General features: G+C 46.8%; 5 protein-coding genes across 16 annotated transcripts; all 5 read right to left on the reverse strand.

Moving 5' to 3' along the window:
* Positions 1-11,453: 11,453 nt before the first annotated feature.
* Positions 11,454-32,173, reverse strand: LACTBL1 (lactamase beta like 1). The gene is made up of 8 exons (XM_079987024.1): positions 32,055-32,173; positions 31,594-31,671; positions 21,135-21,276; positions 18,762-18,871; positions 17,730-17,887; positions 16,661-16,908; positions 15,910-16,015; positions 11,454-14,009 (listed from the first exon to the last, which is right to left on the reverse strand). Exons 2-8 carry the CDS (start codon positions 31,612-31,614, stop codon positions 13,034-13,036), a joined length of 1,761 nt encoding a protein of 586 aa, XP_079843150.1. The 5' UTR covers positions 31,615-31,671; positions 32,055-32,173; the 3' UTR covers positions 11,454-13,033.
* Positions 32,174-57,880: 25,707 nt separating this feature from the next.
* Positions 57,881-174,550, reverse strand: EPHB2 (EPH receptor B2). Of its 12 annotated transcripts, none has more exons than XM_079986840.1 (16): positions 174,169-174,550; positions 144,418-144,482; positions 132,666-133,350; positions 99,867-100,022; positions 98,839-99,174; positions 83,738-83,862; positions 79,823-79,892; positions 78,338-78,446; positions 77,541-77,647; positions 74,950-75,075; positions 73,872-74,119; positions 71,245-71,460; positions 67,260-67,481; positions 65,682-65,875; positions 64,694-64,849; positions 57,881-64,352 (listed from the first exon to the last, which is right to left on the reverse strand). In XM_079986840.1, exons 1-16 carry the CDS (start codon positions 174,257-174,259, stop codon positions 64,244-64,246), a joined length of 3,015 nt encoding a protein of 1,004 aa, XP_079842966.1. In that variant the 5' UTR covers positions 174,260-174,550; the 3' UTR covers positions 57,881-64,243. The 12 variants fall into 12 exon arrangements, with proteins under 12 accessions (XP_079842966.1, XP_079842958.1, XP_079842963.1 ...); XM_079986832.1 differs by having other exon boundaries at positions 67,260-67,409; positions 74,950-75,072; positions 77,541-77,605; positions 79,823-79,985; XM_079986837.1 differs by having other exon boundaries at positions 74,950-75,072; positions 77,541-77,605; positions 79,823-79,985.
* A 25,990-nt stretch (positions 174,551-200,540) lies between these two features.
* On the reverse strand, positions 200,541-204,424 carry C1QB (complement C1q B chain). The gene is made up of 3 exons (XM_079987293.1): positions 204,266-204,424; positions 202,699-202,871; positions 200,541-201,399 (listed from the first exon to the last, which is right to left on the reverse strand). Exons 2-3 carry the CDS (start codon positions 202,868-202,870, stop codon positions 200,828-200,830), a joined length of 744 nt encoding a protein of 247 aa, XP_079843419.1. The 5' UTR covers position 202,871; positions 204,266-204,424; the 3' UTR covers positions 200,541-200,827.
* Positions 204,425-208,079: 3,655 nt separating this feature from the next.
* On the reverse strand, positions 208,080-213,369 carry C1QC (complement C1q C chain). Its single transcript, XM_079987289.1, has 3 exons — positions 213,210-213,369; positions 211,701-211,885; positions 208,080-209,060 (listed from the first exon to the last, which is right to left on the reverse strand). The coding sequence occupies exons 1-3, from the start codon at positions 213,212-213,214 to the stop codon at positions 208,504-208,506; spliced, it is 747 nt and encodes a 248-aa protein (XP_079843415.1). The 5' UTR covers positions 213,215-213,369; the 3' UTR covers positions 208,080-208,503.
* A 5,462-nt stretch (positions 213,370-218,831) lies between these two features.
* On the reverse strand, positions 218,832-224,137 carry C1QA (complement C1q A chain). The gene is made up of 3 exons (XM_079987294.1): positions 223,997-224,137; positions 221,867-222,036; positions 218,832-220,306 (listed from the first exon to the last, which is right to left on the reverse strand). Exons 2-3 carry the CDS (start codon positions 222,027-222,029, stop codon positions 219,738-219,740), a joined length of 732 nt encoding a protein of 243 aa, XP_079843420.1. The 5' UTR covers positions 222,030-222,036; positions 223,997-224,137; the 3' UTR covers positions 218,832-219,737.
* Positions 224,138-263,315: the final 39,178 nt, after the last annotated feature.

Consider the following 263,315-nt stretch of genomic DNA (forward strand, 5'->3'; position numbering starts at 1 on the left):
AAAGAAGGCTGATCGCCAAATAATTGATGCTTTTGAATTATGGTTCTGGAGGAGACTCTTGAGAGTCCCATGGACTGCAAGAAGATCAAACCTATCCATTCTTAAGGAAATCAGCCCTGAGTGCTCACTGGAAGGACAGATCCTGAAGCTGAGACTCCAATACTTTGGCCACCTCATGAGAAGAGAAGACTCCCTAGAAAAGACCCTGATGTTGGGAAAGATTGAGAGCACAAGGAGTAGGAGACAACAGAGGACAAGATGGTTGGACAGTGTTTTTGAAGCTACCAGCTTAAGTTTGACCAAACTGCGGGAAGCAGTGGAAGACAGCAGTGCCTGGCGTGCTCTGGTCCATGGGGTCACGAAGAGTCGGACACGACTAAACAACTAAACAACAACATAATTTCATGACCTACCTTTCATGGAAAAGAGGAGACTGAGAGGGATAATGATAGCCATCTTCAGGTATCCCAAGGGCAGCCACATGGAAGAGGAGACAAGCTTGTTTTCTCTGGCTCTGGAAGGTAGGATTCGAACTAATGGCTTTGAGTTACAGGAAAGGAGATTCTGACTAAACATATGGAAAAACTTTCTGACATTAAGAACCATTTGACTGTGGAACAGTCTCCCTCGGGAGGTTGTGGACCCTCCTTCCTTGAAGGTTTTTAAGCAGAGGTTGAATGGCCATCTGTCATGGATGCTTTAATTGAGAATCCTGCATTGTAGGGGGTTGGACCAGATGACCCTACCAACGCTATGATTTTGTGATTCTATGACTCTACTTGTGGTCTTCTCAGAAGTTTTTGATCAGCCATTGTATGAAACAGATGCTGGACCAGATGGACCTTTGGCCTGATCCGACAGGTGTCTTCCTTATGCTCTGAGGAAGCATAAATCTATAGCTCAGAGTTGGAGGACTTGTGGTCCTGCAAATGTCACTGGACTACCACTCCCATCATCCCTGGCCATTGACCATGCTTACTGTGGCAGATGGGAGCTGGAGTCCAAGAACATCTGGGGGGCTATCCTCACAGTAAGATGACCTGATATAGGATTACCATTATGGACAAGGGGCTATAGATCTGGCCAGCACCCCAGTCACCAAGGACTAGAGTGGCTGTCTTGACAGCCAAACCCCAGCAGATGGCAGAATAATGCAAAGGAATGACTTCTTTTTCCAGCAAGTGCTCTTCTAAACCTTAAAGCAAAAGGAGGTTGCCTTGGCACAGTGATGGGGAGAGTGTGACCTCCAAGAAATCTCACCATCCCTGATCATTGGCCATGCTGGCTCAGGTTGATGAGAGTTGAAGTTCTATGAAATATGAAGAGCCATAGATTTCTCCACCTCCCTCCCTCCCTCCCTCCCTCCCTCCCTCCCTCCCTCCCTCCCTCCCTCTCTCTCTCTCTCTCTCTCTCTCTCCCTTCCTTCCTTCCTTCCTTCCTTCCTTCCTTCCTTCCTTCCTTCCTTCCTTTTGACTTGTATACTGCCCTTCATCCATAGATCTCAGGGCACTTCACAACATAAAATTATAATATAATAAAAATCAACATACATAATAAAAACAAAACAAAGACAAACCAATAATTACCCCAGCCACCCACCCTTCCCACAACACATGCCAAAGGTGATCGGGTGTCAGTCAGCCCAGGGCCTGGTTGAAGAGAAAGGTTTTCGCCTGGCTGGCACCTAAAGGCATATAATGAAGGCACCAGGTGAGACTCTGGGGGGGGGGGAGCATTCTTGTGTTGCCACCCTCCAGACCTCTTGTGGAGGAGGCACATGAAGAAGAGCCTCAGATTATTATCTCAGGGTCCAGGTAAGTTCATATGGAGGGAGGCAGTTCTTCAGCCATTTAAGGCTTTATTGGTCAAAACCAGCACTTTGAATTGGGCCCAGAAACTAATTGGCAGCAAGTGCTGTCGGGCCAGGATTGGTGCAAACTGTCTTGCCCTGATGAGCAACCTGGCCACCGAATTCTGCGCTAGCAGAGGTTTCCAAACCATCTTCAGAGGCAGCCCTACATTGCACTAATCTAGCCTAAAGGTTAACAACAGTAGTTAGGTTCTTTAACAGAAGTAGCCATGAACAGCCAGAAGCAGCTATGCTGGAACAGGCCTGAATTTCAGTACAAGGCAGAGTGTTGGAGGTGGGAAACAGTGAGACAGCCGAAGCAGATGGAGTCAATGGAGGAAGGTAGGTGGGGAACCCCTTTAGAAGCGGACAGGTTGGATCTCTCACAAAACCAATCTGCCCCTCTGCTGGAAGCCTGTTGGGGAGGAGGAGAGAGAGAGAGTCAGAAAGCAGAAAGGAGAAGAAAGAGTGTATGGAGGAAGATGCAGAGAGAAAAGGGGGAGAAGGTTCCTCCCTCCTCTTTTGAACTACTGTCCCTGCTTCTCTGTCCATCCCAGTTGTTAGCATTGGCCACTTCCTCCTGGTCCAGCGGAAGCAACTCCGGTTCACTTCCTACCCAGGAGGAGCTTATTGCTGCCTCTCACCTTATTGTCAACCCCATTGTCACCTTACTGGCAACTCCTTGTTGTTGTGTCTCAAGCCTACCAGGGAGACTTGCAAGCAATTCCCAGAATTCTCTTCTTGGGGTCTGCTGCTCAAGGAGAAAGCTTGGAGCAGGGAGGTAAGGCAATCGGGCTTGACTGAGCAGCTGAATGAATCGTGGACTCGCTTCCTCCATCAGGAAAGCCTGCTCCGCCCCTTACGGATCACAGGGAATTAATTTTCTTCCATGCCTGCCATGAGTGAGCAAGCAACAGCTGTTCTTGAACTGTATTTCCAATGTGAAATCTCTTAATGCATCAGGGAGAAAAAATCCCGCTGGCTCCATTTCAGTTGCTGGAATGGGAGCAAGTGGCTGCTCCAAGGCAGTCTATTTGGTGCGGTCCGTTCTGTAGCAGAACAAAAATTTAGCTGCATCTACCAGTTGAAAGATGGTAGAGGTGTCACTTTTCTTCCTAGGATGGGGACACATGCATGTCAAATATGGTAAATTGCTTTATGCCTGGTTAGATTATTGCTTCACTTGCTCAACCTTTATTTGGGAACTGATCAGTGCCTGACTGACAGCTTGTTCAGCATCATTTTTTTTAAAGTCTTCTTCCAAACTACATTTTAATATTTTAATATTTTAATGTTTCAATATTTTAATGTATTTTAATCTTGTTTTTAAGTTGTATTCATTCAACTTGTTTTTATTATTGCTTGTTAGCCACCCTGAGCCCAGCCTTGGCTGGGGAGGGTGGGGTATAAATTATTATTATTATTATTATTATTATTACTACTACTACTACTACTACTACTACTACTACATCTTCCCAGCTTCAGAAGTCATCATTGTGGCACCTGTGAAGGATCATGTACCCACAAATGCCTTCTCTGGCATGAACAGGGTTTCCTCCTCCTGCTCTGCTGAAGTTTGGCTTGAAAGAAACATTCTGTTGTAACCGACAGAAAAGGCTGTGGTCTTTTTCTTGGTTGCAGGGTGTGTGTGGTGCCCACAACAGCTTCCTCAGTTTGCAAATGGGCTGATGATGTTTGCCTAGCTTATTTTACTTTTATGTAGCCAGCATGGTCAGATCACTTCCTGGTGCAACTGGACTTCTCTGCGACCCATCCCTTCTGCAGGGAGGTGGGACCGATTCAGATGGTCCGCCCCCGCCCTGTGGAACGCCCTCCCATCAGATGTCAAAGCGATAAACAACTACCTGACATTCAGAAGACATCTGAAGGCAGCCCTGTTCAGGGAAGTTTTTAATATGTGACATTTTAGTGTATTTTTCATCTTTGTTGGAAGCCGCCCAGAGTGGCTGGGGAAACCCAGCCAGATGGGCGGGGTACAAATAAATTATTATTATTATTATTATTATTATTATTATTATTATTATTATTGCTCCAGAGCATCACAAAATCATTTTCTAACCAATGAGAACTGGTCATGTGATATTGTCACAAAGCCAATTCAGAGTGAAGGGAGTGCTCTCACTCTGAGCCATCATTGCACCATGTACTATGTCAAAGAAGCCAATTCAAAATCAGAGCCGCACCCACAAAGAGAATAGCTTGTCCTCACAACACTGTATAGTCAATCAGGTTTTAGCTGCTTAGTGATAGCGCAGATCCAATTCAGAGTGAGGGCAAAAAAGTAGGCGTGCTCACTCTGAACACACAAGCTGCAGCACCACTGTTCTCAACTTTTAAAAAGTGGCTGAAAGGGGGCACTTTGTATTGGACACTAAGGTGCTCATCAAATGTACTATTGGTAACTGTCGCTTTGAGATCCGGCTATATATTCGATGGGGCAAGGCAAGAATTGTTATTTCCCCTTTACGTTTATCTTGTGCTGAATTGCAACCTGCCTACTCAGTCCCATTTGCACCAGGCTTCTGGCTGAAGAGAGAACAGAGTAAGCCTGATTAGGGATAATCCACCTAGAGCTTAGTGAAAGTGTCTCATGCCGTTTGATCTAAGCTCATTCCGTGTAGCTCGGCACCTTCCTGACAATACAAAAAGCAGGGCTTGTTTTGGTTTGTTTGTTTTTTACCAGTGCTTCAAGAGACTCTCAGAGGACCCAAACAAAGCAAGGGCTTAAAAAGAGTTTTGCTGCATTGTTGAATATAACACAGTGTTGACATGGCACAACTTGAGCACCATTTAGCAGCGAGTAAAGAACAGCAAAAACAAAGTGCTCCTCCCTGCTCCTTGCCAGGGTTTGGGGGGTTTCTTTACCAGCTATTTCTGTCCCATATACGGTAAATCTCGTTATTCCATGAGCTTGATAGCAGGAGCTAGGCTTGAAGATGCTTCAAATGAAAATTTGGGGAAGCTACTCAGAATGGGGTTAGGGAGAACACTAAGGGGGTTTGGGTGGGTTTCTAGGAGCAGAACAGCAGGCCCAACACTTAGTTTGTTTCTAGAAAATGGGAGCCAGTGTGGTGTAGTGGTTAAGAGCGGTGGACTCATAATCTGGTGAACCGGATTCGCTTCCCAGCTCCTCCATATGCAGCTGCAGGGTGACCTTGGGCTAGTCACACTTCTCTCTGAAGTCTCTCAGCCTCACTCACCTCACAGATACAGATAGGTAGCCGTGTTGGTCTGCCATGGTCAAAACAAAATAAAAAAATTCCTTCCAGTAGCACCTTAAAGACCAACTAAGTTAGTTCTTGGTATGAGCTTTCGTGTGCATGCACACTTCTTCAGATACACATTTTGTTTTCACCTCACAGAGTGTTTGTTGTGTGGGAGGTAGGGAAAGGAGATTGTTAGCCGCTTTGAGACTCCTTAAGGGGAGTGATAAAGCGGGATATCAAATCCAAACTCTTTTTCTTCTTCTTTCTTCTGCCTTTCAGCACAAAGGCGCCAAAAGTAAAAATACAGAGAAAACCAAAACAGACATTGAATAGCTTTGATAATAAAGAACAATTCCAGCTTCTGTCAAGCCCAATGTCCAGTGAAACAAATGTGGGTTTTTTTAATTGTTTGCCAAAATACCTCATTCATTCACTTGCTTGCAGTATTTATGCCCTTCCTTTAGCCAAAAAGGCTCTAAGAGCAGCTTGCAAAAATTAGCTCTGAGACAATTCTCTGCCCTCAGGGTAACAATATAAAATGCAATGACTCAGGAGGAAAAAAGAACAGGAGAAAAGAGAGGGGGAAAGAAAGCTCAATTACAAGTTCTTTAAGTTACAGTTATTAAAGTTACAGCTGACACCAGTGCTGGTTCTGTCTGCCTTGCCTTTGATAAAGAGTAGTTCCTCTTCTGACGTGGGTGGTGTTGTGGGTTAAACCACAGAGCCTAGGGCTTGCCGATCAGAAGGTCGGCAGTTCGAATCCCTGCGACGGGGTGAGCTCCTGTTGCCAGGTCCCTGCTCCTGCCAACCTAGCAGTTCAAAAGCACGTCAAAGTGCACATGGATAAATAGGTACCGCTCCGGTGGGAAGATAAACAGTGTTTCTGTGCGCTGCTCTGGTTTGCCAGAAGTGGCTTAGTCATGCTAGCCACATGACCCAGAAGCTGTCTGCGGACAAAGGCCGGCTCCCTCGGCCAATAAAGCGAGATGAGCGCCACAACCCCAGAGTCGGTCACAACTGGACCTAATGGTCAGGGGTCCCTTTACCTTTACCTAGTTCCTCTTCTGAAGGATTCTTTCCTACCCCCAAATATCCAGGAGCAGAACTGGTTGCAGTCTCCAGGCCAGATGGGCAGGGTTGGGTCTGCCACACAGTTCTTCCCTTGGCAAACTAACTTGATGGCAGTTGGACAGCATCCATGAGAGACCATTTTGCTATCCCCCTATTTAAGCCATGGGTGCAAAGGGGACCTTGACCCTTGAGCTGTTGGTTCAGAAAAATGCAGCATAGAAAGGAGAATTCTTAGATGGCAAGATCCAGGTTTGGGTCAAGCACTTTTTGATGAGAGAACCCTAGTGGTTCACAAAATATGCAGCAAGGTAAAGCATGGAAATATAGGCTATTAGATCTTTAAAATTTGCCCTTCTCCGTGAGTTCCAAAATTTCCCTCTTCCCTCAGCATAGGAAAAGACCACACATTTGATAAGTTAAAAATGGTTTACTTACAAATTGTCCAAAGGTCAAATTCATGTGCTTCAGAAAACTTGCACAGGCGGTAGAACTTAGCTTAGTTACAAAGTGGTGAACATTCCTAGATTATTGGTATAGGAACTCAAGATTGGCTAGTGAGAGCCATGTGGTCTGAGCTGGAGCAACCAGCTCAAACCTCTTCACACCCTGAGTTTTTCATGTAGGCTGGGGGAGGGGACATTGAGCTTTATTTTCTCCCAAGGTAGGGGGAAGTGACATAGCTAAGCCTGGCAGGACAGCTTACTTATGATTTTAACCCCTTTCGTGCATTAATTAGACTTAAGCATGTTGGTTATATGAGGCTAGTTATCACACATGAGCCTCCAATCAATTGGCAGGGCAGGTGGACACAGAGAAAGACTGCAAATGTTTATCTAAGTGCATAGGTTGGATCTTATCCATGGGTAGGCAAACTAAGGCCCGGGAGCCGGATCCGGCCCAATCACCTTCTAAATCCAGCCTGTGGACGGTCCGGGAATCAGCGTGTTTTTACATGAGTAGAATGTGTCCTTTTATTTAAAATGCACCTCTGGGTTATTTGTGGGGCATAGGAATTCATTCATTCATTCATTCATTCATTCATTCATTCATTCATTCATTTTTTCAAAATATAGTCCACCCCCCCCCCCAAGGTCTGAGGGACAGTGGACCAGCCTCCTGCTGAAAAAGTTTGCTGACCCCTGATCTTATGGGTATCATTGGACCCCAAGATTGATACTGGTAATGATACTAGGTCATATTGTAACATAGTGCATAGTTAAACTATCAAACGGGCTCCAGTAGGAGGCAGTGATGGCTGCCAACCTGAATGGCTTTAAAAGACGATTAGATGAATTCATGAAAAGGGCTCTCAATGACTACTATTCATGATGGTTATGTTCTTCCTCCACTGCTGATTTCAGCATGCTTCTTCTTCTTCTGTTGTTGTTGTTTAGTCGTTTAGTCGTGTCCGACTCTTCGTGACACCATGGACCAGAGCATGCCAGGCACTCCTGCCTTCCACTGCCTCCTGCAGTTTGGTCAGACTCATGTTTGTAGCTTCAAGAACACCGTCCAACCATCTCGTCCTCTGTCATCCCCTTCTCCTTGTGCCCTCAATCTTTCCCAGCATCAGGGTCTTTTCCAGGGAGTCTTCTCTTCTCATGAGGTGGCCAAAGTATTGGAGCCTAGCTTCACGATCTGTCCTTCCAGTGAGCACTCAGGGCTGATTTCCTGAAGAATGGATAGGTTTGATCTTCTTGCAGTCCATGGGACTCTCAAGAGTCTCCTCCAGCACCATAATTCAAAAGCATCAATTCTTCGGCGATCAGCCTTCTTTATGGTCCAGCTTTCACTTCCATACATCACTACTGGGAAAACCATGGCTTTAACTAATGGCTTCTTCTAATCAGTGCTTTTCCCCCTGTGGGTACTCGGGGATATTCCCTGGGTGTACTCAGAGGTACTCAGATATCCCCCCCCCCCAAGAAAAGCACTGGTTAAAAGTCTAACACTAACTGTAACAATTTTCTTTTTTCTAGAAATGTCTCCAAAGTTTTGTCTAACGGAGGCCAGTTTTAAAAGATGTGTCTCTTACCGTGCACCGATTTGATTGAAATTACTGGTTTTTAGCATTACAAATTTTGCGTGATTCTATCGCAAAGCTTTTCTTTTTTTCTTTTGCAGGCGTTATTGCACAGATCAGTATGTAATCCTCGCTGGGTGCAAATTCATAACCAGGGCGCCCCCACCTCCCACCCCCCCTCTCTATTTTTCTAAATCCTGCAATTGGAAATTGCATTCCCATCATATTATCACTCAGCACATAATCTCCCCCAAAGCTCCGCAGCTGACATGCCCAGACCGCAGGATTTGGCCTCCAACTATGATTTTCATTTGCTAGATCCAAAAGAGATGAAATGCTGAGATTCAGGTCACTGCAGCAGCTTGAGCCAAATGATCCGTAGCCTTGCTCCTGTTTCGAGGCAGTGCATGCAGGGAGCAAGCTGGGAGCCTGCTGGGTCAGCCAAGGCAAAGCTCTACCCCCACTCCCTGCAGTGAAGGAAGCAGCAGACAGAAGCAATGCTTCGCTCCAGCCACAAAACCCAAGAAGCTGCTTTCTCAGTATTGCCTACACAGATTGGCAGCAAGAATCCAGGGTTCTAGGCAGCCCTATTGGAGATGTCCAGGATTGGACTGGGGACCATTTTCCATGCAAAGCAGATGCTCTCTCACTAAGCTATGGTTCTCCTAATAAACATAGGAAGCTGTCTTATATTGAATCAGACCTGGAGATGTAAGAAGGCAGCTGTTTCCATTGTAACCTGTATTTGTTATATTCCGTGCTGTTTGTGTTCTGCTGCAGTCCAGATTCTGCCAAATACAGTGGTACCTCGGGTTATAGACACTTCAGGTTACATACTGTCAGGGACTCAGCGGGAGCGCAGGGAGGAGAGGAGATGGAAAGCGAGGGGGAGCAATCCGAGGGGAGCGTAGGAGAATATGACAGCAGCCCGATAGATTCCATGAGCCTCTCCAGCGAATCGGAAGATTCACAGAAGGGGGCGCCGATGGGCAGGGCAAGGGGCGACACAAGGGGGACACCCCAGAAGCAAGGGGCCAGCGGGGACTCCCAGAGCAGCAGTTGCAAATCAGGACCAGCTTCCCCACCAGAGCGTAGTGGGGGGGAGGAGTCCCAGGTGTCAGAGCCCACACATGCACCACCAGCGAGAGAAGATGAGTCAGGGTGGACCACGCCTCCATCGGAGAGCGAGTTAACGGTTAAGAGGAAAGTTGCAGGCTGGGCGCGCGCGCCAAGTTCAAAGGTACAGGTGAGCGGCACAGAAGGTAGCCCGGATAGGGAACCAGGTCCTAAAGCCCGCCGGAAGGAGGGGCAAGAATCGTCAGGGTCAGCGTCAGAGGAGTCCAGGAAGGATGAGACCCTAGCGGGCAGGAGGGCCCAGAGGAGAAAGGAATTTAGGAAGAGGTGGAGCAAAGCGAGAGTCTTAAACTGGTGTGGAGGGGGAGGAGACTCAGACAGGACTTCGCCGGTCTAAGGTCGGGACGTAGAGCTGCACGCTGCGGCTTTGAAATGGAGACTGAATCTCAATAAAGACTTTTGTACATAACTACAGCCTAGCGTTGGTCCTCTGTGAGCTGGGACCTGGAGGCAGCTCTGACACATACGCTTCAGGTTACAGACTCCGCTAACCCAGAAATAGTACCTCGGGTTAAGAACTTTGCTTCAGGATGAGAACAGAAATTGTGTGGCGGCAGTGCGGCGGCAGCGGGAGGCCCCATTAGCTAAAGCGGTACCTCAGGTTAAGCACAGTTTCAGGTTAAGAATGGAACTCCAGAACGAATTAAGTTCTTAACCAGAGGTACCACTGTACCATGTGATTTGGCTCACAGGATGCCGTTTAGCTTAAGTTTCTCATGTGACTTATATAACTTACACTCCATTCAATGTAAAGGAACTGTCAAAACAATGGGAGGGTGAAATAATGAATTAAGAATAATTTGCAGACTTAAAAAACCCCACAAAAATCTGAACAAATACCAATCCTATTCACTTGACTGATTTCCATTCGTGGTAACAAACACAAGAACTGAAGCGATTTTTGCTTCGTTCCCCATTTTCAACAGAATTATCTGACATCTCTACTCAGACTATTGGTTGATTGTCTAGTCAGACTGGAGAATACCCTCAAAGCAGCCAAATCTAAACAATGGCAATCACTGGATGAAGTGAAATAGTCAAAATTCATGCAGCTAACATGACTAACTCAGTAGGGCAGAGAGTTATAAAAGCCTTCAAGTTAATTTTGTTTCTTTCTCAAATGACCCCACAGGCACTAGCCAATACGCCCCTGTGGAAATTGCCTGAAAACATTGTCCATTGAATTGCAGAGTCAACAATGACTCAGCAGTAGTTATCCTCCCGACAATACAAATTGTATCCAAAGGCTCTGTCTGTGCAGTGTCTGGGTAGTTATTATGTTGAAAGCTGATAACTTTCTTACTTAAACAGGAAGTACGCACTTGTGTAACTGTTATACAGTCATAGACGTGTGTTACTAACCAACTGGGCTTAGATGGTAAAATCTGCCCGTGTTTATTTTTATTTTATTTTATTTGCAAGATGCTGAGGTCCTCCTAGATTATGAGGATCTTGACTGCAATCTGCTCAGTCTGTACGTAAATCTGACACTGGTGCTTAATAGGGTTATAGCATTGTATGCAACCCATAATTTCCATAAAACGTGCATTTTTTAAATCACATTTCCTTGAAACCAAACTGCATCATAATTTTCAGTGCATTCTGACTGAGAGCCGGGTTCCTGGAACAGCAAGCAGATGCCAGTAGGACTTGGGAAACTGCATTTCCCATAGCCTCTGGGGCCTGGATGGCAGCCATAGCAGTGTGTTAGCCCCTAGATGGAGGAGGGTGGAGAGAGGAAGACAGCAGGGAAAGAATATTCCCTTTGTTCCACCTTCACTGGTGGAGTAACAGCAAGCAAAGCACAGAAGCCAGCTTGAATTCTCCTCTGGCTTCTATCAGGCCTGAATTCTTGGGTGCCATGGGCTCGCTTTGCATTTGAGTGCAGTGAATTGCTGAGATTTGCATTTTGAACCATGAATTATGCAATCCAGAAATGTCACTACCCTTGACCCTTGTTTCCTTGAGCAACCTGGCAGGGCTATAGATGTCTTAGAAGATAGAGCACTCACACGCTATTGCTATCAGCCAGCCATGAGATAAGAATTCTGTTTTTTTAAATGAGTGCAAAAAGATTGTCGACCCAACACTTAGCAATCCATTCAGACCAAAGTGTTTTATTGGAAGGGTATATTATACAAGAGGTTTTATATTCCTGCGCAATACATTTACGGGACCAAAGCCACGAACAGCCCCATTCCCTCACTCTGCCTGCAAACATCCTTCTTCAAACTGAAACATGCATTTGTAAGCCGGGGTGAATGAATCTGTTGATTTTGGTTTCTCTCCATTTTTCCTGTTGGACTTCCAAATCAGTTTGCTGTTTTTTTTTTTTTTTTTTTTTAAAGTCCTCATGTAAATCCACCAGCATTTCAGTGCAAATTTCTCCCTTTCTGTACAAAACGTTACCTGATGCAATTATTTCTATATTCTATTTTCATGAATATATGCATTTTGGGGGCCCGCTTGCCCCTAACAGACGCATTTTTTTGCACACATTATTTGGTATCACAAAATCTGAAGAAGCGCAGATTTCGAAGGACGACTGTGTTTCAGTTAACACACCATTTTGGAAGGTGTGAAATCACACCCAATTTCTCCCATCCCATGAATACCCATCTCTTCATACCGCCCTGGTGTGAATACATCTGAACAAGACTCACACCGTATATTAAAAAAGCACACAACCATTCATCTACAGAAACACCACACACTAGGGGGAGATCCTGCATCCAGAGACTGTCCGGGATGATGGTGGTTCTACTGTGTTCCATTTACAATGTTTTGTGCAAAGCTATGAAGCAATTCCATGACCTTCTGTTCCATCTCTCAGCTGACCCTGTGCTGTTATTATCATTATGTCCACACAAAACTTCCCTAGTCCGTGGAGATGCCAATGGGCTCAATGTACTTGCTGGCTGGCTGGGCTTCAATTAGGGGTAGGCAACCTCAGGTCCAAGAGCTTTGTGCAAACTCCCAGGTTTCTCTGTATGGCTCCACTGACCCTCCCAGCCACACCCCCATCTTCCCAGGCCACACCCACACCAATGCTTCCTTGCATTCCTTTAGTGTTTTTGCCTGGCTGTCCTGTGTCCTTGAACTCAAATGGCTCTTGCTTGCCTGGATGGAGGATGGAAAGGGGTTGTGAATGTGGTCTATCAGCTAGTCTATTGCACAAATGTAACACTCACATTCATTGAGCCACCTGCTTTTGCCTCTGGCCCCGCCCACCCAGGCACATGACCCAGGAAGGAGTTCACGAAGGGAATGCAGACCCCAGGCTGAACAGGATTTCCCTACACCTGGTCTTTTTGAAGGGCCCAGGCATTTCCCTCCTCTCTTTCTCCCTCTTTTCCTCCAAGATTTGAGATTACTCCTAGATCAGAACCTAGGCATGGTGAGAACTTGAAGGTGTCCCAAGAACGTGATCCCAGAAGCTGTGTTGCTTTTGCAGGGGGCGGGGAACTGCCTCCCAAACTTTTCATGTCTCGGTGACCTATAAGGTGACTGGGGCATGTCCAAATGGACAGCCGTGGAGTTTAGGTTGGGTATTGGAGAGGGAAGAGGAGGGAAGAGGAAAGCTAAGCCAATGGTGGAGGTGGATGTTCTCGGTTCCTTGCCACCTTGTTCGTTCTTTTCTGCAACCTGGTTGTTGGATGGCAGACTTGGGGGAAGTTGATACAGGGAGCTCAGAGTAGAAAATATCTCCCTCACCCCTTCTGCTAGCAGTTAACTGTAGAATACTGGCTTGCGCTGGATGCGCACAACATTGTACGTGTTCAGACCCGGAGCATCAAAGCCAGGGGACAAGCCCTTGCGATCAAAAGGGTAGAAATTGAAAAGCTGCCCATCCTGGGTCTCCAGGGACACGGAGGCGGACCCTAAGTGCAGGGTGCATGGGAATTCCTTATCAAACACCACCTGGAAGACACGGTCCTCAAGGTGATGCAGCTTGATGGTCCGATAATTCTCCGGGATCAGCTCCTCAATGTGCGGCCCAAACTGCTGCATGACCAGCACTCCGCCGCTACCCACCTTAATCTCATAGAAAGTCAGGTTGGAATAGGTGTAGTAGCCAACATAAGGAGTAGGGCTCGGAGGCGGGTTGAGGCTCTTCTCTGCCTCGCGGAAGGCGGACTCCATGGCGGGGATCAGGTACTCGTAGGTCTGAGCTACGACGTCTCCTCGAGGGCGGGGACCAGCCATCAGCACAATGAAACTCAGGCGGAGCTTGGGGACCAGAGAGAAAGTGGCCGAATAGCCATCCAGGTCACCGTCCTTCCTGATGATGTCATAGCCCAGTTGCTCGTTGATCTCCCAGGGCGTGCCGGTCTTGTTGGCAAAGTATTCACTGGAGCACTTGAAGAGGGGCGTCAGCATGGTCTTCACGGTGTCAGGTTCCAGGAGACGCCGGTGGTACGTGCCCAAGAAGACCATGGCCAGTTTGGCCAGGTCAGCAGCTGTGGAGTACATCTGCCCAGAAGGTCTGTACCAGCCCAGGTCATAGAGGGGTGCAGTCTGCCCGCTGCTGTAGAAACCCACGGCCATCTGAGAACGGATGGGAGGCGTGATGTCAAAGCCTGTGTCCTCCATCCCCAAGCGGTCAAGGATGTTCTCAGAAACCCAGCGCTGGTACTCGCCTTCTGCAGCGTGTTCAGCTAGGACGTGGGCCATTAATGAGAAAGCCAAGTTGCTATAATGACATCTGAGAAGAGAGAAAGAGAGGTAGAAAGGAGCAAACTTTTTTCCAGGGTGCCCACTGAGTTTGACCTGAAATACTTGATGCAGTCATCCCACCTGCATCACAGAGACATGGATGAAGAATGTCAACTGGAACTTACCATGGTGCTAATGCATCTTCTTATTCTATTAATGCAAATTTTACAGAGATGGGCGAAATGTATTATTTGGTGCTGTCTTACTAAAAGACCCAGGAAGACCTTTCTAAGTCGTATTTGGCTTACATATTGGCTGGCAGGGACAAAAGAAATAATGGGATCTGCCTGTTGCAAAGATTCTGTTTCCATTTGGGTCAGTCATGCCATTTAATTTCTACGGGTCTTTTCTGAGTAGGACTATCACTGCATATAACTCTACGCATGTTTACTCATTTTATGCTATAAATTATATGATTTTTGTGTTTTGCACATAATGAAGTTTGCGTTGAGATTCCTGCATTGCAGGGGGGTTGGACTAGATGATCCTCAGATCCTTTCCAACTCTACAATTCTATCACTGAATGAATTGGAATTTGAGGATGAATGAAAAGTTGCCAAAACGAGCAACATTCCACGATCTCTGTATGCTTCCAAAAATCTCACTCAAAAGAATATCAATACAATGGTATGCACAATCACATAGGAAGCTGTCAGACCCTTGGTTCATCTCACTCTGTATGCCTACACTGACTGGCAGCAGCTCTCCATGATTTCAGACCAGGGGTCTACTTGGAGATCAACATGGATAGAACCTTCTGTGTGAAAAATGGGAGTTCTACAAAGCTACACCACTTCCCCAAAGGATGTAGATCAGAAGGACAACATGGTAGGGAAATGCTTTTCATTCCATCCTCCCCACACTCTCATAACTGCCTACCGAATGGATACTGCTGAAGGGGTCTGAATTACTGCCAGATCCTTTGTGAGATTAAAAAATTACAAAAAATATCCTAGGAGAGGACAGGAGAGGAAAGGGATCAGCTAAGCTGCTTTGACAATTTCTCACAGCTGAAGCATGTACATCACTGTTTAGTGTCAAAGCCAGAACTGAGGTGTTTATCATGGATCAGCTCCTTGAGCCTATCCAGCAATACACAAAACCTTGGTTGCAGGCTAATCCATTTCAGCCCTTCAACCGGACTAGTAAACTAGAAAGCTGTCGCAGTGAGAAACCAGTTTTTGTTTTACACCTGTACGAATCCAGGTAAAGTAAGATCGTTGTCTCACTGTTTGAAGCCTTAAAACAGGTGTGGGGAGAATTTTCAACGGTTGCATTCCTTTGTATGCAACCATCCGGGATCCTCAGGCCAGTGGTGAGCTGGGCCAGAGGCAAAAGTGAGTAGGGCAATCAATGTAACACTTACCATTATACAGTAGGCTACATTGCAACCAAACAAAGGTCAGCAATTTCTACACCTACACACATCTCTCCTTCCTCCATCCAGGGGATCAAGAGATGTTGTCACAGTTCAAGGACACATTCCAGTCAGTCAAATGCACTCAAGGAGGGCTGGAGAGGGGTGTGACCCAAGGAGGGGGCATGGAATGTGGAGACCCTCAGGGACCAGATAAATAGGCTTGGAGGACTGCATAACCTAGCTGGAAATGTGATTGGAGAGTGTGGGGTAGGGTACAATCATTTCAGCTTTCCCGTAGCTCCCCTTCTTCCCTTCCCCCTGTGTTCTCCTTATATGGTGTTGCAATTAGTAACTGCAACAGTTTGGAAACAGTCTATCTGGCTTGAGCTACAAATCAGCACCAATTGTAACAACCCATTTGGCTCTGTAGTGGTTTGTATCTGCTTCAACCAGTTCCAGACAAGGCACAAATCAGCCCAATTTGGTTCAGTTTGGCCAAACATGGTGCAAAGTGCTAGGGCATTCTCACCTGGTTCCTGGGTCAGCCACCAGGACATCATCTTTCAACAGTGCCAATGCTTCTTGGGTTGTCCCTTTCCACAACAAAGTGGTTGAGCGCAGCCGTCGGGGCAAACCTGCAGTACCCGAGACATGAAAGAGAAGTCACTCATACTATCTACTGATGTCAGTTGGGAAAGAGGTGTGCGATAGGCTCTCACTTGCCAGATCTAGGTGGTTTAGAGCAAGGGGGAGTGGATTTCAGGCTTGGAAAACCAGAGCCAGTAGATACAAACTATAGGGAGGGGTGATGGGAGTTTTAGTCCAACAGCTCTCATGTCTCAGTCTGAGGATTCCTCATCAGAGGATGACTCGGAAGCCCTGGAATAGCATCAAGCTTTGGATCAGGCTCAGTTTGAGGATGAGGAACCAGGATCCTTGCATGAGACTATTTGGGGTTGGGCATCTGCACCACAGGAGAGATGGGCTGCTGAAAGTTATGCTGAACAAGTCCTGAGCACATGGGAGAGATGGGGCCTTTTATGAGACTGACAGAAAACACATTCCATCCAGAGAAGTATCTGGCTGCAGACAAGAACTCCTCAGGAATCAAGTCTTCACAAAAGTAAGATCCTTCTCCCAAGGAGACTTCTGGAGAAAGACAAGCTTATAGGCATCTAATGAGGTCATGGTGTGGTTCCATCTCAAAGGCTTCAGTGCCATGCTGGGATTGCTGATTAAACAACGTTTAGCAGGTTCTCTCCACACATGCAATCCCTCACCTGAGAGCTGGCTGGCCATTCTGCGCAAAGTCACTGGAGACGGCTTGAGGGGCAGCGATCCCTTCTCCAGGAAGATCAGTCCATCCGCTGAGTATCTCTGCTCCGACTCTTTGAGCCGCCCTAGGGGGTTCTTAATGGTGAAGCTCTGGGCATAACGTTCTAAAGGGTCGTCAAGTGATGTCACCTTCCCTTCCTCCCACAGCTTGTACAACATGATGGTGGGGAAGATCTTGGAGACGCTTGCAATCCTACCAGGCACAAACAAACCATACATAATCAGCTGGAGCAGGGGAAGCCAACAGGACACCCTCGAGACATGACTGGATTTCAGATCTAATCAGACTCAGGCCAGAATATAGGAAGCTAGCTTATACCAAGTCAGATCTTTGGTCCACTTAGTTCAACATTGCCTGTACCAGTGTTTCCGAAACTTGGGTCTCCGGCTGTTTTTGGACTACAACTCCCATCATTCCTGGCTAGCAAGACCAGTTGTCTGGGATGATGGGAAATGTAGTCCAAAAACAGCTGGATAGCCAAGTTTGGGAAACATTGGTCTATACCAACTGGCAGAGGCTCTTCAGGGTTTCAGACAGGGAATCTTTCCAAGGCCTACTTGGAGATGATAGGAATTGAATCTGAGACCTTCTGCATGCAAAGCACATGCTAAAACACAGGCAATAGTCAGGTATGATGGGAATTGTAGCCCAATAATAGATATGTAGGCTACCCTTGGCTGTGTTGGCTACCAAAGGACTTCCCATGGAAAGCTTCCTTTTCTTGGAAACATTCCACAACAAAGGATTTCCCTCACACCTCCTCCCCATGGACGCCATTTGCTGGAAATGGAACCTCTTCTTCACAAGTGTCATTGAAGCACATAGTCCAAGGACGTAGACAGGAGCATAGGTGTAGTTCAGAAATGACTACACGGACCGGTAGTGGGTTTCTTAGGTTGCAGGCAGGGGTCTTTCTCAGAGAAGACACTGCACACAGAAATGTGCAGGCCATTGAGACAAGAGACTCAGGCCGTTCGCCTCACCTGTCCAGCTGGAGTGAGCAGCAGGCTCACCTGTAAATGGTGTATTCGTTGGGGATGCCAGAGAAAGGGTCGGAGCCATTGCGTTTCCCAAAGTTTCCTGTCCATAGTACTGTGTCGTTGTAGATGACAATGGCTGACAGAGCTGGCAGGCCAGGGCTCCGGATTTTGTGACGGAGAAGTGTGTCTACCTGCAGGAGATTTGAGAAGGGTGAAGGATGGAGAATCAAAGGCCTTCATCATATAGTCTCTCTCTCTCTCTCTCTCTCTCTCTCTCTCTCTCTCTCTCTCTCTCACACACACACACACACACACACACACATATTTCTTTGCTTCTTATGGTGGGATATCTTTGGATTACCCGTCTATAAATGCTAGATAATCACTAAGGCTGCAATGAATTTTCACCTCCATGAGAAATGCTCCCTGAGAAAACCTGAACTGTTCCTTTTCCACTGCTGTTCCTTTATTGCTTCTGCTTTCTGCTGGGTGCCATTCTCTCTGCACAACTCTCTGCATGATAAGAGATCACACAAAGATTGTGATAACGTCAGCCTGTTCTGTTTGGGTGATGATGCCAGAGAGCTAAGCCCGGGGTCAGTACTTCCAGCTTACACTCTGAACAGCCCCAAAATGTAGCCAATCAGACAAAACCGCAATGCTAAATTGAAAGTGAGGCTTCCTACTCAAACTCTGAATGGCCAGCGATGGAGTTGTGATACTGGTTGATATCACAAAGCCAGCTCAGAGGATGGCAGGGCTTCCTCCACTCGCTCTGAACTTTCTTTCTTTAACCCAATGTGTATACCCATTAACTTGATGAAAGATCCCCCCTAAGCAGTTTACAAAGGGCAACCTTAAAAAAGGAAAATCCATTAAGAAAGGCCAATAAAAATAAGAGGAAGTTAACACAGCAAATACAAATAAAACCAGCTCTCTTAAAACCATTACACTTCATAAAATCGCAAAGTTGCATGATAAAAATTACATGCCTGGATAGACTTGCTGAAATGAAAAAAAAAGCTAAGCTTCCTTCCACCCACCATAAGTCTCACCACAATGTACCTTTTCGAGGGCATCCTTCAATATTGGGATTGGGTGGTCCAAAGGCACGGGGTCTGGGTAACGGGGACACATCTGTACCGCTTCTGGCCTGACCTCCATCACTGATGGGGCTATGAAGAGAAACAGTGACAGAGTGGTGGGAATGCCATGGTTCAGGTAGGGGTGCTTGAGGAATTTGAGAAGCAGTGTGGTGTAGTGGTTAGAGCATCAAACTTCCACTCAGCCATGAGGCTCACTGGGTGACCTTGAGCCAGGCACTGTCTCTCAGCCTGACTGACCTCACAGGATTAAATGGAGACACCTTGAAAGGTGTGACATAAATGCAGTAATAAAGGAACAAACGTTCCAAATTGATAAAATCTGGATTGGCCATCCTCCTTTCTACTGTCTTCCTATCAAACTGGCCAATGGAGCTTTGAAGGGGAAAAAAAACACACCCATGGAAAACCTGGAAGCTGATGCATATAGGCCCTAGCTTTTGGATCTTCGGCGATTATTCCTGCATTGAAGGGGGTTCGACTAGATGACCTTTGGGGGAATCCCTTCAAACTCTATGATTCCCATACCCTTTTAAATTGACATCACTCTCTTCTGTCTTGGCTGTTACTGAGTGAGAGGTTGTTGGGAGCTTAAGCTGCCTGTGTATAATAATAGAATAAAAATAAAAACCTGCTTATTTGCAAGCGTAATGATGCTGAATTGTTAGGGGTGCTGCAAAGCCAGGGAAGGCAGCTTAAAAGCCAAACATGGACACTCTCCCCTCCACCCAGCTTTTGTCTCCCTTCCCTCTGCCTCCTTCACAGCCTCTCCATTGAGCTCAGAACACCAGCTGCGTTCTGAAAACCTCTTTTACCAGCAGCTAATATAACCGGAATGGAAAGGGGCACGTTGAGAAAGCAGATGTAGAATTACTAATCTATTGACAGCGGCAAGGCTGTCTGCTTTATTGTATTGGGGAAAGATCACTTCCCCAATTAACGGAATCTGGGGCATTGGTGTTATGGCTAAGATAGTGTTTCATGGAAAGGTTTGAGACAATAGGCAGAGACATAATAAACATTTTCCTCAATGGTTAATCAGCAGCGGAGCAGTTCAATAAAGCAACAAGAAAACATTTGCAATGCATTTCTATAAGTGTATGAAAAAAGCCCAGATGCGAGATCAGGCCAAAGACTCATCTAATTCAACATCCAGTTCTCACAGTGGCCAAGGAAATGCACACACACACACAAACACACACAGACACACACACACACGGATGGGGGCAGCAGCAGAACCTGATTGAAAAAGCATTCCTTCCACTTTCAGTTTACCAACTGCCTCTGGCAGTTCCGCAGATCAAAAGTGGTCAAATGGGTTTTGCATAAAAATATGCGTTAAAAAAAAGTTTCTCTCTAGGCACTTTTTTCTCATTTTCTCATAAAAAATATACAGTGGACGCTCGGGTTGCGAACATGATCCATGTCGGATGCATGATTGCAACCCGCAGCGGCGCATTTGTGCATGTGCATGTGCGGGTTGCGATTCGGCGCTTCTGCACATGCACGACAGCCAAAACCCGGAAGTAACCCATTCCTGTACTTTTGGGTTTCGGTGGATCCGTAACCCTAAAAATCGCAACCTGAAGCATCTGTAACCCAAGGCATGACTGTATATTGTGTGCATTTTGAGCCAAGGATTGCATCAGGACACTAGAGAAGCGTGGAATCTGATCTGCACACTAGTCCAGGAAGTGCAGATCCACACCCTCCAACATTTCTCTGATGAAAATAAGGACAGCCTACTCAACAACAACTTTATTATTTAAACCGCATCCATTTTGCAGAGTTGCCCCAGCCACTCTGGGTGGCTTCCGGCATACATAAAAAAACATAAAAAAACATTCAGCATTAAAATACTTCCCTACACTGGGCTGCTTTCAGATGTCTTCTAAAAGTTGCATAGTTACTTATCTCCTTGGCTCAGGATGCAGCATCACTCCAGACCCCCCCCCCAACATTTCTTGAATACGGATATCCCACCATGCCCTCCAAAATTTCTCCAACGAAAATAGGAAAAGCAGGGCATCCTGAGATCGAATTAGAAACTGGGATGGCTTCCATAAATCTGGGACTGTCCCTGGAAAACAGGGATACTTGGAGAGTCTGCAGATCAGGTCAGCTGATATGAGAATTTGCAAAGACTAAATTCCTTTTAAAACCCCTAGTTGCCTGGTAGAAGTGTGAACATGGTGTGTGCGTGTGTTATAAAGAAAACCTGTAAACGGTTCTCCCCTGCTACTCTGGCCCCCTACACACTCTTCTGGTGAGAAGTGCCATGAAACTCTTTGGCCAGAATGGGCTCCTTCAGATGAGCACCTGGTTCAGTACTTACTGGGCTCCACTTTGGGAAGGCTATACTGCCAGAGGAAGCAGCTGGTCATGGCAACCGAGAGAAGGAAGAAGATGAGGAGAGCCACATGGATCAACTTCACTTCCATAGCAGAGAGCCGGAAGAGGCTGTGGCCGCCAGAGGCCTGTTGGGAGCAATGTTCAGGAGATGTTTAGCAAGGTTTTAGAATCACAGCTGAAAACACGGAGCGCTACACGCAGCACGGAGAATTACATTTTAAGAAGGACACGGGGAAAAGGGTCATAGCTCAGCGACAGAGCAGAAGGTGCCTGCCACATTTCCTGGCCCTGGCCTGAGATGCTGGAGAGCCACTGGCAGCCAGTGTAGACAATACTGGCCTATATGGACCAATGACCTGACTCAGTATAAGACAGCTTTCTATGTTCTTGGGAAGTGTGTGTGTATGTGTGTGCCCTGTAAGGACAACATTTGACATATGTTCCATCTAAAAATTGCTTGCTTGGGCAGGGTCCCTTCTTTGTCTATACAAGGAGGGGGACGAAACTAGAATTCATTTACTCTGCCAGTCCTTGGCTCTAGCACCCCCTACTGTTGGCCTCCCTGCTTTTAACCCTACCAATCTCAATGGGCATCAGCCAACACTGGCCTTATGAAAGGATACCTTTTTCGCCAATGGTGAAATTGCCTACTGTTTCCTACACTCCTCTGATTCTGTTCGACCTCCTATGTTGGAGGCAGTGATGCTTCTGAATAATGGTTTCTGGGAATCCCAGGTGGATGCACTCAGGTCCTGTTTATGGGGTTCCCGTGGAGGCATCTGGTTGGTCACTGCGAGAACTGGATGCTAGACTAGATAGGCCTTGGGTGTGATCCAGCAGGGCTCTTCTTATGTTCTCATCTATTCTTTAAATTAAGGGCTCACCCACACCTCCACTCGTCCCATGTGTAGAAAGCACGGGTCTGAGTGGTTTCCCCCTTGCTCCCTTCCTTTCCAAGGGAAAACCCATTCTTTAGTGCCAAATTGGAGCAAACAGCAATCCAGAGAAAACACCAATTGCTGCTTGCTCCCCAGGGGGAAGCAGCAGGATGAGAGGAAATGTGGGCAAGCTAACAAAATAAAAAAATATCCAAGCCTTTGATACAAGAACAGTTTTGTAAAAAGCAATAGCTTTCAGTAACATTTCCTAGTTAAAGAAAGTAAGATAAAAACAAAGCAAATGTATGCATATCAAAATTAAAATCAAGCAGTGTAGAAAGCAGAGGTGCAGGAATCAGAATTGAGGAAGCTTTGGGGAAACTAAGTTTTAAAGAGGCATTTAAATGCCATTCCTGTCTGCCTCACTAATTGTCTTCAAGGGACAACCCAGAGGTTGCAGAACAACCAGCAGGGTCTCTTCAGAAGATCTCAAACATCAACATAGTCTGTGTTAGGGGAGGTGGTCTTGTAGATATCCTGGTCCAAAATTGTTTCAAGCAGCACCCCCCTTTCCAAAACATCACAGCTTCAGAGAACATAACAGGCACCCTTAGATCTTGACCATTTTCTTCATCTATTGGGTTGAGACCCATAAGAGAATTGCTGCAAGCCCTACGGTGGACCACTTCAACATCATCACATCCCTCCCCCAACTAAATAGCAGTTAACAAGCATGGGGGAAAGTGAAAAAGAGAAGGTACCGGTATATCTAGGATACAAATTTATACCAGCTCTATAGAATTTTAAGTGGCATAGGATTCCCTCAAGGAACTTGGAAATTTTAGTTTAGGGTAGGTGTCAATAATTTTCTGTTGGATTTCTCCCTCCCTCCCATGATACACACAAACACACACACACACACACATTGCAAATCCCAAAGAAACCTTTGTAATAATAAAAAGTATCCCTTGCGATGGAAACTTGCACAGCAGCCTTCTCAACTCTGACTAAATGGGGACAACCTGGGTACCTACCTAATTCAAATGTTATGGAAAAAATATGTAGCCATACTTTGACATCCACATTTCTCTGAATTTTGCCATGCAGTTCTCCAGCTAAGTAATGAGCATGAAAATGTATCTGTTGGGGTACAATGTGCCTTACTTACTAAATAGCATTCAGGAAAATGGCTTTGCAAAAAAAGAAGGGAAAAAAAGGTATTTGGGGCAAAATTGCTTACATGTGTATAGAATTCTCACTCATATACTGCAAATTTCCAATAGGGACATTTTAGAAAAATTGAAAATTTGATGTGGAAACTTAGGTTTGGAGAAATAGCAAGAAGCAGAGAGAAACTGAAAGCGACCGCTTTGCCCATCCCTGGGTGCCAGCCTCCCCAGCCCTTGCCCAGCCTTACCAGCAGGAACTGGGGCTACTGCAAGCCCAAGAGAAGGCACTCCCTCCTTCTGCAGTCTCGAGGTCTTCTGGGCAATGCCATAATGGGAAAGCTGTCATCCGCGATGGAGCCGCAACCCATTAGAGGACGAATTTCCACCGTGCGCTGTGGACACCGTTGCTGATTCTGGCTGTTGTGGGTTTGCTCCAGTCCCCTTTTGGCATTTCCCACACACACACCGCACCAGCTGCAGGCCTCCCCCTCTCACCACTGTCCTCAGGGACTCCATGGCCCTGCCAACAGGGTGAAAGCCAGAGATTTCCTTGGCTAAACCCCCTGGGGGAGGGGGCGTAAGCTGCTGTGTGCTCTGTTTGTGTGCTCTGGGATCCCAGCAGCCTGGCAGATACTGACCCCAAAGAACGGGATTCTCCTGTCAATCTGCCTCATTCCAGTACACACACACACACACACACACACACACACACACACACTCCCTGTCTCTTTGCACAGCAGCATCTCACCCTGTGTATCCCACAACAGTGTCTGGGCCCCAGACATTCTCATACAGGAACATTGGAAAGTGCAATATACCAAGTCAAACCATTGGTCCAGCTAGCTCAGTGCTGTCTACACTGACTGGCAGAAGCTTTCCAAGGTTTTCAGGCAAGGGTTTCTCCCAGCCCTCAAGGGGTTTGGATTTGGGACCTTCTGTAGGCAAGGGAGATGCCCCATCACTGTGCTATGTAAATGCAAAACAGGGAGTTCGCTCAAATCTCCTGCAGATGGGAAAGCAAAAACAAGCCCAACCCCTAACAGATTCACTCTTGTGAGTTCACCGCAGTGTAATTTCACTCCGGCATGTTAAAGGAAACCAGCAGAGCCACTTAAACAACCAGCGATATCAATTTTAAAACCAGCCAGGGTGCAATCTGAGCAGACTCAGGGGAATGGGGGAATACTTAGAGTTGCTTTATTTTTATTTTAAAAAAGGGTTGTTGTGAATAGCATAGTTGTGCAACTCAAGGTGAAACAACATGCTATCTTGGAAAAATATAGGGTTTCCAAACCAAGACTTTGCTGCTGTAACACAAACATGGGGATTTGTTAAGGATGAATTAGAGGGTGAGAATGGAGTGTTTATTTCCTCTGACATCCACTGATTCTCCCCCATAAATGACTCTTTTTTTTTTTGGTCTCAGAACATGGCAGCAGGGTGGAAAATGTTTCTGCCATTATGTCCCTTTTAGGATTCCTTTGGGCTTGCTCTGCTTTGCACCCTGCCAAACCTGTCCCCATTCTCAATTAACCCCGCAGCCACAGAGACATTTGCCTCCACACATTTGCTAAATGGATAGAGGGGAGGTCAGGGTTATGTCTGCTTAGCTCCGCATTTGATGCTGGACATCCCACCAGTCAGTGTCGATTTCTCCCATTTTTCCAATCTTAAATCCAGTTTTTCCACATTTTTGCCTCAATTTGCAGTTGCTTCATTGCATTTTAAAAGGCTTCACGGGCATTAGTCAGAAACACAGGATTATATCCAACGCTAGTCCGATTAGTCCCACCGAATTGAACAGACATGGCTAAATTTGGTTCATCGATTTTAATGGGTCTGCTCTGAGTCCAATTTAGTTGGTGACATTCCTTACATTAATCCTACCATAAACATTTCTGAGAGCTGTTTTCTTTAATGGCATGCATCCCCCCCCCCAAAAAAAAAGTCATTTTCATCAATATACAGTATCTTGAATATGTAAGAGCAAGGGCAACTACGGAAGCTGGGATAGCTCAGTCGGTTGAGCATGAGACTCTTAATCTCTGGGTTGTGGGTTCAAGTCCCACATTGAGCAAAAGATTCCTGCATTGCAGGGGTTTGGACTGGATGACCTTTGCGGTCCCTTCTAGCTCTACAATACTACGATTTGATGACCAAGGCTGTTTATATGGGGCATCATGAAAGGAGAGCACATTGCTAGTCCTTCTGGCTGCAGTTCCATAGCCATGGAGACATCCCTACCAAGGCTGGTGCTCCACTGGTTGCCACCCTACTGGGTCTTCTTTGGGAACATAGGAAATCATTGGTCCATCTAGATCAGCATTGCCTACAGCTCTTTGGGGTTTCAGGAAGGGAGCCTTTTCCAGGCCTGGGGATGCTGCTGGGGATTGAACTTGGGACCTTCTGCATGCAAAGCAGATGTTCTACCATGGAGCTGTCCCCTTTGATCCCCCTAAGCTGCAATAATAATAATGAAAACATTTGTGCTGGGCTATGGATTGGGGCAGGTGCGTCTGTCTGCACCTTGCACTGTCAGTCTCTGCCAGCTTCTGCCTGAGAAGTGAGGCCAGTATTACTCCATTAGTGCAAGATTGCTGCCAGCAGGAGCCCGGAGGAAGTTCAAAACTGGGGGATTCCATGCATGGGAGGAGCGGAGGCCCAGTGTTATCATGGCTGGTGCAGTGATTTGCCTGGCTCTCTGCCCGCCTTTCACTCAGTCTGGTGTGAGTGATGGGCCTGTAAAGGTAAAAAAAGGTAAAGGACCATTGGACGGTTAATTCCAGACAAAGGTAACTATGGGGTTGTGGCGCTCATCTCGCTTTGGGGCCGAGGGAGCTGGCATTTGTCTGCAGACAGCTTTCCGGGTCATGTGTCCAGCAGGACTAAACCGCTTCTGGTGCAACGGGACACCATGACAGAAGTCAGAGTGCATGGAAATGCCATTTACCCTTCTCGCCACTATTTATCTACTTGCACTAGTGTTCTTTTGAACTGCTAGGTTGGCAGGAGCTGGGACGGAGCAACGGGAGCTCGCTCCGTCGTGGGGATTCGAACCAGCGACCTTCTGTAGTGGCAGCATGAGGCCTGCCTCTCCATCATGTCCTCCTGCTGCTGGCCTGGAGTTTGGATTCCCCTGTTGGTTCCCTTTCAGCCGTTCTGGCTTCCCAGAACGCCACCACTTTCATCGAGGAGCAGGAATTAATCCTACGAGAATGGGGAGGGGGAGTTTGCACTTCCCTCTCACAGAGAGATTGCATATTAATTCTCTCTAATGCTTCTCAGCCATGTAGGCAAAATGCGGGGGGGCTGACCTCAGCTATTTATAAAAAAAACCCCTTCAATCTCCTCTTAGCATCTGCTGGGGAGGGGGATTACACCAGCCAATGGGCAGCCCCATCCTTCTCTCCTATAACAAGATCCCCATGGGGCTGATTACACTCCTGTGTGGTCTGTTTTCTCCTTCCGTTTGAATCCTCGCTGCCCATCAACACGCTTTAAATTACAAAGCAAGAGGCACAGTCAGGATCTCTTAAGGCAGAGCCTATCTGTACTTGAGGCATCTAATCATAAGCCTGAATTTTTATCAAAGCTTATATTTTTGATTAAGGCCTGTATCTTAAAAAGAGCTTAAAGATTTTCAAATGTTTATGCCAGGCAGAAGACCAGCTGCCTAAGAACCTTGGCAATGTTTATTCTCCTGGACAAGGGGGCCCCCTGATTTATAGCAGAAAACAATTCTCAAAGTCGTAAAAAGGGAATTACAGGCTGAGAGCCAAGGTTACACTGACCCTACATATTACAGAAGATAAAAAAAAGAGATAAACATAATTAAGAGTGGGTAAATAGTAAAATAAAACCATGTGCCTCCCATTAAACTTGAGCCATATTTTCCTAAGGTTGAAAGGTCAAGAGCAGTGAAAAAGGCAACTGGCTTGGCTGGAGAAGATAGGTTTCTTCCTATCTTATTTTGAGGCTGGAAACTGTTCCTTCCTTTTTTACTTTGAGAAGGTTTATTCTTCTAAAAAGCTATCTATGTTATGTATTAAATATATTGGCTTAAATGTAATTATGCAAAGGATTTAGAAAGAAAGAAATGTTAAATCCTTATGCTAGATTCTTATTTCATATAGTTGGAAGAGATCACAGGGGCCATCAGCCATCAGCCCAGCCCCCTGCCAAGCAGGAAATATCATTAGAGCACACATATGGTTGTCAGGCCTTTGTTTAAAGACCTCCAAGAGAAGGAGATCTTTCAATGATGATGTGAACTCAAGATCCTTGACATCTGTTTAAGATAAAAATTTAAGATTAACCATTTGTTTTGGAGGGCAATAGGGCAAGGAGGGCAAGAGGTGAGCTGGTAATTAAGGTTCCTTGTTGAGACACATGTAAGATATATTACTACTTATTTGTCATTTATAGATAGAAGAATATATAGCTTTTTGTTTCCCATAAAAGGGCAAAAGGAAATGGGTGTATCTTTTGTGATTGGTTCTAGCAAACAGCCAATAGGAATTTCAACCAGGCTGATTGGACAGAGGCAGCCACAGGAGGAGCAAGGGGGCTGGATTAAGGAAATATAAGTGCTGGCCAGAATGGCAGGAGGGCAGGCCAGAGCTTGGTAACCATATACCACTGTGCCTCTCATTTATTTGTCTGACAAATAAATTATTATTTTAATTTCTCTATTGCTGCGTTGAATATTTCATTCCAGCTAAGCGTTAACCACAAGCAGGGTGCTACATACTGACCAAGAGATGCTCAGTCTGCTGAAGAACATGAAGGTCAGAATGAGGCCTGCATAGTCCAGCATATATTTTTTTGCAAGGAGCCAGTCAGTACTAGGTCATTCTGCACATCTAGGCCAGTGGTCCATCAGACAACCTCAATCTTCCTCTTCCTGCACAGTTTGCAAGCAGCAGTGGAAACAATGAAAACATCCATTTAGGTGCACAAGTGAAAATATCTGAGTTCTACAGGGCTGGCCCTACCATGAGGCAGAGTGAGGCAGCTGCCTTAGGTGGCAGAACCTGGCTTGCAGACCTTCCAAGTGTCTCTATTTTCCAGGGACAGTCCTGGATTTACAAGAGCTGTCCCAGTTTCTGATTTGATCCTGAAACGTCCCTCTTTCCCTTACGACGACCCTATTTCTATCGGATAAATGTTGGAGGGTATGGTAGGATGTCCCTATTTTCACCAGATAAATGTTGGAGGGCATGAAGTTATCTGATCCCACAGCCATCTGAAGGCAGCTCTGCATAGGGAAGGTTTCTAAATGTTTAATGTTTTATTATGTTTTTATATACATGTTGCAAACCACCTAGAGTGGCTGGGGCAACACAGTTAGATGGGGCTGGGTATGAATGAATGAATGAATGAATGAATGAATGAATAGGGAATCTCTATTTTCACTGGATAAATGTTGGAGGATATGGTGGTAGCAACAGTCTTCCCACCACACTTCCCAAGTCCTGCTCTGCACACAATAGCCTGATGCCTTGGAATACAATGGAGGATGCTGCCCTATTGCCAGTGTTGACGTAAGATCCAACTGCCCATGTGGTCAGATTCTGCATGTGAAATCTTGGCAGCATCACAGGAACACAAGAAGCTGCTTTATACTGAGCCAGGTCCATCTAAGTTTTGCATTTTGTACAGTGACTATTGGCAGCTCTTTGGGGTTTCAAGCTAGAATCTTTCTCAGACCTACCTGAGTGTGTTGGGGATGGAACCTGGGACCTTTGGCATGGGAAGCACATGAGATACAGCCCTTCACGCTTGTCCTTTGCACCACAGGCAGTCAAATGTATTGGGCTGAGCCTGGGGTTCTAAAACACAGTGGGAGGGGGACCCTCTGCCAGAACAGCAAGCACCCCACTTCACAACTGATGGAAGGAGATCAGAGCAGCAACACGCGCTGGGAGCCGGTGTGCTCATCCCCACATCCCCTCCGCCGTATATTTCCGTAACACAAATACTGCATGCCAGCAGACCAGCAGAGGCTACTCCATTAATCCCCACCTGCCTGTCTCCTTATTTGCAACCAATCCAGGGATTGGCCCTGCCTGTTAGCAGGGCCTCCTTAAGTCTCAGTGTTGCCCCTTGTGGAACTCAGCAGGCTGTGTGTGCAAAACTCTCTGTCTGTCACTGGCTCTGATTTATCTATTTATTGCATTAACATTCCACCTTTTCTTCAGGGTGTGCTTGGTTCTTCCCCCTCCCCCGTTTAATCCCCTACCCAGTGAGGTAGGTCAGGCTGAGAGGAAGTGACCTTGTCAAGGTCACCCAGTGAGCTTCATGGCTGCGTGGTGATTTGAACCCCAGTCTCTCCAAGATCCTAACCACTCTAACCATTGTACCACACTGCCTCACAATAGACGAAGTATCTCAGGAGGTGATTCCACCTATTGATGTGCAGCTGACCTTCTACGTCACCATTCCCAATAATAGGCAGGGTGAAAGCAAGACTGTAGGCTTCTTCACTGATTTTTTTTTAAAAATCATGTTATTTAGTATGGGCGTACGCATGGGCCAGTCTATGAGTTTCTCATCTGTGCCAGCTTTATTTTATTTATTAAATTTCCAAACTGCCCTTCGTCCAAGGATCACAGGGTGGTTTGCAATATAAAAAACACAAAAATGCATAACACCAAAACAGACAAACTGGCAGCCCCCTCTCTACACAGTTCCTAAAGGTGCAGGATCCCATCCTCTTTTGCATCTGGCTCTCCATCTGGTTAAGGAGGAAGCCCCAGCTAACAGCAGGATCCTGTTCTTTCTTTTAAAAAATATATATTTTTATTAATTTTTACATGAAATTTCCAAAAAAAACCATACAACATATTTACTCATCTTATTCAGTGTTTTGGACTTCCATCAACCATATCTGAAAATTTTTCAATCTTTATCACTTAATCTGCATTTCATTAATTTCACTATTACTTTTAATAGGCTATCACTAATAGTTCTCTTCATACTTTTCTCTGCAATATTTCACATAGTCCTCCTTACAAAACTTCTTGCAATTCTACTAGCATAATCTGTTGATTACAATTGCTTTTCAGATAATTCACACAGTCCTCTGAGAATCTCTGATCCCACAGGTTTTAAATCCTTCCTGTCATCTTGTCTAATTCTGCATAGTCATTAATTTTGTCTGCCATTCCTCTTTCATCGGTAATTCTTCTTGCAGGATCCTGTTCTCAAGGTACTCTTATTGCATTCAGTGGGAACTACTCTAGGTGGGTATGCAATGGCAGCCTAAACCTTCATTCTGTGTCCCACACTTACTAAGTTTTGGGAGACATTGGTGAACTATATTAATAAAATACTATGGGAAAAAGTAAGATTTTTCAGAGGTCAATATGCTCTTGAGCTATACACCCATTGTATGGAAATTGACAACAGGGCAGTGAAAATGGATTCTGCATGCCCTAACGGTAGCCAAGAGACTGATACTAAAGAATTGGAAGAATAGCGGTACGATTCTGCTCAATCAATGGCATGGCAACATGACAACATTGGCAACATATGAACGAACAGCTTATAGGCACAGACTGTCTTTGGATAAATACAATGAAATGCGTTTATACAGAATATATTAGTATATGTGGATTAGGATAATAAGAATATACATATTTGTATATTAATGTATGGTAATATAACAGTATTGTTTCTTTTTTCCATTCTCACTTTTTCTTTCTTCTTCTTTTCACTCTTTTTTATAAATGATTTTTTCTTAATAAAATATTAATATATAAGTTTTTTTTATTAAAAAAGAAAAGAAAAGAAACCCTCATTCTGCTTTCTGCCCTACATTGCACTACACATCCTATGGCATGACGCAATAAAGAGTTAAATGCTTGTGCTGTTTATCATGCCCAGAAGGAGACGACCAATGATATCTATGGAACAGATGAAGCTGCCTAAAATGCAGATCACTGGTCCATCTAGCTCACTATTGTCAACTTGGACTGGCAGCATCTCTCCAGGGTTTCAAAGCAGGGACACTGCCTGCCCAGTCTGGAGATGCTGGGGACTGAACAGGGCTGCTGTCCGAGAAGCAGGAGTACTACCGCTGAGCTACAGCCCTTCCCCAAAGTGCCAAATTTGCAGAACTGCACTTGCGACGATTTGTTTTAAAAACCACCTTGGCTGTGTTCCCCTCCTGACTATTGGGGTTGTTTTGTTTTCCTCCATCATTTCCCCCCTCAGTTGTTCAGAATCACCCCCAGGCAGCAGTTAACTTGCAGATACATAAATTAACCTATGCAAATGAGAAATAACAAGGAGGATGGCAGACCAGGCCTTCTTATCGGAGAGCCCAGGTTGCTGCACCCAGAGGGCAGCTGCAGACTCCCTCTCCCCTCCCCTCCTTCTTATTGAGGCTTACCCGAAGCTGCAGGCCTTCCATAGCTCGCTACAGTTTTTCCTTCATGGCGATATCTCTAAAAATCCAGGGAGATGGCCCCTGCAAGAGAGGTAGGATCAGTTAGAATAGGGCTCCGTAGTTGACTGGGAGACCTGGGAAGCAGATGCTCTGAAAGTTCCCATGGCCTCCGATAAATCTTCAGCACCTTTTCCTCCTCCTATATTTGCAGGTAGGATGTCTTCCTCTGGCCTTTCATGTCTCTAAAAGCCCAAGAAAACTTAAATGGGTGCTCTGGTGCTGGCCAGGCACTTGGGGCAACAGGGGCACTGCCCAGCTCCCCAATTCTGTTCCGGTAGACTTCTTAATTTGAGAATGGCCTGGAATAATCCAACAAGCAAAACCACCCTTACCTCCCCAAAAAGGAGCCTCGCAAGGGCCACCAACTCCCTTTTTGCAGAGATGCCATAAAAAAAAGTTCTTACCAGGCTCTCTGCTTCTGCTTTGTGTGTCCAAGCGGTGCTGCCTGGGAGTTTGGGGGCTGGCGTCCTGCTGCAGATGTTAAGACCGGACAGAACGGTAATCCCGTCGGGCGCAGATTACTCCCCTCGCCAAGGCAATGTGCAGGCTGTGGAACATCTGGTCCAGAGCAAGCCCAAATGGAGCCTGGGGTTTCACGGGGCAGACGGGGAGGAGTGCTTTAAGCCCTGGCGCAAACATTTGCTGGCTGAGCTGTGCAGGCAGCTGACCACTCCAGATTTCAGAAGGGAAATGTGTTAATCGGGGCAGGAAGGGAAGGAGGTGGAAGGGTGCTGGGCCTTGGGGCAGCCGGGCAGCCTTCACTGCAAAGGCTGTATGTGTTGCAACATAGAATCATAGAGTTGGAAGGGACCACGAGGGTCATCTAGTCCAACCCCCCTGCAACACAGGAATCTTTTGCCCAACGTGGGGCTCAAACCCACAACCTTGAGATTCACTGGGAAACAAAATTTTTGTTGCATTGACACTTGCAGTTGTTCTAATCTAATTTTGACATGCTGATTTCATATCTGAAGTTGGTTTTGTTCTGTAAGCTCTAGTGTTATTTTTTGCAATTCATGTTTTTCACTTTTCACCATAATTTTTGTTTTTCACAATGCAAGAATTCAATTAAACAATTAAATCAAGAATTTTATTAAACAGATATCCAAAGTAGTACAATACGAGTATAAATGTAAGTGACTTATATAGCATTGGACATGTATAGCATTGAAAATGACATGTATATCTATGTACAGTTGGAGGTATGCAAAAAAATGTATTCCCTTGGGATACACAGTATACTGGGGAACAATTTTTTTCCCCCATTTTCTGTTGCATGAGATTTTTCAACGTGTACGTGCTATAGTTATCTTTCAATTTCTGACTTTTGCCGATATGTCATATTTACACAGCTATAAAAATAAAGAAAAATTAAGTTTGCAAAACAATAATTACCATGTGGTTAGGGTAGATCAACGTGTCAGTGTCCACTTATCCCCAGTGTAAATATGACATAATGGCAAAAGTCGGAAATTGAAAGATAACTATAGCACGTACACGAAAATCGATGTCAGATTTGAAATCAGCATTGAAAGAACATATAAGAACAGCTGAAAAATCTCATGCAACAGAAAATGAAAAAATAAAATTGTTCCTCAGTGACAGATCAAAATAGGGCCACACTTATTTTCATAGCAAGAATGCCCCCTGGTTGTGCACCACTGAAGTTCTATATTTCCTGGGTTTGTTTGCCGTTTTTAACTGATGTAAAAAAAGATTGTTCTTTTGGTAAAAGATACACTACTACACACTGCCTGAAATCTTGAAAAGCCACCTCCATTCAGCACAGAGTAGGTGTGGGAAACTTTTGGCCCTCTGGATGATGCTGAACTACAACTCCCATCACCCCTGGCTTTTGCCCATGCTTGCTGGGGATGCTGGGAGTTGTAGTTCAGCAACACCTGCAGCATGAAAAAGTCCTCCAGCCTTGGCGTTGCCAGTTCTGAGATAGATGCACCAATGGTTTGACACATCTTCCAACGTTTGCATGTTAAAGTGAATTAAGCTGTGGAAATTCATATTCCTGGAATCACCATGAAGACATGCTGGGACCCCTCCCAATGACCCCCCTCCCCACTACCTGCCAGGAGGCTGGCACCTCCCTCCTCAGTTGGCATGGATGAACCACAGCCAGCACACAATCTTATACAGAAGCACCAGCTTAGATCCCTGTTACGTTAAATTATGTAAGGAGCTTTCGGATCCAGAGCTCAGCATGGGGTGCTGAGCAGAACGAAGTGGCTTCTCCAGCTGGTGCTGGGCTTAGGATCAGAGCAGCAGCACATGTGTTTCGGCTCCCCCCTTCATTTGCATATATTTATTTGTTTAACCGGATCCAAATAGCCCACAGAGGCTGGGCTAGGAGGCAGAAAGAACAAGCGCAATCACACCTCCTCACCACCAGTCACTAGTTCAGACACAGTGAGAATGGGTCATGCCTGCATATAAACATTTTCCTTGCTTTTAAAATACAATATATTGATTTACATGCAGGCTGATTTACTGAACTGAAATATATACACCCATGACTGAAATGCATAGTCATCTGTGAAGGAGTGTGCTTAAGAAACAAAAGGTTCCCAATCTTCATTAAATTCATCACATTTTTATTTACTATAGTGATGTTTTAATAATGTCACTGTGGTATTTATTTTCCCATGCTTCTGTTCCAGGTGCCTCCCTCAGCATTCACCATGGAGCTCAGAAGATCATTGGCTGTTAGATTATAAACCAGCAGTTCCTGGAATCCATTGTTTATAGCTTCGTCAATATATATATATATATATATATATATATATATATATATATGAAAGGTTCACTTCCTCCCTTCGACTTGTGATGACATCTATAAATACAAAAAGCAACTATGTCACATACAATTAATGTCAAGAACGGGTTTTCCTAGATACTGAGCAGCTGCAGCTACTAGGATGGGACAGATGAGGCCGATTACTGAACATGCTTCTGGGCTCTAAACCAAGCCAATACAGAGCCTGGCTCCAATCTAAGCCAATACCGAGACATGCCTGGCAGCTCCTGCCATACCAGTTGCAAAGTAGTGAACTCCAGCTCTCAGGACTGCTCCTGTCCTGTCCCATCCAATCTCATATCTCTTTTGATGCAACGAGGAGAGCAGTTGACCTTTGCAAGCTGCAGAAGGGATGGGAAAGGCAAGGCACATCCCGACAGGCTGCCTGGCAGGGCACCGTCTCCTGTCAAGTGCTCTGCTGTGGACCTGTCACCTTTGCTCAAGTCTGCCCACCAGCCTGCTAAGCAAGAAACCAGATCTAGGAGCTCAAAGGGCCTTCCCAGGTGGCACTGGGAGAGGAGAAGACATCTCCATAATGCTGCTGCTTGCCTTGCTTGGGGTATTGGTGGGCTACAGGTATAATAGACAAGTACAGTGGTACCTCGGGTTAAGTACTTAATTCGTTCTGGAGGTCCGTTCTTAACCTGAAACTGTTCTTAACCTGAAGCACAACTTTAGCTAATGGGGCCTCCTGCTGCTGCCGTGCCACCGGAGCACGATTTCTGTTCTCATCCTGAAGCAAAGTTCTTAACCCGAGGTACTATTTCTGGGTTAGCGGAGTCTGTAACCTGAAGCGTATGTAACCTGAAGCGTATGTAACCCAAGTTACCACTGTATAAAGATAACAAAGGGTATGGACAGAGTTGGCAATAGAACACTATGGGAACCTGCAGGGCATCTACTGCTGACCTCTGAAGCCTCCTGCATGTCCTCCTTGCTTTAACGGGTTCTCCTTGAGGGCTTCCAATTGGCCAAAAGATGCAGGACTAGACGGACCTTTGTTCCAGTGCAGCAGGGCTCTTCATATATCCTTCTTGTAGGCTTCCCATTAGGACTTCTGGTTGGCCACTGTGAGAATTATATGATGGGCCTTTGACCTGGTTCAGCTGGGCTCCTCTGACCTTTGCATATTGCCTCTGGAAGATGGGGACCAAGCCACCAACCTGGATTGCTTTAGAAGAGGATTAGGCCATTTCATGGCAGATAAAGCTATCGGTGGCTACTAGTCATGACGCCTATGTTCTGCCTCCGCCGTCACAGACTGTGTACCCTCTGAATACCACAAGTATTCACAAGTGGGGGGGGGAATAGCTCTTGTGCTTTGGTCCTGATTGCTGGTTCCCCACAGGCATCTGGTTGGCCACTGTGAGAAGAAGATGCTGGAGCAGTCTCCTCCTGCCCTCCCCCAATTTGCACTGTGTTTCGTTTGCACAGAAATGAATGGAGTGGAATCACACAATGTGCCTAATTAATTACCTCAATTACATAAGTTAGGTAACGTCATAGCAGACAATGAAATGAACGATGTTGTTTATGGTGGAGGATGAACCGCAGTGGAGCAGCAACAGCGCCGCCTGAGATGAATGGAAAACAATGCCCTTGTCATAACCTGTGTGGTCTTCTTGTAAGGATTAATGTGATGATGAATGTGAGATGCTTCAAAGGGACTACACAGATTTTCAGTGTCATTAATATTTGCCCATGAGAGAGTGTGCGCCAGAGAGAGGCAGAGAGCGCACATGTAAGCTCGCATAAACCTCGGCTGGGTCTACGTGCGCCCGATAACCCAGCCTGCTGAGAAAAGCTGGCTCCTGTGGGTCCCTAAGGCTAAAGCACCCTGATTCTTCATTGAGTGCTAATAGCCATTAAAGATCTTGTTGCCATGGGGCTGAAATATCCAGAGGCGATATGCATTATCTGTAAACGGGCTGCCAGCGGGCAGTTAACAAAGGAGCTCCGAGGCGGCTGAGCCCCTGCAGATTTTCTGAGACATGCCTAAAATAGATTCAGGAACTCCCAGGGCTTGGGGGAGATACTGAAGAGAGCAGGCAGGCAGGCACAGAGAGAGCAAAGGAGGGCATGGCAGAAGTGTATGACATTGTGTATGGTATAGAGAAAGAGAAGTTTTTCTCCCTCTCTCAATTCTAAAACTCATTCAGTGCCACTAAATGTTGGAAGATCCAGGAGTGTTGTGCCCCACTGCAATATCCAAGTGGTGAGAGCAGGGCCGTCTTTACCCAGGGATGCAAGGGGTGCGGGGCACCCGGGCGCTGAATTCTGGGGGGTGCCAGGTGCCCGCTGCTGAAGCCGCCTAAGCTCTTAACTATCTACCTGTTATGAAATAATAAATATTTTGTATCAAGCTAGAAAAACAAAATACACATATATCTAGGTATTACCGGAATGTATACCTACTGTTTCACTGAAGGACTTTCGACTTTGTGCCCTCGTTTACCAAAGACGCGCCGTGCCAGCGGTGGTGCTTGTCATTCACAACGGCGCCGTGCACACGAAATTAACTCTTACATCGAAATATTATAGTACGTATTGCATTGAGCTGCTATGCGGCAGCAGAACCTTTGACACGACTGATGTTTCTCCTAAGTAGGTGCCTAAACAATACTTATAAGTTAAATGTGGTGGTGTTGCATACTTAAGTATAAGTGTACTGTAAATGCATGAGCGAATAAAAAAGTTAGTTTCTTTTTCCGCCCTTCTTTCGTAAACAAGAGATAAGGCGTAAGTGTGGTGTCTGACACAAGCATAATAAAAGTTAATTTGGGGGGCTAAACTAAATTTGGGGGCGCTGGGCGAATCTTTGCACCCCAGTGGCACATATGCTAAAGACAGAGCTGGGTGCGAGATACCAGGGGTTCCAGGCATATGCCCAGAGTTTGTGCTTCCTCTGAGAATGAAGCGCAGAGGAGACTGTGGTGTCCTCATGATATCTGGTTTATTTACACGTATATGCAACCTGAGTCTGTGATGGAGAGGCTCAGAGCATCGACACCTCAAAAAGGGCCTTGTTTCTCCCATAGCCACAGGCCACAGGAGAATGCCAGACAAGATGGGCTTTGGGCCTGATCCAACAGGGGTCTCCCCATGTTCTTATCCTTCTTTTTGGCCCCCGTCTGTGTTTGCTTCCCACCTTTCGCAAAACAAAAACCAGTGCTTCTTGTGGACACAGCAGGGTTTGGAGCAGAGGCAAGGCTTGGGCCTGTTTCTATGGTGTGTGCAAACACTTATGTGCAGATTCATTCTGACTGCTTCTTGTGCCATTCAAATCAGAGTATTCCAGGGTAAGCTGAGTTTTCATGCTCTTTTGCTCCACGTTGTTCTCCATCTCTACTCTTGCATCCTTTCCCCCAAAGTTATTGAGCTCTTCCCCCCCCAAAAAAAAATCTCAAAAAAATAGAATAACCAATGAGCTATTTTTTTTAAGGAAATTCACCAAAACCTCCCCACACGTATGGGTTTCCATACATCCAGATTTTCCCAGACATTTCAGCAATTTCTGCCCGGACACTGCTTCAGACTGCAGTATTCCGGCTACATCCAGCAAACTCCACAACCCTATTCCAGTTCAAAACTTCCATTCTGGCTCGGCTGAGCTCTGCAGTTCTGGGCTGGTTCTGGGCCAAACTGCATGCTACATTATTCAATCTCCTGCCACTCCCAAAAGAATACTTAAAACTGGCCACTTCAATTATAATGGACCCTAAAACTCTCTATTTTCCAAGGACAAAGTCAGGCATCTACACGGAATTATTGCTCTTTTTATAGCAGCTCACACAGAAATAGCACATTTCTCGGAATGAGAGGAAAGGTCTGCAATGAGGAAGAGAGCCAATGGAATATGGATGGCCACTGGCACATGCTGATAAGCTAACACAGTCATGTAGGCTTGGTAGGGGCAAGGTGAAGCAAGATACTTACCCCCCCCCCCAGGTGATTGGTAGCCTTTTCATTCATATATTAATTCCAACCCCGGGGAACCCAGACCACCACTTTCTCAGATGTCATTTTGGCTTCACCAATATGTGTAAGAAGTTGGAAATAGATATTATACTTTAAATGTTGAAAGACTTTAAATGTTGAAAGGGCATAAGCATTATCCCAGGTGTGATATATACGCTATGTAAAAGGTAAAGGGACCCTGACCATTAGGTCCAGTTGTGGCCGACTCTGGGGTTGCGGCGCTCATCCCGCTTTACTGGCCGAGGGAGCCAGCGTACAGCTTCCGGGTCATGTGGCCAGCATGACTAAGCTGCTTCTGGCGAACCAGAGCAGCACACGGAAATGCCGTTTACCTTCCCGCTGGAGCAGTACGTATGTATTTATCTACTTGCACTTTGACGTGCTTTTGAACTGCTAGGTGGGCAGGAGCAGGGACCGAGCAACGGGAGCTCACCCTGTCAGGGGGATTTAAACCACCGACCTTCTGATTGGCAAGTACTAGGCTCTGTGGTTTAACCCACAGCGCCCCCTGCGTCCCATATATGCTATGTATAATAATAATAGTACTACTGCTAATAATAATACTGTAATAATAATAAAAAATTATTTACATTGTTATTTATACCCCACCCTCCCCAGCCAGGGCCGGGCTCAGGGCGGCTATTACCAAATATGAATTACAATAAAACGCAATCGGAAAAAACAAAAAAAACAACAACAAAGAAACAAACAAAGTTAATTAAATTACGGTTTAAAATACAGCTTAAAATACAGCTTAAAATGCAGCCTCATTTTAGTAGTAGCCCATAAATCAAGACCCTAAAGGGAGGAAACATCAGATATTCACCTGAGCCAGCTATCCATGCTGGTCCTATATGGGCCAGCAAAAAAGCCAAGGGAAAATTTATATACCAATTCCCATATAAGGGGTCAGAGTGAGTCTAAGCCGAAGGCCAGGTGGAACAGTTCTGTCTTGCAGGCCCTGCGGAAAGATGTCAAATCCCGCAGGGCCCTGGTCTCTTGTGACAGAGCGTTCCACCACGTCGGGGCCAGTGCTGAAAAGGCCCTGGCCCTAGTTGAGACCAATCTAACCTCCTGGCCCTAGCTGAGACCAATCTATTGAGGCTTGGGTTGTTATTTATGCACCTTAAGGTCTTCTGTGGGGCATACCAGGAGAGGCGGTTCTGTAGGTACGAGGGTCCTAGGCCGCATAGGGCTTTAAAGGTCAAAACCAGCACCTGAAACCTGACCCTGTACTCCACCAGGATCCAGTGTAGCTGGTTAAGCACTGGATGAATGTGATCCCACGGCAAGGACCCCATAAGGAGCCTCACAGTGGTATTCTGCACCCGCTGCAGTTTCTGGGTCACCACCGAGCCTCTTGGACTTGCTGATCAGAAGGTCAGTGGTTTGAATTGAGTGACAGGGATGACAGATGATTTGGAGGGTAGGGCAACCCAATTTGCCCTTCTGAAATGTTGGAGGGTATGCCTTGATTTGACTGGGGGACAGGCTGTCTCCAGCATGTTAGTGCCTAATCCCTTATATCTCTGAGGTCAGGGGGAGTTGCTGCCAGTGATCCCCCATGGCTTGAATGCATAGCTCACGTCCACCAGGAGCCTCTCTATGTCAGTATTGTGTGTCCAATTTTGTGGAACTCCTTTCCAACTGAGGTCAGGCAGGCCCCCTCCCTGTTGAGCTTCCACTGCCAAATGAAGACTTTAGGGTTTTTATTATATTTTTATTTTTATGTGTAATTTTTTTTGTTAAATTTTCTGTCCTCCAATTTAGAATACTCATTTAAGCATCCTTAAAATCTCAATGACTTCCCTTCTTCTGTTTCCATGGTTCATTTTGCATATCATAAATCCCTGCATATTTTACAAAAATGAAACCATTCAATATTCCATTATTATGTCCATCAAAACTTATTTACACTGTTGAATTTATCTTAATGCTGCCAACGTTTTCAAGTGTACACAATCCCCCCCCCCATATATTCAATAAAAGTTTTCCAGTCTTCTGGTTTTTGTTTTATTTTAATCTGAGTTTGCTTTTATAGTTTTAGTTGATTTTTTAAAAAATGTTCTGTATTGTGTTTTGTGTAAACTGCCTAGAAACCATTGTCGTTAAGCAGAATATAAATGGCTTAAAAATGAAAACAGCTTTGTTTTCTTAAAAATAGTTTTTATTAAGTTTTACATTTTTATATTCAACACAATCATCGTCATAGAAAAAAAACAACATATGCAAATCCCAGTCTCCCCCCTCCCCCCCTCCCCTGCCTTCCCACAGCTTCCTTTTCTGGTTCTTTAAATATTTGTTTTTTCTGCTTGTTTTATTCTACCTTAATCTGTAATCTTTTAGCTAAATATTATTGCATTAATATCATTTTTATACCACATTTCCCAAATTACATCTTATGCTTTATTATTTTCCCAATTATTGCTGCTTAACTTTTATGCTTATTTTCTTAATTGTAAGTGTTTAGTCAAACCCTGCTAGTGAGTCTGTTTCTTTTCAATGTTTCTGTAGGTACATTATAAATGGTTCCCAGTCTTTTAAAAAATCTCTATTGTCTTTGTCTCTAAGTTTCCCAGTGAGCTTCGCCATTTCAGCGTATTCTATCAGTTTTACTTGCCATTCTTCTTTTGTTGGTATCTTGTCGTCTTTCCATTTTGGGGCTAGAAATATCCTACCCGCTGTTGTAGCATACAGAAATAGTTTCTTCCACTCTTTTGGCCAGTCTTGACCTGTGATGCCTAGCAAAAAGGCTTCTGGTCTTTGAAACCATTGTCGTTAAGCAGAATAAAGGTAAAGGGACCCCTGACCATTAGGTGCAGTCATGGCCGACTCTGGGGTTGCGGCGCTCATCTCGCTTTATTGGCCAAGGGAGCCAGCGTACAGCTTCCGGGTCATGTGGCGAACCAGAGCAGCGCATGGAAAGGCCATTTACCTTCCCGTCAGAGCAGTACCTATTTATCTACTTGCACTTCATGCTTTTGAACTGCTAGGTTGGCAGGAGCAGGGACCGAACAACGGGAGCTCACCCCGTCGTGGGGATTTGAACTGCTGACCTTCTGATCAGCAAGTCCTAGGCTCTGTGGTTTAACCCACAGTGCCACCCACGTCCCGTTAAGAAGACTATAAATGGCTTAAATTTTTTTAAAAAAACAGCTTTGTAGACATTGCAGAGTTGGATCGGTGCCTTAGCAAAAACCGAGACATGTACCTTACAGCTCTGCTCTGTGATGTTGCAACCATATTTGCATGCTGCACTGAATTCCGAAACAAAAGTTTTTAAACAATCAGATTGTGGCGAGAGTTTATGTTCTGAGTCTCAAGAGGGGAGCCAGGACACATCTCTGCCTGAGCAGGTATATCAGGAATGGCCATTTCCTGATGACAGGGTCTTGCTGCACTTATCAGGCTCAGCTCGGCCTGGCCCAGCCACTCATTCTTTCTGTTCCCATCTCCACCTGTCCCTTCCCATTCCCAGTCATCCTTTGGGAGCCCCAGGGTGTCCAGTAGTGGGCATCTGCTGCCACCTGCAGGCTGTTGCTTAGCTCTGGGCATCTCAGAGAATGGAAAGTAAATATGAGCAGGGTGTTCTGGGGATTCAGTGAGTGGTTCACATTTTAATACAGATTTACTTAAATCACACCTCCCGAATCAATGTATGAACCGAAACACAGTTATCGTCCCGATTCTGCACTTTTTCAAATAGTGCAATGTAGCATTCAAAACAAAAAAAGTGTATATTCAGAGAAAGTGTGCATAAGAATGGGGGGGGGAATATTAGTGAAAATAGCAAACAGAAATGCATTAAATTGGTGAAAATTGCTTGCACAAAGGCCTGCACTCAGCAAAACTGCATGTAAAATGTGTAGGGTTGCCATATTTTGAAGAACAAAAAAAAAAAGAGGGCACATTTGCTAACTTCTACTTTTGACTGTGGATGGCTAATGACAACTCTCATTTTACATACCCAAGAAAAAGAGGACATGTCCTGGAAAGAGAGGACATATGGCAACCCTTCGTGGTTAGGAGAATTGTGCACCATCGTGATACAGAATGTTCATGCCCAGTTTTCTTTTTGACATTACATAACAGACTCACAATAATGAAGAGCTGAAGAGTGGGAAAAACAAGAAACCAAAGTAGATAGATCTGTCCATCCCCAGCTGAAAGAACCAGTAATACCTGCAAGTTTGGATGCTGTGGATACTCAGGGTAGACCTGCTGAAATTAACAGACCTCGGTTAGTCAGGTGCTTGTTGTATAGAACTCCAGGACAGATGCTGCCCTGAGTCCTCTTTAACCAGTGCTCCAGTCCAATGAACAACACCAAGTCTGCGAGCTGATATTTTAATTTCCCATAATGCCCCTGAAGTAGTGTCACTTTGGGGCATGGAATGGTGGATCCCCTCCCCATAGATTGCATTATGGGCAGGGGACCATTAGAAGGTGCATTTCTAAGAGGTCCCATAGCCCTGGAGTAAGCCCACCCACACTGCAATGAGTTCCTCCACTTATGCATCTAGATGTTTTGCTTATCCCTAAACTGGTACCAGACATGGAGCCCTCAAAGGATGAACCAGGCACTCTACAGCTTCAGGACCTTGGGGAGTGAGCTGTCATGGACTGGCTGTGCACAGAAGAATGGTGGGAAGCACCATCTGGAGAACCCCCAACAGAAGGAAGCTCAGAGCCCGGGGATTGGTGGTGGGACAATGATGAATGGTCAGAGGGAGAAGCCTGGGAGGAGAGGGTGGTGGAAGCTGAAGAAGAGGTAACAGGGGTTTGTGAGCAGGGAGAATCTGTGGCAGAGGGAAGTCCAGAATCAGAGTCAGAAACTGAAGCAAGTAAGGGAGACCAAAAGACAGAGATGAGTTAGACTAGTGAAGAAGCCAGGGTGTCTCCCCCTCCTGCTGTGACCAGCTCCCCTCTAGCCTGGTCTCCCAGAACCAGAAGATGTATGAAAAGGGAGGAGCAGGGATGGCATATTCTCTGATTGCTTAGGAATGGGCTGGGGGAAGAGGAGATTTAGGCAGCTGTGGAAAGGTAGGTATAGGGTGGTATATGAATTTAATTGATAACCACTGGTTGAAAAAACCCCCAATGAATCATTTCTCCCACCCACCCCAAATTAATTTCAGGCTGAATCTGGCTCATGTGTCCCCTGGGTTGGGTTTGGCTGGGGCTAAACTGGGTCCCTGAACAGCCCCGCTGAATACTGCATCAAGCACTTTGCAACACCATCAAAGCAGATAGCTGCTAACTATTATCTCATCACGTTTCTCTCTCCCCCTTTGATTCCCCCACTCACTGCTTTGAGGTGTGGCTTAGCCACGGCACACGAGCCCTGCAAGAAAATGCCCTAGGTGTATTTCAGGCAAATCGCAGTACAAAAACTGTGCATATAAGAAGGGCACACTCAAAGGCTGACTGATTTTCCCGATGACTTAAAAAAAGAAAAGAAAAAAGATCACCAATCAATGTAGAAAGGTAGCAAACTCAACAACACTGGACAAATGAGAAACCAAGAGGAAGGAAAGTTGGGCAGATGTTTTCACCTGCAAAATGTAGAGGGATGGCGAGGGAGGGAGTCTGGATGCACCTTTTAAAATGTTAGGAGGTGTGTGCACTAGTTCTAGAGAAGGTGAGTGCCTAGGCATCAAAGAGCAAGCCTTGCAAGGTTTATCCCCATGGAAAAGAAAATTTCCCCATATCTTCCTTGCAGCTGTCCTTCCCCCCACTGCTGGCTGAGCAGGCCATGCTGAGCCCCTTTTATGTGCTCATTAAATGGGTCACCAGTAGGTAACAGGAGGAAATTACCCCTCATTTTATTCCGAGGAGCTGCAGACCCAGCGCTCCCCTGTAGCTAAACAGCAGGGTTGACAAAGGAGGTTTGAGAAAGGGAGCTGGCAATGTGGCTTAACCCCTTTTGTGCCTCTTCCGTCCGCCTGGAGGATGTGCAGCGTGATCGAGGGCTCCTGCTCTGTTTGCCTCCAGCTCCCCCTCCATCCCCTTCTTACCTTTCGCCACACTGCCCATCCCCTGACACGGTACCTTCTCACACAGGACATAGTTAAATAGAGGGAATTCACTCCTGCAAAATGTAATCATCGCCACCAACTCGTGTGGCTTTAAAAGAAGATTGGAACAATTCAGAGGGACAAAGCAAGCTGGCTGTTACTGTGCCATTGGTTCATCTAGCTCAGCATTGTCCACACTGAAGTTTGGGATTTCAAGCAGGAGATTCTCACAACCCTACTTGAAGATGCTGAGAGTCCAGATCAAGGCTTCTGCAAGCAAAGTAGATGTCTATCAGTGCACTTTCACTTTGTGGAGGATAAGACTATTGATGATTCCTAGCAATGACGGCTACATTCTGACTCCACTGCCAGGGCCAGTAAGTGAGTTGCCTGGAATTGCAGGTGGGGAGCATTGCTGTTGTGGATTTCCCAGAAGCAACGGGTTGGCCACTATGAGAGTAGGATGCTGGGCTAGGTGGAGAAGGATTCTTCTTATGTTCTTCCTGAGATTTAGTGTTGCTTCCAAGTTTTTGCATTTCTGGGCTCAGAAGCCCTTGTGTTCTAAGTGCAAAGGGGAACACTGCTTCTGGCTGCAAGTGATATCTCAATGCAGATAGGGGTTGGGGTTGGAACAAACTCAGTGGGCAAACTCACTGAGACTCCCTCTGCTTTGGCTCAGTGGAGCCACATGTACAAATCTCCCTACCTACCAACAAATAACAGTTGGGGTGACAATTCCCCAAGCCAAACTGAGTCATTGCAGCCTGGGTGAGAATGTGAGCTATGTGGTGGACTCTGGGCTCCAGCCATCAAACTACCTGCTCAAGAGCTGGTCAAACCTAGATTGCTCTTGTTATTACTATTGGAACTGTTGTTCCTCTTAATAAAAAGGGAAGAGGGGAAGGGCAGGAGGGAGTGTGTGTTGGAACCTGCCATTGATGTAGGTTGCTTTGGGCATTTGGGCAGAGGTGGACAGCTTTCTGAGAAGGGCCATAGAGAATGCTGATTTTATACCAGGAACAGGGATCCTTTAGACGTCCAGATGTTACTGAACAGCCATTCTCCTCATGCCCAATGATCATGATTGCTGGGGCAAGGCTGAAGGGAACTTTTAGAGGGTCTCAAAACATCTGGAGGTCTAGAAAATGCCCTATTTCTGGTCAAGAACTTTTCTACATTATTTGGAATCCTCTCTGAACAATTAACTCCCATTGACTAGTTAGCAATTGATCCTTCCAGACCATTAACCATATGCATTTCTGTGCACACTTACACACACACACACACACACACACACACACACACACAACTGATAACTTGACTGAAGAGCTGTACAGTGGTACCTCAGGTTACAGATGCTTCAGGTTACAGACTCCGCTAACCCAGAAATAGTACCTTGGGTTAAGAACTTTGCTTCAGGATGAGAACAGAAATCGTGTGGCGGTGTGGCAGTGGTGGTGGGAGGCCCTATTATCTAAAGTGGTACCTCAGGTTAAGCACAGTTTCAGGTTAAGATTGGACCCCCAGAATGAATTAAGTTCTTAACCTGAGGTACCACTGTATTGCAAAATTCAGAGAAGTGTGAATTTCAAAGGATGGCTCTTTTTTGGTTTTCACATTGTTTTGGAAAGGATGGATTCAGTTGGTTTGCCTTTAATGTGACCTGAGTCGAATTCCCTCCCCATCTCTAATGCAGAGAAGCCCTTACTGAGCCTTGCCTAACTGGCAATTCAGAGCTACATCCAGCCATAACTGTCACCTCCTCCCACAAAGGTGCAGCTTCTGGAAGAGTGGCGCTCATGTTCAGAGGTGCATTCATGTTCGGAGCCCCACCTGTGACCCTGCTTGCTAGGTGGGATCCCTTTGACACGAAATGAAACGAGCCCCTTTTACAAGGTCACCTTCAGCCCTTACCTTGTAGTTGTTAGAAGTCAGCGCCTTCCCCTGGGTGGAGATGAGGCCAAAGATTTTTTTTTAAAAAGGAAGCTATCAGCAGATGCTGGGGCTGTTAGAGCCCCATCAGAAATGGGTACAAAAGACTCCGCAGTGGGGAACAGGCAGAGAATTAATTGGCCTTGTATTGACAAAAGCAGCAGGCAACACTGGATTGTCAAGGTCAGCAAGGCAAGGCTGGAATCAGGCTACCCAAACGCGTGAGATAATAGGCACTGAGAACAAATGCAGAGGGGAGGGGGGCAGCAGTGGGGCAGCCCATCAGCACAGCTAGTGCACCGAGTGCCATGCAGAGGCAATGGCTGAACTGATGGCTGAGGTGCACGCCATTTGCTGAGCCTGCAGAATGAATTGGGTAAGCAGGAGTGGGCTTGCAGAGATTTGGTCTGCATTGGTGGCGGTGGTGGAGCTTATCTTGAGCATGATGGGAATAACAGCTGGAGACTCCCCACCATCCCTCCTCCCCACATAGCTCAGTGGTAGAGCAACTGCCTTGCAAGCAGAAGGTCCCAGGTTCAATCCCCAGCATCTCCTAGTAGGGTTGGAAGGGACTCCTGCCTGAAATCCCAGTGTAGACAATACAGAGCTAGATGGACTTGGTATGTCAGCTTCCTATGTTCCTATATGGTTATCTTCCTCTGGACTGAGCAGAAAACCACTTGGTGTTCTTGAGGGTTTTAAGCATTACTCAGAGTTGTTGGCATCCATGTGTCTCAAGAGACAATGGAGTGCACCCCTGGGGGTGAAGCCAAACCTCTCTGCTAGTAGCACTGAAGCGACCTCCCGGGGGCATGTTTATGGAAGTCCTGGGCTGCCTAGATGACAAGACCCCCCCTCTCAGCCTTGCTTATGTGGACCAAAGGAAAGCAGAGCAATAAGCTTGGCACCAGCTTGGCTGCAGAAGTTGCCGGAAGGCACCCAACCATTTTAGGGACATCCAACCTTCTTAGGGACTCACCAGGGTGGTGGCTTTGATTTGCCTTCCCGTGATTGATCCATGCACACGGCTTTGTGTTTCAAACCCCAGACCCACTGAAGAACATCTCATCCAGTTCAATCTTTGAAAAACAGCTTTGAAAAACTTTTTCATATTCTCCAGTGTGCTACCCTTGCCGTTGTGGCGGCACGGGGTTGCCGTTCTGTGGCTGGACTTAGGCTACTTGTTGAACAGTTCATTTATCCAGTCTGTATAACGTTTACTGCACATGTAACTTGTTAAGATAGAGTTGTACATTTATCCACTCCATGTTTAGAGTATCTCCAGGCTTTGTCTTGCACATGGCACCTTAGGATGTTTGTTGTTTGAATGGTTATAAGTCTATCTCTATTCTAGCTATTATTCTAGTAAATTTGGTTTTATACTTATAAGCCAGTTTGTGGTGTTGTTGTTTTGTTGGCCTTTTCTTCTCCTGAAGATATTCCAGAAGGCAGCAGAGGTTTCTTCTTTAATTGAAAGACTGCATGTAGGTATCCTAACAAATAAACTTTTTCTAGAAGGGTTGCCATATGTCCTCTTTTTCCAGGACATGTCCTCTTTTTCATGGGTAGAGTCGTCACAATGATCCATAGTTAAAGGTAAAGGTAAAGGTACCCCTGCCCGTACGGGCCAGTCGTGTCCGACTCTAGGGTTGTGCGCCCATCTCACTTAAGAGGCAGGGGGCCAGCGCTGTCCGGAGACACTTCCGGGTCACGTGGCCAGCATGACGAAGCTGCTCTGGCGAACCAGCACCAGCACAGCACACGGAAACACCGTTTACCTTCCCGCTATAAAGCAGTACCTATTTATCTACTTGCACTTTGACATGCTTTCGAACTGCTAGGTGGGCAGGAGCTGGGACCGAACGATGGGAGCTCACCCCGCCGCGGGGATTCGAACCACCGACCATACGATCGGCAAGTCCTAGGCGCTGAGGTTTTACCCACAGCGCCACCCGCGTCCATAGTTAGAAGTCAGCAAATGTGTCCTCTTTTTTTGCTCTTCTGAATATGGCAACCCTAATTTCTACTATATATTTTGGAAAGTGGTTTGCCTGTTTCTAACCAACTCTCTCCCCCCCCCCCGCAATGGTTTCAGAGATCTAGGAGATCCAGGAACAGTTTGGATACAGTCGGACACCCTTTTGATACAGAATTGAAGATGGAACCTTTAAAAACTGCATTGCTTTTAACCACTGGCTTCAGAACTGTACAGATTTGGGGGGCTTCTTAGAATTCTCGAGCAACACCAGGGACAAGGCTGCTAAAACAGGCTTATTTCAGCTGAGTTCCTAGACCCACTTACCTGGGAGAAGGCCATTCCTCCATCGTGAATTTTTCCAATGCATGAGTGGGGTTCAGCTGAGCCCACTTCCCAATTATTTCCAGGCATCACCTTCAAATGAACATAAATAGGAGTTTGTGATAAATGGTCCCAAAGCACCCCCCCCCCCAAACCAACACACTATTTTCATGGACATCAGAGTGTTTTGAGTTTTGTTTGTTTGTTTTACACCTGGTGAAAATTAAGATGAAATCAGTGAGCAGCTAAAAGGAATGGTGTGTGGAGCAGGGGGAGGCAGGGCATTGAAAGCAATGTCTGCTCGCGTTTCCAGCCAACTAGGCTGAAGTGGCTGAGAGGCGTCAACGGTGCTGTTTGTGTGGCTGATTCCCAACACTTCTCAGTTCCTCCCCTCCTCTCCCCGCTCCCCACACCTTCACCTCTGCTCCTCCACCCATCCTCCCCCTCCATTCCAGGGAGAATAAATCAAGGCAAATTGCACAAGGCAGCCGATACGCACATGTCAAACATTTCTTAATGGAGTAGCTCAATGAAGGTTTCTGCCACCTGGGCGTGGGGGCTGGTGGGGGGGTAGGTTGGCCCTCAACTTGGGGAAAGAGAAGATAAAGAGAGGAAGCAGAGTGTAGGGGAGGGAAGAAGGAACAAAGAGAGGCAGGAGATAGGAAACATAATACTTTTTTCCCTCCCTTTTCTGCCTTTGCATCTCAGAGTATGAGTATGGGCTTGTTTTCAAGGAGGAACTTTTAAGGATTTCCTTAGAATAAAATCTGAATGTTGTGTGGTGCATGTTCAATTCATTCCTGTTTTCCCCTGCCACATTAATAATAATAATAATAATAATAATAATAATAATAATAATAAATAATAATAATAATAATAATAATAATAATAATAATACTTGCCCTTCACCAGCAGGTCGCAGGCCAGGTTACCACACTTTAAAAGCAGTTAACACTGATGTGACAAAGAGTCCTCCTGCTGGTACCAGATTTTTTTTTTTTTTTTTTGCAAACCGCTTTGATGATTTGAACTGATATTACCCTTACTGGGACCTTTCCTGGGAAAATCAAAGCCTCACTATGTCAGGTTCCTATTGGAAGACCGGACAAATGCTAGAACATTAGCAGTGGTGAAGTTTTTATCGGTGGTTGCAAGAACCAATGATCCCTATCTTTAAGTCTGAACAAAATGCTTGTTTAACCTGGAGGTAGGCTGTCTCAGTGAGGGACGCGGGTGGCGCTGTGGGTAAAACCTCAGCGCCTAGGACTTGCAGATCGTCAGGTCAGCGGTTCGAATCCCCGCGGCGGGGTGCGCTCCCATTGCTCGGTCCCAGCGCCTGCCAACCTAGCAGTTCGAAAGCACCCCCGGGTGCAAGTAGATAAATAGGGACTGCTTACTAGCGGGAAGGTAAACGACATTTCCGTGTGCTGCGCTGGCTCGCCAGATGCAGCTTGTCATGCTGGCCATGTGACCCGGAAGTGTCTCCGGACAGCGCTGGCCCCTGGCCTCTTAAGTGAGATGGGCGCACAGCCCTAGAGTCGGACACGACTGGCCCGTACGGGCAGGGGTACCTTTACCTTTTTAGGCTGTCTGAATTGTGCATTGCTTTGTAACGATTTGCTGGGTCTCTGGGCCGTAATAAAGATTGATTGATATAATCAAGATGTATCTAAATCTTGTAAATAAATAAGATTCTTTCTGCAGGGAAGTAAGAGCAATTTTTACCTTTGTATAATAGACTAATTTCCACACACACTTGCACACCCTTTCCCCTATCTTCCATTCAGGGAAGGAAGAAGTGTTATTTGGGTTCAAGGCCACATGCCAGCTAGGCAAAAGCACTCAAGGAGGGTACGAGGAGAAGAGGGGTGGTGGTGGATGCGCGGGCTGAGATTTTCCAACCATGGGATAGGTCTCATCCAAGCCTCATCTTGGAATGAAAGGATTTCCCTTATGTTTCTTATTCCTCTGATACTAGGGTTGCTACCTTTGTTCTGGCAAAATACAGGACAGGGCGGGGTGGTTGGGGGGCTTTCCCCCTCCCCATCTGGTGCTGAAGTGACTTCAAAGCAATCCATTGCAATCTATAGCAGCCTAACAGGATGGCCCCTCTGGAATTTGCCTCACCCACCCACCAATTTGTTTGGCTACACAGAACTTAAATACATGACCTTTCACACACCCTTTCAAAGGCATGCATTGGAGAGTATCCCTAACTTGGCAGAGAGAGTTACAGATAGGTAGCCGTGTTGGTCTGCCATAGTCAAAAGAAAATAAAAAAAATTCCTTCCAGTAGCACCTTAAAGACCAACTAAGTTAGTACTTGGTATGAGCTTTCGTGTGCATGCACACTTCTTCAGATACATGTGTAAATGTGTATCTGAATAAGTGTGCATGCACACGAAAGCTCATACCAAGTACTAACTTAGTTGGTCTTTAAGGTGCTACTGGAAGGAATTTTTTTATTTTGGCAGAGAGAGAGAGAGAGAGAGAGAGAGAGAGAGAGAGAGAGAGAGAAGACCTGAAATCAGGGCCAGATTTAGGTTTGATGAGGCCCTAAGCTACTGAAGGTAATGGGGCCCTTTATATGTCCAGCTGTCCTTTGTCAACAACATATTGTCACAGTTTTTTTGTGTTGAATGTATGCTATATGGTAATGTATGGACCTAATAGGTATCTAAAGCCATTAGCACATAACAAAGTATGTATTTTATCAAAGTAATTGTTGAACTGAAATACAATTAAGAAGTACAGTGGTGCCTCGCAAGACGAAATTAATCCGTTCCGTGAGGCTCTTCGTATAGCGGTTTTTTCGTCTTGCGAAGCAAGCCCATTGACAGCTTAGCGGATTAGTGCTATTAGCGGTTTAGTGGCTTTTAGCGGATCAGCTGATAAGCGGCTTATCAGCGGATCAGCTGATAAGCGGCTTAGGGCTTAGGAAAAAGGGGGGGGGAGGGAAAAACCCCCGCAGGAAATCGCAAGACATTTTCGTCTTGCGAAGCAAGCCCATAGGGAAATTCGTTTTGCGAAGCGCCTCCAAAATGGAAAACCCTTTCGTCTAGCGGGTTTTCCGTCTTGCGAGGCATTTGTCTTGCGGGGCACCACTGTATATTAATAGTGAAATACAATTAAGAAGAAGTATATTAATAGTGAAATAATTATTAAGCTCTAACTTAAAATTTTGGGGACGCAGGTGGCGCTGTGGGTTAAAGCCTCAGCGCCTAGGGCTTGCCGATCGAAAGGTCGGCGGTTCGAATCCCTGCGGCGGGGTGCGCTCCCGCTGCTCGGTCCCAGCGCCTGCCAACCTAGCAGTTCGAAAGCACCTCCGGGTGCAAGTAGATAAATAGGGACCGCTTACCAGCGGGAAGGTAAACGGCGTTTCCGTGTGCGGCTCTGGCTCTGGCTCTGGCCAGAGCAGCGATGTCACGTTGGCCACGTGACCCGGAAGTGTCTCCGGACAGCGCTGGCCCCTGGCCTCTTAAGTGAGATGGGCGCACAACCCCAGAGTCTGTCAAGACTGGCCCGTACGGGCAGGGGTACCTTTACCTTTACCTTTTTAACTTAAAATTTTGGAAATGTACATCCAGTTTTTTCGCCTTTAATTTTTTTGGGGGGCCCCGAGCCCTAAGCTATAGCTTGTTTAGCTTATACGTAAATCCGGCACTGCCTGAAATATAGGACAAAACTGTATCAATACAGGATGTAGCATTTTACATTGAAATACAGGACAATCTTGTATTATACAGGAGGGGTGGCAAACCTATCTGATATCCACTACTGCTTTTGAACTTCAATTAAACTGGAATAACTTCCAAAGTTATTTCCCAAATCATAGTGCTTTTTGTTTGCCACAAATCTGTCCATTACTTTGCACCTTTTACGTTACCAGCGAATATGTGCACCATGATTAACACTGTTACGTTAGCTCCACATTAGAGTGGAGAATTTGGAACTGCAGATTGTAAGGGGAATTCAGACGAGGGTTTCACAAGCTCCCCCTAGGATTACATTGCAGAAGTTGGGCCTTTTCGGCAAACAGAGCGTTCAGTGTTTGCCTCACTGAAGAATTGTAGAGCTGGAGGGAAAGTTGAGATTTGGGTAAGCAAAATGACCAAGGGGAAGGAGCAAACCACCGTGAAGAAAGGTTCCAATATACAATATTATTGTATATAATAATGGTAGTAGGTTAGTTTAGGGAAGAGGCAAGTCAGTAGGGGCATGATAGAGGCTTATAAAATTAGTGTGGAGAAAATGGATAGGGGAAATCTTCGCTCTCCCACACATAATACTAGAACTTGAGGACACTCAATGACGCTGAATGTTGGAAGATTGAGAACAGAGAGAAGAAAGAAACTTATCTATGCAGTGAATAGTTATACTGGGATCTGCTCTCACAAGATGCCCATCAACTAGGTTGACTTTAAAGGAGGATTAGGCAAATGCAAGGAGGGTAAGGCTATCCGTGGCTACCAGCCACAATGTCTGTGTTCTTCCTTCACTGTTGGAGGCAATATGTCTCTGAATACAAGTTTCTGAGAATTAGAATCAGGGAGCAGGCTCAGGTCTGGCTCGTGGACTTGTCCTGGGGCATCTGGTAGGCCACTGTGAGCACAGGATGTGGAATTAGATGGGCCTTTGGCCTGATCCTGCAGCAGGTCTCTTCTTAAATTCTCACATTGTTCTCTCCAAGCTGTTGAAAATGAGTTTGGCAAAGGACTGCTGTGGGAAATGAGATTTTTTTCAAAAAGGTTGTCCTGTTTTGCTTTCTCCCCTAAAGTCAAGCAACAGGACAAAGGAACAATATAGTTCCACGTCTTCAGGGATTCTGTGCTCCACATGGCTACAGGGCCTGTCATTCATAGACACTGACTTTGCAGTGTCTGGCAGACATGCAGATTAAGAGTGGCGCAAGTCCTGGAGAGCATCTCTGACCTGAAATTTTGCTCATTTTTTTTGCAGCATTTTCTGCAGTTGTGGGAGATTGTTCCCTCTTTATGCTAGCAACAAACATGGCGGCCCCTTTTCTTTTTTGCTGGTCTACGGACTGTAGCGGGTCTACAGACCGTACCGATAAAATGCTGGGCTTTAATTGTCCAATGGTATTGGGCTTCTACCAGAATGCTCCTCCAATCACAATTAGTCAAGAAAAGAGGAAAGGCGAGAATTTCCCAATTATCCTTATTTGGTGCGAAAAGCTTCCTCCCCTCCCCCACCCGTCACGTTTAGGAATGGGAGGGGGGATGTTGATCTCTCCTGATGTGCGCTGAACTTTTGAACCCACGACGACCTATTTTAATTTTTTTTTTTTTAGTTTTTCAGGAGTCATGTAAAGTTCATTGCCCTTTTGCACATTTGCACCACCAAGGGGACACAAGGGAGCACATCAAAAGCAATATCCGTCAACCTGAGGATGCATTCAGGATCCATCATTTTATTAGCAACCCCAGTGAAACACCAGTAGCTGTGGGAGGTGCAATGTGCAGCATAGGCACATGCAACAATATCTCTTTGTGCAGAACATGGGGACCTTTCTTCATCTGCACCAATTAGGAAGCTGCCTCGCTGTGAGTCGGAGGGGTCCGCAAGACCGACACCCAAATGTACCCAATTTTCGCTGGTTCAGTGCTCTTTCCTTCCTGCCAGAGCTCATAAGGATCCAAACACCAATTTGCTGAGCACACAAGGGGTGTGAAATCCCTTCTCAAAGTTAATTGGAGCCGACTGAAGCTTCAGAGAGATGGTGGGCAAGCGAATTCTTCCAGAGTGAATTGGGCATGTTCTATAGATAAGAGCTTCGCGGGGCATTTTCTCTTTCTCTCCCCCACCCCTGCCCCGCAAAGCTTTGATCGGGGATGAGCTGCACGGCCATTTTGGTATCAGCGGCTTCACTCACAAGGCGTACTAAAATGGCCATCTCAGTCGCTTCTGATCTTGGTATTCTAAACGTTATGCTTTCCGGCTGGGCTGAATCGGATACCCAGGCAGACCCTGAGTGCTGTGCAAGCTCTAGATTTGGAAGAACTGCCCCCTGCATGCACAATAATGTCTCCATCTCTACTCTGTTGCCAGCACTCTTTTGCTTGCCCATGATATAGGAATTCTTAAATACAGAATAAATATAGTCTTAAATATAGAATAAATGTTGATAATTTCACAAGGTAAACACACATACATAAGTATATAAACCACATGTCTAAAATAGTACAAGAGAGCAACCCACAAGCCATCTTGGCTCTCCTAAAGACTAAATATTTCCTCTGCCTCCTTAATCCCATCTGCCTGAGAACAGATAGCAACCAGGGGAAGTTCCTGAAGAGATTCCTCTCCTAGATCTATGAACCTCCTTTGCATTAATGGTCATTGTCTGCCCAGATGCTCTGCATTGAGGGATATCTGACTGACCTCCTGGTTGTCTTATCAAATGCTAATGTTTTGTGTAAACTGTGTCTGGAACTATGTAAAACTTGCTAAATCCTCAGGAATATCACACCTTGGCCTGCCTGAACTACAATAACCCCACCTTATGTGTGATGTAGGGACGCGGGTGGTGCTGTGGGTTAAACCACAGAGCCTAGGGCTTGCCGATCAGAAGGTCGGCGGTTCGAATCCCTGTGACAGGGTGAGCTCCCGTTACTCAGTCCCTCGCTCGGTCTCTTAGGTTCTTAGGAGAACAGGGGGTGGAACAGCTTTTGGGCAGGTGAGTAAGAGAGCAAGGGGTGAAGGGGAAACGGTTGCTAATGGAATGACCCAAGTCAGCAGTGGGCTGATGAGAAAGTATCGATGGCAGTGAGGAGCCAGCATGAGGTGTCCTTTGGGGCCATCAGGGTGCTAATTGCTGATCTTGAGAAACATCTGCTATGGGGAAGATGTGGGTCCTAATCATGTTGTTGGGACACTAGTTTCCATCCGCTCCAGCCGGCATGGCTAATAGCCAAGAATAGTGAGAGATGGAGTCCAGCAATATCATGAGAACCACAGCGCCCCCCCCCCGCCAGCCCTTGAGCAGCTATTCTTTTCCAAGCATTCCTTTCCCAATCCCATCTCTGACATCTGTGCTCATGGTCAGCCATGGGAGAAGCTGATTCAGACCATGTGCATCAGCTGTTGGGAGTTGAGGCCTTTGAAAGGTGCCTCCTTAGAAGCAGAAGGCAGAAGACCAGGGCTTTCTTCTCCGCACCTCGTTCCCAAAGCACACATTTGTCACACGCTTTTGCCAGAAACTGTTGATAGGTCACACTTCCCCTTTTCCACTTGAATTAAAGTAGATTGGCACATTCCAATGTAAGTATGCAAAATAAGATTTACCTGGATGAGTGATTTGGCCATATGTCGCTGTGCTCCACTGTGAGTCCGTGTCCTGCATGGTGGCCATTGTTTGGAAGCAAGCCAGCAAGCCCAGATTATTAACTCACACAGAGATGCAGGGCGCCTTCCTTAGAGGGCAGATGATCCTGATGTTTCTCTGCCTCAAGAGTGATCAAACAGTCTCATCCCACTTAACACAACAGAGCTAGCCTAGTTAACACCCAGAGCCATGAATGATGCAACAACCGGACTTTAATTTGTTAATTTTCTCCATTCTCACTGTGCTCTTATAGCCATTTTCTCAAAACAGCCCTGAGCGTGCCCAGGGCTGGCGTGGAATTTCAGATTTAATCTATTTCCAGTCTGGTTTACTGAATAATTGCAATTGGAGGGTCCTCCCCTACACTCGTGGGAGTGGGAGCCTACTCTTGGGGAGCTTGCACTTACACGACTCAATGTTTCGGTGAAACATTCCTCAGTCACCTTCATCCAACACAGGGATTGAGGGTGACTTGCTGCAGGTCGCTGCTTCGTGATCCTGTGAATTTTCACACAAGCGGCACAGCCGCAGAGGGGAGAAGGCAGTTTCTAACTTACAAATCAGAACTGTGTTGAAGGGAGGCAGCAAAGTTCTGACTGGTGAGGGAGAAACTTTCAGGCTAAAGAACCAGGAAATGGAGTGCACCTCAGGCTACGGCATCTGAGTTTCTCGGATGGCTGCCAGAGACCCAGCAGAACCCAACCTTGAGTGCCGCCCAGTGACACAAACACCACTCACCACCCTCCCTGACAACCCCTGACAGCATTTTAGCAATGAAAGGGGGGGGGGGGAGTGCCACTTCTGAATGGAAACTACTCTCAGTTCCCATCCACTGCGGTGCCCCTCAGTTGTTTGGGGCATGCAACCCTTATCAGCCCCAACAACTATGTGTTGGTGAAAAGCTGCTATAGCTTTGTGAGCTTTGTAGCTTTCACAGGCTGGGTTGTATAGACCAGGGTTCCTAAACTTGGGTCTCCAACTGTTCGTTTTTTGGACTACAACTCCCACCATCCCTAGCTAGTAGGACCAGTGGCCAGGGATGATGGGAATTGTAGTCCCAAAACAGCTGGAGACCCAAGTTTGGGAAACCCTGTATAGACTATCTAGAAACTGGGCATTGCAAGGAGAGGCAGGAATGAGATTTGGAGATATGCTTCAAGGTCCAGACTATGGGAAGTCCCGAAAAAATAATTATTATTATTTGGATGATAATTTGGTCTTTTTCATTTTGGTTTTTTATTTTAATTGGATTATAATTTGATATGTTAATTGGATGTTTTTTATTGGAAAATTAATAAAAATGATTTAACAAAAAGAAAAGAAACTGGGTGGGCACCAAGCTTCATTCTCAAAGGTGACACCACTAGGTGCCCCGTAAGGAAGGCCTTGAGTGGCAGCATGCCTGGGTCAGGGCAGTGAAAGGCCCCTTTGAGACCCTTCACCATTGCCCCAATCCCACCTCCCCCCACCATGCAGTGATGAGCACTAAGGGGCTCATTGCCTTCCATAAAGGGAGGATATATGGAATTCAAATCATATAAAACCAGGGCTCCAGTCTTTACATTTCTAGCTCTGCCTACTTTTACCTGTGCCCTTACCTGCCTCTGGCATGTGGAAGCTTGCCCAGAATGGAATGTCACCTTCAGGCTGAATTCTAGCCCCCTCCCCCAACCTTGGTAGACTTATGGGGAGTGAGGCCTGCAGGCTCCATCAGGCAGGACTGCCTAAAAGCCAGAGCCATCCCCAAGCTTCACTTCCATTCTGCACGGTTCTCCAACGAGGCAGTCGACAGCCGGCGAACAAAGAATAAGAGCCCGCCAGTGAGTGCTTCAAACTTTTACACTTCACATTTATTTTGAAAAAAAAGTCTTCTTAAAAATACTCCTACAAAGGCATCGGAGCAGCAGATTTTGTTTCCTTTATAAATACATCTGGTTTATTATTATTCATTATTATTCTTTCCTCCCCAGCAACATCAAAAGATGCATCATGGAGCCAGGAGAAGGCCCTGGTCGGAATGGAAGACACCCCCATGTGAGCAGGGCTGGAACGCCACTTACCTATTCACATTTTCTAAAAAATACAAACACGGTCAGGGGAACAGCAAATGTCGCACACCCAAGGCCACGGCCCATGGGCAGATGATGGAGACTGCGCAGGCATTCTGAAGTAGAGACCTGTGCAGTAAATGGGTCACCATTGAGCAGGGAGAAGAGGCTTGGTGACTGAAGACATTGCTCTGAGCCAGAGCTGAGGTGCAGGGCTGCAGGGCAGGGGTGGGGTAGGAGAGAACCCAAAGTGGCAACAAACGCCTGGCCAGTTTGGTTTTCATCTTGAGACTGGTGATGGTTGGTGCATGGGGATCATCTGAAAAAAAGAGATCCTTTAGCTGACATTCCTGCATTGCAGGAAGTTGGACTAGATGACTCCAGATGCTGCTGAAGGAATCATTCTATGATGCTATGACTTTTTTCAGGGCTGTTTGTTGCAGTTGGCCGCCGCTCTTCCCTCCTACATCTGCCGCTTTTTCAGTAGTGTTCATTTCAACTTCTTGGTTGGTTCCAGCCAGTCAGGAATCATGCACTGGATGCAAAGATACTAGCCAATCAGGAATCACAGACTGGATGTGAACTATGGTAGCCAGTTTTGGAATGAGTGATGGGCTAATGTCAATTGTGGTTAAATGAAACCTTTCGGAGCCAGGGAAGTGCTTTCTGTACTGTTCACAGGGACACATCTAACCTATCAAGCAGCACTGCAAAAAGGGAGAGATCTCCCAGAAACCACCCCCAATGTACTCTCTTTTAATCCTGATACTGTTGTAAGGGAAACTGTCACCTGCTGTTCTAACCCTTGCAGTAAGAGACCTCCCAACTTGGTGGCAATGACAGTGGTGTTTCCAGTTGTCTTTCTAGCAGCATTAGAACACAGGGCCACTGGAAGCAGCAGGCAGGGGTCTTTCCCAGCCCTGCCTGGAGATGCTGGGGACTGAACCTGGGATCTTCTGCATGCAAAGCAAGTGCTCTGCCCCTGAGCTACAGCCCATCAACCAGTTTCATCCTTATTGGATTGGGCATGGAACTTAAAAACCAAAATCTACCCCTGGAACTGGTGATGGGGCATGAATCAAAAGAGGAAGAGGACAGCAAGTATCTGAGAACAAGGCCAGGCTGCATCAGTTGCTGCAGGGCCCATCCAGAATTTAAAACAGTAGCCATCTACAGTTATGGCTTTCTAGATGTTGCTGGACTCCCATCATCCCTGACCACTGGCCCTGCTGGCTGTAGGGGATGATAGGTATTCACCAACATCTGGCTCCTCTTTGCTGATCTGTAGAGCATGGAAGTATAGACAAAACTGAAAGGGGGCACAGACAAGGCAGCCTGCAAGAGCCAGACCAGAGCCTTCTAGCCTGTTTCTCTAGGCGGTCCAAGGCCTATGGAAAGCCTGTTCTCATGAAAGAAAGGCAAAGAAGATGCTGAGGCCATTGAGTCTTTCTGGAAGTCACAAGAGGCTGTAACCCCACCTTATAGGTATGATTCCCCAGTAGAAGGAATATCCACTGAGGATGAACCCAATCTGACCCATGTCTGTTCTCTCAGCATCTCATATTTTCTTCCACCCTTTGGATAATTAATCCATCATTATCCTCAGCAGTGTGAGATGACACCATGCAGAAACAGCTTCCATGCTGCTGGGCATGTGCAAAGGGTGGGGTTGGGCAGCAGAGACCAAGATCTAACACAGGGCTGGGGAACCTGCAGATGAGAAGAAGCACTTGGTTCTGAAACCCAACACACAACTCATTTGTTCCACTGAATTCAGTGGGACTGACTTCTTGAGTTGGCATGTATAGGATTGCACTGCAAGCTGGGTTTGTTCACGGGTAGAGTTTTAAAGCAGGGGTGGTGAACTGGATCTGGCTAATGGGCTGGATCCTTACCTCCCCATCCCACTATGGGTCAGGTTTGGCAGGTTGCAGGCAGCCTGCCCACCTTTCAATCACCTGACATCAATGCCAGGCAACCCATTTTTGCCCATGTGGCTTGAAATCAAACTGTGTGGGTATAGGCACTGCACTTCGCCTGCCCTGATGATCGGCTGATTGGTGGTAACAGCAACACCCCCTGCTTCCAGCCCAGCCGCATCCTTATCTGCCCCACACCTGACATAAAGTATGTCATTGGATGTAGGACATGTGAGCATGGCTTGACCAAAACATCCTAGTGTTCCAAATCTGGAGACTGGTGGACCTAATGAAGCTAGCTAGCAGAAGCTTCTCCACCCCTGTCTTAAACCAAGGAAGCTCCATTCCAGTTCAGTTACTGTTCTGCTTTTTTAAAAAAGAAAATCACAGTGAAATATTTGAGCGTTCTATCAGACTTTTGCATTTAGGAATTGCTTTTCTCTGCTCCTCTCTCCCAGCAGCCCCAAAGTGCTTGCCTTTGATATGCAAATCCTGGGGCCCTACTGAGAACGTTGCTCTTTCCGACACAACATGCCACCCCTCTCCACTCCTACCCCTATCACAGTGTCCAGAAGTGCCAGGGCCTGGGGCCTGACGATTTATTGCTATCTTCAACAGAACGCTGCCAATCCAGTTTCAGTTCCAGGATCGCTAAAAAAAAACATGGCGACGGCAGAGGGAGGTGGTGGGCATGGGATGAGGAGAGGGTGGGTGCTGGCTCAGCGTGTTGGAAGAAATCAGAAGGGTGACTCAAGCAGTTGCAATGGGGTGATGCGGACCGACAGGACAGCTCTGGTGCATTAAAGGCAAGTGCTGTGCATGGCACAGTCCTGATTCTGAATTCTGACACCGCACTTGAAAGACCTGCAAAATAAGTCTCTCTGCTGGCTTAAGGACAGAGAAAAGACGAGTGTGCATGTATGCAGAGGGGAAGCACAGTCGAGATTTCCAGGATCCTGGTGAGGTCACAATGAAATATCTAGCATAGATGGGTGAGTCCCATCTCATTACAACAATGGAAGAAATGAGGCGAGTCTCCATCAGCCCCCTTCTCTTGAAATCGTAGTCTGCATTAGGCGTGCTGCGAGTGCACTCTCTCTCTCACACACACAGTGAAATGGCTCAGGTAGATGTGTGTGTTGTGTTGTGTTGCCCGTCTGCTGGTGAAGACAGCTCCCCTGCCCTCCCTCCCGTGACGCCAGCAGCACCCAGTGGAACAAGACCGGGCCTTCGTCAGGAGGGAAGGGTCAGGGCAACCTTAGTGCAAAGATACATCAGGTCCTTTCCCCTGTGCAAAGGATCTTGCACGGAAAACCAGAAGGAAGGCAGCGGAGCACAAAGGCCAAGGCTAGCTCAGGTTCCAGGGGATAGCTTGGTGTGGCACTAAATGGGGATTGCTTGGAATGGGACACCCCGCCCCACCCAAAGGGATGAAAGCTACCCATGGCATTGTAGGAGCTCTTTGCTCTGTACAACCAAGCCACACCTGATTCTGTGATAGCTGTATGGGATTATGACAGATTTCAGGACATTGAAATCTGTTTCTCCCTGCCATGCGCACACACCTCTGGCAAGTCCACAAGATGGTATATGTACTTCTGCCAGCATTTGTATTTATTTATTTTTTAATCAGCCCAGGTAACCTATCTACAGCAGCCCAGTTCAGGAGTAACAGAAAATTGGGGCTTTCTGCCATGCAAACAAGCTAAGGGTTGCGTCTTTCCTTTTCTCCTTTCCTCTTTTCTGGTCACAAGGAAGAGATCAGATGTTTTTGATCTATTTTTAACCAAGGCACAGTTCCCCACAATGTCCAAACTCAAGGACTGAAGGTTTGTTTAAACTAGGATTTAAGAACAAACCAGGATCTGAAAAAATGTTTTAGTGCTGGTTGATCTCATTAGCTCTACTTTAATTCTTCATGACATCTGAATACTGGAAAGCATGATTTGTTCAAAGCTGGAAACCAGGAGCCACCTAGGACTCTAACCTTATTTTATGCAGCCTCTGACATCTCCAGAAGCTGCCCCCTTCTTCTGCCCCATCAGAGTTCCCTTCTTCCTGTTTGTTTTTTCCATTCTCCCAGAGTTTTCTTCTCCTTCTGTGTAGTTTCATGACCATCTGTGCAATATTTAGCTGATAAAAAATAAATCTAAGCTTTTATTTGGGGCTACGTTTTATTCTGGATTTGTCTTTAGACTGGATCCCAGATAGTTCTCTCTAAGGTGAAACAAACCACAGTTCTTTAAAGTTTGGATGTCATGGGGAATCGTTATTACTTTAAAATTAGAAGCCAAAGTTTACAAACTCCTTCTGATTTGCTCGAAAGAGGAAGCACTGCTCATTCATGTAGCAGATGTCTGCAATTTTCCATTATCCCTGAACCAGGCCTTTGTCTCTCGAACCCAGAGAGATGAAAATTCTGTGGAATTATTGGCACTGCTGGTTATCATTACCTTCCCCTACAGAAATAAGAGACCCTGAGCTAAGCAGAGTGACCCTTTCCAACCTGTGATCCTCCTGACAGTGACATGGTGGGTTTCCAAACTATTCACAACTTTCCCTGTTCTTTGAACCTTCAGAAGGACAGACTGAGTCAATGAGGAGAGACCTTCTGCAAGGTTAAGCTCCAACCAACAGTCCTTCTCACAACCTGCCAGAGCTTGGCCGTGGCAGGTCTGAGACCCACAATACCACCCATGTGCTGAGCACCAGCTGGGCTCCAACTTGTGGCTGCCGAGACTGAGATATGGGGCCTTGGGCTGGAGGTTAAAAGTCCTGCCGTGAGCCTTTCCTGACAAGGCTACAGGCTCCTCTGTTGTTGACCTTCCTCCACTTTTGTTTCCAGTCTCCTCATGATGCTGAAGGACAGTTGAGGTTGTGTCAGAGGACTTGAAGAACCATTGCCCCATGCTCCTCCAGCCCTCTTAGATGTTTTTTCACTCCCAGCTGAACTTCTCAGTTTAAGGCCCCCTCGGAGCAATTCCCAGGTTGGTATCATTTTTGAAAACTATCACAACATCTCTGCACGAGGTTCAGCAAGGGGTCCCCAATATGAAACAGCAGACAAGCCAACTAACTTTGATACAACTGCTAAGGGATGACAAAGGACTTAGGAGCAGCCTGGCAGAACAGGGGGAAGGGGTTAGAGTGTGTCCGAAATGCTCATGGCCCCCTGGGAGTGCTCAGCCAGGAAGCTGCCCAGGAGGAGACAACAGAGTGTCCCTGGGAGAGAAGAACAGTGGATTTGCCATCCTGTTTTCTTTTTCCTTTTTGTTAAAACAAAACAACTCAGCTCCCCCCAAAATAATAATTCCCCCTCCCCCCACATCCCATTGTAAACAAAGTAGAAAAAGATGGAACAACGACAACCAGATGGAAATGCACATCAAATCTACAACATACTGCATGGAACAGGAGGGGCAGGGAGTTTCCCGCCGGAAGCAGGTCATTGGCAAACCATGAAGCCTTCTCAAATGTCTTGTGCATATTGATATGTAGGAGCTGCCACCGGGAAGTGCAGCGCGCAGAGCCTCTAGGAGGCGCCGCTTGCAGAAACAGTCCTAGCGCAACAGAGACCAAGACCTCCGAAAGCCCCATGACTTTGCTTTCCCCAGTGTGGGGCAAAGATTCTCTTTTCGTACAGAGGAGGAGGTATGGGTGGGTGGAGGGGTGGGTAGGTGAGCTTCGCCCGGATCCAGTCCTTCAGAGGAAAGGAAGTTAAAAAGACGTGTCCATCTCTGAAGTCTGTGACTCTAGAGGTGACCCCATTACATGGGTGGAAAGTTTGCTGGCGCTTGTCCCCTCTTCGGTCCGCAGTTCTGCTGGCTGTTGTGGGAAGGGGAGGGCATGCCCAGCAACACTTGTAGGGACATGCAGTTTTGTAACCTCCCCCCCCTCCCTGAAGACTTTCTGGTCCACTCTGTGCCCCAGGGGGTCCAACTCGTGCAAAGGAGGAGGGCGAAAGGGTCCCTCTGGATCCCTCCCTAGCTTGCTTGTCTCAGAGCCCTTAAAGAGAAATCCACTGCGGTTCTGTTTCATTTTAAAACATCCTTCTAAATAAGAGTCCTTCCTCTTCCCTTTTTTTTTCTGGATTCTTGAAGTCTGCAGCATCTTTGCCTGTGGCTGCCCCTTCCCTGTAGCTGCCGTCTCCATGGGGGAGCATTAAGACCCGCCCAAGGGCTCGGACACACAGGGACAAAAGGGGAACAGGACCTTGAGGAAGAGGTGTGTGCAAGTACCCAGCTTCTCAAACCTCCACGGACTGGATTTGATTCATCTGTGCTCGCATCACCTGGATACTGTTCAGGATTTTCTTCTGGTGCCCGGCTAATGTGACCCCTACTCGCAGGATGTCCCTAGGGGAGAAAAAAAACCCACAGCAACAAGAGAGAAGCATTAGTGGTGGCAAAAATTGGGGGCACTGCACACTATTATAGACTCAGTCATAGGATCATAGAGTTGGAAGGGACCATGAATCTCAACATGTGGTCCCCCATCCAGTTTGAAACCACACTGGACCCTGCTTAGCTTTGCTAAGTGGTCAACCAAATGCCTTCGTGGGAAGCCTGCAAGCAGGACCTGAGTGCGACAGCATCTCTCCCCACTTGTAATTCCCAACAACTGGTATTCAGAGGCATTGCTGAGAACATAGACCTCATGGCTAGTACTCATCCACTTCTTCTCCCCTGGAACTTACTCCATGTTCATTTGGGACACCACGTCGAAGTTGGTGAAGCCAGCACTGGCAAAGCTCTCCTTGTACTGCCCCATCTTGATGGCTTCAAGCCACTCGTCCACGGTGTTGAAACTGGAATAGTCTGGAATGGTGCGGTCCAGTAAGGGGAGGTTAATCCTGGAAGGGAGGGGGGGAGATCACAACAAATGAGCAGAAGAAAAGATCTGGATTTGTTTGGCATGGAAGAAACCCACACTGATCATTTTCACAAGGGAAGCGGCGTAGCACCTGCTTTGCATGCAGAAGGTCACAGGTGTAATCCCTGGCATCACCAGGTAGGGCTGGAAGACCCTCTTGGTTCAGGGGGATTATAAGACCTGACCCACATTCTTGGAAACTCTTATGATTCAGGGGCCATGACGTGCATGGTGGAGGACTTCAATGAGGACAGGTCCCAGGCTACTTTCTTGGGGGAGAACCTCCGGTGCTTCATTTGGGACCCTTGTGGTCAGGGAATGCAGCTTGGCCATCACCCTGTGATTCAAAAGACGAGTCTCCTGCAGTGGCTCTTTCTTGCAAAAGGCAACAATGGCAAAAGAAGGCAATGGCCCTTTAGCCAGCCAGGTAGTTCCCTCCTCCCCACTCGGGAGCTGGAAGGATCAGCCTACATAAGGCTTTAGTTGGCTCTGGCTCTCTATCCAGAGGTCTTCTCTGGCAGCTGCCTTTGCAGGACCCCTTGGAGCTGTCCAAGGTCCTGTAGGCTCCCTGCTTGACATGGACTCCTGACAACTAGACACCACCTGCCTCCCTTGTGAACCTCAAGCATCTTCAGCACTCAACAGTAAAGCACTGCATGTGGACATCCCTGACCCAAAGTGCCAACTCTGGGAAACCAGAAATCCATTTGAGCTTGGGTAAAATTCTGGAGCAGCCTTCCCCAACCTGCTGCCATCCAGAAGATGCTGAACTCCCATCAGCCCTAACCCCCATTGTGTGCCCTGCGTCCTACCCAGAGGAAAGGGGTGCCATGGCTTTCAGGCTGTTTGGGTTCCGGATCATCTTGTCTAAGGTGTTGACAATCTGTCCAAATTTGGGCCTGTGGTTACGGTCCTTCTGCCAGCAGTCCAACATGAGCTGGTGCAAGGCACTGGGGCAATCCATGGGTGGTGGCAGCCGATAATCTTGCTCAATGGCGTTTATTACCTGCAAGGGGGGGAAAAAGCCCACATACATCTTTTTGTCCTTAGATGCTGACTGCTAGCCAACCGGTGATGGCTAAATGACACCGTTCTCATGGAAACAAATGCGACTTGAGAGTTCATTCACAGGTTCAGCCACAGCTTTTCCCTCCTTCATTGTCTGAAGCGGCTCATTAATTGGCCATGTCAACAGACTTAATCCACATCCAAAGGGAAATATTGCCTAAGCATCCATCGGCCTTGATGTCTGACGGCCAAGGCTGCCGCTCCCGATCCGTAATTGGGGATGTGACAATGCACATTATGCACATGCAAATACACACACACATGAAATTGCTCTCCCCCCTCCGGGAGCTCTTCTCCTCTCCCCTCCCCCACCTGCTACGCTATCGGCACAAATGCCCTGCTGGAGACATGAGCGGTTCTCCCCTCTGCTGGTGTTTGCAGCCCAGGTCGAGGAGGCTAATAGGGGGTGAAGTTACTGAACGCTCTGCCCTTGCTGGAAATATCACTGTCAATTAGCCAGCAATGGCTTCTGGGGTGGAGCGCTCCAGGGCTGGAGGAAGGGCAGGAGCGCAGAGCAGAAGGAGCCCGCCAAGGAGATAGGCTGGGAGCTGCTACGAACTGAGGCAGCTCCCTGAGACGATCATGTTCCTACAGGGGCAAGGATTTGACATCAGACTGAGAATGACAGCAGTCCACAGGCTGAGACAGAATGCCACCCTTGGCTTATGATTATTATTAATACCCCGCCTATTCCCTAGACTGGGACTCACAGTGGCTTACAGACAAAAATACAAACCACAGATAAAATACAAAAACGTATAAAAGGCCATCATTAAATAACAATTCAACCTTGATAGAATTAAAACAATGTAAGGGAGGAATCTATCAAAATGCAGATATTAAAAACAGCACAGCACTATTAAACATCCTTTCCTAAAAAACAAAACAAAACAAAAACAAAAAAATTCCCCACCTAACTATACAGTATAAGGCATAATAAGTCATAACCAGCACTTTGAATTGTTCTCAGAAACAGACTGGCAGCCAAGTGGATTTTCAGCAAATTCCTGCCAGACCTCCATCCAACCTCTGCCAAAAAACCTCCAAAAAGAAGAGCTGACCACCTTCTGGGGAAAGTCTGTTCCACTGTCAAACAGCTCTTACCATCAAGAAGTTCTTCTTAATATTTAATTGGAATTTCCTTTCTTGTCATTTGAGTCCATTTGTTCAGGTCCTACCCTCTGGAGCAGCAAAAAACCATCTTGTTCCATCTTCCACATGACAGCCCTTCAGATATTTGAAGATGGCTGCCCTTTCATCTCTCAGCCTTCCCTTCTCCAGGCTAAACATACCCTGTTCCACCAGCAGTCCCTCATACTTACATCTTGGTTGGTCATGTCCCAGTACGGCCGCTCTCCATAGGACATCACCTCCCACATGACTATTCCGTAGCTCCACACGTCGCTTGCAGAAGTGAACTTTCGGTACTGGATGGCTTCCGGTGCTGTCCAACGGATCGGGATCTTTCCGCCCTGTAGTGGGGGTGGAGCACAGGGTTTCTCGCTTGGGTTGCTTGCATCAGCCCCAGCCAAGTGGAATGACTGCTAATGGAGTCAGTGGGGAACAAGTAAATAAGAGTTAGCCCTAACCAACTTCTTGTAAGGAGGCTAGTATGATGGCATAGGTCCAGTTGCACCTGTACTCATACCTGGAAGCACCGCAGCACCATTAATGCAAGTGCAAGTCTCTCATCCCCTGACTCCTCAGTTGAATATTTCACCGGTTGGTGAAGTGATAGCATTCAATGTGGGCTGCTGAGTCCAGGTTTCTTCAAGCAAGCAAGGCTACCACAAGCCTAAGAATCCTCTCCATAAGATACTGGTTTTAAAACTATGGGAGTCACTCCATATATGCCTACTTGATTGCTTCGATCGGCAGAACTGGCACCAGCACAGGTGAAACATAATACCCGTTCCACATTGGTAAGAAATCATTATTTTAATGTGGAAAAACCTACAGGCTGGAACTCAGGCAGCTGCCTTCATCAGGGCCGCACCACCCATGAGGCAAGGTAAGTGTCAGGGACTGGACAGAGGAGGAATGGTGGAGACCGCCTCCCCATCCTGACTCTTCCTGGGAGGAGGAAGAGGAAGACAGTATAGATTTACAACAGTGGATTGAGGGAGGTCACAGCTCAGAGGCAGATGAGGGGGAAAGGTGGGAAATAATGTGAGAGAAGCAGGAGGAAGTAGAAGCAGAGTAACAGGTGACTGACACAGTGTCATTAGAAAGCATCCCAGACCCTCCATCTCCCAGAACCTGGCGAGTCTTAAAAGTGGGCGAGCAAAGAGCTCAAAGACAGAGGGCACATAACAGCACTCGTAGAAGTGACAAATGAAGAAGTGGGAGAGATGGGTGTGTGTGGAGATTCACTTGGGACAACGCCATTAACCAAGAAGTTGGGTTCAATAGCCTCTCTCTGTAAAGATCGAAATGAAAAAGGATGGTAAGAAACCTTTCCTTGTCTTTATACTTTCCTGAGCAACCAGCTGGGAGCCACTGACAGCCTCCTGACAGTCAGGTGAATGCCTCAGGCGGCAGGATCTACAGGGACAGAAGCTCCCAATGTAGATCTTTATTTTCCCCTTGTTCCTGATTTAGACCTTCGCTCGCCCCTTCTTCCCTAGTGGGGAAAGGGGTGCCATTTTGTGGTTTGCCTCTGGTGCCAAAATGTCTTGGGCTGACCCTGTACTCTTTTCAGTGCCTGCAAGAAATATTAAAAGAAAAGAGGCATGCCTGCACAGACATGTAGAACATGGATGTGTATTTTGATCTGTTGCTGATTTTACCTTTCGAATGTTTTAAAGGGTTGCTTTTGTGCTTTCCACCGATAATTTCATTTTATTCTCTCTGCAAACTGCTTTGAGGTGCTGTTTTTCTTTTTACAATCAAGCGGTGCATAAAGTTTATGAAACAAAAGTGAATAAATACAATGAGAAGGGAGATTTCGAGGCATGAGAGCAAGATAGAACTCCCATGTTGAGATGCAGTCTGCCTTTGAATACCAAATGCTTGTATGGGGGGCACCCCCTTTCTGCCCTGTTGGTAATGCTCTCCAGTGGCAACAAGTTGGGTACCACTAGATACAGACATGCTGAATGAGGCAGATCTTTGCTCTCCACCCAGAAGGGTTTTCATCCCCCCACCCCCATATATTTCCTTATTTTCAAGGAAGGTCAGGAAAAATTAGGTTGCCTGTTTTCATTGTACCGATCCAGTTCTGTGACAGCACAGTGCCAGACCCCCACCCAGCGCTGTTTGCACCGACCAAATAAAAAATGCAGCGGGAGAGGCTTCATTGCCAGCATCAGTGATGCTTCAACAGCCTCGCTGATCATCAAGGAGGAAGAGCCATAAATTCTTAACACTGCCGTGCTGGGTTTGCGTTAAGAGGCCTTTGGCGAAGGCCATTTCTGTCTGCTGCAGAGAAAAGCCAGATTCCTGTGGAAGGTTGACCCAGATAAGGTGCCCCGTGACCCTTCCAACTCGTCTCTCCAGAACAAACTTCTTGTGTGTGTCTTCTCCCCTGTACATGATTGGGCTGAGTAACTCACGTCACGGGGAGATGTCCCTGCCCTGCCCAGAGTCCTCTGATCCACTGTGCCAACTCTAGAACCAGTTTTCTTTGTGTGTTTATGGGAAACACTTCTTGAACCATTTGCCCCAGGAGCAGGGAACCTTTTTGGCCACACGGGCCAGATCCTCACCAGGACCGGCCTTGAGGGCCAAATTCGACAGGTGGGGGGAGCCGTCCACTTGCTAACCACATGACCTTACAACTGCCCCATGTGTGAGGTGCTGCAAAATGAGAAGTGTTACCCACCCCCACATCGTTTTAGCATACTTCCATGGGGGTCTCCTGCTAAAGCGATGAGCTGGAGATTCTCAGGCATACCCGTTCCCAACTGCTTGTGGGCAACCTCACTTAGGTCCATTACTTTGAGTAGAACTCAGTTGAATAGCATCAGAATAGAAGGCCCGTGATGAAGCGGTGGCAAGGCAATTTCACAGGAGGGGAACATAGAAGAGAAGAAGAGAAGAGTTTGGATTTGATATCCCGCATTATCACTACCCGAAGGAGTCTCAAAGTGGCTAACATTCTCCTTTCCCTTCCTCCCCCACAACAAACACTCTGTGAGGTGAGTGGGGCTGAGAGACTTCAAAGAAGTGTGACTAGCCCAAGGTCACCCAGCAGCTGCATGTGGAGGAGCGGAGACACGAACCTGGTTCACCGGATTACGAGTCCACCGCTCTTAACCACTACACCACACTGGCTCTCTCAAGCTTGCTGGATCAGGCCAATGGCCCATCTCATTCAGCATCCTGTTGCTATGGCAGCCAACCAGCTGTTCGTGGGAAGCCAGCAAGCAGGATTTGAGCACAAGAGTGCTCTCCCTTCTGTGGTTTCCAGCAACCCGTATTCAGAAGCATTTCTGCCTCCAACTGTGAAGGCAAAGCATAACCATCATGGCTAGCAACCATTGATAGCCTTCTTCTCTATGAATTTAATCCTCCTTTAAAGCCATCCAAGTTGGCCATCATTACCTCTTGTGGAAGTGAGTTCCATAGATTAACTATGCACTACATGAATAAGCCCTTTTATCTGTCCCAAATCTTCTGACTTGCAGCTTCATTGCATGCCCATGAGGTCTAGTGTTTATGAGAGAAAGGGGTGATGTTTTCTCTATCCACTTAAGTGTGCTGCATGTTTTTTCTCCCAGAGATTAACCACCCACCTGACCACCTATCAGGGACTGGGCAGAGGAAGAATGGTGGAGACGACCTACCCAGCCTGACCCTTTCAGAGAAGAAGAAGAAGACAGTTCAGAATTACAACAGGGGTTTGAGGGAGGTCACAGCTCAGAGGCAGATGAGGGGAAAAGCTGGGAAGTAATGGGAGAGGAGGAGAAGGAGGAGGAGGAGGAAGAGGACACATCGGGGGGTGACAGCTGATGGACACAGTGTCTTTAGAAAGCATTCCAGACCCCCCTCCCAGAACCCGGCGAGCCTTGAAAGTAGGAGAGCAAAGGGCTCAGAAGCAAAGGGTCCTCAGCTCCACCCGTAGGGGAGTGATGACGAATGAGGAAGTGGGAGAAAAAGGGTGTGGAGAGTCACTCGGGACAATGCCATTGTTCCAAGAGGCTGTGTTCCCAAGCCTCTTTCTGTAAATATGGAATAAAAAGCAGGTGGTAAGCACTTTTCCTTGCATTATCCATTCCTGGCAACCTGCCGCCTGACACCACCTTGGAAACTGAGTTTTCCCTCCATCCTGCCTTCATCCCGGAAGGTTTCCTTCCTGTGTCTTACCAGGGCGCTGGTGTAGGTGGGATCTGAGGTGTCATCTTCCAGGAAGCGGGAGAGGCCAAAGTCTGAGACCTTGCAGACGAGGTTGCTGTTGACGAGGATGTTGCGAGCCGCCAGGTCACGGTGGACGTAGTTCATGTCGGCCAGGTACTTCATGCCAGCAGCAATGCCCCGTAGCATCCCCACCAGCTGGATCACAGTGAACTGACCATCGTTTTGCTGCAGGGTAGAAGAGAAAAGGGCCGGCAGGGTCAAGCAGGGATCAGGGTTGGACAAAAGGGGTTTCAAGGAGAATTCAGGCCACCAAACCACCTGGCTAATCACCTTCGCTCATGGAATCAGACTTGCAGAGCTGCAAGGGACCCCAAGGGTCATCTAGTCCAACCCCCTGCAAGGCAGGAATCTTTTGCCCAACATGGGGCTCGAACCCAGGACCTTGATGTTAAGAGTCTCATGCTCTTATAAATATATATATATAAGTCTATAGAACAAAATATATAAAAAACAAACAGAACTGTAGCAATAACAAAGACAATCAAAAATTTAAAAAGAAATCCTCATGATAATTTATCAGATTTTTGGTGTGAATTTTTCCTATTATACACATTTATGTGAGCAGTTGTGACTGATATACACATTTCTGCAAGCCACTTTCCTCAATTTAATGCATTTCATAGAATTGTGGGGTTGCAAGGGTAATCAAGTCTAACTTCCTACAGTAAAGGAATCACAAATAAAGAATCCCTGATGGATGGCCACCCAGCCTCTGTTTAAAAACTTCCAGGTAGTCTGTTCCATTGTCAAATAGCTCTTACCATCAGAAAGTTCTTCCTAATGTTTAGTCGTAATCTCTTTTCTTGTAATTTTTGAATCCCCTGGTTTGGGTCCTTCCGTCAAGAGCTGTAGGAAACCAGCTTGCTCTGTCTTTCATGTGGCAGCCCTTGAGATATTTGACGACTGGCCCAGAGACCTGAGCAGGTTGCTGCTCTTCGAGGGTTTTGCACCAATCAGGCTCAGTCAGTTAGTTCCCTATCCAGAGGGTGCGGAGGGGAGGAAATCCTGTCTGACAACGTTATCGTCCAATATGCAGGAAACAACATGTGCAACAGCTGCTCCTTGGGGAAGGCGGCTAACTTAGTGGTAGAGCATCTGCTTTGCATGCAGAAGGTCCAAGGTTCAAATGGCACCTAAAGTAGGGCCAGGAGAGACCTTGGCTTGAGATCCTGAAGAATTGCTGTCACTCATGTGTAGACAGTACTGAACCTGATGGGCCATAGGAAGTGACAGCTTCCTCTGTTTCTATGCTCTCTTTGACTGCACGGCCTGCTTCCTACCACTCAGCTCTTAATACATGTGGTGGAGTGAGAGAATAGAGCAGCTGCTCTCAACCTTGAGTCCCCAGATATTGTTGGACTACAACTCCCATCATTCCAAGCTAACGGGACCTGTGGCCAAGGGTGATGGGAGTTATAGTCTAACACTATCTGGGGACCCAAGGTTGAGAAAGGCTGGCATAGATTTTTTTTATATAAAATTTTTTATTACATTTTCAATTTACAAAAAAAAAAAAGAGGAAAAGGAAAAACAGTCCAACTTTCAAAATGCATTTTTACGTTGCTAACTGGAAAGGCTGGCATAGATTAAGGACCGGAGGTAGGGAGGAGAGAAGAAGAAGAAGAGTTTGGATTTGATATCCCGCCTTTCACTCCCTTTAAGGAGTCTCAAAGCGGCTAACATTCTCCTTTCCCTTCCTCTCCCACAACAAACACTCTGTGAGGTGAGTGGGGCTGAGAGACTTCAAAGAAGTGTGACTAGCCCAAGGTCACCCAGCAGCTGCATGTGGAGGAGCGAAGACGCGAACCCGGTTCCCCCGATTACGAGACTACCGTTCTTAACCACTACACCACACTAGGGTTCAATTGCTATTTGTATGATCTTATACGGCCCTACATGGAGGTGGGTGAGCGATCTGTTTATAAATGATGCTTAATGCGAACAGGGGGCTGTCTCCAACTAAGCCCTACTCAGAGTAGACCCACTGAAGCGAGTGGACCTAAGTTAGTCATGTCCCTTAAGTACAACAGATCTACTCTGAGTACTTCTAGCATTAGGAGCAACCCAGAGACTTTGTGTGTGTGGATGCAACATTGATTCCATTTATTTTGTTTAGCTGTTAATGATGTTTACATGTGGAATTTTAATTGTATTTTGGTATTCGATTTACATTTGTAATGCTTTTCTTCAATGTTTAAGCACCTGCTTTGCATTCTCACTAATTATGCTGCTTTAAATGTGCTTCTCCGCTCTCTTTCTGTATCCGATTCTCATATGTAGTGTTTCATTTTGATATTTTGTAATGTTCAATTTGATCAGTTAAGAAAGGTTGCAGGTGGGATAGAAACGATTTAAACGGATAGAAAAAAAGGGAGTCAATGCGATGACATATTTAGCCTCTTTTCGGCAGATACCCAATTCCAATTGTGTGTGTTTGTCTCTGTGTGTTTGTCCCCTGCTTTTTTGCATCTCTCTTCTAGGTCTTCAGAGAGGCTCACAAAGAAGGCAGCTGCTTCCATGAGGAACCTCTCCCCCATCATTGAACCCACTCCCAGCCTCCCCCATTAACAGCGTACCCGTAGGAAGGAATCCAACGAGCCGTTCTCCATGAATTCTGTAACGATCATGACAGGGGGGCTCTTGGTGACCACCCCCTCCAGGTGGATGACGTTGGGGTGGTCAAACTGGCCCATGATGCTGGCCTCGCTCAGGAAGTCCCGCCGCTGCTTCTCGGTATAGCCAGATTTCAGTGTCTTGATGGCCACAAAGCTCTCCCTCTTGCCTGGAAGCTTGAGGTGGCCACTGCACACCTCGCCAAACTCCCCTGGAGTGGAAAACAGGGTGTAGGAAGAAAGAGCGCCCTAGGTTTCTGAGCTTTGGGAGTGGGTGGGGGAGAGATAGCGGTTACCTCCCACTGTTCCCCATTTCCTCACACCCACCCCCAGTTCAAAAGCAGGGCACGATCCCTCCCTCAGTCAGAGCCACCCATGGGAAGGTGAGGCACCCACACAGACTGGGCCCTAAGGCTGCACCAAGCGCCTTCCCTCATTTCTTAGCATCCTTGGATTGTAGAGTTGGAAAAGACCCAAAGAAGCATGAAGGCCAACCCAATCACATCCCAATAAAATGGGGCCATTTATGCAGTTTTGACAGAGGTGGGGAAGGCATTTTTTTTGGGGGGGGGGATTGTTGAGAAACTCTTTGTTGCTTTTCCTGGTTGTTGATTGTTATTCCCCTGCCCAAATAAGGGAATGTCCTAAAGATAGCAATGTTCTGAGTCATTTTTGGAGAAATGGTGGTCCACAAAAGAGGCTACCAGTTTATGCAATAGCTGCCATTTTCCTCCAAAATGCTTGTTCTATATCTGAGATATTCTGAATGTGTGGGGTGGGGTGGGGAATGGCTGCTGCTGAAGAGCGCTCCACTACCATCTAGGGAGAGAGAGAGAGAGAACCCCATCTCTGCCACCATTCATCCATCAGCTCCACCTGAAATGGCCCCTTTCCCACTCTTGATTTTCAAGATGGAAGTTCAAAAATGCGGATTTTTGGCATGGCCCCAGATAGGTGTGCACTCTGCCACACCCTCCCATCGACACACCCTCCCTGTGACAGTTTGGGGTTGCAGCACAGGCATCCAAGGGCGGGGACTTACCTGCACCAATCACCTGCTCGATCTTGACACACGAGATGTCAATCTCCTTTGCAAACTCCCTGACAGCCTCATTGGGGTCTTCGTAGGTGAAAGGGTCGATGTAGATCTTCATGCCGGGAGTCACTGCTCAGGGGTGGAAAAGGGTAGAGATGTGTATATCTATATGTCTCTGTCTCTCCGTCTCTCTCTCTCTCTCTCTCTCTCTCTCTCTCTCTGTGTGTGTGTGTGTGTGTATGTATGTATTCATTCATCACACTTAAATACCCAGCCCATCCCCAAAGAACCCAGGCCAACTATCACTATTTCTCCTACTTTACAACTTTTGGCACCCTTCCAGCACCCTTAACAAACTACCCTTCCCAGAATTCTTTGGGGGAAACCATGAGAGTTTAATGTGGTTTAACCACAGCACTTTAAACATGTAGTGAAAATGAGGCCAAAGCAACAAGATGAACCAGTTGTCCCCGGTTGCCAACCAGTTCTCTCCCTTCCCATTCTGACCACCACAGCACACTGCAAATGTGCAGCGATACCTGGAAGTGTCTGCATGAGCCTGTGGTCAGCCTGTATGGGGAAATGCTTATGCACAACTCAGCTGTGTGCCTCTGGTTGATTAACTGAAATGGAATCTATCACGGTGGGATCATTGCAGTGTCAGGAAACAAGCACAGGGTAGAAACTGCTCTTATTCTAAAAGGGTGATCCTCGTTTTGTGGGCAGGGTTGCGACATGGGAAGTTCTTGCTACCTTACATGCTGGGATTGTGTTTATGTCAATGCATATTGGGACCCAGTGGCTTTTGAACTTGGCACCATCACTGCAACAAAGATCTATCTGGACCCCCAGGTTGTGCTTACCTTCAATATTTATGGGAGATTTACTTCAATTTAACAAAGCAAGATATATTAATAACTTGTTTGCTAACAGCTGCTTGTTCAGTCGTGGCTCAAGGCAGGAAGGACCTTTCTACATACCCCATTACCAACTGGTTTCAAAGAGCTGCCTTTACAGGGCCATCAGAGAAACTGACCCACAACTCTGGGTTCTCAGACAAGAAGCAGACCTGATGGATTTTGTGTTTGCCAGGTGGCTTCTTGCAGCTTATTTAATGACAGTCACACACACAGCAAATCCTATCGAAATATGATTTCATCTTGCACTGTTTTTGATTTTGTGAGTTTTTCATCTGCTGTTTATGTCTGATCTTGGATTATTGCTGCCGTACTGCCTCTTTTTGCCCGATTTCCTTTTTATCTTTCATCTCCTTACCTTATACCTGGCCATGCTCAATTCCCCCCCCCCCCTTGTTGTTGTCGAATTGTTGACATAGGCTGTTAGTTATATAAAAACAGTTTAAAAATATATATTAAAAATAAACTGCTTTTATACTTGCTTTGCTATTCGGCTGTTCCATTTCCCTCCTTATTGAAGGTGGGGTACCTGGTGATTGCATGTGGAGTAGGGGCTCTAACTACCTGAAGCTAGTATCAAGTTTTCTCATTTATACAGTGCCTGTGTGTAAAAGAAGAAGAAGAAGAGAGACGCTGTTGGGTCAGACTAGCAGATGTAGCGAGGTCTGGGGAGGAGGCAGCAATGCCTCAGACTGGGGCTCCAAGTGACCAGGGCCCAACACTTGATCCCTGCACCACTAATGCCCTTTCAACTGCAGGTCTGGCCGACTGTGTCCTATACTTCAGAGGTAGTACCAGCCACCCTGAGCTTTGTCAGCTGATCAGCAAAGGCCAATCCCTGGGTGGCATTTAGCTACGTTCTGTCCCGTCCTCCCCCCCCCCGCATGCATGATGCTGTCCCCAAATCTGCTAAGATTTCAGGAGCCTTCAGGGAGAGGGGAAGCAGAGATCAGTCCATTGCACAATAATAAATCCTTATATTGATGGAACAATTTGCTTAGTGCTTTGTTGAATTCATCCCTCCCTCCCCCATCCCGGACTACACTGCCATGCAATGCCCTGGCCTCAGTGGGTCAGGAAATCATTTATGGTGTGAGGACCTCAGCACAAGAGCAATGGTCGCTTCTGGGCAAGCTTCTGGTATCAAGCAAGTCAGTGGTAAGTGGGCCTCTCTGTGGCCCTCTCTGGTCTGTGTTTTCTGTCCTCAGACTGTTCCGAGACACACCTCCATTTCTGGTGCCCAGCTCCATCCTCCACTCCACCCTATATCTCTGTCCTCCACTCTACCACCAGAAGCCTGGCTCCTATGGAGACCTGACTGACAGCTGGGGACGTTTTCGTGTGCAAAGAACAGCAAAGTGTGGGCCTAGAGGGTGGAACATTATTTGGAATATGCTATGAAGGAACTCTTCAGCCTTGGCTCTCCTAGATCTTGCTAGACTACAGGGCCCATCACCCACAGCCAGCATAGCCAAAGTTCAGGGATGATGGGCCTTGTAGTCCAGCGACATCTGGGGAGCCAAGATTGAAGGAGGTGGCTCTAAAGAACCAAGTTTGTCCAGATGCCTTCAAACGATGGGGGGCAGAGGTCCGAAGGCACTGAGGCAGACCAGGAAACAACCTCCCCACCCCACCCCTCACCCCACCCTTGGGGCTACATGCCCACTGGAGAGTACATACTGTGGCCGCTGGTATAATGCTGCAGCTTGTCGGTGTACTCGGAGTCTGCACGCTCAAATCCTCGTCTTCTGGAAGGAGAGCACCGGGCTGAGCGGGAGGCAGATGGACTAGCAGAGCAGGGGGGCAAGGCTGGGCTTCAGCTCTCAGCCCAGAGGCACAGAGCATCTTTCCCGCGCCCCTCCAAGCCTGGAGCCCGCCCCTTCCCCCCTTCCAAGTCCCTCACTCCCTCTCCCGGGAGGCTGCATCCGCACTGGGGTGCATATGGGGTGGCCGTTCAATTTCCACAGAGGCTGCACATACAATCTGCACTGTCTCTGGGGCCAGAGCGGTGCCTGTGTCAAGCATTCACAGGGCACCAATCTGCACCAGCCACCTCTCTCCCACAAGTTTATCCCACCCACCCTTGGACCAGCAAGAGCCAGTCATCTCAGAGCATCTTCTACTGCTGCTTCTTTTAGGAATATAATAAGCTGCCTCTGTCGGTCTGGCCCAGTATTGTCTGCTCTAACCAACAGAGGCTCTCCAGGGTCCTGCCTGGAGATGCTGAGATTCAAAAGTGGGACCTTCTGTATGCAAAGCAGAATGCTTTAAACCTGAGCTAGCATAGAAGTTATTCCTTTCAGACCAGCACCACTTTCCTCTGCAGCACCGGTTTCTCCGCTGTGCATTGTTTGATGCAAGAGCTGTGAAACAGGAGCAGCGCAGCATCTCTTAAAATGCCTGCTGGATCTCTCCCAGCTTCCCTCCTCCCACCCCAGGAGCCCCACCTGCCTCTCCCAGTAGCAAAAGCGCCCTACCTGTTGCAAACAAGGACGATGACCACCAGTGCAATGAGGAAGACAAGTCCCGCAGCTGAGGAGCCAATGATGAGCGGCAGCTTCTCCTGGATGCTGGTTTGGTACTCAGCTGTGAGGAACAAGAAAGAAGAACAAGAGGGGGTTTACTTCTCGGTTGGATGAAGGGGACCCAATCCCAAGCATGGTTGGCACTGAGAGGGAGAGCTACGTCACTGTGCATGTGAAAAGTGAACCTCTCTAATTTGCACATCCTGAAACAACAGGTGAAGAAAACACAGCCATCCTTTGGAATTTGCACTTTTCCTAATTTTGCAGTGCAAAGTAACACATGTAAGATCACGTATGATAAAATGCATATACCGGTGACCAAAATTGTGTACAGGTAACTCACACCTTTAAGGGACGTGGGTGGTGCTGTGGGTTAAACCACAGAGCCTAGGACTTGCCGATCAGAAGGTCGGCGGTTCGAATCCCCACAACGGGGTGAGCTCCTGTTGCTTGGTCCCTGCTCCTGCCAACCTAGCAGTTCAAAAGCACATCAAAGTGCAAGTAGATAAATAGGTACAGTACCACTGTGGCGGGAAGGTAAACGGCATTTCCGTGTGCTGCTCTGGTTTGCCAGAAGCGGCTTAGTCATGCTGGCCACATGACCCGGAAGCTGTATGCTGGCTCCCTTGGCCAATAAAGCGAGATGAGCGCCGCAACCCCAGAGTCGGCCATGACTGGACCTAATGGTCAGGGGTCCCTTTACCCTTTACCTTTAACTCACATCTTAGGCAGGGGTTATGTTCTGGGGATGGCACTTATATGCGAAACCATGGATACTCAAACCACCTCCTTGGAACCACTTAAGTATTGGTGAATTTTCAAGAGGTCTTTTGATATATCAATCAATCAATCAATCAATCAATCAATCAATCTTTATTATGGTCCAGAGACCCAACAAATCATTACAAAGCAATGCATAATTCAGACAGTCTACCTCCAGGTTAAACAAGCATTTTGTTCAGACTTAAAGATAAAGATTCTTTTGAAATATATTTGCTGTTGGCATCCATCTGTCTTGAGAGACAATGGAGTGCGTCTCCGAGGGTGAAGCCAAATCGCTGTGTTAGCAGCACTGAAGCGACATCCCCTTGGCGCAAGCCTGGGCAGTGCATCTGGGCTGCCCAGATGACAAGACCCCCCTCTCGGCCTCACTGATGTGGTCCAAAGGAAAGCAGAGCAATACGTTTGGCACCAGCTTGGCTGCAGGAGATGCCAGAAGGAGGCGTACAAGGTGCCAGCCAACCGTCTTAGGGTCTCTACTCCAGATTTGTGTAGGGTTTACTCCGTCGCCTTTTCTTCTCCCGAAGATACTGTATCTTGCAAGGCAGTGGAGGATACATATGTATAGATACATGCTCTGAAACAGATATGGAATCATGGAGAACTGAGCTTAAGATTCCCTAACTGGAGCAGGGAGTCTTCTACACCATATCTCACCTTCGGTCATGGTCTGGAAGTACATCTTGCCGCTGTAACGCCCATAGCCTGCCACAGTGCGTGCCCGCACCTGGAAGACGTAAATGGTGCCAGCTTTGAGGTTCTGCACCGTCACAGTGTTGGTGGGGCTCTTAACTGCCGTGGCGTTGAACTCGCTCAGATCCTGCCAGGCAAACAGAAGCCAGCTGATAAAACAAAACCTTCTGGGCACCCCCCGCCCCCAAGATATATCACCCTGGGCCTCTTCTAGGTCAGCCTTTCGCGACTTGGGTTTGCAGCTGTGTTTTACTTTATTATATTTACCATACTCATAGTGATTCTATGTCATTTTATATAATTAACACATGCATTTTTTATATGTATTTATTCCGCACCATGGCACTTTTTTTTTTTAAGATTACAAAAATTTGTATACAAATATTTATGCCCATTGGCTGAACTATACTAAGGATAATTATATATATATATATGATATTGCAATCATACTCACAGATAGTTATTCTGTGCCATTTATATAACTTGTGCAATACTGTCTGTGGTTTTGCATGTATTAAAGCTTGTAACAATATGCAAATTATCTATTTCTATAATAACAATGACAACAACAATATCCCATCCATCTAGTTGGGTTGCCCTGTCACCTCTCTCTCTCTCTCTCTCTCTCTCTCTCTCTCTCTCTCTCTCTCTCTCATCTATCTATCCAGTGCTTTCTTTCTAAAAAACATGTTTAGGGGTGCTCTCATTTAGACTCAAGAAAATCACCACTTTATAGTTCAAATCAGGAAAAATAAATACAGTAAATAGACAAAAGTACAAAGATTCACAAAATGTTTAGGGGTATGCGTACCTCTGCATACCCCCATTAAAAAGCTCTCTCTCTCATCTCTCATCTATCCATCTATCATCTATCTATCTATCATCTATCTATCTATCTATCTATCTATCTATCTATCTATCATCTATCTATCATCTATCTATCATCATCTATCTATCTATCAATTATCTATCTGTCTATCCATCCATCCAGCCATCTATCCGAACATCCCCTCACCTGAAAGTCCTTCGACTTCCACGCCACCCTCCTGAAAGTCTCCCCCTAAAATTTACATGGGAACAAAGATCTGGTGAAGGAGGTGGTGGTTCAGAAGAGACTCCCCTCCCCAACACACTGCACCAGCCCTGATTCTGCCACTCTCTCCTGGCTTTGCTATGGAACAAGGACAGAGCAAGGCAGAGCCAGGGTGCCCGTTTATGCAATATAGGTCAGGACCTATTTATCGGCTCAAAACGGTGGGCTCTCCCCCCCCCCCAGCTCCTGCTGGCCTGAAGGGAACCAAAATATAGGTCATCTGGAGGGAACAGAGGATTAGCCCTTTCCACTGCGAATTGAAGTGTGGGGTGCGGGGAGGACATTTGTGACTTCATGCAATCATGGAGTTTTAATTAGCTTTTTTCCCTGATACATACACCCCCTCTTTGATACACACACAATTCTTCACAACTGGGGAATAAAAGAGATTGTGGATTCCCGTCATAAGCATTTCTGTCTGCCAACGATTATTGCACCTGACTCATTCCAACTGAAGAGTGCCTAACTCAATCTGGTTTAAAACTGCATGATTTTTGTAGAGGAAAGAAGTTAGGAATTCATTGAAAAAGAACAGGGTATTTATAATCATCGCAGGTGTCCGTGGAGGGGATATATTAATGGAAAATGTCTAGTAAACCAGACTGGTTCCTACTGAGGGTCTTTGACGAGCCAACATGACAGTGAAGAGGCATTGAAGATTGGAGTGATCATTCTAGGATACTATGGCAGCAGACCGAGATGTATTGTAACTTTTGAATAAAATTTATATTTTAATTTTATATGCATAAGCTATTTATATAGTCAGATAAAAGCTATTTTTAGGACTTGAAATTAGTGAGTTGGCAGCAGAGGCAGACGCTGTACCCTTCTGTTTATCTTTTTTGCTGCCTGTTTTTCAAGATTCTTGAAAACACTGACAATCACACTTCCCATTGCTGGGAACACCATTCATTCATTTATTTTCTCATAAGGCTCCACTGTGAATGCATGAATTATTGCCCTCACTCTCAGTTGGCTTTGGATGGCATCCCATGGAATCATCATGAAACCAGATCAGAGCGAGGGAACTAATTTCTGCCCTCACTGTTGAGCTGTGTGTGTGTGGGGGGGGGGACCTTTCTCAGCCTGAGAGCCACTTTATTATTTATACCCCACCCATCTGGCTGGGTTTCCCCAGCCACTCTGGGCGGCTTCCAACAAAACACTAAAATACAATAACCTATTAAACATTAAAAGCTTCCCTAAACAGGGCTGCCTTCAGATGTCTTCTAAAAGTCTGGTAGTTATTTTTCTCTTTGACATCTGGTGGGAGGGTGTTCCACAGGGCGGGTGCCCCTACTGAGAAGGCCCTCTGCCTGGTTCCCTGTAACTTGGCTTCTCACAGCGAGGGAACCGCCAGAAGGCCCTCAGCCCTGTGTAGGGGTCACATGACGGTGGTGAGTGAGGCCAGAGGCAAAAGTGGAGAAAAGCAATAAATATAATATACACCTTTGTACAACAGGATAGTTTCTATGCACACCGCTCTCTATCCTGTATCCAGACAAGCAAGAGGTATGCTCGACATTCAAGGACACATTCCAGCCAGAAAAAAGACTCAAGAGGTATGAAGCAAGACTGGTGAGGGAGATGGTTTGGGGAGAGTCCTGGGGGCCAAATAGAGAGCCGTTGAGGGCCACATATGGCCCTCAGGTTCCTCCTTGTTTGCACATCCCAAATTTTGTTAGAAATGCCCCCTCTCCCAATTTCATAGCTGGCCAGAAGAATGGGGAGGTTGGCGGAGAGGATTTCAGCTCAGCACTAATCAGGGTGGAGGAGAGAATGAGATGCAATTGCATGTCAAGTGAAGTTTGAGGAGAGGGCCCAGAATGGGTCCATTTCCTTCCCCACCCTCCTCACCCGCAGCTCCCAGTATGAGGCTCAGAAGTGGCTCTCCAGAATAAAACCAATGTTGTACTTTTCCAGAAAAACGCAACACACACATTGACAGTAATTGTCAGTTTTCCATTTCAAAAAAGAAAAAGGAGAGAGAGGGGGGAGTTTTCCCAGCGGGAGACGATTCAAAGCCTCTTCTAATGCCACAGCTCTAGAGGAACTCAAGAGGCTCACTTCAAAGAAACCCTGTCGGCAGATTCACTAATGCAGAGATCTTACTGGAATTTGAAATCCAGCTCTGTGCCTGGTGCTCAGGTGCAACATCAAAGTGAGATATGGGAGACACTTTGAAGGTGTATCTTCCCACTTATAACCAACTAGGCCAATTAGGCTTCTTATTGGACCAATGCATTTGACCCAGAGTTCATAGACGCTTCCTCCAGCTCTTCCTCCTCCACAGCTGCCTCATATTCCATCAGACCTATTGGTCCATCTAGCTCAGCGGTTCTCAACCTGTGGGTCCCCAGATGTTGTTGGACTACAACTCCCATCATCCCTGAGCTCTGCCCTTGCTAGCTAGGGGTGATGGGAGTTGTAGTCCAACAACATCTGGGGACCCACAGGTTGAGAACCACTGATCTAGTTCAATATTGCCAACCCTGACTGGCAGCAGTTCTTGGGGGTTTCAGGCAGGAGGAACATCCTCAGTCCTACCTGGAGAGGCTGTTAAGGACTGAACCTGGGACCTTCTGCATGCAAAGGAGATGCTCTGCCGAAGAGTTGGGCGATAACTGGTTTTCAACATTGCAATATATCACAAGCTGGCTGGTCTCTCGACTGGAACAGCCACGGCAAGTGGTCTGCCAGAGAGTGCCCGCAGTTTGGTCCCTGATGACTCTCCCTGAGGAGAGTTGGATGTATCCCCCAACCCATGCCCCTCTGTGCCCTGGTACCTTCTCGTAGTATTGCAGCTCATAATCCAGAATGACTCCGTTGGGCTGGTCGGGCTGTGACCACGAGAGGGTGATGCTGTCCACCGTCCGACTCACCTGGTGCATGATGGACACGGCTGAAGGGGCTGTAAGAGAAAGAGGTCCGTTGCCTTAGTCAGTGTGTGATCTGCAGGAAGGGAGACGTTTCAAGGAAGCTCCTCTATATGCTGATGCCACATCAAACACTTAGTGACCTACAAGCAATGGCTCAGCATCTGCAACTGTCACCATAAGTCACCATAAAGCCATTGTTGGTATCAATCCCATGTCAGTGGACGGGCATGTCCCGTGAGCTCCTTCCCCTCTCTCGACAACTTTCCTGTGGCTGTTGAGCTGCAACAATATTTCAGGCTCATTCTGGAGTTACCTGCTGATCACAGCTTATTCCAATTCTACAAGGAGCTGTCCAGCCTGGACTCTTGCCTCGTTGCCTGAACTTCTTGGGCCAAGTTCAAGGTGTCACTATTAATAATATAAAGCCCTTAACAGCTTGGGACCATTTTACTTGCGAGATCACCTTACCCATCTATACCCACTCATCCACTTTGATCTGTGGAACTGGCACTGTAACAAGCGTTCCACATTTGCAGGAAACATATTCTACCATGGCAGCAACTTTGGAACTCCCTGCCTTTTTCGTTCATGCAAGACTACCTAGAGATGGAACTTTGCTGGGTGTTTTAATCTAGTTTTTGGCCTACTGTTGATTTTAATTATTTTTGAATGTTTTAAATAGCTGTTTTTAACTGACAGTTTTATTGCCTTATTCTGTTTGTAACCACTTTTGTAACCAGATGGGTGGGGTATAAATAATAAATTATGATTGTAAATTATGATTATTACTTTGAGGTTTTGTTACAATAAAGCATTATATGAAACTCTACTCTCCAACATTTTCCCAAACAAAATAGGGACATCCTATTCCATAATAATAATAATAGTAATGATTTTATTATGTATACCCTGCCCATCTGACTGGGTTGCCCCAGCCACACTGGGCGGCTTCCAACATATATAAAAACACAATGAAACATTAAACATTAAAAAAACCCCTTCCCTATACAGGGCTGTCTTCAGATGTCTTCAGAAGGTTGTAATTAACTTATCTCCTTGGTTTTTGTGGGGAGGGGCATGACTCCATACCCTCCAACATTTCTACAATGAAAATAGGGGTGTCCTAAGGAAAAGCAGTGGGACGCGGGTGGCGCTGTGGGTTAAACCACAGAGCCTAGGACTTGCCGATCAGAAGGTTGGTGGTTCGAATCCCTGCGACAGGGTGGGCTCCCATTGCTCAGTCCCTGCTTCTGGCAACCTACCAGTTCGAAAGCACGTCAAAAGTGCAAGTAGATAAATAGGTACCACTCCGGCGGGAAGGTAAACGGCGTTTCCGTGCGCTGCTCTGGTTCGCTAGAAGCAGCTTAGTCATGCTGGCCACATGACCCGGAAGCTGCACGCTGGCTCCCTCGACCAATAAAGCAAGATGAATGCTGCAACCCCAGAGTCAGCCACGACTGGACCTAATGGTCAGGGCTCCCTTTACCCTTTAAGGAAAAGCAAGACATTCCAGGACCAAACCAGAAACTGGGACAGCTTCTGTAAATCCGGGACTGTCCCTGGAAAATAGGGACACTTGGAGGGTCTGTAAAACTTGTCAAACAACAATAAAAAAATACCCTTGTGATGGGGTTGGGCTAGCTGAGCACATTCCTGTTGACTCCTTCATGCGTTTGGTAAGCGACAGGTACAAAATACCTGAGTAGGGTGTATGGTTGTGGTGATGGATGAATTAACCCCACAGCAACCAAGAGCCCAGCCCCTGAATAGTTTTTGCACTTGTACCTCATTCAAGAGCCCTGTGGTCAGAGCTCCTTGATTGTGTTGTTGCCACAAAGGTGTCTCAGTCATTTCCTTCAAGTTTTGTTCTGAACTCCTGTCTGATCAGGTTGGGCTACTGATTCTCCTCCTCAGCATCTCCCTTTACTTCCCATCCTTCGCTAACACAGGACAACTTCGTACAGCATGATGTGATCCAGGTCGGGTGGGGGTGGGGGGTGGGGGTGGGGGTGGAGTTCTGGTGTCTTGGATTGAGCACTAATTTGTGGAAATGGGCTGTGCTATGCTCAGGGCAATTCATTACAATGAAACTGACATGTCTCAGTTGGGAACTGCCAGCCAACTGAGAATTGTGTCAGGCAAATGAGAGAACAAAAGGCCCCTTTTGTAGTGGCTTTGTAGCCCCCACCGGGTGACAGGGCTAGATGGGGAGGGGAAGATTACCTAGTCCTGTTGTTAACTAGGCTGCGTCTCACATGTGCGATGTGTCTGAGTCAGGGATGTTGGCAGAAGTCCAAAAACCCCAACACAAACCTAGACCACCTACAGCTACCACTCCACAAAAGTTGCCTCTTAGTTAAAAAAAACAGCAACATGGTGGCTACCAGGAAGCAGCCACCATGGGGACACTGAGGTGAGTGAGAGTCTGCCTCTCTGATCTTCTGAACATGATGAGTAAGGACATTTGGAAATTTGAAAGCCTGGATTTTCCTGATTCAAATTTCTAGGTAGTAGAGCATTCATGACCATGTTTGTCCTAGGACAAGCATGGAGAACGTTCTTTTATTAAAAATAAAATATTTTTTTATTAATTTTTCATTAATAACAATCCAATGGTAAAGGTAAAGGTAAAGGTACCCCTGCCCGTATGGGCCAGTCTTGACAGACTCTGGGGTTGTGCGCCCATCTCACTCAAGAGGCCGGGGGCCAGCACTGTCTGCAGACACTTCCGGGTCACGGGGCCAGCGTGACAAAGCTGCATCTGGCGAGCCAGCGCAGCACACGGAAACGCCATTTACCTTCCCGCTAGTAAGCGGTCCCTATTTATCTACTTGCACCCGGGGGTGCTTTCGAACTGCTAGGTTGGCAGGCGCTGGGACCGAGCAGCGGGAGCGCACCCCACCACGGGGATTTGAACCGCCGACCTTTCGATTGGCAAGCCCTAGGCGCTGAGGCTTTTACCCACAGCACCACCCGCGTCCCTGTGGATCCAATCCAATGGAGGCCACATTAATACAATGCCAAATCATGCCAAATCACAATACAACCAAAAGAGCCAATTAAACAGTTCCAAAGTAAACATTTTTTGATGACTTCCCGTGTTCCAGCTATCAGGAGTTGATGTTATTCCTTGATCCTGCACCAATCTCTTAATTTGTCTGAGTTCTCCAAGCAAGGAGAACCTTCTTAGCAGCCACATTCTTTTTGGGGAAACCTTTTGTGGGCTGCTGATGCTGGGTGGGGCCTGGTGGGGAAGTGGACAGAGCCCACTTTTTGCATTGTAGAGTAAGCTAGGTTCTATACATTCTCTCACACACACATCCATCCAGACAAGCAAGAGGTATTACTAGTGCTCAAGAACATATCCCAGCCAGGGCAAAACACTTGAGGAGGCTGGAAATTAGGGCCAGGGAGGAGGATGGTTGGGGTTGGCATGTAGCCTAGGAAGAGTTCCAAAGGTCAGATAGAGAGGCTGAATGGCCACAATTGATCCACCTCTGCCCAGGGAGGTTGGGTGAAGACAACTGCACCTCTGCTGCTATGCCTAGTTCTCCTTCTCTAGGTGGACAATGGGGAACCTGTGCTGTTCCTGGCATTGGACTGCAGCCCCAGGTTGGGGCTGAAGGGTGTTTTAATGCAGCAACATCTGGAGGGCCAAAGATTCCCCAATCGCCGCTCTGTTGTTGTTTAGTCGTTTAGTCGTGTCCGACTCTTCGTGACCCCATGGACCAGAGCACGCCAGGCACTCCTGTCTTCCACTGCCTCCCTGCAGTTTGGTCAAACTCATGTTTGGTCAAACTCAGGATCTGTCCTTCCAGTGAGCACTCAGGGCTGATTTCCTTCAGAATGGATTGGTTTGATCTTCTTGCAGTCCATGGGACTCTCAAGAGTCTCCTCCAGCACCATAATTCAAAAGCATCAATTCTTCGGCGATCAGCCTTCTTTATGGTCCAGCTCTCACTTCCATATACCACTGCTGGGGAAACCATAGATTTAACTATATGGACCTTTGTTGGCAAGGTGATGTCTCTGCTTTTTAAGATGCTGTCTAGGTTTGCCATCGATTTTCTCCCAAGAAGCAGGCGTCTTTTAATTTCGTGACTGCTGTCACCATTTGCAGTGATCATGGAGCCCAAGAAAGTAAAATCTCTCACTGCCTCCATTTCTTCCCCTTCTATGCCTTCAAAAAGGGAAGGCGTCTCAATGGACTGCTCAACCACTCTTCCCCAACTGCATCCTGGGGCTCAATTTGCACCAAACACACAGCCAGCATCTGCAGCAGCCACAAAGGGTCCTTTAGCCATGATTGCCTGGTGGGTACCCCTGGTCCCTACTCATATAGGGACCTGGCTCATACAAGACCATGGGTCCATCAAGTGCATCCACATTGACTGGCAGCAGCTCTTGTCAGGGTTTCAGGAAGGAGGCTTGGGACATTCCATTTGCAGAACATGTGCTCTAAGACTGAGCTACAGACCTGCTTTGAGTTCTCACAGTGAAAGCGCATTTTAGTTAACAAACATCAGGCTAGTGTTGGACTAAAGCAAGCCATCCAGCCATTTTTATAAGGTTTTGAGTTGGAGCAAAAATGCATAGCCTCTTCCTATATAGACTGGCCTGGACTCTGCATTCATCATCTGAGGCCCTTCTGTGTGTGCCTCCTCCATGTGAAGTCCAGAGGCCTTCTCTGTAGCGGCTCAGTGTTTGTGAAATGCTCTCCCCAGGGAGGTTCGCCTGGAGCCTTCGTTATATATTTTTAGGTGCCAGGCGAAAATGTTCCTCTTCCAACAGGTTTTGGGCTGATTAATATCCTACAGACTTTTAAATGGGTCCATTGGAAGGGGGAGTTATTGTTTTCTTTAGTTATTTACTTGTGTCTTCTCTTGTGTTTTATTCTGTGAACTGCCCGGATATCTTTTGATGAAGAGTGGTATAATAATAATAATAATAATAATAATAATAATAATAATAATAATTTGGGAGGCAGTTAAATTCTGAGAATTCTTTGAAAAGGGAGATGTCTTAAAAAGATGATATGTGGGTTTTCATAAGCCCACAGTCCCCAATGCAAATATTTCTGAGCCCAGAGATAAGAGTCTTGGTGGCAACTCAAAATTTCATGAAGACATCAGGAAGAACACAAGAAGAGCTCAGTTGGGTCAGACCAAAGGCCCATCTAATCCAGCCGCCTGATCTCACAATGGCCCACCAGTTGTCTATGGGAAGCCTGCAAGCAGGACTTGAGCACAACAGCACATATCCCCCCTTGTGAACTGATATTCAGAAGCTTCCTGACTTTAGCACTGGAGATACCTTCTTCTGTGTGTGAAGAAGAGCTTTCTTTTGTCTCTCCTGAATCTCTGAACATTCAGCTTCCTTGGATGTCCCTGGGTTCTAGCATTATGAGAGAAGGAGAAAAACGTTTCTCCATTGAGAGTGTTGGAAGGAAGAATTCTGGACATGCGCACACAACAAAGTGTTTTTGAGTATGTCAGAGAGGGACGTGAGCTAAATCACACATCTTTGGAGCTGAAACAGCTTTTCCCTGGGGGTCAGCAAGGTTAGGGGTTGGAGAGCAGTATCATGGCTTGGTTTGCTGGAGTCATGGTGTGTGTGTGTGTCTTTCCCAGCACATTTGCAGTGACACACTTTGCTTGCTCCTGTCTTCTGCTCTGAGTACCCCGTGACCTGGATTAGCAGGGGTGAGGGTGGCTGGATGATGTGTGAATGGCCTTAGAACAGGGATTTGAACCTGATTGTTATCTGATCTTTTGTTTTCCTGAAAACTGCGGCAGCACTGACATTTAAATGCTGATTTATTTATTTACTTTTTTTAAAAAACAAGCTTGTTTAGGAGAGAAAATGCTGGTCTGTCCAATTCCAGGCAAAGGACCACCCCAATGGGCTATTTCTCTACAATCTAATTGGTTCCCCCCTCCCCACTTTAACACAACTCATATGGACATAGGAAGCTGACCTATATTGAGTCAGACCACTGATGTATCCAGCTCAGCACGGTCTACACTGACTGGTAGTGGCTCTTCAGGGTTTCAGGCAGGGGGACTCCTAGCCCTACCTGGAGATTCTGGGGGATGATCCTAGGACCTTCTGCATGCAAAGCACACCCTCAAGACATGAGAAGCTGACTATTCATCTATCCAGATCCATATTACCTACACTGACTGGCAGCAGCTCTCCAGGGTTTCTAAAAGGGACACATTTCAAGCCCAATCTGTTGATTCTGGAGAACATGGGACCTTCTGCATCCAGGACAAAGAGGTGGCATGGCCCCCCCAGAAGCGGCTGAACCCACCTCAGTCCCAGGCACCATGGCGAATGACCAGAGAAGATAGGAGTCAGACTATAGATACTCTGCAGCTACTGAGAAAGAAACTACTGAACTGTAATGCTTCAGGGTGAAGCCATTAGACCATAAGATCTTGCTGGATCAGGCCAATGGCAAATTATTATTATTATTATTATTAGTAGTAGTAGTATTAGTATTAGTATTAGTATTTAAATTTATATACTGTCCTTTATCAAAAGATTCCAGGGCAGTGTACAACATTAAAAACACATTATAGAACATCAGTTATAAAAACATAATAAAAAGCATAGTGACAGACAGCCTAATAATAAAACGGCCATCATAATAGCAGTCCTATTTAGTCCAGCATCCTGTTTTCACATTGGCCAGCTAGGTGCCCGGGGCAGCCTGCAAACATGATTTGAACACAAGAGCACCCTCCCTTCCTGGGGTCTCCAGCAACTGGTATTGAGAAGCATTACTGCCTCCAGAGAATAGCCGTCATGGCTAGTCTCCTTGCATAGCCCCTCTCCTCCATGAATTTGCCATGGAAGCTGCCCAAGTTGGTGGACACCATTGTAGGCTATTTGCAGATTAGTTGCGCTGCAGAAGGCATGCTTGGGAGACCACACATTACAAGGAACGCAAAAATAACTTTTGCAAGGTTTTAATATGAGGGACGCAGGTGGCGCTGTGGGTTAAACCACAGAGCCTAGGACTTGCCGATCAGAAGGTCGGCGGTTCGAATCCCCACAGCGGGGTGAGCTCCCGTTGCTCGGTCCCTGCTCCTGCCAACCTAGCAGTTCGAAAGCACATCAAAGTGCAAGTTGATAAATAGGTACCACTCTGGTGGGAAGGTAAACGGTGTTTCCGTGTGCTGCTCTGGTTCGCCAGAAGCGGCTTAGTCATGCTGGCCACATGACCCGGAAGCTGTACGCTGGCTCCCTCGGCCAATAAAGCGAGATGAGCGCCGCAACCCCAGAGTCGGCCACGACTGGACCTAATGGTCAGGGGTCCCTTTACCTTTAATAACAAAAACAAAGACTCATTTTACACTAAATATATCAATAAGCATGACCCAACCCCCAGGGTACTGAGAGAGCTAGGTGCTGCTCTTTATATACTATACCCAACAGCTTAATTAACATAACTTAACAGCACCTGCTATACTGCTTCACAGCTGTAAAACTAGGTCACGTTATTTGCTCTGGCCCTTAAAGAAATACATATCTTGTGGAACAATAATGAACCTTCAAATTTAAAGAGACCATTCAACAACCATTGCTTCCTGATGGAGCGAGTTCCATAGTTTAACTAGTGTGAAGAAGTGTATTCTTTTAACTGTCCCAAGTCTTCCAATGTGGGCATCCCAAGGGTTAGAAAAAGTTGCTCTGAACTGAACAGACCAGCTAATACAGTGGTACCTCAGGTTACAGACGTTTCAGGTTACATACGCTTCAGGGTACAGACTCTGCTAACCCAGAAATAGTGCTTCAGGTTAAGAACTTTGCTTCAGGATGAGAAGAGAAATTGTGCGGCAGCGGCAGGAGGCCCCATTAGCTAAAGTGGTGCCTCAAGTTAAGAATAGTTTCAGGTTAAGAACGGATCTCCAGAACGAATTAAGTTCTTAACCCGAGGTACCACTATATGGGGAAGAAGTTGGGGGAAATCAAGGCATGGGGATGCAAGGCCCTCCCCTCCTCCTCCCCTCCACGTGGCTTTCCATCCCGACCCCCCCAGCTGCAAGACACGAAGCAGACAAGCTGCCTCTCTCAAGCCGCTCCTCTCATTGTGGGTGGGTTGGGGAAGGGAGCTGGGCGGTGGGGGTCAACTGACATGTTGTCTGGGACGACCCTGGACCACATGCTGGCCATGAAACCACGACCCGTCTCCAGTTTCCCCTTTCAGGGCCTGAAACCCAGCCAGCACCAATCCATTTTCACTGTTCCTCTCTCTCCGTCTCTCCCTCGCTCTGTGTCAGCTGCCAGGTCTGCGGAGCAAATCTGGTCCTCGCAAAGGGGTCTCCCTCCTGCCCACCCACCTCCTGCCCACAATCAAAGGGTCTCCTTGGGCTGATGGGGCTCAGCCGCCCGGCTTGGGTTACGTGCAGCAGAATCAGTCTCTGATCACAGTAATCCCCGTAACTTGTGTTGAATTGCAGGGGCGGCTGAGCCCACCGAAACCCCCTCTCTGTCCCCCACCCCACCCCAAGAGCTTCGAGGAATGAGACGGGGCAAGGAGGAAGGACAGAGCAGCTGGGGGTCTTCCGGACTCCCCCCACCCCCTGCTCCAAACCTTCACTCAAGCGTTCTTCCCCCAGCATCAGGTTACCGTTGGCCACCATCAAGCCAACGGGGGAATTCTGGTATTTTCAATTAACGTCCGGCAGACACGGCTGTGCTCTGAGGTCAGGGTCAGAAATGTCTCGTGGGAGGGCGGCTGCGTGTGGCTGGGGGGTGGTTGTGGGGGGAAAGGGAGGACACACAAAGCTGGACTAAGCAGATTCAGATATGCAGGCTTCTCTTATCACTGGAGACGGAGCTTTTGGGGGAAAATTCCAAGGTCAGGACGGACGGACCTGCTCATTTCTCTGGGTTTTCAAATTTTCCAGGCTTAACTCCAGTTCCTCCCAATTTTGCATTGCTTTTCTTTAAAAAAAGACTGCATAAAAATTCACCCACATTTACATTTGAATTTTCCTAATATGCACATTTTTGGGGAGCAAGGCATACATATTTTTGCAAGCCATTTCTCCTAATTAGAATGCATTCACCATTAGGCACATTTAAGTGCTTTCCTATTCCCAAATAGATGCTCTTGCATACAGAGTTTGGGGTTGGAGCAAAGCATTGCAAAAGTCCAAACTTCCAAGGACAGCTGTTGTTTAGATTCCCCTATTGGATCTGGAAGCGTGAGTGAAAATGCAAACTAAGCCAATTTCCCCTCCATCCTCATTTCAAAGCCAGAAGTGGAAATAGTATAAGAAGAAGAAAATCTTCCTAATCACTTGACTTCTCCACATCAAATGTTATTCTGTCTTCGGGGCACAGAAATGTCACGGCTGTGGGTTTGAGCCTCACGTTGGGCAAAAGAGTCCGGCAATACAACGAGTTGGGCTAGATCACTCTCTTCCAACTCAAAAATTCTACGATTCTATGAAATACTCGGAGAGTCCCTGTTCCTTGAAAGGGAGTTTCAGAGATGAGGGGCCCAAACTGAAAAGGTCCTGTTGCCCATCACCACCCACCTTCTTCCAGATGTGGAATGGCAGGGGGAGAGAGATGGAGCAGGGACAGAGTCTGATCTCAATGGTGAGAAGTGTTCTTGAAGGAGCAGGCAAATTTCTAGAGTTCCTTTTCACAAGCCATACGTAGAGGAATCTGTGCACATACACAACCCCACAGACTGCGATCTTAGGCAACTCACAGCTCAAGCCTTATCTGGGCATTCAAACACCACCAGTGGAAGTGTGGGGAGGGTATAGGGGTGCCCCTTATGTCTCCACCTTTTGTGTCAGCCCATTCCTCCTTCTTAAGTGGGAAGGACTGAAGGTGGTTTCTGAGCGCTTTGGGATGAACGATAGCCTTGCTATACGTCTGGGAAATCCCCAACATGTCCTGTTTTGGGGGGCCTACATGCCCATCCAGGGGTGGGGATGGAGATTTTTATAATTGTAAGCAAATGTCCAGCTCAGGCTCTGTTTAGGGCTCAGAGGTAGCCTGAAAAAAGCTCAGCAACTTTGTTCATCTGGAAATATGAATGCACTTAAAACCTTCGGCGCGACCAGGTGTTCAGAGGCTTCAAATCACAATCAGCTGAGTGCTGCAAGAACTGAGGTACCCGGACTATTGGCTGCCAGGTGTTTTGGACGACAACTCCCATCATTCCTGGTTATCGGCAGTGGCTGATGGGACTCACAGTCCACAACATCTGGAGGCAAGCCCTGTGTTAGAAGCCCCATTCCTGTTTAGCACGCCAAGGTCTCCTCTGGGCCCAGGGACAATTTGGGACAGGGCTCACACCCTGCTGCCTTCTTCATGTGTTCACTTTGACCACATTACGCATTATGTGGACCTCGAAATTTGTGTGCGTGGTGCTTCCTACCAGATGCTACCCGGCAGCCATGGCTGGCAGATGTTGTTGGACTCTGACTCCATCCCCAGACAGCATAGCCAATGGTCAGAGATGAGAACCTAAGAAGATCCTGTTTGATCAGGGCAATGGCCCATCTAGTCCAGCCTCCTGTTCTCACAGTGGCCAACCAGATGCCTGTGGGAAACCTGTGAGCAGGATCTGAGTACAAGACCACTCTCCTCTCCCTGCGATCCAGAAGCATTAATCCTCCAGCTGTGGAGGCAGGGCATAGCCATTATGGCCCGTAGCAATCAATAGCCCTCTCCGCCACGAATTTGCCCAGTCCACTTTTCAAGTCGCCCAAGCTGGTGACCACCCCTGTCTCCTGCAGGAATGAGTTCCATAGTTTAACTATGAGCTGCATGTAAAAGTGAAGTCTTTTATCTACCCAGGAGCTTATTCTGGAACTCAGAGGAACTTATTCTGAGCAGAAGTTAGATTTTTCCAGGGGGGATTCTCCTCCAGGGCAGGGGACCTGCTGAAAGAAGGCAGCGTGGGCAGAGCAGCATGCCTCTGCACTCAGAGAAGACAAAAGTCTCGGCCTGCCTCAACCTCCCTCAATGCCAACATTCATGATCGCTGCTGCCAGACCCTCTTGTTGTTGTTCGAGCTCCATGCTGGATGTGTGTGTGTGTGTGTCTCTCTCTCCCCACAGCTTCTGTTTCCAGCTGCTAATGATGAACATCAAGGCTGCCAGGCTGTGCAGAGAGCTTGCGAAAGAATCCTGCCTCTAATTACGGGAGAATTAGCGAGCAGACAGTTACTGTTTAGCGCTAATGAACAGATACATTAAGGAAGGCGTTGTGCCCGGGCTGGGAGCCTCAGCTCGACGCATAATAAAGCCGAGCCGAGCAGAAACACGCAGGGGGAGCAAAGGCAGAGCGGGAGGTTTCCCCGTCTTCCTCTCTCTCTCCCCCCACCCGCCTCCATTGCTACCCTCCCTGCCACCCCTTCCCTCCCGCCAAGGTGCGAATGTTCACAGTTGCTGCAATAAAGTCGCAACCACGTTGCTTAATTACAAGGGGTGAGATCTGAGCATGCAAGAGGCAGGCCTGACAGCTCGCCTGCTCTGGCAGCTCGCAGAGGCAGCCCCAACAAGCGAGGGGAATTCAGGAGCACGTCAGAAGTTCGGCCTTTTGCAAATCCCAACATGCACTGACCAGACACCTCCACATATTGCTTTCAACTAAGTCCTACTCAGAGTAGACCCACTGAGGGAAAATATACCTGACTCATATCTATTAATTTTAATGAGCCTAGTGGTCTGATTTGTATATAGTCTTAAGGCTTCGATCTTAACGCCACTTCCCTGGGAGTAAGCCCCACTGAATTCAATAGGGCTTACTTCAGAGCAGACAAGGGGTTAGGATTGTGCTGCAAATGTCAGGATCAGAATTTAAGGTATCCCCGAGATTACACACTTCCCAAATGTTCCAAGAGGGTTCTCCAATTTTTATTTTTAAATTACCAAAATGTGGTTGAGTGGTAATGGTGATAGACTGCTCTGCAGGTGTCAGTTCACAACCCACCTTTGCCAGCATGGTGTTTTTGAGAGAAAGTGTAGTGTAGTGGTTAGGGTGTTGGGTTAGGCTCTGGGAGACCAGGGTTCAAATCCCCACTGAGCCATGAAACTCACTGGGTGAGCTTGAACGAGGCACAGTCTTTCAGCCAAACCTACCTCACAGGGTTCTTGTGAGGATAAAACAGGGAGGAAGTGAATCATATATGCTGCCTTGAGCTCCTTAGGGGTTAAGTTAGGATATAAATGGAACAAATAAATAAGTGTGTTTTGAGAGGAAATAGGTTTTAAAGAACGTATTTGAATACTTATTCAATTGCAATTTTTCACACACACACACGCACACACACATCAGGTTAATGCAGAAGTGAGTCAGAATGACTACTGCTGAAACCTATGTGAAAGTGGGGCTGTATGAGATGCTATTCCTGCACCAAGTAGATCTACTGAAATTAATGGCTGTGATTGATTTAGGTCAATTAATTTCAATGGGTCTACACTTTGTGGAAGTTAGCTGGATGCTGGGCAGGGCTTGCCAAGAGTTGTGGACAATCCAAACGTCTCAGGAGAAATTCAAGTGAGGAGAACTTTGTAACCATTCCTAAACATTTATACAAACCAGCATAGTGTCATTTCTCCCTGAGAATCCCATCTTTCCTGGGGGGAAATAAGCTTCAAACGGACAAGATGTTAGTCCTCAAGATTGGGGGGGGGGGGAAATGCCTCCTTGGTTTGGCCAGCCTCTACGCTACACCAAAGTGTGTGTTTTCTTGAAGCATGGAAATCTATCGCCTGAATAACTGTTGTGAGCCTGTCACAACTGGATGTGAGCCAAACTGGATGTACATTTCCAAAATATAAGATAAAAAAAACGAATAAAATAAAACCTTCATACAGCAACAGTGTTTTGTGTTGTGTAGGATCCTATGATGTAAGTAATGGGCCTCGCCTGCTAGCCTGCTCCCTAAAATATCACTATTAATATACTTCTTAATTGTATTTCACTATTAATATACTTCTTCTTAATTGTATTTCAGTTCAACAATTACTTTGATAAAATACATACATTGATAAACACATACATTTGTTATGTGCAAAAGGCTTTAGATACCTATTAAGGCCATAAATTACCATATAGCATATATTCAACACAATAAACAGTGACAATTTGTTGTTGACAAAGGACAGGTGGTCATATAAAGGGCCCCATTACCTTCAGTAGCTTAGGGCCTCTTCAAACCTAAATTCAGCCCTGGGTGTGGGCCTCTAATGGTCAGTCCGAAGGAGCTGACTTTGTGTCTCATTAAGGGAGATGAAGAAGACCCCAGAAGATGCTATTTTCTCAGTGGCAGAGTTTTAAAAATGCCCACCTCCGCGGGGAGCTGGCAGAAAGGAGGAAACTAGAGGTGGCGTTTTCTGCAAATCCCAGTGCCTAATTTATATGCACAGATTTCCCCCTCACACACACACACTAATTTCCATCTCGCTCCTTGATCTTGACAAAAAAAAACCAAACCCATTTCCACACACACACATACCCATAATATTACACCCTTATTATGTATGTATACATTCAAGGTTTCTTAAACGAACCAGCACATAAACAGATACACTCAATGAGGCGTATAACTTTATAATCAAACACATATGTATTAATGTTTATAGAATTACGCTGCAGTAATACAGTGGACGTGGTTATTTTAAATGTGTTGGGTTGTAGCTTACTCGGAGAGACAATGCCCCTGTGATTCTGGACAAATAGAAACAATAGAGAATGTGCTTCTCCAGTGCCTATATTATAGAGACATTCGTATTAGCCTCATCTCCCCACTGCTCCATAAGTACTCAGGGCACACAGGACAATTCTATACCTCCCTGCTACAACATACAATTTTGCCAGATTCTGCATAGGTAAAGGTAAAGGTACCCCTGCCTGTACGGGCCAGTCTTGACAGACTCTAGGGTTGTGCGCTCATCTCACTCTATAGGCCGGGAGCCAGCGCTGTCCGCAGACACTTCCGGGTCACGTGGCCAGCGTGACAAGCTGCATCTGGTGAGCCAGCGCAGCACACGGAACGCTGTTTACCTTCCCGCTGCTAAGCGGTCCCTATTTATCTACTTGCACCTGGGGGTGCTTTCGAACTGCTAGGTTGGCAGGCGCTGGGACCGAACGACGGGAGTGCACTCCGCCTCGGGGATTCAAACCGCCGACCATGCGATCGGCAAGTCCTAGGCGCTGAGGTTTTACCCACAGCGCCACCCACGTCCCTAGATTCTGCATAGCAGCGCTCAAAATCCGTTGGATGACAATCTGTGCCACAAACTAGATTTAATGCATACACCTATCAGAATGCTCTGTAAATTGATAGCTATAGTCTTTTATATACAGTACTAACCTTTTCTGCTCTTCCACATCCGTTTAATGCTCCTAACGCTTATTTTAGATTATTTCAGCTTCTTTTCGATTCTTATAGTCTTTTATATATAACCTTCTGTTTTAATAATTTTTAGCTTTCCAAAAAGGTTTTACAGATATTAAATGATTGTACCTCACCCTAATTATGCTGATCTATGACCGTAGTAAAGATTTGATTTGATTACTTAGATGCATTGAAATCAATGGGTCTACCCTGCGTAGGACTGGCGTTGGCTTGTACCCAGTGCTAATCCTGCACACAGTAAGACCTATTGAGGTTAATGAACATTCCTAACTTGGGTTTGTTAATCTTAATGGGTCTATTATGGGGTATATTTTTGCATATAGTTAGTCAGACCTTTAAAAAACAAATTAGGATTAAAAACCCAGCAATCTGAGTGTTCACTCGCAAGAAGTGCTTCAAGGCAGTCAAAGCTCGGTTGGGTCAGATAAAGCCATTGAAAACTGTTTCCTCCTTTGAGTATTGAAAGTATAGAAAAGTATAGAAAGTAGAATAGTTGGGTATTACCTTGGACTGGATGTTTTGATTATTTTTCTATATATAGCTGACAAAATAATAATAATAAAAACAAGAAGAAGGAACCTGGCAATGGAGTGGAAGAGATCCTTACCAGCTTGGTTGGTGGTGATGTTGACAGAGGCGAACTGGGGCGAGAAGGGGCTCTGGTCAGTGACGCCATTCACCGCCTGTATCTCAAAAGTATACTGGGTGTGGGCCAGCAGGTCGCTGATGTAGACACGTTGCTCGGCCAGGCCAAGCTGGCGTGGTGCGAACTGGACGTTGTCCCCGCACCGGGTGCATGCCCCCCGGCCCGAACCGCAGCTCTTGCAAATGATGTTGTAGACCAGGTCCTCGCGGCCCCCTGAGTCCCGGGGCGGACTCCACTCCAGCATAAGGGAGGTCTCATTCACGCTGGAGATGACGGCCTGTGGGGCCGACGGGATTGCTGCGGGAAGGGAGGAAATGGGGAGGTAAGATGGTGCAGGACAGCAGGGACTTTCAGGGCTGCCAGAACTTTCCTAAGGCTACAGCCATTACAGGCTCTGTTTTGCATCCCAAATGTTTCGCTCTGGCTGGAGTGTTTCTTCCACTCTGATACTGTTTGCCTGGATGGAGAATACAGAGGCAGGTGTGTGTGTGTGTGTGTGTGTGTGTGTGTGTGTGTGTGTAGAAAGCAGCTTATTGGATAAAAGTAGCATTTACACTCACTGCTTCCTGGCATCTCTGGGTAGGCCGGTGAAAGCCTCATGACCAAAACCCTGGAAGCTGCCACCGATACTGAGATAGATGGACCAATAGTCTATGCCAGGGGTCAGCAAACTTTTTCAGCAAGGGGGCCAGTCCACTGTTCCTCAGACCTTGTGGGTGGCAAGACTATATTTGAGGGGGGGGGGGATGAACGAATTCCTATGCTCCACAAATAACTCAGAGATGCATTTTAAATAAAAGGACACATTCTACTCATGTAAAAACACACTGATTCCTGGACCGTCCGTGAGCCAGATTTAGAAGGCGATTGGGCCAGATCTGGCCCCTGGGCCTTAGTTTGCCTACCCGTGGTCTATGCCCACAGGACCCTGAAGGATGAGGTATACCACCTTTCTAGACTTGCCCCCCTCCCCTTTGTGGGCAACTTACTGGTGCATGGCATGTCCAGCGGATCGGAGTCTGAGCGGTAGTAGTTGTTGCGGCAGACACAATTCGTGGCTCCTTCTGACGTGGTCCGGCTGTTGATGGGGCAGTGGACGCAGCCCTCGTCTCCCTGGCTGGCTTTGAACGTCCCTGAGGGGCATCCTGGAAAAGGAAAAAGGGGGTGGGGAGAATCCTATTAAAAGCCATGAAAATACAGGGAGGTTTGGAAATGGGTGAGGGATGGATGGATCTGCCAGTTTCGATTTCTCTCAGATTCTCTAATTCTAAATCTTCCATTCAGTTCACCACATTTTGGCAGAAATTTGCATTTAGACAAAAAAAGCCATGAAAACACATCAGCATTCTAGTGGAAATCTCTCCTAATAAACAGTTCTGCCTAATATGCACAATTTTGCAAGGCTTTTTTGCACTGTAAAATTCAGAGAAAGAATCTTGAAGGATATTCACGATTTCGTTCACGTTTTGGTTTGAAAGCTGCCAGTGATTTAGTTTCACGTTAAAATGCAAACGGAAGTGAAATTCTCTCCCGTCCCATTGTGGGCCTTGGGGGTGGGGCATGTACATGCTCAGGAAACCCACTTCTCTGAAATGGCAACATTGCTTGCTGATATAGCCCGAAAGATTTATAAACTGCTTAATCTAAGGAGCACACCCTATAAAATTATAGATAAAGCACAGCTAAAAATTGACAGACTATTAAACAGCCAATATATATATGTAAACTGGTTAATATTGAAATAATAATCTGCACAACTTTTAAAACAAATATACGCAACTAAATTCCTGAAATAACAATAATAAATTAATAGTTTTCAGCATGCATCTGACATGGCATTGTGCAGGTGCCTGTTTCATGTCCAGAGGCAAGGAGTTCTAAAGTACAGGTAAAGGTAAAGGTAAAGGACCACTGGATGGTTAAGTCCAGTCAAAGGCAACTATGGGGCTGCGGCGCTTATCTCACTTTCAGGCCAAGAGAGCCGGCATTTGCCCACAAACAGCTTTCTGGGTCATGTAGCCAGCATGACTAAACCACTTCTGGTGCAATGGAACACCGTGACAGAAAGCAGAGTGCACAGAAATGCCATTTACCTTTCCACCACAGCAGTACCCATTTATCTCCTTGCAGTGGTCTGTTCTCGAACCGCTAGGTTTGCAGGATCTTGGACAGAGCAACAGGAGCTCACCCGTCACGGGGATTCAAACCGCTGACCTTCTGATCAGCAAGCCCAAGAGGCTCAGTGGTTTAGACCACAGCGCCACCTGTGTCCCTAAAAGTACAGGTGCTTGCATACTAAAAGATGGAGTCCTTGCAAATGTGAAATGAACACAATGCAACGCTTGGAAAAGCACCAGTTCTGGGGTGCAAATTGGGTAATCTTTGGGAATATGGCACCCTGGGAGAGGCCACAATTCAGTGCCCCCAAATGGATCTTCTTAATTATGGATCTTCTCAATTTGGTGCCCTCCTGGCTCAGTGCCCTGTGCGGGGGAGCCGCCTTCACCGCCCTAAATCCAGCCCTGCAAATAGGCATGGGTAGGACAAAGCAATCTGCTAAGGAAACTGATCCTAAGCTGAATGCATCACTTTCTCAAGCTGCAAGCCTCTTTGGTTTCAAATCCCAGATTTATGTGTGTTTTGAGTCTGCATGCTTCAGACCCCCATATTTCTGAACTGGAGTGCCCTGACAGATCCTAGAACTGCCCGTTCTTCTCTCTCTGTCTCACTGTCTCAACTGCCCCCCCCCCCCCCCGCTATTTTGTCTGGGGAAAGAGTTCCTTCTGTGTAATCCGAAGCATCGCTCATTCCCTTGACAATAGAGGCTGCTCCAGTAAAAGCTATCACCTTACCTCTTTTGTATCTCTCAGTTCCCCCACCCTATTTGCAGAAAGACCTCCTACCACAATCCCATCCTTCAGATATCCAAGATTTAGGATGGAGCTCACAGCAACCCCTCCTCTAATTCTTGTGGCAGCAGCAGCTGGGAGGTAAAATTGAGATTCTTAAGTCACCAGCCCCCTCCCTCCACAAACTCCAGGCTGTTCCGGAGCAAAGGACCCATCCTAAGGCACGGGAGCTGTGGGCTTTGTCTCTCCTGAAACAGCTGCAAATCCAGCCCTCTCCTTTTGCTCTAGTCTCCGTGGAGTTTGATGTGTTGGAGGGACATAGCTCAGTGGAAAAGCATTTGCTTTGCAAGAAGAAGGTCCCCTGTTCAATTCTACCCCCCACCACCCCGCATCTCCAGGTAAAGGCTGGGGGAGACACCTGCCTAAAAGTTCAGACAGCTGCTGCCAGTCAGTGTAGACAATATTGAGTTAGATGGACCAATGGTCTGACTGGGTATAAAACAAATTCTGATGTTCCTCTGTGTTTGTGTATGTTTTAGGGCTGGGCAATATATCATCCCAAACCGGTTTCAAGTCCATATCATGATATTGGTTTCATAATTTTTGACCTGACAATATATTGAGAATCATGATGGCGGTTCCCTCACTGCGAGAAGTGAGGTTACAGGGAACCAGGCATAGGGCCTCTCGGTAGTGGTGCCTGCCCTGTGGAACGCCCTCCCATCAGATGTCAAGGCAATAAACAACTATTTTAGTTTTAAAAGACAACTGAAGGCAGCCCTGTTTAGGGAAGTTTTTAATGTCTGGTGCTATATTATTTTTAATATTCGGTTGGAAGCCACTCAGAGTCACTAGGGAAACCCAGCCAGATGGGCGGGGTATGTATAAATAAATAAATAAATAAATAAATAAATAAATAAATGTGTGTGTGTGTGTCTGTGTGTGCTATGCAAAAATCACAATTTTGGGGGAACCATGAAGCCAGACAATGCCTCTACATAGCTCCATCGTTATTGCAGACATAGTATATCACGATGCTTAGATGGTGGTATATCCCAAAGTTGAAAACCAGATATTGCCCAGCCCAAGTATGCTTGTGTGTGTGAGGGGGGGGGGACTCTTTTAGCTCACTGTGGATCCTGCCAGTTTACATAGCTACAGCCAGGGGTGTAGTGTGGGATGTGCCAGAGGGACTTTGACCCTGGGTGCACCATTTTTGAGAGGGCGCGAACCAGGTCTGGCCTGGTCTCCTCTCCAGCCGCCATGGGCTGCATTGGCTGGCTGGGCTCCCCCCCCCCTCATGTGGGTGGGTAGGTGGCTCGATACAGCCCCACTTTGCTCCAGTGGTGGTAGTGTCAGTCTGGAGGCACTGAAGAAGAGGGCAGGCTGTGATGTCTTGCAGGAGCAAATTCCACTGTATAACTATGCACCATGTGAGGAAGTATTTTCTTTTGTCTGTCTTGAAACAGTCAATATTCTAAAAAAAACCCAGAGGTTTTTTTTTATTAGGAATTGTAGGTGCTGATATTCCAAGGGAGAAGCAAAGACTTTTGATGTATACAATGACAGCCGCACAGATGCTATTAGCATCCCTACCAGAGAAGAATTGCAAATTAAACTGATGGACTATGCCAAAATGGCAAACTGACCGGAAAGCTCGGGAACCAAGAAGACCAAAACGTCTACAAAGAATGGGGGAAATTTATAATTTATCTTGGAGACCACTGTAAGCAAATGAAAATGTTAGCAGGATTGCAACAACACTTGTCATGTAGCAAGAATTGTGGAGATAATGGAGTTATGTTAAACATGGACTATTGAAAAGGATGCAGTAGAAAAGGTTTAATAATAGCACTCACGAAAGGGAAGGTGGGAAGTTCAGAGATTCAGAGGAATCTTTAAATGTGGATGTGTATGGCTGTATTGTTATAATTTAATATTTGTAAAACCAAATAAAAAATTAAAGGAAGAAAGAAAGAAAGAAAGAAAGAAAGAAAGAAAGAAAGAAAGAAAGAGAGAGAGAGAAAGAAAGAAAGAAAGAAAGAAAGAAAGAAAGAAAGAAAGAAAGAGAGAAAGAAAGAAAGAAACTGGATGACCCCAAGTTCTTCTTCTCTAAGGTAAGGAGGAAAAGTTTTCTTTCTCTATTCCATGCATGATTTTATATGCCTCCACCCCGTCCCCTCCTTGGTTGCCTTTTCCCTAAACTGAAACACATTTCCTCCTAAGGCGGCTGCTCCACCCCTTGATCATTTTAGTCATCTTTTTTTTTTTTTTTACCCTTTCCCATCCCCACAATATCCTTTTTTGATGTGAGGCGACCAGAGTAGTACACTGTGTTCCAATTGCGGTGGCACCACAGATTTGTATAAACAACAACAACATACAGGGAGGCCAAGGGATCCTTCCAGTTTCCAGTATTTGTGGCTATGGTGGATCCCGCCTCTGAAGCCACGTGGGCTAAGTGGGGTCCTGTGAAATCTCAGAATCCAGCGGGTGATTGAGTGGGAGGTCATATGGCCCTGCGAGACTCCCCCTCCTTTCCTACAACCCATCTATTCCAGATGACATCTCCTTGACTCATTCCAAAAGACCTTGCCCAAGAATGTCTAATTACTGAGGAGGAGGAAGAAGGGCGGTGGTAATGGTGGAAGAAGCCACATTCTGGATCCAAATCAACCAGAACCACCAACAACAAAAAAGACCCTGATGGGAAGTGGTGTTCCATCCTTTGATCTCAACATAAATCTTAAGGCTCCCATTGTGGAAAATTGAAGGGCAAGGATTAGGGTGGATTTTCTAATACTGAGCTTAACCACCTACCCACCTGGTTTGCCAGGTACAGGGAACTCCTAGGGACCAAGGTCCCTTTGCTCCCAACGCCAATAAAATATTTGAGGAGGCTGGCGGTCCCCAGAGTTGATGGGCACTGCCATTCAAATGGTGTGTCTTGCGATCAGTTATGTGGGGCAGTGCTTGTCATGGCTAAAAATTGGCCACTGTTTCTTTAATGCTAAAAGAACTAAGTCAGCATGAGTCAGCGGCCTACAATGATTCATGCAACCTTTCACCTAATTGTACCTGTATATACAGAGTGGTCAATGTTAGTGTTGGGTGTGGGTTGGTTGGTTGGTTAGAGAAAACTGGTAGTGTTGATATGTGTACAGTTGTTCGGTCATTTTGCAGATAAAGACTTTTAAGAATAAAAGCAGAAAATACTCTGCAAGGACACTCCTTTCGTAGACTCTTTTATGTCGACAAGGGTCCGAGGACCAGGCTGAGGAGACAAAGGAAGTGAGGACCTTTGCTTTTTCCAAACACTGACAGGGCTCACCTGGACACCCCCCCCTCCCCAGTATTGGCACCCCCGATTATTATGTTAGCTTAACTTGTTGTAACCCTGGAACCACCTACATAAGGGCAAGCCTGCTGCATCTGACCAATGGCCCACCCAGTCCAGATCCTGTTCTCACAGTTGCCTGTGGCAATTTCTTTGGCTTGTTTTTCTCCTGTGATCGGATGAGGCGCTACTGTCAAACAAGTTTGCAGAGCCCAGATAAGGTTGCATTCTTCATGTTTTACTTATCTCTATCATTGTTTCTTCTTCTTCTTCTTCTTCTTCTTCTTCTTCTTCTTCTTCTTATTCTTATTCTTATTCTTTTTTCGCAGGAAATGCTTGTGACCAAAAGCTACTGGTCCCAGTTCAAGCTGCTGATACTAGTGTGCAAAGCCCTATACAGGATTGTCTCACCCCTAATACATTGTGTACTGTGGGCAAGGGTCTCATTTCCAGTGCTTCCAGCAGAGGTGTCACATGGTGCCAGCAGTTTGGCACTGAGAACTTTGCACCAGCTCCTGCTTCTGGGCCAAATTCAAGTCCCTGGTTATGTCCTGCTGTTGAGAAGAGTGAGGAATGAGAAGGAGAGCTGGTTTTCATATATGCTTTCTTGAGAGAAGGAGTGAGAGGGAATGACTGTCTCCTGGGCAGCGTCAACATGCCTTTGGAGATGAGCTTCAACATACTCATAGCAAACTCAGCTAGCCTATATGGGTTTTTTTGCAGGAACTACTTGGCTATAGAACTGCATTGCAAAACTAAGACAAGTGCAAATTCTGAACATTGACTGAGCCTCAGTTCACACATTGTTTCTGAAAGTGCAGAGGAGATAGGTTCGTCTTTAAACTCAAACTGAATTTAATTTCTTCACCATCTCTACTGTGGAGGGTGGGACACCTACAGACATGCATTAAGCATAAGCACATTTAAAAAATAATTGTTTCAAGATTTTAACATTATTATTAGGTTTTATTGGTGGCTTTGGCTGTTTTAAACATTGATGCTTTGCTAATTTATATGAACGATATATGTCCCATCAAAGAATTTTCTCAGGGCAGCTTCTATTTCAAGTCCTGCCTTGTGGATCTAGGTTGCCAACTGACCGGGGTGCTGGGGCAGGAATGAAACTGATCTGGCCTGCTCTTCAGCCGAATATTTTTGGAACTCCCTCTCTGCTGGTCCTGCCAGCGCAGCCACAGTGTCAAACTGACCTATCATGCATGGCATGGGAAGAGTGGACAGAGAAAAGCTTTTCTCCCCCTCTGATAACACTAGAACTTATTAACATCCTGTGAAGCTGAATGTTGGGAAGTTCAGGACAAAAGAAAGGAAGGATTCCTTTCTGCAATGCATAGTCAAACTATGGAACTATCAAACTAAGGGCTTTTCCTTCAGCTATCCAGAAAGGCCATTTTAGGAAGGCACCGTACGAGGAGAGGAAATGCAGACCTTCCAAGTGTCCCTATTTTCCAGAAACGTCCTTGATTTACAGAAGCTGACCTGATTTCTGATTTGATCCTTTTCCTTAGGATGTCCCTATTTTCAACGGAGAAATGTTGGAAGGATCTAGTTATCTGACTTCCAAGCCATCTGAACTCAGCCCTGTATAGGGAAGTTTTTTTTTAATGTTTAATGTTTTATTATGTTGTATACATGTTGGAAGCCACCCAGAGTGGCAACCCAGTCAGATGGGTGGGGTACAAATAGCAAAGTTCTTCTTATAATTATGGAATAGAATGTCCCTGTTTTCGTCAGAGAAATTTTGGAGGCTATGGAAATGTCCATGTGGCTCTGGGCAACTGGAAACAACAGAACATGCAGTTTTTCACTGCCAATTCCATACAGACATAGGATCTAGGTTCACCCTGTCTATACAGTAGTACCTCGGGTTACATACGCTTTAGGTTACAGACTCCGCTAACCAAGAAATAGTACCTCGGGTCAAGAACTTTGCTTCAGGATGAGAACAGAAATCGTGCTCCAGCGGCACAGCAGTAGCAGGAGGCCCCATTAGCTAAAGTGGTGCTTCAGGTTAAGAACAGTTTCAGGTTAAGAACGGACCTCCGGAATGAATTAAGTACTTAACCCGAGGTACCACTGTACTATACAAATTACCAGGATGTACATAAAAACTCTGTATCTCCCTACTACTCCAAGATGAAAACTCAAATGTCACATACTCAGCTGCTAGATTTTGCGCTGCCATGATGGACATCTGTCAAAGGATGGTTTGACAGCAGGACCTGTGCTGCTTCACGCTCCCTCCCTTATAGCCGCTTTTAGCTGCTTGTCTTTTGTTTCTGTTTTAAATTGATGTGAGTCATAATCACTTTTAACTATTAGCTTTTATCTCTTTCCTCTTTAAGTCTCATGTGCTTTATTTCATTCACATGTTTTTATCTTATGCTGGTCTGTGACCGTAATAAAGTTTGATGGTGATGAAGGTCTGTGCCAGCAGGGGTGGGGAGTGAGGAAGAAGCAACTCCCAGTATCTCTTTAGCATTTGGTTAGAAACCTAAGAATCCCAGCTGCCTGTTCAAATGAGAAATGAATCTCCTAGCTCTCATGATTATTATTGCCGACAGCAAGCCCATATGCTGAATCAGAGGTGGCAAACGTTTTCCAGTCTAAGTGTTGCATTCAACATCTGGAAACCCTTCTGAGGGCCACATGGCAGTGATGGGCAGGGGCAGAAGTAGGCAGATGAGGTATTATTTTTACCTTTGTACAGTAGGCTTGTTTCTACAGACATTCCTAACCCTCCCTCTGTCTGCCTGGACAGGGAAAAGGCATGAGTTCAAAGGCTTAGAGGCTGCATGGCCTGAGGAGTCTTAAGGGCCAGGTGGAAAGGTTTGGAGGGCCTCCTTTGGCCTCTATGCCCAAGGCTCCCCACCCTTGCATTAAATCAAAACACAAATCAAACAGAAAAATTGGGTGCTGTTCCCAGATTTCCTGCTGCATCCCCCGCCTGCCCTTCTTCATTTTTTAAAAAAACAACTTTACTTATAATGTTGCTGGACATGCTTCAAAATGCAGCGCCAAGGATATCCTGCCCAGCCACAATATGCTCAGACCTAAATTTGCATATATACATATAAACCAACACCTGCAAAACAGTGTGCCTATTTGTGCTTATGGGATGGTGGCCTGCATTTTTCTAAGTGTCCAGTGATGAATTTCCAGGAAAATCCCAAAGTTAATGTCTGGCACAGAAGCAGCTTCCTGAGAATCACTTTCACTGATTCTCAGCCGTTACTATAGATCATGTTTTCTATTGCAAACCTTTGGCTCAACCACTGTGCTAACGTCCTTTTCTATGTGGCTGATTCCTCTCTCTCTCTCTCTCTCTCTCTCTCTCTCTCTCTCTCTCTCACACACACACACACACACACACATGATTTGTAGTATCCTTTGAAAGCAGAATTTTGGAAGAAGAGCAAATTATGTAAGATATATGCATGACTGGGTTTTTTTAATTAAAAAAATCTGGACACATATAATGTCATGGTTGTTGTTGCAACTTTTAGTAAAGTCACTTAAATAATACAGATGGAGTCCAGAAAGAAATTAAATCCTGAGCACACTTTAACAAGGAAGACTGAACCAAAACAGTGTAAAATTTGAGGAGAACAGAACAGAGAGGTTTTGTCTTTCTTATGTCAGGCGTTGTACATAGCAGGAAGACATTCAACTGAACAAAAAATGGGAAAACTCCCTCAGAACTACGCAGCCAATAAGGGCACATGATATCTCAGCAAACATCATGCTGCTCCATCTGGTTGCTAAGCAACACCTCCTCCACCACCCTCTTAGGGTGAGTTGACCTATTGATAGCAGAGCTGACCCTTACATTATAAACTGAATGATCCTTCTAGCTGCTCTCCCTCCTCCCTTTGCACGGAGAAGAGAAACTTGAAGCTTGATGAAGCCCTGAGGTCAAGGTCTGGCTCATGAGCCAGAAAACAGCAGTGAGAAACCTTTCTTTCATATACCCAGATTTTAAGCAATAGCTTTCAAGTCGGGCCCTTTCCCATCATTTCTGAAGAGCTTTCCACATTTGCGGTTATGAATTCCAGAAGCAGAGCATCACGCTGGCTCCGTGGACCACATGGGCTGCGGTTGGGTCCCTGCCATGTGGCTCATGCTTCGCTGTGCGCTCCCCACATCTGTGCAGCTGCGCTGTGGCTCCAAATCCTCCATTTTTATCCAATGGAGCCTGGAACAGGCGAGGTGGGGGAAGGGGCAGGAGAGAGAAGAAGCTCCTCATCATTATATGTTCCAGGTCTGAGAAGTCAGGGTTTCAAGGAAGCCAATGAGGAGAAGAGTGCAAAGCAAGGGATTCTTTCCCAAAGCCGCCTGAGAGGTTAGGCAGGTTCCTTCTCATCCCCCAAGAGGAGCTACTCTGCTCTTTAGAATACAGTGGTACCTCAGGTTAAGTACTTAATTCGTTCTGGAGGTCCGTTCTTAACCTGAAACTGTTCTTAACCTGAAGCACCACTTTAGCTAATGGGGCCTCCCGCTGTTGCCGTACCACTACCACGTGATTTCTGTTCTCATCCTGAAGCAAAGTTCTTAACTTGAAGTACTATTTCTGGGTTAGCGGAGTCTGTAACCTGAAGCGTATGTAACCTGAAGTGTTTGTAAGCTGAGGTACCACTGTATATCTACGGGTGAATCAATCAATTTCATTATGTATGTGTGCATGTAAATTTTATTTTCAGTTTATCAGTCTTACACCATACAAGCAACAAATAAAATATTCCCTTCAACTCCCCTCCTCCCTTTCGTGGTTCCTTCTGTTGAGAAGCATCTCCTATCTAACTCCATTTTCTATTTACTTCTTTACTTTTCCTCAATCAATAACCTTGAATTTTAGATTAATCCTGCTAATGGGTTTAATTGTTAACAATGGTTTTTCAAATAAATGACACATTTCCCCCCACTCTATCTTAAAAGAATTTCAGTTTCTCGCTGTTTCTGTCTTTTCCCAATCTTAAATTCAACCCTCCACGTTTCTGTATTATTATTTTTTTAAAAAAACCCTGTAAGTTTTCCTGTGAAAACCCCTCGGCATTTTAGTGTGAATTCCTCCTGACACATTTTTTAATGCAACTTTTCCAATAGACACATTTTGGCAAAGCGCATTTCCTCTAATGCTTATATTTTCCATAATATAACACATTTCTGTATGTTATTTTCACTCATCATGGAATCAAAGTGTCAAGTCGGAAAGGACTCTAAGGGTCATCTAGTCCGACCCCTTGCAATGCTGGAAATGCATGTGTTTTGACGAACACCTTCCCCCTAGAGTGGGCGTTTTTTCTCTCTCTCTACATACTACTTGGTGAGAGAGCTGCACCAAAAAACTCAGACAAGCGCACAGCAGTGTGTTTCAGTTTGCATCTCGCTCCGGAAAGCACAACTTAGGCAGGCTTACCTTTCAATGCAAACTCAATAGAATTTCTTCCCTGCTGTACTTATGTATTGTGTCTCAATTGGGGAGATGGTTCTCCACCACAGTGCAAAATCTAGGAGGCCCCATTCCCTTCTCTTAAAAGTCTTTATAAGTGGAGCCTTTGCCCCTCTTCCTGGCCCGATTCCGGAGACAGGGGATAATTCCTGGCCAGCTGCTCTCCAGAAGGAATCCCCACATCTTGTGAGTTTGTGGGGCTTTGTATGAACTGTTCCTTAAAAGCCTGCATCTATTTCCTGGGCCTGGCCACTATTAAGCAGAGACCAAAGTCAGAGAAGGGAGTGGGAGACATCAAAGTGGAGCTGATGAAAAGCTGGAACTCCTCCCTGCACTCGCCAGACTATATCATAAACCCTTCTTGATTTAACCAGTGTTAAAACATAGGTAATCTTATCTCGGGGGGCTTTCTAAAAGAGAGAAGCACGGCCTTTAAAAGAATTGTAAACCTGACAGCATGCCACCCCCGGAGACCAAGAACGGTTTGGATCTAAAAGGAAAAATGAGTAATTTCACAGAGGAAAGGGCCCTTGCTAGGAGTCTGCCCCGAGACAAGGCCGAGTTAAGAGGATGAAGATGGAGAGAAAGAGAGTCTGCAATGGAGCAACATGGTGTCAGGAATCAAAAAGAATTTTTCTCCAGCTGTCCTAATTTAACCCATCTTCTTCCTGGCACCTTTTCTTCTTATGCCCTTTTGCTTTGTCTTTTGGCATTGGGGATTGATGCCCACTGGGGCTGGCAGGGCAGAAGGCAGGGGAGGTCAACAGTAGGTGCTAGCTCAGGCCACATTCAAACCACACATGTGAAGTGCACAGATGCCACTTTAAACCATCAAGGTCTTCCAGACCCTCCAAGTGTCCCTATTTTCCAGGGATGTCCCTGATTTAGAGAATCCCAGTTTCTGATTTGATCCCAGAATGTCCCACTTTTCCTTAGGATGTCCCTATTTTCATTGGAGAAATGCTGGAGGATACGAAGTTATCCGACCCCTGAGCGGTCTGATGGCAATCCTGTATATCAGGGGTGGCCAGCTCCCAAAAGACTGCGATCTACTCACAGAATTAAATACAGTGGTACCTCGGGTTAAGGACTTAATTCATTCCGGAGGTCCGGTCTTAACCTGAAACTGTTCTTAACCTGAAGCACCACTTTAGCTAACGCGATTTCTGTTCTCATCCTGAAGCAAAGTTCTTAACCTGAGGTACCACTGTACTGGCAGTGATCTACCAGTTCAGGTCTAAGTTGTTAAGCTTTTTTTAGGGAGGAGGGAAGCCCAATTTCTGGGGAGTTCAAGGCTAAGCTGTTGGCCATTTGGGGGAAGAAAGCGGAACAGCCGCTCGCCAACAGATCTCTGGGGGATCATACAGCCTCACTGACTTAACTTCATCTTCCATTCTGCAGGTTGTGCAACAATGGAGGGCGGGGCTGTATTCTCTTTTACCAATACAAAGGAAATGCACCCAGCAATTGACTGCGGTCTACCAAAACCTCCTGGGGATCTACCAGTAGATTGTGATTGACCTGCTGGACATCCCTGCTGTATACCGAAGGGGAAAATATATATATATAATTTTAATGTTCTATTATGTTTTTATATATGTTGGAAGCTGCCCAGCATGGTTGGGGCAACCCTGTAAGATGTGTGGGATATAAATAGTAAAATTATCATTATGGAATGGGACGTCCCTATTTTAATGGGAGAAATGTTGGAGGGTATGGGCTTCCGCCGACGAATTCTGGAAGCTGTAGTTCATGACTGGTGTTGTGGGTTGTTAGGAGGCCCCAACTCCCCTCCAAGATCCACAATTCCTAGAGTGGTCTAACAGTCATAGAATCATAGAAGTGTACAGTTGGAGGGGATCACGAGGGTCATCTAGTCCAACCCCCTGCAATGCAGGAATATTTTGCCTCATGTGGGGCTCAAACCCATGACGCTGAGATGAAGAGTCTCATGCTCTACCAACCGAGCTATCTCAGTAGACGACCCCCAAGCATAATTTAGCTGGATACAACCCTATGTTCCCGTGATCACTAACTTTGCAGCTTTCCTGGCTTTCGCTCTGAGCCACTCTGCTGCGTTCAGGGATAAGTGCACTAGATCAAACTTTTCCATGAGCCCTTCAGGACTGACTCACCTCACAGCAATCCACATGGCTTATCTCTATGGCACAAGAAACTTGCTTTAAAGGGAAGGGGAAAGGAACATAACATAATAACCTTCTGGGACCTTCTGCACTGAAAGCATATGCTCTGCCACTGAGCTATGATCCCAGACCCTCCAAGTGTCCCTATATTCCAGGGACAGTCCTGGATTTACAGAAGCTGTCCCAGTTTCTGATGTTCCTGGAACATTCTGCTTTTCCTAGGATGTCCCTATTTTCATCCAAGAGTAGGGAGTCATCCAACCCCAAGCCATCTGAAGGAAGTCCTGTATAGGGAAGTTTAATTTTTATTATGTTTTTTTGTGGTCTAAACCACTGAGCCTAGGGCTTGCCAATCAGAAGGTTGGCGGTTCGAATCCCCGTGATGGGGTGAGCTCCTGTTGCTCAGTCCCTGCTCCTGCCAACCTAGCAGTTTGAAAGCACGTCAAAGTGCAAGTAGATAAATAGGTACTGCTCCAGCTGGAAGGTAAATGACGTTTCCATGCACTGCTCTGGTTTCGCCAGACGCAGCTTAGTCATGCTGGCCACAGGACCCGGAAAGTCTGTCTGTGGACAAACGCCGGCTCCCTCGGCCAGTAAATCAAGATGAGCACCACAACCCCAGAGTCGTTTGCAACTGGACTTAACTGTCAGTGGTCCATTACCTTTTTTATATATGTTGTAAGCTGCCCAGACTGGCTGGGGCAACACAGTCAGATGGGAGTATTATTCACAGTCAGATGGGAGTATGTTTCAGGTTAAGAACTTTGCTTCAGAATGAGAACAAAAATCATGCTCCGGCAGCGCAGCGGCAACGGTAGGCGCATTAGCTAAAGTGGTGCTTCAGGTTAAGAACAGTTTCAGGTTAAGTACGGACCTCCAGAACGAATTAAGTACTTAACCCGAGGTACCACTGTATTATTATTGACACCCCTATTTTCATCAGGATATGTGGTCCTTCCTCAAACTGAACTTCATTAACTGAGTGTCCCAGGACAGAATGTACACATCTGGAACCCTGGTTTGAGGAAGCAGCTTGTGGGGAAAGAGGACTTACAGAGTGGTCAATGACACATTGCCAAAACCAAGGAAATGCATCATCAAAATAGGGGGCAAAAGAGGACAGGGATCTGCGTAAAATTAGCCCATGTACAAGCTTTAAGCCTGGAAATAACAGCTGTGTTTTAAATAGAAATCCAATGCATAGTGGCTAGAGTGTTGGACTTGGACCTGGGAGTCCAGGATTCAAATCCCTGCTTTCCTTGAGTGTTTGTTGCCTGGCTTGCCTGGATGATGCCTGGGGAGGTCCATGTATTGGGGTTTTGTGCAGATGCCTTTGACTTTTGTAAGACCGACTGTATGCAGGTAAAGGCACATCCCTTGCCCTTACCACTTTTTTGCCTCTGGCTCCCACGCATGCCCAGCTATGTAGCCACTGGAATGTTGCTCTCTAAGGCAATGTGGCCCTGGGGCTCCATGGCCATTAGACAACATTGATTTGAGAAAATCAGGAATCTTTACTGTGCCTTACTAAAGTGCTTGGAAGCTGCTTTGAGCTGATTTTACAAAGAAAAAGTGGGGTATACATTTTTAAATAAATAAACGCCGTAGAATGGAAGGATTGGAAGGATTAGCGGGGGGGGGGGGTAGGGGGGTTAAGCCTGCCTCCCCACTTCCTTCTTCAGCAACAACATTCCAGTTGTTGCGCTTCAGCCCCTGATCCCGAAATTAAATTAAAACTGTGACAGGGACAGTTGATTAAAGCAGAATGTGAGACTAATTAGGGGTTCTGACACTGGAATTGTCAAGATCAGTGCTGTTAATTAGCTGCTTGTTAATGTCAGCTCCCTGTACTATATGGGAATATTTAGTCACTTTCTGTAGGAAAAACCGTCCAGGGTGAGAGGGTGAAGGGGGAATTCCTACAGGGGCTGTTATCTCAGAAAAAGGGCAATTGAAGAACCCTGCATAAAAGTCCACTCATGCCTTGCATACAAATGCAGGTCACAGAAGCCCATCGGACGTTTTCCATAGAGCAACACAGCACTGGTGTGGGAGAAATTTGATTCCATTCAAATTTATGGGCAAACCTAATTCGCACTTTCCAACACAGTATGACAACCAACGAATCATTCAAATTTAACTTTTGCACCACACTTTCCTGGTCTGTGTCCAAGCTTTCCCCCCTCCCCACCAGCTTTCTCCAGGAAAACCCACTCTTTAGTGTAGAATCGGAGCAAAAGGTGATTCGGGGTTTCCATGAATTGCTGTTTGTTCTGATTCAGGGTTTGTGTGGAGGAAGGAGAAGGGGGGGATGGACACCTGTCAGACGTGGACCTGACCTATGCCTAGAAGTGTGGAACAAAGGTAACTGTAGATGAACCCTGAGACATCATCATCATCATCATCATTTATTTGCACCCTGACCATCTGACTGGTTGCCCCAGCCACTCTGGGCAGCTTCCAGCATATATAAAAACACAGTAAAACATCAAACCTTGAAAAGTTTCCCTATACAGGGATGACTTTAGATGTTTCTTAAATGTTATATAATTACACATTTCCTTAACATCTGATGGGAGGGTGTTCCACAGGGTGGACGCTACTACTGAGAAGGCCTTTGGCCTGGTTCCCTGTAGCTTTACTTCTCACAGTGAAGGAACCACCAGAAGGCCCTGAGAGCTGGACCGCAGTGTCCAGGCTGAACAATGGGGGTGGAGACACTTCTTCAGGTATACTGGGCCGAGATCATTTAGGGCTTTAAAGGTCAATACCAACACTTTGAATTGTGCTCAGAAACATACTGGGAGCCAATGTAGGTCTTTCAGAACTGGTGTTATATGGTCCCAGCAGCCACTCCCAGTCACCAGTCTAGCTGCCACATTCTAGATTAGTTGTAGTTTCTGGGTCACTTTCAAAGGTAGCCCCATGTAGAGCACATTGCAGTAGTCCAAGCGGAAGATAACCAGCACATGTACCACTCAGGCGATACAGTGCGCAGGCAGGTAAGGCCTCAGCTGGCATACCAGATGGAGCTGGTAGACAGCTGCCCTGGACACAGAATTAACCTGAGACTCCATGGGCAGTTGTGAGTCCAAAATGACTCCCACACTGCGAACCTGGTCCTATAGGGGCACAGCTGCCCCATTCAGAACCAGGGAGTCCCCCACACCTGCCCGCCCCTTCCCCCAGAAACAATATTTCTGTTTTGTCAGGATTCAACCTCAATCCATTAGCCGCCATCCATCCTCCAACTGCCTCCAGATAGCAACTCTTGGAAATGTTCATTTCTCCCAGTTTTGCATTGCAATTCTCCAGCCAAGTGATGTGTACAGAAATACATATGCTGGGGTAAAGTGTGCATAAATTAAATAGCATACAGAATGCATACAGAAATTGCATGGCTATATATATATATATATATATATATATATATATATATTGCTCTTCCTTCCCTCCCCGCCCCCACCTTTCCCAACACACTGAAGGTGCTAATCCTGTTAATGAAAGCGCATTGCCCTCCGCAAGATGCTTCTGCCCAAACTGGGGAAGTGGGTCACGCAGGACAAGGGGAAGGGTGCCTGCGTGTGTCAAGCCCTCTGCTGAGATCAGGTGCCTTGCTCTCTCCCCTGTGGGGTTAAGTCTCCATCACTATGGCAACTGCACAGCTTTCTCTTGGCCTCTCACCTTGCCCCATCGGGAGTGCCAAGGGAACAGATGGGGAAAGGTCTGTGGTTCTCCCCACCACCACATGCATCAAATCGGCTCTGTAGCCGAGCGAAAGCTGTTCTAGGGACACGGTCTGTGTGGGCCCAGGACATTGAGGGTTAAAGCCAGAGAGGTCTGGAGCTGTTTCTTGCTGCTTTCTTGATACTCCCTTCCATCATACTAATACAGAGCTCAGACGCCACACCTCCATTCGATTTTGGTGAACAGCCAGTGGGAGTTTTATCAGCAAACATATCTACTCAGAAGCAAGTCCTATTAAAATCCAATGGATCTTACTCCCAAGGAAGTGGAGTTAGGGTTGCAGCCTCAATTCATCAGTTTCCCAAATGCAGTACAGTGGTACCTCGGGTTACAGACGCTTCAAGTTACAGACTCTGCAAACCTAGAAATAGTACCTTGGGTTAAGAACTTTGCTCCAGGATGAGAACAGAAATCGTGCTCTGGCGGCATGGCAGCAGCAGGAGGCCCCATTAGCTAAAGTGGTGCTTCAGGTTAAGAACAGTTTCAGGTTAAGAACGGACTTCCGGAACGAATTAAGTTCTTAACCTGAGGTACCACTGTAATAATACACCAGGGCATTTGTAAAGTTCTCTATCACGGACTGGCTGGATGCGGGGGGGGGGGGGGGAACCAGTTGGGGAACTCCCGGGGAAGAAGTCCCAGATCCAGGGGATTGGTGATGTGATGGCAATGAGTGATCCAAGGGAGAAGGAACAGACTGGGAGGAGGAGGTGTCGGAAGCTGAGGAGGCAACGGGGTTTACTGAGCAGGAGGAGTCTGTGGAAAAGAGCCATCCAGAAGCAGAGGCTGGAGAGGAGGGGGGGCCAAGAGGAAAAAATGAGTCAGGCTGGTGAAGGAGCCAGAGCGTCTTCCTCTCCTGCTGTGACAAGCTCCCCTCCCCCTGGTCTCCCAGAACCAGAAGAGGTATGAAGAGGGTAGAGCAAAGTCAGGCACAGTGGCAATGACTCAGACTGCTTGGGAAGGACCTGGGTGAGGAGAGGACTGAGGGAACTGTGGGAAGGCGGGGACCTTCAGTCCCCACAACTGCCTCATAGGGATCCACTAGGATGCGTTGCTGTGCTCATTAGGCCTGGCCTCCTGAGTCAACCTTGTTTCCTTGAATAAAGAGTTCACTTCATTGACGCCGTGTGATTTATTGTTGACCTACTTCTGGCACTGGCCCTCATTCTTGGGACTCTTCCCACACATCCCTCTCTCCAGGCTGCACCCCTCACTGCTGCTGCTCCAGAATGCCCTCAAGTGTTTTCTGGCTGGCTGGAACGTGTCCTTTATCCATGCTAATGGCTCTCACTTGCCCGGATCAAGATGTTATGTCACCATGAGTAGTGTGGCTCAAATGCAATCCACTGTGAGAGTCTCCTCCATTACTCCACCCATATTGGCCTCTGGTCTCACCCGCTTTTGCCTCAGGTGACACACAACCCTCACATGTGGCCCTGAGAAACATGTTCATGACATAATGTGGCCCTTTAAGTGAAAAAGGGTCTCTGGCAGTTTCTCTTTGTTCAGTGGGATGGAGCTATGAATGGCAACTGGAAGATACTTTATGCTGAGGGGAAAGGAAACTTGGGGATGCAATAGGGATGCATGTGATGAGTTGATAAAAATACATTTTATTGGATAGCAAGTTTCTAACACCATTAATAAAACAATGCTGGTTTCTTCTTTAAAATTATCCGTCTTCGGGACGCTGAGTTCAGTAATGGACACAGTTAAGAATCTTGCATATTTAGTGTGTCTTCTGAACTGGCAGTGTCCTGGCTCTGGTCCAATGTTTACCATAATTGTGCAGTTTCTCTTATAATTTGTTGGTCTCCCGGTGATTTTTGCTGATTAAAGCATCTTTTTAAGTTACTGATTAAGCATTTGCGAGGATATCGCTAAGTGCCAATATTGCAACACAAGCCGTCTCGCCCAGCTTCCTCCCCTCCGACAACAAGCAAGCAAAACATCCGATCTGGAGTCCTCTTTTGCTGGAAAAATGGCATGTGTTGTCCAGGTGTCTCACTGTACCGGAGACAGGAAAAGTCCCATAATTTAATTGATGAGTACAGAGCGTTATGTTTAATGTCCTGATAATGTGTGGCAGTTCCAAGATGTCTGGGATATTAGGAAGCATCACCTGTGGTTGGGTGATAAAGATATTAAATTCTTCTCTAACTGAGGGTCTTTCTCTGGATATAAAGATAAAGGTAAAGGTACCCCTGCCCGTACGGGCCAGTCTTGACAGACTCTGGGGTTGTGCGCCCATCTCACTCAAGAGGCCAGGGGCCAGCGCTGTCCGGAGACACTTCCGGGTCACGTGGCCAGCGTGACATCGCTGCTCTGGCCAGAGCCAGAGCCAGAGCCAGAGCCGCACACGGAAACGCCGTTTACCTTCCCGCTAGTAAGCGGTCCCTATTTATCTACTTGCACCCAGGCGTGCTTTCGAAGTGCTAGGTTGGCAGGCGCTGGGACCGAACGACAGGAGCACACCCCGCCGCAGGGATTCGAACCGCCGACCTTTCGATCGGCAAGCCCTAGGCGCTGAGGCTTTTACCCACAGCGCCACCTGCGTCCCACTCTCTGGATATAGATGTATGTAAAAATGGATTCTGATTTTGCTAAGTGCTTTGTCTGTGCATGTGCCACACCACTAAGAAACAACTGAGGTGGGGGGGCCACTAGGGGGTGCATTGGAAGATGGCCAACAATACCATCTCTCCGACCCACACAGGGTAATTAAGAGGCTGTTATGGGAGTAGGCAGCCTCCCTTGTTGCCCCAAGGAAATGGGGAACACTGACCTTGCCTGCTGTGCCCATAAATCACCCCCTAATTCGAAAGAAGGGGGTGAGGGCCCTAGGCAGAATGCCCCCGTGTGGACCTCGGCTCTCCTGGATGCTGTCTCTGATCGCGCACTAGCTGCAGCAATTTGGAATAATTAATTACAAAACAAGCAAATGCACATATTTCAAGTGAAGAAGGGGAGTGAAGTCTGCTAATTTAAGTCAGTGTTACCCAACCTTGGGTCTCCAGCTGTTTTTGGACTACAATTCCCATCATCCATGACCACTGGTCTTGCTAGCTAGGGATGGTGGGAGTTGTAGTCCAAAAACAGCTGGAGACCCAAGGTTGGGAAACACTGATTTAAGTGACCTCTGCGAAAGAAGACGACGGGTTGGAGAAACAGGAATATTTTATGATGAAGATAACCAAAGGCTGGGTATGTTGACAACGGGACTGAATGGGGGGGACGACCTTTTTTACTTTCCTTCTATGTGATTTACAAGAACCCCTCCTCATTAGAATCGTCGGTTGAACTGACCCAAGCAGGATGATTAAGGTCTGTGTGGAGATAAACTTTAACCAAAAGCATGCTTTATGGAGATCGAAAAGCAATAAGAGCTTTTGGAATGGTGCAGCAATTAATTTGGAGTCGCCATCTTGCCAAAGGATTTATAGCCGAGAGAAGGAACGGACTTGTTTTCAGACTGCATTCCTGGTGAATCCCCTTAGAGGTTTTGAGAAAGGAGGCAGATTGGTGAAGATTAATGACGCTAGGACTGTTTTGATGTATGGAAGTGATGTTACATGGAAAACGTCTGGATATGGCTACTGGATAAAAAAAATAAATCCACGCAGGATTACAAACTGTCTAACCAGCTTGTGGAGACTATCAAAGAGAAAGGAAAAATATATGAAAATAACAACAAGAGATGTGGAAAGACAAGAAGAAAGGACTGGATAGTACTGTGAACATCATAAGGTTAGATTTGTGGACATTAAAACAGCAGTAAGAAGCAAGTTACATTAAAACAGGACATTAAAACAGCAGTAAGAAGCAGTAAGAAGCAAGCAGTAAGAAGCAAACTATGGCAAGTTCTTAAAGAAATGGGAGTGCCTGATCACCTCATCTGTCTCCTGAGAAATCTCTATGTGGGACAAGAAGCTACAGTTAGAACTGGATATGGAACAACTGACTGGTTCAAAATTGGGAAAGGAGTACGACAAGGCTGCATTTTGTCTCCCTGCTTATTTAACTTATATGCAGAATTCATCATGCGAAAGGCTGGGCTGGATGAATCCCTAGCCGGAATTAAGATTGCCGGAAGAAATATCAACAACCTCAGATATGCAGATGACACAACCTTGATGGCAGAAAGTGAGGAGGAATTAAAGAACCTTTTATTGAGGGTGAAAGAGGAGAGTGCAAAATATGGTCTGAAGCTCAACATCAAAAAAACGAAGATCATGGCTACTGGTCCCATCACCTCCTGGCAAATAGAAGGGGAAGAAATGGAGGCAGTGAGAGATTTTACTTTCTTGGGCTCCATGATCACTGCAGATGGTGACAGCAGCCACGAAATTAAAAGACGCCTGCTTCTTGGGAGAAGGGCAATGACAGGCCTAGACAGCATCTTGAGAAGTAGAGACATCACCTTGCCAACAAAGGTCCGTATAGTTAAAGCTATGGTTTTCCCAGTAGTGATGTATGGAAGTGAGAGCTGGACCATAAAGAAGGCTGATCGCCGAAGAATTGATGCTTTTGAATTATGGTGCTGGAGGAGACTCTTGAGAGTCCCATGGACTGCAAGAAGATCAAACCTCTCCATTCTGAAGGAAATCAGCCCTGAGTGCTCACTGGAAGGACAGATTGTGAAGCTGAGGCTCCAGTACTTTGGCCACCTCATGAGAAGAGAAGACTCCCTGGAGAAGACCCTGATGTTGGGAAAGATGGAGGGCACAAGGAGAAGGGGGCGACAGAGGACGAGATGGTTGGATAGTGTTTTCGAGGTTACCAGCATGAGTCTGACCAAGCTGCGGGGGGCAGTGGAGGACAGGAGTGCCTGGCGTTCTCTGGTCCATGGGGTCACGAAGAGTCGGACACGACTAAACGACTAAACAACAAAAGAAGCAAGAAGTTGATTGGATCCCCTTCAGAACTTGAAATATGGGTACCCCCAACAAAAAATTAAAATTTGGCTGTGTAATTTGGAATTTATGTAATTTGGTTTGATTTGATGTAATTGGTCGGTTAACAAAAAAAAATTCTTAAAAAAAGAGAAACAACTGAGGTGGGATGGAATGACGGGAGAGCTGAAAAGGCATTATCTTTGCACAAGATCACCTCATTTCAAAAAAAGGGGACTGCCCTCTCCTGGGCTGCCACTACCCAGAGCCTCTGGGGGTGAAGGGACTACCAAGAGGGCCCTCTCTGTTAATCTCAACCCTTGAGAGGGTCTGTAGGAAAGGAGGCAGTCTTTCAGATATTTTGGACATGAGCCATTTGCTGAGCCCTTCTGCATGCAAAGCAGATTCTCTTCCACTGAGCTACAGTCTTTCCCCAATAAACCCAAATTCCCCCATCACTCTCAGTGTGCAGAGAAGGGACAGAGGACCAGCTGTGCCATTTGCAATATCCACTGCTTATCACAGCTCGAAGGAGCCATTTCCAGCAAGTTAATAAGTCCCTTTCAGAGGCCACTCTTGCTCATTTAAAGCTCACTACCTAACCACAGGCACCCTGATAAAAACACACACACAGAGAAAGATATATTTCCCAGAGACACCTCCTGGAAGATGCTCTGGCTTAGCGCGGGATGGGTGTCCACCAGCAGCTGTCAGGGCAGCTGTTGCCAATTACACAGCTACTATTATTTATACATCTGTTTCACTGCATTCATATCCTGCTTCAATGTTGAGGAGCTCAAGGCACCCTATGCAGTTCTGTCCCTTCTGTTTTTGTCCTCGCAACGGTCCTGCGAGGCAGGTTAGGAGGAGGGCACACAAAGTTTTTTGAAAAATAAATAAGAAACAAAGGATATTTGGTCTGGGGTCCAGTGCCCCCCTCCACTTTGATCCCAGTCTAGATCTGCTGGCCACCCCCACCATGCTTGCTACTTGCATGGGGATAGAAGTTTCCTTTGGAAGGAATGGGCTCCCCTAGTCAAAATAGCAGGCGTGATGGAGCAACTCCAGATAGGGACCACAACAGAGGACAAAGGGTTAACCACCATCACCCAAAAAACCCACACACATAGGTAGATGGTAATGGAAATTTGGAGTGTCATACACATATCGGAAACCACAAATTGACAATTTTTTGACCAAAAAAAGTGGGGCAACCAGTTGCTGAACACTTCAATTCTGAGAGTCACAGCCTGTTGGACTCATCAATAAATGATGCAGTCATGCCAAAAGGGAGATCTTGTGGAGGAACATGCCTGACACTTTAACAACACATGACAGCAACCTACGGCATCACTTAGCATTCCCACCCTCAAACTGCCACCTTAGAAACAACATTATTTGCACCTGAGCAATTGTCAAAGGCAGAAAAACTTTATTTTCTTTGCCCTGAATCTTCCAGCATTCAGAGCCATTGGATGGCCCTGAGGTCCACTCTCTCGCATCTAGTTTGTCCCTGAAAGACCTGGAGTCAGTCTTTTTTCCAGTCTGCCCCATCTGGATTCTGCACATTTTTTGCATACAGTCTACCCTAAAATCCTCATTTTATAGGCAAAAAGGCACCATCTTTTCAAAGGCTGTGCACACACCAACCAGCTTGTAGCCTGTTTGGAGCCTGTTACGCTGTCAAACAGCTCTTACGGTCAGGAAGTTCTTCCTATGCTTTAGTTGGAAGCTCCTTCCTTGCCGTTTGAATCCATTGGTTCGGGTCCTGCTCTCTGGAGCAGCAGAAAACAAGCTTGCTGCATCTTCCATGGGGCAGCAATTGGGCTATTTGAAAATCACTTTATCACTTCTCAGCCTTCCCTTCTCCAGGCTAAATATACTGAACTTCTTCCACCATTCTTCATAAGGCCTGGTTTACAGACCCTTGATAATCTTGCCCACCCTCTTCTGCACATAGCTGTCAACTTTTCCCTTTTCTTGCAAGGAATCCTATTCAGAATAAGGGAATTTCCCTTAAAAAATGGGAAACGTTGACAGCTATGCTTCTGCACACATTTCAGCTTCTTAATATCCTCCTTAATTTGTGCTGACCAGGACTGGACACAGAGCCATCTTCTGACACAAAGGGCTCCATCACAGAAGCTGTGATGCTCACGCATCTTAACTTAAGCACCTTTCAGGGATGGTGAAACTGGCAACTGGGACAGGACCTGCTGCTCCTCAGTGAGGCCTGGTTCAAGGCTAGCTGTTGCTGAAGAAACATTAGAGCTCAGTGTGGTTCAGACGCAGGAAGCTGTCTTAGCCTGACCCATCCAGCCGCTACCATCCCCGCCAAACTAACAGCATCTGTCCAAGATGTGAGCTGGAGAAAGGCCTTTTCAGATACCCTACCAATATGTTTTAAGCAAAGTTGTTAAAGAAGGAACTGGCAAGTTTTCCCTACATGCAGAGAACTGGAAGAGAGGAACAGAAGTGGGGGTGGGGAGGAAAAAAAACCCTATCCCAGATCTTCTTCCTGTGTTGGAAAGGGGGGGGGGGATGTGAAATGCCTTTCTGCCACAGCCTGGCATCCTGCAAGGGGCAGGAGGCCAGCAGCCAACTCAACCAGCCAATCATGCCAGCCATGCCAGTGGGGCACAGATTCCAGCTGCCTAAAGTGGTTTCTATGGCAACGGGCTCAGTGCTCACAGCGGGGCTTAGGAAATGCAGTCAGACAGAGACACACATACACAAAACAGAGAGCTGCTGAAAGCTGGTTGGAGGGGCATTTGCAAAAACGAGGCAGGAGAAGAGCGCAAGGCCTGGCTGGCCGAGGGAGGCATTGACCTCCAATGAAGGAAGGCCCACGACCTGTTAAGCCCAACAGAAGGCAGAGAGGACTCCTGCCAGACCTCTACTGGCAAGGAGTTCCACAGGGCACTAAAGGCTCAGTCTCTGGTAAAGACCAACTGAGACTCAAGGACAGTGGGGGAGCACAAAAAGGGGAAATTTCAGTGTTCAAGGAATCAGGTGAAATTAAGGTCCTTTGGCCCCAAGTTGTTTGAAAGGTTATTGTGCGTTGCTTTTTTTTAAAAAAAAACAACTGGTGCAACTTTTATTTACTATTACTTGCTCAATTTGGGTCGTGCCCCCCTTCAGAAATTCTGAATATTCTGACTTAAATTTGCCAATAACCACACACAACAAAATAATGCACGGGTGCATGCATTCATGGCAATCCATCCCCCCTCCCACGACCCTATGACCTTCTTTTATGGAGATTCATAAATGGAGATGCTCTCAAAAAGAAAGCAGGTGAGAAAAGCAGTTTCAGTTTAGAAAAAAAGGAGGGGACACACACCTCATCATCACCATCATAAATAAAGATGCCTGGCAGTCTACTCTGCCATTCTATTCTGGCAGTCGGTCAATAGCACACTGCTAAAATGAAGCTGCTGAAATCTAGGTTATAACAAGCAATGATTCTCAGGTTAATTCACAAAGCCCTAAATCACCTTCTGCAAAAATTGGATATGTGCAGCTGCGGCTTGTGGTTCTAGGCTTCCACTGGGCTGAGGGACCTGCTTCACCTGCCTCAGGTTTGCTCCCTGGTGGCTCCATTTAAAACAAGGCCCCTCTGTCCATTGTAGGGCCCCAGTTCCCACCAACCCCAAGTCAGCACAGCCAATGGTTAGGGATGATGAGAGCTGAAGTCCAACAGCTCCCAGAGAGCAGCACATTTCGCAACCCTGAGTTAAAAAGGTCCGAGACTTTGGAGAGCTGCTCCTAACCATCTTAATACTAGGACAGACGACAATGATAGAATCAGAAAATCTTATGACCCCAACATTCATCTAGTCTAACCCCTTGTGATGCAGGGATCACAGCTACTGCTGCTAATGCAATTTCAGGATGAGCACTTTTGCCAATTAATGTTCTTTCACCTCCCTGGCAAATTTTGAATATTGTATCGTGTAAGTAGCTTTGAGACATCTTGTGCGGTAAGCAATGGATAAGTGTGAGCAATGGTGACAACACAGTTGCATACAACTAGGATTTAGTCAAAGCAGTCCTCCTGGAATCCATTGGACCCAAGTTAGGCATGTGCATTGATTTAAGTGTTTCTGCTTCAAGTAGGACTAGCTCTGGCTACAACACAATAAATAGATGGACAAATTTTATCCGTCTTGGTGTAAAGAAAGGTTTCCACATTACAACATTACAGCTAAACTTCTTTCTGGCTTTTATCCCCAGGGCTCTGCACTGGTGCCTGATACAAATCCTGAGCAATCTAGGGCACGTGCAATTTGAGGTTGGGTGGGAGACAGCCACATATGCAAGAAAATCTCTCTCTTTTACAAACACACAAACCCCAAATAGCCATGCAAATACACACACAATTGTGCAGGTGCCCCCGGTTTCTCACACATTAAATGTGTAAATATTTCAGACAAGGTTACAAGGGAAGGGAAGGTGCTGCACCAGCTTCAGCAAAAGCCAGGAGCTCCCCCTGCTACAACCCCAGCCTACATTCTCTCCTGATCTAAGAGGGAGGAAATATAAAACTCAACCCCAAGCCTTTGGTTTTATTCCAAGGCGAACCTCGTGGTTTCTCCCTCCGCCTTGTGGGTTGTTCTGCAGTCTTGCAGTTTGCTGCTCAGTAAATTTCCACTGCATCATTTAAACTCAAGATTTGTTAGTTAGTTTTTAAAGCACAGACACGCACAGCCTAGCTATGGTAAGCATCTACTTCTTCCCATCCATCAAGTTTATGGATAAATACAATGGTTGGCCTTCTTTTCCTGAGATTTCTATTTACACCCAGGGTTGCAAGCGTGGTGGCATCCAGTTGCTTTGGATTTCGACTTCCTGCAGCCCTTACTTCCACAAACGATAGCCAGGGATGATGAAAGTTGTAGTCCAAAACTTCTGGAGAATGCCACGTCAGTGATCCCTGACTTACACAGTTTAAGGAAGGTCTCAGGCAATGCTGTGCCAAAAATTGCACCCTCCCAGCTTGGTGAGCATTCTCCATCGATTGATTAGGAAAGAGGTGCATTCAGGAATTATCAAAATGGAGAGAAAATATTTTAAATAAAAAAAGAAGCCATAGAGGCCTGAACTGGAGTGTACTCTCAATCCAGGGCCCAGACCAAATAAAGTCAAGCATCTTTTTTTTCTAAGCAAGAAGTTGGCATGGGGCCCCACATCTGAGACAGGGAGCATGGGTTGTCTCCAGCTAAGTTCAGCACAGACCCACTGAACCTGAGTGAGCCATGTCCATTAACTTCAGTGGATGTACTCAGAGTAGGAGTCACATTGGACACAAGCACAAGTTCTGGATCAGGACCCTGTGGCTGCTTTGGGATCCACATAAAAGCAGCCGGTTTGAGGACGCTCTCTCTCTCTCCACACACATAATGTGACAAACATTATGCATAATATTAAAGATGCATTTTGTTCCCGACTCTCCCCATCATCCAAACCAGCTGAAAACAGAACGGAAAGTTTAAGAGCCAGCAAGGGAGGCCTGTGGGGAACCGAGCATCAGCAATCTTGTAAGAAGCAATAAGAAAAACCAAAGAATGACTCACAACTAATAAATAAGACTTCCAGGAGTCAGGGAGGGGGGCTGTGCTTGTGTTTTTAAAAACCATTTAGTAGTCTCTCATTGTTTCCAAATGTATTTAACGGAGCCTGCTTCTTTCTTCTCCTTTTGCTGCTCAGTAACTGAGGGTTTTCCTTCCACCTCGCAAAAGTGGCAGGTCGACATGAAAGACACCCTCTGTCACAAACAGAGGACTGAACACGGGGGCAAAGCAAAGCAGAGATTCCTGCTTTGGGAAGTGAAAAGTGGTTCACATATTTTTAAAATGGTGTGTGTGTGTGTGTGTGTGTGTGTGTGTCTTTTAGGGTAAACAGCCCAGACCTCCGCCTTATGCAGCAAGGGTGAGTTTTAATCTTCTCCACAAGTGGGTTCTGTAAGACCATCTTGCAGCATGACCTTATTTCCTACCACAGTGCTGCTCAAAGCAGTGGTGGACCACCACTGCTGCAGACAATATTGAGCTTTCTATGTACTAACTCCACTGGTGATCCAAACTGAGGGTGAGGGGTTGAATGGGCAATGGGCAGTAGCTCCTTGAATGGAGACTGGGGTCAACAAGCAAAGGGAAGTGGATAGATCAAGGGAAGCCAATATAGTGTCCATAAAAAGGTGCTAAAGTCCTATAAGATGTTGTTAGATTCCCATCAGCCCCCAGCCAGAAAATGCAATGGTCAGGGATGATAGCTCAGGGTTGATAGATCACGCACAGAGAGAGGCTGTAGTTCAGCAGCAATAGAATCATAGATTTGTTATTGGAAGGGAACCACGAGGGTCATCTAGTCCAATCTTCTGCAGTGCTGGAATCACATCTAAAGAATGCCTGCCAGAGGACTATTATTCTTATTCTTATTATAATTTATGTACCGCTCTATACCCAGAGGCCTCAGGGCAGTTCACTGAAAAGATCAACATAAAAACCACAATATATATAATCAAATTTAAAACAACAACCCAATAACAATGCCCCAAAAAGAGCCACATTTTAAAAGGGCATTGGATAGGACTATCCAATGAAGGCAAGTCCACCACCTTCTGAGGGAGTCCATTCCACTGCGAAACAACTTTGACTGTCAGAAAGTTCTCCCTTCTTGGAATTTGAATCCATTGGTTTGGGTCCTACCCTCTGGAGCAGCAGAAAGCAAGCATGCTCCATTCGCCATGTGACAGCCCTTTGGATATTTGAAGACTGCTATCATTTCATCTCTCAGTCTTCACTTCTCCAGGCTGAGCATACCCAACTCCTTCAACCATTCCTCAGAAGGCTTGGCTTCCAGACCTTTGATCGCCTTGGTCACCCTCCTCTGCACACATTCCAGCTTGTCAATGCCCTTCATAAACTGTGGTAAACTGTGGTAAACTGTGGTACCCAAAAATGGACACAGGACTCCAGGTGTGGACTGACCACGGCAGAATAGAGTAGGACTATGACTTCCCTTGAGCTGGACACTACAATTCCATTGATGCAGCCCAGAATTCCATTGCCCATTGCCAGTCAAGGCAGATGATACTGAGCTTGATGGAGCAATGCTCTGTATAAGGCAGCTACCCATCTTCCTACGTCCTCTCCCATTCAATACTGCACAGAAGGAAGAGAGATGTGAAGTGCACGTCGTGTTGCAGGGCTGCAGAAGTGAAAGCCCTTGGTGCTTGCCAAAAACTCTTCCCTCGACACCACCGTTAAAGGTACAGGAGCCCCATTCTGAATTCACACACACACACACACACACACACACACACACACAGTGCATCCAACCCTTCTGGGTCTTTTTCTTTTCCTGTGCTGCTGCAAAGCTTTGGTCTCCACCCGCTACTCTCTCATTGGTGCCTGGACTGCGATGCTGATAATAGAGGCGGCTCTGTGTGGCTGTGGTGGGGGTGGGAGGGAGGAGGAAGCCTTCTGTGTGCGTGTGCGCGAGGGATACAAAAGCACCCGCAGCTGTGTGTTTGCAAACAAGGCGGCCGAGCCGGGAGAGGGCCTGAAAGCAGTAATTGTCTTTAATTAAAGGAGCTGGGAGCTATCTCAGGCGGCGACAAAAGGCTGCGAAGCAACTCTGCCGCTCAGCGCTGCTGCGGATGGGTGTTCGCAGCAAGGCGGGGAGCAGAGGTGGGCCGCCCACCCCCTACAAACACACACACACCAAAGGGGCCCAGAGGGAAGAAACCCCCTTCCTTCAAGGCTGGCCGAGTCTCCCAGAAGGCAGACCACCCCAGCGCTTGGCAACTCAGGTCTGACGCCTGCCAAGCCATTCCCTGGGGGCCTTTTGGGCATTCCTGAACAGGGAGAAGCACCCTGAATGAGGGCTGCAGCCAAAACCTGAGCTGGCCATGATCAGAGTCCAGGGACCTGCCTCTTCAGCCAGTAGTGAGGGATTGCAGGCCCAGTTGAATGTGGTCCTCCAAGCCTTTCCATCTGGCCCTTGGGACTCTGTCCAGGCCGTGCCTCTTGCTGGCCTCCTCAAGTGCTTGGCTGGAAGATGTCCTTAATGACTCTGGCTTACGTACATAAAGGTGTGTCTGTCTCCCTGTATTGTCTGTGTATCTCTGTGTGTTTGTGTGTAAACCTCTGAATTCTTTCATGTCTAGAATGCACCCTATAGTATAAAGGTAAGAATCTCATCTGCTGCATATGGCCACTGCAAGGTTGCCCACTCATGAATGCCACCCTTGGGCCAAAGGAGGCTCCCTACCCTTCCCTGGACTTGACCACCAGCATCCAGACTGACAGGCAGCGCCAAAAATTATGGGATGGCTGTTTGACACATGAACCAGAGTGTCAACAACACAGAACTGCTTCTCAAGAGACAAGGTAAAGGTAAGGCAAAGGACCTCTGGATGGTTAAGTCCAGTCAAAGGCAACTATGGGGTTGTGGAGCTCATCTCGCTTTCAGGCTGAGGGAGCCAGCATTTGTCCACAGACAGCTTTGCGGGTCATGTGGCCAGCATGACTAAACCGCTTCTGGCGCAACAGAACACTATGACAGAAACCAGAGTGCACGGAAACACCGTTTACCTTCCCACCGTAGTGGTACCTATTTATCTCCCTGCAGTGGTGTGCTTTTAAACTGCTAGGCTGGCAGGAGCTGGGACAGAGTAACAGGAGCTAGCCACCACCGAGGAGATTCGAACCACCGACGTTCCGATCGGCAAGCCCAAATGGCTCTGTGTTTTAGACCACAGTGCCACCCGCATCCCTCCTCAAGAGACACCTAAGCTAGGGATTGCCAAAAATCTTCCCTCTAACGCTTCTCCAGCTACCTTCCAAGGCTGGGGTGGGCCTTGCCATGTTCCTATGGATTTATTTCCTTATACTATGTAGCATCCCACTTCATCCTATTGATGGTCCTATTGGCACTGAAGATGGAATCTTTCCATTCAAGGCCCATTCAAGATGCTGACTTTAACCAGCTTGCAAATTGCAAGACTTGGCTATGAATGGAAATAAAACAAACGTGCAGGCGGTAATTCTGCAGCTCCTGTGCTCAAGAACTGCTTAGGACCTCCCCATCCAAGCTCTGTGCTTTCTGAGCCTCCCCACACCCAGATGAGCCTCCAGAACACCCAACAACTTTGTTGTATCCGCATGGTGTTCACTTACCAAAACACAAAATGTGACTGCACATCAGGTGAGTCTGTGGTGCCATACTGACAAAGTGCAGAGGTTAACGCTCATATAGAAATACTCAGATATGCTCAGTTCATATTATTCAGAGTTGTGCATGCATTGAAAATGAAATATTTGTCTTGCCAGGTGGAAAAATGTTTCCGCAACCCATTCTGTGCTGTGATCAGCAACTGGGATACAGACGCAACACAGATAAAATATTGAGGGGCTGAAACAAAAACCTGACCTGGCAATATTACCTGGTGCAGGTTGCATTGTGAGTCACTTTAGAACTCTCCTCTTTTATTAGAAGCCAGTGTGGTGCAGTGGTTAGAGTGTGGGACTAGGACCTGGGAGACCAGGGTTCAAATCCCCACTCAGCCATGAAACTCACTAGGTGACCTTGGGCCAGTCGCTGCCTCTCAGCCTAACCTACCTTGCAGGGTTGTTGTGGAGATTAAATGACAAGGGGGAGAACCATGTGGGCCACTTTGAACTCCTTGGAGAAAGAGGTGTGATATAAATGCAACAACAACACTGTTTCATCTTCTCTGAGGACATGGGTAGCCACTGAATCAAGTTCTGTATCGAGTACCTGACGTCCACCACAAGATGAGATGGAAAGTCCCTTCTTATCCCTTATCCCCCCCCCCTTTTTATATCATTTTTATGAAGTCTCCAAAAACATTTCAAAGCATTTATCAGCATATACATTTTTTAACATACAAAGTTTCTCCTTGACTTCCTACCCCTGCTTTCCTGATGCTTGTTTTTTACTCCTTTTTAGTAAAGTGTGCTTTATAACGCACACATTTTTATCACCTAAACCCGCAGCCATTTAATCTTTCAATAATCCACTGCTTATATTTCAAATCCTGCCTGTGACTTCATATATGGGTGATAATTTGATACATAATTCATCAGTGACCTCCATTCTTCCTTAAACACTTTGTCATTATGTCCTCTTAATCTGGCAGTTAATTTTGCTATTTCACCATAGTTCATCAGTTTCATAAGCCACTCCTTCTTACTTGGTCATCCTTTCCCTTTCCAGTTCTGTGCATACAAAAGTTCTAGCAGCTGTTGTCACATACAGTGGTACCTCGGGTTACAAACTTAATTCATTCTGGAAGTCCGTTCTTAACCCGAAGCATTCTTAACCCGAGGCATGCATTCCCTACATCGGCCTTCCATGGCTCCAGAAGTGGATTGCGTTCATATCCCAGGGCAAAGTTCATAACCCGGGCCACCTACTTCCGGGTTTGTGGAGTTTGTAACCCGAAGCGTTTGTAAGCAGGACTGTTTGTAACCCAAGGTACCACTGTGTATAAATAAGCTTGTCATCTTTCTTGGGAGCTCTGTCCCCATTATTCCAAGTAAAAAGGCTTTCGGGATTTATTAGTTTAAACATCCTTTTCAATTCATTATTTCCCATATCAATTATTTCCCAAAAGCCCTTCGCCATTTCACAGCACTACCCCATGTGATAAAATGACCCTGGCATTTTCAGCATATACTTGCTACATTTTTGTGAATCCTCCCCACCATCTCCCTTTGACCCAACAGCTTTTTAGTGAACCAATTCCGAATCGGCCGTCCATCGCAAGGTGTCAGGCATGGAGAGTCCTCCCCTTCCTTCAGTAACTTCACCAATAAGAATTAACGAGCAGTTGATAGATTTATAGTCCTTTTATTACAGCGTCATGTTGGGAGCACAAATACACAGCTCTCTGCAAGGAGGGCAGTTGGCTACTCTAAATCCTCCTTCTGACTTCCACAGCATTTTGGGCGCCAATGGGAAGTTCCTCCCTCCCTCTGACTCCTTTGCTGTCTGATACATTCGGACCTCTGAGTCCGTGGTGGTGGTGGGGGTCCCTCACACTCTCCAGTGACATTTCAACTAGCTGCTCCCTCCTGTCTGGTTCTGTTGTCATTATCTCATAACTAGATAACTCCCTGCTAAGCTGTTCAACTCCTGTATCTCTCTCTGCTTCTGAACACGCTGTGGCCAGGAGGGGTGACTCTTCTCCCTCCAGTTCTCCCTCTTCAGACCATTCCCTGATACGAGATGAGGCAGAGAATCCCGCTCCCTCTCCCTTTCCTTGCCCCACGCACCCACCACAGAGGAGCCACATGGCCCCTTGATGGAAGGTCATCTTACCTCTGCAGACCGTCCCGTTCTCCACCGATTCGTAGCCCGCCTTGCACATGCAGCGCCCGATGGGGACCAGCCACTCCCCATCCCCGTTACAGTACAACTTGATCGGTACATCCACTTCTTCGGCGTTGGGGATGCAAGTACCCCGGGCTGCTACCAGTGACGTGCTCTCAGCCCCCGAGAGCGTCTCCTGGAAAACAGCTCCGTTCTGGATAATGCGAGGGCACTTGCGGTAGAAGACGCGGACGGCGATCAAGGACATGCAGCCCCCGTAGTCCTGGAAGGCCAGGTAAAAGCCGTTCTTGGAGACGGGCCCAAAGCTGCGCACCTCAGTGTTTATCTTCATCACGCGGCCCCCCAGGTCCACCTGGGAGAAGCTCTCGTCTGCCGCAATGGTGTCGACTTTCACCCAGGGGTTCTCCATCCAGGCGGGGAACGTCTTGGTTGCGGCGTCATAGTCGGACTCGTAATAGTAGAGGTTGAAGGTCTCCTTGCAGGACCCGGGGACGTTGGGGATGCTGCTACAGTCCCGGACCGAAAACTTCATCTCCACGTGGATGCGGTGGGCGCCCCTCCTGCGGATGAACTTGGTCCTCAGCCAGTTGTTCTGGCTGGATTCAAAGACGTTGCACACCTGGTAAGTCCGAATCGTGTTCATGTTCTCGTCGTAGCCGCTCACTTCTTCCCACTGCAGAAGAGGAAAAGCGGAAAGTTAGAGCTCGGCACGCACAGCCCCGAAGGCGTGGGGCAAACGGACAAGGCAGCAACGCCCCAGGGTTTTAGCTGAGCAGGTTGCGTGCCTTCTCAGGGATGTCACTAACCCTATTGCTCAGCCCCCCCCCCAGCTGCCCAAGCAGCTACAGCACCAGATGGTGAAGGGATGATAGAAAGAGAGAGAGCGCAATATTTTTGTTTTAACTAAAAATGCAGTAAAACAGCTACAATACACATTTTGATACAACGGAGAATACAGCACAAAGCAATTCATCATGTGACAACAGCAGTTCCAAAGCAGCTCAAAAAACCCAGCCACGATGTGTTGATTAAAACCTGAGAAAATAAAGTAGTTTTTTTAAATAAATAAAAAACCCACCTGCCTATTTTATTTGAAGCAGGTGCTAGGCAAATACAGTTTCAGGACTCCACAGTTTTAATTAATTTACTTATTTTGTAAAAAAAAATGAAAACCACCACTATATATATATATATATAATATGTATATGGGTCGTGTGCAATAAAAATCATTATAGAACATTTTAAAACACACAATGCCAGAACAAAGGAATTCTCCCAAAACAGCTCAGCAAAACCAAAATGCTTTCAGTGGGAAATGGAATATCAGGATTGCAGGTGCCTGTCTAATTTCAAAAGGAACAGTGCCCCAAAAGCGCTGGTTGCCGCTATGCTGAAAGCCTTGGTTCGCATAGAAATGGAATGAATTTGAGATGATGTGGGAGAGTCAGGAGGGCTTCTGGAGATGACTGTGGCACTGTATAAAGGACAAGGTGGTCTCCTTCAAGTCACCTGGTTCTAGGAATTTATACAATAGCAGTAACACCTTGAACTTAGCTGGTAACATACTGGCAGCCAATGCAAAGACTGGAGCAAATAATACTTTGCATGGCTACTCCATCTGCTCAGCTGAAAGCCAAGCAGCTATGGGCTCCTCCTCAAATTTGTTCACTCGAGCTATAACCTCTGTTACTAAGAGTTAGTGCCTGAGCTTGCTTTTTCCTCCTCCCTCCCTTTGCTTTTCCTTTTGTGCCGTGTCTCTTAGGTAGTGAGCCCAAAGGCAGGGATTGTCTTCTCACTGATCCCTGCATGCCACTGTATGAATGGGGTAAAAACACATTGTCATCAAATAATACATTTGTTAGCTAAGTAAGGACAACCTCGTGCACATTCCGTTCCTTAAAAATCCTGCGGCTGGAGGTAGAAACAAACAATATTTCCCTTTCAACCCCCCCTCCCCCGCCATGCTCCTGATTCATACAATTTAAGGCAGGGAGAGGCAACGTGGGACATATCTGGCTTGCCTCAGCTTCCCCTCTGGAACTGCTTTCATCCCTCTGCAGCCCAGAGCTACTGACACTCAGGTGAGTTACCACATGGCAGCAGAGCGGGAATTCTCTGTGGGTTAGATATAGCCCACAGCCTAATGCTGCCTCTGGGCATCTTAACAGGGTCTAAAAAAAAAAAAAGATGCAGAAAACATCTTCGGAGAATAATGTGGAATGAAAGCAGGGATATCCCAGAGGGAACAGCTCCTGCTCAGACGCATAAGCTGTTCTTGTCTCGTAAAAGATGAATAGTGCCTGGGAAAGTTGGCTGAGGCTGTAGGGATATAGGGATGTAGGGAAGGGATGTAACTCAGCAGCAGAGGATCTGTTTTGCATACCAAAGGTCCTGAGTTCAATCCTCAGCATCTCAAGGTCAGACTGGGAGAGACAGAGAGAAGTTGAATCCCTCAAGAGATGCTGGTGGTCAAACACAAATGACTCATTATAAGGTGTCTCTCCATGTTCCTAGGGTAAAATTGCACCCCAAAGGGCTATTTCTACATGCAGTGGGGCTGCTACTCAAATCTGTATAGCAGAGGCAAGGGGCCACCCAGGCATCTCTAGCTGGTCCTCAGGACTCCCCCAGAAGGCCATGCCCTTCTCTTCCTTTGAACCATTCTTGAGAGTCCTTGCTTGCCTGGATAGAGGGCAGAGAAAAGCGTGTGGGCCTCTGTAGAATCACAGAACTGTAGAGCTGGAAGGGACTCTGGGGTCATCTAGTCCAACCCCCTGGAATGCAGGAATGTTTTGCCGAACATGGGGCTCAAACCCACAACCCTGATGTTAGGAGTCTTGTGCTCTAACCACTGAGATAGCCTACTGTTCAAGGGTGAAATTTATAGCCATTGCTCTGCTTGCTATTGCTGCTTTCCTCGTTTCTCTCTCTCTCTCTCTCACACACATGGTAAGTGGTCCAGGAGGGAACATGGCCGTTGGGCTGAAAGAGGTCCCCCATCTCTGCCGTGCAGCCTCAAGAATCCTAGAATTGTAGAGTTGGAAGGGACCCAGAGAATCGTCTAGTCCAACCCCCTGCAAATGCAGGAGCCACAGTTAAAGGCTCTCCATCCTCTAGTTCTGCTGCAACCAAAGGTGCAGAGCCAGCGCTAGACATTTTGCCACCTGAAGCCAAGGATGAGATGTATGGAAGCCAACTGGACAGGTAGTTGCAATTTATTTCGACACTGGCAGTGGGATAGTATCTTCCACCCCACAAGGCTCGTTTGGGGTGTGCGGGGCAGGATATGCAGCGGAGAATATCCAGCTCTGTCCTCCAATGGAAGGAAATTGTTGGTGAGGAGAATTTAGGAAGAACAGCTGGGGAACTTGCTGCTGCCACCCACCAAACATCTACCACCTGAGGCAGTCACTTCCCTTTGCCCAAGGGCAGAGCCGGCTCTGCAAATGTGTGCAGTCCACCTTACTTTGCCTCTCACACGGCAGTTTCTTCCATTCTCCTTGCATTTCCCCAATTGTTCATTTCCATGTTGTGTCTGAGCTTTCATACGATGCAACAGCCATTTCTGGAAACAGAACTCTCTATCCAGCACAACTTCCGTGTGATTTGCTTGCAGAAAAGAAATATATTTGCAACAAACACTCCTGTGTTTGTTTCTGTTTCTGTGAGTGGTTTTCACATTGTGGCAAAGCTCAGATATCGGCCCGAGATTGTGGGAGGCTGCTGTCCATGGGTGGCACTGCTATCACCCATGGTCTGGAGTGCCTAAGATCCCAGCAAAATCTTTTTTGTAGTGCAGATGATGGGGAGAGAGGAAGACATGATCCACAGAAGTCCTGCCATATCGCTTTCAGCTCCCTTAGACCAGTTGTAGGGAACCTTCTCCTGCTTTGTGGGCCAAATTTGACAGGTGGGTGGGGCTTTCCACCTGCCAATCCCCTGATATCACAATGATGTCAGGCGATGGGGGACTTTTCAGTCCCCAAGTTGGACCAGACATGGGGCTCGTGAGGGAGTTTCATGCAGGGAACCTCCTTGCACAACCAGGGCTAGAAGAAAACAGGATTTGGTTCTGCCTCTCCACCCCTGCCTGAGACAAACTGTCTGTCTCCATCCTAAGAAACAATTGCATTATTATTTTCCCTCTCATTTCCGCTCAAAACGTGTACCTGTATGGCCAATGCTTACCTGCCAGTTGATGCCGCCTTCTTATGGGACATGGATTTCTGCAATTTTCTTGGCCAGTATTGAATTTTGAAAATTATAGTTCTCGGGGAATGAGATGCTGTGCACTGAACTGATAACAACTTGGTGTGAAATGCACTTTCTGGCTGAAAGTGGGGGTGTATATTTTTGGATGACAGCTGCCAGACCTTGAAGAATCCTTAGGGAACCAGCTCTTTGAGAAGAACACATAGGGGTGGAAAGAATCATACAATTGTCCAGCTGGAAGGGACCTCCAGGGGTCATCTGGTCCAACCCCCTGCAATGCAGAAACCACGGCTAAAGAATCTCTGGCAGCGGCCACAAACCTGTCTGCTCTGGTTTCTCTCAGTTTCTCAGAAACAGAAACGTTTGTTTCGAAGCTTGTCATAAAAGAAAAATGCAAATATGGGAGGGAGGGGGAGGGGGAGGGAGGCCCTTCTGCGACTGACAGGCCTCGCCTCTGATCAGAGAAAACACCTTTACCAGGGATCCCCGACCACAGTGTTTTGGGGGAGGGATGCTGAAGCGATGTATCCATTTGCTCCTGTCCATTCTGTTCTGTGTTGTTTGCTAGTTCTGCTTGCTTGGGAAACGCAGGGCATCAAAGCCCTTCTGCCTCTGTGCCACATGCCTGCACATCCTCTCCTGTCAACTCAGCTTTGCATTTTCACCCCCGCCCCCCTGGGCCCCCCGGTCGCCTGCCCTAGTGACATTTGGTTCCAACTGAGAAGAACACAAGCCAGGAGTGGGGGGGCGGGCGGGGGAATCACAACTCCTGGCACCTGAAATACAGTGGACGCTCGGGTTGCAAACGTGATCTGTGTGGGATGCACATTTGCAACCTGCAGTGTTTGCAACCTGCGTCCGCACGTTTGCGCACGTGTGGGTTAAGATTCGGCACGTCTGCACATGCGCAATCACCAAAACCCAGAAGTAACCAGATCTGGTACTTCCCGGTTTTGGCAGTCCGCAATCTGAAAAAACGCAACCTGATGCATCTGTACCCAAGGTATGACTGTACTGCAGGTTACTTTCCAAGGAGCACTTTCATGATTCAAGGCCATTTTGGGGAAGGGGATGCCTTTTTGTTCTTTTTTTTTAAAAAGCAACATAATAATAATAATAATAATAATAATAATAATAATAATAATAATTTGTTATTTGTACCCCGCCCATCTGGCTGGGCTTCCGCAGCCACTCTGGGCAGCTTCCAACAAAGATTAAAAATACATTAAAATGTCACACATTAAAAACTTCCCTGAACAGGGCTGCCTTCAGATGTCTTCTAAATGTCAGGTAGTTGTTTATCTCTTTGACATCTGATGGGAGGGCATTCCACAGGGCGGGTGCCACTACCGAGAAGGCCCTCTGCCTTGTTGCCTGTAACATCACTTCTTGCAGGGAGGGAACCACCAGAAGGCCCTCAGCGCTGGACCTCAGTGTCCGGGCTGAACAATGGGGGTGGAGACGCTCCTTCAGGTATACTGGACCGAGGCCATTTAGGGCTTTAAAGGTCAACACCAACACAAAACAGAGGTGTCGACCCTGCAGGGTGTCAGGCATGAAGGAGAGTGACGGTGCCGGCTCTGCCTTCTCATGGGAAGATGATGTCACAGGTCAAGGAGGTCTTGGCCTTTTGTAGTTTTCCCATTCCACCTGCCCCTGCTTCCTGCTTGATGCCCCACCCTTGCCAAAGGAGCAGGGCAAGTTGCCCATAGGGTGGGGTGCACTATGGGGCCTCGGGAATCTGCTTGCCTCCTCCCACTCAGCCGCCCTACAGCTGGGGGGGGGAGGCAGCGGGTGGACCGTTTGGGCAGCTCGGATCCTGCGCGTGTCCAAGCCACTACATTTCTCCCAGGAGAGACACGTGGCTCGGGCACGCTGCAGGCCCCGCGGTGAATGCCACACGGCATTTTGCCACCCCCCTCAGTGGTGACACCTGGGGCAGCATGCCCCCACCACACACCTCTTCACCCGCCCCTTGCCAGCCACGGATTGGTCTGCACCACCTAACAGGACTCGCAGGAATCTGTGACTGTCTGAAACTGACTTATTTGATGCCAGAGTCCCTCGGAATGCGCCCAATTTGGCTCAGGACTCAGCCAAATCTGGTGCACACCGCTCCTTTAAAGATGCCTAAATATAAAAGCACTCCTAGGCTGATTTATCTATGTGTTGTTCAGTTTCCTGATCCACAGACACCTGTCTCCAGTTTGCTACTTTCGTACAAATTCCCCACTGAGCGCATCTGAAGCATTAAGCGATTCCTCTTTAACCATCCCCAAACTGTAAAGGCTGTTCATGCCCGAGAACCCCGGCAGCACTCCGTCTGAAATTTGGCAGGATCCATCCTCTCACGGGAGGCTAACAAGCATGCAGATATCATTCATTTCTGCCAAAAATGAAAGAGGCTACAGATGGCTTCCTTTAAAAATAATAATAAAATAGAAAAGGTTCCCATCACAAACTCCCTGGACCTATCTGCCTGGACCTATCTGCCTGCAATTTGGCAGGTTTCATCCACTCGTGTCGAGCAACTCTATCCGCAAGTGTCATCAAGTTCCGTCAAAAGGGAAACAAGTTATAGCCTCTCCCACCCAGCCATTTTTCATGTGATAATTTAAAAAAGAGGGAGGCACAAGCTTTACTTTCATTTTTCTAAATTGGGATTTGGGTCTGAACTGAGTTGGGAAATTTTCAAAGTGCTGAATTGGTGTCCGAGCCAAATCTAGTAGTTGGTGTGCACAACTCTGTCCAATTACAAGAAAATAAGATTTAGACACAATATTAGGAAAGACGCCCAGGTGGCACACACTGTTTGACAGTGGAGCAGATGGTCTCACAAGGTGGGGAATTATCCTTCACTGCAAGCAAAGGCTGGGCGGCCCACCTTTCAGGGTTGTTGTGGCAGGGGATTTCCTGCATCAGCGGGTCAGTGGTGGACTAGATTGGATGACCTCTGAAGCCTCTTCCAACTCTACTATTGTTATTTATTTATTAAATTAGTATACAGCCCTTCATCCATAGATCTCAGGGTAGTTTGCAACATGATAAAAAAAGCACAAAATACATAATAAATACAAGAACAAACAAACCAATACCCCCCCCCCAAAAAAAAAACATTTAAAAGGGTGTAGGGTGTTCGTTAGCCAATGGCCTGGTTAAAGTTTTCACCTAGAGCCTAACAGTATATTTTAACTACTCTATCCCAAACTTAAAAATGGAAAGTGTAATGCTGGTGGTCAACAAAAGAGGTTTAAAGACGCTCTCAATGTAAATCTAAAAAAATGTAGTATAAACACTGACAACTGGGGAACACTGGCCTGCGAGCACTCCAACTGGAGAACAACCTTGACCAAAGGTGTCATGGACTTAATAATAAAGGATTAACAAAAAAAAAAAAAAAGGTGTCATGGACTTTGAAGATGCTCAAACTCAGGGTGAAAGGGAGAAATGAGCTAAGAGGAAGGCATGCTGGCAAACCCTCACTGTGATCAACTCCCACCTATGTCCCCATTGTGGAAGGACGTGTGGATCCAGAATTGGCCTCCACACTTACGGACTTACGGACTCACTGTTAAGACTTACGGAGTCACTGTTAAGACCGTGTTCACGGAAGACAATCTTACTCGGCTATGGGCGATCGCCAAAGAAGAAGAAGAAGAAGAGTGTATCATGAAGGCACCAGCCCAAACTCCATGAATCATGCCTTTTATTTAACCCCTGTGCCCCACCCCAGAGATGGACATTTCTGCTGGTCCATCAGAACTCTTCATCAGAAATTAAAAGGTAAAAGAAGAGTTCTGGAGAAGCCTGGCCACAGCAACTTCCTGTGATAACTCATCAGAACAGGAGTGACTCACCTGCAGCCCTCTAAATTGCTTCTGAACCACAACTCCCATCATACCCTGCTAGTTTGGCCTGTAGTCAGGTCTGATGGAACTTGTAGAATCATAGAACTGTAGAGTTGGAAGGGACCATGAGGATCAGCTAGATTCTAGTCCAACCTTCTGCAATGCAGGAATCACATTGAAATAATCCCTGACAGATGGCCATCCAACCTCTGCTTAGAAGCATAGAATTACAGAATCTTAGAGGAACTTCTGGTTGCCCCCACCCCCTGGAAAACAGGCGTACCCATGAATACCAGGGACAAAATAACAGGAAATGTCATTGGTACCTTGCTTACATGTTTCCAAAAAGCTTCTGGTACCATCCACAGGAGTTGACATCCACCCTTTCATGGAAAGTCTGCTTAGGTTCTGAGTAGCTCCTGAAACCTGCTGTGTCTGCACTTCCCGAGTCTGAGCAGAACCCAGAAATTGTTGGCTCAGCCTGGCTCCCTTCAGTCCCTGCTTAGACCTGCTCCCCCTCCTGCCTCTGTCCTCCTCCCCTCCCCTCCCCTCCCCTCCTGGCAGCTGCTCTCTGCTCCAGACTTCCTCTCTGGCTAATTGATACCAGCTCACACCCTACAGGATCGCTGTGGCAGTTCCTGCCAGGTGAATTCCATCACCATGACCCAAGCGGTTCAGGTTTACTGGCTACTGGCTGGACTCCCGATGCTAATAGCAAGGAAAACACTTAGCGTTCACATAGCATGAAGCAGTCAAAGCGTTCTGCACACACATTAGCTCTGCAGATCCTGCAACTAATCTGCAAGGAAGCGAAGTGCTATGATTTGCCCCCATGTTACAGATGGGGAAGCCCGAGTCTGCAAAAGCATCCCAGCGTTCCAGGGGGTTAGACTAGACGGCCCCTTAATATCCCTTCCAACCCTACAATTCTATGGTTCTGTTATTCCAAGCCCAAAGGCAGAAGCAGCACCCTCTCCTTTATGTCCCAAGAGCCAGCACCAGGGCAGTGATGCATTCGTTCACCCCTTGCTTGCCCGATACATGTGGCCCCTAAAAGGTAAGGTAAAGGTAAATGACCCCTGGACGGTTAAGTCCAGGCGACTATGGGGTTGTGGCGCTCATCTCGCTTTCAGGCTGAGGGAGCCGGCGTTTGTCCGCAGACAGCTTTCCGGGTCATGTGGCCAGCATGACTAAACTGCTTCTGGTGCAACGGAACACCGTGATGGAAACCAGAGCACACGGAAATGCTGTTTACCTTCCCGCCACAGTGGTACCTACTTGCACTAGTATGCTTTCGAACTGCTAGGTTGGCAGGAGCTGGGACAGAGCAACAGGAGCTCACCCCATCAAGGGGATTCGAACTGCCGACCTTCTGATCGGCAAGCCCAAGAGGCTCAGTGGTTCAGACCACAGCACCACCCACATCCCTATGTGGCCCCTAGAAGGCTGCCAAAGAGGCTATTTGGCCCTCAGGCTAAAAAAGACTTTGCACCCCTGGCCTAGGTGGGTGGAGGCAGTAAACTGCAATCATACCACTTTGCTTTCTCCTTGTTGGTTGGCTTAGAAAGCAACCCCAGAGGCCCCCAGATGGTTTGCGCCTGACAGAACTATAATTCCCAGCATGCTTACCAAACTAGTTCCCAGGGTTCTTTAGTGAGGTGTCTTAAATGTGCTTCAAATCTACAGTGTGTACACAGCCCATGCTGTTGAAGAGGGCATTCAGGACCTTTACGAGTTTAAATAAAAGCAGATCCACATGAAAACACATCGAAGGCTCAGTTAGCACACATGGCTTCCCCTAAATAATTCTAGGAACTGTTGCTTACTAAAGGTGCTGGGAATTGTAGCTCTATGTGTGTGGGAACTACAGTTCCCAAGAGTCCCTGGAAGCATATGCCTTGAGTTTCCTTAACTAGCTTCTTTCCTAACTCCCAACATCACTACCAGCTTTTGCTTTTTATCCTTGCAGCTTATTTGATTGACCAGTTGCCAGTTGATTTGGGTTATGCATAATATGCTTATCTTTAATTTGCATTTGATTCTTCCAGCGCAGATGCCTTCAGTTCAAAATGATGGGTCGTATATATGCATATTTTCTTTTAACAAATGAAATACAGCCTCTGGAAAGCTCCCTGCTTCTGATTTACTTGTCTGAGACGGGTCTGGCTTACTGTAGCTGCTTGCTAGGTTACATCTGCAAGCAGATATTGTGTGTGTGTCTGTGTGTGTGTGTGTGTGTGTGTGTGTGTGTGTGAGTTGAGACTACCTGGGGGAAATAAGCATTTCCTTGGATTCAACACCACAAAATGCTTTATTTGCATACCCCCCCCCCCGAAAAAAAAATCCCCATTCAAAGTGTGATGCCTAAACATCAACTTGCTTCCCGCAATGGCATCCAAAGTGTCCCCACCCTCAATTAAACACCTTTTTTAAAAAAAAAATAAAAAATAAATTGCCATGAATTTAATTAATCAACTAATTGCGTTCATTAGCGCTGTCAGCCTTATCAGAATTATTATGTGAGAGTTTGCGGCATTCCGACGGAAAATTACCTAGGCATTTTCCTTGGTGCAATTCGCAAATGAGCAGCGAGCATTTGGAGCCTTCTCCTTATACATATTACATGGAGGGTTCTGAAATTGGCTTGGGGAGGGGGGAGCTTTTCATCAAAAACCTGCAAATCTTCTCCCTCCCTCTCCCTTGTCAATATTGAAGAGGCTCAGCGGTAGATTGCATGATTTGAATGCAGAAGGCCCTAGGTTCTATCCCAGACACCTCTGGTTTAAAGGATTGGGTTGCAAAGAATGGGAAAAGCCTCTGTCCGAGATCCTGAAGAGCAGCTGCCAGTCAGAGTAAGCAATACTGGGTTGGATGAGCTAATGGTCTGACTCAATATAATGCAGCTTGTCAGGAGGGCATGTCAAAGGTTTGAGGTTCAATCCCCAGATCAGGGAAGCGGGTGATGGGCAGGACTCTTTTCAGCCTGAGAGTCAAACAGTTGGAGCTGGCATTAGGCAGCTACCAGTGTTGCTGTCCGTCGTGCACTGCATGCTTTGCATGTTTGCAACCCTGCCAGATAATTCAAATTGTATCCACCGTCTCCCACCACCAAGTCATCACAGCACAACTTGCAACCCTGAAGAGCCACTTGAAGCTAGCTCATTTCCCTCTTTCTTGGAGACCAATATAGAAAGTTGTCCTTGACCAAGCAGACATTTCTCATGTCTAAAGATGGGCATACATTCGATTCACATTTATAGGCAAACTTGCCTTGTTCACACTTCCCGCACGCAAACTGAAAAACAGCTGCCCTTCGAAATTCACACTTCTCCAAATTCTGCAGTTCACCTATCCGGCTGAGAAATGCATACAAAAATGCAAAACACTAGGATGAAAATACATATATATGTGAAAACGACTTCCAGAGATGCATTCGATCAGGGGAAATGCTTTTGCCAAAATGTGTATATTAGGAGAAACCTGCACAAAGCACTGATTAGTTTTCACAAGGAGTTTTTTTTTAAAAAAAGGAAATTGGTGTAGAAATGGGGAGAACTGAGTTTAAGATTGGGGAAATGAGAAACGCCGAAACTGATAGGTTCACACATCCCTGCTCATGTCAGACTGAGGAAGCCCCTCTTCCCCACTCCAGTTCCTGTGCCTCTTCCCCACAAACTCACCCCTGATGGTGGATGCACTGTCCAGCCTAGCTCTGCCGTTGCTGTGGTGGAGTCCATCAGTGTTTCTGCAGGTGAACAGAAAAGAAAAAGAAGTCAGAGGTCACCTTCTCAACTAGCCCAAGCTTAGAGTTGACCCCTATTTGGTTTCTGACCCTACAGCTAAGCACTTCAGCAGGTGGTGTGTTATGTACTGAGCTGAATAGGATCCAAAATGCAGCAATCTGATTGGTCCTAGAACAATAGGATCCAAAATGCAGCAATCTGATTGGTCCTAGAACAATAGGATCCAAAATGCAGCAGTCTGATTGGTCCTAGAACAATAGGATTCAGAATGCAGCAGTCTGACTGGTCCTAGAACAATGCAGCAGTATGATTGGTCTGCAGGAGCCACCCAATCCGGCTCCAGGTGGAAGTGAATCCACAACCTGATTGGCCTACAGGAGAATTCCGGAATTAGCCAATCCCGTGCAGCCCATTGTGTAAATAATGTATATAAAGCAGATACTTTGAGGGGACTTTCATTCCTCCTTACCACTATGAGCTGAATAAAGAGCGTGAAATCCACTCTCAACTCTGAGTATATTTCATGGTGCTTCCCCCACTGGGCTGATGTTGCAGGAAAATGCATGCCAATCTTACCCAAACAACAGCAATGCGATTCCAGGTTACAATCCTAACTCTGCTTGCCTGGCAGTAAAGTCCCACTGAATTGGATAGGACTCACTCCTCAGCAAACATTGGTTAGGAACGCACTGCTAAGTTTCCCACGGAGTTTTGCCATTCCCAAATTGTCAAGTTCTTTGCTTGAAATATATATCAGAATGAATAGTAATTGAAGCTCAGTGGAAGATCTTATTCCAGATGCTAGGTATCACTCACTCTGGAATATATTTATCATGGAGAAGATTAGGCATAATTTGAGATTTTGACAAGGACTAGAACCTCCAGATACTTTTTAGATAACTTGGCATTCCTTCCTTACGTAAACAATAGAAGCTTCTTTTCCAAGCCCGGCAAATCTGGAACTACATTTGATATTACTTTTATTATTTTTCATTTCATTCCTATACCACTTTACAGTTCGAAGGAACGATCTCAAAGTGGTTGACAACACAGTCGAACATCAAATCAATTAATCCAGAATAAAGCATCATTGAAGAAAGTCAGATATAAAGTATATATTCAAAGCAACAAAATTAACAGGAAACAGAAACATTATCAGTATCGGTGTCTGTGTGTAGACACCAGCCTACTGTACAAATGGTAAAAGTTACATTTCTTGCTTTGGCCAGTTTAGCCTCTGGCCCGTCCACTACAGGCAAGCGGCCCCCAACAGAGGGAGATGTGGCAGCACTGTGGGTTAAACCACAGAGCCTAGGACTTGCCGATCAGAAGGTTGGCGGTTCGAATCCCCACGACGGGGTGAGCTCCCGTTGCTCGGTCCCTGCTCCTCCCAACCTAGCAGATTGAAAGCACATCAAAGTGAAGTAGATAAATAGGTACCACTCTGGCGGGAAGGTAAACGGCATTTCCGTGCACTGCTCTGGTTAGCCAGAAGCGGCTTAGTTATGCTGGCCACATGACCCGGAAGCTGTATGCCGGCTCTCTCGGCCAATAAAGCAAGATGAGTGCCACAACCCCAGAGTCGGCCACGACTGGACCTAATGGCCAGGGGTCCCTTTAACTTTACCTTTACCCCTGCAGTCAGGGATGACTGTGTGGCGCCAGAAGCACTCGTCTTTTGCAACCGTGAGAATCATAGAGCTGGGACTCTCAGGCTCTGCTGTTTCCTCTCACCTCAGCAAAGACAGAGAGGGGGGCTGGAGGGGACGTTAGGGTGTGAGCCAGGAGAAGGCACTCGACCGCCTGCCCTCCTACGGCAGGATGAGAGAGCCAGGGATGCTGGTCTGTGGGGCTCCTTTTGTGCCGTTCCAGCCCACGTCTGTCTCTGCAGGCCGGCACGCTGTGCCTGGCATTTAAAGCAAATCCTCCTCAGCCGATGGGAACGGGCAGGCGCAGGCCTGGCTGCCATCCCGGCAGGAGTCTGTGCCACTCCCCCCCCCCCCGGCCCACTTAGCCGAGCCAGCCCAACCCGGCCTGCCCATGTCGATGGGCTTTTCATTAAAATGTCCATGCCGCCATGGCTGGCCTCCCTCCAGGCCGAAGGAGATGCCAGGGCTGAATGCCGCTCTGGCCCCCAAGGGACCAGGGCAGGCATATCTTCGATAGTGAAAGTCCAGCTTTCCAAGCAGGAGTAGTGGATTGGCAGCGGGGGGGGGGGGGACGACATTGGCAAGGAATTAGCCTGCCCAGCGTGGGGAAAAACTGTGAGGCGTCTCCCAAGGCCCAAGTTGTTGTGGGCAGCATTCCCAGACGTGGGGCTGGGGTGGGGGCAGCTGCGGAGGCTGGGGGAATTCGGAAATCTTTTGTGCCTCCATAAAGGCAACCTCTCCTCCAACCGTCCGTCCGTCCCCCCCTCTTTATTCAGGTGGATTCTTCCTCCCTCCTTCTCTGGCTGAGGAATTCACCAGGGGTTTTCGGGTCTCCCCCCTCCCCCGCAGCATCATTACCTCATTAAATAAGCGTCCCCATTGACATCGGGTCTACCCCCTCCCCACGAGCTATACTGAGTGGAATTAATTGCCCAGATAATTAAATGCTTCTTTTTTTCCCTCCCCCTTTTTCCTTTTCGCAGGCCTCAAATCTTTCAAGTGCAAACGGCAGCCGCGCAGACACCAAAGTCTCCACGGCACACGACCTGCCACATCTCGCCACGCCGAGGCACCGGGTGCGAGGCAAGGCCACACACAAGGCAGAAGGGTGGCTTCGGGGCTGGGGCCTGGCGCTGCAGATGCAGATCCATAGGGATCTGCTCTGCCGAAATGGCAGTGAGAAGAGTAAAGTACAGTGGTTAGAGCGAGGCTTGCCTAGCCCTGCGCTCCCATGATCCAGTCGAGGAAACCTCATGGACAGTTCTTAGAAGGTGAGGTTCATAAGAACATCATACATGCATGCAGGATCTGTTGGAGTCAGAGTAGCAAAATCGCAGCTAAGAAGCTAAAATCATATATATGACTGACACCCTTCTTTGGAAATTAATCCCATGTCCAGACTTTAACATTCAAAAGCTTTACAGTGGTACCTCAAGTTACGGATGCTTCAGGTTACAGACGCTTCAGGTTACAGACTCCACTAACCCAGAAATAGTACCTCAGATTAAGAGCTTTGCTTCAAGATGAGAACAGAAATCGCACGGCGGCCGTGCAGCGGCAGCGGGAGGCCCCATTAGCTAAAGTGGTACCTCAGGTTAAGAACAGTTTCAGGTTAAGAACGGACGTCCAGAACAAATTAAGTTCTTAACCCGAGGTACGACTGTACTTGCAAAATATTTGAAGCACTATGTACACTGTGTACTGTAAACCGCCCAGAGGGGGCGGGTATAAATAATAAAATTATGACGATGGTGATGCCACTTTAAACAGTCGTGGTTTCCACGAAAGGATCCTGGCAGCTTTAGTTAACAAACAGTGCCGAGAGTTGTGAGAAGGCCCTTTCCCTCGCGGAGCTACCATGTATCTGCAGGCACTACTCGCGGGTATCTGGATATGACCGAATTCTCTGAAAAGCTTGGTGAAACGAAAATGTTTTGAGTACGTTTCAAAATAGAATAATTGTAGGTGCCTGTCTACAATTCAATAGAAACAGCATTCCAAATTACTGGTGCCACTAAGCTAAAAAGCTTTGGTTTGCATACGAAGTAGAGGAATATGTGAATAACTGTGGGAAAGTCAGGCCTGCTTCCTCAGATGATTACAATAATGTGGCTTGTGTTTAAGAGCCATGGTCCTAGACCGTTGAGGGCTTTATGCCCTAATTTCATTAATTATTACTATTAATGGCATATATAGGCCAACAAAGGTCCGTATAGTTAAAGCCACGGTTTTCCCAGTACTGATGTGTGGAAGTGAGAGCTGGACCATAAAGAAGGCTGATTGCCGAAGAACTGATGCTTTTGAATTATGGTGCTGGAGGAGACTCTTGAGAGTCCCATGGACTGCAAGAAGATCAAACGTACCCATTCTTAAGGCAATTAGCCCTGAGTGCTCACTGGAAGGACAGATCGTGAAGCTGAGGCTCCAATACTTTGGCCACCTCATGAGAAGAGAAGACTCCCTGGAAAAGACCCTGATGTTGGGAAAGATGGAGGGCACAAGGAGAAGGGGACGACAGAGGACGAGATGGTTGGATAGTGTTCTAGAAGCTACAAACATGAGTCTGACCAAACAGCGGGAGGCAGTGGAAGACAGGAGTGCCTGGCGTGCTCTGGTCCATGGGGTCACGAAGAGTCAGACACAACTAAATGACTAAACAACAACAGCCCACTTTTTCCTCCGAGGAGCTCAAAGTGGTGCACATTTAATCCCCGCAGCAAGCCTGTGAGGCAGATTGGGCTGAGAGGCAGTGACTGGCCTATGGTCACACCCAGTGAGATTTATGGCCGAGCAGGGATTCAAATCATTGTCTCCCAGGTCTTAGTCTGATGCTCTAACCACTACACCACACTGGTTCTCACTAGCAGTAATATTGGTTTGGTGATGTTCCGGCAAGCAGCGAGGCACTTTCAGCACCAAGGGTAATATGCTGATGTGGAGCTACTGCAGCCAAAAGGTCTGCTCAGTAAATGAGGACTCCGCCCAGGGTCTTTGAGACCTACAGGAAGTCCTGCAGGGTGTACATGCACTGACCTTGACTGCTCAGCTCCAGACAGATCCTGCTTCCTGCTAGGAAGCTGCTCAGAGGGTCAAAACCTCATGAAGATGAGCCAGGGCTGGGAGATATCCTGCCATACCCTCTCCGCAATTATTTGCTCTTGGCCTTCTGCATTTCCCCAACAGCCAAGAGCACTAGATTTTGGTGTTTTAACTGACAGGTTGCAAAGCAGGCAACTGTTGCCAGATCCGCACGGGCTTCTACCCAAGAAATGGCTGGCGAGGAGGACAAGCGAGAAGGAAAAGGGACTCCATTTTGGGATGCTCTGGCGGCAAGAGTGTGCGTATCGATGGCACAGGGGAGCACTAGCAGCAAAGCAGCAGGTGTACAAGCATGCAAGAAAACAGGATGCCAGGCTTGGTGGTGCTTTTGTCTCATCCAGCGGGGCTCTCCACGGGTGCTTACTTTCCTCTACAGTGGTACCTCGCGTTAAGTACTTAATTCGTTCCAGAGGTCTGTTCTTAACCTGAAGCACCACTTTAGCTAATGGGGCCTCCAGCTGCCGCTGCACCGCTGGAGCACAATTTCTTTTCTCATCCTGAAGCAAAGTTCTTAACCAGAGGTACTATTTCTGGGTTAGCGGAGTCTGTAGCCTGAAGCGTATGTAACCTGAAGCATATGTAACCTGAGATATCACATGTGCAATTCCATTCATGTGCAGCAGAAAAACAACAGTGGGCAGTCAAAATGCATGCGAGCATCTCTGTACCGCAAGGAGAATACACATGACAGTAGGATATTCCAAGGTAACTTTTTGATTAAGTTTGTATTTAACAACAAATCTACCTCATTCGCATTCTCTAAAACACAGCCACTCTTCAAAGTCCAAATTTGCCATGCAGTTCTCCAGCCAAGAAAGGGTTGCAAAAATGCACCCGCTTAGGAGGAAAGGCTATATTTGGGGCTTTTTATGGTGACAGCAGTCACGAAATTAAAAGACGCCTGCTTCTTGGGAGAAAAGCAATGACATCTTAAAAAGCAGAGACATCACCTTGCCAACATAGGTCCGTGTAGTTAAAGCTATGGTTTCCCCAGTAGTGGTGTATGGAAGTGAGAGCTGGACCATAAAGAAGGTTGATCGCCAAAGAATTGATGCTTTGAATTATGGTGCTGGAGGAGACTCTTGAGAGTCCCATGGACTGCAAGAAGATCAAACCTATCCATTCTGAAGGAAATCAACCCTGAGTGCTCACTGGAAGGACAGATCCTGAAGCTGAGGCTCCAGTACTTTGGCCACCTCATGAGAAGAGAAGACTCCCTGGAAAAGATCCTGATGTTGGGAAAGATGGAGGGCACAAGGAGAAGGGGATGGCAGAGGATGAGATGGTAGGACAGTGTTCTCGAAGCAACCAGCATGAGTTTGACCAAACTGCGGGAGGCAGTGGAAGACAGGAGGGCCTGATGTGCTCTGGTCCATGGGGTCACGAAGAGTCGGACACGACTAAACGACTAAACAACAACAAATTGGGGGGAAGGGAAAAAGGGGAGTGATGTGGAATGATCATAGAGGCGTATAAAGTTATGGTGCGGAGAAACATTTGTAGAAAGTTGAGGTTTGCATTGGATGCTCCGTCCACTTCTGTTTCTGGCCCCATCCACCAGTGACATGTGCCTCCCCTCCAAAGATTCTCCAGGAGGAAAAGTTGCCCTCAGGCTGAAAAACTTTCCCCACCCTTGCTTTATAGGCAACCTGGTGCACAGAAACTACTCTGCTGAAATTTTTCCTTGCTGTAAGGCAGAAAGGTGAGGGGAAGATTTGGCTGCTCCATTTCTACATGCGGGGATATTGTTAAGATGACAAGGACAGGGGAAGGTAGCCATCCAGCCTAGGTTTGATGCAAGGAGCCAAGACTGGAACCCACCACCCAGGGAATGGCCCTTGCATCAGCAAACATCACTTGTTTTCTTCTTGATCCAGGGATAGCCAACACCTGTCAGGTGTTGCAGCTTGCAGACTCTCCAAGTGCCCCTATTTTCCAGGGACAGTCCTGGATTTACAGAAGGCATCCTAGTTTCTGATTTGATCCCCGAATGGTTTGGTCCCACGTTTCCTAGAATGTCCCTATTTTCATTGGAGAAATGCTGGACGGTATGGAGTTATGTGAACCCCTGGACAAGGAGAAAGCAACTATACAACCTTTAGAAGACATCTGAAGGCAGCCTTGCATAGGGTAGTTTTCTAGATGTATAATGTTTAAGTGTGTGTGTGTGTGTGTGTGTGTGTGTGTGTGGTGTTGGAAACTGCCCAGAGTGGCTTGGGCAACCCAGTCAGATGGGCAGGGTAAAAAGTAATAATAATAATAATAAATTTTATTTATATCCCGCCCTCCCCAGCCGAAGCTGGGCTCAGGGTGGCTAACAACAATCAAAATAATCCAACGATTCTAAAAACATTTCATTATAAAAATTAATTAAAATCAAATTGATGGCAACCATTAAGCAAAATTCTGTGCAGATTGCCAGAGGAGGGGGTCAGAATATTATTATTATTATTGATGTTGTTATTATTGTTGTTGTCGTTGTCGTTGTTGTTGTTGTTGTTGTTGTTATGGATGTCCCTATTTTCATCAGAGAAATGTTGGAGGGTATGATCTTGAAAACGCCAGGCTGCTTGGGTTGCCTCCAGAACCAGTTTTGTGTCAGGCACTCGGGCCTGAGAGAGGACAATGGAAAGGCTGATTCATTGAAGATCCAGACTTTGACAGTATGGAGGAGGGGCCTGGTGACCTCCCTCACTAACAAGTAGCTCAGGACTGAGCAAATTTTGCCGTTTTCCTGATGGGTGGTGGTGCAATATTGGCCGCTGAGTGTCACATGACAATTTTTTTGGGCCAGGAGGATTATGGGTTGTTGTGTGGCTGTCCCATCCGGGACCACCTGCCCTAGCTTCAGATTGGCCCATGCCATGTGACCTCCCAGGCTTGCTGCATAGTTGGCACTGCATGTTGTTCCCTCATCTGAGCACCTGTAGGGAGCAACTCTTGGGACTGGCAAGGAGGACCCTCACTGCTCCTTGTAGGCTTGTATGTTTCCCCAGAACATGCAGTACAGGGTGATTGACATTTAATCCCACTGCATCAACCCTAAGATGAGGCGGGGCGGGGGCAGGCTCTGTATGAATAGGAGAAAAACCCTACAGCAGCGGTTCTCAACCTGTGGGTTCCCAGATGTTGTTAGACTACAACTCCCATCATCCCTGAGCTCTGGCCTTGCTAGCTAGGGATGATGAGAGTTGTTGTTCAACAACATCTGGGGACCCACAGGTTGAGAAAAGCTGCCCTACAGGAAGGTTTGCATCCCAACTCCTGCCAGAGGTACAGATTTTTGCGGTCTAGCCTGCTCTGCTCTGATTCCTCAGAGCCAGCCGCAGAACGGAGAACAGCTGTGCTAGCAGCTAAAGCAGGCAAACTGACCTAAATCTCCACTGAATGAGCCCAGGCTGGCCTAGCATCAGAGCAGGGAAAGCAAAGAAGTCCTTCCAAAACCCCGACCATCCCAGAAGGGTTTGAAGAACACAAAGAGAGCCCTGTTAGATCAAGCCAGTGGCCCATCTAGTAGTTATCGAGAGCCTTCCCTTCCATGAGTTTGCCACATCTTCATCTAAAGCCATCCAAGTCAATGGCCAGAGACACTAACGGCAGAACAACTCATGCAAATTTCACCCCTAGCTTGTACACACAAACACACACACACCCCTCTTAATCTTCCATCTAGCAAGAGTCCTCATCAGAGTTTGGGAATATGTGCCAGCCAGCCAGAGAGACCCAAGGTGGGTATCTTCTAGCAAGGTCAGTGAGGAGTGTTACCTGGGGAGAGAGGGTGTGGCTGGGGAGGGGTGTGTGGCCTGAGAGAGTCCCAAGGGCCAAGTGGCGAGTCCTGGAGGGCCGCATTTGGCACCCAGGGCTAAGGTTGCCTCCTGTTATCCTAGAGAGATGCTGCTGATTACTGTGGACCAGTCTTCCCCAACCTGGTGCCCTCCCAATGTGCTGGATGACAACCCCCACCCCATCAGTCCAATAATAACAACAATAATAATTATTAATAATAATTTATTATTTTTACCCCGCCCATCTGGCTGGGCTTCCCCGGTTACTCTGGGCCGCTTCCAACAAAGATCAAAAATACATTTAATGTCAGACATTAAAAACTTCCCTGAACAGGGCTGCCTTCAGATGTCTTCTAAATGTTAAAGGTAAAGGTAAAGGTACTCCTGCCCGTACAGGCCAGTCGTGACCGACTCTAGGGTTGTGTGCTCATCTCACTCAAGAGGCCGGGAGCCGGCGCCGTCCGAAGACACTTCCGTGTCACTTGGCCAGCGTGACGAAGCTGCACTGGTGAGCCAGCACCAGTGCCGCACATGGAAACGCCGTTTACCGCTATAAAGCGGTACCTATTTATCTACTTGCACTTAGGGGTGCTTTCGAACTGCTAGGTGGGCAGGAGCTGGGACCGAACAACGGGAGCTCACCCCGCCGTGGGGATTCAAACCACCGACCTTACGATCAGCAAGTCCTAGGCACTGAGGTTTTACCCACAGTGCCACCCGCATCCCTCCCACAGCGCCACCCTAAATCTAAATGTTAGGTAGTTGTTTATCTCTTTGACATCTGATGGGAGGGCGTTCCACAGGGCGGGTGCCACTACCGAGAAGGCCCTCTGCCTGGTTCCCTGTAACTTTGCTTCTCGCAGTGAGGGAACCGCCAGAAGGCCCTCAGCACTGGACCTCAGCGTCTGGGCAGAACAATGGGGGTGGAGATGCCCCTAGATTGTCCTAGATTGAAGCCAGCTGGATAAAGGAGGCTGCTATAGCCAAGCATGAATGAGCTGGGTGGCCCAATGAATTTGCAAAGTTGTAGAGTTGGAAGGGACCCCAAGGGTCATCTAGTCCATGTCCTTGCAGTGCAGGAATATTGTCTGTATGGGGACTGAAGCCATGACTCTGGCGTTATCAACGCTACACTCTAACCAACTGAGATAGCTAGGGATCTGACTTTTCAGCTCTGGCTCCAACCCCGCAGAGTGTGCATTCTTACCCTGCTTTCCCCTCTCCTTTCTCTGTCTCCCAGTGGTCTAACTCAGTTTAAGGCAGCTTCCTTTGCAAAAGTCCTTTTCCAAGCAAGGTGATCAGGAGGGGTGATAGCATAAGCAAGCCAAATTCACTGATTTCGGTGGCCGGGACATGAGAATACAGGGGAAATGGTAAAAGAATGACTGCAACACATTGATTTGCATCAAGCAGCCTTGTTGCAAGACACCATAGAGATGCACATGCTTTGCATACATTCCTTAGTGGAAGATCACATGTATGGCATGCATATTAGTTCATTTGAGTTTGCCATTCATAAGAACGCAAGGAGAATTCTGCTGGATCCATCTAGCGCAGCATCTTGTCTAAAGGCACTCACAGCAGCTTGGTTCCCATGCCCATATGCTTCATTCAGAAGGTGTGTATCTTAGTGATACTCCCTTAATCCAGCATTGTCACTGGAGGCTCAAGGGCCTTTGATGCCTTTTAATAGCTCTTCCTGGGTCGCTCCTGGACAGGGATAAGATTGGGGACGGTGTCCCATGCATTGGTAGCCTCAAGCTGGAATGTGTGCAAAGGAGGACAACTGAGATGATCAAGGGTCTGTAAACCGAGCCTTATGAGGAATGGTTGAGGGAGTTAGGCATGTTTAGCCTTTTAGAAGAGAAGGCTGAGAGGTGATATGATAGGCGTCTTCCAATATATGAATGGGAGATGGAGCAAGCTTCTTTTCTGCTGCTTCAGAGGGTAGGACCCAAACCAGTGGATTCAAATTATGAGAAAGGTGCCGCTGATTTTACTCACTCCAAAATCACAATGTGCAACCCTGGCAACCCTCACTCTAAATTAATGATTTGTCATATAAGAAAGGACTTCCTTTCATCTGTCCTAAATCTACTGCTCATTCATTTCACTGAATGCCTGAGTTATAGTATGTCAAGGGAGGGGGAAAAAACTTCTACTTTCTCCACACCACGCAGAAGTATATATATTTCAGTGACACAGGCACCCTTGCCATCTCTGAAAGCCTTTTGATGTATTGCAAATTAAAAGCATCATCTGCCTCTTGAACTTGAAACAGGGCTATGTAGAAATCTTAAATAACAAAACTGGGTCTCTTCTACATACCTCAAGGTGAAACCTCATTTCCCCCTTTTTTTTAGTATAACATGGCTTGATTGAAACACCTGTGCATCATGCAAGGGGTTAGGAATACCTGACAAGCAGAGGGTCAGGTAACATGAGCAGAATCTGACCCTGCCACACACACACACACACACACACACACACACAAACACAAACACACACCTTCTGCAACTTTAACCCACTTGAGAGAAAATGCTTAGCAATGCATGAGCTGCATTTAATGCAGGCTTGTAAGCTCGGTAGAGAGTAGGGATGGGCAAAAGATTTGAAGGAATTCAGAATTGGAAACTTCTGAGGGAAATCAGCCCTGAGTGCTCACTGGAAGGACAGATCCTGAAGCTGAGGCTCCAATACTTTGGAGCCTCAGCTTCAGGATCTGAAGACCCTAGTGTTGAGAAAGATTGAGGGCAGAAGGAGAAGGGGACGACAGAGGACGAGATGGTTGGACAGTGTTCTCGAAGCTACGAACATGAGTTTGACCAAACTGTGGGAGGCAGTGGAAGACAGAAGTGCCTGGCGTGCTCTGGTCCATGGGGTCACGAAGAGTCAGACATGACTAAATGACTAAACAACAACAACAGAATTGGAAACTGAAGCAAGATCTCTCCGAAGCAACCCAAAGTGAAGCAAGGATTCCAAGGAGCTTAAGGGTGCTTCTATGATCTGGATGTAGATCAAAGAAATTAGATATCAACGGTATTAGAAACTCAGATCTATAAGCTAGGCGCCAACTGGCTCCTTAAACCACAGCTGCCAAAACGGAATGCCTAGTTGCCCCTTTTTAGGGCTAGATGGCAGGAAAGTCACGTTTTTCAATACGACTTTTTGGTTACTGAAATTCATTCTGATTGTATAGATAAAACACCACGAATAGAATTTTACAGTGTGTGTTGTTAGTGTGCGAAAACAGGCAAAATCAAAGAAGAAGAAGAGAAGAAGAGTTTGGATTTAGTATCCCGCTTTATCACTACCCGAAGGAGTCTCAAAGTGGCTAACATTCTCCTTTCCCTTCCTCCCCCACAACAAACACTCTGTGGGGTGAGTGGGGCTGAGAGACTTCAAAGAAGTGTGACTGGCCCAAGGTCACCCAGCAGCTGCATGTGAAGGAGCGGGGAAGTGAACCCGGTTCACCAGATTACGAGTCCACCACTCTTAACCACTACACCACACTGGATCTCCAGGTATGCACCTCCAGATGGTGGAGACATCAGGCACTATCCTGGCACCCGGGTATCTTCACTTAGTTGCAACTGGCTGATAGCCAGGTGCAAAATGCGCCTGGTACCCGGTGAATTTCAAACCCTGGATAGGAAGCATGTTAAAGAATTTGCCTGAACCATGTGGCCTCTATATCCATGGACAGGAGGCAGGGAAATGCTTGCAAGCCCCGCTCCCAATGTCTGTGAGCATTGCTACATAAGCTCAATCTACAACCATCCTGATGTTGAGCAGAGAATATCCAAAGGCAGCTTCTACTTGTTTCGCGTGAATGCCTGTAGGATTATCTATGTGGTCAAACATCCGAATAAAGATAGATCTCCAGTCATGAGAGGTGTTCTACTTGCATTCAGATGAACATTAAATAGATCTCCCCTGCAGACCTTCTCTGCTCAACACAGGGTTGGTTGGGAACCGAGGAAGCCTCTGGTTTCCATCCCAAACATGGGATGAATGCATGGACATTAGCAATTGCTGCTTCCGTTTCCATTTTGGGATGTCAGAATTTTCCAGCATTCCTAGGAATAAACTACAGTGGGTGACGTGTGCAAGATTGTCAAAGACTAGAGCTAGGCAGATCCACCTTTCTCTAGTGCCCTAAGGAACGAGCTCGCTGCTGCGAAAGAAGTGCTCTTGTAGATGAGGCTGGAGGAAGGAGAACCATTGCAGAAAAGCAGATTCCGCGCACTGAATTCCCCACTGCCATCAGGAAGAGCCGGATCTGCCTTGTGTCAAGGAGGCCCAGTCCAAAACTTTCACCAATAGAGGGGTGAACGAGAGGCTGTTTCCAAACACGCAACGGTATGAATCATCCACATTTCCGAATCCCTGCGCTAAAAGAAATGTGCAGCGTAAGGAGACAGAATGCAGTGCCGGGAGCATATTCAGTGCTGAACAAAAGCATTAGGTGGGGAGGCTGGAGCGCAGAGGCAAATGTTCCCAACCCCGCTGAAGGCGAGCACAGCGAGTCTTGGCTTTGCACATGATCTCCGGCAAGAGGATTCCCGCTTCAAAAGTTGCACATCTCTCCCCCCCAAAAAATATGCCCAAATATGGCGTGATGTGTTTGATCTCCAGCTCTGTGCAAAAACAAAGGACCCTGAAACAGACAGCACTGGCAAGCTGTCTAGATTCGAGAAGGGTGTCCAAATCCCAGGATTTTCACTCAAGATGTTTCTCAGCACAGTCTCCCCCAGTTTTTTCATTTATTCTTACAGGACAACTGCAACTAGGAATATCCAGACTCTGCATCCCTCCGACCATGGCAGCAATCCCCCCAGCTCAAACAGAACACGACAAAACAATGGGCATGCAGCAGACTGCAACAGTTTATATAAGAAGAGCCTGCCTGGTTCAGGGCAAAGGGCAATCCAGCTCAGACTCCCATTTCCCACTGCATCAGGCAGAGATGATGTCGATATCTTACCTATCATTTCCCATAAGGTCCCAGGGAGGAGGACCGTATAAAAATGCAACAGGTTGCTTCCGATGTTAGCTCTACTCATGCTTGAAGTTGATGGGCATGGCATACAGGTCAGCTCATTTCAACAGGTCTACTCTGAGTAAGTCCGAGTTGGCTACAACCCATGATTAACATCTGTTAAAGCAACTTGCAATCAGAAGATGGGTCCTAAAGATGTACATATAGAATCAGTAAATCATAGACTTGTATAGTGGTACGTCGGGTTAAATACTTAATTTGTTCCGGAGGTCCGTTCTTAACCTGAAACTGTTCTTAACCTGAAGCACCACTTTAGCTAATGGGGCCTCCCGCTGCCGCTGCGCCGCCACTGCATGATTTCTGTTCTCATCCTGAAGCAAAGTTTTTAACCCGAGGTACTATTTCTGGGTTAGCGGAGTCTGTAACCTGAAGCGTATGTAACCTGAAGCGTATGTAACCTGAAGCATATGTAACCTGAGGTACCACTGTGTAGTTGGGATGGACCCCAAGGATCATCTGGTCCAACCCCCTGCAATTTAGGAATCACAGCTAAAAAATCCCTGACAGAGGAACACCTGACTTCTCTTTAGAAACCTCCAATGAAACAGAGTCTAACACATTCTGGGGTAGTCCATTCCACTGTCAACCAGCTTTTACCATCAGAAAGTTCTCCTGATGTTAAGTCGGGATCACTCTTCTTGTAATTTGAATCCTTTGGCTTGTGTCCTACCCTCTAGAGCAGCAGAGAGAGAAAGATTTGCTCCATCTTTCATACGTGTGTGTGTGTGTTTGTGTGTGTTAAAGGTCAAAGTAAAGAGGTCCCTTCAGCATAAGACAATCACTGTATGATAATGTACTGGACTCACCTCTGTGAGGAGGGTATCCCACAGTTTAAGGGCTGCCAGAGAGAATGTCCTCTCCCAGTCCACAACTTCCTCCAAACTTCCAAGGGCAGTGGAACTACCAAGAAGCCCCCACAGATGCATCTTGGTATCCCACAAGGGTCCTCAACTGTCCACAAAATCTGGATATTATGACCTCTGAACATGACTGCATGGCTACCAGGTACTACCAGGGCTCCACATCTACAAAATAATGAAAGGGTTGTCCTCCATCCTGCAGTCTTGCCCCCATCAAGGTTGCAACCCCCCCCCCAATTGATACTTTGGGGCACCTGAAAAAAACAAGCACTTGGGGTCTTCAAGCCAACAGGGGGCTCAGTACACACAAACATTCTGCCCCCCTGCAAGGGACAAGACAAAGCGATGAATTCTAGAGATGAGTTCTGAAGTCACGTTCCAGGAGTCATCGTGGAGAGCCCTCCTCCCACACTCTTATCCCAACAAAGGCCACCAGAGCAATCTCCATCCTCCAGCAGAAGCCCTCAGCCAAAAAGAAAGGTCCTTCGGCTGCTTAATGGACCCTTTATAGAGTCTTTTACAGGGAGGGCGGGTAACATAATCCCAGCCTCAACATTTCTTTTGACTGCTCTGCGAGGTTTCAGCTGTGATTCAACTGTTGGCGAAGTCCCACGACCCATAAAACACACACAGAGAGAGCCCAGCACTGCAGAGGAAGCCCCGGGGTATAGCAATGAACTCAGTCAAAGGCCACGTAACCAGACTGATCTGGGGGATGGCAGGGGGGCTCAGCTGCAGATCCACACTGCTTGGATGATGAGGGGTGGGGAGTGGAGAGATACCCCACTCCAAGGTTCCCCATAGCCCATGATATTCTGTCCAGAATAAAACTGACGGCTACATCGCTGCTCTCGCTATCAGAGAGAACTGACATCTCTGCAGGGGGAGGCACCCTCTTTTAATGGGATGCAGGGCACTTCCAATGGGGGGGGGCAGAAGAACACCAGAAGAGCCTGCTGGATCAGGCCAACGGACAACCTAGTCTGGCACCCTGTTCTGCCAGTCGGATGGACTCCTGTTCTAACATGTGTTCATTAGGAACATCTGCAGATCAGCAAGAGAGCTGGAGCACTGCATGCAGAACAGCTCAGGTGCAACCTCCAACATAGGAAGCTGCTTTTTGTGGAGTCAAATTACTGGTCCGTCTACCTCAGTATTATCTACACTGACCGGCAGCAGCTCATGAAGATGCTTCCAGCAGAAGCGCTTCCCAGCCCTACATGGAGATTGAACCTGGGACCTTCTGCATGAAAAGTAGATTCTTTCTCTCCTAAAGGTAAAGGTAAAGGGAGCCCTGACCATTAGGTCCAGTCGTGACTGACTCTGGGGTTGCGGCGCTCATCTTGCTTTATTGGCCAAGGGAGCCAGCATACAGCTTCTGGGTCATGTGGCCAGCATGACTAAGCCACTTCTGGCGAACCAGAGCAGCGCACGGAAACGTCATTTACCTTCCCGCCGGAGTGGTACCTATTTATCTACTTACACTTTTGAGTACTTTTGAACTGCTAGGTTGGCAGGAGCAGGGAGCGAGCAATGGGAGCTTACCCTGTCACAGGGATTCAAATCACTGACCTTCTGATCAGCAAGTCCTAGGCTCTGTGGGTCTAGTCCTTAACCCACAGCGCCACCTGCATCCCCCTTAGCCTTTCCCAATACCTGGGCATCTCCAGGTAAGGCCAAGAGTGCCCCCTGGCTGCCTGCCACTATCATAAATACATGACCTGCTGTGCTGTATTTAGAGAGCAACGTCTACAGGTACTTCACCATCGCAAATGTCTTTTTAAGCCATTCTGATAACTATGGTATTTAGGCACATCTGTTTGTAGTAAGTGCAGTTTTCATTTTTAAATCAGGTTATTTAATTCTTTTTAAAGGCGTGTGAGAGGGGAGGGTGAAGGAGAGAGAGAGAGGCTGGCTATAATTGATTTTTTTTAATTAAAAATCCAATTTAAAGTTTAAGCAAATCTTTCCTGTAATTATTGCTCGAAGCATCCAAAGTGTTTTTGCCCTGGATTCAGGCTTGCTGGTGTCCTCATTTGCCAGAGCACTTCAAGGTCAATATCAATCACACATTTAATGCATAAATAGAAATTGTTATTAATAATGTTGATCATCACCCTAATCACAGCCACCACCATCTAGCAGGGTATCTAACGTACTGAAACAGGGATGGGGAACCTCAGCTCCAGCAGCCAAATGCGGCCCTCCAGGCCCTTCTATGTGGCCCTCAGGCCTTGCCAGCCACACCCCCTTCTCCCAAGGCCACACCCCTCACCAGTCCTCCTTTCTTGCTTTTCCCTGGCTAGAGTGGGTCCTTGAACTCTGACAATTCTTCTTGCTTGCCTGGGGGGAGGATAGAGAGGCGGCTGTCAGGGTTTGCAGAACCTCGCCTACTATACAGTTGTTAAAATTCACACCCACTTTTCCTTCTAGCCTGCCAACCCCTGGCAGGTGGCCCCTGGAAGGCTGCCCAGATGAGAATCTGGCCGTCAGACTAAAAAAGCTCTCCCCACCCCGTACCAAAAGGCCACCTCTCGCAGTGCCCATTCAGTCTCTTCTTGAAACCCTTCAGGAAAGTGAATCGCCCAGGCTGCATGGCTGATCTTATCACTTCAAACATTCTGACACTGCTTAGCCCAGATCTGTCTTCCTTGTCCTACCTTTGGTGGATAAAAAACAACAACGATTCTCCCTCTCCTTTCTGACATGCTTTTAAATATTTGAAAGGGGAGCGAGGAGGGGGAAAGAAGTCAAAGTGCTTTGTATTCTCCAGATTTGGCAGCCCCAGACCTGTCTGCTTTCCCTCACAAAACTCACCTGGGATCTTCCGCCACTATTTGATGGGATGCTGGCAGATGCCACTGAGGACCATGGCTGCAGAATGGACTTTCAACAGGGGCTGAACAATAAGGGCTCTTCTAAGGTTGCAATTGGACCATAAAGAAGGCTGATCGCCGAATAATTGATGCTTTTGAATTATGGTGCTGGAGGAGACTCTTGAGAGTCCCATGGACTGCAAGAAGATCAAACGTATCCATTCTTAAGGAAATCAACCCTGAGTGCTCACTGGAAGGACAGATCCTGAAGCTGAGGCTCCAATACTTCGGCCACCTCATGAGAAGAGAAGACTCCCTGGAAAAGACCCTGATGTTGGGAAAGATGGAGGGTACAAGGAGAAGGGGACGACAGAGGGTGAGATGGTTGGATAGTGTTCTCAAGCTACCAGCATGAGTTTGACCAAACTGCGGGAGGCAGTGGAAGACAGAAGTGCCTGGCGTGCTCTGTTCCATGGGGTCATGAAGCGTCGGACACGACTAAACGACTAAACAACAACAACAACAAGGTTGCAATCCTGAACACAATAGGAGTAAGCATGCAATGTGATTGTGCTGTAGCTCAGCAGTAGAGCATCTGGCTTGGATTCAGAAGGTCCTAGGTTAAAGCCTTGGTATCACCAGGCTGAGGGAGTTCTGGCCTGAAGGCAGTGTGCTTTAGTGGTTAGTGCGTTGGAGACCAAGATTTCAGTCCCCACTCAACTATAAAGCTCACTGTGCCTTCCACCATATTATTATTATTATTATTATTATTATTATTATTATTATTTACACTGTTATATACCACTCTTCATCCATAGATCCCAGGGCAGTTCACAGCATAAAAATACAAGATAAAAATACAAAACAAAAACAAAACAAAACAATAACTGCCCCTCCCATAAACGTATAGGATCATAGAATCAAAGAACTGTAGAGATGGAAGGGACCGTGAGGGTCATCTAGCCCAACCCCCTGCAATGCAGGAATCTTTTGCCCAACATGGGGCTCAAACCTATAACCCTGATATTAAGAGTCTCATGCTCTACTAATTTAGCTGTCTGTCAGGGACTGTGCTGAGGAGAACTGCACTGAGGAGGAATGGCGGAAGCCTCCCCCACCCTCTGCTCCTGCTCTTCTGAATCTCCTGAATCTTCTCAGGAGCAGGAGGACAGTATAGATTTGAAACAGTGGCTTAAAGAGGGGCATAGTTCAGAAGGCAGAAGCTGGGAGATACTGGATGGGGAACAGCTACGAGAGAAAACACTGGAAGAGAGAGGGTTAACAGATTCACAGTCATTGGACAGCATTCCTCCGCTCTCCCCAAGGTCAAGAAGAGAGTCTCAGAACAGAAAGCGCAGAATGGTATAAGCTTGGATGACAAGACATAGGAGTGACGTAGATTAATAGGGACAAAAGGGGTGTGAGCCTTAATTGGGAGCACCACCATTCCTAGGTAGATGCTTTCCTTTGTCCCTCTCTGTGTTTACTAAAGAAACTAACTTGTAAGAGTTTCCTTTTGTTTGATGTGCTTATTTACAGGGGAGGAAGCTGATTCCCTGAAGCCTAACACTATCCTATATGTATTATATCACAGGGTTGTTGCGAGACTAAAATTTGGAGAAGAGACCCATTTCACACCACCGTGGGCCCCTTGGCGCATGTAAGGAATTAAAAGTTAAAATAAACCCTGGAGAGTTGCTGCCAGTCAGAGTAGACAATACTGACTTAATTGAACGAGCAGTCCGAATCAGCATGAGGCAGTTTCCTATGGTGGGAAGGGTCAGTGCTCTATGGTAGATCCCAAGCTCAGTCCTTGGCATCTCCAGATATAGCTAGGAATGTCCCCCTGTTTGGAACCCTTAAGAGGTGCTGCCTGTCAGTGTAGACCATACTGGACTAGATGGAGCAATGATCTAATTCACTTGTGAGGCAATCTCCTATATTGGGAGGAATGCACAGTAAAATGCTGGTTATTTTTTGCTTTTTTAAACGCAAACTGATTCAGAGAGATGGAGAACCGGATGTAAGATTGGGAAAAAAAAGAAAACCAAGAGACACCAACATTGACAAATCCCATCACAAGCTGTGAAGCCTCCTGCCATGTCAGTGACAGCTTTGCTCCTTCTTGAGCCTGAGCAATGGACCTTGAACAGCTCTGGAGCTCAGATGTTGCATGCAAGCAAATCCTTGCTCTTTATTCTTTTATTGAATTTGTAGCCTGTCCTCTCTCCCCAAGGACCCCAGGTCGGTAAACAGATACACAACTTAAAAACAAAATGCAAAAACTATCTGAAACATTCCCCCCCCCAAAAAACCCCATTTATAATGTGCTCTTCTGCCACTGCTCTGTGAGCCCTCCTATCACGACTTCACCCCCTCTGACTTCTCATGTCTTGGGGGTCAATTTGTAAACCGGCCCCCAGCCTGAAAAACAGGTCACACACCAACTCAGTGAATCACCTTTCGCTCCTGGATCTGAAGTTGAAGCGAAACAGGCATGAAGCCAAATGTGGATAGATAAAAGTTTTTTCGTCTGTGCTAGAACTCGTGGACATCCACCGAAGCGGAATGTTGGAAGAGTTGGGACAGAGAAAATAACTTCGTGCCGTTAATCTGTGGAACTCGCTCCCCCAGGAACCAGTGATGGCCACCGATTTGGATGGCCGTAAAAGAGGATGGGACAAATTCATGGAGGAGAGAGCAATCAAGGGCTCCTAGTCGTGATGGCTATTCTCTGCCTGCACGGTTAGAGGCAGCAATGCTTCTGAATGCCAGTTGCTGGAAACCACGAGAAGGAAGCTGGAATTCTGCTTATGGGTTTCCCATTAGGACATCTGGTCAGCCACTGTGAGAACAGGATGCTGGACTAGATGGGCCACTGGCCTGACCCACCAACAAGCTCTTTTTGTGCTCTTATGTTCTCATATATCTCCTTACACTCCGTCTCCAAGCTGTTACGAACAGCCAACCTTTCAGTTTCAACATAAAGCCCAGTTTTCCCTTCTCTCTTCCTTCTGAACCCCAAATTCAATTTGATTAACATCCAGCCAATGGAAAACTTCCGGAGAACTTGACATTTTGTTCACAATTTTGTGACATTTTAATTCAGGGATAAGGAGCATCAGGTCTGGTGACTAAATGCAGCCCTCTGGTCCTCTTCCTCTAGCTCTCTGCACTCTCCCAAACCACCCCTCCTCTTCCCAGTCCACATCTGGCCCTGCTCTACACCCTCCAGAGTGTTTTTACCTGGCTGGACTTTGTCCTTGAACTCTAATGATGCTTCTTGGAGGACAGGGAGGGAGGGCTGAGAATAGCTAGGGTACTATGCAAAGATAAACCTTATATGTGTTTCTCTGCCCACTTCTGCCTCTGTCCTGTCTGAGAGCCAGTGTTGTGTAGTGGTTAAGAGCAGTGGACTTGTAATCTGGTGAACCGGGTTCGTGTCTCCGTTCCTCCACATGCAGCTCCTGGGTGACCTTGGGCTAGCCACACTTCTTTGAAGTCTCTCGGCCCCACTCACCTCACAGAGTGTTTGTTGTGGGGGAGGAAGGGAAAGGAGAATGTTAGCCACTTTGAGACTCCTTCAGTAGTGATAAAGCGGGATATCAAATCCAAACTCTTCTTCTCTTCTTCTGCTGTTGATATGCAGCCCCCGGAAGGTTACCCAGAAAGGTATGTGGCCCTTAGTAGTTAAGACCCCTGTCTGAGATCCAGCAAACCCACTAGGTAGACCAATGCTGTGACACAGTGTAAGGCAGATTTCTGTGCAGATTAGCAGCATCTGAAGCTCAGCTGCATGCAAGAGCTTTTGAGTGCAATCCCTGACATCCCCCAGTAAGGATGGACATGGGACTACAATTCCCATCGACCATTGGAGATACAGGCTGATGGGAACTGGAGTCCAACAGTCTGTCTGGAGGCCACTCCATTTGCATCTCCATCATCCCAAATGTAGACAACTCTGAGTCAGACAAACCAACGACCTGACTCAACACAAGGCACTTCCTGATGTTGCAGTGCAAGAATGACATACCCTTTCCCAGCTTCCCATCATCTGTTGTCTCCCTCCTGCCTATTTTTAGACTGTAAACTGCTCAGAGGCCTGGACCTGTCATCTCATTCTTTCTCCAGAGCAACTTACGTGGATGGTGCTGTCTAAATCACTGGCATCATCAGTGCTGCCGGCCTATCAGGACTCTTCCCTTCACCCCGTGACCCAAAAGAGAAACACCCTCCTGTTGCCACCAATGACAAGAGGTATTCTCTCTCCCCCCCCCCCCCAATTCTTGGTGGATGTGAAAAGGGGAGATAAAGAGCAGGATTCTCCCTCCACTTCCTATTTTAAAAACAGTAGATCCTGTCACCAGATGCAAAAGGAACTTTCCCTTGTTCACCTTCCACGAATAAAGAGGACTCTCTCTCTCTCTATTCCAAACCTGGATGTGCTGATCTAAAAATATTTAGCGTAAATATTTTAGATGCAGGTCGTTGCATTTCAGATGGAGACCTTTAGTGCCATCGCAGATGCCACTGAAGATGGGGTAGCTGTCACCAGCCTCAGATGGTTCCAGATTCAAATGTGGGATTTAAATGTGCACATGCGATCACACTCTTGTCTTTCTTTGACATTAACATTTCCCTGTTTATGTCTAGCAGTGGGAGATCTCCCACGACTGCAGCCAGGGCCACTCTTTCCCTGCCCATCTGTTTCTTTTGTGATTCTGCTTGGCTCTGCAAAGCATTATCTTTGAAAGCATCAGCAATGCACACACCGCAGGCCAGTCGAGTGTTTCTGTTTCATTTTCTGTTTCTCAAAGCAGCCTGCTTTGCTTCTATCCGGGGAAGAGATCTGTGTCACGGGATGCCTTCTCCAGACAGATGGCATAGGATTAGAACCCACAGCCCTTCATTCAAGAACGCCAGTGCAAATATCCAAAGGACACAGCTGGGAAGGTCCCAGGAGAGACAAGCTTAAGCCTAACAGGTATTACTGGTTGGTGCTTTTGAGGCAGCTTAATTCCTTCTCTGTAGGGACGCAGGTGGCGCTGTGGGTAAAAGCCTCAGCGCCTAGGGCTTGCCGATCGAAAGGTTGGCGGTTCGAATCCCTGCGGCGGGGTGCGCTCCCGCTGCTCGGTCCCAGCGCCTGCCAACCTAGCAGTTCGAAAGCACCTCCGGGTGCAAGTAGATAAATAGGGACCGCTTACCGGCGGGAAGGTAAACGGCGTTTCCGTGTGTGGCTCTGGTTCGCCAGATGCAGCTTTGTCACGCTGGCCACGTGACCCGGAAGTGTCTCCGGACAGCGCTGGCCCCTGGCCTCTTAAGTGAGATGGGCGCACAACCCCAGAGTCTGTCAAGACTGGCCCGTACGGGCAGGGGTACCTTTACCTTTTTAATTCCTTCTCTAAAGTGGGAATGAGGAACTTCTACCCCTCCAAATGATGGGAGCTGCAGCCCATCACCATTTAGAGGGCCACATGTTTCCCGTTCAAGTTCTACATCTGGTCTACACCTGGCCCTCCAGATATTGTTGAACTACTGGTGACTGGGAGTGGCCGCCGGGACCACATAACACCAGTTCTGAGAGATTTGCATTGGCTCCCAGTACATTTCCGAGCACAATTCAAAGTGTTGGTGCTGACCTTTAAAGCCCTAAACGGCCTCGGTCCTGTATACCTGAAGGAGCGTCTCCACTCCCATTGTTCAGCCTGGACACTGAGATCCAGCACTGAGGGCCTTCTGGCGGTTCCCTCATTGCAAGAAGTAAGGTTACAGGGAACCAGACAGAGGACCTTCTCGGTAGTGGCGCCCACCCTGTGGAACACCCTCCCTTCAGATGTGAAGGAAATAAGTAGCTATCCTATTTTTAAAAAGACATCTGAAGGCAGCCCTGTTCAGGGAAGTTTTTAATATTTAATGTTGTATTGTTTTTAATACTTGATTGGGAGCCGCCCAGAGTGGCTGGGAAAACTCAGCCAGATGGGCGGGGTAGAAATAATAAATTATTATTATTATTATTATTATTATTGTTGTTGTTGTTGTTGTTGTTGTTGTTGTTGTTGTTGTTACTACTACTACTACTACAACTCCCATCATCCCTGGTCACTGGCCATGCTTGCTGTTGCTAATGGGGATTGTTCACTGCAATACAGTATCTACATCTCTGCCATCTTAGAGGCATTGAAAGGGAAGGAAGCATTTTGCTTTTGTGTAACAGCTCCCCCCCCCCTCTCTCCACACACACACTACTGTTCACGCTGACTTTGGTGAAAATAAAAAGCTTCAGGTGTTATGAAACCTTTAACCGCCTTAGGCCACAGATCCCAAAACTAGTGCATGCAGTGTTCCACGTAAATTCTGAATCTGAACTCTGCACCCCACCACAATGGTCAAAATCCAGGTGCTTTAGCCTTGTTGGCAACTCTTGTTTTGATTTTTTTATAAGGTGCTGAACATGACCAATCTTAAGCTGGGACCTCTCAAATATTGCCAAACACATCAATTGAATGCAACTCTAGAAGAGAATAGCGTTAAGTGCTGCAGCTTAGATTTGGGTGTCTGCTTTGCATGCAGAAAGTTCCAGGTTCATTCCTCCAAGTAGGCTGCAAGAGCCTCCTGGTCTGAAACTTGAGAGAGCCTTTGCTGCCAGTCCCAAGAAAAGCTTTGCTGAAAAGGAAAAAGGGGGGAAAGAGCCCTGCTGAACCACCACTTTCTGCTGGAATAAGATCCATAGTTTAACCACATGAAGAAGTCCTTTGTTTTCTCTGTCCTGAACCTTCCAACATTCATTGGGTGTCCACAGGTTCTGCTGTTGTGTGTGTGAGAGAGAAACTTTCCTCTATCTCCTTACTCCATGCCAGGCACCATTTCATAAACTTCAGTCATAACACCTCACCCCATACTCGCCTTTTCTGTAAACTAAAAAAGCTCCAAAACTTCAGGCTTTCCAAATCATGGTTAACATAATCCACTATGACCTCAAGATCTTGTGATCCAGGAAAACAATTCTCTTCTTCCTATACCCTTTTCATACCATGTCCAAGACTGAAAGCCATTGCATGTTAACTCTTAAATGCTGTCAAAAAAAAGGAAAGTGTGCATCATGTCAGCTACCAAACATCATCAGTTATATTGCATGCCGGCTTGTCACAGATAGTCAAATACCATGGGCAAGAGCTAAGCGTGGACCCATCAAGTTAATGAACACAACTAACTTAGGTCACAAGGGGTCTGCTCTGAGTAGGACTTGCTAACCAATACAAAACACTCAATGAATGTTTGGTGAATACAGGGGGCATCAACACCTGAAAAGGTGAATTCAGAACGTCAGGTACAAGAGCTCTATTGGATCAAGACACAGGGGGCCCTTCTAAATGTCCGCCATCCTATTCTCATTATCAGTGTTAGAAAATAGCCAGGCGCTAAGCGCATTTTGCAACTGGAGTGGGTCCAATTGCGACCACATGGAGATCTCTGGGTGCCAGACTGAGGAAAGCAAAATGTTGCTGAGGGAAGGATCTGAAATATTTTCCTTGAAGCTTGAATTTGTTTCATTCTGGGTTGTTTCATTTGATGTTTTAATGTGTTGCAAACCACTTTGTGATTTGTTCTTTAAAATATAAAGTGGTATAGAAATGAAAATACTACTACTACTACTACTAATAATAATAATAATAATAATAAGGTAAAGGTACCCCTGCCCATCAGGGCCAGTCGTGTCCGACTCTAGGGTTGCACGCTCATCTCGCTCAAGAGGCTGGGAGCCGGCGCCGTCCGAAGACACTTCTGGGTCACGTGGCTAGCATGACTAAGCTGCATCTGGCAATCCAACACCAGCGCCGCACACGGAAATGCCATTTACCTTCCCACTAGAAAGCAGTCCTTATTTATCTACTTGCACTTAGGGGTGCTTTCGAACTGCTAGGTAGGCAGGAGCTGGGACCGAACGACGGGAGCTCACCCTGCCGTGGGGATTCGAACTGCCGACCTTTCGATCGGCAGGTCCTAGGCTCTGTGGTTTAACCCACAGCGCCACCTGCATCCCTACAATAATAATAATAATTTATCATTATTCCTCTTAGGGGGCAAAAACAGGGCCTAGACATTCCATTGTGGTGACCATAACCTGGGTTAAAGGTGCCATTTGGTGATTAGATTATACAGTATATCTGAGTTTCTAACACTGCTCACCATGGCCAAACAGATGCCCTAAGAAGCATACAAGCAGGTCCTAAGCACAACATCAACACTTCCTTCTTGTGGCTCTGAGTAACTAGCATTCAGAGGCATACTCTCTCCCACATCAGGATCTGCCTCTCATTCATTTTAACTAGGAGGCAATAACTGTCAGGAAAGCAGAACACAAATCTAGAGAAATAAGTCAAGACCCCTTTGTTTTCCCAAAGATCTCAAATATAGTCTCTTCACCTTTATAGGCACTGAGTAATTCTCCAGGCTCAACCATGACGCCTAGGCTCAGCCAAATGTTGGGGGAGATAGCCAGTAATGTGATGTCCTCCAGATGTCATTTGACTTCAGCTCCCATCATTCTCTTGCCTTTTGGCCCTACCAGTTGGGGCTGATTGGAGTTGGAGTCTAAGACCCCTGGGAGTCATCACCCAAGTTTTACATTGCAACATAACTCCCACCATGATCATCTAGTATTTGATTCTGGACAGCTCTGCTGGTTGCAGCATGGTGCTGATAATGCCAAAATTGCAAGTTCAATCCCCATACGGGACAGCTGCACATTCCTGCCTTGCAGGGGGTTGCACTCTATGATTCTCCACTATAAATGAGGATGAAATATTTTGTGCATATGAAGTACAAAGGAAGCTGCAATTGGTCATTGGTTCTCCTAGCTTCGTACTGTTGAAACTGATCAGTGACAGCTCATCAGAGTTTCAGACAGGGGTCCCGTCCCAGCAATCCCCATATGTTTATTTGTTATTATTCCCAAAGGAGCCAAGGGCCACAAACAGCAAGTGACAAAACCATAATTAAAACAACAACAACAACCTTTAACACAATTCCAGTTCAGATAAACACTGGGAAGGGTTTGGGGTTTAAAAGGATAGCTGGAAGAGGAAACTGCTTGGAAAAGGCACCAGAAATGGCACCTGCCTAATATTCAAGGACAAGGTATTCCAAAGGGTCGGTGCCACCACACTAAAGGCCCCGTTTCTACATTGTGAGGAACAGACCTCCTGAGAAGGTGCTATCTGCAGAAATGTGGTGATCAATTTACATAAGGGGTGCACCTAACCCTTGGCTAGATTTGCAAAGGATTGAACCTGGAACCTTCTGCATGCAAAGCTGATGATTTACTGCTGAGCTGAGGCCCTTCCCTTAAGACATAGAAAGCTGCTAGATTATCGATCCGTTTAGCTCAGTGTTGTCAACTCTGACTAACAGCAGCTCTGCAGGGTTTCAGGCAGGAGTATTTCCTGTACTTGGGCACTTCCTGCAATGACAGTATTTTAGGTAACCAAGTTCACATGGGGCGGGGAAGGGGGCAGGAAGCAACAGAAGTCTGGCTTTGGCAGAATCTTAATGCCAAAATTGACACAGGGGAGCTGTTAGCATATCTCCCAAGATTTTTTCCATTCTTTGCTTTAGTGCTTTATATAAATATATATAGCCACTGGGATTCCAATTTTGATTACACCAATAGAGCTGGGGAAAGGGGTTGTTCACACTTTCCTCCATGCTGCATGCTGGCTCTAAATCACACAATCTCTCTCTCTCAGCTGCTTCTGACCGAGCATCATGAGGAAGGGCCTTAGCTAAGCATCAGAGAATCAGCTTTGCATGCAGGAGGTCCCAAGTTCAGTCCCTGGCATCTCCAGGTAAGGATGGAAATGCTCCCTTGCCTGAAACGCTGGAGAGCATGTAGTAATGAGCTGGATGAACCAATGGTTGGATTTGGTAGAAGGCAGCTTCCTATGTTCCTAAACCCATGGGGGGGGTGTAGAGGAAGGAGTCTTGGGTTTGGAAAACAAATGAGAATAGATTTAAACAGCCACTCCATAAGCTGCTTTGACTGAAATCCGAACATGCCCCCTCTCTAAAGCTAAAAAATAATAATATTGGTGGCTGCATTCATAGATCTCCAGCATTCTGCTTGACGCTTGTGATCCATCCACACACAATTCAATATTTACATTGTGGTGGATTCCCTGCACACACACACACACACACATTGAGTATTTTGTTGCAGAGAACAGTGGTTTAAATGGTTTTAACTGGGGTAGGGGAATTCTCATGAGGACTAGAAGGCACATCATCTGGAACCCATCCACCCGCTCCAAAAAAATCAAATCAACAGGACAGGATCTGAGAGTACCCTTAGAAACCCAAGGAAGTCATGGCTGATGAATCTGGAGCTACAAGACGACTATAGCATACAGAGGCTGCATGGAGGGGGGGCTGCCCCCCAAGTGGGTGTTTCACCATTTTTTAACCCTCTTGCCCAATACCTTGAACTTCTGCAAATACATAAAAGCCTGCAGAATCCCAAATATTGCAACAATAATCCTGCTCACAAATCAAGTGCGACGCAGTCAGCATTGTGACGAAAATATTTGGCACCTGTGGTTGCCACCAGTTCACCACCAGGAAGTTGGGGATGAAAAAAGTCAAAGTTCCGACAGGGCAGTAGGTGGCTCCCAAATCATGAAGCGAAATGTGTGCCTGCCTCAGTCCTGGACATGGGTGGGGGTGGGGAATGACACGCCCCTAAAAGTGACTGTTGCATGTCATGTCTTGAATTTGTGCTTGGTGTATCCCCGGGAAGGAAGGCCATAGCACATTGCACATGGCCAGGAGTTGGGCTTTTAACTTAGCACCTTGTACTAGAGCACCGGGTGGTAACTTCCAGGTCCATCTGGGCCCACATCTAGCAGGAAATGAAGAGGGAGAATGGGTGCTCTATCTCTGCGGAGACAGAATGGGGGGAGGCAGAACCAGCCCTGCGACTTGTGTCTCAAAATGGCGTTGCACAAGCAACATTCATTCGCGGTGGTCAGTGAAGGCGGTCCATCACCCCCTCCAGACCACTTCCTAGCTGTGTGACTGCAGGATGAGGTCCATTCATGCACCAGCCTTGCTGCCGTGAGCGCAACCCATTCATAAACACATACGCACAAGCACCAGGTAGGGCAAAACCTGTGAGATGAGAACATCCACCACATTTCTCCTAGAGGGTCAGTGAAGGAAGCCCATTGTTACTCCACCTTGCAGAACATGATCGGCTCCTGCTGGCCACTGAGGGCAGACCACCTTTCTCCTGCTCCCCCCTCCCCAAATTTCTGGCCAACTGTCACAGGATGAGGCCGTTCGTGTGGGGACATCATTCCTGCTAGTTAATGAGGACCTTCCTGTCCTCATGGAAGATGAAAGGTTTGACATGCAGAAGGTCCCAAGTTCTATTCATGGCACCTTCTCATAGACCTGGGAAGAGCCACTACCTGGAACCCTGGAGAGCTGCTGCCAGTCAGTGTAGACAATACAGAGCTGTATGAATTGATGCTCTGACTCGCAGCTTTCAGTGTTCCTGTTTGGGATAGGCCTTCACATGCAAAAGGTCCCAGATTCAACCCTTGGCATCTCTAGAAAAGGCTTCCTGCTGAAACGCTACAAATGCCACAGAGTGTGGGCAATATTGAGCTAGACGGCCTGTCTCTGCTTCCTGTGTCCCTAAGCACCCCAGGTGACAGCCACCTGTCAAAGGATGTCAAAGGATGAGGCAACCGCCCAGGCACCATTCCCGCTGGTTCGTGAGGGCTCCCCTATTCTCCTGCAACCCAAAACGAGAGAGCAAGTTCCAGCCTGGACTGCGGCCACCTCCCAAGCATCGTGCCCGTGCCCGTTCCCTTTCCATTCCCCCACCAGCACAAAAGCCCAACCACGCTCTGGAAGCAGAGCCGCGCCGACGCCAAGAAGCGAGGCAGCTTTCAAAATCCAAATGGCAAAGCCACGTTGGAGGAGCCACCGTAGGAGAAGCTACTGCTGCCCAGCCCAGCCCAGCCCGGGCCGCCCTCACGAAATCCTCGTAGGCAACTCGCTGGCCGGGCCTCCTTCCTCCTCCCGGCCGCTGCCAGCCAGGCCAGACCGGGCCAGGGAGCGGCCTCTCAGCGCGCCCTGGACTCCGGGCTCCGGCGCGCGTTTGCCAAGGCAGCGGCCGCTTCCCAGAGAGCGCCGCCCGTCGAGGGGGGCTGGAAGCAGCAGCCGGAGCCGGAGAAAGAGCGACGCGGTGCTGGCTCTCCCGGTCCGAGGAAGGGCTCGTGCTGAGCGGCCTCGGCTCCCCTACCCTTCCCCCTTCCTCTCGCCACCTTCCCACAAAAAAACCCCGAAAGCTGGCCGTCGCGGGGCGCCCTTCCCGGCTCAGCATCCTCGCTGTCGCCCGCTCGCACTCACCTTCCACGGCGGCGGCCAGGCGCAGCAGCGGCGGCAATAGCAGGAGCCCGAGCCGAAGCAGGAGCGCACCCGGGCCCGGCGGCGGCTCCATGGCGCGGCGCTCTCAGGGGCTCTAGGCGGCCATGGAGCTCCGAGGAGAGCGGCGAGGCCGGCGGGGGGGAAAGGAGGAGGAGGAGGATCGGGGGCTGGAGTGGGGTAGGGAGGAGGATCGGGGAGGGGGCGCTGCCTGGCTCGCTCGCGCCCCGCTTGGACGCTCGCTCGCTCGCTCCGTCCGCGAACGTGTCCGCTTGGCGCTCTGGGAGAGGGAGCGAGAGCCGCGGCTTCTGGACGGAGGCGCGCTGGGCTGGCCGCCTGCCTGCCTGCCTGCCTGGAAGGCTCGGGATGCTGCAAAGGCAGGCGCGGCGAGGGGAGGGGAGCAGAGAGGAGGGGGCGCGGGGAGGAGACTGGCGGGGGGAGGGGGCGGCGAGCGAGGGGCTGCTGCTTCTGCCGCCGCCGCCGCTCCGCCCGCTTGCCTCGCCAGGGCCGCGCCAGGAGGCCGGCGAGCGCGAGGACTTGGGCACGTCGCCTGCCTTTGCGCCCTGCCTGCGCGCTCTTGTGGATTCCGCTCTCGCCGGGGAAGGGCTTGCCCAGCGCTTCCCTAGAGCTTTCCAGGATAGAGAGGGTTAATCCGGCATATATTGGGGGGGGGGAGCGGGGCGGGGAATTGGACGTGTGGCCTCAGAAGCCTCTGTGCACATGGAGATCCGCTGCGAGGGGTGTGAGATGCATCCGTCCTGCGGCCATCTCACTCACCGCATCCCCTAGGGGGATAGGCTAGCTCTCTGGCCCTCAGTGGCTGCTGCTAGTCCCCGTTGCGGGAATGGAGCCTCCGTGTTCAGGAGCAGTTTACCAGATGATGGGGAGTACGGCCTTCTCAGAAGCTTTATGGCTGGCCAAGGTGGGCTGCGGTTTAGATATATGTGATATCTCAAGGGTTGTCACATGGAAGAGGAAGCAAGCTTGTTATCTCCTACTCTGGATGGGTAGGACAGGAACCAATGGTTTCAAGTTCCAAGAAAGGAGACTCCGACTAAACACCAGGAAGAAGTTTCAAACTGTTCAACCGTGGAACAGTCTCCCTCTGGAGGTTGTGGACTTTCCTTCTTGGATGTTTTTAAGCAGAGGTTGGATGGCCACCTGTCATTGATGCTTTAGCTGAGATTCCTGCTTTGCAGGGGGTTGGACCAGATAACCATTGGGTCCCTTCCAACTCAACCATTCTATGAGTCTATTAATCCTGGGCAGACTCAGGCATTGTGAAATAAGTGGAACTGACCACCTTAAAGGGAACCTGGCTGTTAAGTCCAGAGTCTATTAATTGTTACTCTTCACCGCTGTCAGGTGGAAAGAGGAGGCTGGACCACACATAGGTCTTAGCCACCAAGGTTCACTCCAGAGGAGGGAAGTCCCTCCAGACATTGTGGACTACAACTGCCATCCTCTCTGCCCATTGGCCATGCTGTCTGGGGCTGATGGGTGTTGAAGTCCAGCAACACTTGTCCGAGGGAAAGACACCTAGCAACATGCAAAAATCACTTATGTGTTTATTTGTAGATTCCCCACTACCACCACTTAATGTAAAGACTTAATGTTTTTACGATAAAGCAGAACAACATGCAATAACATTTTCTTTGGAAAGCTAGATTAAAAAACAAGATGTAACTTTGTCAAGTCAAGTCAAACTGAGTATGAAAAGCTGCCCATTGAAATCAGTAGACCAGGAGTAACCGGAAAGTATTATTCTTCGTGCAGTACATAACTGCTCATTGCAGCAAGAAGTGGAAATGGTCAGTGGCGTAGCGTGGGTTGTCAGCACCCGGGGCAAGGCAAATAATTTGCGCCCCCTAACCCGTGGATTTGCGCCCCCTACCCCTACCCCTAACCCTAACCCCCAGATGTTGTGCCCGGTGCGGCCAGCCCCCCCTGCACCCCCCACGCTACACCACTGGAAATGGTTGCCTCTGTGTTAGATGGCTTTACAAAGACATCAGACACTTCCCTGGAGTTGGAGAGGTCTGTCAATGGCTTTGACAGAGCCTCCAAGATTAAGGTGGCGCTGTGGGTTAAAGCCTCAGCGCCTAGGGCTTGCCGATCGAAAGGTCGGCGGTTCGAATCCCTGCGGCGGGGTGCGCTCCCGCTGCTCGGTCCCAGCGCCTGCCAACCTAGCAGTTCGAAAGCACGTCAAAGTGCAAGTAGATAAATAGGGACCGCTTACCAGCGGGAAGGTAAACGGCGTTTCCGTGTGCGGCTCTGGCTCGCCAGAGCAGCGATGTCACGCTGGCCACGTGACCCGGAAGTGTCTCCGGACAGCGCTGGCCCCTGGCCTCTTAAGTGAGATGGGCGCACAACCCCAGAGTCTGTCAAGACGGGCCCGTACGGGCAGGGGTACCTTTACCTTTACCTTACCTCTGAATACCAGTTGCTGGAGAGCAAGGATGTGAGTCTGCTGTCACCTTCATGCCCCTTTTGTGTGGGCTTCTCAGAGGCACCTGATCAGCTACCAGGTTGAGAGTCTAGGTGAGCCTTTGATGTGATCCAGAACAGGCTCTTCTGATAGCCCAGGAAGTAACATCTGGTTGGCTTGTGGCAGGAACAGGAGGTGGGGTTCATTACTTGCTGCCTTGAGATTTGTCGCTCTTCGGGGTATTGATAAGAATTGTTGCTGCTGCTGTTGTTGTTAATAATATAGCTCCCTTCATCACAATCTCTTAGGGCAGTTCACAAGATAACTTCTTATAGAAATTGGTTGTACCACTTGTATTGGAAAAGGAAAGAACACCTTTGGCGGTTGGTTTCCCTTGGCAGAAAGGAGGCAGGAAGCCCAACGGTGGACAAAGGCATTGCCACCCCCTGATTGGTTGGTTATAAGTAAGAAGATACTTTGCTTGGCTCTGACAGAAGACAGTAGGAGATGAGTGGGGCATTGCCCCATTCACCCCAATGGCTCTCCCTTCACTGTTTGTCATCCTCTTGCACCCTCCAAACACTTGTTTAGAGCTTTGTTTCCAGAAGAACTGTGAGTAGGCAAAAAAAAAGTCTGGGTTGCCCCCAACAGTGTTTTGCCCAGAGCAGACCCACTGCAGTTAATAAACAGAAGTGAGCCATAGCCATTCATTTCAATGGGTATACTCTGAGTAGGAGCAGCACTGGGTACACCCCTCTGTGTTTGCCAGCAGTTTCCTTCTTCCAACCCTGAAAACCCTTCACAAGAGAACCGCTTCCAAAATATCTCCCAAAGTGGGTTTACTGGCTTTTGAGGGTTGAGAATAAAATATTGAAGGGGGTGGGGTGTTCCTAGGTGCTAATGTCACCCACTTTGGGGCTTCATTTGCTGAGAAGTTATTGTGTGGTATTTTTACCTGAGCTTTCTGCTCAGTTAAATCTTTGGTGTGTGTTAAATGAATGGTTCATTGTGGGTGTCTTCCAGTGTTAAATTGACACTGTCCATTCATTTGATTCAGTTTATGAATTACTTCCTACAAAACAGCACAAAGCAATTTTATAATAAACACACAGAGACACACACACACACACACACAGAGAGAGAGAGAGAGAGAGAGAGAGTGAGAGAGAGAGTCATGTATAAAAACACAATGAAAACAAACAATTTCACACACACACACACACACACACACACACACACACACACACACACACAAATCAAGTATAGATATATAATGGATTTGGGTGTTTTTTTTAAGAAAATAAAATCTCCACTTAAAAGGCTTGTTGAAAAAGTAGCCATGTGAAAATAAATTACACTCAGAGTAGGCCCATCGAAATTGATGAGCTTAAGTTAGTCATGTCCATTAACATCCATTAACATCAGTGAGCCTACTCTAAGTAGAAATAGTATTGGATAGAACCCAGGTCTTCAACAGGTGACATTTATTGAACTCTTTATTATGTTTTATTGTTGTTTTTTACTGCTTTGAGACTTCCTTGAAATTGTGAACTACTTTGAACACAACAAATTTCAATAGGGACAAATCTGAGGTTCTACACTTGGGCAGAAATAACCAGATGCCTAAATACAGGGTGAAGGACACCTGGCTTGACAGTAGTACATGGGCAAAGGATCTGGGGTTTTAGCAGTCCACAAGTGTAACAGAGTCAACAGTGGATTCAGCAGCAAAACAAAAAAACAAAACAAAAACCTAATGCAATTCTAAGCTGCATCAACAGAAATACAGTGTCCAGATCACGAGATCTAATAGTGCCACTTTATTCTGCCATGGTCAGACCCCGCCTGGAGTCTGGTGTCCAGTTCTTCTATTCTTCTGTTATTGTAGCTAGCTGGTTGAAACAGGGGTGCAGACCCACCTCTCGCCATACCAAGTAACCCAAGCTGAGCAGAATTTATATCTGCCTGCGTTTCCAAGTGCTGGCAGCAGATTGATGTATTACTCTTTGTAGCAGTCGTGAGTCTGCAAATGTTCACTTCTAGCACTTTATGGAACACGACAGGGGCTGCTCCCCACCCCTTTATAATTGCAATGCATTAGCACAGCATTTCATAGCAATACAGTATATGGGAAGCAGCCTGGGAACTTCAGCTGCTACTTTGGTTTGCACACACCATATAGTTTGCACATTCAGGGTTACTATTTGATTGTTCTTGCCTGTGAGGAGTGGAATGTGTTCCTGTCTGCAGAGCTGGCATAGAATGCTCTATCAGCAGGAAGCTGCCTTGTACTGAGTCAGGCCATTGGTCCATCTAGCAGAGGCGGAGCTAGCTGATCCAGCACCCAGGGGCGGGGCTAGTCACCCACAGGGGCGGGGCAAGCATCCCAGGGGGCGCCACCCACGGTGAGCCTCCCAGGGTGGTTGGGTGGCAATGTCACCCCCCTCAGGGATGACACCCGGGGCAGACCACACCCACCGCACCGCCCTTCATCTGCCAGTGCCATCTAGCTCAGTACTGCATGCACTGACTGGCAGGGGCTCTCCAAGATTTCTAGCAGGGAGTTTGTCCCAGCTTTGTATGGAAATGCAGGGGACTAAAGCTGGGACCTTATGCATACCAAGCACAATTCAAAGTGTGGAGCACCTTTCAAGCCCTAAACGGCCTCAGCCCAGTATACCTGAAGGAGCATCTCCATCCCTATTGCTCAGCCTGAATGCTGAGGTCCTCCTCTGATGGTCTCCTGCTGGTTCCCTCACTTCAAGAAGTGAAGTTACAAGGAACCAGGCAGAGGGCCTTCTCGGTAGTGGCACCTGCCCTGTGGAACACCCTCCCGTCAGATGTCAAGGAAATAAATTTAATATAACTTTTAGAAGACATCTGAGGGCATCCATATATAGGGAAGTTTTACATGTTTGATGTTTTACTGTGCTTTATGTTTTTTAATTTGTTGGAAGGCAGCCAGACTGGCAGGGGCAACCCAGTCAGATGGGCAGCATAAAAATATTAGTATTAGTATTGTAGTGTGAGCTCTCTGACAACCCATTCACGGCCTATGTTGTCTATGCATGCTCAATCAGCTTTAGTTCACAAAACCAATCTTTGTGGTGGGAGTGGGGGGGAGGGTTGGCTGGGCCACTGAAAGCAGCATAATTCCTTGACAGTGTGAACAAACTGCTAAGCGTCTGACGACAGCAGTTGACATTTGTCCATTGCAAAGGCAGAGTTTCACCTCTTTCGCTGCCACACGCCCTCCAAGTCTTTGCACAGTCAGCGAAGAGTGCCCAAGGCTCCCCCATGGCATCCTTACGCACTGCTGAAGGCTCTGCTCCGCTTGCTTTTATCCACTTGCTCCGCAATCTCCTCTCCTCTGGCAAATCGAAAGCCAAGAGAGTCTAATTGTTTCTCTGGGTTAAAGACATACTACAAGCAGACAGACAGGCAGACAGGCACAACATGTCTGATTCCAAACAAACAAACATAATATGCCTCAGCATATGTTTCTCACAGTTCAGAATGAAACGCACCAGCTCCGGGGGTGTTCATTCTTGTGCATTTCTATGCGCATCTAGCTAAAGACAAGATGTGTTTCAGAGAGAGAGAGGATGCTCCTTCAGATTATCGGTTCTTAAGCATTCATCCTGATTTGCTTACCATACTTTAAGACTAGAAAATCCAGACTAGAATGTAAAAGACTAGAAATCCAGACCATGGGGAGCCCCAAGAAATTAATAAATAAAATTTGGACTGTAATTTGATCTTTTTTATTTTAGTTTTTTATTTTTTAATTGAAGTATTATGATTGGATATTTAATTGGAAAATCAATAAAAATGATTTTTTCAAAAAAAGACTAGAACTTTTTTTTATTTAAAAATTATGTTCAGAATTGTGGGTCATCTTATACACGGATACAATATCCCCCCATTTTTTTCAATTTGGAGTCCTCAAAAATAAGAGGCGTCTTATACATGGGGGCATGTTATACACAGAAAAAAACAGCATGTGGTTGTTAGACCATGGGGTTGTAGCCAGTACCAGTCCTACTCAAGGAAGCCCCACTGAAATTAATGACTATGACTAGTTTGATAGACCCACTGAAATCATGGAACCACAGGATTATAGAACTGTTGAGATGGAAGGATGACCCTGAGGATCATTTAGTCCAGTATTTCGTAAACTTGGGTCTCCAGCTGCTTTTAGATTACAATTCCCATCCTCCCTAGCTAGCAAGACCAGTGGTCAGTACAGGAATAGGCAGCTGACCCATACGGGGCTCGAACCTGCAACCTTGGCATTATCAGCACCCATTTGGCGATCACTCATAGCCGAGTAAAATTGTCTTCCATAAACACAGTTTGCTCTTAGCAAACTGAGCTGTGAAATGAACGAACCTAGGTTTGTCATGGTCATTCAGTTTCAGTGGGTCTACCCTGAGTAAGACTAAAATTGGCTACAACCCCCGTGGTCTAAGCACCGCATAAGCTTTGTGCAAGCAAATCAGGATGAACGCTCAAGCTTGTTTTCGGCAGGTTTGGAGGGTAGAAACCAGATGAATGGATTCAAATTACAAGTAAGGAGATTCAGACCTAATACTGGGAAGAGCTTTCTGATGGCAAGGGCTGTTGGGCAGTGGAATGGGCTCCTTCGGAAGGTGATAAACTCTCCATCACTGGAGGTGTCTAAAGAGAAGCTGGATGGCCATCTATCAGGGGTTTTTTGGCTCTGATTTCTGCATTGTAGGGATTGAACTAGAGGACCCTTGGTGCAGCTTTCACCTCTAAAATTCAATGATTCTTTGACCTGTGGTCAAATAACCAAGAAAGCTTTGAGTAAGCAAATTAGAATGAATGCTCATTAAAGACCGGGCATAGGATTGTATTCAACAAAGGTTTACTCAGAATAGATCCAGTGAAATATATGAACTTGTGTTGTAATGGAAGAATCTGTCCATTTTGGCCCTCTCACAATTTCTCAACCCCCCCCCCATATTAAATTCAGTTATCTTTTTTAAAAATAAAATAAAACATAATTTTATCAGTCTAGATTTCCAAGGTAGCCTACAAAAGAGAACCATAAAACAAATATAAAACAGATCAAAAACATTAGAAACAAAAGCAGTTAATGTAGCAACAGTAAAAATACAAAAAGCAATAGATATAAAATCAGTTAAATTCAGTTATCCACATTTTGCAGCATAACTCCCCCCCCCATGAAAATCCATTAGCGTTTTTGTGTGAATTTCTCCTATTCAACACATATTTGTATGCACTTTTGATGTGTGATGCATTTTTGCACATTATTATTTTTACCAACATGCTCAATTTTATGCACATTCTTCCGAATTTATGCCTTTAATTGTTTGGTTGGCGAACTGCATAGCAGAATTTGAATCTTTGCTGTGCAAATTTTGCATTATAGCTGTGTTTCGGTTTACATATTCTTCTGAAAAGTGTGGATTTGATAGATTTGGCTTTAACTGAGTCCTGAATTGGAATTCATCCCTACCGCTGAGTAAAACTTAGATACAGTGGTACCTCGGGTTAAGTACTTAATCCATTCTGGAGGTCTGTTCTTAACCTGAAACTGTTCTTAACCTGAAGCACCACTTAACTAATGGGGCTTCCTGCTGCTGCCGCGCTGCCGGAGCCCGATTTCTGTTCTTATCCTGAAGCAAAGTTCTTAACCTGAAGCACTATTTTAGGGTTAGCGGAGTGTGTAACCTGAAGCGTATGTAACCTGAAGTGTATGTAACCTGAAGCGTATGCAACCCAAGGTACACTGTATAACTAAATCTTCATTCAGTTAGATACCAAGTCCAGTCTTCAATCAGCATCCATCCTAATTCAATTGTGGGGTGTTACTTCTTGTTAATCATTCTCTGAACCCACATTTTCCATTGCATTTATTTATTTATTTATTTATTTATCATTATTATTATTATTATTATTATTATTATTATTATTATTAATAACATACATGCCAAAAAAGAATACAGTTATACAGATAATACAAATTAGTGAATACCAAAAAACACGTAATAATAAGAAAAAAATACCAAAAAATACATATCGAAAAAGAAGGGGGGGAGGGAGAATTAGAAAAAAATTAAAAAGTCCAAAGAAAAATAGAAAAAGTTGACTTCAACCACTTTACAGTTTGTATGATCTCATATCTTTAGTTGTCTGTAATCATTTTGCACTTAATGGAGAGACAATTTGTTTACCTGCAGGCTTTGGGGGAGGAAAGTGGTAGGGACTTTTTAGTCTAAACTAAGCCATTTATAATTTTGGGAACCGAGTAATGGGCTTAGTTTAGACTAAAAAGTCCCTACCGCTTTCCTTCCCCAGAGCCCACTTTTAAAAATGAACTCTTCCCAGACCACACCCCTCACCTGCCCTGCTCTGCAATGACCCCTGAGCATTTCTGCCTAGCTGGAATGTGTCCTTGAACCCTGATAGACTCTTGCTTGGCTGGAAAAGTGACATTTGTTTTCATTGCCCCGCCCACCTTTGCCTTTGATCCTGCCCATCATTGGCATGTGGCTCTTGAGAGGTTTCCCAGAAGGGAATCCAGCCCTCAGGCTGAAAGGGGTTCCCCACTCCTGGGCTGGAATATTTTGACCTGGTCTAAGGCAATATCTTATATATTCAGCTTGTACCGTATCTCCACCCTACAGGATTTCACGGGCCATTTCTCTCATTCCCTCCCACAACCTCAAGGAGCAAACAGAATCACCTCTTCACGCAGAGGCCATCAATAATTACTGTGCTGACATCTTTAGGCACCTGCATTCAACCCCCCCCCCCCCCGTGAACGGTGCAAACTTGCCTGGAGCTTGGATCCAGTTCTGAGTGAGTGCACACAGCAAATCTTTTCAGCCAGAGGGAACTGTCTTAAGGAATTCCTCCTGCCTCACCCCGCTCCCTGCATTCAATTGCCCAGAGGAAACTTACACAGAGACATGCACACATACACACCGAGAGAGAGGAAGGGGAAGGGGGTGGCGGAACGGTGTTTGGTGACAGATCTCAACTTAGCAGTGACCGGCAGCTGCTGCTTCCCAGCTGCTGTTAAGAACGTATGGAAACGAGGAATCTGCCTGACACCGAGTCAGATCATTCTAACATTCACAGTCCTGCATGAAGATGTTGAGAATTGAACAACCTCCCATGGGAGGTTGTGGACTCTCCTTCTTTGGAGGTTTTTGGGCCATCTGTCATGGATGCTGTAGCTGAGATTCCTGCTTTGCCGGGGGTTGGATTAGATGGCACTCGTGTTCCCTTCCAACCCTACAAGTCTGCAAATCCATTGGCCTATCCAACTCAGCAATTCAGGCAAGGAAAATCCTCTGTGGAGATGCCAGGGATTGAACCGGGGACCTTCTGCATGCAAAGCAGATGCTCTACCACTGAGTTACTCCAGGTAGGGCTGGGAATGCCCCAAACACTGGAGTAGGTCAGCATATTTTGTCTGCTAGGTGCATGTTTTGGGGTGCACACTTCCCTCTAATTATATGCAATTTGGTGCATCTTATCTGGCTGGAAAAATGCACTGCAAAAATCAGAGGACCATGGATTTCAAAGAATAGATGCATTTTGGTTCTTCCATTGTTTCTTTTCTTTGAAATACCGTATTTTTCGCTCTATAACACGCACCAGACCATAACACGCATGTAGTTTTTAGAGGAGGAAAAGAAGAAAAAAAATATTCTAAACGAAATAGTGGATATATGATTTTTGTGGTTCATGCTGTGGCCACAGACATGTGATCTGACAGTGAGTTTGGAGTAGCCCAATGCAAAAATCCTGAGGATCCATGTGGATCCATGCTTTGTAACCACGGAGGAGGGAAGGAAGGGGAACCATGGATCCTCTGCTCACGACTGCAGCAGATCCCCCCCGCCACCCGCAGGCATTTGCTCCATAACACGCACAGACATTTCCCCTTACTTTCTAGGAGGAAAAAAGTGAGTGTTATGGTGCAAAAAATACGGTAATTTTTATTTATTTTCTGTTCTCAAAACAAATATCCAATATCATTGCTAAACATACACTTTCCAATTTCCCCCCTCCCTGTTGACTTCCCTCAACTACCATTTCTGGTTTATTACATCAGATGATACATTCTGCTGTTTATATACAATATTATGCTATCATGTTGTTGTACTTCTTGTTCTCTGTAAATAAAATGGTAAATGTTTATTCAAATCCTGCCAGCGAGACCACTTCTTTCTGTTGTTTCTGCAAATATATTGCAAAGGGTTCCCATTCTTTTTTCAAAGTTGCTATTGTCCTTTTCATGCAGTTTGTCCATTAGCTTTGCTAACTCTGCATGGTTCATCCACTTTTCTTGCCATTGTGCTTTCAATGGACTTCTCCGGTCTTCCAGTTTTGAGCTATTAAGATTCTTGTTCTCGCATTGTTTTGGGAAGACCCAGCTGGGTTGGTTCACCTTAAATTGTGAACCAGATCCTCCATCCTGAGCCCTGGATCACTAAACACTCCACTCACCCTGCTGGTTCTCAGAGAAATGCACAGTTACCTTTTTATATCCAGTCTTTCTTTCATCATGCATCCCCAAGTGGCCTATATTCGTATCCCATCCACTCTCTGCCCCTGGCTTTGGCAAGGTTGCTGTGATGTTTCCCTCTAGACCATGGGAGTAGGAGTGCTGGACCTTGGGATCTTCACATGTCCAGGTAATGCTGGCAGTGTTTCATGTGGGATGGAGTCCTCTCTCTTCTGCGGGTCATCAGTTTGTCACTTCTGCCCTCTTGCCTCACTTCAGATGGACGGTGACTGAATGCAGCCTGACAGGTGAGCTGCTCATCCATTCAGCCTGATGGATGGCATGCCATGTCTCCATCCCTAAGCTCACCTGCACAGCAGCAGGGCTGTGGATGCGGAGGATTTCACAAAGCTGAATCAGGAGGGAGAGGTGGCCAGGCCAAAAGGTGAGGGGCAACATGTCAGATCCTGCAGTGGTCCTGGAAGAAAGGAAGGAAGAAAATTCCACATCAAAGCTGCCGCTGCCTCCCTCACCTCCAACATCTTTTCTGAAAATCCAGGTGTGTCAGACCCACCTCCTCTGACATGCCAGGCTTAGCACTTCCAGAACCTGTTGGGTGGAATTAGAATTATTCTCATTGAAGTTTCTCTGCTTAAAACCACCGGTCATCATCACCACCGTCATGAAAGCAGAGCACATCCTTCTTTTAAGTCCCTTGCTCCCTGAACATACATAAACAGCATGAAGAACTCCAAAATGAAAAGATCTCCAGAAGGAGATACAACCCCCGGGCTGTGGAAATTTATGCCTGGGTTTGTGTATTTGTGTGTGTGTGTGTGTTTGCTGATGTTGCATTTTCAAAAGCCGTTTTATACGTTTTGTTTCATCTTCATCTGCTAAAGGAAAACAGATCTCATCAAAATAATTCCTGTCAGCAATCCTTTCCAGACTTTTAGCCAAAAACCTATTCCTGGTGGGGGTGGGGGAGGGAACAGAATGGGCAACACAGTCTCTCTCTCTCTCTCTCTCTCTCTCTCTCTCTCTCTCTCTCTCTCTCTCTTATCTATCTATCTCCATTGATCTATGGTATAACTCCATCTGCTGCCATTACCTTATCTAAATATCTCATGGGCAATCTTTGGAAGATGAGATTTCCCTACCCCTTAATATTGAAAAACCCAAATCTTCTTTATGAGATTCCCAAGGATGCTTTCTCCATTTGTGATGAGGGATGAGGGAAGAAATTCAATTCAGTTCACACTTAATGGAGCATCTACCCAAATCACACTTTCAGAAGCAATATGTGAACTGAATTGTAGTTGTCCTTCCAAATTCAGGCCTCTCCCAATTTTGCAATGACGTTGTCCAGGCAAGTCACCCATGCAAAAATGCATTCGCCAGCTAAAATTCATACATTATTGGGAATGGCATATGGAAATTCATTAGATAAATGAAAACTGCTTTGCATAAATACGTCTAAAATAATTTGTATATTAGGAGAACTTAGCACTAGAATAATAGAATCATAGAATCATAGAGTTGGAAGAGACCACAAGGACCATCGAGTCCAACCCCCTGCCAAGCAGGAAACACCATCAGAGCACTCCTGACATATGGTTGTCAAGCCTCTGCTTAAAGACCTCCAAAGAAGGAGACTCCACCACACTCCTTGGCAGCAAATTCCACTGTCGAACAGCTCTTACTGTCAGGAAGTTCTTCCTAATGTTTAGGTGGAATATTTTTTCTTGTAGTTTGGAACCATTGCTCCGTGTCCGCTTCTCTGGAGCAGCAGAAAACAACCTTTCTCCCTCCTCTATGTGACATCCCTTTATATATTTGAACATGGCTATCATATCACCCTTTAACCTCCTCTTCTCCAGGCTAAACATGCCCAGCTCCCTTAGCCGTTCCTCATAAGGCATCGTTTCCAGGCCTTTGACCATTTTGGTTGCCCTCCTCTGGACACGTTCCAGTTTGTCCGTGTCCTTCTTGAACTGTGGTGCCCAGAACTGGACACAGTACTCCAGGTGAGGTCTGACCAGAGCAGAATACAGTGACACTATTACTTCCCTTGATCTAGATGCAATACTTCTATTGATGCAGCCCAGAATTGCATTGGCTTTTTTAGCTGCCACGTCACACTGTTGGTTCATGTCAAGTTTGTGGTCAACCAAGACTCCTAGATCCTTTTCACATGTACTGCTCTCAAGCCAGGTGTCACCCATCTTGTATTTGTGCCTCTCATTTTTTTTGCCCAAGTGCAATACTTTACATTTCTCCCTGTTAAAATTCATCTTGTTTGTTTTGGCCCAGTTCTCTAATCTGTCAAGGTCATTTTGAAGTGTGATCCTGTCCCAGTTACAAATCCACTGAGTGGTAGCATAGTCAAGTCCGCATTTTACCAGCTTCTTTACAAGAATATCATGGGGCACCTTGTCAAATGCCTTGCTGAAATCAAGGTAGGCTACATCCACTGCGTTCCCTTCATCTACCAGGCTTGTAATTCTGTCAAAAAACGAGATCAGGTTAGTCTGATATGACTTATTTTTCAGAAATCCATGCTGACTATTGGTGATCATAGTATTCCTTTCTAGGTGCTCACAGACTGTTTGCTTAATGATCTGCTCCAGAATCTTCCCTGGTATTGATGTCAGACTGACTGGGCGGTAGTTATTTGGGTCCTCTCTTTTCCCCATTTTGAAAATAGGGACAACATTTGCCCACCTCCAGTCTGCCGGGACTTCGCCTGTTCTCCAGGAATTCTCCAAGATGACTGCCAGTGGCTCTGAGATCACATCTGCCAGTTCTTTTAATACTCTTGGATGCAGTTCATCTGGCCCTGGAGACTTGAATACATCTAAACTAGCCAAGTATTCTTGTACTATCTCCTTCGTTATTCTGGGCTGTGTTTCCTCTGCTGAATCATTTGCTCCAAATTCTTCAGGTCGGGCATTGTTTTCTTTATTGGAGAAGACTGAGGCAAAGAAGGCATTGAGGAGTTCAGCCCTTTCTGTGTCCCCTGTTTGCATTTCACCATCTTCTCCTCTGAGTGACCCCACTGTTTCTTTGTTCTTCCTTTTGCTACGAACATACCCATAAAAGCCTTTTTTGTTGCTTTTAACCTCTCTAGAAAGCCTGAGTTCATTCTGTGACTAAAATGACCTTTTTTTAAAAAAAGAAGAATTTGCTAATTGATGTTAAAATGTGAAGGCTGGGGGAAAGGACAAACTGAGTGCTTTTGCTTTTGCCACATCAACTCTTTAGCGCTAAATCAGAGCAAACACCAATCCAGAGAAAACCCAATTGATGTTTGCTCCAATTCAGCAGTAAGCAGCAGGTTTTCCCAGGCCAGGGAGATTCAGCAGGGCAAGCGGAAGTGTGGCTGTGTCTTTAGAGGCAGGATGCCTCTGAATATTGGTTTCTGGGAATCACAGGTGGGGAGAGTTGCTGTTTTACTCAGCTGCTGTTTGCTGGCTCCCCTTGAGCATCTGCTTGGTCCCTGTGAGAACCGGATGCTGGACTAGATGGGCCACTGGCCAGATCCTGCATGACTCTTCATCTGTGCCAAAACTGAGTTGTTATTTTTTTGCCTAACAATGGAGTAGTGAATTAGAACCTGGCCTATCAAACAGCCAAATTGGGGGAGAATGTGGCCAAGACAAGATAGATGAGCACCCCAAAGGTGAGGCATGCTAGATGTCATGCCCAACTTTCCAAGATCTCTGGCCAAAAAGCGCTCCATGGTCTGTTAAGAGCTGAGATCTTGTAAACTGGAGAGACCAGGAACTGAGCCATGGAGCCATGAGCCACACTAGGGTCCTCTCAAGTTTTGACAGCTGTGCTCCGTTCTCACTCAGGAGTGTGGAGCTCGTGGTCTTGCAGGTGCTGTTGAGCCACAGCTCCAACAACTCCTGGTCCCAGCAGGGCTCTTCTTATGATCTACCCTGGGCTGCAATGGGCTGCCAGCTTCCAGTGTGCCTTTCACTTATTCCCCTCCTTCCCCTCCAACTCTCTGCTCTCTCAGCCTGTTAAAACAACCACTTCCCTCCATGACTCGCCTCCTCCCAGCCTGGCTTTCATTACTGCAATGTTTGCTTATCTAATGCCACGACTGAACAGAGACACAGGAACTCACACACTTGCGGAGTCGCCTTGAAATTACTTGATTGCTTCCTGGCAAGCAATCCAGGACATCCTCTGCAAGCTACAGAGTCACCACGAAGGTGTGTTCCCCAGCCCAGCCTTGCTGAGCAGGGGGTGGAATGAACATCCTTAGGATAAGAACACCAGAAGAGCATGGCTAAAGATTCAGACCATTTTGTCCAGAATCTTGTTGGCCAGGCAGATGCTCATGGGGAGCCTGTAAGCAGCACCTGAGGCCAACAGTCCACTTGTAAATCCTTCTGCATGTAGTGCCATTTCACTGAGCCATGGCCATTATCCCCCTTCATGGAGAATCAGGCTATCAGTGGCTACTTGCCACTCTTTCCCTCAGGGATATATTGCCTCTGACATTGGAGGGAAAGCATGGCAAGTAGCCACAGGTAGCCTGATTCTCCATGAAGGAGGATAATGGTCATGGCTCAGTGAAATGGCACTTCATGCAGAAGGTCCACTAATTATCATCCACTAATTTGTCTAAGGTCCGTATAGTTAAAGCTATGGTTTTCCCAGTAGTGGTGTATGGAAGTGAGAGCTGGACCATAGATGGCTGATCGCTGAAGAATTTATGCTTTTGAATTATGGTGTTGGAGGAGACTCTTGAGAGTCCCATGGACTGCAAGAAGATCAAACCTATCCATTCTGAAGGAAATCAGCCCTGTGTGCTCACTGGAAGGATAGATCCTGAAGCTGAGGCTCCAGTACCTCATGAGAAGAGAAGACTCCCTAGAAAAGACCCTGATGTTGGGAAAGATGGAGGGCACAAGGAGAAGGATGAGATGGTTGGACAGGGTTCTTCCAGCATGAGTTTGACCAAACTGCGGAAGGCAGTGGAAGACAGGAGTGCCTGGCGTGCTCTGGTCCATGGGGTAACAAAGAGTCGGACACGACTAAACAACAACAACAAATTTGTTTAATCCCTCTCACAGAGCTACACTTCTCAAAGTGGCTTCACCCCTCTTCCAAGGGAACACTATCTAAGGGAGGCTGGAGTCGTAGTCCAAAACAGCCTCCGGAGGGTCACAAGATAACTACCCAAGCAACAGCCAAGTCAAGATCCTTGGCAATATTTCAAAAACTTGTGTTGGAGCCTTCTGAATTTGTAGCTGCTTTCCTGATTTGTTTGTTTGTGAGCTGGGGGTGAGGTGTGTGCGTGTGTGTAAACATTTCACTAGTTTTCTTTGAAGGAGTGTGAATGCTGTGGAGGTGTTTCTGGGTGCGCTTGTTGTTTCTGTAGCCCACCAGAACATTAAGCTGGTTGTTCGCTACCTTCAGTGCTTTTCTTCTAGGAAAAAATAAAGGTGCCAGTACTCACCATGAAGTTGCTACAGTAAATGAAACACATTTTTGCCAAATCATCTTTTTTAATTTTCCCAATTTTATCAAATCCCGCCACTAATAAAAACAAATTTAATACAATGTTTCCAAAAAAAAATATGGCTTCCTGCCCTCTCTTTTCGACATGCCCATAATTCCATCTTGTTGCTGCATGGTTTTCCCAATTATTTCTAATTCACATTCTTCTCCCTATAGGGAATATAATTAACCTTATATTGCAATCGTTTTCCGCTATTAAATGCCACCTTTTTAACCAGGGTTTTTCTTCTAGGGCAGTGTTTCTCAACCTGTGGGTCCCCAAATATTGTTGGACTACAACTCCCATCATCCCCGAGCTCTGGCCTTGCTAGCTAGGGGTGATGGGATTTGTAGTTCAACAACATCTGGGGACCCAAGGTTGAGAAAGCCTGTTCGGGGGGGGGGGGAGGTGCTGGTACTGCATACACTTGAGTACCCCCGGAAAAAAAGTACTAGCTAACTTGATCTCGAGTTGTGGGGTGCATGTTTGGGGGCAGCACCTCAGCTGTCCTCTACGACCAACCCAGTCTGGCAGTGTCCGCCGCTTGGGCTTTGAGAAATAATAAAATAAAATAAAATAAAATAAAATAAAATAAAATAAAATAAAATAAAATAAAATAAAATAAAATTAATAATAATACGGTGGTACCTCGGGTTAAGTACTTAATTCATTCCGGTAGTCCGTTCTTAACCTGAAACTGCTCTTAACCTGAAGCACCACTTTAGCTAATGGGGCCTCCCGCTGCCACTGCTGCGTGATTTCTGTTCTCATCCTGAAGCAAAGTTCTTAACCCGAGGTACTATTTCTGGGTTAGCAGAGTCTGTAACCTGAAACGTCTGTAACCTGAAGTGTATGTAACCCGAGGTACCACTGTAAAATAAAATAAATAAAATAAGATAAAATAAAATAATAAAATAGTTTCTGCATCTGTTGGAAGGAGCATTTCTGTGCATGAGAGATTTACTGGGTTCCTGGCCATCTTTGTGAGCAAAAGGTGCAAAGAGACCCCCGCCATACCCTGAGCAGAGAACAGTGAAAAGCAATTTACACTCCAGGACCTATCTCTTCCCCCTCCCCCTGCTTCCCTCAAAGGAACTGGGACTATTATGCCCCCACACCCCTCCTCCCCCCCACACCTTCCCCACCCCCTGGGAGAACTGTATTTATTATTTACCCCTGGGATCAGCAGGGTGACGTGGGGTGCCCATTCTTCTTCTTCCAGCCCGCTTCAGTTCTTTGAATGCCCTGGGCTTGTTTTTTTGTTTCCCGTGGGCAGGGGAGGCGAGCTCCATTGCGCTGCTTCCCCCTCGCCCGGGACTCTCTCCCTCTCCCTCTCCCAGCAGATGGGCCGCAACAAGAATACGCATACAGTCAGACCCCTAAGAGGATTTGCTTCAGGCCCCTTTTGAGCGCAAACGGGGCCTTTTGTGAGGCTCTCGGCGGCCGTGGGATGCCGCCGGAGCCGCGGGCTTTTCACTTTCCCGTCTTCCACTCCGAGAAGAAAAGAACGCTCCCATAAAGGCCGTGTTTGTTCAGCTTGTTTAAGGGGAGCTGTATGGCCGGGCTGAGGGACCAGGCTTGACAGGATCGCCCCTGTTGAGAAAGGAGATGGAGAGGGCCCTCCTGGGAGAGAGGGGGAGAGAGAGAGAGTCTGTGGCTGAGCCGAGCAGCTTAGCTTGCTTGTGGGAAATAAGAAAAGGGTTTCAGTTGCCATTACAATGCTCACTGATCCCTGAATCCCAGCTACTGTCCTGGCATGCTAACCTCGCAGTGTGGGCTGGGGGCTCGAAATCTCCTGGGAGAAGGGAGAAGGGGCCGCAGTAAGCAGAGGTTGCCAAGTGTGTAAGGCCAGGTAAACATTGACACTTCGGCTTACTTCTGAGTAAACACACACACTTGTGAGCTCTGGCCCTTAAGGGGTGATGTGCTGGGAGCCCAGTGCAATGGTAGATGAGAAGTTCAATTCAGTTGGCATTGCAAAAAATTCCCCAACCTGCACTCCTCCGAAATGCAGCCATCCTTCAGTGTTCGCAATCATCTGAATTTTGCAATTCAGGTCTCAAGCCAAAGGAACACATACATAAATGTGCAAGGTTGAAAAAGGCTGCATGTGCTCATAAAAATGGCATGCAAAAATGAATTCTATGGGGAGGATGGGATGATTTTTCAAGAAAAGGTATTAGAAGAAATGGCGTACAAATGTACATGTTGGGAGAAATTTGTACAAACTACTGGTGAATCTTCGGATGGACTTTTTAAAAATGGAATGTACAAACTGATGTGGAGAAATGAACTTTTAATTGGAAAAACAAGAAAGTGACAGAGACCAAAAATTGCCTCTCTCTAGCCCAGAATTGAAGGGAAGCACACTTGGGCCTTGCTCTTACCAATACTGGAACTCATCCATTGAAGATGGATGCTGGGAGATTCAAGACAGATGAAAGGAAGTGGTTTTCCACACAGTGGAATACTCTCCCACAGGAGGCAATGATGACCACCAACTTGGTTGACTTCAGAAGTGGATTTGACAAATTCAAGGAAGAGTAGGCTATCAGCAGCTACTTACAATGATAGCCACGTTCTCCCTCTGCTGTTAAAGGCAGGATGCATCTGAATACTGAATCCCAGTTTGGGCGAACATGTTACACTCAGGTGCTGCTTCTAGTCAACCACTGTGAGAACAGGATGTTGAACTTGATGGTTCTCCTTTACAAGATCTTGTAGACAGGCTTTCATTATGTTCTTACGGGTGTGCCAACTTGAGAAAACATATTGTGGGGGCCCAGGTAAGCTCCGCCCCACATAATTGATCACATGACACAGTGCGCAAGCACCATTTGAATGCGTGTACCCATCAACTTAATTTGGGTGGGGCTCAGCCCCTCAAATATTTTATTGTGGGGGCCTTAGCCCCCACGGCTCCTAGGAGTTGGCTCCTATGTGTTCTTATCAAAGAGGAGAGCAACAGTCAGTGGGATAATATACTACCTACCTCCTAGGGTGAACATCATGGGAAGGAGGAGATCATCCATCTGCTAAAGCAGGGGTAGCCCTCTACATTTCGCTGAACTTCGACTCCCATCATTCCTGAGCATTGGCCACAATGGACAGAGCTGTTGATAGTTGGAGCTCAAAATTAAGGTTACCAGATTTTTTTCAATGAATCTGGGGACACTTTCAACTTCAATGGCTTTTGTATGGGGACTGATTGGTAAGTACAGGGACTGTCCCCAGGAAACAGGGACGTCTGGTAACCTTACTCAAAATCCCAAGGAAGCAGAAAAGATTTTTTATGTATGTGACTACGGCTGCATGGATGTTATTGGCCCAGAGATGGAAAAAAGATATAGTCCCCACCAGACAAGAATGGCAGATCAAATTGATGGATTATGCCGAAATGGCTAAAATGACCCGAAGAATCAGAAATCAGGGAGACCAAAATTTTAATAAGGAATGGAGGGAATTTATAATCTATCTTAAAAACCATTGTAAACAGTTAAAATCATTAGCATGATTGGAATTTCACTTGTAGCTAAATGGTGAATTTTGGACACAAGTGAGATGTAAAAGATTTGGATTATCGTGAAAGATGCAGGAGGAAATGATTAACAATAGGACTCACAAAGGGGAGGGGGGGAGTCCAGGAGATTCCTTGGAATCTTGTTTTTATGTTGTATGTTCGATATGTGACGGTAAACTTTTAATCTGAAAAACCAAATAAATAAATTTATATATATTATAAAAAAGATAGTTGGAGCTCAACTGGAAGGCACCACACTGGTGGTGGCCTTGGGCTACGAAAGGAACAGTTGCAACATAGGATCAAAGGAAACTACATTATACTGAGTCAGACCACAGGACAATCTAGCTCAGTATTATCAATGCTAACTGGCAGAAACTATGCAGGATTTCAGGCAGGGCACATTTTCAGTCCCAACTGGAGATGCCAGGGATTGAACCTGGAACCTTTTCCATACAAAGCAGATGCTCTACCATTCCTCCACTGGCGTTTCTGCAGGGAGTTTGCTTCCTCCTTCCTTCCTGCTCCAAGTATCAGATACCTGGAACTTCAGAGGTGAAGGGGGACAATGCTCAGGTTCCCAACCAGTGAGAGGGACAAATGGGTGTGAACAATCATCAGCATCGTAGTGCAGATTTCTCCTAACATACATACAGTATTGTTGTATGCAGTTTTGCCCAATGAGCACATTTTTGCAAAGCACATCCCCGCACCCCCCCCCACAGAATGCAATTTTCACAAATATATGCATTTTTATGCAAACTTCTCCCTAGTACATGCAACACTTGGCTGGAGAAAGGCACTGGGAAATGCAGAGAAGTGCGAATTTCAAAGGATGGCTGGGTTTCGTTTTGCGTATTGTTTTGAAAAGTGTGAATTAGCTGTCAGGTTTGCCTTCAAGCTGTGAATCAAATTCCTGCCCCATCCCTAGTGACTAGGAAGAGGAAGTGGTAGCTCTGCTACAGATTCAGGAAGTTCCTTCATTAACAATATGTAGGTGCCAGATAAAAACTTTTATATTTACTAAGGTTTTTAAGCAATGGTTTTGCCGCTTATTATTCAGGGATCAGTCAATTCATCTTCTTCTTGACTGTTTCCTCCTGTTAGTTGTTTTGAAATTGAATAATTGATATTCAGGGCTTTTAAAAACAAACAAACAAACAAACAAACAAACAAACAAACAAACAAACAACACTTTGTTTTAGTGTTGTGGTTATACATCACTCTAGGTCAGTGGAGCTGGTAAATTGTTTCCATAAATAGAAATGAATGTCTTTGTCTAGAAAAAAAGCCTCCACCAGCATTTCTGGGCGCCTTCTATTAAAACAGAATCATACCATTGGAAGGTACATCAAAAATAATCTAACCTGACCCCCTTTAAATACAGGAAATCTGCTGCTAAAATATCCCTGATAAAGCTTCTGATTCTATTCACACAGGTACAAGCTGCCTCTTAACATGTGCAAGTGATTGTGTAAATGTGTGCACACTTACTTGTTTGCATGGCTCAGCTCCTCTGTAAGCATGTACACAGACTGTACACTCCTTGACCGCTACATATGAATAACTGTATGAGTGTACAGCTGCTCAAGTATTTGTTTGTGTACACAACCACACAGGTTGTGCACTTGTTGAATGCAACATGTGAGCACCCCTCTTAAAAGCCTCCAATGGGGGAACTCACACTACTTTCTGGGACAATCTGTCCCCATTATTGTTCTAATGTTTGGCTGCTTTATAAGTGGGATTTTTAGAACTGTATTTCAGTGTTTGATTTTTCATTTGTAATGGGCATATATATATATATATCACAGACTATGTTGCTTTTCTGTTAATTGTGCTTCTTCACAAGCGAATCTTTACTGTATTTGGTTTTCATTTGTAATGGGTTTTTTATATTCTGCAAAGTTACGTTTGATGTTTTAAGGATAGGGGGTTTACAACTTTCTTTCATTTTAACGTGAAGCAGTGTTAGAAACAATTTAAATCAGGCATGGATTAGCTGGATCTGGCTGGCTGACTGCCTCCTTCCTTTCCCCACCCTTCAGGGCCAGCTTTGACAGGTGAGAGTGGTCAGTCAGCTGATAACTTGGATTGGGCTGGCTTTCAAAGTTGGTTTGCAAGCAGTTTCAAAACAAGCCACTTGCAAACAGGCTTCAAAGCAATGGCAGCCACACCTTCACCTGCCTCACACCTGATGTCATTGGGGCAGGTGGGTGGGGTTCAGTGAAAGTAGCCGAGCAGGCTAGATTAAGACCCCTGCTGGGCTGAATTACTTTTGTGGGCTTGGGAGGGTGGGTGAGTCCTGCTTTTGGTCTTCCTACAAGGCATTGGGTTGGCTGCTGTGAATCCATCGATTTGGATCCTGCCCTCTGAAGCAGTAGAAAACAAGCTTGCTCCATCTTGCATCTCTAAGAACCTGTCACGGTCCAGTCTATGTGCGATCGAAGTCCTGGCTGAGGACGTCGGGACTGGAGGCAAGATGGCAGGTTGGGAGCAGGAACAAGAGTCCAGAAGCCAGGGGTCCGAGGGTCAAGAAGCAGGGAGTCACAAAGTCAAGGGTCCGAGGGTCGAGAAGCAAGGAGTCAAGAAGCCGAGGTCCGAGGATCAGGAAGCAAGAAGCCAAACGCAACAAGGCAGGAAATGAGTTGCTGTGGCAAAGAGCTGAAGGGAAATGCTGACCTTATATCCCTTCCCGGCTCCTGCCACCAGGGGCAGTGAGTTACCAAGTGGCCTCTCCTGTGTGGCAGCGCCTTGCCTCTCCAGAACAAACTTAGGAAGGCCCAGTCCTGCGAAGCCCTACTGGTCATAGGGCTTGGCTCCTGCACGCACTCCTGACAGAACCCTCATAGTTTAAGGGTGCTGGGAAGAGCGACTGGTTGTTAAATGGAACTGGGAAATGTAGTCATGTCTCCTAACAACTCTCAGCACCCTACATGGGATTGCCTTGATTGTTTAAAGTGGTACAGCACTGCTTCATAGTGCGGATGGAGCCTAAGCAGCTGTGGTCTTGTCGGTGAAGCATCAAGGCTCGGATTTCAACAGCATCACAAGATTCAAACCTCACTCCCCACCTGTTCCCACTCTCACTGTTGCCAAACCCATCCCCATCGCTGCAGCCGGTCCAGCCGAGGGGAGGGGACATTTGGGGGGCCACACGGATCCTGCCCCGTCCAGCCCCTCCTGCAAGGACAAAGGAGGCCATTTGTACAGAGAGGGAAAGCCAGAGTGGTGATGTGAAGGCCTCAAAGGAAACAGAGCGGAAGGAGTTGGGGCTGACAGCAAGGCATGCTGGGTAGGGATGCCTGGAGCTGAACGCAGGCCAGGCACGCTGCTCTCTGGCCGTCCCCATGGTAACCTCGGCCTAGGGAGAGCAGCCACCCTTTATCTCGCCTTGGCAGCCATGGCAGATTCTAGGTCACAGATGGCCTCTGCCGGTGCAATGGGCTTCAGAGGCTCCCAGTTGGCGGTCAAAGCTCTGGCCAGCTAGTGATGCAACTGGGCAGCGTCAGGCGGTTTGTGTGTCTGTTGAAGGGCAACCTGATGCTGAAGTTCTCCTGGTGGTCCTTCCCTTGTTCCTCCACACACAGAGAAGCAAAAGTTTGGTGGCCTGGCAGGGCAGGCTTATCCATGCAAGCCATGGAGTAGTCGTGAAGGATGTCTGGCGTTCCTCCCCTCCCCTTCTCCAAATACCCCCACTGGAAGCTGATTTTGGCCAGGACCGGCTTTCCTTTTCGAAGATGTTGCTTTCAATTTGGCAGGATTGACCTCGGGGCAGGAGGTGACAGGCAGCAGCACGTCAGCGGCGGTGGCCAGCGAGGGCTGGCGAACCGCCTCAGGGACAGGACAAATATTTTATGAGTAATTTAATATCTGGAACACACAGGCGTGCTCATTCCCAGAGAGACAACGCTCCTTAAGACCCACAAAGCCTGCTTTTCATAAGGAAGCGGCTTGGCGGGTGAGTGTGTGTGTGTGTGTGTGTGTGTGTGTGCAAGGGAGTGTGTCGTCCCTGGATTAACCCCTCCATGTCCGTCTTCGCAGTCGGCATGCACAGGAAAATGGGAGGTGATTGTGGCTTTGGCCCCTCTCTCTGCAACCTCCCACCCTGTTGTCTCGTCCTGGAACCAAGGGATGAGACTGGGCCAGAATACACCCCCCTGAACCCCATTGCAAGAGAGCCTCTTTCATTCAGCCCTTTTGAAAGGAAGGCTCCCCCAGGAACAAACAGCCTTACATCCCCAGAAGTGAAATTCGGAAAGACTCTCCCAGTGAGTGGTTGAAAAACCTGTCAATTTCTGTTTCTCTGCTTTTGTTTTTTCCCCAATCTCAGCTTACATTTTCCACATTTCTGCAACACTTTGTATTTTTTTCTTAAAAAATCTTTATGAATCTTAGTGTGTAGTTTCAAGATACATATTTTAGCACAATTTTACCCTTCCACTAATATACAGTGGTACCTCGGGTTAAGAACTTAATTCGTTCTGGAGGTCCGATCTTAACCTGAAATTGTTCTTAACCTGAAGCACCACTTTAGCTAATGGGGCCTCCCACTGCTGCCGTGCCACTAATTTCTGTTCTCATCCTGAAGCAAAGTTCTTAACCCAAGGTACTATTTCTGGGTTAGTGGAGTCTGTAACCTGAAGCGTCTGTAACCTGAGATACCACTGTATGCATTTTTACATGCTATTCTTATTAATGAATGCCTTCTTATGCACACTTCCTCATACACACACCCCTTGCTTTGGTCAATGAACTAAATTACAAAGTTCAGAGAGCTTTGGATTTCGAAGGAGAGATGAGTTTCGGTTTGCGTGCTGCTTCAGGAAGTGGAAAGCAGGCAAGGCTGCATGGAAATGTGAACCAAACCGAATTCCGCCCCTCTCTCTCCCCTTCCCTTCCCTTCCCTTCCCTTCCCTTCCCTTCCCTTCCCTTCCCTTCCCTTCCCTTCCCTTCCCTGCTGGTCCAGAGTGGAGCAGCTCTTTAGCCCTGATGACCAGAAGAACAATGATGTGAGAAAAGGGATTCATTGCAGGCAGTAGTGCAGAAAGAGGAAGGGAGATGAAGTGAGACCTAAGCCAGGAAAATGCCACCCCCAGCAACACCCCAAGGGTGACAATGGTCCCATCTGCACCATACATTTAAAGCTATATTGGATCGCTTTAAACAGTCATGGATGCTTACCCCCAAAGCATCCTGGGAACTGTAGTTTGTTAAGGGTTCTGAGAGTTGTTAGGGCATCTCTGTTCCCCTCCGAGAGCTACCATTCCCAGAGTGGTTTATTGATCCCTCTTCCCAGGGAACTCAGGGAATTGTGGCTCTGTGACGGGATTTCTAGGCCGTGTTGAATGAGGATGAAAGCTGATATACCCTGTGCATTTTTACTAGGAAGGAAGTTCTACTGAATTCAGTGGGGCTTGCATTTTAAAAACCATGCACACTGCTTTGAGCTCCTTGGAGAAAAAAGTTGGCATAGCAATGCAATAAATAAACAAATAAATAGATAATATGACATTAGGTATGGGGTCGGTGGGTGTGGTTTGAGAGAAATGGCCTTGTAAGCCAAATTGGAGAACCTGTGTGTATGTGTGCAGGTTTGTCCAACAAACCAGACATTGCCCATCCCCGAACTATAAGGAAAGGGAGAATAGGAAAATGTGAAGCTGCATTATATGGAGTAACACCTTTGGTTCATCTAGTTCAGTACTGTCTACACTGACCGGCAGCAGTTCTCTGGGATTTTAGGCACAGTTCTCTCTCCACCTGGAGCTCCTGGGGATCGAAGTTCAAACCTTCTGCATGCAAAGTAGATGTTCTACCACTGAGGTACAGTTCTTCCCTGAAATGGAGTGTGTTTGGGTCAGGAGCTTTGGAGATGGGGTTTGTGTGCAGTGGTGACTCCTCTGGTGCCAAAGCCAGAGGTGATCTTAGTTACTTTTCTAAGCTTCCCTTGGTTCTGAGGTCAATTTTAATGAACCTCTGAAAGTTGGTTTCCAAGCCCCTCTTGATTGAACTTTGCAGATGTCCTTATCCGGAATAACATCACATCCAGACCCTTCAGAGAAAGGAACTGCAGAAATGTGCTTCCCACGAAATTCACTGACTGGGGGGGGGGGGGTCAGGGGGTTTTTGGGGAGAGGGGAGGAGTGGGTTTTGTGACAGCTCTAAAAGAAATAAAGGCTTCCCCCACCCCAGCCATAGTACTGTTTATGTCAGGATCTAGAGTATATAAATTCCTTTTCTTGGAAACTTTCTTTCTGGCCAAGGCTTGCTAGATAGCAAGTGGGGTCAGCTATCCCTAGGTATCTGCTGCCCCCTCGTGGTGACCAACAAAGCAACGTCTCTCATCCTTCCTTATGCAATCAACAATAACTCTCCAAACCAAAGCACAAGTGATTGTTTATTTGTTTACAAAGTTACAGCAGAGACCTCTTGTGATGGGGTTTTTCTTTTGAGGGGGTAGGGGGTTTGAAAAGGTCGAGTGGTTATTGAAAGAACCTATCAATGATCACCCATTAAGGCTGCACCATTTCAGAGAGGCAAGGGCATTGCAGTTCCCATACCTTGTGCTCCATCCCTGGCCGGCAGTTTCCAAAGACCAGACCTGCAGCAGAGGGTGGAGTCTGGTGGAGAGAGCAAGCAGGAAAGCAGGTCCCCGGGTTCCTCTAGCTAAATGGGGAACAGTAAGAACCCGGAGAAGATGCTGTCTGCCCCTTCCGTGCCCCCGATGAGCGAGTTCTTCTCTGTAGGCTCTAACCAGACCGACTCGCCCCTTTGCACGCGGAGAACCACACCGCCCATGGTGACCTGGAAGGCATTGTAGACGTAGTCACAGAAGGCTACGATCCTCTCACCCCGGCTGCCTTGCCCTTTCTTGATCTGGACACACAGGTTGCCCCGGGAGGTTACGTGGTAGGTGAAGTAGTAAATCCCGGTGATGTTGGAGACAAAACGCCCATAGCGGCTCTCATAGTGGCCATTGACGTTGGTGTGGACGCGGTCGAAGCGGATGGGCTGCGCACGCCGAGGCAGCATGGAGATTCCCCGGGAGGCCGAGAAGGCGGATTTGAGCGAGGTCTTGTAGTCACCAGATTCTCCTTTGGCTCCTTGTGGGCCAGGAGATCCTGGGGGCCCTTTGAACCCTGCTGGTCCTCTGGGCCCAACTTTGCCAGGGTAACCAGGCTCTCCTGGCTCCCCTGGTTCTCCAGAATCCCTGTTTGCTTCAACACCCCCAGGAGGACCTATGAGAAGTAGGAAAGAAGAAGGCAGAGGTGTTAAGTAGAATTGCTTAATGTATGTTGAAATGGAAAACACATCTATAATGTGCCTCTGTAGCACTGTGAAGCATGGCTGGAAATTTACATTGAAGCTGAAGAAGAGCCTGACAGGTTAATCATTAATGGAGTTGTAACATGGAACTGTATCTTTGTGCTTAAAGTCACAGGAAAGAGAGAGTATTACAGGTCTATGCATATGCTAATCTGTAGGCATCAGTCTCGGGTGGAGTGCTCTCTTTGTTCCAAGCTAGTGAAGAGAATGGACATGTGAATTTCTGTCTCCCACAAACAGCCTGAGGCTAATGGAGGCTGCGATGGAGAAGACATGGAGCTTTGATTTTAAGCTCAAAATTCAATATATTTGTAATCTATGGCATTATGCCTTTTGCTGGGATCAGTATAAGAAATTATGAATGTAACATTTATCATTTTAAATTGTTTGGAAAAGAAAAGCTTTTGAACCATATTTTTGGACTGGAATTTTTTTTTATTTCAACACAAGAGCCAGTTTTCATTCATCCAACAGCTTCCAGGTGCACAATATTCACCATCCCATTAAGAGGTGAGGTGTGTGTGGAGAAACCTGTGTTATAAACTTGGTCAGGCCTGGCCCAGCATTTGAATCCCCACTCAGCCACGAAGCTCACTGGGTCACCTTGGGCCTGTTACTGGGCACCCTCAGCCTGACCAGTCTCATGGTTTTTTTTTTTTTTTGTGAGGATAAGATGGGGAAGGAGAAAATTGTACACACTGCCTTGGCCTCCTTGCAGGAAAGGTGGGGTATCGATGTCATAAATAAGGGAACTGTTTTTATGTGGAACTCCCAACCCCACAAATTGATAAATTAGAGCTGAGCCGAGAGCTCTCAAAAAGTAATTTTAGCCAGTGGGTAAACCCATTGAAATTAATGTGCATGGCTCACATAGGTTTCTTAATTGCAGTGGGGTCTGCTCTGTCTCTGAGTAGGGTGGTTGGATATAACTCTCTCTTTCTATCTCAAGCTGCTCCTGTGATGTTGAGAGAATGTGGCTCATGTCCTGGGAAATCACCATCAGCATGCCCTTCACAACAGAGGGTTATTGGTAAGGACCCCTCCTCAAAACTCCCTCCCTCCCTCGCTGCTTCCCTGCCTCCCCGTCATGCAATAGATTGGCTCCCTGATAGGTTGGGACAGATTTCCAGCTCAGATGCTCATGTTGCATTGTGGATGAGAACCATAGTGAGAAAGAAAGCATGCCCCACGCCAAGTGAATGCCCCCTTACCTCGTTCACCCTTACTCCCTGGCACTCCATCGCTGCCATCAGGGCCTGGGGCACCTGGCATGCCTGGAGTTCCTGGGATGAGCTGGGGCCCCCGGCAACTGTCAGCACCAACCAGCCAGGCTGCATTCAGGCACATCAGCAGTGCCCATGCCAACCTCTTGGGACTCAGCATCCTGGAAAGGCAAAGGGAGAAAGCAGGAGCACCCAGCTGGGAGACCAGCAACGCACAAAGGCAAGTATAACTGGAGGCACAAATATAGGATGGGGGACACCTGCCTTGATGGTGTAAAAAGGAATCTTAGGGATCTTAGGGTTAGCCTGGAAAAGAGGAGACTGAGAGGAGATAGGCACCTTCAAATATCTATCTCTCACATGGAAGATGGAGCAAGCTTGTTTTCTGTGGCTCCAGGGGGTAGGGGCTGAACCAATGATTTCAAATGACAAGGAAGGAGATTCCAACTTAACATCAAGAAGAACACCCTCACATACCCTCCAGCATTTCTCAGATGAAAATAGGGACGTTATAAGAAAAAGTGGCACATTCTGGGATCAAATCAGAAATGGGGACAGCTTCTGTAAATCCAGGGCTGTTCCTGGAAAATAGGGACTCCTGGAGGGTCTGCAGGTGTGCTTCCTCCATTAGCTCAGTACTCTAACTGGGAAAGGCTTGGTGGCAGAGCATCTGCCTTGCATGCAGAAGGTCCCAGGTTCAATCCTTGGCATTTTCAGGTCGGGCTGGGAATGCCATGTGCCTGAAACCCTAGAGAGTGGCTTCCAGTTGGTGTGAACACTAATGGGCTTGATGGACTAATGCTCTCTGACTCAGTCTAAGGCAGCTTCCTGTGTTCCTATTATTTAGGAGCCGGCATGGTCTGTAGAGGAAATCTCTTCCCAGGCACATCAATTCCCTGGTGTCAACCCAGCTTTGCAAAATAAGCCTCTCCAGAGTCTCATCCCCTTTCCTTGACCACAGCAGTGACATCCCAAGGGTTATTGATGCTACTGGATGAAATGAAGCATGGATCCTCACACAAGCTATCTGTCCTCTGCTGAACTAGCTTTCTCGTTTCTAAACTTGTGCTACCCTTTTGGACCATCTCAATCCATCACCGAGAGAACCCTTCTGGTTGCCAATTTCTAAATTCAGAGTGCTGACATTTCCATTTTAGAAAGCCATGCCTTATAGAAACCCTTTTCCTGTATGAACAACAGAGAGAGAGAGAGATTCTAGCACAGTGCTGCTCTGTGTGCTTTAGTGTTGTAGTCATCGGTGGTAGAGAACCTGCTTTGCATGCAGAAGGTCCTGGGTTCAATCTCCTGCATTGCCAGGTAGTGCTGGGAGAGACTCCTGGTCTGAAATCCTGGAAAGACGCTGCCAATCAGTGTAGGCACTACTGAGCTAGATGGACTAGTAGTCTGACTTGGGGTGAGGCAGCTTCCTATCTACTAGTGCCCTCTTTGGATCTCCCTCTGGAGATGTTCTGGCCAGCAGCCATCCATTCCTCACCCCTCCAAAGGCTGGTCTGGAATGCAAGGGGAAATAATTCAATGAACGCCTTTCTCTTACCTTGCAGCTTCTCAAAGAATCTCTGGACAGCAAGACTCGCCACGCTCCAGGCCCACACTGAGGATGCTCACACAGCAGAGACAGGAAGAAACACCTCCCCCCATGAGTTGTGTGGTATCTGCCTCCCTCCTATCTCCCAGGGTTTGCAACAAAAGGGAAATTGGAGTTTGCTTCCCTTTTTTCCATTTGGCTCCCCTCCTTCTCCCTCCTTCCACAAACACACCAGTACTTTCACATCCACACAGCACGGGGAAGTGTGGTGCTATTTCTGGAGGACCTTTGTGCAAGCTGCGCAAGAAATATGGGGAACCTGCCCTTGCCTGGTCAGCCGTTTTCCGAGCAAAGGCATTTTCCCAATGGCTTGTGGTTTGGCGGAAACCCACAAGGGCACAGCTGGTGCTTCTGGGCTTGAGGATGCTCTGTGCTAGTCTCCTGGGTGTCAGCACTCTTTTCAGCCATGAGAACGTAAGGAGAGTTGTGCTGGATTTGGCCAAAGGCCCAACTTGTACACTAACCTGCTCAGAGTGGCCAACCAGATGCCTCAATAGGAAGACAACAAATAGGATCTGAGTGCAACAGTAACTCTCCCCACCAGTGATTCCCAACAACAGGTACTCAGAGGCCTACTGCTTCTGACAGTGGAGGGGTAACATAGTCACTGTTGTTGTTTAGTCGTTTAGTAGTGTCTGACTCTTTGTGACCCCATGGACCAGAGCAGGCCAGGCACTCCTGTCTTCCACTGCCTCCCACAGTTTGGTCAAACTCATGCTGGTAGCTTCGAGAACACTAGCCAACCATCTCATCCTGTCCTCCCCTTCTCCTTGTGCCCTCCATCTTTCCCAACATCAGGGTCTTTTTCAGGGAGTCTTCTCTTCTCATGAGGTGGCCAAAGTATTGGAGCCTCAGCTCCAGTACTTCATATACCTCTTAACTGAGTTTTTATCCACTAATCCAAGTTAGAGACCATCACTGCCTCTTGTGGGATACCACACCCTCCCTCTGTGAACATTCTTTTGTCTTACCTGAATGAGCCAACATTTGGCTTCACTGGGTGTTCTCAAGTCCCAAGGTAAAATTATAGAATTGTAGAATGGGAAGGGCCCCCAGGAACATCTAACCCAATACAGGAACCACAGCTAAATAATCCCTGACAGGTGACCATCCAACTTCTGCTTAAAAACCTCCAGCAGTTTGGGTCATACCCTCTGGAGCAGCAGAAAACATGCTTGCTCCACCTTCCATGTGGGAACCCATCAGATATCAGGAGAAATTCGCTCTAAAATGCTGGTGAATTCTTATGAGGACTTTTTGAAAAGAAAAGAAAAGAAAAGAAAAAAGGATTGAAAGGTGATGTGTAAATGTGGAGAACTGGATTTATTGGGGAAGAGAGGAACAAAACCAAAATAGACTCACCTCTCCCTCCTTCTAAGTAGATGTGCATAGGGTTGTATTGTTAGGTTGCCAAATGTATTGTAAAGGCCTGGGAAATTGCTTTTGTATTTTGTTTGTTTATTGAAAAGCACCCTAAAGCTATTTATTTAGTTTCCGGGCCCAATTCAAAGTGCTGGTTTTGACCTATAAAGCCTTAAACAGTTCAGGACTGCAATATGTCAAGGACTGCCTCTTTCCATATGAACCTACCCAGACCCTGAGATCATCTTCTGAGGCCCTTCTTTGTGTGCTTCCTCCTTGAGAGGTCTGGAGGGTGGCAACATGAGAATGGGCCTTCTCAGCAGTGGCTCCCCGCCTGTGGTATGCTCTCCCCAGGGAAGATTTCCTGGAACCTTCATTATACACCTTGTTCCTTTTTAACCAGGCCTTTGGTTGATCTGATTTACATCCTATGCCCTTTTAAAATGTGTTTTTGTGTGTGTGTGTGGAGCAGAGCTATTGGGTTGTTGTTTTTATTTTTATTATTTATTTTGTGGTTTTATTTCTTCTTGATTTTATTCTGCAAACCGCTCTGAAATCCCCGGATATAGGGCAATAAATAAAATAAAATAAAGCTATGTGTATATTGTTGTCCTGTTATGACCTGGATGGGCTTCTGCAGAAGTCACAGCTAAAGGATCCCAAACAGATGGTCACCCAACCTCTGTTTAAAAAAAACAGAAGGGAAGTCTACCACCTTCCACTGTCAAACAGCTCTTGCATCAGAAAGTTCTTCCTAATGTTTAATGTGAATCTGACCTAAGCTTGATGGACTAAGGGTTGGATTCTGTATAAAGCAACTTCCTCTGTTCCTACGTGCTAACAGTTCTGATGATGAAAATGAGGCGGTATGGTTTGAAGGGGTAAAATCCTAGAATCCTAGTATTGTAGAGTTGGAACCATCTAGTTCAAGGACCACCTAGTCCAACTGCCTGCAGCGAAGGAATCAAAGCTAACAAATCCCTGACAGATAGCCATCCAACGTCTGTTTAAAAACCTCCAGAGAAGGAGACCCCACCATCCACCATTATTCTACTGACAAATAGCTTTGTCAGAAAGTTCTCCTTAATGTTTAGTTGGAATTTCCTTTCTTGTAACTTTAGTTGGAATCTCCTTTCTTGTAACTTGAATCCATTGGTTTGGGCCCTACCCTCTGGAGCAGCAGAAACAAAGCTGGCTCCACCTTCCATGGGACAGCCCTTCAGATATTTGAAGGTGCCACCTCTCAACCTTCTCTTCTCCATTCTAAATATACCAAACTCCCAAACCTACACCCCTTTTCCTCTTAGCCAGCAGATGGGATCACAGTGGGCTTTGCTTCAGCTCTGAAGTTCTAGTGCAATTGGCACTTAGAGCAAAGTTCTCCTTCTGGACAGGGTGGTGATGGTGGAAGGAAGAACCCTGCAGCTGTTCCTTCTTTGGTTGATAGATAGGGCCAGACTGGTCTTCACCTTGCCATAGTGCTCTTACTAAGAGGCAGGAGATGCAACCTTATAGTGGCTCTTCCACCTTTAGCTGTTGGCAGAGTCCAAAGCATGCTTCCCTTCCGCTTTGGAATGCCAAGACAATTAGCAGCACAAACTAGATCAGAGCTGCATCACACCTGCAGCAGGTTCAAACCAGTGACAGACAACCGGTGGCCCTCCAGCTGCTTTCGGGTCCAAACTCCCATCAGCCCCAGCCGGCATGGCTCAGTGCTCAGGGATGATGGGAGTCACAGTCCAAAAGCATCTGCAGGCTGTCAGGTTGGGGAAGGCTGGTTCAAACCTTTTCTCTTAACAACATTTTCTGGAGAGGTGTTTCAACTCACCTCTCCAAATTCTAGTGTGGTGTCAGGTTTAGAGTGTCAGACTAGGAGCTGGGAGGCCAGAGTTCAAGTCCCCCACTTGGCCATGAAGCTCATGGAGAGAAATTGGACCAGTTGCTGCCTCTCAACCTAACCTACCTCACAGGGTTGTTGTGGGGATTAAATTAGGAGAGCTTTGTGCACTACCCTGAGCTCCTTGGAGAAAACGGTGGGATGCAAATGCAATAAATAAACCAATATTTGATCTAGGGGACACTAGAAAGGTACTTTTCCAGTAGTACAATCCCATCAATTTAGAAGCAAGTCCCATTGTGTTCAGTGTTAACTCCCTCTGGAAACTCCCAAACTGAAAAGGCAAAGCTGTGATTTGGTTGTGGCTGATTACTCATTTTTATTTTCATTTCTTTTTGTTTCAGTGGCATGCTTTGAGTCTTTGGGGAAAGCAGCCAGAAGATAATAGAGACCCGTTGTGAATTAATGAGCCTTTGTTTCCAAAGCGGACACAAACCTTTTAGATCCATTTTGAAGCCTGCTGACTGTTTTAGAGTGTTTTAAAAATTCACACATTCATAAATATGAAGCCAAAAAAAGAGTTGCTTTATTGAGCATGTTTTTCTTTCTTTCACAACAGCTAAGATATGGTGGAACAAGGATGAAGAATAAGAATGATAAAAGTAGCTGCACCTCAAAGCTTGGGAAAGACTCATAGCATTGCAGAGTTGGAAAATATCCCACCTAGTCCCTCTACAATGTGTTGTAGCTTCTGATGGGGAAGCTATCAGATAAACATTCTGGAGAGAAGCGGAGGACCTGGAAAGGGTTAAACACTCAAATGATTTGGGTGTGGGGAAGCTGCTGGCCCAGAAAGGGTTAAGCACATCCCCTCCCCATGCCGAATTTAAGACTGGGAAAATGAGACACCTAGAAACTAAAAAAATTATGTCCATCCCAAGCTTGAAGGCATGGAAGGAAAACTGTGCTCATCTGCTCCACCAAGAATCTAGTCTGGGAAGAGAAGGAAGCCTGAGAAGACACTATCAGATCCCCCAATGCCCACCATGCCATTGTAGTCGTTGACTGCCAGCCACACCTGGTGCCCCTGCTTCATCTGAAGCAGGATGCCACCCGAGCTGACTTGCTTGTCATTGGACATGTGGTCACAGAAGCTGGCTATCTTGTCCCGGTTCAGGTACATGTTGACGCAGAGGTTGGCTGTCTGGGACGTGTGGTAGGTGAAGTAGTAGAGGCCAGGGATACGACATGTGAACTTGCCGTTGTTGAGGTCGTAGTCCTGGTTAATGTTGGTGATGGCCCTGTTGAAGACGACGGGGGCGTTCTTGGCAGGGTACTGAGCTGTCTGACGCATCACCGTGAAGGCCGACTGGTGGTTCCGCTTGTAGCCACCCGGCTCCCCTGGTTCACCCCTGTCCCCCTTGGGGCCGGGCTCCCCCGGAGGTCCAGCAGCGCCTCGAGGCCCATTCTTCCCCACATGACCAGGAGCTCCAGGTTCTCCTTCCTCTCCCTTAGGACCTCGACTTCCAGGAATGGCTGGTGGGCCTGCAGAGGACCAAAGGAGTGAAGGTCGTGAGTGGAGAAAGGAAAGAAAGGATGAATCAGGCGGATGGGGATGAAGGACACAACCATCCCTTCCACCACACTGCTTCCTGTCTGTGCCAAATCTGGGGCTACCATACACACTCAGCTTCTTATGGAGCAAAATGTGCTTTCGAAGCTCCCTAGCTGGAGAACTACCCAGGGATGTTCCAACTAGTGAAGATAAAAGGAAGACACATGGGCTGCTTGATCTGATCATGGGCTGCCTATTCCTTGTGGAGGGCTATTATTATTTTTAATTGCATTTATATCCCACCTTTTTCTCCAAGGGTCCCTGTTCCTCATTTAATCCCCACAACAACCCTGTGAGGTAGGTTAGGCTGAGAGGCCCAAAATCAGACCCAGTGAGCTTCTTGGCCGAGTGAGGATTTGAACCCTGGTCTCCTGGTTCTAGGGACGCGGGTGGCACTGTGGGTTAAACCACAGAGCCTAGGACTTGCCAATCAAAAGTTCGGCAGTTCGAATCCTCGTGACGGGGTGAGCTCCCGTTGCTTGGTCCCTGCTCCTGCCAACCTAGCAGTTCAAAAGCACTTCAAAGTGCAAGTAGATAAATAGGTACCGCTCCTGTAGGAAGGTAAACGGCGTTTCCGTGCGCTGCTCTGGTTCACCAGAAGCGGCTTAGTCATGCTGGCCACATGACCCGGAAGCTGTACGCCGGCTCCCTCGGCCAATAAAGTGAGATGAGCGCCGCAACCCCAGAGTCGGTCACGGCTGGACCTAATGCTCAGGGGTCCCTTTACCTTTACCTTTACTCCTGATTCTAATCCAACACTCTAACCACTACACCACACTGGCTCTCACTGGCTAACTGGGTGTGCTGTTACAGAAGTTGGTACTCCAAGGAGCTTACCATGTGTCAGGGGCTCAGGAGCAGAGGCACAGGGAAGAGAGGAGATGGAGAGCGAAGGGGAAGAATCCGAGGGGAGCGTAGGAGAAGAGGACAGTGGACTGAGGGATTCCATGAGCCTCTCCAGCGAATCGGAAGATTCACAGAAGGGGGCGCCAGTGGCCAGGAGTAGGGGGTTCCCAAGGGGAACGCCCCAGGAGCAAGGGGGCAGCAGGGACTCCCAGAGCAGTAGTTGGAAATCAGGACCAGCTTCCCCACCAGAGCAGAGTGGGGGGGAAGAGTCCCAAGGATCGGGGCCAGTGCATTCCCCACCAGGGAGAGAAGATAAGGCAGGGCTGACCACGCCTCCATCAGAAAGTCGGACAACGGAGGGGAGGTCAGATCCGGCCAGTATCCCGGAAGAGGGAAGCAGTGACCGAAGTAGTGTAACGGTTAGGAGAAAGGTCACTGGGTTGGCGTGAGAGGCAAGTTCAAATGTACAGGAGCGCGGGACAGCAGAGGATGAGGATTGGGAACTGGGTCCTAAAGCCCGCAGGAGGCAGGGGGAGGAGCTAAGCGACTCAGCGTCGGAAGAGTCCAGAAAGGGCAATGCCCCAGCGGGCAGGAGGACCCAGAAGAGGAGAGAGCAGCGTAAAAGGTGGAGCAGGGCTAGGATCTTAAACTGGTGTCAAAGGGGAGGGGACTCAGACGGGACTTCGCCGGTCTAGGGTTTAAGACGTAGAGCTGCGCGCTGCGGCTTTGAAATGGAAACTGAACCTCAATAAAGACTTTTGTACATTACGACAGCCTAGCGTTGGTCCTCTGTGAGCTGGGACCTAGAGGCAGCTCTGACACCATGTCACCCTCTTATGGGGCAATATCCTCTCCCTCTCCCATCTTGACTTGAAGTTAAGGTGATTGAATGTTGTCTTAAATAGCCATTTCTCCTCTCTCTGGCTGTCGCATGGAATAGGGCAGGGAGTTAGATCCAGCCTGACAATGTTATGAAGTCTAGTGACAACTTCTGGTTGTTGCACTTGCAAGAGGAGAAAAAAGAACATTGCTGTCAATGCTGATTGCATACTGACAGTGAGCCCTGCTTTGTCCTTTTGCAGTTGTGACTTGGAGTCAAATCATCCCTGCAAATGGATGTTGCTTCCCCTCTCTGGCAAAGCTGCCTGCAAAGGAAAATAAGTTGCAATTTGAATCAAAACTCTGCACGACTTGTTGTCAGCACCGATCAGCTGATTGACTCAGTCAACAAGCAATGCTTGCCAAGGAACAACCAGGAGTACACATTAAGCACCTGATTATTTCTTCTCAGCAGAGTCTTTGCCTTCCAAACACCTGCCAATATATATGACTCAGGGTGTGGGGCCAGTGAAAGTGTTTTAGAGAAAAGAAGAGAAGAAGAAGAAGAGTTTGGATTTGATATCCCGCCTTTCATTCTCTTTTAAGGAGTCTCAAAGCGGCTAACATTCTCCTTTCCCTTCCTCCCCCACAACAAACACTCTGTGAGGTGAGTGGGGCTGAGAGACTTCAAAGAAGTATGACTGGCCCAAGGTCACCCAGCAGCTGCATGTGGAGGAGCGGAGACGCGAACCCGGTTCACCAGATTACGAGACTACCGCTCTTAACCACTACACCACACTGGCTCTCAAACCTCATGGTCCAAATCAAGAACCCTGGTTTACCTTAATTAGGCCCATAGACCATGGGAGGAGGAGGATGGGGAGGAGAAGGAAGAAGATGCTTACCTGGCTCTCCCTTGGATCCTTTCAGCCCATCTCTGCCATCCTTTCCCGGAGGGCCAGGCACACCAGGAAGTCCTGGTGCTCCATAGCAGAAGTGTGGAGGATCAGCTCCTGTAGACGATTCCATCAGTATCAAGAAAAGGAGGAGGCACCACCAGCTGAAGAACCTCCCCGCATCCATCTTTGTTCTGCAGAGGCAAGCAAAGGAAGCAGAAGGAAGCAAGGGTTAGGGTCACAGATGCCTCACTAGGTTCACTTGGCAGTGCAACATCCTTAAAAGTTTTATAAAAAGAAAACACTGTCCCTGTTATCTCCAGCAGACCTCACCCTGGGGATAGTGAACATCAGGTTTAGGCAGGAGGAAGGTGGGGGAATGTGGCCGTTCAAGCAGTTCTATCTGGCCCTTAATACACTGCCCAGGGCATGCATCCCTCTCAGGCCACATCCTTCCCTGGCTGTTGGCTTTACCTGGCTGAATGTATCATTGAAGTGTGATAATGCCTCTTGCTTTCCTGGATGGAGGATGGTGTGTATGTGTGTGTGTGTGACTACACCCACCACTGGTGTGCAGCCCCCAGAAACATGTCATTGAGAGAATGTGGCCCATGGACTGAAAAAGTCTCTCCACTCCTGCCTTACCCAGCCACTCAGCAAAAGATGTAAGCAGCTTGTTCATCATACCAATTAATTATGTATTGTACCTTGTATTTTCAACAGAAACAATTACGGGGGGGGGGGGGGAATGGGTCAAAGCAGGCTAGTGGAAGGAGCTTCTCACTCTCTTTCTCTCCCTCCCCCCTCTTTTTACCCCTTCTCATGGAATCCAAAATAAAGTTGCCAAATGACTGGAAAAAGCCAGCCTGGACTGCTCTTCTGTTTTCAGTGTCAGCCTGATCTTAAGAAAGTGCTGGACAGTGATGTTTATTTCCATCATGCTGCAGAAGAAGTTTCTTCTGTTTGCTCCTGTATATCAAACTGCTTTCAGAGACAGAGCTACTGTATCCAACTCAGAAGCTGGCACCTCTGCACCCCAAAAGATGGAAGGAGGCAGGCAGGCAGGCTGGCTGGCTAACTGGAGGAAAGGTCTTCTCACTCACATATTCTTTCCTTTGGCTGAGCTTGAGATCTTGTTAACTCTCTGCAGACTGCCTGTGTTTTCATTTTATCTAACTGCTTCAGGAGGGTTAACCTTGGAGCACAGAAGCAGAAGGGGAGGTATGTTTAACCCTTTCCAGGCCTGCAGCTTCTCCCCCTCAAGTCTTTTCAGCTGCTCTTCAAGATCTTCATTCAAGAACTTCCCCAACTCCTGCTGTTAGGGCTGGGTGGATCTGGCCATTTTGGTTTCTCCTAGTCTCTCATTTTCCCAATTCTAAATCCACTTCTCCGTCTCTGTCTGGACCTCCCTAGCCCTTCCAGTGCCCAGTGCTTTCCTCTGGGACTCCCCCAGCCCTCCAAGGACATCCCAGGGGGTCAATGCTGTTTCTGGAGAAGCCCTGAGATGACCACTCTTACCTCATTGGGTTCCAGCTGGACTCTTGCAGCCTGAAGGCAACTTGGAGGTGTCAGAGAGCTGCAGGCCAACTCGGTGTGGAGTAGAGCACTCCGTTTGCAACATCACCACCCGCAACAGGGAAGTTGGTGGCCTGGGAGAATTAGGAAGTAGACCATCCCCTTTCCTGGTTTCATCGCATTCATCTGCAAACTCTCTGGTCAACAATTCTTTTTTTTAAAAAAAAAACAACCCAAAACACAGATCCAGCATTTTTTTAATTGAGTCCTATTTTCTTTTAGAGAGGAACATAAGAATCTTCATTATGCCCACTTGATCCTTTTGTCCATCTAGCCCAGAGTTGACTACACTGACAGTCAATGGCTTCCCAGAGTTTCAGAAGGGTCCCCAGTCCTGCATAATGCAGGGTCATTCTGTTTGAAAAGTGCATGCTTTACCACCAACCCACAACCCTTTCATTAAGACATGAGAGGGAACCTCAGGTCTAGGAACCCAAGGTAGTCTTCCAGGTCTCTCTACTTGATCCTCAGAACTCTCCCTAGGCAACAAGCCCTCTCCCTAGGTTTCAGCCCTCACTTGTCCTGCTTTGTACCCTAATTGTTTTCCCTGCTTGCAAGGTGGTCAAGGTGTGCTTGAGAGTGTCCTTTGGTTCATCCTATAAATGATAATGCCTCTTGTTTGCATGAGTGCCGGGGTGTGTGAGTGTGTGAACAAATTAGCCTAATGTGCAAAGTAACATATATATATATATATATATATATATATATATATATATATATATATCCTGCTCACATTTGCCTCTAGCCCTGCCCACCAATGGCATGTGGCCTCCAGAAGGTTGCCCAGAAAGGAACCCACCCTTGGGCTTAAAAGGGTTCCCCACTGGTGCATGAAGACATAGTTTTCTCTAGCTCAGTTTGGTAGACTGTGATGCTGATAATGCCAGGGCTGCAGGTTTGATCCCCATAAGGGACAGCTGCATATCCCCAATCCAACCCTACAATTCTGTGATTTCTATGAATACAAGAAGCTGCCTTAACAATGCATGTGTGTGTGCGCGCGCGCGCATGCACACAGAGATACTCTTTATATAAATTAGAATAATAGAACCATCAAATTGTAAAGATGGAAGGGATTGCAAGAGTCATCTAGTCCAGCCCTGCTCAATGCAAGAATCTTTTGCCCAACAGGGGGCTTGAAACAATGATCCCGAGATTAAGAGTTCTATGCTCCACCAACTGAGCTTACTAGCAACTCTCCAGGGTTTCAGACAGGACCTCCCGCTCCGCCAAAAATTGCTCCCGCTTTTCTCCTGCAATCATTCTCCATCAATTTTTGAATTAAGAAATTGCATTCAGAAATCATGAAAACAGAGAGGTAATGTCAGTAACATTCTATGGGGCAGAGGAAAGAAAGAGGAAGAGAAATGGATGCCTCTTTTGCAGGAGAAGAAAACTGCTGAGAAATTGAAGGACAGGTTTCAGCAGAAATCAGCCCCCATGGCCATACCTGGAGATGCTGGGAATTGTGGCATGTAGTGCATGACAGCCCCTTTGCTGAATAGAGTGGTTAAAAGCACCCCACAAAACTTTGCAGTGAATTGTGGGTGGGGAAGCTTTGACCCCCCCAGATGTTGGACTCTCATTAGACCCAGGCAAGCAGGGCCAGCAGTTAGGGATGGTGTTGGGAGTTTTAATCCTACAACATCTGCAGGGCCACAGGTTGCCCGCACCAACAAACATGCCATTATTCATTGATGGACTATATATCTCTATCTCTATCATCTTGTCACTCCTTAAGACGAATTCTGTGGGCATCTCTCAAAGGCCCGCACAAAGGTCTGTGGTCCATCTAACTTCAAATGTGCAAAATGGTTGTTTGATGTTTCCCAAATGAATCATGAGAAGATTTCCTGACCCTTCCGGGGGCAGCCTTGCTCTTGGATGAGAGAACGCTGGAGACTGATGCTGCCTTTGTAATTTTTGTTTTGTTTTCAAATATGGAAGCAAAGCATTAAGCAGAAGCAAAGCAGCGGATCCACCACGGACAAGATCTTGCACCCTCAATTGCCTCCGGCCCTTAACAGGAGAGGTGGGGAACCATTTTCAGCCTGAGGGCCACATTCTCTTCTGGTCAACCTCCTAGAGGCCACATTCCAGTGGTGGAAGCAACAGATGTAAATTTTGCTGCACTCATATGCCCCTTTCTGTGATCTACCCAGGCAAGTCAGATACATGATCAGAATTCATGGACTCATTCCAGTCAGATAAAAATATTCAGACAGATTACAGAGTAGGACCACAGAGGGACGTGATGTGGGGAGATGATGAGTGGCCTGGACACAATTCTGAGGGCCACATTGGGGTGTGTGGAGATTACCCACATCTCCACACATCTACTTCTGTTTCCTCCAAACTTAGGAATTGGGGTTGGGGGGTACCATTCATCCTAGAGTTGTGCCCAAGAGGCACGCTGCAATTCCCCACTCTATCTGTTGGCAAAGAAATTAGGCAATCACTAAATTTCTCCATTTTTGCAGGAGTGGGGCTTGCCCAGGGCCAGACCAATACGCTTTGGTCCCTCAGGCAAAACACAAATGGAGCCACCCTCCCTGCAAGGGCTGTGTGAAGATCTATATTAGGAGCAAGTGGGGAATGAAGATCTAAAATCAGGATCTGCTGCCTGGTGGGTCCTACTGCCTGAGGTGGTTGCCTCAGTTTGCCTCATTGGTGGGCCAGTCCTGGGCTTGCCATTAAGCAGTGGGAATAGCACAGCTTCTCTTTCCTTTTTTCCTCCCCCCCCCTCTTTTTTTTGGCTGATTCTGCAAGGTTGCATCCTCCACAATGTCCCAAACCTAGCACTGAGTGGAGCAGTGTGCGTGTATGCAAGGGACAGGAAGTGGTGACTACTTCAAAAATTGATCAAAAATAGTCAGAGGAAGTTCTGCAAAGTGGACCCCTTTTTTTTGATGGGCTGCTATGAGAAGAAGATGCAGGACTAGATGGGCCGCTGGCTGAATCCAGCAGGGGTTGTTTTAGGTTCTTGTGTTCTTCTGTTTGTAAGGGGTGAGATAAAGAAAAACAAACAAACTCAGAAATTTTCAACAGCAACAATGCCTTGCAAAATTTTTTGACTCAGTTGTAGTTCACACACAAAACTACTCAGAGTAGACCCATTGTTGTTTTGTCGTTTCTATTTGTGGTTCAGCTATTGCAAGCAGCTTGAAAAGCAGCACAGAAGCAATTCAAATAAAAAAGTCGTAATTATTCGTAGGAAGTCCCATTGTCCACCAATGTGCTCCAAAATTTACAAAGCGAACATGCATTCTCAAGAGGTCCAAACAATTAAGCATATACTCATCCATATTAAGTGATCCTGAAAATGCAGCTTGGCTTAAGGATGCTAGAAATGTGTGGCTGAAACAGGCCAGAACAAGGTGTGCCCAGTCCATTATTCTTATATTTTCAACAGGGATTGGAAAAACTTTGCAGCCTGAGGGTCACCTTCCATTTCTGGGCAACATCCCAGGAGCCTCATGCCATTGGCGATAGGGGCCAGAATCAAAAGGAGATGGAGCAATGAATGCACACTTTGTATATTAGACTTGCTTCTACATACAATTACACACGCCTCTATTCTCCATCCAGGCATTATCAGAGTTCAAGACATAAAAACACCCAAGGAGAATGCAAAGTAGGGCCAGGGAAGAGCATGGTTTGGGGAGAGTCATGAGGGCCTGGTAGAAAGTTCTGGAGGGCCACATCTGGCACCCCTGTCCTGAGGTTCCCCATCCATTCTTTGCAGGGGTTGTCTCCAACCCTAGTCCTACTATGAATAGTCCAAGTGAAGGTCACACTCATGGCTGACTTGGGCTGTTGATTTCCAGTGGGTTTACTCTGGTTAGGGCTTTGTTGCAGACAACCCAGTGTCCTCAGCCATCCAGTCAATGCAGATCTACAACCTCCATCATCCTTGGCCATCGGCCATCCTTCCTGCTTAGGATATGAGCAACCACCAAGGATGTTCAAGTTGCAAGGCGGGCTTGCCACAGTGATGTCAGTCTCTTGGAGCAGGAGCTCTGCTGCCTGCATTTTTTGGAGGGAAGGGGGTGGGTCACATGGAGGTAGCTTAGCAGCTTATTGGCTGGGCGATGTGTGTCCTACATTCTAGGGACTGTGATATGGGAGCCTTCTGATCTTTCTTCGCTGCCTGGGGCTACCCAACATGAGTTGTAAAAGGGTAGCAAGTGGCAAAAACATTAAAAATGCAAACGATCATCTAATGTGTGATTGCTATGCTGCTTGGCACATGCGAAGATGCAAGGAGGGGAATTTTAATTCACAGAACACAGCAGAGAAAAAAGTGGGGGGAAATTCCACCTGTAAGAAAAAAACAAAGCCCATGTGTACCAACCCTATTTGGAATTCTCCTTTCAACAAAATTGACTGATATAGATTGCAACACTGGGCAAAGCAGACCCTCCTGGCTTGTCTGTGTGCATGCTCTCTCCTAGGAAAGAGGAAGAGTCATAGCTGGAGAAAGGCCCTTCTCCTAAACAGAGGAAGCTGTATACTGAACCAGACCATTGATCACTGGTCCAGCAAGCTCACTAGTGTCTACACTGGCTGACAGCAGCTCTCCAGGTTTTTAGGTAAGGGCTCTCTCTCAGCCCTACCTGGAAATGCTGGGAGTTGAACCTGGAACCTCCTGCATGCCCTTCCCTAAGACATTAAGGTAAAGGTAAAGGGACCCCTGACCATTAGGTCCAGTCGTGGCCTACTCTGGGGTTGCGGCGCTCATCTCGCTTTATTGGCTGAGGGAGCCGGCTTACAGCTTCCGGGTCATGTGGCCAGCCTGACGAAGCTGCTTCTGGCGAACCAGAGCAGCACACGGAAACGCCGTTTACCTTCCCGCCGGAGCAGTACCTATTTATCTACTTGCACTTTGATGTGCTTTCGAACTGCTAGGTTGGCAGGAGCAGGAACTGAGCAATGGGAGCTCACCCCATCATGGGGATTCAAACTGTCGACCTTCTGATCAGCAAGTCCTAGGCTCTGTGGTTTAACCCACAGCGCCACCCACGTCCCATTCCCTAAGACATAGGAACGTGGAAATTTGCCTTATACTTGACCCACTGATCAATATAGCTCAGTATTATTTGCTGTGATGGTAGTGGCTTTCTAGTTTTTCCAGACAGGGGGCAATCCAAGCAAGATGTAGGGATGCCAGGAATTGGATAGATCAGGGACCATTGGCCTGATTCAGTAGCTAGACCCTTCTGAGTTGTGCTTCTTGGGAAATCTGATTTCCATTGCCATCCTTCCTTGAGTGAATCCTTCCCCTCGCTTCTCTGTCACCACCACTGACCACTTGCTTGCATTATCTTCTGGGTCCAATTGGCAGCACCACCCCGAGGGACATTCTATCTCACTGCCCAGTTTCCCTGCCTGGATTCTCAGGAAGTGCTGTTGCCTCCATCCATGTTCACTGAAGAATCAGGAAGGCAGACGTCAGGGCAGCCCCTGCTTTGGACATTTCCCCTTTCGAGTTGTTTATGCAAAGTGTTTTTGGCTACATTAAAAAAAAATGTGTCTCAGCACAAAGAAACTCACTAAACAACCCAGTTTCAAAATTCTGAATATTTATTCATTGCCAAGTAGGAGCAAGACTGAATGTCCCAGGCTGCGTGGTCTGGGAACACATGAGGTCATCACTTTGCTGAAGCTGAGCAGGTCTGGGTCTGGTCAGTGCTGGGATGGGTTGGGTTGGGATGGGAGACCTGTTTGGAGCCACCTCTTTGACCACTTTGGGTGCCATGATGGAAGGAAGGTGGGAATTTCAATGTATTTGAATGCAGAAGCGGGCTAGCAATGGATAAATCTGTTTTAATTCCCCTCACTTTCTCATTTTTCCATACGTAAGTGCCTTTCACCCCCTTTCCCCACAGATTGCAAACTTTAAAAAATCAACATCAAAAAGTAGTCATGAAGGTTTGTACACATTTTGGTGTACATTCCTTCGGATATGCCCATTTTTGCAAGCACATGTATCCTAATACAATGCAGTTGCGTACATTACTTCCACTAATTTCCACTAATGGTGTTCAGGTCTCCTAATATACACCTTTTCATGTTCAACTTTGCTAAATATACCCCTTTTCGCAAGCAAGGTTTCCCTGTTATAATGCTATTTTCTACATCATTTTCACTTGTGTGCACAGTTCCCATTATGCTGTTGGGGGCAGTTTCTTTTCAGGGAAAGGCAAAGCAAAATCTGCTGGAGTGCAAATTTCAGAGGCTAACTGAGCTTCCGTATTGGTGTGTGTGTGTGTGTGTGTGTGTGTGTGTGTGAATTGTGTGGCTTCCCCTCAAATTTCAAACTCTGTGGCTTTCTCCCCCAACCCCCAGGAATCAGACATCTATATATGCAGTTACATTGATCTGGAAAAAGCGTCCTTGTGGTTGTAGCTTTGTAGCAAGAGGGAGGTGGGTTTGGGGGAGAAGGGGTGGCTTTGTCTTCCTCCCTGTCCCTCAGGCACCCAACGGGAAAAGCAAGAAGCCACTGAACACGCTGTCTGCATCGCTGCTGACGTTGATGTTGTTCCCACCCTGCGGGTCAGTCTCCAGCCATACGCTCTCACCCTTAGCCAGGTACAGGACGCTTCCTCCTGAGTTGACCTGCAGGAGGCCTTGCTTGTTGTTGTCACAGAAAGTGGCTACTTGGTTGCCTTGGTGCATGAGGTGAAGGCACAGGTTGCCATTGGAAATCACCTGGAAAGAGAAGTAGTAGTACCCAGCATCCTTGCAGGTAAATTTGCCCGTCTGGAGGTCGTAACCATCGTCCTGGTTGGTGATGACATTGTCAAATACCACTACGTTGCCAATAGGCTTGTGGTTCTTCAGAGAGGCTGAGAAAGCGGCTCGGGGTTGCTTCATGCTGTCGCCAACCTGCCCCTTCTGGCCTTTGTCTCCTTCTTCGCCAGGAGGGCCTGGGGGGCCATCAGGGCCTCGGTAGCCCTGGTTACCTGGCGTGCCTGGTGGGCCTGGCTGCCCTGGGTTGCCTTTGGGTCCCTGTATGCCTGTGCTCCTTGATGCCCTCCCTGAAAGAGAAGCAGAAAAACATGTGTGTTTCTTGTCACAGCTCAAGGGAAGAAGACCAGCCCAGGCATTGCCAAGGCTTGTCTCCAATGTTACTCAGAATAGACCCATTGAAATAAATGAACACAGCTAACTGAGGTTCATTAATTTCAATGGGTAAATTTTAGTTGGACAGAATGGACTATGCTAAAATAAGGGAACTTAATGATGGCTGTTTTATGGAAGAATGGAAGCCTTTTCAGACTATTTAAATAAATATTATTATATGAATTCGTGAGCAGGATTGGAACTATGAGCCACAGAAATAATTAGAGATTATTGTATTATGGTTATGCTATAAAAGAGTGACAATAGGGTGCAGCAAGGAGATAGAATATATATATTAAAAAACCACCATGGAAAATGGGATAGGATGCTGATAAAAATAAAGAAAAAATTATCATGTATTGGAATTTTATGTGAAATTGTGGGGATATATAGTTAGTTAGTTAGTTAGTTAGTTAGTTAGTTAGTTAGTTAGTTAGTGTCAGGATGCTGTCAGCGACTCCTGGCTGGTTATAAAGACAAGAAAAAGTTTCTTACCGTCCTTTTTTATTTCAGTCTTTACAGAGAGAGCCTCTTGGAAAGTGGCATTGCCCTGAGTGAATCTCCAACCACCGTCTCTCCTACTTCCTCATTCATCGTCTGCTCTACAGGTGCCGCTAAGCGCCCTCTGTCTTTGAGCTCTTTGCTCTCCTACTTTTAAGGCTCACCGGGTTCTGGGAATGGTGGGTCTGGAATGCTTTCTAATGACGTGTCAGCCAGGTGTTGTCCCGGCTCTCTCATGATTTCCCAGCTTTCCCCCTCTTCTGCCTCTGAGCTGCGACCTCCCTCAAACCTCTGTTCTAAATCTATACTGTCTTCCTCTTCCCCTGGAAGGGTCAGGGTGGGGAGGTGGTCTCCACCATTCCTCCGCTGCCCAGTCCCTGATAGTTAGTTAGTTAGTTAGTTAGTTAGACACAAACTTAGGTCTTGCAGCCATATCTGCTCTGCTCTCTCCCATTCAGGGTATTACTACTCCTACTACTCCTACTACTACTACTACTTTTCATTCATCAATTGCCTTAACAAAATGACCTACAATGATAGTACAAAACAAAATGAAAAGCACAACAGTGGTGAAACAATTAAAGTCACAGGGAACCAGGCAGAGGGCCTTCTCGGTAGTGGCATGTGCCCTGTGGAACACCCTCCCACCAGATGTCAAAGAGAACAACAACTACCAGACTTTTAGATGACATCTGAAGGCAGCCCTGTTTAGACAAGCTTTTAATATTTGATGCATTGCTGTATTTTAATATTTTGTTGGAAGCTGCCCAGAGTGGCCGGGGAAGCCCAGCTAGACGGGCTGGGTATAAATAAATTTATTATTATTATTATTATTATTATTATTATTATTATTATTATTACAAGCAAACTAAAGACCACCCTTGCAACAATTTGACAGTGAAATTTCTTAGAAGGCCATTTCCTCTCTTCCTGTGAAGCCACTCCCTTCTCCAGTCTCTCCAGTGACATCTTACCTGACTCGCCAATATCTCCTTTCTGTCCTGGGCGCCCAGCCCTGCCTGGAGTCCCTGGGTGTCCATCTCTGCCAGCGGCTGCTTGGCACACCGTGTCCTGAGGAGCCACAACATCCAGAATCAGAGCCAGCGCACAAGCCACCAGCCACAATCTGCTCGCCATCCTGCCTCTGTGGACATAAGCACAGGACCATATGATAATTCTTTCACCACCCCACTCCTCATCCTCTTCTTACTTCTCAATGGGACTTACCTGACCCCCAAACCCTGACTTTTCTGAGGCTTTTCTTACATTCTGAAGGAAGGAAGAACTATCACTCAGTGGATGAGCAAGTGCATTCCTCAGCACCTCCACTTTAAAGGTTAAGGCAGCATGGGACCAGAAGCTCCTGTAAGAGCTGCTGCCAGTCAGAGTAAACAAAGTTGTACTGGATGGAGAACTGATCTAATTCAGGGCTAGGGGACCCCTGTCTCCCTCCAGATGTTGCTGGACAACCAGCAGCCAGGGAATAGAGGGGGAGGGGGCTTGGCAGGTTGTCTGAAGCCTGGAGTAGGTTAAATGCCACAGGGCAGGCCTGAATAAGAGACACTCAATACTCCACAGGCAAGAGCTAAAAGTGCAAGTTTGCTTATCTGCTGTTCCAACCTCAGGCAGAGTAAAACAACCAAAATGCAAAAAGGCTTGGCTTGGCTTGGCTTGCGGTTCCTGTTGATGTACAGAATACCTACAATAGATTGGGAAGGAAACAACAATCCTACCAAGTGTACAAATAGATTGCAGGTCAAACTTTGTAGACAGTAGCCACCCCTGAGGAATAATGCTGGGGAAGAGTTGCGCGGCAGGGGATAGGGTGGGGACAACACTCAATAAGACCAGAATCCCATGACATGATCTTCTGAAGAGCTGGAAGGGGGCATCAGAAAATCCTTCCTCCCAAAATGCAGGTTACATCAACCCCACTCCTGCAAACTCCTTTACTTTGGTCCCTTGAAGCCTAGTGATCCAGCAATGTTATCCACAACTAAGAGGGGGGGAAACAAGCTGTATTCTTGCAGCTGAGACTTGGGCACTTAAAAGAATGAATCCAGGTTTGTCCTAATCTTGATCTCCATTAGGGGAGTCAGTGTATAAAATACCTTGTTGTTTTTTTGAAAGTTACATGCATTTCCCACCCAACTGGATATTGAGAATTGCAACTAGAATAATTGGCTTTATCATCCAAATTTTGCACTGCTGCCATAAAACTAAGGGAACAAAGACTAAGGCCTCAGATGCAAACACTAGATAATAGTTTAGAGACTAATACCTAAACCACATTTCTAATGGCTGTCATATTTGTATTGCTTACTGTCATATTAGATTGTTAATTCAAACTTAATTCTATTGTGTTTTATGTTCGCTTAGTACGGTACGTGAATCTGGTCTGGGACCATAATAAATTTCATTCATTTCATTCAGCTACTGGCTTTTTCTCCCCGCTTCATCTTGATTTGATATCAGAAAGGAATTAACCAACCCATCATCCTGTGAGATGCTCTGAACAGCAGGAAGAGGGGCCTCACAGTTTTTATATGATGCACAGAATAGTCAAGCTGCATTGTGGACCGTGCAGACAGCAGAATAGAAAAAATCAAGAAGAAAAGGTACTTAAGGAAGATTGGAAAATGTTTGCAGAATATCTGACAAACAGAGGGAGGGAGCAGTACCAACGAAGGAGGAGTGGCAGGTGAAAATGACAGGATATGCAGAATTGGCAAATCTAAGCAGCAGAACAAGAGATCAAGAAGAAGGGGTATTTAAGGAAGATTGGGAAATGCTTGTAGAATACCTGACGAAACATTGCAAACAGGTTGAAACATTAGCAGGATGAGAGTAAATTCAGCAGTTATAATTACGTTGAGATAGAAACGAGAAAGGGGGAAAAAGGAGTAACTAGAATATGCAGCAGTAAGGGGTAATCAGAAGGAAAAATGGATGGGAGGAGAGGAAGTCAATGTTTAATTTAATGTTTTGTTTGTTATGAAAGATTATAAATGAAATTCATTTAAAAAAATGAATTTAGAGGAATAAAATTGGAATATTATCAAGCAGTTAGTTATAAGAAAAATGTCCCAGGGAGGGTCACTTACCTCCTTGAAAGAAATCCCTCTCCACCAGCTTCTTTAGGAAGCAGAATGTCTCTTTTTGGCCCCACACAGAAAGGAGGAAGAACGGGGATGGTGGGGAGGGGGTTGGGTTTGGCTGAGTCACAGAAAATGTAGTTTCCCTTCCTCCCTTCCTCCTTTTGATAGCTTCCTCTTGCTCTGTCCACTCTCTGAGCTCGGAACAAGCCGTGAAGCCCAAAGAGCTTCAGTATCTTTCCCACTATTTCATAGAATCATAGAATTGTAGAGTTGGAAGGGACCCTGAGGGTCATCTAGTCCAACCCCCTGCTATGCAGGAATCACAGCTAAAGAATCCCTGACTAATGGCCATCCGACCTCCTTTTAAAAACTTCCAGTTAAGGAGAGTCCACTGTCCAGTCCACTGTCAAACAGACATTACTGTCAGAAACATCTTGGGGAATGAAACTGGGAGTTGCTCACTCCAAACTAATCCCATACATCATTTTCCTCTGATTTCTGCTGGAGGGCCTGAGATCTAGCTGCCAGGTGCTGCCCATTTTCTGCCCCTCTCCTTCTGTTTTGCATTGGTTAATTTCCCCCAGGCTGACCACACACTGGTACATATGAATGCTGTAGATTCAGAGTTCTCTGTGTTTTGGGAAAAAGCGAGTGAGAGAGAAATTGAGCAGCCCTGACTAATGGTCAGAGTACCACAGCCTGGTTGTGTATTTGCTGGGATGATTTTCTTCTTCTTCTTCTGAATATGCAGACTGCATGGAGAACTTGCCCAATGCACAATTCAGCTGTCAAAAGAAGAAGAATCTTTGGGTGGGGGGCAGCCCAGTGCAGCCTGCACATGTTGTGCTATGAAGTGCCCTGAGATCTTCGGGTGAAGGGTGATATATAAATTTAATAAATAAAATAAAATAAATATGACACAGTGCAAATGCAGACACAACAACTGAGCCCAGCTGCAGCTCAGAATGCAGAAGTCAGCTGAGTTGCATCTGATGTGCAATTGGCTTACGTCAGGGATAGCCAATGGAGTACCCTCCAGTTCCCAGAAGCCCCAGACAATCTGCTGAAATAAAGTGAGCTGGAGCCTAGCAACATCTGGAGGTCCCCACACTGGCTCTCCTTGTCCTGCACTATAAAGGTGGGTGTCCTGTTCACTCCCGAGGGCCACCTTCCCTTGTGGGAAACTGGTCAGGAGCTTCACAGCAAGAATGGTGGTCAGATCCAAAAACGAAAGTGATAGGGCCCAAAAAGCATGGACATAAAAGCACATTCATTCTGCCCTCCCTCTCTCTCAGGGCCCTGCTGGATCAGGCCACAGACTCATCTAATCCAGCATCCCCTTCTCACAGTGGCCACAAAGGAAAGTCTGTAAGCAGTACCTTAGTGCCATATTTCAAAAAGTATAATTCTTGACACCCACAAATTTGTTGAGCTTTATTAGAAACCTGCCAAAATTGTTAAGCTTTTGGGGGGAGACCTAACCCTCAAATAATGGTTTTAAGCTTTTTGGACGGTTTTTGATGCTTTTCCCAGCACGTTGTCATACATCCCAGTTTTCCATGATATTTTGCCAATTAGGCAAAAATTACCCCAGACACCATTTTTACACCCCAGAACCAAGACATGTCAGGAATTTCCCTGACACATGGCAAGTCTAGTGCAAGAGCAACTCGCCCCACTTTTGATTGCCACCATACTGCCTCTGATACCAGAGATAAGTAGCCATTGATGATCTTATTCTCCTTCCCTTCATCCTTCTTCCCCCTCTTTCCTTCATTGATCTGTAATTCCTCCAACTTCTTCTCCTCCTCCTCCTCCTCCTCCTCCTCCTCCTTCTCTCTCTCTCTCTCTCTCTCTCTCTGTGTGTGTGCAGTAGTCATAGAAAAGGACTGGACACTAGATGGCGCCATCACACAAAAGATGCTCCTTCCTTTCACATTGAACAATGGACAAATGGTTTCCTGTTGCGTGGATTCACGATCCAGCGTAGTCTCTGAGGTCCAGCCAAACATAGCCGTGGTTCTGTTCATGTGTCAGGAACCACAGAGCTGGCAGACAGGAACCTGCAAAACTGGCTTCAGGACCCTCTTGAGTACCTTCCCCTGATTCTTCTGCACAGCCATGGTCAAATGCTCACAAGGTCTAAGTTCACCCTTCAGTCATTGCTGGAGCAAGAAGCTCACTAGGAGCTGTCCATGGTGCTGAAACCTACAGCTACTCTTGCCGCTGTCTCTTCTGGGTCCCAGCTACAGACAGATCAGAAGAGGAGTTTCCTCCCAAGGGAAACCCATCTGAGTTCATTGATGAACTCCTGTTAACGGGCAAAAGGTCTGTTTATTTAGGTCTCTTTATTTAGACAGGTCATTGGACAAAAGGCCAGTTAAAAGTCCTTTGGAGCTTTTAACTGGCCTTAACTGGTTGCTGCTCCATTTTTAGTGTGAAATATTATATGCGACTATTTTCATAGTCTTTGATATGGTGCTTAACACTGTCCTTGTTTTAATTGCATTCCCTTTATTTACTTTTTCTGAGCTGCATTCAGCATTAGCTCCATTCAGAGCAGAATTATTGAAACAAATGGGCATAACTAAGTAAGCTCCCCCCTTCATGGATCACTGCCTTGCCGTGGCGAAGGGGCTTGAATAACTCAGAGAAGCTATGAGCTATGCCGTGCAGGGCCACCCAAGATGGACAGGTCATAGTGGAGAGTTTTGACCAAACGTGATCCACCTGGAGCAGGAACCGGCAAGCTACTCCAGTATCCCTGCCAAGAAAACTCCATGGACAAAGACAACAGGCATATGAAAGTTATGACGCTGGAAGATGAGCCCCTCAGGTCGGAAGGCGTCCAACATGCTACTGAGGAAGAGCGGAGGACAAGTACAAGTAGATTCAGAGCTGATGAAGCGGCTGGGCCAAAGCCGAAAGGACGCTCAGTTGCGGATATGCCTGGAAGCAAAAGGAAAGTCCAATGCTGTAAAGAAAAATGTTGCATAGGGGACTTCCGGGTCGGCGCCATCGCCGAATGGCGGACTCCCTCCGAGCTCCGGAGGGAGTCGGCTGGGTAGGGGTCGGGTCCTGCCGTGCCGGCGACGCAGGGACCCTCAAAAACCATGGGCGGAGATGCCCATGGACTTGGTGACTCGGCGGGCACCGTTTGCGCCCCCCCGACCCGCGAAGGAGCCTTTTTAAAGGCTGCGGAGTGGGTGACGGGGGGGGTGTGGTGCTGTGAGTCCAATGCTTCCCCTGCCCAGCGAAGCCGCATGCCATTCGGCGGAGAGCAACGACTTCTTCTTTGAAAATTTCGGATTTGGACTAAAAGGAACAACTCGTGAGTAAATTGATTGGACTTAAAAGGGAAATTTGATCTTTGAATTTGGAGCGAGCGGGGGGAGTGTAAAAAGGAAGTCCGCCCCCCCCTGTTGTAGATGGCTCAACGCAAGGATTTGACAACTAAGATCGAGAGATGAACTTGTTTACCTGAAAAAAATTTTTAACTTCACGAAGGGAAATTACAATAATTGTGCTGGAGGAGAAGACTGATTTGTGGGAACTAAAAAGCAACCCCCCGGGAACCGGGAACGATCCGCTATGAGAGACTGGTGAAGAGACACAGAAACTTTGACAGCTGTCAAAGTAGCTGTCAAAGCAGGAAAATAAAAGAGAACTTTGTTACGATGGCTTTGCTGGTTAGATTTGTTACAATTTGGATATAAATTATTGGAAATAAAGGCAACAAGTTATTTGACTTTTGGGTCTGATTTTGAAAGAAATTAAGTTACCATATTCCCTCTAGAGGGAGGCTGGGACATTGCAACAGTAGCAGCAAGTGGAAAAATACTATGAATTTGAGCAGGATCTGTTATCTCTTGGGAAAGCTGCAAAAACAAAGCATTATTTTGTCTACAGAGGTTTCTATACTAAAGGAGACAATGGATTTATCTATTGAAGAAAGGAAGGGACTTGACGCAAGTTATGTTCCTGAATAACAAAAGCCTCTGTGGAGAACAAGAAGTTTCTGAATTAGAAGGTTTCTGCAGCAGAACAGGAAAAAGCAACCTGAGGAATAAGAGCTGGACCAAATTTGAAGCCGGAGTATTTGGAACATCCAGACTTTAAAAGGACCAAGAAATAGAATTTAAGTTAGACTCTTAAACATAGAGGTCTGGATGGAAGAACAATGACTTTTTCTGAGAGTTTTTTCGAGATTGGACTTTCTGAAATTAAAAGCTATCAAAAGACGGCAAAGTGGATTTGAGATATAGACGTGGATACACCAGGCTGGCAGTAGACAATGGATGAACTTTGGGGATTGGAACCGGGGAATGGGGGGGGGGGAATTTGGAATCCAAAGGCTGTAAAATTATATATTATTTCTTTCTTTTCTTTTTTCATGTTTGTTGTTTGAAAATAGGGGAATTCGTGGAAGGGAAATGGGGTCGATCTTAGGGAATTATATAAAATATAAGGAGAAATGGTTCATTAAGATAAATAAGATAAATTAATTTGGAATAAATGGGTTATTTAAAATTACAAATAAGGTTTTAAAATTTGGGGTAAGAATCTGTGGAATCAATTTAAGGGAAATGGAATACAAGAGGGGGAGGGGGGGGGAGTCCGGGAAAGATGCCACTGAAACCAAGTGTAAATCATATTTGTTTTTTCTTTCTTGCTTGCTATCTTTCCTTTTTATTCTGGAAAAATTTTAATAAATATTATTAAAAAAAAGAAAAAAAAGAAAAGAAAAATGTTGCATAGGAACCTGGAATGTAAGAACCATGAACCTGGATAAGTTGGATGTGGTCAAAAATGAGATGACAAGAATAAATATTGACATCCTGGGCATCAGTGAACTAAATGGATGGGAATGGGCGAATTCAGTTCGGATGACCCTCATATCTACTACTGTGGGCAAGAATCCCGTAAAAGAAATGGAGTGGCCCTCATAGTCAACAAAAGAGTGGCAAAAGCTATACTGGGATGCAATCTCAAAAATGACAGAATGATCTCAATACGAATCCAAGGCAGACCTTTTAACATCACAGTAATCCAAGTTTATGCACCAACCACTGGTGCTGAAGAAACTGAAATTGAGCAATTCTATGAAGACTTACAACACTTTATAGAAATGACACCAAAGAAGGATGTTCTTCTCATTATAGGGGGTTGGAATGCTAAAGTAGGGAGTCAAGAGATAAAAGGAACAACTGGCAAGTTTGGCCTTGGAGTTCAAAACGAAGCAGGGCAAAGGCTAATAGAGTTCTGCCAAGAGAACAAGCTGGTCATCACAAACACTCTTTTCCAACAACACAAGAGACGACTCTACACATGGACATCACCAGATGGGCAGCATCGAAATCAGATTGATTATATTATCTGCAGCCAAAGATGGAGAAGCTCTATACAGTCAGCAAAAACAAGACCTGGAGCTGACTGTGGCTCAGATCATCAGCTTCTTATAGCAAAATTCAAGCTTAAACTGAAGAAAGTAGGAAAAACCACTGGGCCGGTAAGATACAATCTAAGTCAAATCCCTTATGAATACACAGTGGAAGTGAGGAACAGGTTTAAGGATTTAGATTTGGTGGACAGAGTGCCTGAAGAACTATGGATGGAGGCTCGTAACATTATACAGGAGGCAGCAACTAAAACCATCCCAACGAAAAGGAAATGCAAGAAAGCAAAGTGGCTGTCCAACGAGGCCTTACAAATAGCGGGGGGGGGGGGGGGGAGAGAAGGCAAGCAAAATGTGAGGGAGATAGTGAAAGATACAGGAAATTGAATGCAGATTTCCAAAAAATAGCAAGGAGAGACAAGAAGGCCTTCTTAAACAAGCAATGCAAAGAAATAGAGGAAAACAATAGAATGGGAAAAACCAGAGATCTGTTCAAGAAAATTGGAGATATGAAAATAACATTTTGTACAAAGATTACCATAATAAAAGACAAAAGTGGAAAGGACCTAACAGAAGCAGAAGACATCAAGAAGAGGTGGCAAGAATACACAGAGGAACTATACCAGAAAGAAATGGATGTCTCGTATACCCCAGGTAGTGTGGTTGCTGACCTTGAGCCAGACATCCTGGAGAGTGAAGTCAAATGGGCCTTAGAAAGCACTGCTAATAACAAGGCCAGTGGAAGTGATGATATTCCAGCTGAACTATTTAAAATATTAAAAGATGATGCTGTTAAGGTGCTACACTCAATATGCCAGCAAATTTGGAAAACTCAGCAGTGGCCAGAGGATTGGAGAAGATCAGTCTACATCCCAATCCCCAAGAAGGGCAGTGTCAAAGAATGCTCTAACTACCGCACAATTGCACTCATTTCACACGCTAGCAAAGTTATGCTTAAAATTCTACAAGGCAGGCTTAAGCAGTATGTGGACCGAGAACTCCCAGAAGTGCAAGCTGGATTTCGAAGGGGAAGAGGAACCAGAGACCAAATTGCAAACATGCGCTGGATTATGGAGAAAGCTAGAGAGTTCCAGAAAGACATCTACTTCTGCTTCATTGACTATGCAAAAGCCTTTGACTGTGTCGACCACAGCAAATTATGGCAAGTTCTTAAAGAAATGGGAGTGCCTGTTCACCTCATCTGTCTCCTGAGAAATCTCTATGTGGGACAAGAAGCTACAGTTAGAACTGGATATGGAACAACTGATTGGTTCAAAATTGGGAAAGGAGTACGGCAAGGCTGTATATTGTCTCCCTGTTTATTTAACTTATATGCAGAATTCATCATGCGAAAGGCTGGGCTGGATGAATCCCAAGCCGGAATTAAGATCGCCGGAAGAAATATCAACAACCTCAGATATGCAGATGACACAACCTTGATGGCAGAAAATGAGGAGGAATTAAAGAACCTTTTAATGAGGGTGAAAGAGGAGAGCGCAAAATATGGTCTGAAGCTCAACATCAAAAAAACGAAGATTATGGCCACTGGGCCCATCACCTCCTGGCAAATAGAAGGGGAAGAAATGGAGGCAGTGAGAGATTTTACTTCCTTGGGCTCCATGATCACTGCAGATGGTGACAGCAGTCACGAAATTAAAAGATGCCTGCTTCTTGGGAGAAAGGTGATGGCAAAGCTAGACAGCATCTTAAAAAGCAGAGACATCACCTTGCCAACAAAGGTCCATATAGTTAAAGCCATGATTTTCCCAGTAGTGATGTATGGAAGTGAGAGCTGGACCATAAAGAAGGCTGATCGCCGAAGAATTGATGCTTTTGAATTATGGTGCTGGAGGAGACTCTGGAGAGTCCCATGGACTGCAAGAAGATCAAAGGTATCCATTCTTAAGGAAATCAGCCCTGAGTGCTCACTGGAAGGACAGATCGTGAAGCTGAGGCTCCAATACTTTGGCCACCTCATGAGAAGAGAAGACTCCCTGGAAAAGACCCTGATGTTGGGAAAGATGGAGGGCACAAGGAGAAGGGGACGACAGAGGACGAGATGGTTGGACAGTGTTCTCGAAGCCACAAACATGAGTCTGACCAAACTGCAGGAGGCAGTGGAAGACAGGAGTGCCTGGCGTGCTCTGGTCCATGGGGTCACGAAGAGTCGGACACGACTAAATGACTAAACAACAACAAAGTAAGCTCCATTTGTTTCAGTGGGTCTGCTCTGAGTAGTACCAATGTTGAATGCAACCCATTGGTTACACACACACACACACACACACACACACACCTGGTGCTGGTGCTAATGTAAAAGAGATGTGTCTCCTGAGTCCCAAAGTGTTGCAGGCTCAGTCATGGAGTGGCTGCTGGAGACGGACAAGGAAGGAGGAGAAGAGGAGAAAATGGGGAGAGGATGGAACTGAGAGTGGGGAAGGGTGACTGGAGGAGGCATGTTCTTCTGCCTCCAAGGATATGGCTGCTCTGGATGAAGAAGAAGGACTGCCACTTCCCTTCTTCTCTCCTGGGAAAAGGAGAACATCCATGGAATCTAGGAAGGACATCAACCAATCACTGGGAGAGAAGGCACCAGAGTCAGAAGGGCAAGGCACAACCTGGTCTTCCAGGGCCTGGTGGTGCTCCTGTCACTGGGAAAAGACCAATTCTCCCTGATGTATTGTGCATTTACATGCTCAGCAGTCTCATGAATAAGCTTGCTTTGCCCTGCATTGAAAAGCTTGGTGGGTGGGCATGCCAACCCATTGAGACAGGTCTCTTGCAGTTCTGTTTTTAGCCCAGTTGGTTTTATGGTCACCTAACCTGAGCGCTGAGGTTTCTGTGATTCACTACCTGTTGTCCCTTTACTCTGCCTCAATAAAAAACTCTTCCTTATTCTCAGTGATGAATCTCTGTTTTTGTGGTCTGAGTGGGAATCAGGAGACTGTGGCCCTGCAGACGTTGTTAGAAGAAGAAGAAGATGAAGATGATGATGATGATGAAGAAGAAGAAGAAGAAGAAGAAGAAGAAGAAGAGGAGTTTGGATTTGATATCCCGCTTTATCAGTACCCAAAGGAGTCTCAAAGCGGCTAACATTCTCCTTTCCCTTCCTCCCCCACAACAAACACTCTGTGAGGTGAGTGGGGCTGAGAGACTTCAAAGATGTGTGACTAGCCCAAGGTCACCCAGCAGCTGCGTGTGGAGGAGCGGAGACACGAACCCGGTTCCCTAGATTACGAGACTACCGCTCTTAACCACTACACCACACTGGCTCTCCAGTTAGACTCCAGCTCCCATAAGCCCCCGTCACCATGGATAATGAATGAGAGATGGTGATGGTTGAAGTTCAGCATCACCTGGGAGCCACTGCTTGCCCACCCCTAATTTGTTCTCTCTTGCATTTTGAGCTCCTCCCCTACAAGCTAATGTGGAAGCCCTTAACTGCTGCAGCCAAAGTCCAACTACGGCAAAACTCACTTTTAGAAAACGGCAGGGTGCAAATTGTCTGTCTAGAGGTGGGAAGCATCTGCTTTTGTCCCCCCCCTTTTTTAGTAGTGATCCAACAAGATAACACATGTCATTTAGCTATTCCAGACTTGTAAACAATGTGGTTCAAATCATTAAGACACAGGTTATTAAAAATTTATCTTCCCTGCCGGCAAATGCAGACTGATTTGGAATTCCTAGGTTTTGTGTCCTGTTTCTGAACAGATTAAAGGTGTTGTTGTTGTTTTTAAGTCATAAAGTCTCCTCTGCCTCTCATTTCTCCTTCAAGCACGTTCTCTCCATCCATAGCATTCCTTCTTGCATTCAGAGCTTCTGTGCTGACAACAGCCTCATCTCTCGGTTCTTGATCTGTTTGTCTCCCTTTGATTCCCTCTTTTCTCTTCATGTCCCTTTACTGGGTGTCTGCACTGCCACAGAGCCAGAACTCACTCACCTTTAATTATATATTTATTATTGCATTTATATCCCATGTTCCTCCCTCCCCCCACACCCTCCGGAGTTCAAGGTGGTGCACATGGTTCTTCCCCTCCTCACTTAATCCCCACAATAGGTGGCAACTCCCTGGGGCCCTGGGTGCCCGGGCACCCATGAAAATCCCCATGAAGGGGCTGGGCAGCCACAAATTTTGGTGCCAGGGCTGCATGGCACCCACGGCCCTGGGCACCCATGGTTGCAGGGCCAAGCTTGCACTCCTGACACCCAGTGGGCTTCATGGTTGAGTTGAGATTCGAAACCTGGTCTCTGGGGTCCTAGTTCAACACTCAAACTGCTATGTCACACTGGTTCCTTTCTTCTGGGATTCCTTCCACCTATTCCTTCCTCACTTCTCTTGTGTGGAGGAAGACAGAAATAACATGGCAATACAAAGGGGCAAAAGAAAAGGGGGGGAGCATCCTGGTCCATTCAAATTAAAATCAAGCCCACATTTGTCAAAAGATGTTGGCTTACAGCCAACTAAATTTCACTCTTAATAGACCCACTCAATTAATGTGTTTAAATCAGCCATTACCATTACTTAAAAGAGGTCTACTCTGATTAGGACTAGCATTGGATACAATCTAATGTTTCTTGAGATTCCTTCCTTCCTTCCTTCCTTCCTTCCTTCCTTCCTTCCTTCCTTCCTTCCTCTTTCCCTGGTAAAAAGGGCACTTTGTGAAATTTTATGCACACACACCCTTGCAATTTCCCACCCACCAAAATATTAGGAATTTGCCTTACGCACTATTTGTCCATCTAGTGCAATATTCTTTTCTCTGACTGGCAGCTTCTCTGCAGGGTTTCAGTCAGGAGACATTCCCAGCCCTACCTGGAGATGCCAGGGATTGAACTTGGGATCCTCTGCATGCAAAGCTGATGCTCTACCCATGAACTATGGCTCTTCTTCCATTGATCTATGGATATTCTGGAATGAAGCTATCCCAGTGCATTGTAGAAGGTGCAAAATAGTTGGCAGTACTTTGATTGTGCTACTAGCCCTGAGAAGTCATTGGAGAATTTCTACTTCCCCCAATGAAATGTGCAACATATACAGTGGTACCTCGGGTTAAGTACTTAATTCGTTCCGGAGGTCCATTCTTAACCTGAAACTGTTCTTAACCTGAAGCACCACTTTAGTTAATGGGGCCTCCTGCTGCTGCCAGGCCGCCGGAGCACGATTTCTGTTCTCATCCTGAAGCAAAGTTCTTAACCTGAGGTACTATTTCTGGGTTAGCGGAGTCTGTAACCTGCAGCATCTGTAACCTGCGGTACCACTGTAGTTTGACCCTGCTATTCTCCCGCTTCTTATTCCCAGTCTCAACTTCTGTCTCATCCTCAGCCCATTACATTTTCCCGCAAACAGAGGGAGCCATTTCCCCAATCTAGCTGGCACTGAAGCATTCTGAACAGTTCCAAACCATTTTTTTAAATGTTCTGTTTCTAGGGAGTTTCCCCTCCCCTCCCCTTGTGGATTCCCTGCAGGATTCCATAATGGGGAATCGTTAGATTCAGAATTAAAATATCCTCAAAGAGGGGCATTAGGCAGAGAAAGGCTGGCCTCCGACCTCCTTTGCAAAGCATGTTCTCTTTTCATAATTAGCCACATTCCTGCCCAGCTAAATGCAAAGTTTGCTGGGTTGTAGCAGGGAGGCGGGACACGTCTGCTCCACAGCAGAGGGTGCTGGCACCCTGGGGAACAAAGAGAAGTGGCTGAGCGCTGCAAGCTGCTTTATAGAACTCTCTATCCTCCATCCAGGCAAGCAAAAGGCATTGCCAGAGTTCAAGGATGCATTTTCCAAGCAGGCAAATTGTATCCAAGGAGAGTGCAAAGCAAGGTCATTGAGGAGTATGGTTTGGGGATAAGGGGTGATATTCCCAAGGACCAGATAGAGATGCTTTTTGGGGTGGGTGGGGGGTGGGGGTGAATGCATTTGGCCCTGGGCTCCAGGTTCCCCACCTTCTGTATGCAGTTATTTCTATTGCTCCCTGTAGCTGACTTTGGCTTCCCAAAGACCTGGTTGACTTTGAGGGGAGCTTGGCCAATTTTTGTGGTCCTGCAGAAAGTTATGCCATTGGCAAGGTGTCAGTATGAGGTTATAAAAGTAGCCTTCTAATCTTTCCAGGATATTGAAAAGACAGATAGAAATAGGAGGACGGGTAGCTAGGGATGTCAAATAACGTGAGAGAAGACTACTGCAAGACTTTTGCTTTAGGCAAAACCCCCAGGTCTTCTCTCCAGGTGAGACTTTGCAAATTCAATTGATGTCTGGCCATTCAGGCAACTGCAGGTTTCTTTCTGCATTAGTATGCATTGGCATGGCCCATCTTTGCTTTTAACTGGGGTGGGGAGGACAGACATTTCCCCTCATTATGAGAAAACCTGCCCCCAAACTAAAGGATGAGCTGTGCCACCTCAGAAATATGGGGGAGAGTGGCAGGGTGTCTTTTCAGAAGCATGCATATGCTTTTGATTGTCAGAGGCCCTGGGAAGCAGATGCCAGTCAATGCATGTAGACCAGAGGTGGCTACTCTGTGGATCTCCAGATGTTCGACTAATGGATACCATCAGCCCTTGCCAATATGACCCATGGTCAGGGAAGATGGGATTTGTCATTCAGCAACATCTGAAGGGCCGCAACTTCCCCAAACCTGGTGTAGTCAGTACAAAAAGCTAGAGCAATATTCTTGATACATAGGAACTCAAGCGGTGGGTGAGATTCAACTGAAATCAGAATCTTGAACCAAACTGGACTCATTCAGGGTGTGTTCAGAGATGAGGAATATTGCATTAGATTTTTTTTTGATGGTCATGCTAGGGCTTCCGTCCTGTTTTCTAAGATTCCTTTCACACTGCAGCACCTGTTGAATTATGGATCTGTCAGAGCTATTGGCACGTCATGCTAAATTTCATTCACACCAGTGGGTGCAATGTGGCATAACAATGAATGTCATTGGACAATGTCACTTCTCCCACACCCTTTCTGCACATGCCTGCTTCTGTGGCACCCCCACAATTCACCCATGAAAATGTTAGGAAATAACTGTGCACCTGAAAAGCTCCCCAAATTTTGACACTTTAGACCTGCAACTAAGGAGGCTGCAAACAGATTTTGGTTGGAATAAGATAACATGGAAATGAGTGCTAAACATGCACCATATTCCATTAGATTTCCGGAAGTGGCTTTTATGTCATGCAAAATTTCAAAAATAACAGAAATTTAGGGAAATGTAATGAACGGCAGCATGAATGTGGCTTCCGGGAGATCTGGGCTTTGGGTGAGTCCAGTGGAGACAACCCTGAATTGGGTCACGCTGCCTAGAGTGATCCAGGGATGTGAGGGGGCAGGACATGAGGTTGAAAGAAGGAGAAGCAGTCCCTTCTGCAGAGTATATTCTGCAGAGAACATGCTGGGGAGCAGACAAGCCCAACAGGGGTTGGTCTAGATGACTCTTATGTCCCTTCCAACTCTACCATTCTGTGATTCCAGATGGTGAGTGGAAGATGCAATCCTGCTGGCTGCAGGGTGCTCTTCCACAAGGGCCTCCTTCTGTAGGGAAGATACTTGCAAAGACGCACCCCGCAGGATTGAACCCTGCTGCTCACAGAGGATTTCAGAGCGTCTCTCTGACACTGCATCTCCCCCATCACCCTCCCAAACATATGTTTAATTAAGGTCCTCCCCTCCCTTGATTCGGGAACATATCTGAGTCAGGTTGGTTGCTCCCTAGGTTGGTCCAGGGTGGGGTGGTGAACTGTGCACAGCCTAATAGCAAGCGTCCAACACAGAGTCAGATCATAGACCCAATTCACTTGGTATGATTTACACCAGGGCTGAGGTCCAGCAGTTCCTGGATTTCAAAATTTCAGAATTGACCACTGCACAATTGACGGTGCTCAGGCCATCACTTCAGAAACAGAACCAGCTTTGAGTTCCCCAATACCTCACTGTTTCCAGAAGACATTCCCTTGCTCCACAGTGTGATAAAGAATTTCCCCAGTTTCTGAGCTTCTAAAGTCACAGATACCCAATCCCAGCAGATGCAATTGATGGTGGGGTGATGGCTAGGGATGGATGCTTCTGAAATTCCCCTCGTCCCAAAGTCTCCAGGCCAGAGCAGGGAAATCACAAAGCAGGGAATCTTTAAAATCCACATCATGTAATATTTATACTGGTGTCTTAAGTACACAAATGATATGATGAAATACTTGCAGTCTTCTTAAAGGAAAGAAAGATGTAAACAAGGTTTCCTTGGCTGGGTTGGTTCCTTTTCTTTGCTCCCTTGCTAGGCAATTTGCTCGTTGCTTTTTCCACGTCATATTTGCCGAAGGATTGCAGTAACCCCCTAGTTTCTTAGAATCTTAGAATTGTAGAATTGGAGGGGGAAATGAGGGTCATCTCGCCCAGCCACCTGCAATGCAGGAATCTCAACATGCAGTGCTTGAAAGGTTGAAGAGCAACTGCAGGCAGAACCAGAGATGGAGACCTGGTTACGTCAAAAGGTGAGCAGAATCCCATAGTCAGAATGGCCCTTTCCTGTCACCCCCAGTCTGCTCACCCCCCTGCCAAAAATGCTGAGGACTGAGTGTACATAGCAATGGTAATGTATGCATTGACAAATAATTGGAAGAGCATTACTGGAGTGGGGGAATAGATTTGCATGCAATATGCATAGGCTGATTTTTAAAAAATATAATTTCTTTATTAAAGATTTCTTAGTTTACAAAAGTACGCACCTCGTCTCTTTTTTCAAGTTGTGTTTTCTACAGATTCGTTTCATTTGTTGTGAGACATTAGTGTTGCATACAGTGTTAGGTTAGGAAGAAAAGAGGGGGAAAGAGGGGGGGTGGTACAAGGATTTGTTGGAAAATAAAACTCCTAGGTGGTTATCACCTATGGAGGCTAAGGAGGTGAAGAAACTTAACATGGAATCCAAATGGCCGAAATATTCTGAAATCTTAGAACAAGAAAGTGGTGAATTTAAACTACAGAGTTTTGAGAAATTAAAGCCCAAGGTGCGAGATTGGCTTCATTATTACCAAATAATGGAAACTTTTAAACAAGACAGGAAAATTGGCTTCCAGGTGGAGAAATCGAAATTGGAAACAGAACTGTTAGAACCCAATACTAAGAATGAATCAAGAATGTACTATTTGTTGCTGAAGTGGAATACAATAGATGAGACAGTTAAATCAGCCATGATTAAATGGGCACAGGACATTGGTCATGAAATTATGTTTGTTGACTGGGAACAGTTATGGACCACCGGTATTAAATTCACGGCATGTAATGCCCTAAGAGAAAATATTATGAAAATGATTTACAGGTGGTACATGACCCCAGTCAAACTTGCGAAGATTTATCATCTGCCCAATAATAAATGTTGGAAATGTAATGAGACTGAAGGTACCTTCTTTCACCTTTGGTGGACCTGCCCAAAGATTAAAGCCTTTTGGGAAATGATCTATAATGAAATTAAGAAGGTACTTAAATGTACCTTTCATAAGAAACCAGAGGCATTTCTCTTGGGCATGGTCGGCCAATTGGTGTCAAGGAAGGATAGGACTTTTTTTATGTACGCCACTACAGCAGCAAGGATCCTTCTAGCAAAGTATTGGAAGACACAAGAACTCCCCACACTGGAAGAATGGCAGACGAAAGTGATTGACTTTATGGGATTGGCAGAAATGACTGGCAGAATCCGCGACCAAGAGAAAGAGACGGTGGAGGAAGATTGGAAGAAATTCAAAGCTTATCTTAAGAACTGTTACAATATTGATGAGTGTTAAAATGTCAAGGGGAAGGAAGATGCAGAATTACAGCTGAAAATGTTTGATGATTTAAGGTGAAATTGAGAAAGATAACAAATTTAAATTTAATTGGCTAAAATGGTTGCTGAAAAATTGTAAAATAAGGATGTAAAAAGGGTGAGGTATGGGGAAGTCCGAGAAAGGAGGCTTATGAAAATGAGGTTAAGAACTTATATTTGTGTGTTTGTTTGTATTTGTCGATGTTTTTATGTTGTTGTGGTTGTTTTGTTTTAAAATTGGAAAACTAATAAAAATTATTATAAAAAAAAAAGGAAAGAGGGGGAGTGGTGAGTGGTGAGTGGGGTAGGGTGGGGTCGGGTGACAATACTTCTATTCTTCTACTTAGTGTATGTGTGGGGTTTTGTGTCAGTGTGATTTCCTTGGTGGTGAGAGAGGTTGGTGGCCTAGGGGGTGTGGTTGGTTGTCTTTTTAATCTTTGTTGGAAGCCGCCCAGAGTGGCTGGGGAAACTCAGCCAGATGGGCGGGGTACTAATAATAATAATAATAATAATAATAATAATAATAATAATAATATATTATTATTATGTTTTTGTATGTGAGTGGTTTGTGTGTGTGTGTGTGTTTGGATCAGGTTAGCCAAATTGATTTGTATGCTTTCGGTGGATTCTTCTTGTTGTCTTGTTGGACTGTGTATGTGATAAAGGAGGACCACACTGGGGTGAGGGCATCTTCTTCTATTTGTTCTGACAGGATTTACATTGACCAAAAATATTTAAGGCTTGAGAAAAGGCATTCATAAACAGAAAACAAAGGGACGTGGGTGGCGCTGTGGGTTAAATCACAGAGCCTAGGACTTGCCGATCAGAAGGTCGGCAGTTCAAATCCCCGTGACGGGGTGAGCTCCCATTGCTCGGTCCCTGCTCCTGCCAACCTAGCAGTTCGAAAGCATGTCAAAGTGCAAGCAGATAAGTAAGGTAAACAGTGTTTCCGTGTGCTGCTCTGGTTCGCCAGAAGCAGCTTAGTCATGCTGGCCACATGACCCGGAAGCTGTCTGCGGACAAACGCTGGCTCCCTCGGCCAATAAAGCGAGATGAGCACCGCAACCCCAGAGTCTGTTACGACTGGACCTAATGGTCAGGGGTCCCTTTATCTCTACCTTTAAACAGAAAATAAAAACCTAATTTACTTTGAAATGTCATTTTTTTTATGTGCAATACTTAAACATTAACAAGATATGGGATGAGAACAAAGAACATAGACAAAAACAAGTTTGTAGGAAGCAAAAACACACTTCCAAACCTTTCTTAAGCATCTGAAAGGTCTTGCCCTCAAATGAACTTCCTGAGCTCTCCCAATGGAGACGAGCAGAAGTTTAAATTGGAATGATAAGGAACTTTCCTAGCCCAAATGCCAGGGAGGTGGTGGTCAAGGTAACTAATTTACTCAATGGATTTATAGAGACTTCCGATGGAATTATGTATCGTAGCTAACAGTGAAATACAGTCAGCATCCCTTAACAAACTATTGATTTTATCCAAATTCTCAGCTGTGATCTGGAAATGATATTTATTTCCCAGCTGCTTCCAAGCAACAGATTTATTTTGATATTCCAAAACAAAATACTGAACTTTTTTAGATTACAGTTGTGTTCCCTTCCTTTGATCCCCATTGTCTTTGGTGCAGCCTAACCATGAGTTACTTTAAATGTTGTTTCCTCTTATAAATACTATCTCATCTCCATTCATTTTTGTCACCTGCTGGAAACCTTATTTAGATAAATCTTCCCAAAGGGATGATCTCAGACACGCTGCTTACTAATTCTCAGTTTTTTAAAAAATGTATACCTTGCATCGTTCTTTCCTGGAAAACCTTTTGTACATTGCTTTGAAATAATTTGGAATACGCAGCGAGTAATGAATCCCATTTAAAATATTCACAGTACTATCTTTACCAACTAATCAGAGAGATTTCCTCTAAACTTCTTATCTAAGAATGGAAGAGGAGCCTTGCTGCATCTGGGCAGTGGCCCATCTAGTCCAATCATCCTGTTCTCACAGAGGCTACCCAGAAGCCTATGGGAAACCAGAAAACAGGATCCGAGCACAGTAGCACTCTCCCCTTTCTGTGGTTTGCAGCAACTGCTATTCAGAAGCATTATTGAATCTGACCCTGGAGGCAGAGCGTAACCATTGTGGCCAGTAGCCATCGATAGCCGTGTCCTACATAAATTTGTCCAGCTCTCTTTTCAAGCCATCCAAGTCGGTGACCATCTCTGCCTCCTATGATGCAGTGTGTTGTCTTTTCCTGAGCTCAAGAATAAATGGCAAAGTGTATCAGTTCTGTGTGCACCCAAAATTACAAAGGAGAATTGGGTCATTCAAGGGAGGTCCTCATCTTCCTGAATTACATTGCGCTGTTACAAAGGTGCTTTGAAGCAATGCAGGGCTTCCTCGACTTTCAAGTAGATTTGTGACCATTGCTATGAAAAACTGTGCCCATACCCTGCAGGAAATGAGACTGAGTTGACTGGGGAAATGTGCAGAGCTCAAGAAGGGATTGGGAGATTTTAGAGGTGGTGGTGTCTTTCAGTTTGACAGACAGGTTTGGCTTTTAACCACAGTAAACAATTTCTCCAGGGTACTCCAATCAGAGTGATTTGAGGGAGTGGTTTGAAACTGCACTTTCCCTGTGGGCAAGAGATTTCCATTGTATTCCAAAAATCCATCTGGGGGACAGCAACCCCTCCTCAACCTTGGGGTAGCAAGGTCTTAGTTGGAGTGGTCACATTCACTCCCCTCCCCATTCCAGTCTTTCCTGGGAATATCTGCTATTTTCCCAACACCATCCCCACCTATGCAAATCAATGGAGAGAGATCTCCTGGGGAATAGAGTCTGTTTCCCTGAAATCCATGGGTGGAAGAAGTCTACCACAACAAATGACTCTTGAGGAAACAGAGCCTTTACTTGGGGCTGATATTTTACCCACCCCTTAAGGTCCACAAATGACAACACTTTGGAGGTCCCAAGTCACAAGGTGGTTAGATTGGTCTCAACTAGGACCAGGGCCTTTTCAGTACTGGCCCCGACTTGGTGGAACGCTCTGTCACAAGAGACTAGGGTCCTGTGGGACTTGACATCTTTCTGCAGGGCCTGCAAGACACAGCTGTTCTGCCTGGCCTTTGGTATGGACTCCCCTTATGGTTTTGATCTATGGGCTACTATTAAAATGAGGCTGCATTTTAATTTGTATTTTTCTCCCCCCCCTTTATGTTTTTATTGTAATTTTACTGGTGTTAGCCACCCTGAGCCCGTCTCTGGCCGGGGAGGGTGGGGTATAAATAAATTATTATTATTATTATTATTATTATTATTATTATTATTATTATTCACCCCAATGGGGCAGCCTCCACTGGGTATACAGACTAAAAAAGTTCTGGTGCTGACAGCTAAAAAACAAAGTGAAAAGGGCATATATGGAGTTGGGGGAAGAATCATAAGATTGAATTGAGCTTATAGCCAAGAATAAATCCGCCCCATCTTTGCATACTTTCTTCTAGGCAAATAATAATAAGGCAGGCTGTTTACATATCCCATCTTGCAAGATTCAGACTTGCACAAGATGGCATTGTTTGAATTCCTGAACAAGAAGGCAAAGGCTTCTGTGGCTGAAATGAATCTATTTTCCTCTAGTATCCATGGCATTTTGTTATTGCCCCAACGCCAGAGACCCTAGTAAAAGCACCCAGCACCCCATGCCTGGCCAGTCAATTTTCCCATATGGCTTAGACATCCCCACCCTCAGAATCCCACCTGGTCAATCCAAGCCTATCAAATTATATCCCCCCAGTTCCTCCTCTTAAATGGATTGGGGAGAAAAAGGAGCGTCAGCAGTGCCTTTGAAGGACCCAGCAGCCGGCCGCCAAGGCAATCAGGGCTGCCTAAATGACAAGGCGATGCCTTCCAAATTGAGCCGACGTGAGGAGTGAGATGCAACTTGGTATCGATCAAGCTGCCAAGGTCACTTGGAGGGAAGGAGGAAACCCGTCGGGAAGCACGTGGCCACTATCATCTCCAGCCAGGGCTGACTTCCAACTGCTCCTGTGACCCAGTTACTGCCGGAGCTTGAGGTTGCAAAACATGAAATGAAATAAAAGCAAGGAGGGGAGAAAATCCTGCCGTTCGCTTGCAACTTGGCTCAGTGTGGTGTAGTGGTTAAGAGGGGTAGTCTCGTAACCTGGGGAACCGGGTTCACTTCTCCGCTCCTCCACATGCAGCTGCTGGGTGACCTTGGGCCAGTCACACTTCTTTGAAGTCTCTCAGCCCCACTCACCTCACAGAGTGTTTGTTGTGGGGGAGGAAGGGAAAGGAAATTGTTAGCCGCTTTGAGACTCCTGAAGGGGAGTGAAAGGCGGGATATCAAATCCAAACTCTTCTTCTTCTTCTTCTTCTCAGAGGGAAAGCAGCCCTCTGGCATAGAATCAGTCTGAGGCTGTGTAGACAGTGCACCATACATTTTAAAACACATTTGTTCCCCCCAAAGGATCCTGGAAGTTGTAGTTTACTCCCTCACAGAGCTACCATTCCCAGCACCCTTAGCAATGATTGGCGAAGCGTTGTGTGCTGTAATAAATGTTTATTTTAGATGTGTGCTCTCAGTGCATATGCAGTCAGGGGGAAATGACAACACTTCCTGCCTTGCCTCTCCCCAACCTCTGCCATTGCCATGACTCTGTCCAATCACTATGCACACCTCCACTATGCCTTGCCTAACATAGTGCCCTTCCATTGCTTTTGACCACACCTCCCATCATCCTTGATAATTGGCAGTGCTGGCTGGGGCTGCTGGGAATCAGCGTCCAATGCATCGGGGGGGGGGCACCAGGTTGGGGAAGGCCTGCTTCGCTGTTCCTCTGGGTCTTTCTTCAATCCTGTTCTAAATTCTGCTTTCAGACGATTTCTAAAACTAATTCCTGAACTAGAACATGGCCCAGTTGGGTAGAGGTGTTACACCCACTGGTTTTCTTCTAGAGAGGAGCTGAAATTTCTCTGCGGTTTCAGGTAGGGGATATTCCCAGCCTTACTTAGAGAGGTCATCAGGAATTGGACTTGGGACTTACATGCAAAGCAGGTAGGGGCTCTCAACCACTGAGGGCTCTCAACCACTGAGCTACAGCCCTTTCCCTTTCTTGCCCTTGCAAGAAAACCACCATTTTCAGAAGCTATCCTTAAATTTGCCAAGATTCATTCCATCAGAAGATGTGGCCTTAGACACCCCCCAAGTTTTAGATGTCACACACACACACACCACAAAACCTGCAGGACCTATTTGCCTGTATTTTTGGTAGGCTATATTACTATGGAGGGGCTCCCATGCTTGCAAATATCATCCACTTCTGCCAGAAAATTCATCCACTTTTCACAGCAGCCAATGAGACACTTAAGAGAAACCCCCAGACAAAGTCAGGGTGCCTAGGTGCCAACTCCCTGGGGCTCTGGGTGCCTGAGCCCCCACAAAATTCCCCATTAAGGGGTTGGGCACCCACAAATTCTAGTACCAGGGCCATACATGCTGCACAACACCCACGGTCCTGGGCATCCACAGTTGCAGGGCCAAGCTGGCACTCCTGCCAGGGTGCAACAGCACCCTCACCATTTGTAATGCCCAGAAACTGACATTCAGAGGCATACTGGTTTTGAAAGTGATGGAAGAGTGTAGCCATTGTGGATAGTAGCCACCAAGAGCTCTATCAGGTTAGGGGCCACCTTGCTGGGCATGCAGTTGCCAGGACTTGCAGGCTCAGGGCTACCCTTCCTGGACAAATCGCTTTTCTGGGGCACTCCTGTCTGGGCATCCTCATTGAGCATTCACACTCCATGCTGCCTGCTTGCCTGCCTCACGACAGGCTGATAGGAACCAAAGCAGCACACAGAGGTGGAGAGGGATGGGGAGAGGGGAGAGCCGCTTGCCTTTCATGCCCGCTTCTCTCTTCCGCAGTTTCCTTTGCACTCGCCTCCTCCTCCTCCTCGGCTCTCCCCACCCACCCCATCCGCTGCGGTATTACGGACCCAGTGGGATATGCAACCCATCAAGTTGCTTAAGTATCAAAATAGCAAATTACAAAGACGCAGATTAATAAGGGGGTTTGAAATCTTTCTGATGGGCACTTTGCACACACTGTGTGTGGAATTCCCAGGCATGATGAGAATGTAAATGTTCACTCCCCGACGTGCCAACGTGTCCCAGTTGCAGGATTCAAAAGTTCACACTGGCTCTCCTGGTAACGGGGATGATAAAAATCACTGGGAACATGGGATGGAAGTCCTCTCTCCTCCTGCTCTCCGGCACCTTAGGAACATATGAAGTCACCTCCTGCTGAGTCACCCCCACCCCTGTATCTATGGTTCCATTTCTTGTAATTAAACTAAGGAGCCCACAATGCCCCATGAAAGGTCTCTCCCAGCCCTACCTGGAGGTGCCTGGGAATGAACTCGAGGCCTTCTGCATGCCAAGCAGATGCTCTGCCACTGAGCTGTGGCTATGTCTCTACTTCCGCTGACCTAAAGGAGTAGCTTTGCTATCTGGCAAGACTCCTCTCGGGAAGCTGACGATCCAGGAGGAAAAAAAGAAAGATGAGATATCAGAAACAAGTTCCAGAACTTGGAGCTCAGTGGAATAGCCCGTAGGGGATGGATGGCGAACCCGTGACTCAGTATGTTGTTGGACTCCATCTTCCATCAATTCAGGCCGGTCCAGCAAAATTCTGCCCACTCCCCCCACAGCCAAACAATGTTGACCTCGCTCCCCTTTCTGCTTTGCCTTGCATGCCGCAGCAATCTTTCTTGCCTGCCCGCCGCCCAGCCCACGAGTGCATTCAGGTGTTGTTGTAGAATTCGGGTGCTGTGAGATTGTGCTCACTGCTGGCCCAGATGAACAGATAATGCAGCCACCCGACCGTTTGTGCCAGCAACTAATTTAGTGGAAAGGCCCCCTACCAGGATGCATTGGCAGGTTTTGCCACTAAAAGCCCAGCTCCTTGAGTCAGAGGGAAAAAGGCACAGACAGAAGCTGGGACCTTGCCCTGTGCTCAGCTACAGAATGGAAGACCACCAGCCCACAAAAGATCACAGGCCAGGAGCAGAACTCCACAGAAGCAGCCCTGGGAAGGTCAAAGCCACATTGGGAGCAGGTGGGAAAAAACAAATCTTATTATCTAGGATACAGGATGGGTAAGTGACAGCTTTGTTTTCCATGCATGCATGCTTTCTATTCTCTGGAATTTTTCCTGGTTTCAGCACCCCATGTGTGGAAATGTACACGCAGGATAGCCTTGGAATTCCTCAGGCCATTCCATTCCAGCTTGTCATGTGACTGGTCACAGAAGTCACATGGCTGCTTTTTGCAGCAGTGAAGTTAGGCAGTTTTAGCCTCTGGACTTACGGGTTGGGGGTTGTATGCAACTAAACTCTGTGCAGAGTTTAGTCCCACTGAAATTACTGGGCTTAAGTGAGTCACAGAACATGTGCAGAGGAAGGAGACCAAGAAGATCAAGTGCCTGGAAACCAAGACTTATGAGGAATGCTTGAAAGATTTGGGTATGTTTAGCCTGGAGAAGAGAAGATTGAGAGGTGATATGACAGCCATCTTCAAATACAGTCATACCTCGGGTTGAAGTAGCTTCGGGATAAGTATTTTTGGGTAGCGCTCTGCGGCAACCCAGAAGTAACAGAGTGTGTTACTTCTGGGTTTCACTGCTTGCACATGCGCAGACGGTCAAAATGATGTCACGTGCATGCGCAGAAGCGGTGATTCGCGGCATGCGCAAGCGCAGACGTGCGGTTACAGGTTGCGTTTGCTTCTGGATGCGAACAGGGCTCCGGAACGGATCCCGTTCGCATCCAGAGGTACCACTGTACAGTGGTACCTCGGGTTACATACGTTTCAGGTTACATACACATCAGGTTACAGACTCCACTAACCCATAAATAATACCTCGGGTTAAGAACTTTGCTTCAGGATGAGAACAGAAATCGTGCTCTGGTGGTGCGGTGGCAGCGGGAGGCCCCATTAGCTAAAGTGGTGCTTCAGGTTAAGAACAGTTTCAGGTTAAGAACGGACCTCTGGAACGAATTAAGTACTTAACCCGAGGTACCACTGTACTTGAAAGGGCATCCCAGGGAAGATAGAGCAAGCTTGTATCCTGCTGCTACAGAGGGCAGGACTTGAACCAATGGATTCAAATAACAAGAAAGAAGATTCCAACTAAACATTTGGAAGAACTTTCTGATGGTAGGAGCTGTTTGACGGCGGAACAGACTACCTCAGAAGGTGGTGGGACCTCCTTCTCTGGAGGATTTTAAAGAGAGGTTGGATGGGGATCTATCAGGCATACTTTAGCTGTGATTCCTGGACTGCTGAGGGTTGGATTAGATTATTCTTGGGCTCCCTTCCAACCATACAGCTCTATGATTCCATGAATTTAGTTGAATACAACCCAGGGATCCTAAGATGTTGATGTCCTCCTAAGAAACCAACCTATCCATGAGGCCATGGGAAATGCCTCTTGGTTTGTGTTGGTTTGGAACAGGTAAATGACATCTGCATGCACAAAGCTTCCCCAGCTCACAGCAGGCTTGTCCAGCGGAGACAGGAATCAGGGAGATGGGAAAGGTTTATTATACCTGCGATTAGGGAAGTGTTTGACAACTGCTCGCTGTAAAGCTGATCAGAGGGAAGGAACCAAGCGTTGTTCTGCATGTTGATGAGGCCTTGATGGAAGCAAGCAGGTGAGAGCAGGAACAGCAGCAAGATTGTGGGGCCCCACCCGCTTCGCACTCACCATTTTCCCTGCCTCCCTTCACCGCCACCCATGACTTATTTGTCTTTCAGTTTTCTGCCTCTTTAATATTTGCTGCAGGATGCATTCAAATAATCCCATGGAAGGAAAATGCACCTTGGTTAGCCGCCACCTAATGTTTTATAAAGCAGTAACATGTTGAGAATCTAGCAAGAAACACAAGTGCTGAGTTATTATAGCTAGCCATCAATCATAGATTTGTAGGACTGGACGGCAACTAAAGAAAGACCGATCAAGCTTGATTTTGGAGTAGGGATTGGTGAATCTATTTTGGTTTCTCTCAGTTTCTCCAGTCTTAATTTCGGTTCTCCATGTTTCCTCATCTGTTTGCATTTTTTTTTTTTTAAAGTATTCTCATGAAAATTCATCATCATTTTGGTGTGAACCAAAAGAAACATTTCATATGTACCCATTGCTTAAAATATTGGTATTGCTCAGTTAACACATGGTCATTTGCTTCACATGACGTGGGAGTGTCAGATAGCTTGTGATTTTTGGAGGCAAATAAGATACACTATAATAGCAAGCATACAGTTCATCTATGTGATCAAGGAGAATCTTTAGTAATCCTACAGAACAGCCATGTTAACAGCTATAAAGATTGCACAGACAGGTGGAAATGCCGACAAGACCCATCTATATGGGAATGAAGATTTAGAGTTGGCATTCATGCATAAATTGGACTGAAACTGATTCATAAAGAAGAAGCAGTCTTCAAAAGGTTAATTTTGCAGAGAGATAGACTTGCTTTGTTAATTACGGCAGTGTAAATTACAGAAATATAAGGCCTGGAAGGGTTCTCTTTTTTCTTTTTTCTTTTTTGGTAAACAATGGATTATTTTGTTTGTCATCCTGAATAATAATAAAAATGCTTGGGGCAAGAAAAAGAATCTTAAAGTAATTATATGTATGTAAACATCAAGATTGCTTTTGTCCTTATCATTGTGTACATGAGCTGGGGTAGAGCAGAGCAGGAAAAATTGATGTGAGCGAACTAAAAAAATGAAGAAGCAAAGTGGATGGCCTCCAATTCCTTATTATTATTATTATTATTATTATTATTATTATTATTACTCCATTTAAACCAAGAATCCTGGAAGAGTGAAATGCAGGGCATAGCAAACCAGTAAACCTTTAATTCATGGCAGTTTTATTACTTGGTTTAAATTGGGCTGCAAAGCACCCTATGCTGTGCAGATAGCTCCAGTCCTGCCACTACCTTACACTACAAGGAGGGAATGTTTTTTTTCAGCCTGGGGGCCTTATTCCTTTCCTGGCAATGTCCTGAGGTCCGCATGCCAGTTGTGGTTGGGGTCAGAGGCTAACGTAGGCAGAGTGCCAAATATATCTTCCATCCAGGCAAGCAAGCAAGTGGCATTGTCAGAGTTCAAGGGCAAAGTCCAGCTAGGCAAAAACACTCAAGGAGGGGTCCAAATAAGCCAAGAGAGTCTTGTGTGGGAAGACTCCTGAGGGCCAGATAAGGGAGCTTGGAGGGCCACATTTGTTCCTTGGGCCTTGGATTCCTTTGTCCTGCAATATAAGGGGGAACAGGCTAGTTTCATTAAAAAAATAAAATTAGAATAGTGCCTGTATAGTTTGCCTAGTATGCCTGGTTCTGCTAATGCTAGAAACTTACTCTTTAATTAAAATGAAAGCTGGAAACTGGGGATTATGTCTGATCTGGGGTAGCAGCTGCCTCTCACTTCCCTGAGGATACCCATATGCTTTTGGCTTGCCTATAGGAGGTAGGGCTGGAGGGCTGGCAGCACTGGGCATCCTGGGGACGCTAAGCTTTCACACAGAGCTGTCCCAGGTACTGGGGAAGGGGGGGGGATCTCATCCATTTATGCAGCTCTCTCCTTTGCCGGGGATGTGACAGGTACCTGCCTAGTGCCCCATTGCTATTCCTTGCACATCCTGCATTTCTGCAACTTCAGCAGCCTCGCTTGGAAAAAGCGCCAGCGTTTTCTCCACCTTTTCAAATCCAGCTTCCAAGAGTCTGTGATCTGCTCCCACAAGAAAATCCCACCCCACCCCTTCTCTCTCCTTCTTTATTATTACAGGAGGCAACCTCTCTTGGGTTCAAGTGGGTTCTCCAAGATTCTGATTCAATTTGCAGGTCCAGAAGGTGTCTGGACAAGGACCAAACACACTGGGTTGTATCCAGCTAATAGGACTCTGTACTACCCAAATTCCCAGGTCAACCTACATTGGTTTGATGTTTTCAGGCCACCCCAAGAGCCCCCCCCCAGTTGTCCCTTTTATTGTACAATCATGATTTGGGGAGCAGCTTGTGATGGCAGTTAGATGTGACCTTGCTTTCAATGCTGTTTGTACCTGCAAAAGTTTCAGGGTGGTCACATGGCTCCATTTCCAAAGAGTCTGGTAGCTTCCTACTGAAATCTTATAACTTTTTTATACCACCAGTGTTCTTGGTGAGGTGTGTGTGCACATGTCCTGTATCACTGGCACAAGAGTGGCAATAATGCAGTAACACTGGGGGAACATTCCCGAACAGCTAACAAAGCAGAATAGTGTGGATGGCCCAGGATAACTCCACCACCATTGTGTCAAGGACATGTTGCAGAATAAAACCACCAGTCTGGAGGGGCCCCAAATAGTACATGAACGGCACTGGCACTCTTCCCCCTATTAATTATCAAAACCTCCTATACAAGGCTGTTGCAAAATGCTCCTGGCCCACCCCTGATTTACCACTCGCTTCACGCACAGATAATTTGTGATTCACAGTTCATCTCCAACATGCAATGCTATCTGAGCCATGGAAGAATCCCATTTCTTCTATCCACCTGCTTCTGCCAACAGCTGAAGCGCTGAAGGGTAGGAGTTGAATGGGGTAAGACAAAGGCATAGTTCCTTGTGGTGTTCACACTCATCTCAGCATTGCCACTCTTCAGAGGTTTGGCAGTTTTTTTGTTTGTAACGCTTGAAAAATCTGCACAAGCCGTCTGACCAGAGATGACAGGGGACAAAAGAAAGTAGGACTTTACACCAGGGGAAAATGATGCCTCTATTATCCACCCCCCCCTTCAGCTGTCATCTCTCCAGTCTGAGGAATGTGAAAGCTGTCATCCCTCTTCTGGCATAAGGAAATAGATGAAATGGGGCAGGGGGAGAGCCTAGCTCAGTGGTGGAGCATCTGCTTTGAATACAGAAGGTCCATGGTTCAATCCCTGGTGCCTTCAGCTGGAGCTGGGGAAAGTTCCAATCTGAAATCCCGAGGATCTACTGTTGTTGATCCCTGCAGACATGGAGAGGAATGGCAGCCCAGGTCCATGCCTCCTCACTTCTGGAGGGCCAAATTTGTCGTGTGGGTGATGCCACTAGTCACTTGGTGTCCTAGCTCTTTGAAACACTGTCTCTCTGAACCTCCAGTATGCACAGTTTGTGAGAGCTGTGGCCCTTCTCTTACAGCAGTGGTGGATCTACAGATGCTATTGGATTCCAACTCTCATCATCCCCGGCTTTTGGCCATACTGGCTGGAGATGTCCAGGGATGGATCCCATCAACATCTGGAGGGCCACAGGTTCCCTATCCCTGGACTCAATGGGCCCTTGTCCTGGCCCAGTGGGGCTTTCCCGATGTCCTTATCACCTGCCACATCCATTCCTCGTATACTCCGACTAGCCGAGGTTCGTTTGCACAGCAACACGGCACTCTCGTTTGGTCACAAATAGCCTGGCAGCCTCGTCGTTTGCAAAGGGAGCGAGGGAAATCTTGAAAAGCAAATGAACGTATGTTTTATGCTTTTTAAGATGTCGAGCAGAGTACAAAAGTTCATCTTTAATAGGAGGGCAACGCTGAATGCTTAGAGCTTCAGTTTGACACAGATAGGGAGCTCTAATGCCTTTGAAGTTGCTTCTGATTTTTCATGCTGCCTGAAGTAACTTTCTTATTTATGCGGCATCAGGGAGATGGTCCCTGGCTGCCTAGCTCTCTTTTTCCAGCGCTGGCTCTGAAGCTGAATGCCCGGCTGCAACCCCCACACTTTAAAAAGCTATTAGACAGTGTCTTGCTCTTCTGGGGCTTCTAGCCTTGCAATCCATATACTTCCCTGTGTTTTTTCACCCCCTCTGAAAAATTATTCCTGTTAAGTCCAGCGTGGTGTTACAATCTTCATAGGATAAAGTGCCCTGGAGTTTGCTCATTGCAGTGAAAGGTGCATCATTTGGATTTGTTTGAAAAACCATTGTGACCTCTTTGTAGAGAAGGACTTGAAGGGGTTTACGTTTCATAGAATCATAGGATTGTGAGTTGGAAGGGACCCCAAGGGCCATCTAGTCCAACCCCTGCAATGCAGGCATCTCAGCTAAAGCATCCATGACAGATGACCATCCGACCTCTGCTTAAAAAACCTCCAAGGAAGGAGAATCCACAACCTCCTGAAGGAGACCATTCTACTGCCAAACAGCTTTTACTGTCAGAAAGTTCTTCCTGATGTTTACTTGGAATTTCCTTTGCTATAATTTGAAGCCACTGGTTCGAGTCCTACCCTCCGGAGCAGAAGAAAACAAGCTTGTTCCCTGTTTCATGTGACAACCCTTGAGAGAGTTGAACTGCTGAACTCAATTTCCTGGGAGTCAAACAAGATTTCATTACATACTGGTGTATTTCATATTTTTCCATTATTAATTACTTAGCTAGGGTCATCAGTTCTGGCACAGTTTTCTTTACTGTTCTGGTCACCTCGCCTCAAAAAGGAAATTTGCATTGTGGGGAGATATTCAGAAATGGGCAACTGAAAAGATCAAGGCGTTGGAGCAACTCTCCCTAGTTTCTCCTAGGTTGCAACAGTTGGGGCTTTTTAGCTTGGAAGAAGGGTAATTTGATGCAGGACACTGCAAAGGTGTATAGGATTATGCACGAGGTGGAGAGAGTGGATAGAGAAACATTTCTCTCACACACAGTATCAGAACTCTGCTATAGCTAACATCTCTTGCTGTGTATGTTTCCGAGCACAATTCAAAGTGTTGGGGCTGACTTTTAAAGCCCTCAACGGCCTCGGCCCACTATACCTGAAGGAGCATCTCCACCCCCATCGTTCAGCCCACACACTGAGGTCCAACGCTGAGGTCCTTCTGGCGGTTCCCTCACTGTGAGAAGTGAGGTTACAGGGAACCAGGCAGAGGGCCTTCTCAGCAGTGGCGCCCACCCTGTAGAATGCCCTCCCCCTAGATGTCAAGGAAATAAATAAATATCTGCCTTTTAGAAGACATCTGAAGGCAGCCCTGTTTAGGGAAGAATTTAAAGTTTGAAGTTTTATTCTGTTTTTAGTCCTCTGTTGGGAGCCACCCAAATGGACGGGGTATTAATGATGATTATAATGATGATGATGATTCAGGTCAGATGAAAGGAAGCACCTTTTCCTTTTTTCCCTTTTTAATTTTTTTAAAAATAATTTTTATTAGTATTTTCCACACAACAACAAGACGAAAAATATCGAAAAATAACAATACACAAAACACAAAAAACAGCAGAGAAAAAACACAAAAAAACCCCAAATCCATATCTTACAAGTTAATAATATAAACACTAAAAAGAAAAACAAACATTGAAGCACCTTTTCCACGCAACACACTGATAAGCTATGGAATATGCTTACACCAAAGTTAGAGATGGAAACCAACTTGGATGGCTTTAAAAGAGAATCAAGCAACTTCTTGGAGGAGAAGGCTAGCCATGTCTAAGGTGTCTATGTTCTCCCTCCACTGTTGGGGGGAAATATGTCTCTGAATGCCAGCATTTGGGAACCACCAGAAGGGAGAGTGCTGCTGTGCTCAGCTCCTGCTTGCAGTTTTCCCAGAGGCATCTGTGAGAATGAGATGCTGGGTTACATGACCTGATTCATCAGGGCTCTTCTTATGTGGAAGAACATGGCATTCTCCAGTGGTTTGGGTGCAGTGGAAGAGAAAACAAAAAACACAAAAAACCCTGTTCTTGAAACTCTTTCTTGGGGCAATTAAGCTCACTTACTGTTGAAAGAAGGGGACGTGGGTAGTGCTGTGGGTTAAACCACAGAGCCTAGGGCTTGCTGATCAGAAGGTTGGCGGTTCAAATCCCCGTGACGGGGTGAGCTCCCATTGCTCGGTCCCAGCTCCTGACAACCTAGCAGTTTGAGAGCACGTCAAAGTGCAAGTAGATAAATAGGTACCACTCTGGCAGGAAGGTAAACGGCATTTCCGTGTGCTGCTATGGTTTGCCAGAAAGTGGCTTAGTCATGCTGGCCACATGACCCAGAAACTGTACTCTGGCTCCCTCGGCCAATAAAGCAAGATGAGTGCCGCAACCCCAGAGTCTTTCACGACTGGACCTAATGGTCAGGGGTCCCTTCACCTTTTACTGTTGAAAGAAGCATCATTGCCAGTTCAGACTGGGAGATGAAGGAAGTCATTGGCTTAAAAAAGGAGGACTGGAAGGAGCTGAGACCACCACCTACGCTTCTTCTAAATGGGTTACATTATATTGAGTTGTATCCAGGGGCAGCCCATCCATTTAAAAAGAGATGTCACTGCTGCTGCTCCTGCCCCCTCTTCCTGCTCCTGCTGCCACTGCTCTACTGCCCCCATGTAACCTGCTGCTTCTGCTGTTGATGGAGAAGCACCACTGCCAACGGCACCAATCAAGCAAAATCAAGCTGATTTGGGGTGAGATCTTGCTCAAAATTGATGTGGTCTTGCTACAAATCAGCATCGCTTCTCCGCCACTGGTGGAAGTGGTGGGGTAAGCAGGGCACCCACGGGTGTGCCATCTGAAAGGCTTCTGTCACCCGAAGCAGCGTCTTCACCCTGCCTAATGACTGAGCCTGCTCTGGTTGTATCCAAAGCTCAGAGCAAGATTCCCTAGCCTAAACCCCAGTGAAGAAGTTGGCAGGGCTATTCTGCTAAATATTCTCCACAGGGGCTTGGAATTCTCAAACAGTTTGTAGGGGGAGGGAGCTCCGATAATTCCTCACAATCTTCTTTTCTGAGAAATGTGGGCTGTGCCCTAGCTGATTCCTTTCAGAGCGTCAGCCTGCTCTTTCCTGTAGGTATGCAAGTCACTTTCTGCCTGGCTACCTGGCCAGGTGAGCAGACTGTTCTGCACAGAGCCTCCCAGTTGCTAAGGCAACAAGGACTGAAGTTTTTTGTGTTGCCATGCTGAACTGCAAAGCAGGGAGGTTTGGCTGGGAATAGGGAGGAATCTGTTTGGTCTGCTTTTTTTCAGTGGACCAACCTGATTTGATGTTCCCAAAGGTGTTTGTGGATCAGAATACAACTGTAATTCAGATGACACACTTTGACAGTTCAGTTTTGTTTCCAAAGTGTGTGCACAGTAAATCCATATTTTATGTTAAAAATGCATGATATGGTGTGTGTGTGGAACACATTGCAAAGCATTGCCAAGAAATGTGTATTTTATGGAAGAGTGTGTGTGAAATGCATAACATTTGCAAGGTGTGTGTGTGTGTGTGTGTGTGTGTGTGTGTGTGTTCTTTCAGAAAGTCCACCAAAAACAGGACAGGTGTGTGACTGAGTACCAGACAAACTGACATGGAATAGACTTAGGCTTATTCAATCCTATTGTTAGCCCCTTTGCCTTTGGCTCCAGGGAAATTCCAAATTAAGACAAAACCACTTATTTCATTTCCATTTACTGTCATGGAACCCCTCAAATCCACCAGGAATTGTTATAATTTGGCAGCCCCAGATGCAGAATAAGGATTAGCTGATGGGGGCAGGGACAAGAGCACTCTGGGATGGAGAAGAGAGATCCTCCCCTTGTGACTCCAGATGTAATAGAGCAGGCTTCCTCAACCTGGGAGTTGTAGGCCAAAAACACATGGAGGGCCGAGATTGAGGAAGCCTGTCATAGAGGAAGAAGCAGGTCTGCCCCTCCAGTGGGTAGAATGGGGGGGGGGGTTGACCTGCCAGAAGAAGGAGTAGAACAGGAGGAGGTGGCGTCAGAGCTGGAGGCAGAAAGGCATTGCATGTGGAGCAGGCTCATAGGGTTAAAAAGAAAATTGACAGGAGGGGTATGTCACCTGCTGGGACATCTTCAAAGCTTCCATTCTGTTATGAACCTCATGCTTTGCTAATGTACCCTGGAGTCTTGACTTCTGGACCCTGTGCTTGCTGCTGAGCTGGTACTGCTATTAGCTCAAATAAGTGAGGCTTCCTTAATTGCAAGAGCCACTGCCATTGTGTTTTGGAACAGGAGCCAGACACCCACTAACATCGCCGGGTAGCCAGACCTGACTAGCTCTGTGGAGCTGTGAAATTGATGCACCTGCTAAGTGATCCCTGGTTGGCTGGGATTTGAAAAGAGTCATACAGAGGAACTATGTGGTGTCTACAAGCTGTGTTTTATGTAAAACTGGGTCAAATATTTTCTGGTGAAAACTTGGGGGGGGCTGGAATTTTTGAGGTTTGTGGGGCAACAACGGGGAAGGAACTGCCTCACAGTCCCCACATTTTCCACTTGAAACTGTGGAGGCAGTGTTCCTCCCAGTGGCCACCATATGATGGCAACCATTTCCCCCGGTGTGCTCCTACCCCCATCTTCCAACCCCCAAGAAGTCCACTTTGAGTGGACCCCATCAAAGGCCATTGGACCAATGTGCTTCTGCTGCAGGCTATGAGAAACTGAAGGGATTCTGCTTCTCCTGGAAGAGATGGCTGAACTGGGCTAGGGGTTAAGAGATGGGGGTGGGCTCTCACTGTTGACTTCCTGAATGTGCCATTCAATAAAGGGAGAGCTGCAGTTTAGTGGGGAAAGCAGCTGCTTTGCATGCAGAAGGTCCTATATTCAATCCCCAGCTTTTCCAGATAGGGCTGGGAATATTCCTTGCCTGGAATGCTGAAGAACCACTGCCAGTTAGTGCACACAGACCTTAGCAAGATGAACGAATAGGTCTGACTCAGTATAAAGCAGTCTCCTATGTTCCTGTGGGAGAGGCAGGGAGGACTGAGCAGAGGAGTCAACCATGCAGTGATTCAGTGTGGGGCCCCAACTTCAAACCTAAGGGCCTCTCCTTTAAGGATTTCTACTCAGCAATGGGAGCCATTTGGAACAGGAAGCCTGTTGGAGGACATCTCCTAATGAGCTGTCTGTGGTCCTGAAGTCTTTTTTTTCCTGGTCATCATTCTCAAGGTTCTGGGCCTGTGTTATTATCAATATATATGGCAGGCCTTGACCTCTAGCTTTGTGCTCACCATTCCAACCAACTTAGCTTCTTGATCCTCATTCTGCCCAGCCTCTCCAACTAGTGGCTAGCTCTTCTGTCTCTCCTGGATGCCCATTGGCTCTGTGTGACACCTCCCCCCCCCAAAAAAAAAAAACCAGGACAAACAGCTGCAGTCACAAAGCAAGCATTATCTGAAGCATGATAGCAGCCATGGGAAATGTTGTTCCTACCAGAGGCTCTCCTGCAGTGCTGGTCATCACCCCACTCCACTGCTGTTGTGTCATCCATGTGGGTTTGGAAAATGAAGGTGAGTCAAACCCAGACTTAAAGATTGCAGCGGATAGCTGGGCTGGGGATTGAACTTCACAGCCACCCACAAGCACATTTTCCCTGAAAGAACAGCTACTCTAGTCCTCCAATCCCATGCTGGGAACTGACACACAATGAGGTGGGGCCAGTTCCAGCAGCCTTTTGTCTCGTCCTTTGCAATGATATGCTAATTATTTCTCCCAATTGAGTGTCTGGCTGCTGCAAGCGGTAATGGATGTTAGCTTTGAAGTTCTCCCTGCTGACAAGATACCCACAGTGTGAAGAGTTCATCTCCAAGCCTGCTGGGTATTCTTCCCCAGATACCATGGCACCCTCCCTTCAGACCACAATAACAGTCTCCTGGCATTGGTTGCAGGCGGGCGAGTAAAAAGAGTGGAAGCAGATGCCAATGGGATCTTAAAGAACATTAAGAAGAGCTCTTCTGGATTGGGGCAAAACCCCCACTTTGTTCAAAATCCTGTTTTCCACAATGAGAACATAAGTGAGACGTAAGGGCAGTAGACATATTCTGCAGTCTTTCCTCAGTAGCAGGTATTCTGAACCTGGAGTCAGTAAATGGGGAAAAGACTGTAGCTCAGTGATAGAGTATCCAATCTGCATGCAGAAGCTCCCAGGTTCAACCCCCAGTATCTCCAAGTAGGGCTGGGAATGCCTCTAGCCAATCAGTGTAGACAATGCTGATATTGGTGGACCAAAGGACTTGGTATAAGGGAAGGGCCAAAGCTCTGTAAGAGAGCACTCACTTTGCATGCAGATGGGGCATGGGTTCAACCCCAGCATCTCCAGTTAGGGCAGAGGAAGACCACTGCCTGAACCCTGCTGCTAGTCTGCGTAGACAAGACTGAGCTAATTGGATCAATGGTCTGACTTGGGACATTAAGGCAGCTCCTTGTCTCTCCCCACTCTCCAGTGCACATCCTTTTACCCATTCATTGTAATGCATGATGCAGTGTGTGTATATACATAAATAAAAAAAATAGAAGATGGTTCAGGGCTCAGGGGTAAACCACATGCTTTGCTTGCAGAAGGTCCCGGGTTCAAACCCTGCAGTAGCACCAGGGATATCCCTTGTCACACTCTCCCAATTGCTTCCCTTCCTGGAATGCTGTGAGAACAAAGCTCTGTCATGTTGCATCATGTCACTTCTAAGGCATTCTGGAAAGTGAGGCCAGCAGGAAGCTGTGAAGAGAGCCTCAAGCCACTTCCTGTCTGCTGCCCTTCCTGGAATGCCTCGGGAGTGACACAATGCAATGTGATGTGACATTGCATCACTTCCAAGGTGTTCAGGAAATGCAGCTGGCAGGAGCCTGCAGAGAGAAACTTGCACCGTCATGGCACAACAGCTAGGAGCCAGTTCTGCTGCCTTCATGGTTGGAGGCATTGATGCCTCTAACACCAGCGGTTGGAAAATGCAGGTCAGAAGAGTGCTCTTGCACTTGGGTGCTGCTTGCCAGTTTCTTACAGGCATCTGGTTGGCACTGTGAGAATGGACACTGGACTAGATGGGCCTTTGGCTTGACCCAGCAGGCTCTTCTTATGTGAGTGATGAGGATCTCCCCACCCGCGAAACAAATTTCTCTCTCCAGCTCCCCACACTGCTCCACAATCTTTCAAGATGTGGGTGGGTGACTTCAGTTGCTCCCACCCAACAAATAATGTGCTTCAGCTCTCTTCTGTAGTTCGTACAGCTCACCACATGGGGCAGCATCACACAGAACTACAGGCTGGTGTGGTTTCCATATCCCAGAAGTTCCCTGACATTGAACTGAAGGTAAGGTAAAGGTAAAGGGACCCCTGACCATTAGGTCCAGTCGTGACTGACTCTGGGGTTGCGGTGCTCACCTCACTTCATTGGCCGAGGGAGCCAACGTACAGCTTCTGGGTCATGTGGCCAGCATGACTAAGCTGCTTCTGGCAAACCAGAGCAGCACACAGAAACGCCGTTTACCTTCCCACCAGAGCGGTACCTATTTATCTGCTTGCACTTTGACGTGCTTTCGAACTGCTAGGTTGGCAGGAGCTGGGACCGAGCAACAGGAGCTCACCCCGTTGCGGGGATTCAAACCACCGACCTTCTGATCAGGAAGTCCTAGGCTCTGTGGTTTAACCCACATCCCATCACCGAAGGTAGCTTTTCCCTTTGCAGACAATGCAAGCTGGCTCCTTTCCTGTTTACATTCCACCACCACTACCACCACCCCACTGCCCACCCAGCTATTGATGCAAGCGGCCATTTGCACACTGAAAAGCAACTGCACAATTTTGCTTCTGCTGCAGGCTGTGAGGAACAGCAGGGATTCTGTTTTTCTTGGCAGGTCATACAGCTGAGAGAGAGAGGCTCCCACAAACACCAATGGCTAGTCCTCAAAGAGAAAAGCAGGCTGGCATCCTTCCTAGAGAGGGTTCCCCTGGGTATGCTGTTAAATGAGGGACAAGCTTAGTGGAGGAACAAGCCCTGCGGCACAGAATGTTGCATGCATGCAGGTTATGCCTCACAGTTTAAGAGCAGCGAAGATGGCAAGTCCTGAGAAGAGAAAGCCACAACTCAGGGGCAGCTGCAGCAGAAGGTCTCCAGCCCCTTCAAAGCACACCAGTGGAGAAATAATTCTTCCTGTTTCCTCAGAGAAACACTCCCAGTCAGGGTGGATGAGAGCTGGGGAACCTCTGGCCCTCCAGATGTTGCTGGACTCCAGCTCCCATTATCTCTGATCACTGGCCAAAGGAGTCTGATCAGTCAGGGCAAATAGGCCAGTGGCCCACCAACCTCAGTCTGTGTTCATCTAGCCTCCACTTGCCTGACTTCTTACTTACAACCAGTCCAGGACATGGACTGTGAGCTTCCAGATCCTTCTTAGCCTCAGTATTGCCCTTGCAGAATTCAGCAGAGAAGAGGAATAGGATGGCCGCAAAAGCAGAACTACTTGCTTCTGCCTCTCATTGACTCTCTTATTTGCTCGGCTCCACCTACTGTTGGCCTCCCTAACTTCTGCCCCAGCAGCCCCAATGGGTGCCAGCTATCACTGCCATTTTCCATGCCTGCTAGGGTTGCTGAGACTTGGAGTCCAAAAGCATTTGGAAGGCCACAGGTTCTCCATCCATGGAGTAGACAAGGGTCTATCTGCAAAAATAGGCTTCTTGTCTTAACAGAGGACCTGCTGCTCAATGGAAGAGTCCATGTGTTATATACAGATGGTTCAAGGTTCAGTGAGGGACAGTAGAAGAGCTCCTACTTTGCATGCAGAAAGCCCCCTTTCATTCCCTGACATCTCCAGCTATGACTGGGAGAGAACCTGCCTGAAACCCTGAAGAGCTGCTACCAGTCAGTGTAGACTATATGGAGCTAGATGGGCCAATTTTCTTTATCAGTTTAGGTAGCTTCCTATATTCCCCTAATGATCTTCTTTTTACACATCCACATGTGATGTATAATGCAAGGTTGTATATGAATAAATAAATAAATAAATAAATAAATAAAGGAAGACCCATAGCTTAGATCAGTAGCTGAACACCCAGGTCGGGGTAGTAAAGACCCCTGCCTGAAACCCCTGAGAGCTGCTGCCAGTCAGCACAGACAATACTGAGGTAGATGGGCCAATAATTTGACTCAAGTCTAAAGCAGCTTCCTAACAGCTTTACAGCCCCAGAGGCTGATCTCTCTGATCCATTAATTTGTGTATTTAAGCAGGGGAAAGGTGGCAGATGGAAGTGAGTGCTGGCATGCCTGACATTGGTTGTCAGGCACCGTGATGGCCTTGCTTGATTATTCCTCCCTTTCCTAGGTTTTCTCTGTCAAGAGGTCCAGCAGGCGCCAAGCGATGGCAGAACCTGAAAAAACGGTTGAGATTTAATAAGAGGCATTGCTTTGTGGAATGCACAATTCTTTAGCCACTTGATTGGCAGTTGCTGGAAAAGGACAGCGCAACTGGAATTGGGGGGGAAGCAAGCAGGAAAGGAACGGCCATCAACCCTCACTTAGCTAGGGAGGGGGCGAATGAAGCAACACGAGCACACCCAAGGCAAAATGGTAAGAATCAGGAAGAGGGTCTTGGGTGCTGAGAAAATGAAAGGCAATTTTTGAGTGGCAGGACTTCAAGACAGGGTGCAGTTAAAGGCATACCTACGGACCAAATTTGCACTTCCGGAAACAATATGCAAACTGAAACTCAGCCACCCTTCAAAATCCGCTCTTCTCCAAATTCTGTAATGCAGTTATTCAGCCAGCTACAAATATGCATAGACCGGGGTACATTGTGCATAAAAACACATATAGAAAACAGCATGCAACAATGAGGGGGGAAGTTGCTTTGTCAAAATGTGTATATTAGGCAAATTTGCATTAATCAGCACTAAAATGCTGATGAATTTTCATAGACTTTGAAGTGGGGGAAACAGCAGCAAGCTGATGTGTAGATGTGGAGAACTGAATTTGATAGCAAAAACAAGAAAGTGACAGAAATTGAAATTGACAGATTCACCCATGCCCATTGAGTGACAGTGATCCATTTGGCTGGCATACTCACTCTGAATCTTTATTGGAAGAAGGGTGGGACGGAACAATTACCGTATTGACTTAAATACAGGCTGCACTTTCCACCACAAATTGGCTTGTAGGAAATCTGAGTGTGGCCTATATTTGAGGGCAACCTATATATGGGTCAATAGGGGGTTTGAAGGGGGAAAAAACCCAGCTCCCCTCTCCCCCCACCCCCAGTGGCTGCTTCAGTTGGTCAATTGATTGACTAAATATCAGTCAGTTTAGCACACCACCAGCAGATGCATCTTTCTGTGATTTCAGTCTCTAGATCAAAGAGTTTTGAATCCCCAAATCTGTAGCATATTCCTCCTTGCTGGTTCCAGAGCCACCAGAAGCTTTGCATGATAAGTGGCCACCTCCCCTGCAATCAAAAGGCATGATTGACAAGTGTTGTCCTTTCTAGCCTTTTACCGTGCAGCTCCATGATTTGCATGCTGTTAACTTCCATTGGCTGCCGCGGGACAGCGAAAGAGCTTCCAGTATGGAAAAGGCAACCAAGGTGCAGATCGTGATTGCTGGTACTTTCTGCACAGGTCTGGAACTTTGAGTCTAGAACAAAGATGCCCCTCTCCCAATGGGGGGAAAAATGAAAGCGCATGCTCAATACGGCTGCCACAATTGGGTGGAGTAGGAGGTGGAAACTACCAGAGAAGAAGACTAGATCAAATGAACATGAAAACATAGGTTTTCAGGGGGCTTTCTCCAAGTAAAATCTAAGGCAAAATCACAAGTGGGAACACCCAGCCAAATTGAAAACAGAGCAAAGAGGTATGGCTTTATGAGAAATTGTGGCTGGGCCCTTAGTTTATAGGGCTGAGTGAATTATCCTACTGTGTGCTAAAATGGGTTGCTCTTATTTCCTTAGCCAGCCCAGGAGGGGGACTTGTGGGCCTTGATCTGTAACACTAGGGCAGCACATCACCTGGTTGTGTGAAACTTTCCTACCTAAGTTGCTAGACCTCAGCAGAACATAACTGATCAAAATAAGATTTGTGGTGTCCCCTCCTAGTGGTGGTGCAGCAAGAAAAATGCCAGCACATTTGCAAAGCTAAGCAGGGTCCAATATGGTTTCAGATTGGATGGGGAACCATGTTTTGAGATGGCTGCATTGCAGGGGGTTGGACTAGATGACCCTCAGGGTCCCTTTCAACTCTACAAGTTTGTGGTCCTTCACGCAGAACATGAGGAATGCTGTCTTATACAGAGGCAGACCAAAGGTCCACCTAGCTCAGTAGTGTCTACACTGACTGGCAGCGGTTCCAGCTTTAGACA

This window comes from Podarcis cretensis (assembly GCF_951804945.1).
Source record: "Podarcis cretensis genome assembly, chromosome: 8".
Classification (NCBI taxonomy): Eukaryota; Metazoa; Chordata; class Lepidosauria; order Squamata; family Lacertidae; genus Podarcis; species Podarcis cretensis.

What these genes read in the sequence shown, in the direction of transcription:
- LACTBL1 (XM_079987024.1), bottom strand. Translation starts at nt 31,614, where the DNA reads ATGGAAGGCCTGCAGCTTCGG. An exon ending in TGAAGGATGCCCTCGAAAAG is followed by an intron (nt 17,888 to 18,761) that starts GTACATTGTGGT and finishes AATCTCCTGCAG; the next exon opens with GTAGACACACTTCTCCGTCA. An exon ending in AATGGCCAGCCAGCTCTCAG is followed by an intron (nt 16,016 to 16,660) that starts GTGAGGGATTGC and finishes CGGGTACTGCAG; the next exon opens with GTTTGCCCCGACGGCTGCGC.
- EPHB2 (XM_079986829.1), bottom strand. Translation starts at nt 174,259, where the DNA reads ATGGAGCCGCCGCCGGGCCCGGGTGCGCTCCTGCTTCGGCTCGGGCTC. An exon ending in GCTGGACATGCCATGCACCA is followed by an intron (nt 99,175 to 99,866) that starts GTAAGTTGCCCA and finishes CCCTTCCCGCAG; the next exon opens with CAATCCCGTCGGCCCCACAG. An exon ending in CCACCTACACCAGCGCCCTG is followed by an intron (nt 67,482 to 71,244) that starts GTAAGACACAGG and finishes TGACTCCATTAG; the next exon opens with CAGTCATTCCACTTGGCTGG.
- C1QB (XM_079987293.1), bottom strand. Translation starts at nt 202,870, where the DNA reads ATGCTGAGTCCCAAGAGGTTGGCATGGGCACTGCTGATGTGCCTGAAT. An exon ending in AGGGAGTAAGGGTGAACGAG is followed by an intron (nt 201,400 to 202,698) that starts GTAAGGGGGCAT and finishes TACTTCTCATAG; the next exon opens with GTCCTCCTGGGGGTGTTGAA.
- C1QC (XM_079987289.1), bottom strand. An exon ending in AGGATCCAAGGGAGAGCCAG is followed by an intron (nt 209,061 to 211,700) that starts GTAAGCATCTTC and finishes GGTCCTCTGCAG; the next exon opens with GCCCACCAGCCATTCCTGGA.
- C1QA (XM_079987294.1), bottom strand. Translation starts at nt 222,029, where the DNA reads ATGGCGAGCAGATTGTGGCTGGTGGCTTGTGCGCTGGCTCTGATTCTG. An exon ending in AGGAGATATTGGCGAGTCAG is followed by an intron (nt 220,307 to 221,866) that starts GTAAGATGTCAC and finishes CTTCTCTTTCAG; the next exon opens with GGAGGGCATCAAGGAGCACA.